General features: G+C 44.7%; 33 protein-coding genes, 2 long non-coding RNA genes and 2 other non-coding genes across 44 annotated transcripts; 19 read left to right on the top strand and 18 right to left on the bottom strand.

Moving 5' to 3' along the window:
- The first annotated feature begins 658 nt into the window (after positions 1-658).
- On the top strand, positions 659-4462 carry LOC127779642 (uncharacterized). 3 transcript variants are annotated; one of them, XM_052306479.1, is made up of 7 exons: positions 659-1100; positions 1357-1437; positions 2248-2350; positions 2445-3046; positions 3241-3408; positions 3613-3723; positions 3877-4462. In XM_052306479.1, the coding sequence occupies exons 2-7, from the start codon at positions 1357-1359 to the stop codon at positions 3916-3918; spliced, it is 1107 nt and encodes a 368-aa protein (XP_052162439.1). In that variant the 5' UTR covers positions 659-1100; the 3' UTR covers positions 3919-4462. The 3 variants fall into 3 exon arrangements, with proteins under 3 accessions (XP_052162439.1, XP_052162438.1, XP_052162437.1); XM_052306478.1 differs by having other exon boundaries at positions 3846-4457; XM_052306477.1 differs by lacking the exon at positions 659-1100 and having other exon boundaries at positions 1127-1437; positions 3846-4459.
- A 4691-nt stretch (positions 4463-9153) lies between these two features.
- LOC127779643 (amino acid transporter AVT6B-like) lies at positions 9154-11050 on the bottom strand. The gene is made up of 2 exons (XM_052306480.1): positions 10235-11050; positions 9154-10165 (listed from the first exon to the last, which is right to left on the bottom strand). The coding sequence occupies exons 1-2, from the start codon at positions 10453-10455 to the stop codon at positions 9718-9720; spliced, it is 669 nt and encodes a 222-aa protein (XP_052162440.1). The 5' UTR covers positions 10456-11050; the 3' UTR covers positions 9154-9717.
- A 114-nt stretch (positions 11051-11164) lies between these two features.
- Positions 11165-13785, top strand: LOC127779641 (pentatricopeptide repeat-containing protein At4g21705, mitochondrial-like). The gene is made up of 2 exons (XM_052306476.1): positions 11165-11531; positions 12163-13785. The coding sequence occupies exons 1-2, from the start codon at positions 11181-11183 to the stop codon at positions 13330-13332; spliced, it is 1521 nt and encodes a 506-aa protein (XP_052162436.1). The 5' UTR covers positions 11165-11180; the 3' UTR covers positions 13333-13785.
- A 232-nt stretch (positions 13786-14017) lies between these two features.
- On the top strand, positions 14018-16170 carry LOC127780096 (heparanase-like protein 1). Its single transcript, XM_052307047.1, has 4 exons — positions 14018-14330; positions 14441-14477; positions 14554-14737; positions 14829-16170. The coding sequence occupies exons 1-4, from the start codon at positions 14097-14099 to the stop codon at positions 15961-15963; spliced, it is 1590 nt and encodes a 529-aa protein (XP_052163007.1). The 5' UTR covers positions 14018-14096; the 3' UTR covers positions 15964-16170.
- Positions 16171-16529: 359 nt separating this feature from the next.
- On the bottom strand, positions 16530-30242 carry LOC127779394 (uncharacterized). Of its 3 annotated transcripts, none has more exons than XM_052306138.1 (25): positions 29763-30242; positions 28558-28893; positions 28003-28135; positions 26881-27056; positions 26436-26509; positions 25785-25820; positions 25618-25708; positions 25075-25134; positions 24463-24655; positions 23401-23597; positions 22384-22485; positions 22146-22256; positions 21445-21510; positions 21261-21359; positions 20647-20734; positions 20384-20541; positions 20165-20296; positions 20000-20089; positions 19561-19869; positions 18847-19031; positions 18654-18756; positions 18365-18510; positions 18090-18169; positions 17871-18016; positions 16531-17304 (listed from the first exon to the last, which is right to left on the bottom strand). In XM_052306138.1, exons 1-25 carry the CDS (start codon positions 30111-30113, stop codon positions 17233-17235), a joined length of 3534 nt encoding a protein of 1177 aa, XP_052162098.1. In that variant the 5' UTR covers positions 30114-30242; the 3' UTR covers positions 16531-17232. The 3 variants fall into 3 exon arrangements, with proteins under 3 accessions (XP_052162100.1, XP_052162098.1, XP_052162099.1); XM_052306139.1 differs by having other exon boundaries at positions 16534-17304; positions 20414-20541; XM_052306140.1 differs by lacking the exon at positions 25075-25134 and having other exon boundaries at positions 16530-17304.
- Positions 30243-32896: 2654 nt separating this feature from the next.
- On the bottom strand, positions 32897-37460 carry LOC127779737 (EID1-like F-box protein 2). The gene is made up of 3 exons (XM_052306628.1): positions 37170-37460; positions 36016-36839; positions 32897-33248 (listed from the first exon to the last, which is right to left on the bottom strand). The coding sequence occupies exon 2, from the start codon at positions 36780-36782 to the stop codon at positions 36036-36038; it is 747 nt and encodes a 248-aa protein (XP_052162588.1). The 5' UTR covers positions 36783-36839; positions 37170-37460; the 3' UTR covers positions 32897-33248; positions 36016-36035.
- Positions 37461-40010: 2550 nt separating this feature from the next.
- Positions 40011-44477, bottom strand: LOC127778433 (uncharacterized). The gene is made up of 6 exons (XM_052305032.1): positions 43770-44477; positions 42964-43102; positions 42375-42436; positions 41792-41930; positions 41124-41379; positions 40011-40462 (listed from the first exon to the last, which is right to left on the bottom strand). Exons 1-5 carry the CDS (start codon positions 44321-44323, stop codon positions 41242-41244), a joined length of 1032 nt encoding a protein of 343 aa, XP_052160992.1. The 5' UTR covers positions 44324-44477; the 3' UTR covers positions 40011-40462; positions 41124-41241.
- Positions 44478-47074: 2597 nt separating this feature from the next.
- Positions 47075-49321, bottom strand: LOC127778841 (putative anthocyanidin reductase). The gene is made up of 5 exons (XM_052305475.1): positions 49148-49321; positions 48875-49041; positions 48556-48780; positions 47614-48002; positions 47075-47381 (listed from the first exon to the last, which is right to left on the bottom strand). The coding sequence occupies exons 1-5, from the start codon at positions 49257-49259 to the stop codon at positions 47249-47251; spliced, it is 1026 nt and encodes a 341-aa protein (XP_052161435.1). The 5' UTR covers positions 49260-49321; the 3' UTR covers positions 47075-47248.
- Positions 49322-54959: 5638 nt separating this feature from the next.
- Positions 54960-55871, bottom strand: LOC127780362 (uncharacterized). Its single transcript, XR_008018781.1, has 2 exons — positions 55511-55871; positions 54960-55415 (listed from the first exon to the last, which is right to left on the bottom strand). It is a non-coding gene; the product is annotated as an uncharacterized LOC127780362 (long non-coding RNA).
- Positions 55872-67130: 11259 nt separating this feature from the next.
- Positions 67131-68740, bottom strand: LOC127779880 (uncharacterized). Its single transcript, XR_008018738.1, has 2 exons — positions 68325-68740; positions 67131-68175 (listed from the first exon to the last, which is right to left on the bottom strand). It is a non-coding gene; the product is annotated as an uncharacterized LOC127779880 (long non-coding RNA).
- A 9581-nt stretch (positions 68741-78321) lies between these two features.
- Positions 78322-82283, top strand: LOC127780452 (probable LRR receptor-like serine/threonine-protein kinase At1g74360). The gene is made up of 2 exons (XM_052307358.1): positions 78322-78641; positions 78726-82283. The coding sequence occupies exons 1-2, from the start codon at positions 78596-78598 to the stop codon at positions 82031-82033; spliced, it is 3354 nt and encodes a 1117-aa protein (XP_052163318.1). The 5' UTR covers positions 78322-78595; the 3' UTR covers positions 82034-82283.
- A 2007-nt stretch (positions 82284-84290) lies between these two features.
- Positions 84291-88962, bottom strand: LOC127780904 (probable mitochondrial saccharopine dehydrogenase-like oxidoreductase At5g39410). Its single transcript, XM_052307893.1, has 2 exons — positions 88164-88962; positions 84291-85225 (listed from the first exon to the last, which is right to left on the bottom strand). Exons 1-2 carry the CDS (start codon positions 88845-88847, stop codon positions 84539-84541), a joined length of 1371 nt encoding a protein of 456 aa, XP_052163853.1. The 5' UTR covers positions 88848-88962; the 3' UTR covers positions 84291-84538.
- A 3952-nt stretch (positions 88963-92914) lies between these two features.
- Positions 92915-96101, top strand: LOC127779594 (eukaryotic translation initiation factor 5A). The gene is made up of 6 exons (XM_052306405.1): positions 92915-93065; positions 93210-93353; positions 94331-94453; positions 94564-94620; positions 94713-94787; positions 95658-96101. Exons 2-6 carry the CDS (start codon positions 93228-93230, stop codon positions 95757-95759), a joined length of 483 nt encoding a protein of 160 aa, XP_052162365.1. The 5' UTR covers positions 92915-93065; positions 93210-93227; the 3' UTR covers positions 95760-96101.
- Positions 96102-98444: 2343 nt separating this feature from the next.
- LOC127780862 (probable WRKY transcription factor 3) lies at positions 98445-101941 on the top strand. 2 transcript variants are annotated; one of them, XM_052307833.1, is made up of 4 exons: positions 98445-98802; positions 99368-100089; positions 100201-100323; positions 101443-101941. In XM_052307833.1, the coding sequence occupies exons 1-4, from the start codon at positions 98572-98574 to the stop codon at positions 101663-101665; spliced, it is 1299 nt and encodes a 432-aa protein (XP_052163793.1). In that variant the 5' UTR covers positions 98445-98571; the 3' UTR covers positions 101666-101941. The 2 variants fall into 2 exon arrangements, with proteins under 2 accessions (XP_052163793.1, XP_052163794.1); XM_052307834.1 differs by lacking the exon at positions 98445-98802 and adding an exon at positions 99160-99225.
- Positions 101942-114578: 12637 nt separating this feature from the next.
- LOC127779296 (protein IMPAIRED IN BABA-INDUCED STERILITY 1-like) lies at positions 114579-120671 on the top strand. Its single transcript, XM_052306026.1, has 10 exons — positions 114579-114837; positions 115103-115660; positions 116303-116587; positions 116691-117008; positions 117482-117709; positions 118271-118368; positions 118587-118692; positions 118816-119358; positions 119439-119571; positions 120119-120671. Exons 2-10 carry the CDS (start codon positions 115259-115261, stop codon positions 120127-120129), a joined length of 2124 nt encoding a protein of 707 aa, XP_052161986.1. The 5' UTR covers positions 114579-114837; positions 115103-115258; the 3' UTR covers positions 120130-120671.
- Positions 120672-128662: 7991 nt separating this feature from the next.
- LOC127778671 (formin-like protein 5) lies at positions 128663-139413 on the top strand. The gene is made up of 18 exons (XM_052305292.1): positions 128663-129147; positions 129810-130510; positions 130584-130802; positions 130901-133581; positions 133845-133971; positions 134185-134256; positions 134336-134434; positions 134507-134548; positions 135622-135753; positions 135857-135938; positions 136674-136768; positions 137163-137234; positions 137334-137450; positions 137905-137973; positions 138064-138130; positions 138460-138599; positions 138685-138938; positions 139025-139413. The coding sequence occupies exons 1-17, from the start codon at positions 129075-129077 to the stop codon at positions 138775-138777; spliced, it is 4881 nt and encodes a 1626-aa protein (XP_052161252.1). The 5' UTR covers positions 128663-129074; the 3' UTR covers positions 138778-138938; positions 139025-139413.
- Positions 139414-148547: 9134 nt separating this feature from the next.
- Positions 148548-153629, top strand: LOC127780140 (probable protein S-acyltransferase 22). Its single transcript, XM_052307099.1, has 9 exons — positions 148548-149067; positions 149177-149290; positions 150590-150973; positions 151062-151130; positions 151215-151286; positions 151533-151661; positions 151779-151859; positions 152133-152315; positions 152680-153629. The coding sequence occupies exons 1-9, from the start codon at positions 149026-149028 to the stop codon at positions 153457-153459; spliced, it is 1854 nt and encodes a 617-aa protein (XP_052163059.1). The 5' UTR covers positions 148548-149025; the 3' UTR covers positions 153460-153629.
- Positions 153630-154922: 1293 nt separating this feature from the next.
- Positions 154923-156920, bottom strand: LOC127778906 (uncharacterized). The gene has a single exon (XM_052305552.1). It carries the CDS (start codon positions 156617-156619, stop codon positions 155621-155623), a length of 999 nt encoding a protein of 332 aa, XP_052161512.1. The 5' UTR covers positions 156620-156920; the 3' UTR covers positions 154923-155620.
- Positions 156921-158859: 1939 nt separating this feature from the next.
- Positions 158860-162464, bottom strand: LOC127778652 (uncharacterized). Its single transcript, XM_052305271.1, has 5 exons — positions 162018-162464; positions 161793-161894; positions 161098-161205; positions 159557-159611; positions 158860-159463 (listed from the first exon to the last, which is right to left on the bottom strand). Exons 1-5 carry the CDS (start codon positions 162155-162157, stop codon positions 159419-159421), a joined length of 450 nt encoding a protein of 149 aa, XP_052161231.1. The 5' UTR covers positions 162158-162464; the 3' UTR covers positions 158860-159418.
- A 110-nt stretch (positions 162465-162574) lies between these two features.
- On the top strand, positions 162575-162771 carry LOC127780989 (U2 spliceosomal RNA). Its single transcript, XR_008018879.1, has one exon. It is a non-coding gene; the product is annotated as a U2 spliceosomal RNA (small nuclear RNA).
- Positions 162772-163407: 636 nt separating this feature from the next.
- On the top strand, positions 163408-168277 carry LOC127780627 (uncharacterized). Its single transcript, XM_052307553.1, has 2 exons — positions 163408-164405; positions 167497-168277. Exons 1-2 carry the CDS (start codon positions 163758-163760, stop codon positions 167581-167583), a joined length of 735 nt encoding a protein of 244 aa, XP_052163513.1. The 5' UTR covers positions 163408-163757; the 3' UTR covers positions 167584-168277.
- A 16470-nt stretch (positions 168278-184747) lies between these two features.
- Positions 184748-187476, bottom strand: LOC127780071 (vesicle transport protein GOT1-like). The gene is made up of 7 exons (XM_052307026.1): positions 187139-187476; positions 186934-187008; positions 185914-186005; positions 185740-185820; positions 185539-185636; positions 185320-185401; positions 184748-185219 (listed from the first exon to the last, which is right to left on the bottom strand). The coding sequence occupies exons 2-7, from the start codon at positions 186950-186952 to the stop codon at positions 185181-185183; spliced, it is 411 nt and encodes a 136-aa protein (XP_052162986.1). The 5' UTR covers positions 186953-187008; positions 187139-187476; the 3' UTR covers positions 184748-185180.
- Positions 187477-189781: 2305 nt separating this feature from the next.
- LOC127778643 (MFP1 attachment factor 1-like) lies at positions 189782-190666 on the bottom strand. Its single transcript, XM_052305263.1, has one exon. It carries the CDS (start codon positions 190575-190577, stop codon positions 190071-190073), a length of 507 nt encoding a protein of 168 aa, XP_052161223.1. The 5' UTR covers positions 190578-190666; the 3' UTR covers positions 189782-190070.
- Positions 190667-193123: 2457 nt separating this feature from the next.
- Positions 193124-194641, top strand: LOC127779839 (uncharacterized). Its single transcript, XM_052306750.1, has 4 exons — positions 193124-193303; positions 193371-193476; positions 193583-193690; positions 194245-194641. The coding sequence occupies exons 1-4, from the start codon at positions 193209-193211 to the stop codon at positions 194344-194346; spliced, it is 411 nt and encodes a 136-aa protein (XP_052162710.1). The 5' UTR covers positions 193124-193208; the 3' UTR covers positions 194347-194641.
- Positions 194642-196388: 1747 nt separating this feature from the next.
- LOC127780961 (U2 spliceosomal RNA) lies at positions 196389-196585 on the top strand. The gene has a single exon (XR_008018855.1). It is a non-coding gene; the product is annotated as a U2 spliceosomal RNA (small nuclear RNA).
- A 2909-nt stretch (positions 196586-199494) lies between these two features.
- Positions 199495-200417, bottom strand: LOC127780092 (zinc finger protein 7-like). Its single transcript, XM_052307042.1, has one exon. The coding sequence runs from the start codon at positions 200198-200200 to the stop codon at positions 199634-199636; it is 567 nt and encodes a 188-aa protein (XP_052163002.1). The 5' UTR covers positions 200201-200417; the 3' UTR covers positions 199495-199633.
- A 12041-nt stretch (positions 200418-212458) lies between these two features.
- On the top strand, positions 212459-214795 carry LOC127780430 (indole-3-acetic acid-amido synthetase GH3.8). Its single transcript, XM_052307336.1, has 2 exons — positions 212459-213054; positions 213149-214795. The coding sequence occupies exons 1-2, from the start codon at positions 212612-212614 to the stop codon at positions 214521-214523; spliced, it is 1818 nt and encodes a 605-aa protein (XP_052163296.1). The 5' UTR covers positions 212459-212611; the 3' UTR covers positions 214524-214795.
- A 6178-nt stretch (positions 214796-220973) lies between these two features.
- On the top strand, positions 220974-225979 carry LOC127780004 (FRIGIDA-like protein 3). Its single transcript, XM_052306947.1, has 4 exons — positions 220974-221356; positions 223245-224331; positions 224515-224684; positions 225117-225979. The coding sequence occupies exons 2-4, from the start codon at positions 223263-223265 to the stop codon at positions 225702-225704; spliced, it is 1827 nt and encodes a 608-aa protein (XP_052162907.1). The 5' UTR covers positions 220974-221356; positions 223245-223262; the 3' UTR covers positions 225705-225979.
- Positions 225980-226553: 574 nt separating this feature from the next.
- Positions 226554-234219, top strand: LOC127779888 (aspartic proteinase 36-like). Its single transcript, XM_052306808.1, has 12 exons — positions 226554-226904; positions 227045-227165; positions 228594-229021; positions 229145-229301; positions 229662-229744; positions 229825-229921; positions 230041-230113; positions 231109-231285; positions 232591-232712; positions 232881-232982; positions 233066-233163; positions 233655-234219. Exons 1-12 carry the CDS (start codon positions 226639-226641, stop codon positions 233824-233826), a joined length of 1896 nt encoding a protein of 631 aa, XP_052162768.1. The 5' UTR covers positions 226554-226638; the 3' UTR covers positions 233827-234219.
- Positions 234220-234351: 132 nt separating this feature from the next.
- On the bottom strand, positions 234352-235658 carry LOC127779889 (momilactone A synthase-like). The gene is made up of 2 exons (XM_052306809.1): positions 235447-235658; positions 234352-235231 (listed from the first exon to the last, which is right to left on the bottom strand). The coding sequence occupies exons 1-2, from the start codon at positions 235473-235475 to the stop codon at positions 234358-234360; spliced, it is 903 nt and encodes a 300-aa protein (XP_052162769.1). The 5' UTR covers positions 235476-235658; the 3' UTR covers positions 234352-234357.
- Positions 235659-236497: 839 nt separating this feature from the next.
- LOC127779890 (snakin-1-like) lies at positions 236498-237875 on the bottom strand. Its single transcript, XM_052306810.1, has 3 exons — positions 237776-237875; positions 237474-237656; positions 236498-237372 (listed from the first exon to the last, which is right to left on the bottom strand). Exons 1-3 carry the CDS (start codon positions 237858-237860, stop codon positions 237152-237154), a joined length of 489 nt encoding a protein of 162 aa, XP_052162770.1. The 5' UTR covers positions 237861-237875; the 3' UTR covers positions 236498-237151.
- Positions 237876-247208: 9333 nt separating this feature from the next.
- On the bottom strand, positions 247209-248411 carry LOC127779958 (uncharacterized). 2 transcript variants are annotated; one of them, XM_052306889.1, is made up of 3 exons: positions 248158-248411; positions 247614-248021; positions 247209-247514 (listed from the first exon to the last, which is right to left on the bottom strand). In XM_052306889.1, exons 1-3 carry the CDS (start codon positions 248173-248175, stop codon positions 247479-247481), a joined length of 462 nt encoding a protein of 153 aa, XP_052162849.1. In that variant the 5' UTR covers positions 248176-248411; the 3' UTR covers positions 247209-247478. The 2 variants fall into 2 exon arrangements, with proteins under 2 accessions (XP_052162849.1, XP_052162848.1); XM_052306888.1 differs by having other exon boundaries at positions 248137-248406.
- A 1006-nt stretch (positions 248412-249417) lies between these two features.
- Positions 249418-250225, bottom strand: LOC127780940 (uncharacterized). The gene has a single exon (XM_052307933.1). The coding sequence runs from the start codon at positions 250223-250225 to the stop codon at positions 249803-249805; it is 423 nt and encodes a 140-aa protein (XP_052163893.1). The 3' UTR covers positions 249418-249802.
- Positions 250226-251661: 1436 nt separating this feature from the next.
- Positions 251662-252600, bottom strand: LOC127780820 (uncharacterized). The gene is made up of 3 exons (XM_052307794.1): positions 252505-252600; positions 252026-252418; positions 251662-251931 (listed from the first exon to the last, which is right to left on the bottom strand). The coding sequence occupies exons 1-3, from the start codon at positions 252538-252540 to the stop codon at positions 251890-251892; spliced, it is 471 nt and encodes a 156-aa protein (XP_052163754.1). The 5' UTR covers positions 252541-252600; the 3' UTR covers positions 251662-251889.
- Positions 252601-254642: 2042 nt separating this feature from the next.
- LOC127778681 (uncharacterized) lies at positions 254643-259310 on the top strand. 2 transcript variants are annotated; one of them, XM_052305303.1, is made up of 5 exons: positions 254643-254871; positions 254948-256350; positions 256443-256710; positions 256849-256934; positions 257930-259310. In XM_052305303.1, the coding sequence occupies exon 2, from the start codon at positions 255108-255110 to the stop codon at positions 255945-255947; it is 840 nt and encodes a 279-aa protein (XP_052161263.1). In that variant the 5' UTR covers positions 254643-254871; positions 254948-255107; the 3' UTR covers positions 255948-256350; positions 256443-256710; positions 256849-256934; positions 257930-259310. The 2 variants fall into 2 exon arrangements, 1 of the variants encoding a protein (XP_052161263.1); XR_008018549.1 differs by lacking the exon at positions 254948-256350 and having other exon boundaries at positions 254677-254871; positions 257930-258334.
- Positions 259311-263854: 4544 nt separating this feature from the next.
- Positions 263855-266252, top strand: LOC127780895 (uncharacterized). Its single transcript, XM_052307883.1, has 3 exons — positions 263855-264732; positions 264826-265185; positions 265283-266252. The coding sequence occupies exons 1-3, from the start codon at positions 264196-264198 to the stop codon at positions 265934-265936; spliced, it is 1551 nt and encodes a 516-aa protein (XP_052163843.1). The 5' UTR covers positions 263855-264195; the 3' UTR covers positions 265937-266252.
- A 7742-nt stretch (positions 266253-273994) lies between these two features.
- LOC127778326 (arabinogalactan protein 1-like) lies at positions 273995-275888 on the top strand. Its single transcript, XM_052304913.1, has 2 exons — positions 273995-274671; positions 275394-275888. Exons 1-2 carry the CDS (start codon positions 274060-274062, stop codon positions 275472-275474), a joined length of 693 nt encoding a protein of 230 aa, XP_052160873.1. The 5' UTR covers positions 273995-274059; the 3' UTR covers positions 275475-275888.
- The last annotated feature ends 35 nt before the right edge of the window (positions 275889-275923 follow it).

Genomic DNA, 275923 nt, shown 5'->3' with positions numbered 1-275923 from the left:
AAGAACAAGTGGGGACAAGTGTGCCTACATCTGTGAGACATTCAAGAACAGGACTAGTACTACTAGATTAACTAATGAGCTGCATTCATGAAGAAACACAAATGCACAATGCAGTTGCATTGGCAGATTGAGTAGCAAATGACAAATACACCCTTAGTAATAGTAATAGAAAATTATCCTGAGCTTTGCTCGTTCCTTTGTATACCCTTGATTTTTTTTTTATTTTGATCCCTTTTATACCTATTCTTTTAGCTGACTGTTTTAGAATTTGGTATATATAGTCTCATGTTTGACCCATACAACGAAAGGCAAACCCAAACCTTATGCGTATTGAGTAGTAATGTGCTATTTGGGGTTGTCCATTGATAATGAGGAGGATCTGTCTGTGAGACAAAACCTTGGTCGCAAAGCTTAGCATTGGACCAAGTGGATTGCACAAGTTTTGGATATGTCTTTCTTGCAGCTACTGTCCCTGAAAGTTCCTCCCTTATAGAACGGAGAACTAAATCGAGCAGTAGTAGCTTAGCTTGTCCAAAATTTGATGAATTTTCGCTTTTGGATGATGTTTTGAGGTGAAGCATTTGGCAAGTTTGGTTCACACATTTTCTCATATAGGTGGCGTGCATGTTGTTGTGGCCAATTCTCGAGAAAGGTGGGCAAAAAGCCTCTACTGCTTTACTCCGTAGCGGCGGCGGCGGCCAAGTCCCCACCACCCTCGCGTCTCACCCCCCCACTCCGGCGACCACCGCCGCCGCCACCCAACCCCACCCCGAGGCCGCGGCTGGCCCCCCGTGCTGCCCTGCCTCCCTCGGCCACCGGCCGCCCTCGCCGTTCCGCTCCCTTCCCCCCTCCGCCGCCGCCGCCGCCGCCGCCCGACCTAACCGGCGGGCTTGTCGTCGGTCGCCGACGCCAAGCCCGCGGCCGGGGACTGAACTCGCGGTCCGCCGCCGGCCGAACCCTCCTGCTTGACTGCTTCCCGGAGCTAAGGTCGGAGGCAGCGGTGGGAGCCCAAACTTGCTCCCGAGTAGCTCTCGATTTCGTCGCTTGCTCATAGTGATTCCTGGTGTACTGTATCTATCCATTGCTGAATCTATTCAGAGGTACACGCTGTTTTCGTTCAGGGCACGGCTTCGGTATGCTATGTAAATATTGGATCCGCATTTTGGTTTCTTGGTTTGCAACTATAGTAACATGAGAGTCCATGTTGGAGTGATTGCCAATCTCTAGCTTCGATATGGCAGCGTAGTAACTACTCTAGTAAATATGTTCTTGTGCTTGATATCACAGGATAATGTCATCTTAATTGAGTTCCCCGAATTTTCTGTCAGTAGGGCTTATCCGTTGCTTTCTTTGCAGATGTCTAGTAGCTCCAATGGCAATGGGCATTATCCTGTTAATGGTGCAAAGGTTCTGCAAAAAAGAGAGAACAATCAAGAGGTACCTGACATGTGTTTCGTGATTTATTCGTTGTAAAACTTAATTTTTTGGGAGCACTGGTATTTTTTAGTGTTGTGAGAAACCAGTAATCTGACATTCTTTTTGTTCAATGGTAACTCTGATATTGGCACTAGGAAGATTTTCTCCCTTACCCTGCAAATTAATGATTGATACAAAAAAAAAGAGATTTTTCTCAAGTTTCCAGAACACTTTCTTCTCAGCCTATTTGTCTACTCACTTGGTCACATGTGTAATGCCAAATTACCTAACCATTTCTTGATATGCATTGAGGATTAGGTTGTTATTTACACTCAGGTGTCAGTTCATATGATTCATGTGAACTTAAGTTACTACTCCTGGTAGTCTGGTATCTAACCTAAGTAGCTTCATGAGCTTTCCTATGCTTGAAAACTGTTCCTTGTTATTGTTAAGAAGGTGAGAAGTCTTGGATATTTCCACCTGGTATATGTGTCAATCTATCACTGTAAAGTGGAAATTTTAGCTAAACAGTTGTTTGATAGAATCCTCATATAGTGTTTATAAAACATGTAAATTGAACATAACTATGACAAACTGTAAGCCTGTAAGGTGCAAGCTCCTTCATGGAATTTTCTATGTACTGGCATGATAATGTTTCCATCTCATTTCGAAGTGACACTCCAGATCATGTGACATTTTGATATGTTTCCAAATCAATGTAACATAGGATAGTATTGCGCATGTTCTCCAAAACAATGTATCATAAGAGAGAATTGTGTTATTGATTTGTTAGCACTCCGATGGAGCTAATTGTTTTATTAATTAATGCAGAAAATGCTGCTAGACAAAAATGCAGCTTTTAGGGCCTGTCAGAAGGACAGGCATTACATCGAGAAATTGGAAACAGAACTGAGGAACTGCTATCAGGAAATTGGTATATTCCTTTGTTTCTACTCTCTCTATTTGCTGTTAGTCCGTGCTATTGTTAACACAATGACTTGAACAGTTTTTGTTGGTTTCAAATCCAGACTATTTGCAGGATCAGCTAAATATCCGAAATGTTGAAGCAAACATCATGGGAGAGCATATCCACAGTCTTGAACTGAAACTAACTGAACTTGAAAAGTTTCCTGAAAGAGTTAGAGTTATAGATGATGAGCTGATGCGGTCTGATTCTCAGTGCTGGCTTCTGATGGAAGAAGTCCGATGCCAAGAAGAGAAATTGAAAAAGGCAGCCTTACAAATAGAGAAGCTTGAGAATGTAAATTTGGATTCACAATGTGAGATTGAGAGCTTAAAACTTGATTTAACTACACTTGAACAGAGACTGTTTGATACTGACAGCTTTGGTCAGCATGTTTCTGCTGATAAAGCCATAGCAGATAATAAACTGAGGGAGTATGAGCTCCAGCTGCAAGAGGCACATAAGACTATTGACCATCTTTTACTTGAGAATAAAGAACTAAAACGGTTGTTCCCTGGAGGAGTTCCCACTGCTTTAACATCTGATGAGCAAGTTGACAAAACAATTGAGAAGATTGATGGTCAATACTATGAGAGGGGCGGTGCAATACTTGAAAATATGGCAAAGCGAAGTGAAGAATCTGAACTACTGATTGAGCAGCTCAAGGTTAGTTTATGTCTACTAAATGTACTTCAGCGCTTTTGCTTTCCCTCCCTCTATTCTCCCGCTGCCACGTCCTACCGGTGTGTTAACTGTACCAAAAGTAGCTAATTTGAGGATGTATCTGTTCCATTTGTTTTTTATTTGAATAGCTTCGATCATTTGGTGTAATGTAAGCATTTTGTTTTTAAATATGTTAGGAAGAGCTTCGAGAACAAAAACTGAAGGCAAAGGAGGATGCAGAAGATCTCACCCAAGAAATGGCTGAACTAAGGTACCAAATAACTGGCATGCTTGAGGAAGAATACAAGCGTCGGTCTTGCATTGAGCAGGCAGCTATCCAACAAATCCAGGAACTAGAGGCTCAGGTACTGATAAATAAATAAGTTAGATGTGTAAATGTAGCTAGAAAGACGTAAGTATAGACTACGTGAAATGGTTGCCCCATGATTTAAAAAACCAAGTATGTTTTAGTATATAAATATAAGTGAATTTGACTTGTACCTTTGTTTTGATATATCTGTGGCTTATCTAGCTTACTTTTTATTTTTTATTCCTGATGCACTAAGCAGGTTTCCAAAGAGCAGAGAAAATTGAGTGGAGCCCTGAGGAAACTGCAGGAATCACATGAACTAGCTCAGAAGCAATCTATGGAGATAAAGAAATTGAAGGATTCTTTAGGGGTATGTGCTTGCCAGGGCGATAGTGGCCTAGTGCTCCATCATGTTTTCTTAGTCTTTACATTATTCCTCTGATGCTCCATCATCAGCTTCATGGTATACTGATATGTACGCGTCCATTCCAGAGGTTTAACTCTGCGTTGAACCATGGGACAGTTTGCAGATCTTGCTCCTGCGGGTTCTGCGCAATGTTGTTAGAGCTGTCTAACTGCTCTATCGAAGGACCAGTTGATGTTAGATCTTCCAATGAGAAGCCACAGAACCAAGCTCTACTAGAATGGCGTCCTGATGAAGATGCGGATGGTGAAGCCGGCTAGAACATAGGAGTGCTAGATGATCACTTCTGCACTCATGCGTGCAGTTGTTGTAGATAATTCTTTGTACCAACATTGTTATATGTAAATGGGGTTAAATGCACATGTATTTGTAAATCTTAGTTAGCTGTTTTGTTTTCCAGATTGCTTTTTCTAGCTTTCTCTGGGTGTTGATTTGCTTTTTCTAGCTTTCTCTGGTGTTGAGCTCCAATTAGTAGTGAAAAATGTATGTTAAACTTCATGTTTTTTTCCCAAGAAATTTTGGGTGTGCCATTTGTGCAGCAAGTTGAATGCTGCATCTTTTCCTTAGATAATGCTAGAAGAACATGCATCTTAAGCAGTCGGACCACCTTGGTGATGCTGTGTGTGTTTTCAGCAAGGGGAAAATCCAAATACCCCCCCTACAAGTCACTGCTCTTTCTACTCTCCCTCCTACAACTCAATATTGTTCAAAACACTACACATAAGTTAATTTCTCTTCCAATTTCCCACCCTATTCGGTTTTCACGCTTTCTCTGATGCGCTCAATTTCTTGTTATCGTGGGCCTTTAGCTCAGCCCATGAGTGAAGTTTCCTCGTGCCACCTTGGCGGCAAAAGCGCGCACATCTCCGTCCGCTCTTAATTCTGCGAGCCATACGGGTAGGACGACATGACGCTAATATAAACACAGGAAAACAATTTCTAGTCCACCAGTGCAAAACAATAGTGTCTGCCTCATGATTCGTGATTCCACATCAATATGAAGAATGGCAACACCAAGTCAAAAACACATTCCAGAATATTTAAGACATGCTTATTGAAGTAGAATCCCCTTAAAAATCACAATTCAAATCTGATAGTTAGAAGTACAGAAAATTATTTGTCGTTAAAAAGATGGTACTGAGATTAAGAAGGGATCAGCATCCCCCACTAATTGTAGCTAAGAATTTTAATGTAAATAATACTACTGCATAAAAATAGGAGATCAGTTTCTCCTAATTTGCAGCTTTCTTCCAGTAGGACCGATATAAGGCCCATCTGGCACATGATGGTAGAGACCAACACCAAATGCATTGTCCATATATACTGGTGGCTGTGTGGATGTTGTTGGAATATCATCTCTTGAACTAGAACTAATAGGCTGGGAATTGCTCCTCTTCTTCCTCCTAGTTATTTGTGTTTTACACTGAGAGAAACAGACAACAAATTGTGAGAAGTAGCAAAGTACAATGTCTTTATATGATAAATTAGTAGTGTACTCACATTTTGAGATGAAGAACTTTGGTTGTCTTTTCCATGCCTTCTGCTGTTATGACCAAACTCTTTGCAGACGCTACATCTAATTATTGTCTTTGCAACCGACCTTCCTTGAACCCTAGGTTCATCAGATGCTCTAGTTCTCTTTGTTTTTGGCCTCCCTGGTTGTGTCCTAGCCACAGGTGGGTCTACATCTGGAAATGGAGTTTTTTCCCATTGTGTCTCATCAGGAACGGGATAAATCATCCCACAATATGTCCTCGCATATGCATCCTTTGTCAATATGTCATCAACATAGCTCTCTGGCCTTTGCTTGAAACCTTGAATAGCTGAAACAACATGCAAACATGGGATTCCAGTTAAATCCCATTTTCTACACCCACAAGTGTGCTTGTTCAAATCCACTACATATTGATTACCAAATGCGGACACCTGCCAAATGCCCCTACCAGCACACACAGATTTGCAATATCTTGCCTCGCTCTTCTCTGCCTCAAGCTTCTTTAATATATTTGGTGGGATTTGCCAATTGTCCCTTTCTGCACCTTCCCTCTTATTATTGAAATCACCCATCATTTTTGTCCTTATGTGCTCAACCATGGTAATTATGGGTTCATCTCTAGCTCCCAGTATCTTTGAATTGTATGTTTCACTTATGTTGTTAAGAAGAAGATCTGTCTTTGCTCTAGAACTGAACATATATCTACACCAATGCTTGGTTGGAACCTTGCTTAGCCACTCCCATGCCCTCAAATTGTTAACCTTTAGTTCTTGCATAGCAGCATTGAACTCAGATTGTCTATATGCATATGCTGCTCGTTCCATCAAACCCTTCAGATATTCCCCTCTAAATCCTGCTTGGGAAAAATTGGCATGTAGGTGCCTAAGGCAGTAACGGTGCTCAGCTCCTGGGAAAACTTCAGCCACTGCCTTGCGCAGTCCCTATATATGGTAGCAAAATGTTAAAAAAACAGTTGACATGTATTAATGCAAAGTAGCATATATGATAGCCATTACCTTTTGTCTATCTGACATGAATACCCAGCCCCCAAACTCTTCTCCTTTTCCAATGGCCTTCTCCAAACATAGTAAGAACCATGTCCAAGATTCTGTGCACTCAGACTCCACTACTGCAAAGGCAATAGGGAAAAGATTATTGTTGGCATCCCTGCCTTGTGATGCTAGTATTTGAGAACCATTGTTGAGTTTGATGTGACATCCATCTATACCGATGAAGGGTCTGCAACCACCTAAGAAGCCAGTAATTTGAGCATCAAAAGACAAGAACAACCTTTGAAACCTAGGCCTTATTTCTGGCTCAGGTGATACTTCGCACTTAACAAAAACATTACTTCCCGGATTAGCAGATAGCACAACATGAGCATAATCTTGAATACTTTTAAACTGCAAATCATGATTGCCCATAACTTTCTTGTAGGCCTCCCTCCTTGCCCTATATGCCTTACTTATGCTGACTTCTACATTGGTATCTCGCCTGACACAATCTTGAAAGGCATGTGCATCCCATTTCTTGTCAGATCTAAAGAATTCCATGTATTCATTAGTAAGCCATCTCCAGTCAAGCTGTGCTATATTGTGTGATTTCCCACAGCTATGTTTTGAAACATACTTCTTTATTTTAAAGGTGTCTTCACCAGGCAATTTTGAAGCATATATGTACCAAGGACAATTATCTGCCTTACACTTGACAGAAACTTGATTCCTATCATTCTTGCCCTTGAACACCTCCCTCCCCTCGTTGATGATCATATTCTTCAAAGCAGCTCTGAAAAGATCAACATTACTGAACAACATGCCAACTTGCATGTGTGGACGCCGTAGGGTGGACTCATCAAAAATGATATCTTCAATTCCTCTTGATCTGTGCACATAAATAGGTGCTTCGTAATTGAAATCTATTGTGTCATCATTGGGCTCATCTGACAAATAATCCACCTCAGCTGATTGGCCTATATCCTTCTCTTTTCTCTTGTTAGTTTTTTCCCCTACTAGTTCTTTTTCCTGTGTAGTTTTTCCCGGATGTGGTTCTGCTTGGTTAACCTCTGATCTATCTGGCTAGTACCATATAGGTCCTCAGTATCAGAGTCTCCTTGGAAGAACATTACTAGCTCCTTGCCAATAGCAGGTTCCTTGCCTTTTTTCTTTTCCCTCAACTGTTGCTATACATACTCTTCATGCAATGTCAAATCATCTTTATCAAAATCACCTGGGACACTGTTATGATGTCCGATTAATGGGATACTATTTGGGCTTACAAACCTTAATGTGCTTCCATTATCAGTCACTAATTCCTGCGGCCTCGCAAAAATGTACAGTGAGCACTCTGTTTCCGTCTTATGATCATCCAACATCATCTTGATTTGTTCATCATTTAGAATCAGTACAAGACCTTGTGGAGGGACATAAGAAGGCTTCAAGTAGTATACACCATCTCCTTTTTGATATCCATGTATAAGCAATGACTCCTCCAAATCGATGAATTTCAGAGAATCCCTGTCTAAAAGATAGATCGATGAACAATTCCTTTCCCCACCAGATTTCCTAGGGCTTCCACTAGTTGTACAACCAGTATGAACAATGAAGGAAATACTAGTTCGACCCATCTGCAGAGATTATACCAATTTATTGGTTTACAACCTAAATCAAAGAGCAAATATTCGATTATCTAAATCTAGTAATACAACAATTACATGCATAAAACATGATCCGACCAAAACCAGGGAGAAAAAAGGAACCTGTAGAATGAATTGACGAGGTGATCGAAGTACAGGATGCTTCAGTGCTTCCTTCTACGACTTCTCTTGCCGGGCAGGAGATTTGATATCCCTTCTCTCTGTACTATGCGATCATCGTCGTACTTCGCCGTTGTACCGCTGTTCTTTCGCCGCCTTAGTGTTGCAGTAGCGATCGCGAAATTAAAGCAGGGAAAGATGGAAAGTGGAAGAAGGTGTGCATGCTTTTGCCACCAATGTGGCACGAGGCAACTCCACCCGCGGGCTACGCTGAAGGCCCACGATAACGAGAAATTGAGCGCATCACGAGAAAGCGTGAAAACCGAATAGGGGTGGAAAATTGGAAGAGAAATTAATTCATGTGTAGTGTTTTGAACAATATTGAGTTGTGGGGGGGGGGGGGGGGGGGGGAGAGTAGAAAGAGCAGTGACTTGTAAGGGGGGTATTTGGATTTTCCCCTTTCAGCAATGTTCTGTGAGATTTTTCACTGTGACAGGAATTATACTAGCAAATCATACATCCTAATTCAAATTATCTCCTTTGGATTATAAACTCAAATTAACCATGACCTACAAAAATAAAACAAATTAGCATTTAATAGCCTCTCATCGTTTGCTCTATGGCTGATAAATAAGTGGAGAAATCAACGTAGCAACCAAAAAAAAAACTTGTCCTAGTTTCAACAAGTTGGCCACGGCGGAGGGCTTAGGGGGAGAGGTGTTCCATCTTCTCTCTCACCCTTTCTCCCTAAATCCTGAAGAAGACGTGGATGAGTTGGGCTTTGTGTTGTTTGTAAGGATAGGGTTTTGGGCGATCTTGGTTGTTTCCGTTGTTGGCTTAACGGCGATCGGTCCGATGCTAGTCTTCTCCAGGACTTGTAGTTTGGCGCTACCGGTGTGTAGGTGGTGGTATATTTTTTCGTTTTTCCTAGTTACGACCTTACATGGTTGTAATCTTTGTAATTTTTTCCTGTTCTATCAATAAAACTTTGCACCGTCTTGTGCAAGTCGTTAAAAAAAAACTTGCTGATGTTCTTAGCAACTTAATTGCTAATGTGAAAAAAATAAACTCTAAAATTTTTCGAAATTTAAAGTTCGGATGCAGCGGAGATAAGCTGGAGTAACAAACAAACAGCGGAGAAATTATTTTGTCACCGCATAAACCATTTCCCAAATTTAACAAAATTTGCACAACTGCAAATTGAGGAAAAAGTACACCGAAGGTCCCTCGACTTGTCATCGAGTTACAAAATCATCCCTCAACTGCAAAACCAGATATCCGACGTAGCTTAACTAATCAAAACCGGTTACAATATGTCCTTCGGTGGTTTTGACACCGGTTTTGTCCTACGTGGCGGCTGAGTCAGCGTAGGACCCACGTGGGCCCCACATGACAGGATGACACGTCATCTCTCTCCCCTCCTCTCTCTCTCTCTCTCCTCTCTTCTCTTCTAATTCGCCGGTCATGCCGGCCGGCCGAAGCAGGGGCAAGAGCCACTGGTGGAGGGGCTAGGGGGGTTGTGTCGCCAGCGATGGCCCAGACAGAGTTGGGCGTTGGTGGTGGCGGCGCTGGCGGCGGCATTCCGTGACCCGCCGCAGCCTTGTCGCATCGGGGCGCAGCGGGTGGCGAGCACCACCTCGTCGCCGTCTTCTCCTTCTTCCCCGCCACCGGCGTCGAGCTGCCGCCACAAGGATTACGGCGTCGAGCGCGGGCTCATCGGAGACACGGCTGCTGCCACAAGGATTACGGTCGCGAGGCAGCTGTCGCCGCCGCCTCCGTAGTCGACGTCGTCGCCCATGCAGCTACTCCCAGTGAACTGGAACGCGTCCCAGATGTTGGGGTCGAAGTTGGCGGCGAGGAAGATGACCGTGAGGAGCGCCGCCGTGATCGCGCCGAACCTCCGGTTGTCGCAGCCTCGCAGGAGAGGGGCCTCGCTGAGGGGAAGAGGAGGCCGTCCATGTTGAATCGCAGCGCGTGGAACACGATGGGGAAGACGAGCATGTCGTCCAGCGTCGCCTCGCCGAAGAGGAGGAAGTCGAAGAAGCTGGTGGTGGTGTACACGACCAAGCAGAGCAGCAGTGACGCCCGCACTATTGGCCTGATCTGGGAGTGGTCCTTGAGCTCGTTGTGAATTGTGTGCACTGAATGCAGTGGCAAGTTAATCACATTCCCACAGAAAAATGCAAACTTAGCTGGTAATTAAAATGTACCGTTGTAATGGCAAATGTAGGCGGTCACAACTCACAAGAACTGGAGCTGCAGTGTGAAGTCTCCAGGTGGAGCTCCAGTCATGAACATCAGGGAACAGCTTAGGCATCGGAATCTGCCCTCTCATCAGCTTGATGGTGGCGATTCCGACATTGATCACCACGAACACGATGGCCAGAGCAACCGACACGGCCGGCGTGTATTTCAGTGGATCTGAACTCATCCCAGGGAAAAAGAACACAAGCCATTAGAGTCACAATGAAATGTTCAGTGAATCTGACCATCACGCCGACGTTGTTCAGTTGTTGACGACGACGCAGAGCTAGAGGATCCCCCTGCCGAAAGCACCGAAGGCGTCGCCCATGGCCTCGCCGTACGAGGTGGCGCCCACAGCGCGGCTGAACCGGACGAGGAGCTCGATGGAGGCGTCCGTGAGCACCGCGGCGAGCATCACCAGGATGAGGCCCAGCACGAGACTGAGCACCTTCATGGTGGCCGGGAGCGCCATGATGCCCGCGCCGATGATGGTGGTGGACAGGTTGAACACCGCGCCGGAGAAGGACGCGCGCGGCTCCTTGCCCCGCCGCCTGCCGACCGTGCAGCTGCTCCCCCGCCGGTGCCCGTGAAGAAGAGAGGAGAGAGGAAGAGAGGTGGAGAGGGGAGGGGGAAGAAGAGGCTGACGCGTGGGGCCCACGTGGGTCCCACGCTGAGTCAGCTGCCACATCAAACAAAACCGGAGTTGAAACCATCGAGAGACGTAGTTTGTACTGGTTTTATAAGTTGGGATGCTTTATATCCGGTTTTACGGTTGAGGACGATTTTGTAATTCGATGACAAGTTGAGGGACCTTCGGTGTACTTTTTCCGCAAATTGAGCAACCTTCCCAAGTTCATATCACCTCCTTCAACCCAAGAGGCCCAAAAGGGAGGAAAACCCCAGTTAACCCCCATGGCCGCCTCCTCTTCCTTCCTCGCCGCCGGCCGCCGCCTGATCCGCCTCGGCCGCGGCAGGCTCCTCCCCGCCGGCCACGCGCGATCCCATGGCTCCACCCCTGCCCTCATTCGAGCCGCTGCCGCCGCCTCCTCCCCCGCCTCTTCTCGCGGCCACAGCGGGGGGAGGAAGCCGGCGCGGCCCCCGAGCCTGCAGTCCACGCTGTGGCCGCTGGGCCACCCGGGCACGCTCCTGGTGCCGGAGATCGAGCGGTGGGCGGCCAAGCCAGGCAACCGCCTCCGCCACGTCGAGCTCGAGCGCATCGTCAAGGAGCTCCGCAAGCGACGCCGCCACCGCCAGGCCCTCGAGGTAACTCCACCTCCCCCCCCCCCCCCCCCCCCCCCCCCGCCCCCCCGTGGCCCGTGCCTCAGCTCAGCTCATCATCAGTAGACTATTACGGGGCGTTCGATGCCGTTGCGGTCTCAACCGCTGTTTGGTTTCTTGAGTTGCACTCGCCAAATTGTTGGCCCTCTTCATGCATGTGAGGTGTATGATGTAATGCTGCACCATGAACAAGAAGAGAGATGTAGTAGCGTCGTGTTAATATAGTTTGGGCGTTATGAAGAACTGGCGATTGGCTGTGTACAACTGAACATCATGAGGAGGCTTGCATGACAGTTTGTTGTCAATTGGGAGTTGGGAGTGTTCATCCAATTAGAGGATTTGACTGATTGCTAAGTGTTCCATCGGTTAATGTATTTGGTTTAGTTTCTGTGATGGGATTGTATGTTTTTTCCCCAAGAAATGAAACCTGATCAATAGTTAAAAGCACTAATATAATGTGCTTATCAATTATGGTTGCAACACTGATTCATATCTATAATTTACACTCCAGACCTCAAGAGCTTATCACCATTGGGGCTTCTTATTTTAATAATCAAGTGCACTTCCTAGTTGGCATGTTTAATTTGATTTCTCTGTAACCTTTTACTTTGCGCAGGTCTCTGAATGGATGAATGCCAAGGGACATGTAAAATTTCTGCCAAAGGATCACGCTGTTCACCTGGATTTGATTGGTGAAATTCATGGAAGCAGTGCAGCCGAGACTTACTTCAACAACCTGCCAGATAAAGATAAGACAGAAAAACCCTATGGTGCACTTCTTAACTGCTACACGCGGGAACTCCTGGTTGAAAAATCATTGGCTCATTTTCAGAAGATGAAAGAGTTGGGTTTTGTGTTTTCCACACTCCCCTACAACAACATCATGGGTCTGTATACGAACCTAGGGCAGCATGAAAAGGTTCCTTCAGTAATTGCAGAGATGAAAAGCAATGGTATCGTTCCTGACAATTTCAGCTACAGAATATGCATTAACTCTTATGGCACAAGGGCTGATTTTTTCGGGATGGAAAACACCCTTGAAGAGATGGAGTGTGAACCTAAAATCGTTGTTGATTGGAACACGTATGCTGTCGTGGCAAGCAACTACATTAAGGGCAACATAAGGGAGAAAGCATTCTCTGCCTTAAAGAAAGCAGAAGCAAAAATAAATATAAAAGATTCAGATTCCTATAACCACCTGATTTCCTTGTATGGACATCTGGGGGACAAATCAGAGGTCAATAGGCTGTGGGCGCTCCAAATGTCGAACTGCAATAGGCATATTAATAAGGATTACACTACAATGCTTGCAGTGCTCGTGAAACTTAATGAGATTGAAGAAGCTGAAGTGTTGCTGAAAGAGTGGGAGTCGAGCGGAAATGCATTTGACTTCCAAGTTCCAAATGTCCTGCTCACTGGATACCGCCAGAAGGACTTGCTGGACAAGGCTGAGGCACTTCTGGATGATTTCTTGAAGAAGGGAAAGATGCCTCCTTCAACCAGCTGGGCAATTGTAGCAGCTGGCTATGCGGAGAAAGGTGATGCTGCGAAAGCATATGAGCTGACAAAGAATGCCCTATGTGTATATGCTCCAAATACTGGTTGGATCCCTAGGCCTGGGATGATTGAGATGATACTTAAGTATCTTGGAGATGAAGGTGATGTCGAGGAGGTTGAAATTTTCGTTGATCTGCTGAAAGTTGCTGTGCCACTGAACTCAGATATGACTGACGCTTTGTCAAGGGCTCGAATGAGAGAAGAAAAGAAGGTTAAAGATGCAGTGTAAGCACTATGATGAAGAAGATAATGTTTTACGAGCTCTCAAGGCTGCTCTTTGGTCTGCACTGACACTTTGTTCTTGCTGCATTTCTTCTTCTCGTTTTTTTTTTCTTTTTTAGGAGAATGTGGGTGGGGGATGGTAACCAAAATGAGATATTATCTGACATACAGTAGTTCTGGTAGCATTGTCTGTACCTGAGTACCTGAGTGAACTTGTTATCACTCGATTGGTCACTTTAAGTATGTTGCTGGGATTCTCTGCAATAGTTATATTGCTTGAGTTATAACGATCGTAGAGCCAAAATCACTCAAAATGTAGATGATTTTGATCTTGATTTTGCACGTATGCATAAAAAACGCTCATCTCACAATCGTTTGAGAGTTGAAGTGAAGCAAAAACTTCCACTAAACCCATGTTTTCACATGATATTTCGCCAACCTTCTTCGGCCTCTCTTTGCGTTTCCACTGAACAGCATATCCATGTATCGATTCATCCATCTATCCATCCATTCAAGATCCAACCACTTCTCCCTAACTCATAGGTGTGTTGTTGCGTAAGCTAAGCTCCGATGGATTTGCATCCAAATCCAAAAACCGTTTGCATGGATGCATGAGAAACAGCTCATCCCTATTAACTCTGCACCTAATAACAAATCCAAATCTCGCCAAAATCTTATCCCTTTTCAAAATCTCTCTTTTATATACATGTAGCTCTCCATCTCATTTCACACCATCACTGGACGAGCAGTAAGTAAACACTCTGTGGAACAATGGCCGCCGTCCTTCCCTTGCTCGCCGCCGCCCTTCTCGTCCTCTTCTCCGGCCTGCATCCCGCCGCCTCCACCGCCGCCGCCGGCGGCGAGGCGGCCACCGTGGTTGTCAAGGCGGCGGCGGCCGTCTCCCGCACCGACGACAACTTCGTCTGCGCGACGCTCGACTGGTGGCCCAGGGACAAGTGCAACTACGGCATGTGCCCCTGGTACAACGCCTCCATCATTAACCTGGTAATTACCACCCCTGAAACTTGATTAGCCAAACTTAATCACCTTCATTTCATATATGGATCAATCTACTTCTAACTGACACTGAGCACGTCACTCTTCTTCCCTCGCAGGATCTGAACAACACTATTCTGAACAATGCTGTCAAAGGTAAATAATTTGCAGATCACTGATCTATCAAAAAAAATTGTACTGAAATTAACCAGAGTTTTATGTGATGTTGCAGCGTTCAACTCGCTTAGGATTAGGCTCGGAGGGTCTCTTCAGGACCAGGTGACGTACAAAGTCGGCAGCAACTACGGCGATTGCCGGAGCTTCCAGCGAGACGACGGCGGCCTCTTCGGCTTCACCGACGGCTGCCTTGAAATGAACCGATGGGACGAGCTCAACGTCTTCTTCAAAAGAACCAAGTAATTAAACTGCAATTATCGGCTAATTAATCGCCATTTCGAGGAGGATTAAATGACTAATTATCTTTGATTTGATTTGATTGACGTGCAGCACGACGGTGACGTTCGGGCTGAACGCGCTCAAGGGCCGGAGGAAGGCCGCCGGCGGCAAGGACACGCTGTACTCCGGCGACTGGGACGCCCGGAACGCGCTCGACCTGATGCGGTACACCGCCGGCAAGGGCTACCGCGTCGAGTCGTGGGAGCTCGGCAACGAGCTGTCCGGCAGCGGCGTCGCGGCGAGGGTGGCGGCGGCGCAGTACGGCCGCGACGTGGCGGTGCTGAGGAAGGCGGTGGAGCGTGTGTACGGCGGCGGCGGCGAGGTGCCGAAGGTGCTCGCGCCGGGCGGATTCTACGACGGCGCGTGGTTCTCGGAGATGCTGCGGGTGTCGGGGCGCGGCGCCGTCGACGGCGTGACGCATCACATCTACAACCTCGGCTCCGGCAAGGACAGGGACCTGGCGAGGAAGATGCAGGACCCGGGGTACCTCGACCAGGTGGAGAAGACGTTCCGCGACATGGCGGCCACGGTGCGGGGCTCCGGGCCGTGGAGCTCGCCGTGGGTGGGCGAGTCCGGCGGCGCGTACAACAGCGGCGGGAAGGGCGTGTCGGACAGGTACGTGAACGGCTTCTGGTACCTCGACCAGCTCGGCATGTCGGCGGCGCACGGCACCAGGGTGTACTGCCGCCAGGCGCTCGTCGGCGGCAACTACTGCCTCCTCAACACCACCACTTTCGTCCCCAACCCTGACTACTACGGCGCGCTGCTCTGGCACCGCCTCATGGGCCCGGTGGTCCTCAAGGCGGCGACCACCGCCGGCGGCGGAGGTTCGCCGTACCTCCGGTCGTACGCGCACTGCTCGAGGGAGAAGCCGGGGGTGACGGTGCTCCTGATCAACCTGTCGAACGCGACGGCGTTCGACGTGTCGGTGGCCGGCGGCGCGCTCGGCGCGGCGCCGTGCGGCGGGCGGAGGGAGGAGTACCACCTGAGCCCGCGCGGCGGCGACATCCAGAGCCAGGTGGTGCTGCTCAACGGCGAGGCGCTGGCGCTCGGCCCGGGCGGCGAGATCCCCGAGCTTCGGCCGGCCGTCGTCGGCGACGGGTGCGCGGCGCCGCTGCGCGTGGCGGCGCGCGGCATCGCGTTCGTTAGGTTCACGGAATTCAAGGCTCCCGCATGCGCGGCCTAGCCGCCTAGGCTTAATTAGCACGTGCTAGTAATCGCGAGTTCGTAGATTATGCAGACATGAACAACATTTGCATTGTATCATGAGTTTAATCGTTTTTGATAACTCTGAGAAATGGAGACGTGGTTATCAGCTTTGCTTCTGGTTTGATCACTGTAAAATTATTAAAGCACATTCTCCACCGATCAGTGAAGGCAAGTCAGTGAGATTTGATCATTTCTAATAGAGATTTTTTTTACTTGAGTACGTACAAATCGTTCATGTAGTTTATAGTTGCACGCAAATCGGGGAGGTAGTTGTGCCAGTTGATCAATAATTTTCAGTTACGATTGTAACCTGTGTTTTCATATTACTCCATTTGTCGCAAATTATAGGACATCCTTAAAAGGAAAATCAGACTCGATAACTTTAGACTTAACCAATATCACTAGATTTATATTTTAAAGTATTTTTATGTGATGCTAATTTCATATTTGTTGGAAAACATAATATGAGATAAATTAATGGTTAAAGTATGTCATTAAAAACCGTGTAAAAAAATATAGACTTTATAATTTGGGACAGCGAGAGTACATCACAGCCTATATATAGGGTGAGTTTGAGGAGAGGAGGATAGAGAAGATTGAGAAGATAACGAGGTGAGCCATTAGCGCATGATTAATTGATTATTAATTATTTTAAATTTCAAAAATGGATTAATATGATTTTTTAAAGCAAATTTCCTATAGAAAATTTTTGCAAAAAATGCACCGTTTAGTAGTTTAGAAAGCGTGCGCACGAAATACGATGTCCCTTTCTCACCCAATCCCCCAGAACGAACGCACCCATAATGTACAAACAAGTTTGACTCCAAACAAAGTTTTTTTTTATTTTTTAGACTTTTTTATTTTTTTTTATTTTATTAATAGATCATCCCAACAAGCATTTCCAAATCTGAACCTTGGAAATGTTTTTTTTGTAAAAGTCTATTAATAAAATTAAAAATAAAAAAGTTCCCAAACAAACATGTGGCAGTTCTCCAATGTTTCGTGTGGGTAAAAACTGAAAACAAAATTGACATTTCCTTTCTTCTTACACAACCATTCCTTACACAGCCCAAAATGCCGCCCCGACTAAACAGAAGACGGTTGCAGATCGCAATCATAATGCATGAGTGCAATTGCAATCTTGGCCACACGCAACAAATATATGCACAAAATATTGGTGCCCTTTGGAAGAATGTCCAACTGTAATCTACATACATATGCTCTAGCCAGAACCACGCTACCCAACTCAGGAGTAGGCACTACCAGGGACAACGACAAGCAACGACTTGTCATCATCTTCTTCTGCTGCTTCACTTGCCTACAATGGGAAAAAGAAAAAAAAAACAATTGGAACCATAGTCCAGGAAATAAGTCAGTGAGTGCAATCTTACATAGCATAAAGGGATAAACATTATCCAGATCAAGCTATTTACTACCCTTTTTTTTTCAAAAACAAAGGGTGTATTTTGACGATCCAAAAGACAAGCTTTGACTGTAAAGTTTCCTTACATTATTTCACTTACGGATACAAAAGCATACTCAAAATCCTATAATATCACTTTTCATGGCAAAATGTAAATATTATTAGATTAATAGTTGGTCAAAGCTCAAAATTGGACAGTCAAAATATGCCTTATATTTCTGAACGGAGACAGTAGATGATTTGCCTTGTAGAATGATCGCAAAATTATCATTCTTCACCATGCTTAAGAAATGGCATGACAGCCAACTGGCAATAGTAACAGAAGCTAATATATGAGAAAGTATCAACAGTAAGCACAGGAGAGTCACTGTGTTACTGTAATCTTAATAATTTCAGAGATGGCATCACTTCAGAGGAAAAATGTTTTCAAAAAAAGTTTGAAATAGGGCAGGACTACTAACTTCATCCTTCTGCTGATTATTGACGGTGTTTTTCAGAAGCTCTTTAGCTTTCTTTGTTAATTCTTTTCGCTCCTTTTGCTGTGAACAGGTGACCTCAGAATGACAAGCCACACAAAGAGTTCTCAAATTCTCAAGTGTGCATTCCCCTGCGTGAGATCAGATAAATTAGACCATAATGTTAAGAGCCAAAAGCACGCAAAAATTATGCACACACTTTACCTCCTCCTTTATATACAGGCACTATATGATCTGCGTGCCAAGCATTACCCTCATTTGGCTCATGTACAAGCTTATCTAGCCTGTGGTAAAATATAGTGAAAAAAACAGTGTCATCATCAATCTACAAATTAGGAGAACTACTCATATTCATTAATATTTTGTGAGTTCAGACCACAATAGTGTCCCCAATAGCCTGTAAGTTGCCTAAATAGGCAAAGAGAAGTTAACATAAGCACAAAACATTGAAAAGCATAATATCAAAGTATGGCACTTACAATTTCAATCTACTTGCAATATTTGGAGCAACATTCCTAATGTATTCTTCTCTCTTTTTCTTGCATAATGGTCTGATATTCTTGACAAGCTCGTGACAGTCAAGTTTACACTTGGAGCATATACCATGTTCAATTTCAAATAGTGCCTATTCATCAGGCAAGCATTGCTTTAGTATATATAATTTCCATATTTTCACATATAGCTGGCATACCAGCTTTATTCATAAATAATGCAGCTTAACACTTTGCTTATGAATGCTAATTGCAGAAGATTAAAGAAAAATCTCACCTGCCGTGCAAACCTGCCACTAGTTCTCGATCTGAACACCTCGAAGCAAGGCAGACCACAGAACAGGTCTTCAAAATATTCAGGTGACTTTGCAAGCCTTCCACTGATCACAAATAACAACATTGTTATTTTTTTTCAAAAAAAAAAACACAGATGGCTACTGGAAATAAAGTGCACAAATGAGACATATTACTTGCAAGGTCCTTGACATAATTTGCAGAGAGGTTCATCGTGAACAGTCCAGCCTTGAGTGTACTCTCTCTCTCTACTTGTACCATTATGCAAAACCACCTTTCTCCATTCAGCATTTTCTGGCAAAGGATTACTAATATCACACCATGGTGTTACACGCCTCTTACTTCCTCCTTTAAGCAACCCCTATGAAGTAGAGCACAATTGACAAAAAATAAACATGATTAAACCAAGGAATGCCAAGACATATTTTTTTTCATTTCATGTTCTTAGTTTGGTACAAAATCAGATCCTTGAAACTGTATTTCAAATGAAAAATTAATACATCGGGATGATATGATAGCAGCTCACAAGCAAACCCTTAGCTACAATGAGATGCCTAGGGTAGTGTGGCACTGTGGTGGGCCTAGCAGCTTAAAAGCTGCAGTTTTATTTTGCTTTTTTTTTTTGTATATGCCAAATCACCAATTGAATCCTCCATTAGAGTAATATCCTCCATTAGAGTAAAAGTCAAACATTGCAATATCCTCTATTAGAGTAAATCCTGATAGAACTTGAGCAATTTCTAGAACATAAGAAAAACTTGCATAAAGAATGATATAGATAGAACATAGATATGCTTAATATCATGGAAGCGTTGCTTTTGCATATTTTCTGCAATATTTGGAATTAAACCAATATTCAAATTGATCACTCAAAATCAAGAGGAACGTACTTTTGTGCTGTGGTTGTTGGTATCTTTCAGGTAGCACAACTCAAGGCTCAAGGGAAGCTGTAAGGGCTTTCCCAGTAGTCTCTTCTGCTTAATTGGTCTAAGCGCCAACCATTCCTTCACGAACGCTTTGAACGTATTGCAAAATGCAGGATCCCTCTTCAAGAGACGATTACTTGTTTTCATGGCATTATCAGAACATAAAGGTGACTCTACTTCTTCTGGCAGGAAGTTTTCAAAAAGTGGTCTGGGTCTTGAATCATGCCCTGGAACACATATGTACAAATGAATTCGGCCTGTGTGCTGGCTAACCTGTAAAATATGAAGATAAATCAAATGAATTCAAAGAATGAAGACCGGAAATGGAATGTAAAATGAAATTAACTTCACATTAATGAGACAAGTCATGAGAACAGAATATGAACAGAAAGGACAGTTAAACCTCAAATCGCAGAAACTTCTCTTCAATATTGCAGTCTGTAGTTGCTGGAAGGCCTAAAGTCTGAAAAATTTCAGAAAGCCTCCGACGAGCCTGCGATATTTGAGGTGATGTTGCATAGGATATAGTGCAAAACATTGTATAATACAAGCAAGAACTTTTTATTACCTTTACTGATTTAGCGCTTGACATTGAAGGGCAAATAACTGAAGCTTGAGAGATAGAAGAACTATCAAAAGCTATCTCTTCATGTGCTGTTGGAGATGGACAATTTTGCATTACCGTATGAAGGCTATCATCCTGAGGAGGCATAGAAAAAGAATCAGTTGAAGGATTTCATAGGACTACTGACTGATAAGTAGCAACTAGCAAGTAGTAAACATGTACCAAAATTTGCAAGGAACGCCTCTTTTCTACCTCAAAGTGAAGAGGAATTGTCCTAATACTGAAGAAATCTGACTCAAAATTCATATCGTTGAGGCCAGGAAAATTCTCAATGGACATATCATCACTTTCTACATTCTCTCCTGGTCCATGCCCACAATCTGCATGAGGTTCAAAAAATTCAGCCTTTCATTTCACTTACAAGCATGTAATAATGATTGGTACCAATGCATGAATTCTCTGTTAACGATGTTCAGATGTTTTACCAGCATTATGATTCTCCAAAGGAAGAAATCCAAGCTGTGATTTTCCCTCAGATTTACTGCTTTCCTCAAGGTGGTAAACTTGATCAACCTTAGAAAGAAGGAAACTATATTGAATGAATAAACACCAAATACTGTAGAACAATGCAGTCCCTTAATTGGTCTGTTAACCAACAAGATTCTACTAAGCCAATTGATTCCAGCAGTGATATAAGAAACTATGTCTCAGATGCAAAGGTATATTGAGTAGTATATCAATCCCTTCTGTTAAATGTTGAAGTTTAATGGCATCAGACTTTTATAGTACTGGTAAACTATTTTGGTTCATTTTGTAAATTATTTTCTACTTTTACAGCACCAAACATGAAATGGAAAAGATTGAATATGCAAACATTCAGTACAAATTCAGCATAAATTTCTAAAGTTATGTGGTGTGTCGCATTATAAACTATAGAAAAACCTAACTCCAAACAATGGGTGCATACTTACATTTTGTCAATTGTTACGGACCATGGAAGCACCTCAATCCAAACAATACTACACTTATATTGTAGTGCCCATCCTAACCTCCCTAAGGAACAGTATAAAATCAAAAATTACATGACCCTATGGCCTACCTCAATCTCTCTTATAGCATCTTTCTTTCCATTCATCAATGATGAGACACGGAACAGACTCTGGTTCAAATGAAGCCAATGTGACTCATCTAATGTGTTCTGTGACCAAGACAAAACAGAACAATTTATAGTTATAATTTGACAAAATTACAAAGTATGCTACAGGAAAAAAAAAGGAACTAACCCTTGCACAGAATATATATATGTTGACAGCATTTGTTTGACCTCGCCTATGAGCTCTATCCTCAGCCTATCATCAACAATCAAATGTACCAAACAGTTAGAAACACAATAAACAAACACTAACAGTAGGGTGCACCGTGCATGCGTCCAAGAGAGCACACACATTAAGTGTGCGAAAGCATGAAAACTCATGCGCATGAACCATGAAATGTAGCAATTTACTGTGCATTATTGATTTGTTTCATTTACCAGATAATCTTAGTCCACATCGGGATAAAGACCATGCAGAATTGCATTTGAAGCAGGCAATAGACAGATTGGGTAAGAGGCGTAAAGGGATCAAAAGAGAGCAAATAGGAATAAGTGTTTTTAAGCAAATAGAGGAGAAACATTTCTTCTTGCTCGACTGATAGGGGATGACTTGACCTGATCCCTATGGAAAACATATCTGTAAAGAAACTTACATATATATAAAGAAATAAACCCAACAATAAAACTAATTATTCTTATCTCTGAATTCCAATTAAAGCTACACCACCAGGCCCAGTGAACAATACTGCAGTTGCTACAGTACATATAAATAATATCATAGTGCGAATTGTGAATGGTGGGCTACACAACAGGATGGTGAAAAAAAACTCAAAAGTCTTCTTGTACCCTATGGATGAGGAAAATGTATGTGCAAGAGAGAAGGCTAAGGACCTGAAGCAACTCTGAAGCTGACTTTGGGAGCTCCACGAAAACAACATTCTGAGCAGATGAGAAATCTAAACCAACACCGCCAGCAGTAATTCCAATAATTGCAACCATTACCTATTTAGTAGAAAATAAAAGAACTAGTAAAATAGTAAATAATGGATAGGCAGTTTGAGAATAAAACTTGAGAGCTTAACATGGAATACCAAGTATGAATCGAACCGAATGGAAGGGAAGGGACAACCTCTGGATTTAAACGGAAAGAATCGACAGCATCTTTCCTTTCCCTAGGAGATGTGCTTCCGTCAATGCGGACATACTTGATCCTCTGCTCTGTGACAAACACCTACTTACGAAGAAAAACTTCAGTCAAAAGTATTGGCAAATGTTTTTCATAAAGTTAGATGGTATAGTTTAATATGATATAATGCTATCTAACTATTATAAAGTGAAAGTGTGCACCCGAATATCCGATTGATCATTAGTCTGATTTTTTCCATGTATTCAACTGATTAATGGACTATCTTGAACATGGTGGCAATGGGATGATTGTCTTCAATGGAGTATCTCCAAGTTTATCAACCGACTTGATGTTAGCAAGTGAGGAAGCTGGCCTATGTAGTTTGGCGGGGCTAAGGGGCTCTCCCTAATTATGGACCCCAGCTAGGGCATTTTATTTTAGTTTTAGTTCCTTTTGGTCATGTAACCGCCTTTGCAATGGGTTGTTTTGCGGTGGTGAGGTCTTGTACTTCTTGCTGTTCTTTGGCGTGTTTGGACTCCTTCTATTAATGCAATGATATGCATCTTGCGTATTCGACAAAAAAAACTTCCAAACCATTACGAGAACATCTACAGTCCCACAGAAAGAGTATTATATGCTAGAGAATGCCAGAATGCTGGACATGGTACTGGTGGCTTCTAAAAAACAGTGCCAATGACATGTACATGGCCAGACCAATTTTACACATACACCAGTGTTTCTATTCATATGAGATCCTATAGTCCAGCTTCTTGACACATCATTTATTTTGTTTCATTTACTCTAAAGATGAAACTTCTATTTCATTAGGAGGAAGTGAAGCTTACAAGATATATAGAACTACAAATAGTTGAAATGATACTTGCAAAATCAAAATTACATAAAGTAACATAGTTGTGATTATAAATCTTTTCTTACTGTTCAAGATTCTATTGTCAATCGTGAGAAACATAGCATGATAAACTCGCAAAAAAAATACAGAAAAGAAACCTCAGAATTTACCTGAACTCCATCTAGGACCTTTAAATGATGGGCGAAAATTATTGTTTTCTGGCAATTAGACTGAGAGTCCAGACTACCATTATCAGCTGGTTCTTTCATGATGAAATGATTTAAGAACCACTCGCTGAACCCAGGTATTTTCGCAATACCAATTTCTTGTGTAGTGAGATTCCTTGGAGATTTCTTGCAACCATCAGCTGTGGGCAAATGAAAAGGAAATACAAGGAAATGAGCACAATGTTTATAAGGAGCAGACAGACCAATCTTACTAATCTTGAACCCTGAAATAGTAGAAAACATGTGCTTTATCCCAAGTGTTAATACCAGTGTTACATTTAACACTGTTACATTAATAATTGTTTATGAGAAAGAAACATGTTACATAAGGATAAAAAGAGGAAGGCTGTCTCCTTTAAAGTGGCACGCTACTCTTAAAAAGAGGTGGTTGCCTGGTTGTTTGTCAAAAAGAAACATAATGTTTTGATCATGGTAGTTCATGTTTTAACATATCAGAATTTTTTTTTAAAAAAAATAAGTACAATGATTGGAAATGGCAAGTAATGTTCTTCACCTGTAAAGTACAACAGGATATTGCACAGTTGCACCAACATTTCTACTTGATATACATAGTGTTCTTCAGAACAGAAATCAACAAAAATGCTGGTTATCTTTTTCTTGACAAATGTTCTCTGTTACTATAGATAAGAAAATGGCTCTTTTTGAAAAGAAGTTGTAAATAAATTTCGATTCAGACAGTGTCAAGTACAATACCATACTGCGCCATATTGCATTGCTTATGCCATAACCAACTGCCAATATGCAAAGCTGTAAACCCATACATGTTTGGCATTGCATATGCCACAAATGCCAAGCAAGCTTCAACAAAATTACAGTTCCATATAAGTTGTTGCATTTTGTTATAGTTCTGAAATCTAACAATATCAAACATTCAAATGCAACAAGGTGTGTATTATATATTTCAGCATAACAAAGGCACATAAAATTATAACTGATACAAGGAGGTCTCATTATCATATCTGCTATTAGCTCAATGAGTGTTACCTTCTTCCATGTTCACCTCCTCAGAGTCATTGCTATTGTCTGGCGAGGCAATTGTAGGAATCTCATCACTAGTGTTCACCCCTTTGATACAAGATATAGCTGTCTTGATATCTGATGCATTCAGCTTCAACCTAATAATCTGTCGACGTTTGGGAGGTAGTTCATTCAACAAATGCTCCTTCAAGCGCCTAATCTACAGCACAGAAGTAAACATCATCTGTTATATTCGACATAGAATGGTCGATGAACAATCAATTACCAGACAAAAACATCATGTGGTTAGCATGGGTTGTGGCGACAAAACAACTACAATATTTGCAAGCATATTAATAATAAACAGAAATGGTATAAAAGGGAAATTTGAAAACTTGTGGCAGTATTATCGTGTACTTACAAATCTAAACTCGTGAACTTCCCGTGTCACAGTACTGATTTTTCCATTTACAAATTCAAGGAGAAATATCATCAACATAACACATTTGGAACACTTCATATTTCCCATAATAATACTTATGGATGGTCTGAATACCACATTCAGATAACATATCATGAATAAAATGAACGAAACAAGCTATGCATAGCAGGCATAAATAATAGAGAGAAAGAACAGACCATGAGAGTCTGACTGAGCAAAACATTTAACTCTGTCAACCGAGCACCCTTTGAAAAATCCTGCAGAGAGAAAAATGGTGACAGCCCTCAACAGAATCAAATGTTTATCTACATATGCTCCTACTACTGGAACAAAAATTATTTGGAAGCACTGGTTTTCTGAGTTTTTCATAAACTATTTCACAGTTCACTGATTGATTAGTGTATAAGCAGCATAGATGGTACACAAAAGCAAATACTCCTTGTTTCGCATTATATATCTGGTCCTCGGTCCAATAATCAAGAAAACATAAATCGTAATACAGTTGATAAAATCAGACCAAATTTGATGCCATTAGATAGAGTACTTGTACATCTATCTAATAAAGCAACAATTGTTCAATTCCACCAAAAACAATAGTTCAATTCCACATTTATCTAATATTGTGCCCCCTTAGTATGTACACCAGAACAATATTGTGAAATAGAGGGAGTAACAACCTAGTAGAGCTTAGCAATAGAAAAGCTGGAACTCTGCCTTGAGAAACCGGACACTCAAAATACCTGGTAAGTTCTCCCATTGCAGCCTTGAACAGTATGTAGCAAGCAATATTTGTTCGCAAAGTCAAATTTATTGCTGCCAAGCAAATGGGGCCTGAAAAGCCAGGGAAGTGTGATCAGAAAAGTTTGATAAGACTAACACAATACAATGGCATTCACCTTTTCCTTACCATAGCATATTTATCTGATGATAGATGTCAAAAGGTCTATTGTCTCCTAGGAGAAAACAAACTGTGAGATAGATCTGACAAGCAAAATAGAAGTCTCCAATCAAGGCTATCATAAGTAAACCATACATAAGTACCAAGAAATCAGATTAATCAAGTAAAGAAGGAAACATATAGGAATGACAAAAATGTACTTGAGTGCTCTAAATCTCTACAGTACAAACAGCCAGACTTCGAGCCAAATATGGAAAAAGGAAGATATTGCAAGTAACAAGTAATGACCAGTAACCAATGAACATAGTGCAGAGAATGCATTTGAAAATAATATGGGTAAGTACAAATACACTAGATGAACAAAAAATGGTTGAAAGAGTAATAGACAAAAAAAAAAAACTTTCTGTAAAATTTCAGAAAATTGGGCCATGATAAAGTTTTCATCATTCCCTTTTCTCAATTACAAGGCGCAGGTAGCTTGGATATTGCTATCCACACCCACCTCTGGAATTTTAAAACCGTTTAGATGATGTACACAAAACATGTCATATATCATAGCAGCTATCTGCATGATTGGAGATCCAGATATCAAGTAGTAAAATAGCACAATAGCATAAGGAGCTTTAAGAGAAATTCAACCAATATCTTTAAAGTTACAACCTTGACAAAGAGGGTGTCCCAGAGAGCAGCACAATGCGACTGACATTTGGCGCTAGTTCCAGTACAGCCTGTGTCTGTCATGAGGTCATAAAATAGTACCAACGGTCACTTACCATTAGTGAAATCAAATGCAATATTGATACACAAGGTGACTGAAGTAGTTGGAATAAATAGTTTGAGATAATTTCAACATTTGTGCATTGCAATATTTTAGAAAGCAGGGAGAAATGCTGAAAAATATAACCAGATCAATAAAATCAACTGGGAGAATTTTATTTTAAAAAAAGTGAGGCGTTTCTAGCACAATAAAATATGATCTACCAAATTTACAAAGCACCAAATCACCATCATGGTCTCATGGATTGGAGAATTCAAGAGCTGAATACTTTATGTTAATTGTATTGATACATAAGATTGTTGCATGACAAGCTAATAATTTAAACACCTCATTTTTTTCGTGTTTTTTCTTTGTGCAGCGTATGTTGTGTGATTCATCGATAATCATCAGTGCCCATCTCCTATTCATCATGCTTTTGCGAAGACGGCTTAGCATCTGATATGAAATGACCACTGCCTTTGGGCAAGCTCCTAAACGTTCAAGACTGTCTTGGTGACCAAACACTGAAAATTATACAGTGACAACCGAACTGTTAAAATTGTGCTCCTAATTAAAAAAATAAGTATATAACAAAACTGAAAGGCTAAATAAAGTAGTAATATACAATTGAAGGACAAGTGACAAGAAATATGATATTAGCCATACTTTTTTAAACAGTATCTTCAGTTCTTCACTAGTATAGAAGAATCAAATTATTATATTGCATATGTGACTCAGCCAAAAGTTAAAGGCACTATTTAAACCTCAAGTGCACTGGTAAACTTGAGTAAAATACTTATGTTACCTAAGTTTAGGGCTGAAGTTCACAATTTTCAACTCAGGTCAATACAATCAATCTTTGGTTACTGCATTATAATTCCTTTCATACTGTTCATGAAAGCATTTCATTTTTAGCTAGTGCAACTTTACTACAAGATTTACAAAACCTCTAGCTGATCCTAGGAAACAATGAGTTCAGTAAGATCTCAAGTTAATTCAACTAAACAAAAAAAAAGTAGAGTGAATCAATCAACAAATAGAAGCAGGTCATCTAATCTGTAATGTTACTCTATATTGAAGCATTTCAACTGGATTGACGCAATGAATGTAGCTTTCTCAATGTCCACCATTCAGAATTTTCAATACATCAAATATAAAATATGCAACATTTATTAAAAATAATACAATCTACAGTCTTTGGAGAAATAGAATATATATGCTTTTTAATTGAAAAGTGAAAAATACTATACTTTTCATTTAAAAACTATATTTACTGGAATCAAACTAGAGTAAAGAGAAAGCACTGAAGACCCTAAATGATTACAGTAATGAAAATGCAGGCAAAGATAAAATCAGCACTTCACAACTATCAAAGGCAAAATGAGTTTTATACACCAGAGCTTTACAATAATCATAATACCAGATTTCACATCAACAAACTGTAAAGACTATTAGAGGTTGAATGATTACCAAGATGAATATCTTTTGGCAGAAATGAAGGATCCCATCGTTCCAATTCCTCTGCCCATGTATAACGCAAAACAGCTGGACACACTATTAACACTGGGCCCTCATCCTTGTAGCAACAAGCTATTGCAATTGCCTGCAGTTAAATGAATGAGAATGTGCTGCTTTCACAGGGAAAAAAGGACGCTCAAAAGCCTATTCATTCAATTATTCATATGCTCTAAAAAACATTTTTTTATTAAGAATTGTTTGGAAATGAAACTAAAATGGAAGTTGCTATTTCATATAAGCTGTGTTTCTCAAAAACGCAAGAGAGCTGTGCTTCTTTGTATTATCGAAAGAAGAAGAAAAAAAGACCCCTTACAATGCCTCAGGCAGTTTAATATTCATATAAGTCTAATTTATTAGTGTTGTAAACAGTAACATGCTTTAACAGTGTGCCCAAACTTCAGCATTCTGTAGGCTCCAAAACCTTGTTTTCAACAATAATACTTTATTCATGTGCACAATAGTCATACAGAATAGCAATGGTTGCATGCTCTCATGTAAAATGCTCACCTGGAGAGTCTTACCAAGCCCCATCTCATCTGCAATAAGGCAGCGCCCATGCCTTCGAAGCCCGAACTTCACACCTTCAAGTTGAAAGGGTAGGAGTGCATCTCGTAAGTGTTGTGGCAACTTCATGAGAAGCCCATCAACTTCTTTATCAGAAGCGCAGCTTTCGGCAAAGAACTTAGGGAGATTCTTGATAACATTCCTTGTTTTGTAAGGTATATCTTTCACAGCAACTCCAGGCAACTTCTTCAGGCATTTTAACACGGGCTCATAGTCCATGAGCTTAAATACGGAGAAAATATGGCCACTTTGACTTTGTGTTGTAGAGAATGGTGCAGCCTTACCAACAATACAGGGGAAGGATCAGTTTTAATTCTAGATCAAGAACATAACATCCCAGAAAGCCAATCAAAATAGGTTAAATAGAACAGTAAATATTTGTTCTTTTATGCTTGAAATCTACTCATTACTTTACACCTAGAAAAAAATAGCTCTGAATTGTAATATCGCTCACATCATAATGCATCCCCATTTTGTGCTTATAACCATTGAGTTTGAAGGCTCTTCATCTTGCTCAGAAAAATTAGTGGCATGGTCATTATTATTGAAAAAAGATCGAATAGAAATAAAGAAGACGCATAAATTTCTGTTATTTATAATAAAGACTCAAATGGCACCAATAAGGCCTTAATTACCCATAAAACTTAGGTGTATATTTTAATGGCCTTGCTAGAAGCCAGTAAGTAACGCTTTCAGTGTTCGACTACATATGCTGCCTGTGAACATGTTTAAGTGCATAATGCATCTATATATCGAGATAATTGGTCAAGTATGTGAAAGGGGAAAGCTCGTTGATGGGTACAAGTAGACATGAGAACAAGTCGATTTGGATTTACCAGTTTTAGGGACTTTAAACATTTAGAACTAGGGTTCACCCAACAAACTCCCGACGAAAGTAATCCAAATGGGACTAGGGTTCATCGTTTGTGTGTGGAGAGACTATCTTTATCGAGTCACCGAGTTCTCGGAGTGATATTTCAAGAAATGCTTGCAAATATCCACGGACTTGCTAAGCTGTCGCCAAGAAACACGGGGAAAAATTAACGAAATCTTGAGAAAGAAACGCTCCGAGGTATCCAAGAAAGCACCGAGTTTGTCGAGCAGCATATATATTATCAAGAAAGGGATGAAGAACGGATGAACCGTACCGAAGAGATGCAATCTTGGACGGCGCGGAGGCACTCGGCCTCGCCGGGGTAGGCGAAGCCCTCGGCGGGCCCCACCGCCACCGAGAAATCCTCGGGGCCGCACACCTCCAGCACCACTTTGAACCCCACCGGCGGCTGCGGCGGCGGCGGAGGAGGAGGAGGAGGCAATGTCCGCGGAGGAGGAGGAGGCAGCGTCGGCTGAGGAGGAGGCGGAGCGAATCTTGGGCACTTGGCGAGCCTCCACCCCACCGAGGCATCGGCGGCGGCGGCCTCCGCAAAGCGCTTGCGCCTCTCGAGGGCGGCGAGGCGGTTGGCCTCGATGCGGCGGCGCTGCTCCTCCGTGATCCCCATGGGCTACAACTAGTACTCCACTACACCTCCTACACTACACTAGAGTGTGCGGATTCATGAGGATTCGGGAGGAGGGTTTGGCGTTCGGGAAATGGGCGGGCTTTTGGTTTGGTCGTCGGAGGGCAAGAAATTTGCACATGTAGCACGGTTAAAAACCGGCTACGTTACGATACCGTCACTTAAATGGAATTCGCTTCAACGTTATTCTCAAGATGTGAGCGTTCGCTACAATGTCATTTTCACCATTTGTTACAATTCCAAACCATTTTCCACCAAAATAATATTTTCGCGGACCGTTTTGCCCCCGGAACAACTCGCATCTCCACGCCGTGAGCACGGATCGATCTATCTGACCACACATTTTCTATCCACCGAGACCGCGAGAGGAGAGATGGCGACAACGCCGGCGCTGTCCATCGGAAAACCCACTGCCGCCTCCAAAAGCTAGGTCGCGGCGCCAGCTCCTCTCTCCCCAGCTGAGCTGCTTCTCCTCCTAGAGCCGATTCCCTGCGCGGCGGCGCAGCTACCCCAACCACGCCGTCTCCATCCTGCTAGCACGCCACCTCCCCCGATGCATTGCACAAAGTGCCTCAATGGACATACTCTGTTTGGGCGGCAGCGACTGCTACCACAGGGAAGAGGCGCCCGGTGCACCCTACGGTTTGGGCGGCGGCGAGGTGGGGAAGGCGTCGATGAGGTGAGGGAAGGCAGCGGCGAGCTGAGGGAAGACGGTGCGAGGTGGGGAAGGCTACGGCATGGATGGCGGGAGAGGAGGCCGCGTCGTCGCGCTGAGAGGAGAGCGGCGCGTCTGGGCAGCAGTGGTAGCGTCCCCTATGTGTGGTTCAGTTCAACCAGATCTAGGGGCAAAACGGTCTGCGAAAAAATTATTTTAGTGGAAAATGGTTTGGAATTGCAACAAATGGTGAAAATGGCATTGTAGCGAACACCCACATCTTGAGGATGGCGTTTGAGCGAATCCCATTTGAACGATGGCATTGTAGCGAAGCCGGTTTTTAACCGAGGTACATATGCAAATTTCTCTCGGAGGGCGTGGACGGGAGGGGAAGAGCTACAGAGTTCTTACACACAAAGGTCCTATTTGTATTGCTACCAAAAACATGCCCTACCAATATTTTGGTAATTTGAATAGTACATGTGTTTGATTTGAATTGAAACACATTCATTGGTAATACCTAATCTAGATTTGGCATCATCTATAACATTCTTCACTATAATTTTCACATTTTGGCTCTAGGTTGATAGCAAACCAAATATGATTAAAAACAATATTACCTTACCAAAAATTTGGTAGTGCCAAAACTTGCCTGCATTTTGGCACTAAAAAAAATTGGTAGGGTAACCGTCCAAATAGGCCCAAAATTTTACATAGTTCTCAAAAAAAACACGCATGAATCAACAGATCTGTGTAAAATTTGTGAGAATTATGTAAAAGAAAACACATGAATCAGAGTATTGAGCAGAGCTCTCTAAACACAAATGAATCACCAACGCAATTTTACATAGTTCTACAAAAACACACACACAATTTTACATGTTATTACGTAATACTTCAATCATCAAATCCAACGCTCTATATTTATCTACATCGGATCAAACGATCCTGGTCGACTCGACCTCACGTGCCTCGGCTCCCTCCTCACTCCTCCCCTAATCCCGTCGCACTCCTCTCTCCCTCCTCGCGATCTCCTCCTCGCCGCCACCTTTCTCCACAGTTAGATCACCGTCGCGTCGTCTCGCTGGTCTCCTCCCCCAGCTCCCCCCGCCCCGACCAGTGTTTCTACTTTTTTTTAATTCAAATTCAAATTTGAATGGGTATATAAACATTTGACTTATAAACTTTGGTTCTATAAACTTAAGGTGTATAAACTTTATAGGTATAGAAAATACTATATATAAAAAAATATTTGAATTTAAATTCAAATTTAAATCGAATATATAAATTTGAATCGGGTATATAAACTTTTGACTTATAAACTTTGGGTCCATAAATTTGAGGTGTATAAACTTTAGATGTATAGAAAATACTATATATAAAAAATATTTGAATTTAAATTCAAATTTGAATAGGATATATAAACTTTTAACTTATAAACTTTGGGTCTCTAAACTTTAGATGTGTAAATTTGAGGTGTACAAATTTTAAATGCATAAATTTACTAAAATAGGAAAATAATGCGGTGCCAAAAAAAAAAACCCACATGAGGAGGAGTGATCGCTCGGGGCGATCGATCGCCCATTAGGAATCTCGCGTCCAACGCTGCGTTTGGGTTCGGGAAATAGAGGAGATAATACAAAGTAGTTCATGTTTGAATCCCTGGTAATTTCTCAAATTAAGATTTTTTTATTTATTACTCAATTTTATGGATATATACATTTGTGGTGAACGAAGTAAAAAAGGAAAGAAAACGTTTCAAACTCTAAAGGACAGAATGGGTGTTCCAAAGACAGCAAACCCAACCGAGCCAAATTATAAGTAAGAATTTTATTTTAAAAGTAAAGTAAATTCATTTTTCAAATTTTATAATGATTAATAATTAATTAATCATTCGCTAATGACATTTTCTAATCTGACCCGAGTTGCTCAAACGAATGGGAATACGACTTTGGTTGCAAAACGAATGAAGACCTAGCCAATTTTTGTTTTTTTTTTTTTGGCAATGACCAATGTTTGCCATTACCGAAAAAAATGGCAAGGCTATGTATGGCAATGAACCAGCATGCCTTAATTCTCAAAAGTAATGCAGCAGGAACAGACAGGAAAATGAAATGCATGTGATGAGCACCAGTTTTATATTTTTGACAGTCCAATTAAGCTAAATAAACACCACATTACGTGCTGTGAACATATAGGACATGACAGGAGATTGGTGTCTCGGTTACAATTAGGGGAAGCAGGGATGAGGCATCAATGATAAAGGAGAGAACAGTATAAAAATAGCTTTTTTTCCCCATCTGATGCAAAGTTTCAGGAAGAACAACACTGCGATGCAAAGCCATTCTTGTCATCCTGCAGACCTGCAGGTCGCCTTGCGCATGCATTCTCCCACTGTTAGTCGCAACCAAAGATTCAGCAACGAACAGCATGCACGAATCCAGGGTTTCAGTCTTGCAAACCTGTCAGCAACAAACGCTTGTTCAGAACACTCTTGTTTTTTTTTTTCTTGAGAAACATATTTTCAACCAATTGGGAAAATTATGGTCCCAGAAGGACAGAACTACTTGTGCTAAGCAATTGTAGATTGATTTTCTAGCCACTGTTCATACTACTATCACTAAAGTAAATAGCTCTGCATTTGACTTTCAGATTGTACATCTGCTTTGTTATCTTAGCTAGCAGCTTTGTAAAACAATAATTAATGAACTTGAAGATTGCTGACATGGATAAGATCATCCCACTTCATGGATCATTTTGAATATGAAAGTTCCTCAAACTATGGTTTAATAAAGAGCATTCATGGTTCTAATGGCATTTAAAAGAAGGGTTAATTGGATCCATGCCACTGCAACTTTGCTAAATTTAAAAAATACCACTACTATTCATCATATCGGCTACATGCCACTGCCGTTCCTTTTTCCATCTCCTATCTCACGCCGTCTCGTTTCCGCCGTCAGATGTGGCGTCATCTCACGTTATTTCCCTCTTCTTTCTTCCTGCGAACTCGGCGGCCACAGCGAGCGCTCGAGGGCTGAGGAGGTCGGAGAGGAAGACGTACGGCGACGCCCGCGGGGGAGTGGAGGAGGGAGTGGAGGAGGTCGCGGAGGTGCGGGAGCACGCGGCGGCTTCCTGGTCGGCCTCCGCATCCGCCGGGAGCTTCGACGGCCTCCCATCCGCCGGCCGACCATTCGTTCCTCTTCTTCGGCGAGGAGGCCGACGCCGCCGGCTGCCTCCTCCCCCGGGCTTGCTCCTCGTGCTCCACCGCGGCAAGAGAGCGTCGGGGAGTGGAAGTCGCGGCCGACGGCCAATGCCAGCCGTAAGCCACCTTCGAGCTCGCCGGAGACGACGACGACGACGGCGACGAGGAGGGAGTTCCTCCCCCTGGAGATCCGCGACGATGACGAGGACGGTGACTTCCTGGTCGCCGACATCCACCCGCCCCCGTCGCGCCGCAGCTGCTACGTGCCCGGCCGGCGCAACGTGGCGTCGCCACCGTCGCACATGGCGACGCCGCCGTGCTCGACGATGAGCTCGATCTCGGGAGCTGCCGCCGCCGCCGTCCTCGACGATGCAGGTGCACGACCTCGCCCTCATGGTCGTCGGAGTTATAGGTCGCCGGGGAGCCGAGCTGCCACTGGTGGCGGAGGAGAGCTCGAACGGCCATGTGTAGATGAAGCTCTCGCTGGAGCTGAACAGCCGCCATGGCTGGAAGGCGATGCCGAGCAACGCAGTGACCAGCGCCACCTTGGCGAACGTGAACTTCCGCGGGCTCAAGCTGACGAGCGCGTTTGCCGGCGCCACCACGTTGGCGGGAATGTTGGTTGTGATGGTCCAAGTACTTCTCGAGCTTGCTGATGCCCTCCATGCCGTGCATGATGACGCCGAGCTGCGCGGCCCAGAAAGCGAGGAAGCACGCGAACTCCAGCGCCGCAGCCCCAGGCCTAGCACTGGCGCGAGCAGCGGCTGGTACGACTTGAGCCTGGACGGCAGGAGGAGGAACACGGCGCGGCCACCGATCCAGGATTCGATGCCGAACCACCCGCAACCGACGAGCACGCGGATGACCGCCGGCAAGTGCGTGCTGCGCACCCCGAACGCCGTACGCGCGAGCACCGGGAACGGCAGCCCGTGCGCGCCTCCTCCTCCACCGCCACCATCGCGCCAACCTCCTCGCAACCTCCCTCGCGTCAACCTCCAGCGGCCATGGATAGATGGACGATGGAACAAAGGAGGAAGGGGATGAGGACGGGATGAGGATGGCGTGAGAGAGGTGGATGGAAAAAGGGACGGCAGTGGCATTGTTCCAATTTTAGAAATTTTCAGTGGCATGTAGCCGATATGACGAATAGTAGTGGTATTTTTTTGATTTGGCAAAGTTACAGTGGCATGGATCTAATTAACCCTTAAAAGAATGCAATAAGAGTGGCAACTGATTAGGTAGAGTCGGTCCAGGGATCATGAATACTGCATAACACAACCATGTAAACAAATGAGAATAAGTACAATTAGTAATGTCTACCAAGCTTTTTTTTAGACAATAGGCAAATTTCATTACCTGGCCCTTTGAAGAAAGCCAAAACATAACAAGGTCTTATACAAAAGAAACGAAAACTAAACAACAGGGACAACTAGCTACTGAAAACAGGTAAAAAAAGGCTGGGGATTCCAGCTAACCAGTTCAGGACCCGTTCTCTACACAGGGAGGCAACATCAAAAGCAGTATCAGGCTATCAGCGCCCCATAACCCAACCCTTAAACAGACCATAAACAAACAACTTCTAAATTCCCAGATCATCAACCAAGCTTTTCAGACATGAAAGTAACTATAGTATAGTTTCCAACAAATGTTAGTTAATTCTTTTGGAGCTACTAGGAGTAATATCAGTTATCACATATGGAGCAAGCCACATATATTCATGAGTTGAATACAAAAGGCTTAAGCATGTAACAGTTTGACATACACAACCTACTGTTGAACATTAGTCATTCTAGATATCCAACCATGAAAAGTGATATTGGCATTCAGAATGAAGAAATGTGCTGACAACGAATGGACATAAAAAATGTCTGGATATTCTTCGGTTTGTATATTCATAATGAAGATACCTATATATTTATCTTGACCAGTAGTCAATAAAAAGTCAGGCTTTGCAGTTTCAATTCAGTAAATATAAACAAAGTTATACTTTGCAAGACAGCAAAAGAGAAAATGTAAAATATGATCACCTGATTCAAGTTCCTGATTACTACTCCTCTGGTACTTCCTCAGAATCAGACAGAGGTAGAAGGGTACCAATTCCAATGACATGTCCGTTCAGGCATACAAAATACTCCACAGAATCCTCGTAAGCACCAAGCCTGGCAGAAGAACTCCCCGGCAACATATTTGCTTCCAACATGCTCCACAGCTTAGCCTTACAGTAGGGACATGACTCGCTTGGATGGAACCTTGCCCGCTTCTCAATCAACATCTTCTTAACCTTTGAGGTGGCGAACGACTTGAAGATACCACGGAAGAAACCCAAGTCACCTTCATCCCCTTGATCAAGATGCTCGCATGGATCTGAGACATATAAGACATCATTCCTACACTGCTGGGGCAGGAAACTCTTGCCTGCAGTCCTCGAAAAGCGTGTCCTGAACACAAAGTGCCCAGGGACATGAATGTTGTTAAAGAGGCCCCCTTTTGTGCAGCCATTGCAGTAGATGAGAAGCTTCCCGAGCGCCTTCCAGTTCCCGTCGACAATGTGACTGCCACCCGAATGCAAATCCAGCATCATCTTCGGCGCCCTGGCGTGGCAGAACTCCTTCCAGAGCACCTGCTTCGCGACCTCGTCAAACCACTTGCACACGCACGAGAGCACGGCGATCAGCCTGGGGTTCCAGTTCATGTGACGAAAGACCAGGAACAGCGCGTCCTCGCTGAGGTGTCCCTTGATGCAAACGCAGCTCGCCGAGTGCATGCACCGGTGCTGCTTCACCACCAGCACCATTTCCGGCAACCGAATCACTCCAGCTACAATGCTCACCTCCTCATACTCCCTTCAGTCCTGCATCACATTGGCATTTCAGTTACATGCAGAGCAATCGGTTACCAACATCGCAACAAATCAATAAAAATGGTCAAGCCTTTCATACAGATAGACAGGTACTAAACTATACCCAATCATTTTGGACAGTTCTAACGATCTAAACTAAACCACGCATGAGGGATTCACCATAACCCCCAATTTTTTCAGAAAGAAACAAAAACTGATTTTAGTACTGTGCCACGCAACGAAGAAATCCGAATCAAACTAAGCCGGGATGGATCTCCACGCTACCACCACGCCGCCGGCTCATGAAGCGGAGGGAGAGAGCTGAGAGAGAAGAAGGAATACCTCCGGTGCCGAACCGCCAACGGCCGCGGCGGAACGAGCGAGGCCGGCCGCGCCGCGCCGCCCCCCTCCCAAAACCTGTTCACACCGGCCCGCGGCGCGCGCGCGGGAGGAAGGGCGGGAGTCGGGAAGGAGTGGAGGCTGCCCGAACCGTGCGTGCCGGAGCGGCCAAGCTCGCCGGCCGCCGCGCGAGGAGGAGGAGGAGAGGCGGAGCGGGGAGGAACCAGCCGAGCCACCGCCGGGGGAGAGAGGAAGCGAGGCGAGGGGAGATAGAGAGAGGGGAAGGAGACGACAGATGGAAGGGGGACGGGGGCATTTTGGTCATCGCCATTTTCCTCACTTTGTTTAGAGCAGGGCTATATCTATATTTCTAGTTGTTTAACATATTAAGATTTGAAAAAAATAAAATACTATAATGTCTTTATCAAATAATTTATTGTTGAAAATGGAAAGGTCGTTGAGGGGTAGAATAAAAAGAATTTAAATAAGATGTGAGTGATAGGATAAGTAGTATTTTAGAGTGACAAGTATTGTTAGACAAAATTTGAATGGCAGGAAAACAACTATTTTAAAACGGATAAAGTAGTTTGGATTGCTACTTTACCAAAATTTGCCCTACCAAGAGAGTAGCAAAGCAAACATCTCTATTAAACACTATCTTTGCCCATGAACTTGTCTCTTATGAGCATATTTTTGTTTCAAACCAGTTCATTTTTAACTTTACCCTATCAAAGTTTTGGTAGTATAAAAATTTGATCAAGATTTGGCGCTATCAATATTTTTGTAGAGCATCAATTCAAACAGGTGCTATGTCACATTTAATCTTAGGTTTATATTTTTGAAAGAGAGAGTAATTAAAAATTCTTATAAATATCAATCCCTCCAATCAAAATTTGTTTTATGTTTGGTACCACAAAATTCCACATATTAATATTTTGTTTAAAAAATAATAACAAATAAATGGTTTTAGGTAGACTTGCCTCGAAAAGAGGTACATAATATTACAAACTTAGGAGTATATTTTATTAATTTATTTTAATATAAAATTTATCAAATCATATACTCGATGTTAAAGATTTGTTTATGATGGAGGGAGTGCTTCAAACAAATATTTCTATTTGATTTATTCACTTGGTTCTTATGGAAAATTGAAATGTGGTAACATTGTTTTGTAAAAGTTTATGAGATTCTTTTTGTGTTTATATCATTTTTTTCTTTTATTTGTTCGATTAAAATTTAAAAATTCATGTCTAAATCCATCTTTCCTCCCACCAGTGCTAGACAGGAATAAATACTACTCCAAAATTAATTCGTTTCAAATGCCAAAATTAATAATTGCTTAAACTCCAGATATTGAAAATACAGACATTTATTAGTGGAATAGCGAGGCAGAGGACTCAGGGATTACGAGATTACCCCTGGGCCAGTCGGCGACTAGTAGTCGGCGAGATGAGGTCGAGCGGGGGCCACCTCAGGATATTTATGAGTTTGTTTAACTACAGCTTGTTAAATTAAATAGAGTAAAGTAAATGGCAGGCAAGATCGTACGGCCCAATGTTTATTGCTGATGCATCTCTTCCATCTCTCTGGTTTATGGCGATAGCGACATGTACTAGGCATTTTTTGGCATGGACTAAGGTAGTATCCACCTGGTGTATTATAATACGAAATTAATACAATATAAGAAAAATACTCCTACAACCAGGCTACCAACTTGGTTGATGCCTCTTCAACTTGTACAGACGTTTTATTTATTTATTTTTTATAACAAGGGTTGTGTAGACATGTACTCCATACCATTTACTTTTAACTTTTACCACTCGTCCTTTTCTTTCAAAAAAAATGTAGTATAAACTTGGAACCATAGCCTCGTTAATAACAAATAAATATGTAAAAGTTATTACATTGATTAAAGTTGAAACATTGATGCTTAATAGTGACAGAAAAATGAGTACGGATGGAGTACGCTCATGTAATATTTTTACAAAGTTAGTTTAATTTCTTTTAAAAATATTTTAGAATTCTTCAAGTTGATCAAGTTTATAGTCCTAAATGTGGTCAAACTTGTTCAGAACTTTTAGAATCCTATCTCAAACTTCTTTCAGGTCAAACAAGTTTGTAGAAGAACAAATTTCATTAAATCCATTGTATATTTGTTTTGTCAAAAATGTCATTATTACCTTCATCTTAGAATAAGTTTATTTTTGGTTCCTCCCGTTTGTTCAAAAATAAGTTAGCCAAATCTTATAATTTTATTTAGTATGTAATTGAGGAAGTATGGTAATTATTAGACAGATATATAGTTATATATGCATGTCTATAACAATAGTAGTGGTAATATGGTAATATAGTAATCGGTTCTGTATCTACCTATACCATTATTATCTAAAAAAGAAATCTACCTATACCATTTAAAAAAATAAAGAAAATAAATCCACGAGTGATCCACGGGGGCATGGTATATCCGTATATCTGGAGATGCGCCGGCCACGGGCAGCAACTTGCTCCGATCCCACTTGGCCACTTGAGCGTCTCACCTTGCCAACTTGGCAACTTGCAAAGGGAGGCGCGCCCCTCCTGTCGATATCTTTCGAGCAGCCGAAAGCCGTGTCAGGCCCATAAACCCGGGCCCACATAGCGCGGTGTCTGCCCGCAGCCCAGGCCCACGTACGGGCGTGGGCCCGATCGGCCCTGTGAAATGTACTGTGCATAATAATTAACTTGATCGATCATATTAAATGGAACATTTTTTTTTCTTGTTGTTATTATTAACACATTGGCAATACTACAAGTAAATTTGTTCATTATAGTACCAGCATTTATTTATGGAGCGAAGGCAAGAGATGGGGAAAAAAAACCCAGAAATTCTGGAACCGCTCAGAGTATTTGAATAACCAAAAAATAACCCTCTAGCTCTGTTATTGTGAACAATCCGAGAGAGAAAACATGACATTAAATCGCTAAGAGAGTTGAGTTCTGAGTGCAGTGTCTCACATCGCGGTAAAAGGCAGTAGTTAAACTCTAAAAATTATCAACTGGGGTTCTAGCGAACGGAGAGAAAGCTGCATCGATCCTTTCTTATATGTCAGCATCCAAAACAACACCTTAGTTTTTGCATCAACTTCCAAATTTGGGTAGCAAGCAATGTGACTGAAATAGTAATGTCATCTGTTAAGATAATGCGATAGCTTGATACTCTGATAGATCATAGTCCTGTCAAAAAATTCTGTTCTGAAGTCATCATCTTGAGGCACCATGATGGTCAAGCAGCCTGATAGTTCCTCTCCGTAAAAAGCCTTCGTCAAGAAAAAGTAATCAGGAGGGCAACAGCTCAGATTACCATGTGCAAACATTAGAAAAATGGTACTACCTCCGTTTTTTAATAGATGACGCCGTTGACTTTTTCTCACATGTTTGACCATTCGTCTTATTCAAAAATTTTATGCAAATGTATAAGATATAAATCACACTTAAAGTATTATGAGTGATATAACAACTCATAACAAAATAAATTATAATTACGTAAATTTTTTTGAATAAGACGAATGGTCAAACATGTGAGAAAAAATTAACGGCGTCATCTATTAAAAAACGGAGGGAGTACCTGAAAGCATTCAAAAGAGGATATTTAGAACCCATGAAAAAAATGATTTAACAAACACATGCTATGTTAAATGGATACCAATCTGACAAAGATGAGTTAAGAGAGAGGTTGAGCAGTCAAAGGGAAACCACAAAAGAATGCATATTCCACACCATCTCTATCAACTTGGTTTAGAGAAGACTACAATCAATAGGCGAATAGCCAATATTTTTTGAGGAATACAAATATACAATAACAAAACACTGGGAACTACAAAAGAAATTGTAGGTGGCATCCTTCCAGCATTTGATAATAATGCTGATACGATAATATGACAGCAAAAGGAAAACTATAAGGAATATGAAAGAGCTTACCAGCTGCTCTGTCAAAAATGATATGCCAGAGCCAGAAACTCCAATTGCCAAAGCAAATCTCTTTGAATGAATACCTAGGTTGTGTATATTTCTCCTTCAGTAACTATAATGATAGTTGTCAAAGTTTGGCCATGAAGTTTCCTGCCTTTCTTTTGGCATATTCGTGAACTATGCCAGCTGTGCTCTCTCTGTGGCGCAAATAAAACTCCGCAAGCAATATTCTACTTTCTTCAGGCAAGAGATCACCATGATGACCCTATCATTAAAAAAAAAAAACTTCTGGTAAGATAGTATTCGTTATACATTTTTTACAAAGAACTTTTAAGCAGAATATGCACTTGGCAGTGCCCTTGTTTGAAGGAATATTTGGACAGAATGAACAGAGAAGTGAATTTATAAAGACACATTTCTTAAAAGAAAGTAAGTTCAGACCATTCCAAAATCCATCAGTGAGCTGAAACTGAAACTAACAAGTGATGATTCAAGCCATTTGGATATATTAACTGCAAATCGTCAGGATAAAAAACTGACAAAATGCTTCACTGGTTGTTATACATTTCCATAATTTATATATGAGTTTGGAGACAAGTTCGACCCACTAGCAGAAACTGAATTTGGTGTTTATTCTTCCTGCTGGTATATTTAGTAGTAATGCTTGAGACACTTACGATGCGGGAAATTCGATCACAGACAGCATGGTGCATAAGGATTCCAGCTGCAACAGATACATTAAAAGAATCCACCATGCCTTTCATAGGAACACTGCAGTGCAAGTCTGACAACTTTAAAGCATCATCACTTATGCCCCTGCCATAGAAGTAGAATGGCTAGTTAATATACAAGTAGCTCCACAAGTATACTGAAAAATAAATTCCCCTAAGTTAGTGTGATATACTGAGTACTCTCTTTACTTTCCAAGGCATAAATCCATATAAATTTCACAGTGGACTATTTGGAACTTCTGTAGTAAAAACAAACATGGCATTTCTAGTTTGTAATAGGAAAACTTCTAAGCAAACCATTTTGTACAACATACATCAAGATGATTAAGCAGATTTCTTGCAAGAGGAGATGTCAGATTAGTTACCCCAGAGTGATTAAAAAAGATGTAGAAAAGTAATGACAAAGTACAACATACATGAAGTAGAAAAGAGGACATCGTATCTGATCATTCCATTTAAATACTTTTGAGACTCATTATAACATGATTGCAAGAGAAGATGTGCATCTGGAGAAGAGGAAGAGCCCTACATAAGTTCATTGCCCACAACAATAGCGGTAGGTTGCGACCAATCCATGTCGTACACACAAACCTACAGATCCATTACGAGCATAGTTATTCCTTGAACTGTATTACTTAGATCAGTAAATGATAAAGCATCTTTCAATGCAATACAGAGCGGAAAAAAAGTATATTGAGAAAATGACAGTGTAGTATTACATTGTTGCAAAATCCCACAAAAGGCTGAAGTTACCAATTCACTAAAGAATGTGTATTTGGGACAGATAAATATATCTTTCATTCTAACCTAAACGGTCACTAATATACTCTCAAATAGGAGATGACAATAATCATTCTGCAATCAGTGATCAACAACATTGGTGGTGGCAACGACCACACACCAATCTATTTCAAGGCTTTTCTAGCCTAATTTTACAACAAATGTTTTTATCTTGTCTATGTAAGTCACTGAAAATGTTCTTACTTGAAAAGAAAAAAAAGAGTTGTCTTTCACTGCGGATAACAAATGACAATGCATGTAATGATCACAATCACTCTTTTTTGGCTTACTGTTCAAAATACGAGCGAAAACTAAAAAGGTGAGCAACAACAAATTACCGAATCATTTCCCAAATAAGTAGTTGCAATGCGATAACCACGCTTTTTTAAAGCATCAAAGCATTCTGCAGTTGAGCTCCATAATTCGATATCAAGCCATTTCTCAGCACCCATGCTCACATGCCTATTGTCTCTATACCTGCAATAGTTAAGAAGTATATTCATTCAATGGTCTTGCAAGTTGAGAAATATATACAAATTTTAAAGGATGCAATACGTATATAATTTCATTCAGATAATCAGATATCAGAATTTATGTATAAAAAAACTAATAAGAAAGAAAAATGTTCTGTGTTCTTCAGTACCAATCCAGTGGTCTAATTAGGAAAAAATTTAGCATAAGGAATCACTCTCTTTGTGTTGGATATTAGAACTACATGACTAGATGAGGGATCATTTCCTTCCGGTCAGTATTTCTGCCATTTTTGTACAAACTACTGAATGGACAAATAAAATGCACAGGTCACAAAAAATATTTCTCATTTATTTTGCACCTCAATGAAAAAAAGAATAATACCATGCAGTATTGAGGTAATCAGGTATTGCAGATTCAGTGTATTAGAATATTATTAGATGCAAACTGGCAAACTGTATGCTGAAATTAGATGGTTGAGCATTATCAGAAGTTCACAACAACAATTTCTTCATGGGATCAAACTAAAACCATCCATCCAAATAGATTAGTATAATTCTCATTCTCTACAACTATTCATAGTTCCCTACTTGGCTACTTCCCTCAACCAAACCGAGCAATAGCAATGTCTGTCATGAAGAGTAAGTTAAACATTTTGGTTTCACCTCTGCACCTTTTGTTGTTGTCGCAGGAGATGACGTGCACGGACTGCACGCCTAGCGCGTCGGCGGACCGGAACGCCGCGGAGACGTTCCCGAAGTCAGAGAGCCCCTCCACGACGAGGCAAACGGAGTAGCTCCGGTTCTCGACGGCGCGGCGGATCCGCTCCCGCCGCGCCTCCATGATGTGCGGCTCCAGCACCTCCAGCACCTCCCGGCTAGTCAGCTCCACGCCCCCCGCCGCCCGGAACGCGTCCAGGTAAGGGAACCACCTCCGCCCCGCCCCGCCGGGGGGGAAGTCCCCGTCCGCGCGACGCTGCAGCTTCATGAGCCGGTCGATCCGGCCCCTTCCCGCGGAGGAGGAGGAGGAGGAGGCGGGGGGCTTCGTGACGAGGAGCTGCTCCACGGTGTCGACCCCGTCGGCGGCGTCGCCGTCACTGGCGGCGGCGGCGGCGGTGGAGAGAGGGGAGGCGCGGATGCGAGATGGAGGCGGAGGAGGGGGCCTGGGGCGGGGGATGGAGGCGAAGGCGGAGGCGAGGGAGGAGACGGAGAGCGTCCTGGAAGCCATAGCTGCGGCGGAGGCGGCTCGCCGGCGTTCGTCTCCTGTAAGAACTGGACTGTGGGGAGGAGGAGAGCAAGTCGCCGCCGCCGCCGCCGCGCTCACCGCTGCTGCTGCTGTCCAAATTCCAACTGCTAGTGAGTAGTGACCGCTCGATAGGCTGGAGTGTCTCGCGCTCATCAGAACGGGCTGGGCTGGCAAGTTTAGCTGCGGCACATTACGGCCCAGGCCCATACTGCGACGAGATGCAGCGGGGTGTGCACGGAGCCCTTGGAGTGGTTGGTGAACTGGTGATCGGGCCGTGCGGCCACCTACCTGGACTGGACAGACCATCAGAGTCTCCAGCTCCTCAATTGCCGTTGGCTGCTGCTAGCTTTCCTTTCTCTTTTCCTGCATAATAAAAAAGTTGTGTAAAAAGTCACCATTTTCAGCAACACTCAGCAAATTACCACTAAAATTTCCAAAGAGCTTTATTCACACCAGAAATTCAGAAACAACACCATCTCCCGAGTGGCCAAAATAGTTGGAGAAGGTTAAGATAGTGAGTAATGTGGATATATCGACAGCACCCCTTCTGCGAATTATATCTGTGCTAAACTGTTGAGAACGTCAATTCCAAATCTAATTTCAAGAAGATACATTGCAAAGACAAGCCATGAATCACCCTTCAAGGTCGCTTCAACAGATCTGCTTCAATAGATCTGGCATCTTCTCCCTTTCATGGTCTTCTTCCCTTCTGTTGGAGGCGTGAAATTGGAATCGATGGATTGGATTTTAGGCTGCGGAGAGAAGTGCAAAAGCTATACGCATGGAGGCGGCAGTGGATCTCAGGGTGGAGAGATGATGGTGCCCCCGCTGGCGGCTGTGGCGGCTGTGCGACGGGAAGAGGATGGCTCGATGTATCCCTAGACAGGGGGAGGGGGTCAGCGGCTCCCCAATTTTTCGGTTTGGTTTGTTGTTTTGAGTCTTTCAACACATCGGCTCAACTCTAAAGAAGGCTTGGATGCACGCGTCAGTTGTCTACGCGGTGTCGCACATGAGACGTGCTGCGGCACTGCTGCAAGAATTTTTTTCCTCGTCCAAGTCCGCTTTGTCGACGAGGACAAGATCTGCTGCCGCCTGCCAGTGCAGAGCCTCCTACCGCCCCCCCCCCCCCCCCCCCCCCCCCGCCCGCGTCATCGTCGTCAGGGAGACTGCCCGCGCGGCGGCGCCGATATCCTCGCCGAGCTGCCATCATCGCTGACATCGAAAACCAGTCAGGGAAGAGTGGATGACTTCTGGTTCAACATCAAGCCTACTCCGAGGCGGTGAGGATCGTTTGCATGAAGAAATCCTTTTATAAGCCCAAGGTATACATCCTTTATATAAGTTGTTGGGTTTGTAATAAGTGAAATATTAATCACGTTAACAAATCGTTGTTGAATACTGAGTTAAATAAACAAAAAATGAACAATGAATCTCTTTAATTTATGGTCTTGTTATACAAAAATATTACAATAAACAAACAAAATCTGTCAACCTTTAGGTTGAGATGACATGAAACAGTTGGGTTGATCTTATTTTGGATTCTGTTTGGTTAGAGAAACTAGAGGCCAAATCATATAGGGCTAGAAGTCAGACCGGTCAATGCAAAACCAAGCAACAACAATACATTTTTCTCGATTACACATGGTTATCTCGTGTTAATATTTCGCAGTTTTGGATCGATTAGATACAGGTAGTATTTTTTTTGGTTAATTGGATTCATGCCAGTATAAATTTGCTTGTTTTGAAATTTACCATTACCATTCAGTTAATTGAAAATATGTCACTTTTGTTTGTTTGTAATTATAATGATGCCATTGATATATATATTTTACATACACTTGACAGAGATGCCCCCATCTTCAACCTCCTCCTCTTCCCCGTAGAGCAGCAGGAGCATTCTTTCTCACTCGCTCTCGGCAAGCAGGAGCTCGGCGTCCCTCTCACCAGCGTCGGGCATTGCTCCGGGACTCCGCTTGCTCCCCTCACTCCGGCGGCGGTTCTTGGCAGATCGGACATGCGGATATCCGGCCGCGTCCAGGCAAGGGGGGTAGGCGGGGGGTCACGGATCCGGTGACGATAGAGGCGAGGGGCTAGGATTCGGCGGTGTTCATCGCCCCGTCTCTCTCCTCTAGCAATCAATGGTGCACGAGACCACTCCCGACGGTAGCGGTGAGCTCGTCACAACAGCAGCAAGGTCTCGGAGACGGCGGGTACTGCAACGGCGGCACGTCAGAGAGCTGATCCTACAGAGACAACGAGCTGTGTAGCGGCAAGCAAATCTGGCTGCGAGCTGTAGCAACAAGCTCGTCGTGAAGGTATGGATCCATACGGGACCAACAGCGGCAACAACAGTAGAAACGACATGGGAGGAGGAGGAAGAAGAATGAACAACGCCTTGGACTGGCTCAGCCCCAGTGGCGACGGCTGCGCACGCCCTGACCCTGCCGCCGTCGCTTCTCTTTTGGTGCCTATCAGTGAACCCTGCCGTGGAATCGCTATGAGCTGGACCACCGTGGAACCATGGACGAGCAGCAACACAAGAGAAGAGGCGAGACGACCTCAAGCTCTACCTGCTGCATATTGAGGGAGGAAGAGACAGAGAGAGAAGATGAACAAGAGGGAAAGGAGCTGAGGAAGGAAGAAGACAAGGGTATATTGGTCCATACGAGAATACATTACACAAAAGGATGTATAACATGGCATGGTTCCAATCTCAGAATAACTGCAATGATATGGTTTCAATTATATAAATTATAATGGTATTTTTCAAAACTAGCAAAATAATAATGGCATGGATCTAATTAACCTTTTTTTAGCATAAAGGCACAAACACATCTGGGTCCAAATCGGTGCCAACTACACATACGCAAATTACTAAACACCAACGAGCAACGCAACAGCCGCATATCACAGCAATCCCATTCTCTTGGCGCATTCCACACTACCTTCCAGCGTCTCCTTCACCCCATACTTGTATCTGAACCCCAAATCCGTGAGCTTGTTTGTATCAGCTCCCACCCTCACGCCCTCCCCTACCACCCTGCGAGTTCACAAACAAACACATATAAAATTAATGAGTAATATTATACGTCCAATCCAGTTGTACAACTCATATACAACCAGAGATATGTCTTTAGATATGCAAATTATAGATCAATTAAAGACGAGCATGCTCATATGCATAGCAATTTCCACAATTAATAAACCATGTAAACAAACAAAAATCAAAAGAGAAAACAAGAAAATGATTAATTGATCATGGGCACACATACTCTCGGAGCTTGATCGTGATCTCCGGATACTTGGCGGAGAAGTGGTCGACGAAGTCCTTCATGTTGGGGTACCCGGCGGCGCAGAGGAAACGGCCGGCGATGGACGGCTGCTCCATGCAGAAGACGTGCGCGTCGCAGACGTCGTCGATGTGCGCCAGCGGCACGGAGCCGAGCAGCGCCTGCAGGTACTTGAGTCCGCCGTGGTAAGACTCCTGGCCGATGAGCGGCGCCACGATCGCCGGGACGCTGAGCAGGTGGTAGAGCCGGGTGGTGTCGGCGTCGCCGCCGACGAGCGCGCACGCCAGGGTGACCACCTCGAACGCCCTGCTCTCGGACTCGTTGTACCTCAGCAGCGCCTTTTCGGATAGCGTCTTGGATGATGCGTAAACCTACGAAGCACAGATTTATATTCTGAATATTTTCGCTAGGAAGCATGTGTTTTCAGTATTGGAATACTTAAGGCATGTTTAGATCCCACCCTCAAAATTTTACACCCAGTTATATCGAACGTTTGAACATCTCAATTAGGTTTAATAAATTCGTCCGCGGTTTATTGACGGATACTGTAATTAGTTTTTTTATTAGTGCCCAAACACCCCATGTAACACCCTATATAATACCTAATATGACACGCTAAAACTTTTGACCCCTGAATCTAAACACCCCATTAGTAGATGGACATTGATATTAGTACACCTAGGAGCAATTTAAGCACACATTCTTCCAACGTGTATCTGCAGTCGGAGAAACTAAAATAACAAAAAAATACACTGTAAATGAAAATTTGTTATTTTCTTTCTTTAAGTGTAGGGCTAATTTGTTGTACTAACTTTTTTTTTTGCGGGGAATTTGTTGTACTAACTTATGTTATCACAATATATATCTTGTTATTTTTTAAAAAAAATTATTTAAAAATAACCTTTTTTTTTGCTGGTTGATTACTTGATTTATAGCCGACATGTCGCTGCTGTATGGGTGAGACTGGCCGAGTGGAGTCCAGCAGGACTCGTTGATGAAGTCCTTGTACCCCTCGCCGCCGTCCTCCCGGAGCGGCGAGGCGGCGGTGACGGAGGCCGTGTGGATGACGCGCTTCACCGTCTTTGATCTCTCGCATTGCTTCAAGATGATGCGCATCGCGTCCACGGCCGCCTCGGCGGTGTTCTTGTACTGCAAAATCAACAAATTACCCACGTTACACATGATGACATGACATTGATATCTTTTTCCTGCGTGTTCCGATCGAGCTTGTGACTACGTATACCTTGCTGCTGGGTTCATGCTGAAACGGGGTGGCGAGGAGGAAGACGAACTCGCAGCCGGCGATGGCCGGCTCGAAGGTGTCGGCGTCGTACATGTCCGCCTCGAACAGCACCAGCCGCTCCGCCGCGCCGGGGAGCTCTCTCAACGGCGCCGCCTTCTTCTCATCTCCTGTCAGATATATTATCTCCATATCTCCATTAATTGGAAACAGGGAGTGATTGGGAGAGGTCTCTAGCTGGCTAGCTAGAGATGGATCGGAGTACGTTGTACGTACCAAGATTTCTCAATGTTCCATGGACGATGCAGCCTCGTTCCAAGAGCTTCTTGACGAGGCAGGTCGCGATGTAGCCGCTGGCCCCGGTGACACACACCCTGCAGCTTACCATAGCTCCTATTTCCCTTCTTTCTGTTCCTCTCGATCGGGCTCTAGTCAAGTGGAATATTTAGTTCCATGGCCCTCTCTACCATCGCTTAAATAGTCGAAGGGACTATCTATTTATGGCGTTATATTTTTTATTGTAAGAAATGTCTTTTTTATTTTCCACTGTATAGTGGAGTACATACGTTTACACCGTAAAGGTTAAACTTGCTCTGTAATTTCTCTAATGCGCACCATTTCTTTTACTTCTGCCAACCATAAATATTTGACTAGATAAGTTCTTACCAAACTTTTTAAACTTTGACCATAAATTTTATATTAAAGTAAACTTATAAAACTAATACTTTATGATATTACAAGTACCTTCTGTTTTCGAGGGATTACATCAAAAGTTATTATGGCGAGGTATTACTAGCTGGTAACAAACAGGGCGGAAAATACCACATGGTGAGGTGGACAGATTTGGCTTTCCCAAAAGACTTCGGGGGTATTGGCTTGACTAAAACTAGAATGCTGAACACTGTTCTATCGACCAAATGAGTTATGAAAATTGAGTCCTCATACAATAGTCTGTGTGTTGAGTTGTTGAGAAAAAAAAATATCTTTAGGATAGAGGAGTTTCCCAATGTAATGGTCAAAAGGGATCACAATTCGAGAAAGAATTCTGAATACCAGAAAATGGATGAAACTAGGGTCATAGTGGCTTCTAGAGGATGGAAGACATACTCCCTCCGTTTCGTTTTGTTTGTCGTTTCCGACAGCTTCGGCGAGATTAAGGTTGACGTGAATTTACCCTTTTGCCCTTCCTCTCCACTGATTCATTCCCCTTCCCTTCTACGCGTGATGGCGGCGGCGCCCCATCCCGATCCCGAGCGTCGTGGCAGGGCCGACGGTGGGGACGGCGGTGCTCTTCCCCACCACCCCTGTCGCGGCTTCCCCTTCCCACGGGCAGCGGCGCCGGCATCCTGCTTCCCCCCACCGGTGAGCACACCCTTCTCTTTCCCCTCTTCCCACACCTTCTCTCACCTCCCTCCCGTCTCTTCGTGAGCCTGCGCCCACCGCCGCCGGCGAAGTCGCCGGCCACCGCATCCCGCCGCCGCTCTCCGGCTACTAGGGGTATCTGGCCGACGCATCCTCTCCTCCGAAGCTGTAGAGTAGTGTAGTGGCTAAGTGGCAGGTGGCGTTCTTTGCGATTTGCCACCACCGGGCAGCGCCGCCGGCTCGCCATCGCCGGAGCCCAGCAAGAAGCTGGCGTACTGAGATTTTGGTCAGGGTAGTACTCACACTGCGGCACTGCCAAGTCCGGCGGCTCGTTGGAGGTTTAGCATATTGGGTTTAGATGATGCTGATCACGTTCAAGATGATGATGATGATGATAATGAATTGACGTTGGTTTAATAAGGTTTTAGTGGGTGGTGATTAAGGTTTGATCTTGAATTGTTCATGTGGCAGTAGCTTTTGATCTTTTGATTATTCGCAATATAACTTGTAGATTTGCTCTGAATTTTTGCAAGGTGTGTTGCAGATAATTCTTCATTTTGCAGGAACGATTTGCTTCTAATAAAATGCTTAGTGTGACAATGACCATCATGGCACCAATATTTCACTTGTAATTAGCAGTTTACCTAGGTAATCTGTGACTAATGCAATGCTGACACCACAGTTGAGCTAGATCAGTGGATAAAGTAGATATTATCTGAACATTATTTGTGCCTAATGTAATGCTGACACTATAGTTGAGCTACACCAGCAGAACTAAATTAAAATGATAAATTCTATCTGATTCCTGGACAACAGTGTATGGTTTACGGAGTAGTTTCTTTGAATTGATCGGTTGTTGTTTACCATGTGTTTCTTGTCTTCTGGTATTTTTTACCATGTTTATTTGGTTGTTCATTTCTTGTCCGTTCTTGATTTTGTATGGAAGATACTGGGTGTTCTTCCTGGACGCCGTTGGTCATGACGAAGGAGGAGGGCAGGGTAGGTAGACGTCGTAAATTTGTCACACCATGGAAGAAAGCGGCTCAGGAGGTCGGCGACGGCGGTGCAGAGGATCGTGTCGAGCGCCTCGCCGCCGCGGCTTCGTCCTCAACTGCTCTCTCTCCAAGGTTCGTATTCGATTTTTTTTCAATGATGTATTTTGTGTTCCTAAAATGTGTTATTTTCAGGAAAACTCTATAGATGCTCACTATTGCGAGGTTAAATGAATTTTCACATCTAACCTCACATAGTTCAGTTCATGGCTACTGCTTGTGCAAAATTCGATTAATTAGAGCAAGGAAATAGCACTGTATTTCTATTTACAGGGAGCTGTTGCTGGTTGTTCTAGTTTATGCAAACATTTAGCATAAGTCTTTTCCTTATCTTATTGCTTCATAAATTGGAGTTCTTGTTATTGTATAATTTCTTGTTAGATCACATGGTTGTCTGTCCAGTTATGCTATACAACCAGTACTAGATGTCTTACAGAATGGATGCTTTTACCTTTTCTCAGAACCTTACTATGCTTTTCACTCTTAACATTTGATGCAACTTATAATCCAAAATGTGCATTCATGACAACTTCGTTGCAACACCTTTTGCAGGGTTACACTAGATGGGTCCAATGTTGGAGGGAAAAGAGGCAAAAAAAGGAAGTCTCCCTGCGTGGCAATGCCATTCTTTAGAACCCCGTTGAGCAGAATGTTACTGTCCCCTAGCATACGGATAAGGTCTCCTTCTATACAACAACGAACATCACCTTCTGCTACAACCCATGGAATTTGTCAAGGTCGAGAGCAAAGAACAATGGATATTAATTTAAATTTGGAACCGGGAGATACATATTCTGCCACAGATCCCGGAGAGGCTGGATTTGATCACAGTGCTGCCACAGATGCTCAAGGCAATGGAGAGGCTGGATTCGATCACAGTGCTGCCACATATGCTCAAGGCAATGGAGAGGCTGGATTCGATCACAGTGCTGCCACAGATGCTCAAGGCAATGGAGAGGCTGGATTTGATCCCTTCGATTCAAATGCTGATGATGATGTCCTAGTCACTCTAGAGGAGATAGGTGTTGACCCTGGCCAGGAGAATGTACAGCCTCAGTTTGATCCTTTCTTCGATTCTGATGTTGATGATGCTATCCTAGTTCCTCAGGAGAATACACACAAGAATGTCGTGCTTGATAATGACAAACGGAGAGCAATCTTTGACGCCATGCTTGTAAAGGCAAGAAAAGGATATTTGAAGGGCCATGAGAGCAAGGAGGTTTCAGCTAAATTCTCGGTGCCTATCAGGACAGTACAGCGGATATGGAAAAAAGGCAAAAGCTGTTTGGATCAAGGTATTTCAGTTGATGTTGTGAGTGGAAGATCTAGGTGTGGCAGAAAGAAGAAGGTGGTGGATGTGTCCCGTCTCGAAGATATTTCAATATTGAGCCGCACCACAATACAGGATGTAGCTACTCAACTTGGTGTTAGCACAAGTAAGGTCTACAGAATGAAAAAAGAGGGTGCTATAAAGCGTGTATCTAGCTCATTGGATCCCCACTTGACAGACCAAAACAAAATTGATCGGCTGAAGTGGTGTATTGAAATGCTTGACCCAAGGAGTGTGCCTCACAATCTTGTCTTCAAACCATTGTTTGATTTCATTTTCATAGATGAGAAGTGGTTCAACATTACGAGGAAGACTGTGCGATATTACGCAGCTCCAACTGCCTCGCGTCGCATCAGGACAATTCAAAACAAAAACTTCATCCCAAAAATAATGATCTTAACAGCTCTCGCCAGACCAAGGTTTGACTCAAATGGAAACTGCATCTTTGATGGAAAAATTGGATGTTTTCCATTTGTGACATACACAGCTGCAAAGAGGTCAAGTGTGAACCGTCCTGCAGGGACAATCGAGATGAAGCCCATTGAGTCAATCACAAAGGAGGTAATCCGAAGCTTCATGATAGAAAAGGCATTGCCAGCTGTTCGGGCTAAGTGGCCTCGTGAAGACGCTGGCAAACCTATATACATCCAGCAGGATAATGCTCGGCCTCATATTGCACCGGACGACAGAATGTTTTGTGAGGCCGCGAAGCAAGACGGCTTTAACATCAAACTTGTTTGCCAGCCGGCAAATTCCCCAGATTTGAATGTCTTGGATCTGGGTTTCTTCAACTCCATTCAGTCCATCCAGTACAAATCAGCCTCAACAACAACAGAAGAACTTGTAGCCGCCATCGATCGAGCATTTGAAGATTATCCAGTGAGGCTATCAAACAGGATTTTCTTGTCTCTTCACGCATGCATGAGGGAAGTCATAGAAGTACTCGGTGACAACTCCTATGATCTTCCACACATCAAAAAAGGAGTGCTTGAAAGGCAAGGTCGCCTTCCTTTGCAACTAAGGTGTGATGCTAAGTCAGTAAATAATGCTAACAATTATCTCAGGTAAACTACTTTGGTTATATTTTATTTTCATGAAAATCGCTTCATGTGCCTAACTAGTTTGATGTGTGCTAATTAGTGGCATTCTTTTTACTCCTTTTCAGGACCATGGCAGATACCTGATATGAATTTGTTTGTTGCTGCAGCAGGGTGCTGATATGAAATTGCTGCTAAGCTAATCTGAAATTTTTGGTGTTGCTGCTGTTGCTGTTGCTGCTGTTGTTGATATCTGAAATTGTTGGTGTTACTGCTGTTGCTGATATCTGAAATTGTTGGTGCTGTTGTTGATCTGAACAGAATGAATTGGAGGCTTTCTTTTTTTTTCTCTCTTTTTCTAGAAAGTAGTCCATGTGTGCAGTCATTCTGTGCAGAACATGTCCTTTGATTTTTGAGAAAGCAGGAGGATATATGGACCTGAATATGTCCTTTGATTTTTTATTAGTATTTTTATTTCACATGAACACATTAGCTAAGCTTATCTAAGATCAATGGTGTGAACTGTCAATGGTCCTTTGATATAATTACAGACTAGCTATCTCAATTTACAAGAAACATCAGCTGGGATGGCAGCAGCCACTTTACAAGCTCTGTGTTTGAATACTCTGTTTACAGACTAGCTATCTCAATTTACAAGAAACATCAGCTGGGATGGCAGCAGCCACTTTACAAGCTTGGTGTGCATCTCTGAAGCATACATACTTCTCCTGGATGTCTTCTGGACAGGTTTTATAAACAGCAGCTGGGATGGCAGCAGCCACTTTACTCTCAAGTGGGAGTATCTTGCAATTTTACATCATTTAGAGATGTTGGTTTGTCCATTGTTCGGTTCGTTTCAGTAACATGGATATTCTTGAGCCTAGGAGATCGCCTATGAGAAATCAGGTTAGTCTTTTTGCAAGCAGCACCAGCACCAGGCATTGTTACTTTCAAGTAGCAGACTACAGATTCAAACTTGTATCAAAATCAACTTGGCAATTGTAAATGTCAAAAAGTTTCCTGTAGCAATGAAGAAAACCAGGTGTTATGACCAAATGCATGCACAATAGATGAATAACAGAAGCCATATTACCTTTAGGATGAACCATATTCTTTTTCTAGATGAAATAGGGTCATATTCAATTAAAGCACTTGAGCAGGATAATAGGCAAATCATGTCATTACGAAATCATAATATTGAACCAATAAAGATCACTAGTGCATTATCCAAAATAAAGTACTCCATTTCTGTTTACTCTGTTTACAGCAAAACAGTATCCCATTTCTGTCTACTCTGAATCTGTATCTCAAGTTCCAATTTTTGTTTCCAATTTCTCATTATAACATCCAAAATTCCCACGCATATTACATCACTGACAGTACTAAGCACTAATCATCTGATCAAATACACAACAATCAGTCCCCAGTGAACACGACCAGAATTTCCCAGAAACAGAAAAATTTCCCCTTCGATGAACATCAAATAGCCAAGCAAATGCAATGTGCATTCTCTAAAAAACGAACATCAACAATCAACATACGGCTAACCAAATCAGACAATCTGCAGGCCGTTCAGTAGCTTAATCTGCAATCAAGTGCACAGCTATCTTAACCGGATGAAATAATCAGGTAAATTCTGGACATCCAGCTGAAGAAAGAAAAAAGAAAGGAGGAGACTTGTGGCAATGGAGCTTTTCGAAGCCCGGCGATCTCCTGCACCAACGAGACGTGCACCAGCACCGTCCTCCACGCTATGTATCAGCCTGCGAACCAGCCGCCGCCGCGAGCAGCGAACGAAAGAATCAGGGAAAAGCCCTCGAGCCAAAGCCGAATCGAGAGGAGGAGAGGGCAGCCGTACTGAGGGCGATGATGGAGAGGACGAAGGCGAAGGCGAGGAGCGGCCGGAGGACGGAAGACGACGGCGATCTCCCACGCCGCCGCCGCCAGCGTGGCTCCTCCTCCGGCCATGGTGCCGCGGCGGCGCTTCGTCGGCGGAAGGGGACTATGCGCGTGGGAGGCGGCGCCGGACTTGAGCGCCATGCGTGGAGGGCCTCGCCGTGGCAGGGGCAGGAGGACCGCCGGCGGAGGAGCTCCTCCTGCTTCTCCGCGCCGCCGACTGAGGGGTAAAGATGGAAACGGTATCGGCCGGTGTACTACGACGTCAAACATTTTGACTCTTTTTGAAATGAGCTACAGCGACAAACAAAACGAAACGGAGGGAGTATATGGTTCTGGCATGATCCTTGCCCCCTTAAGACCACATACCCAAAGAATTTTTAGATTTGTAACCAACGAGACATCACAATCTCAAAGTTGGTAACAAAGAGTGCTAGTTGTTTATCTTTTATAAGATCTTTTGAAGACATAGAAAGTATGATGTCACATATATAATTGAAGAGATTGTACTAGTCAATTCACCAAACCTCATGATCTGAGGATTATCAGCTAATAAACTATACACCACAAAGTCACTCTATGAAGCAATGGCCTTTAGAGGTGTGAGAGATGTGAAAATGGAGTCTGCAGAAGAATTTTGTCAATAGGTGGGGCACTTGTATCGACCACCCACATTCTTTTTACCTACCTCATGGCCTCTTTAACTTGGTGCATTTGTAGAGATTCTTTTGGGTGGGGAACAAGAGATTTTGATGAGTTCTTTTTGCTAATTAACAATTCTAACCAAGTTGAATCTAGAGTTTTTACTGCTGTACTTGTGGTTGTTTGCTGGTTATTATAGACCACTAGAAATAATATGATTTCCAGATCCAAGCCGTTGTACTCTCCACTGATCCTACCTTTTCGAATCATCTCTCTTTTGCTGCGGAGAGCCCTTTGTCACACTAAGGATGTTGTGGAGATGGAAATGGTTGCAGAGAAGTTGAAAAATGTGACAACCGCTTTGAAGATCCGAAGAACAGGGGTTGGGTAGCCTATACCTCTGCTAATGTTCTGTATTATTCCTGTTTTGTAATAGATCTAAGAGACATCAGGTGCTTGCTACTTTAGAGCTGCAGGTTTTATCCCTGTTGCATGATGATCGCATGGTGTTTCTCCAAACTCGTTGAGTCACTTGGTTAAGTTGTTCATCTTTTGTAAACTGGCAACCCCCATAACCAACTCTACCGTATGACGTAACGTGGCTTTCCATTTCCAATAATGTTCTCATTCCAACCAATCTTACTTATATCTTTTTTTTCCAGATTTACAAAAATAAAAACCCTGAGACAGACAACTACTCCCTCTGTTGTAAATCAATCTATGTATAGGACGATATCTAGCCAAACTTTTAAAGCGTTCAACAATTTATAGCTTCTTAAGTGCTTAATTTAAATAAGCAAAAATATGGGTAGATTTGGCAATGTATTTTTAGAGAGAAGACCTTGCGGCCCGGTTTATATTGGACGGATTGCGATCAAGTTATCATCCAACTGTTCATCCATCCTGTGTGGGATGTGTGGCTCACACATATCCTGTTGTTGTCCTGTACCTCTCCGCAGTGTCTGGATCAACTGTATCCTCCCCAAGTTGTAGTACAAACTTACATCAAAGCCCTGTCCCCCTGTCCTAGCTGAGTGCATCCAATGTTTTTCGCCGTTTAATTTCCTACACACGTGAGTGGATGGCCCGGCCGGCCTGTCTCTATATATGTACTAGGAAAAACAGTGGCTGGCTTGCTTAATTATGCATTTGCAGGAATGGAACCAGCGAGGAGGAGACGGGAGGATGGACTCAACAAACCAAACAGATCAAGCAGGATATATAGGTGCCTGAAACCTATAGTAAAACCTAGACCATCTGATCTGAGCCAACGGTCGTCACTCACAGCGTGGTCCGTGTAGGCAGGGGCTCGCGATGACGACGCAGCAGTAGCAGCTAGCTATAGCTACCTAGCATGGGGCTGGAACTAGAACCATGGCGGACGACGCGTTGCCAACCGATCAGCGGCTCAGGCCCCTTCGCTGGATCACGAGCGCCGCAAGCAAGCAGAGAAGCAGAGACGTATAATGGAAGCTTCTGACAACTTTTTTTTAAAGATAATGAAAGTTTTATTAAGAGTCAGTAAAATACACCAAGATGATACATTCTAACTTAATCCACCCCCAGCCTCTGCATAGAATTCACACAGCCAAAAACACTAGACCTAAGAAGACTTCCCCATCACAAAACATAGAAACTAGTGGTTATCAATCCGTAGAGATTAGGTCGCCACCCATGCTTCTGGGTAAAAAAAAAACTCCTGTGCTACCTGGTCGAAACGTTGCGATACCACCGTAATAGTATCCCGAAGTCCCGGTTTGTAGAGGATGGCCCAGGTGCATAGCCACCGGATGACTAAAGTAGCTTTTGACAACTATAGTTTCTTCAAGGATCAAAAGTTCTACCAAATAGTTTTTTTTTTTTAGATTCTGAGACGTTGTAGTTGTAGATTTCAGAAAATGAAAAGCTCAGCTTCTCCAGAATCTCACAAGATAGTTACCGATCAACTATTTCTTAGAATTTTAAGGCTTTTTCAAATAGGTCCATAGTTATATATGAGTCTTCACATCGGTGACCAACGGATTGTAACAACTCCAACCGTTACGAATGGATGGTTCCTAGTGAATGCACCGTGCATACTGTAGAGATTATGGATACCTCGTACCTACACGGCATGTATATCCGACTGGGTATAGGGGTACCATATACGGTTAGAATATCTTTAGTAAAGGACTCGGTTGTTATGTTAACTTGTATAATAATAAGTAAACATTCGATAGTCCTAGTCGGTTATGATTGTAGTTTATCTTTACTTGCATATCCCGTTAGTAATATGAGCTGTATCTTGTAATACGGACTCCTCCCCCTATATAATGAGGGGTTCGGGTGCCTCTAGAGGCACAACTTTTCTCCCAGATTATACGATCAATAACACACTCGGCGGATCAATCCCTGGACAGGAGTAGGGTATTACTTCTCATTGAGAGGGCCTGAACCTGTATAAATCTTTCGTCTCCTAAGAGCATCTCCAACAGCCTCTCTATCCCACTCTCCAAGTTAAATTTTAGCTATTCTAGCTAAAAAACGTGCTCCGGCCAACAGCCTCTTCAACCGGATGGCTTAGCCATCCGGCTAGCCAAAACCCTCCCTCCACTAGCCAAATTTGGCCACTTTATTTGGCTGGCCAATTGTGGGCCCCACACAACCCATCTCCACCATCCCCACACACGGCAACTAGGAACAGGAGGAGCATGAGGAGAAGCCATGGAGAGGAGCTCGAGCACGCAGCCGCCGACCACCGCTCGCCGTGACCACCGTCCTCCACTCGCCGCGGCCACCGGCCCCCACGCGGCGCAGCGCGCAGCTCGGCGGTCCCCGCGCGACGGCGCCCGCCTCTCCTCCGTGCGCCATGGCCGCCGGCCCCTGTGCGGCGCAGCGCGCAGCCCGCCGGCCCCCGCGTGACGGCGCCCGCTGCCCCCACGTGGCGGCGCCCGCCGCCTCCGCTCACCACAGCCTCCGTCCTCTACGCTTTCGATGCTGTCGCCCACCGCCGTCATCGGCACCATTGCCCGCCGTGACCTCCGCCGTCCTCCACGCCGTAGCCAACCACGACCGCCGCTGGACCTCGCTCCTCCTCGCTCCCCGCCGCGCCTACCACCGCCGTCCCCTCCCCACTTGCCGCCTGCTTCCTGCCAAAGTGAGAGAAGAGGAAGAGGGGAAGGAAGAGGAGAAAGAAGAAGGGAGAGGCTGACCTATGGGTTTCGGTGTCATAAAGTCAAAGTAGAGAGAGTAAAAGGAGAGGCTCTTGGAGTGATAAACTAGTTTGACTAGCCAAATCAGATAGAGAGTTGGCTATATGGGTGTTTGGAAAGTTCAATTTAGAGAGGCTGTTGGAGATGCTCTAACTCATCCACTCTTTCTGCTTGACAGCCATCCCTTTTAGTATTGCTGAAATATTGTTTCAACACATACTGAATGTACCGTCTTGTCACTAGCTATGCATCGGGCCAGGCATGACCGCATAAATTCAGAGGTCGAGGAAATTCAGAGGTCGAGGGATGGTTTTGTGGTGGGTCGGAGAAGAAAATTAACAGGCTACCTGATCTGATCCTGATCCTCGTCTCTAGTGCTCCAAAGTCATCGCCACTGTACGTTGATACGATGGAGCTCACAGGCCGCCGGCCACGAGGAGAACGATCCATATACCCAACCTCTGAGGAGTCGGTGTTCCTTTCTCCGACCCACAGCAACGTTATGTGTATTGCACTGCACGATCCACAAAGAGAGTAGATTTTGATTCCTCAATGGAATGTCCTCTCGTTGTTTGCATGTGGCTTAAATGGTTGTAAAAAGATTTGAAAAAAATTGAAAATTTGTATTAACATGTGATATATCACTCTACAAACATACAATTTCAAATCCAACTTCTACATCTCTCAACGAAAAAACAAATTTGACTGTGAATATATGTTAATTAGTTGTAGTTTAATTTGTTTTGCTTTTTTTCGTAGCGAGATGTAGTAGTTAATTTTGAACTTGTTGTTACAAAACCAGCCCCGAAATCGGTAGCTAAACGCGGAAGAAACGCCATATGAGATCTAAACATGACGACAACACCGAGACACGATATTTGGTAGTTCAGCCGTAGCCTATATCTCTAGGGCACTAATTACAAGCGCTCTTTCCCGATTCAGCATATTACAACATATCAGAGTTACAACGACTCACGGCCGGTCGCTGTCGGCATCCGCTCCCTCTCGCTATGCTAAGTCTCCATACGATTACAGTAGGCATGCCCCTCTATTTAAGATAGATTCTAAGATAGAGTTCGATTCTTAGTCTAATCCTAATACCTATTACAACTCTAAGTCCTAAACTATAACGAACTACGTAAATATATTCGACACAAGCTCATAACCATTTGAGTGACATGTAAACAACGAGGGGACATCCCCTCGAGGTATTAAAATAGTTTACAGATCCACGAATGTATATGCAGTTGTAAAATATAACCAACTAGCTAGCGTAGTGTGCATGACTAAGCTACGTTCTTCACTCAACTTTCCCAACCTCTACTCTCGCGTGTATTGTGAAAAAAAAAATCTTTCTTTCAAAATTCATACTAATCCACTTTTTTTTAAAAAAATAACTAATACTTAATTAATCATGTGCTAATGAATCGCTTCGTCTTGCATGCGCAAGGGGTTAGTTCCCACCACCAACTTCATAGCTTTTACAACATTAGCTTGTTCAATAGTGCTCCCTCCGTCCCATTTTAAGTGTATTTGTTCTGTCTTACTTGAAAATTTTATGAAAAAAATAAAAATAATAAGTCATGCATAAAGTGATATTCATGTTTTATCATTTAATAACAATAAAAATACTAATCATAAGAAAAATTAAACAAGACGGATGATCAAACGTTGGACATAGAAACCATAACTGCACTTAAAATGGGACGGGGGAAGAATAAGATGTCGAGAAAAAAACTAAATGATGGAGCATGCAGACAAGTGGATGACCGATAAAGGAACACGGAAAAGGAGGTTGCTAGGGAGAGCGAGCTGAGGAGGTGAAAAATAACATAAGAAAGGAGGACAGCGGCCGGACCATAAAAGAGTAGGTGGTGGTAATTGACGGGATATCTAGAAACTTAAAAACAGAATTCCCAATAACAATTAGGTTCAATTTTTGAAATTTCAAAGATAATAAAGAGGAGGGGCGGTGGGCAAAGGCGTAGTGTCAACTGCCATAGTGTCCTGGCAGTTGATAGGATTTTGAAAAAGTAAGGAAAAAAAAGAACCCAACGATGATTAGGTCTAATTTTTAAAATCTAATAAAAAGGGAAGGGGATAGCGGGCGAGTCTTAAAGCAGTAAGTTGACAACGTTTTATAAGACTTTAAAAATTCATAAAAACGAAGCCGAGCGAGTAAGTGGAGGAGCGTTAAATGAGTGAGTCAGTGAGAGGTATGTTTGGATGGTAGAATTTGCATGGATAGAAGATGACGGTCCATTTTCTTACAGACGAGAATTTCCTCGGCTTTGTCGGAACACTGCCACCGCTAGTGGTGGCAGCATCAGACACCTCCTTGACGACCTTAACTTTCAGAGATGACGCCACCTGATGGTCCGCGAGCAGTCCGATGATATCAGTCAAAGGAAGGGCCTACGCTCAATCAAGTCATAAAGTGATTTCGAAAGGAGAATGCGGGATGTTCATCGAATATACTTACATTGATGGCTTCATCATGTTCCGCCGCCCCCTTTTCACAAAGGGGCACAAGGATGTCACTCGCCGTGGTCGGGCCACTGATCATCACTTGGCCGACGCGGCGCTCCACGGTTTCGCCGCTCAGACCTATTAATCGAGAACCAACCTTCGATAAGTCAAGAGGAATGCGAGCACAAGTATGTCAAGATAAATGCGAGAAAGATACCCCGAGGAGAAACCCGGGTCGCGTCCTCTGGCCTGGAATAGTTATAAGCTGGATGGGCCCGAGCCTGAAGCGGCTGGATCCGCCTACCAACGAAGTCTGCAACGACTTCATATCCCGACAAACCCCATACTCGGAGATCATCGATGATGTCGATAAACGACTGAAGAGAGGGGGTCAAGGGGGGCTTTGCGGTCCAAGACGGAATCTTGTCCGGTTGATCTTCGGGAACCACGAAGACAGGGTTCGAGTCCTTGATCTCAAGATAAAACCACCTATTCCTCCACTTGCTGCGAAAAGAAGGGCACTGGAAGGGAACGTAACGCGACTTCAGGCCATCCCGAAGTCGGAACCCGACGCAACCAGATACCCTGTTGGATTCCATCCAACGCAGTTCATAGTAAAAGCGAAAAAGATCAAGGAAAGGCTCTACCCCGATGTAGGCCTCGCAAAGATGCACAAAGATGCTAAGGAAGGCGATGGAATTGGGGTTCAAATGGAGAAGAGAAAGACCATAGAAATTCAAAACCAGGAGAAGAAATTCGGAAGGTGGAGGGAGAAAACCGCAGAGAACATAATCTTCGATCGCAACCATGCGACCCAAGATGGACTGAGGATTAGTACCTCCTGCTTCCCTCTCCATGGTTCCACGGCCAGGAAGAGCGCCATCCTCCTGGAGTTTCTTCAACGTTGCACTGGTGGAAGCTGATTTGCCGAGGTCCATTGCTGATCGAAGGTCACCGGAAAACGAGCCTAGGTTGATGAACTAGGGTTTCTTGCGGCGGTAGAGAAGGCAAAGAGTGCTTGGAGGTGGTGTGTGTTTTACAGGTTTGACGGACTTCAAAATGGACTCCCAAAATTCCTTTAAATAGGCGCACTACCGACGGTGCGAATTCCAGAGAACAGAGAGAGATGCCCGCCGGAAATTTCTGGTCCCGTTACGCGCGGCGGTTTTTTGGACTTCAGTTTAAAATTCGCTCGTGACCGTTGGGCTTCAAATGGCGTGCTCGACTATGGTCTATCTCCGCGGTCCTCGCACCGGGAATGACAACAGTCTCGACACCCGAAGTCGCAAATGGTTACACGAGTTCATTTTAAGCAGAAGTCGGGGGCTACTGTCAGGGTTACGGGTTAGGCATACCCTTTACCCTTCGATATACATTACATATCGATATGGCATACCCACGCGCATGTGGATATTTCCTGTATATTCTAAGGAAACCTTTCACGGAATCTACAGATGGGAAGAATCCTACTCGGGCAGAACCGGGTCGTTGGCGTATCGTATAGGGTCTGATACCTCCGAGTTCTATGAGGAAACCTCCACATCTGCGATATAAAAGGGGCCCCCCGGGGAGGGTTTAGACATCGAATCTCAGAGCCAACATAACCTCCACAGCCTACGAAGCCGGAGCTTACGAGGAGCCAAGTCATCGAGAGCTAGTCAAATCAACTCGACTACAATCTCGCCGGATCCGACAAGTTCCCTTGTTCTCTTTGTAACCTGTGTTTTCTACCATATAATTCCACATCAACTGGACTAGAGCTATTACCTATCAAGGGGCCTGAACCAGTATAATTCTTGTCTTTTGTTTGCTTGATGTCGTACTACATAGATCCTTGTATCAACGTACCCCAATACCCTCTATATCCGGTCTACGGGTATCACCCGTCGACAAATCTATGATCCGACCACACCGTTGTATTCGTTGTAATTAAATCTTTACAACAAGATATCGCATGATTATATTTTGATAAAAGAAAAACATATGTTTCAATCCGTTAATACTTGTTGTTTCACATGTGACAGCGACATGTTACAATGTGTATCTTCACCATGTTTCATAAAATATTTAAATGTTTCAGTTGCTGTTTTTTTTTTGTTTCACCATATATAACTTAATGTTTCACTTGTTGGTCAACGCTCGCCCCCGCACTGTCGTGCGCCCGCGTTGCTCCCGTGCCGCGTTGCTTGCCTGTCCTGCATGTGTTGCTTGCGCTGCTGCTTGCATACTCCCTCTCCCTCTCCCTCTCTCTTCTATTACATGTGCCTAATTTTTTCCTCAAATTTTAAATATTTTTCTCCAAAATTATATATCTGATCTAAATTTCAATTATACCATTAGATTTTTGCACAAATACTTAATTATGTTGAAATATTTTTAAATCGGACGCTACAAATCATACGTTCAATATTTTTTTCAAATATCGAATGCTGTTTCTCGTCTGTATGCAGGGACGCGTTGGAGGAGTGAGGTTGTCGCGTGCATGCATGCAGGAGTAGAGCTGGTTGCCAAGGTGGCCTGAGGAACCATTACTCTCTCTCTCTCTCTTAATCAAACTTTAAACAAAATTCTATTCTAAAATATATATCCAATCTATAATTTATAACAAGATCACACATGAATATATTTTGATAAAAATATATATGCGTTCTAGAAAAAAACAAACTTATGTTGAACTATTTAAAAATAATTCTTTCATCACTTGTGGAGATGTTTCAACGCACTTCACAAATTGTTCCAAAGAGGTACAACATATAAAAAGAGTATTGACTGCAACAATAATCATTATTACATAAAACATTAAGTCCCGACTAGTGAAACATTTTTTATATTTAGATTGAAACATCAAATTATAATTATTGTTGAAACATAAAAAATGTATTTGCTGAAACATATAAAAAAGATAGCATGAAACATTGCTAATGCATTAATGAAACATCAATAAATGCTTGTTGAAGCATGCAACATTTAAAAAGTAAAATAAAAAATCATCGGAATGTAGTCATGTAATATCTTGTTATAAAGATTTAATTGTAACGAATCCAATGATATAATTAGTTTGAAATTCGGATAAATAGTTTAAGAGAAAAAATCATTTAAATTTTGAAACATGTTTGCATGCATGCTCCGTTGGTTCGTCATACACCTAACTAACTGTCTCACCATGCACCTACATGGTTGTTCTTTTAGATTGAGACGTTCGATTTTTTATTTCTGGCTGGACGGCCGATGGTAAGCATTTCCGCAAGAACACGAGCCATTGGAATCTCATTTCTCTCTGCCATGCCAATTCATGTGTGTGTAAAATTGATTGATAGGAGTTTGACAGCAAGAACGCAAGAACCATTTTTTTTCTAATGAATTCGTGAAATTTGATTATATTTTTTTTAACACGAGAGGAAAATTACTCATTTGCACGTATTGAGTTTGTGAGATAAATGGAGATATATGTGGTGGTGCGGGCCGGTATTCTTACCATCTCCAAGTTTGAGGTGATCATAAGAGCTTATCCACCCTACTACTCCTAACTAAACATAAATCTAGATAAGCGAATTCCACCAAACAAAAAAACTAGACCACCATATCTATACCTAATAGAAAAATAGGTAAATCTTCCGTAAAATTTTTCGTCCATTGGTATCTGGCTTCGATTACTATTTCCTCGATGATCCGTGCAATACAAAATCCGGACGCATGACGCTAACGCCTAACAACGAGATTTTTTGAGGTCCCTTATCTACAAAACCAGAAATCTTAGCCCCTAAACTCATTCAAACCGTTCACCGGAGGTCCCTTGGCAGTATATGTGGGTGGTTTCACTGATGTGGCATCCTAGTCAGCAAAAAAAATAAAAAAAAATCGTGGGGCCCACATGTCAGCTGCAGTTTTTTTCCCTTCTCTTTTCTCTCCTCCTCTTCTCTTTCCTCTCCTCTCTCTTTGCTGGCGGCGGGTGGCGATGGGCGAGCCCGCGGCCGGAGTAGGCGGAGTCAGCGCGCGGCTAGAGCAAGCGGAGCGGCAGTGTCTCCGGGCGAGCGCGGCTGCGGCGGCGGCCGCGTTCGGCTGCCCCTAGCGAGCGGCGGCCACGCCGGAGGCCGTGGACGTGCCGCGGCTGGTGCTCCACTTCGATAGCGCTGGTTCATGGAGTAGCAGAGCTCGAGCACGAGGGCAGTGCCGCAGAGCTCGGGGATTACGTCGTAGCTGAACCCGAACCCGAGATCCACGCACCCTTCAGCTCCTCCAGGTCGTCGTCGACTCGTCGGTCAGGCTCCGTGCGTGCCGCCGCCGCTGCCATCGCTCCCGCTCCTTGTCGTACACGCGCTGCCGCCAAAGACGACGACGCTGCAGGGCTCCTCCTTGGCGACCACCACCAGCTTCGTCCACCGTGGCCACGCCGCCTCCGAGCGCGGCGGAGGGCAAGCGGCGGCTCCAGGCGTGGGCGGCGCGCGGCCGGAGCAGGCGGAGCGGCGGCGTCTCCGAGCGCGGGCAGAGCAGAGCGGCGGGGGACGCGGAGGGCACGGCGGGCGAGCGGCGGCATGGCGTCGCCTCTTTCCCCCTCTCCCGCCGGCCTCATCTCCCCTACTCCGCCCGGCCTCCTCTCCCCCTCTCCCCTACCACCACCATCACCATCACTTCCAGGGAGCTGAGGCCTGGAGCGAGGCGCGCCGCTCTCGCCGCCAACGACGACACGGCTCGGCGAAGTAGGCCGGCAGAGCTCGCCCACCACCGCCACGCTCCTCTTTCGGCCACCTCTATGCTCGCCTGCCGTCCGCTCTGCCCGCAGCCCACCGCGCTTGCCTTCCGCTCGCCCGCCGCCGTCCAACGCCTCTCCGCCTGCCGCTGCGCCGCCCGCCTTCGTTCTGCCCACAAGCCGCGCTCGGCTGCCGCGCGAACCCGCCGCCGCGCTCGGCCGCCGCCCATTCCTCCTCCCCGTGCCATTCCTCCTCCTCCTCCTCCGCTTCCTTCCTCCGTGCTCGCCTGCCACCACTCGGCTGCCGCGCGACCCCGCCGCCCGCGCATCGCCGCTCCACCGGCCTCACTCACTCTGAAGAAGAAGAGAAAGAGAAGAGAGAAAAGAGAGAGGAGAAGAAAAGAAAAGAAAAGGAAGATGTGCAACTGACATGTGGGCCCCATGTACTTTTTAAATGTTTTTTTGCTGACTAGGATGCCACGTCAACGAAACCACCCACATATACTGCTAAGGGACCTCCGGTGAACGGTTTGAATGAGTTTAGGGGCAAACATTTCTGTTTTGTGGTTGAGGGACCTCAAAAAATCTCGTTGTTAAGTTGGGGGACCTCCGGTGAACTTATTCCCCCTGCAAATAAAAGAGAAAAGAGAGAGAAAAAAGGAATAAGTTCATCTGAGGTCCCTTAACTTGTCAACGAATCCGATTTTCGTCCCTCAACCGAAAAACCAGACATAACGGGTCCCTCAACTATCAAAACCGGTGCAGATAAGGTCTCTCGGCGGTTTTGAGGGTGGTTTTTGCTGACGTGGCACCTACGTGGCTAATTTGACACGGTCTTCATCTGACGTGGCGCTTACGTGGCAATCCATTCGGAAAAATAATAAAACCTATGAGACCCACATATCAGTTTCATGCACAAAATAATAATAAAAAAGGTGGGACTCACGTGGGCCCCACTTGTCATCCTCACCCTCCCTCCCTCTGTCTATCCTCTCTCTATCCCTTTCCTCTCTCCGGCCGATGGAGCGGGGCGAGTGGCAGCCGGCAGAGCAGGCGACGGGTGGGGCGGAGCGGCTAGCCGGCGGAGCACCACGTTGTCCATGGCCCTCAGCTCCGGTGGCACGTTGGGCTCGTCCTCGAACACTTCCAACCCCACGCCGGCGACCCTTCCCTCCGCCAGCGCACGCACCAGCTCCGCCTCGTCGAAGTTGGCGCCGCGCACCACGTTCATGACCACGCCCACAGCGTGTCCAGCACGCCCCAGTCCATGATGTGATGTGTCTCCGCCGTCAGCGCGCACGCCACGACGAGCACGTTGGAGCTCGCGGCGAGGTCGGTGATGGTCGAAAAAGAAATCAACAAAAGAAAGACATCCCCAGAAAAGAAAAGGCATCATCATTTGATGAACAACATAGGGGAAAAAGGTATATTAATAAACGCATGAATGAACTAAAATCTTGAAACCACGCGGAGCAAACATGAAAACCGAATGAGTTCCTAAATCCCCGACCAGCCCTTATCTTTGAAGAAACAGAAGGCAGATTGGGGAAGAATGTTACCACCAAAAGAAAAAAAGATACAATCTCTGAAATTCATAAAGGTTGAACTGGTGATGACGAGATAGTCCTCAAAAGAAACCTGCAAAACGACGATCTCGCAGCAAAGTAAGAGAGCAGCAATACAATCATATGAAACCATAGAGAACATCAAAGGCCATGTCTACCCAAGAACAGGAGAAGGGAGAAGGAATCACAACCAAAGCTGATGCATGTCATCAGAAATTTCACCTCTTTTCCTTTGCATTTGCAGCTGCAATCCGATGGAGATCCAGCTGCTCCCATAGCAGAAGCGGGCGACGACGCGGTGCTCCCCCAGCGCGTCAAGCATGCCCCCGGTCCAGATGTGCCGTGTCTCCGCCGTCAGCACGCACGCCACGACGAGCACGTCAAACAGGGCCGACAGCGGTGGAGTAGACCCCGCCGGCGTTGACGACCTGTACGCCGGGACACGCGCACTCGCGGAGGTCGATGTGGTTGATCCCCGCGCTGATGGTGATGATGCAGCGGAGCGACGGGACGGCGCCGACGCGGATGGGTCCGCCGCCGAAGATGAGGACGACGCGAGGTGGGTCGGCGTCGGCGGCCACCGTGTTGAGTAATGCGTGGATGGGAAGCGTCGGCGCCGAGGAGAGGGGAGAAAGAGGATAGAGAAGGAGTGAGGATGACATATGGGGCCACGTGGGTCCCACCATTTTTTTTATTATTTTGTGTGTGGAACTGACATGTGAGTCCCATGGGTTTTATTATTTTTTCAGCTCAAATTGCCATGTAAGCACCACGTCAGTGCTATGTCAGATAAAGACCGAGTCAAATTAGCCACGTAGGTGCCACGTCAGCTAAAACCGCCCTCAAAACCGCTGAGGGACCTCATCTGCACCGGTTTTGATAGTTGAAGGACTCGTGTCTGGTTTTCCGGTTGAGGGACGAAAATCGGATTCGCTGACAAGTTAAGAGACCTCAGATGAACTTATTCCAGAGAGAAAAAGAGAGAAAGCTAGCTAGCAGCCCAACCAAAGCAGCAGCAAGCCGGCCCAGCAAAAAGCAACTACAGCCTAGCAGCTAGCCCACAGAGCAGAGGAGCAGCAGCCCAGCACAATACTGCATGACACTGTAGCAACCAAGCATGAACAATACCACCTCGCTTTTCCAGCTTGAGCAACACAGCTTAAATAGGAGGCTTGTTGAGGACTGTTAATGCTGCATAGAGTTTGGACTTACACAAACAAGGATCGAAGAAAAAATAATACATTTTTAAAGTTATAATAAAAACAATCACATGCCTTTTTTTTAATTGAATCGTGTTTACATAACCTAACCACATCATCAATTTTTTTTTCTTTCCATTCATTGCACGATTTCCTTCTGATTTTTGTAGAGTGAAATGATTTTCCGATTGGAGTGTAGTGAACTTGATATGATAGCTAGCCAAAAAACATTTCTTCTACTATGGCTCTTCTTTGCTAGTGAATTTTTTTTATCAATATCAAGTACCGGAAAAAATAACCATTCATTGCAACTGAAGCTAATAATAATACATGACAAAAGTAAATGTTTATTATGGTTTCAAATTTTAGTTTGTAATACATAATTTTATTTTAAGGTGGTATTAATAGTTTTTTTATAATCATCCATGTCAGTGGATTTAGAGCAACAAATAAGTATGTCATGTGAGTGTCTTTCCTCTTTTTTTAAGAAAAAGGACACCCATGTGAGTGTCTTTCTGGCACTGGAAATATTTGATTTGCCTATAAGGACTTCACTTAACCTGGTAATCTTACGCTTCCACACATTCACTACTACTTTTTTTTATACTTCATCTAGTGCAACGTACCAACATTTTTACTAGTATATGGGTGATCATATTCCATCTCACTTGACCATCATCCAAACACATCCTAACAACTGAAAACGCTTTGGGTGTGCCCCGATCATGCACGGGCCGCGGCGCCTGGGCCACATGCCGCAGCAATCGAGCATATGGGCCGAGCCGTCATTGCAGCCATAAAAGCATCGCCCAAACTTGCCTCCTGACGCGAAAAATAAATCGAACGATTAGAGCGAGATTAATTAAGTATTAATTTAAAAAAATGAAAGATAGATTAATATAATTTTTTAAAGTAATTTTTCTATAGAATTTTTTTTGCCAAAAAACATACTCGTTGAGAAATTTTGAAAACATATACCCAGAAAACGAAAAAGGTGAGTTGGAATAGAAGTGAAAAAAAAAAAAACAGTCTGCAGCGACGACAGCGCGTGCCATCTCGATCGTCACCCCCGCTCTCATCATCATCTAGCTCACCATCTCTTGACCTCTACCGTGTCACCTAGCTGCTTTTGTGCTGCCCAAAGCTGAGCCGCCGCCGTAATCCGGCCATGGCAAATTGGCAAAAATGATCGATACGAGAATCGAAACACGATCACCTCTCCATGGCTGCATCTGCACAAAACGCATGGTGGCCTTGCTGTCCCTCCATGGCGTCTTCTCCCCCCTGCAGCATGTGCCGCTGATTGCGACGACGGCAACGCAACAAGCAAAACTTTATTCCCCCACAGATATACTCATCAGTTACTACCTAATTAAGGCTTAATTAAGGCTGTGTTTAGATAAGAGCGTAAAGTTTTAGCGTGTCACATCGGATATACGGATACACTTTTAAAGTATTAAACATAGACTAATAACAAACCAAATTACAGAATCCGCCTGTAAACTGCTAAACGAATTTATTAAGCCTAATTAATCCGTTATTAACAAATATTTACTGTAACACCACATTGTCAGATCATGCAGCAGTTAGGTTTATAAAATATTCGTCTCGTAATTTACACGTAATCTGTGTAATTAGTTATTTTTTTTATTTATATTTAATATTTCATGTATCCGTTTAAACATTCGATGTGACAGGGTGAAAATTTTTGTCAGTTAATCTAAACAGGGCCTAAGCTAAACATATCTGGACTAATCTTGCCAATGATTGACTGATCACATACACTAGCTTCCGTTAATTAATCCCCTTGTTAACAACCATATCTACACATGTGCCGGCGTCGATCCAACAATCATTCTGTCTCGATTTCCCAAAATCTGAACCCAATGATCGATCATTAGATACAACATGTAATTTAGTGCACATATGAAGCTTAATATTGGGCCTTGTGCCGGTCATGCATAAACTACCAAAATGACAGTGAGAGATTGCACGTGCCAAGGGTACACGTCGCCGTTGTCCAGCAGTGTGCATTATTGGTTTTTTCTCACCGGAATTTGTCCTGGCTCGGCCGAGCAGTGGCCTCTGTGGAGAATATCACACTCTGTTAGCTTCATGGCAACATCTAAAACACCCTAATTAATTGATTCATTTTGTGGTAATCTTCACCTAATCCTGACAGATGCCTGAAGCCCGAGGACTAGCTAGCAAGTCAAAGCACGAGGTTGAATATGTAGAATTGGTTAACATGATTAATTATTAATTAATTTCTGGATAAATATTACTACTAGTACATAGTAGTATAGTACTAGTGATGTGGAGTATACTGTGCCCTGTAGGGATGGATAATGTATGTGCAGGAATTGCCACGTCATGCATGAGATTTTCTGCTTATTTGACATTTTTACAAGTGCTTTTCTCCTGCATTTTTCTTTGTGCGCATATATTGGTTCGTGGGTACTGATGGTAACCGGCACGTACTCTAGCAGTACGACGCACGTGCGCGTGTAAAAGCAGTACAATTTGGAAGAAAATGCATTTGCATTTATTTCCGGAATCAATCAAATGGAAATAGTGAATTGAACCACATGTGGTAAATCGATGCAAAGGTACTGCATTTTTTCCATTCTGTGCAGTGGCATCAGAAAGTACTACGTTGAATTTTCCCTTGATAGTTACTCCAATCCCTCCTTTTTCAAGTAAGCCCATGTCATTAAATTTTAAACTTTTGTCCTATAAATAAGGGTATGTTTTGTATACTGGTATCTCTCTAGCATTCTCGTCTCTCCTTTAGGTTGAATTTGGTTTGGCTAGAGAGGTTCACATATAGACAACTATTTGGTTATTTGCACCAATTTAATTAGCCTAAGATAGTATCAGATTTTATCTAATTGCTTCTATGAGTAATCCAGTTGGGAACTGATTTTGTTTGATTGGTTGTTTGAATTGAAGTGTGGTTAAAATTTAAAGTTGGATAAGGCTACCTATATAATATCATATCATAAAAAAAAGAGATTTAATCAATTAGTAGATGTAAACAAGTTATTACATATAAAGAATAATATATGTGTGAAATCATTGTAGCATTCTTTGTGTAAAAAAATAAAATATGTGTTTGACCCTTTTTACAACAAACAGGTGAAAAAAGAAAAGAAAGAAAAAACAAAACGATGAGCCACTGCATTGTCAGCCATTCCCAACTTTTCTGCCGCCTGTCGTTCCCCACTTCCTCTACCGACAACAACTCCTACTCTCCCTTGCCGCTCGTCGCTCCTCTAGGCCCATTACTCTCCCTCTCCGCCCTTCTCTATCTCGCTCGCGCTCCTATGTCATTGTTGCTTGTCATCACCGGAGTGGTCGAATTTGGCAACCAAGATGGCAGATCTAGTGGCCTCATACACCTTGCTACCAGATCCGGCTAAACAAGGAGGAGGAAGAGATGATGTTGGGGCACAACAGTAGAGGCGACAACAAGAAGAGGACGATAATAGTAAGCTCGTGCAGGCCAGATATAGTGACAGCGTGCTCATAGCTACCATCCCAAGCCAAATCTGGTTGGATGAGATATGATGGCGGTCCGGCAAGTGGATTGGAGACAACGTCGAGCTTTTCTCATCACCCTTTGCAAGGTCGAGTCCCTCGCACTTCTGTGAGACGAATGGGGTGGGGGGGATGAGTCAACCCACACCCCTGCATCCGTGCCTACCCTCACGCTCGCACTGTTGCACCACGCCTGCACGCGTCGGGCCTGGCTAGGTAGCAAAGGTTGAAACATGTATTCTCTTTGGGTTTGGTTCCAAGGTGCCTTTCGCACGAGTTCGGTCTAGCTTGGACAAATGTGCAAGCAACCAAACACCACTCACCTGCACTCGCACATACACGCCAAGATCAATGTAGGCAATCAAACACACCCATAAAGGCAATTTTCTCTTAAATGAAGGTAGTATAAGTTAGTGACAAAACCACGTGCTAGCTTAAAATGACCATATAGGTTTTAGAAATTCACTGCTAATTAATATAGATTCAAGCCTCAATAGCTATCCTAAATTCTGGTTAACTGGATACTCACCAACTGCTTCTCAGAATTAATCTAGCTACTTAAGCAGACTAAGCAATGAGACTGCTCGAATCATGCAAGGAAAATTCATGCTCACGTCAAAATCAACGAAAGAATCAATCAGTACGTAGCAGAGCAGAGGAAGCTACCACACGAGACATGTGTGTCTTCCATCAACATGTTTCCTAAGAAAATGGATTGCAATTGTGTGGAATTCACCCAATTGAACTTGGCACCTGCAGGGAGAAAAGATCTCCCGAGAGGGACCCATTAGTTTGACACATTACACAAAAACAAACAATTAAAATAATTAAACTTGGACAGCACGGCAAATATCGACATTAGCAAGCAACATTTACTCTCTTCTCTAATGCCATATAGTCCCAGATATATCTTTGACTCTATCTATATGAGGTTCGTCCAAGAAACCTGCAGGCCAGTCGTCACAAATGAATATATAGTTTATTTACTAGAATGAAGATCATGCATAACACATGACTATTCTCCAAAAACGTACGTCATGGGTTACGAACATTCGTGCAGGAATGTATAACCAAGTACAAAACCAAAGGAATGAGTAAATAACTTAAGAGAACTGACTTAACTGTAATAAACTGTAATGGTGTAGATTAATTGATCAAATATATAAATATTAAACTGGTGTTTATTTGTTTATATATATAAGAACTACACAATTGCGTTAATAATTTGTAAAATTGAACTTAGTTTCTTCAACTGATATAATTCCATTTTTTAAAAAAGTTGTAGATCAAGTAGTTTTGTGCAACTAATTGCACAACAAAATCGGCTAGGTTTTTTTTTTCATTTTTCATGTTTTGACGACGGTTTAATTTACAGCTAGCTATTTAGGATGAGAAAAAATGGTGGTGTCGTGGAAGGAAGATGTAGAACACTAGAAAAAAAAAAACGGGCCTAGCAGAAAAACCTAGGAATAAGCTAGATTGTGAAATGTAATCTCTTGCAGATAGCAGACTATAGATCCAAATTGTGTCACAATTGAATTTGAATACTATAAAACTATTGTTCTCATGTATAAACAATCCACTATAATCCGTTAAACTATACGAGTTGTTTAGTCTCGGTCTTCAGTTTTAAGTCTGAAAAAGAAGGGTCTTAGGTTCTTAGCGCTTTTGTTTGACTCCTGATCGTGTAGGCTGACAAGGACATCCATCCAAAATGCAAAAAACATGGTGCGTATTGAAGCAGAGCCCACCACACACTCAACTAGGCATCTTCAGAGATATTGCATGTTGAACCAAGCAAATTGCGTTTATACTCAAGTATATGTTTGAACATATCTGAGATATTGTCCCTGCAAAAAGAAAAGATTTAAGGGATTGCAAGCTTTGTGACGCCAAGAAGTGAAGATTTTGAACTTAGGTGAAAACTCGTGTAAACCACACCACAAAGTCATCTAAAATCACAAAAAAAAAAATCTCATATGTAGATAGATGACGATGAATTGTTGTGTGAAAAATCTTGCCTAAATTCAACTTCAATTGTGAGATAAAAATGACAAATTTCAGACAAAGGATTGGACACTGTTTTCTGGTTCGAAATTTGTTTTTATATCCCGCAAAGATTCTTTACACGGTCTATTCATCATCATTTTAGCTTCATGTGGGATTTTTTTAGATGGCTTTTCGGGTGTGGCTTACATGAGTTTTCACATAGGTTAAGTTCCCACCATAAATTTATCCTATATATTGGTGTTTGATGTATGTCATGCACATATGATGAGGTTAATTAAAAGGCTAGGCCTTGTGTGCTGAACTTTAGGCTAATAATATAAAGGGCATGATTGCGGCTGTGTTTTTTTTTTTTTGGGAGGGGTGGGAAACCCACCCCCTACCCACACAAAATAAAACGATGGATTAATATATGATTAATTAAATGTTAACTTAAAAAAACTTAAAAATGGATTAATATGATTTTTAAAAAACAACTTTCCTATATAAATATTTTTTAAAAAAAGTTAAGCAATTTAGAAAGTGTGCGCACGAAAAACGATGGAGATGAGTTGAGACCTTAGGCTAAATTCTTTGTGCATTCTATGTGCATATATAGATGGTTAGACAGAATTTCAATACTCAAACCAGAATCCCATCGAGCATATCTCTTGAAATGGTAGCTCGAGCTTGGACTTGGAAGCATCTATCTTGCTAAAGTTGCTATGCACGTAGGTCTCCATCTTCTCAATTTCTTTTATGCTTTACGTTTTGTGCAAAGTTCCTTTTTCAGATAACGCTAGAAGTGCAAAAATCTTTGTACAGCATCCCCTGCCTTGGGCTGGATTGTAATAATTCCGAGTTCGATTCGGATTCGAACCCCTACCCTTTCTAAAACCCAAAAGCAACTAGCATTCACCTCCAAATACAAGTACATGCATTGATTAAGAATAATCGTATTACTCAACCTCGAATAACTCGATAATTTCAGACCTCCTAAATACCCGACAGGATCTCTAATCAGTTTTAGTACCACTCATACGTCATGGATAAATGAATAAAGCAACCAAAATTTGAAATGAATGAAGCAACAAAAATGATTGAGTGTAAAGTACTATATTTATATCATTAGCAATATAAAAACCAAAGCTGAAAAATAAATTATATGATTAAAAACTGTCAAATGAACTGTAGGACTAAAATTAATTTCAAAATTTTAAATTTTAGTTGTAGCCTATAAGCGAATGAACATATGACAAGGACCTAAATATTTTAAAAAATAATGTCCGCGGACACATAGAATCCTATTAGTAGGCCAAAGGCTGGTTATATATTAAACGGTTTATTTAAAAAAGAATAATTTAGACTAAAAATTTTATATACATGTTGTATTTTTAGTGATTAAATGTTAATGTTTTAAAATAAACAACACAATTTAAAATTTAAATCTTAACATCGGCTTATTTATTATAGGGCAAACGATGAGATAAGTCGAATCGCAACTACTTTCTCTATTCCAAAATAAGTTATCCCTGGGTGTAGGATGGGATTAAGGTTCACAATTCCGACGAAAACCGGTCGAATTCTGTGAAATTTTGAGGTTTCGACGAGGCTCGAAAGTAGAAGCCGTCTGAGATTTCGATGAGTTTCATCCAAATTCAAATTTGAATTGATAAAAAGGAAAATCAAATCAAATAAAATCTTATAAAATAGTACGATATTCATAGAACCTATTGGGATATAAATTTTTGATAAAATTGATGTATTCTGTGTATTTACTGAAATTTACAGTAGTAAAGAAAATAATAGCGAATTAAAAAAGGAAAACAATTTCAATTTACCTCTTTTTCTAGCTACAATTGAAATTTCAATGATTTCCCTCGGAATTTTACCAAAGCCGACGAGTTTTCGCGAGCTTGTCGGTAAACTTAAGAAATCTGTATTCAAAATTTGGTTTATGAAATTTGTTCAGAATATATCGGCTTTCTAACGGTTTTCACGAAAACCGTTATTTCGCAATAGCCCGAAACAGACGGCCATCTTGGAATCGTAAACCCTGGATAGGATATGACTGAAACTAGTTCAGCGTAAGCAACAGCGCCACCCCGACCACCGCGCGGCGCGCCCATCCGCCCCCTTCGCCATCGCCGGTCGCCGGTCACTCACTCATGCCGGATCACGCATCGTCGCGGTGGTATCGCGCTCCCCACCCCACTTGCAGTTACAGTTTACTCCGCCCGACCGCGAGCCCGCGAGCCCCTCCTCCGCCTGGAAAATTCCAAAAATCCGGAGGCCGCATGCTGTTCGTGTTCTGGTCAGCGCATGCATGGGCCGCACGCCTGGTCGCCCGCACGCATCCGCCATCGATCACGCGCGCGCGTGCGTGTGTCCGCGCCCGCGCCCTTCTCCTCCCCGGCACGGTGGTGGACTGACCCGACCCGACCAGGCCGAGTCGCTCGTCGTCAACAACGGCGGCTTTCCTTCCCTCTTCTTCCAACAAGCAAGAGAAACCCACGAGATTAACTTCTAAACCATAGGAAAAAAACCCGTGATTAATCGGGAATTAGTTTCAGACGTGTCGATTGGTACGTTACTAATCGCAGTTATACTGGCAGCTCATACATTGAGCAGAAAGGTAGTAGCAAGGGTTTAAGGGTTGATTTGATTTATGGTCTAGATAGGCCTTACCAAATTTTGTCAATGCCAAATTTTGGCATGACTAATTTTGGTAAGATAAAGTTGTGTTTGGATTGAAGCTAAAATAGTCTAAGTTTACTATTGAAATGTCATATTTTCTTAGGCATGCCAAAATTTGGCTTCAAACCAAGGGCTTGTTCGGATGAGATTGCTGCTGCAGCGCTGCAGCTGCACGGCAGCAGCAGCTACAATGCTACAGCAGCTAGCTAACAGCGGCTGTAGAGGCTGCAGGCAGCCAACAGCCAGGCCGCTGCCAGCCAACAGGCAAACGAACGGCTGGGCTGTACAGCACAGCCAAAACAGCTGGGTAATCGAGCTGCCGAACAGGCCTCAAATAGACACTAAACACTATTTAAATTGCCAAATATTGGTAAGCCTAATTTAGGCCTCAAACCAAACCGGCCCTAACTTTTCGATTTTAAAGTAAAAGCCGCTCCTCATTAGTTTACTGAAATCCAATCGAAAACCGGTAAAAACCGATAAATTTTGATCAATGTCATACGAAAACTGGCAATTGGTTTTTCATATCTGACAGATTCATAAAAGCTGGTCGATTTTTACGAAATTTCATCAGTTTTGTGAGGGAAGGAAAATAGTACAAGTTGTACTATAAAGGAGAGGAAGAAAATTCAGAGGCCATAACCAACGAGCCATCGTCAGTCGGTCCATCACCCTGTGTCCCCCGTGTGGTCAGCAGCAGTGGCGAAGTTTGAAACCCCAATTAAAAACCGAGAAAAGAAAAAAAAAAAGAAGAGAGGAATACTACTTGTATGAAACAGCGACGGCCATTACCTTACCCGGTTCAATTCAACGCAGTCACATGTCGCTTATTAGGCCTTAAATAACCTCCGGTTTAGCACTCAAAAACTTTATCCTTTTTTTTCTAAACTCTCATCTCACTTCGTCAGTTCGTCCCTCTCACTTTCTTCTTTCTATCTTGCCACTGGAATTGGCGAGACGGAGTAGCAGCGGTAGCTGAGGCGGAGACGCAGCTCGCACATGAGGATTCGTCCTCCCGCCTCGTCCTCGTCGTAGCTCCCCTTGTTCTTCCATGATTCTCGAAGGCGTGCCATGTCTCCCCTGCTTCTTGGATTCCTCTGCTTACTCCTCTTCGCAGGTAGCTCTCTGTTCTTGGTTTGGTTTGGTCTGGTTTGCTCGGTTTTGCGCGGAATTTGACCGAATTTTGGTGAATTTTTTGTAGGTCAGGTGGCGGTGGTAGCCAGCGACGACGACAGGGAGGTGCTCGTCGAGCTGAAGAGGTTTCTTCAGGCGAACAACAGGTTCAACCGGGGGGAGTATGACCGGTGGCCGGAGTCCGACGCGTCGCCGTGCCGGTGGGCCGGCGTGACCTGCGACGGGCGCGGCCGCGTCACGGCGCTCGACCTCTCCGGCTCGGCCATCAGCGGCGCCGCGTTCGGCAACTTCTCCCGGCTCACGGCGCTCACGTGGCTCGACCTCTCCGACAACGGCATCGGCGGCGAGCTCCCCGCCGGCGACCTCGCCCAATGCCGCGGCCTCGTGCACCTCAACCTGTCGCACAACCTCATCGCCGGGGGGCTCGACGTCTCCGGCCTGACCAAGCTGCGCACGCTCGACGTGTCCGGGAACCGGTTCGTGGGCGGCGCCGCGGCGAGCTTCGTCCCGGCGGCGTGCGGCGACCTCGCCGTGCTCAACGTCTCCGGCAACGGCTTCACCGGCGACATCACCGGCCTCTTCGACGGCTGCCCCAAGCTCGAGTACATCGACCTCAGCACCAACAACTTCACTGGCGAGCTATGGCCGGGCATCGCGAGGTTCACGCAGTTCAACGTTGCCGAGAACAACCTCACCGGCGGCGTCCCGGCAGCCACGTTCCCCGGCGGCTGCAAGCTCAGGTCTCTAGACCTCTCCGCGAACCACTTCGCCGGAGAATTCCCGGACTCCATCGCAAGCTGCTCGAACCTGACGTACCTGTCGCTGTGGGGGAACGGTTTCGCCGGCAAGATACCCGCCGGGATCGGGGAGCTCGCCGGACTCGAGACGCTGATCCTTGGTAAGAACCGATTCGATCGCCGGATTCCGCCGGAGCTGACGAACTGCACGTCGCTGCAGTTCTTGGACATGAGCACCAACGCGTTCGGCGGCGACATGCAGGGGATCCTCGGCGAGTTCGTGACGTTGAAGTACCTCGTGTTGCACCACAACAACTACACCGGCGGCATCGTCTCCTCCGGCGTGCTCCGGCTGCCGCTGCTCGCAAGGCTCGACCTCAGCTTCAACCAGTTCTCCGGCGAGCTCCCCCTCGAGGTGGCCGACATGAAGAGCCTCAAGTACCTGATGCTCCCGGCGAATAGCTTCTCCGGTGGGATCCCGCCGGAGTACGGCCGCCTCGCCGAGCTCCAGGCGCTGGACTTGTCGTACAACGGCCTCACCGGCAGGATACCGGCGAGCATCGGGAACCTCACGTCGCTGCTCTGGCTGATGCTCGCCGGGAACCAGCTCTCCGGCGAGATACCGCCGGAGATCGGCAACTGCAGCAGCTTGCTCTGGCTGAACCTGGCCGACAACCGGTTGACCGGCAGGATCCCGCCGGAGATGGCAGAGATAGGGAGGAACCCCGCGCCGACGTTCGAGAAGAACCGGAAGGATGTCAGCGTGCTCGCCGGCTCCGGCGAGTGCCAGGCCATGAGGCGGTGGATTCCGGCGACCTACCCGCCGTTCAACTTCGTGTACACGGTGATGACGCGGGAGAATTGCCGCAGCATATGGGATCGCCTCCTCAAGGGCTACGGGATCATCCCGATCTGCACCAACTCGTCGTCGCCGGTGAGGTCGAACACGATCTCCGGCTACGTGCAGCTCTCCGGCAACAAGCTCTCCGGCGAGATACCATCCCAGATCGGCGCAATGCGGAACCTCAGCCTGCTCCACCTCGACAACAACCAGCTCACGGGCCGGCTGCCGCCGGCGATCAGCCACCTGCCGCTCGTCGTGCTGAACGTCTCGAACAACAGCATCTCCGGCGGGATCCCGCCGGAGATCGGCCACATCCTGTGCCTCGAGATACTCGACCTGGCGTACAACAACTTCTCCGGCGAGCTCCCGGCGAGCCTCGGCAACCTGACCGGCCTGAACAAGTTCAACGTGTCGTACAACCCGCTCCTCTCCGGCGACGTCCCGACCACCGGCCAGCTCGGGACCTTCGACGAGCTCTCCTTCCTCGGCGACCCCCTCATCACGTTGCAGGATCGAGGCCCTCGCCGGCAGAGAGCGCCACAGGCCGCCATTAGAGGGCGCGGGATGTCTCCGAGAACCATCGCGCTGTGGTTCGTCTTCTCCCTCATCATCGCCTTCATCGCCGGCACGGTGGTGTTCATCATGGCCAACCTGCGGGCGAGGTTTCCGGTGGACCAGGACCCGGACCCCGAGTCGCTCTCCTGCGAGAACCCCAAGTGCGGCGGCGGCGGCGGCGGCGGAGGCAAGTGCGGCGCGTTCCATATGTCGGCCACGTCGTCGCCGCCGTCCGGGTGCTCGTCGTCGTGCGTGACGGGTTGCTCGTCGTCGTCGGAGGGGGTGAAGGTGTTCAGGCTCGACAAGACGGCGTTCACGTACCGCGACATCGTGGCGGCGACCAGCGGCTTCTCCGACGACCGCGTGGTCGGGCGTGGCGGCTACGGCGTGGTGTACCGCGGCGTGCTCCCCGACGGCCGCGACGTGGCGGTCAAGAAGCTCGCGAGGCTCCGCGACTGCGGCGGCGGCGGCGGCGGCGAGGACAGCGGCGAGCGCGAGTTCCGCGCCGAGATGGAGGTGCTCGCCGACCGGATGGGGTTCACGTGGCCGCACCCGAACCTGGTCACGCTCTACGGCTGGTGCCTCGCCGGCTCGGCCAAGATCCTGGTCTACGAGTACCTCGACGGCGGCAACCTGGAGTCCCTCATCGGCGACCACGCCGCGTTCGGGCGGCGGCGGCGGCTGGACGCGGCCATCGGCGTGGCGCGCGCGCTGGTGTTCCTGCACCACGAGTGCCGCCCCGCCGTGGTGCACCGCGACGTGAAGGCCAGCAACGTGCTCCTCGGCCGCGACGGCGGCGTCAAGGTGACGGACTTCGGGCTGGCCAGGGTGGTCCGCCCCGGCGACACCCACGTCAGCACGATGGTGGCCGGCACGGTGGGGTACGTGGCGCCGGAGTACGGGCAGACGTGGCGCGCCACGACCAAGGGCGACGTGTACAGCTACGGCGTGCTGCTCATGGAGCTCGCCACGGGGCGGCGCGCCGTCGACGGCGGCGAGGAGGAGTGCCTGGTCGAGTGGAGCCGGAGGATGGCCCAGGAGGGGTGGCCGGCGAGGGAGGCGGCGGCGGCGGCGGCGGCGTCGAGCGGCGCGGTGCTCTGGGACATGCTCATGCTCGGCATGCGGTGCACCGCCGACTCGCCGCAGGAGCGGCCGGACATGCCGGACGTGCTCGCCGCCTTACTCGACATCGCCGGGTCCGGCTGCGGCGGCGGCAGCTCGTCGCGCGGCGGCGAGTAAGCAAACAAGCTCACATAGTCAACGTAGGTGTAGAAAAAAAAATCTCACCAACAAACAATTCTTCTTTTTTTCTTCGTACAAAATTTTGTTTCCAAAATCTCTTTTTGTTCCCTTTAATTTTAGCCCCAATTCTTGATGTGAATAACACAAGTAGGATCATCAAAAGAGAAGCAATTTTTGGTTGTATCCATCACATTCTCCCCCACAATGTAAATGCATTCAATAGTTCAAGCACAACAATCTTTTTTTCTCCCATTGTGTTCTTCTCCCACACCACCTCATGCGGAAGACAGACTCTGATCACTCGAGAGGACATTCCCTCGCACTCAATTACAAACCACCATCCCAATATTCTTGTACTATACTACCCTCACGTAGAAGATGGATTATGATCCCTCGAGAAAACGTTCCCATGCATCGCAATTGCAACCACCATCAGAACGCCTATTTCGCTTTGGTTTCACGCTCGCTTTCTTGGACCGTGACGTCTCTATGCACGCACACACGCACACTCTTCCCCCCTCACTAGTCATGATGCATCGCACTGCGAAAGCGAGATGGTCAAAGACGAGACAGCCAAAGGGATCGAACGTTTTTTGGGCCATCACCAGCACACACACCACTTTGCACGCATACTCCATGCAACGGGGAGGAGGGGGACAAAGGTGTTCGAACAGAAAGCTCTCATGGAAAGCACACGGTCCAGTGCAGGCAAGATGCTGCTGCCGCTGCCTGCTATCGAATGAAATCCGTATGGAGCACTACTCCATCCATCCATCTGCAGGAGGCGTGCACGCGAAACCAAATGGGAGACAAGAAGAAAAGAGAAGAAACGCGTACTGGTAATCCATCATTATTCCCACCCAATTTCCCTCTCGAATTCGCGTTCGAACGCGCTCGCCCGGATCCCCGGAGTAATCTTGCCGGTTTGCAGATTAATCCTCTACGAGGGCCATTTGATTGTTAGTGGGGCTCTGTCCCTCCCCATTTTTTAAGTTGCGTTTAGCCACCGTAGTAGTTTCTTTCTTTTTCTCGTTTTTTTTCTCATTTTTTCTCTATTTTTTTTTTGCTTAAGTCAGTCTGACTGATTGCGGTGCGTATCAAACGCTTTTTTCTTTTAATATATTGACATATAATTTTTTTTTGCACGTTCGCGAAAAAAAACATTAATCCTATTTAAAACATCGGGATTTGAATTTGCTGTATGAGTAATTTGAAAGTTTTCACGAGATGATTTTGGATTGGATTTGCCGTTTCGGCATGGGCTTCGTTTCCTTTTGTCCGGTCCACGAAAGCGGCCGCCGCTGGTCGGTCGGTCGTCGCGGGGGCCCACGGGGAGAATAAGCAAAAGTCGTGGCTTTGAACGAGGAACCTGTGGGAGGGACGACGGCGACGGCGACGACGCGAAGCAGGAGCAGCAGCTGCTGCGGCTTTCGCACGTGTGCGCGCGCGCCCATGCGTGCGTGGCCGTGTGGCTCCAACCGGCACGGAAGCTTCTGGCACATCACCGATGGATAAATTTTGCCCGAATTGCACAGCGACTTTCTTTGAGAAAAATAGGATACAGAATGCACGAGAGTACGAGACAACATTGCTACGGCCCCAATGTTAGTATTTTCACTGTTCCACGGAATAAGGCACCATCAAATTTAATGTTTCAAGAAAAGTTAAGACCGATCAGGTTCTTTACAGTGGAACACTCTAAACTTAACACTGTTGCTTGTATTTACGGCTAATCATTTCCTCAGACATATCGTCGACAGCAAGATGTCGATTCAATCTGTCAAAGATACTTATAGGGATAGGACGTGCGTGTGCGCATTTATAGAGGATGAATGTGCACGCTTCGTGAGTACCTTTTTCTAAAAAAAAACATTAACTCTTAAAAAACTAATATTTAACTTAATTTTCTATATACTACTGTATATATATATAGCAGCAAAATCATACCATAATAAGGCCGAGTTTAGTTCCAGACTTTTTCTTCATACTTCCAACTTTTTCATCGTTTCAAAACTTTCCTACACACACAAACTTCTAATTTTTCCATCACATCGTTTCAATTTCAACCAAACTTTCAATTTTAGCGTGAAAACACACCCTAAATTAAATTTAAATGTCAATCAAGAGATATTATGTCACATGTACGTTATTCTGCTTATTCGGAAATATGATTCTCGCGTAGACAAGACAATGCCCTTGCTTTCACAGGCCAACAACCATCTACGCCACACTCGTGGAACCCAGATGATTCACATTACACAGGAACGTCATTTTCATTTCAGATGGAACAGTATAACAACTTGTACTACACACAAGGACAACACATAGTTTCGAGTTTCGACATGTAGAAACACACTGTTACTTCACACAAACACAACACACGTAGTAAGAGACTACTACAGTACGTTTCTTCAGTGTAAGGTAGCAACAAGAGGCAGGTTCCAGGAAAAGGGCAACAGGTTCAGGAACAAACCGGTAGATGCTCAGCTTCTGAAGTTCTGATCACAGTGTCCTAGTTGAGACAAGGTCGAACAACAGGCCATTCTCCTGGAGGCGCTGCTGGATATCGGTAGGGCCGAAAACGGCACCCGGTGTGTACACCCCGCCCTTAGGTAGGTTCCCTCGCTGGCTCAGCAGGACGAGGGCGCATTGGACCAGGACGATCGGGGTTGTGATGTAGCCGATCTCTGGTCCCGAAACCCTCGTGATGATCTCCTTGTCAGGCTTGCTCCCGCGGTCCGATGCACGAGCCGCGTCGCTGTAGCCACGCCCAACGAACCACATCTTGAACGAGGCGCTGCTCACCTGTTCCTCCGTCGGTCCGCTCTTCCTGAACCAACCGGCGGAGAAGAATGAGGGGAATTTTAGTAGGAGGGACCTGCCAAAGGAGAAACCTCCCAGCAGGCCGATGCAGAGTCCAGTGAAGATGAACTGCGCAATGCCCAGCAAGGATTTGGAGGTGAGCTTCACTCCGAAATGCGCTGGTTTAACAGAAGACCAGAAGCTCTTCCTATGCTCAGCGAAATCCGCGGATTCTTCCACCCCAGGAAGGCCCTCAGGATGCTCTGTCACTGTTGATAGGGTTCTCTTCACAACCACTGTGTCTGCAGAAGGTAACTTTATAGTCCACAATCCCAGTGCCTTGTCATGTTCAACCAGAGATCCTTTGGGAGGTGGAGGGCCTGGAATCTGTCGAAAGCAATAAGCGTTAGCATCAAATGTGATTATTATCTCCAAAGAAAATAGTTTGGTTTCTATCATAATTTCACCCAATAGGCACCATCGCATGCAATGAATTTAAGGGTTTTAGTTTAAGCAGCAGCAGAAACAACAACAATAACAACATGAAAAGTGTTTCCATGCTTCAGTCCTTCAATAGGGTAAGTAGTAAGAAACATCTTACAAGATGCTCTTCAAAATTTTGCAATTCTCAAATTTGCAACTCATAAGTTGTAATGAGTAAGATTCCTGCAACAGTTAGTTGGATATTCATTCAGAACAGACTGTGGAATCAAATTCCTTATTTAGTTCCTCTACATTGAGATTTTTCCCTTCCTCACCCTCTTACTTCTATTGCAATAGGTCAATAACTAAAATGAAAAAACACATTAAAGTCAACTTTACATCATAAATTCATGTAGCTATTGCTTTCCTAACTCCTGTTGCTCTCTTCATATTTTGGCAGTAGCCTGCCATTTAACAAGATCTATTAACTTATTAAAGGAATAAAAAAAGGAGCCTCCACGTTCGCTCTCACGGCTTAGAAATTCCCACATTAATCAGAGAAAAAGAAAAACAGAGTCCATATAGAAATACAATTTAGAAATAGTTGAAATTCGGAATTAAAAAATAAGGAATATTGGAAGAGGAGACTAGAGTCCATATAGAAATACAATTCAGAAATAATAGAAATTCGGAATTAAAAATAAGGAATATTAGAAGTAGAGTATAGAGTCTATATAGAAATACAACTAAGAAATAATAGAAATTCGGAATTAAAAATAAGGAATATTAGAAGTAAAGCATAGAGTACATATAAAAATACAACTAAGAAATAATAGAAATTCGGAATTAAAAATAAGGAATATTAGAAGTGGAGTATATAGTCCATATAGGAATTTTAAACTAACTAAAATTCGAAATAAACATAATAAAATTGAAAGTAGAGTTTACAGTTCATATAAAAATAGTACAATTTACAAATAACTAAAATTCGAAATTAAAAAAACATGGGAAGAAGAGTCTAAAGTCAATATAAGAATACAATTTAGAAGTAACTGAAATTCAAAATTAAAAATTAAAGAATATTGATAGATGAGTTTAGAGTCCACATCGAAATAATAGAAATATTCAGAATTAAAAATAAATAATATTGGAAGAACAGCCTAGATTCTATATAGAAATACAATTTACAGATAACGAAAATTCGGAATTAAAATAATATTGAAAGACGAGTCTAGAGTCCATATAGGAATATAATTTACAAATAACTAAAATTTGATATTAAATATAATTAATAAATAACACGTATATAAAATGCAATATGAATATTACACATTAGTAGATTCGTAAGTTAGCACAAAATTTAAAATTATGTTGTTATTTTAATATATTTGAATAATACATTGAGAAAACATATATGCTATTATACGAGAGAAAATATAATGATGCTAGCCGCGCAATCTGCGCGGGCCACCATGCTAGTTTTCATGATTAAGTAGGATTTTAACTATTTCTATGTGAAAAGAGCGCAGTGATACTTAAGAGCCTTGGTGTTGTGGTAAAATTAGGCGTGTAGGTTAATACATCACTCTGATCTTAATCAAAGGATAACAGGCCCTGTGAAAGAAAAGAGGCTCTGTTTTGACTCATGTATTAATAGAGCGGAAGAAAATAGCAGGCCCTAAGAACACAATACTAACAACTTGGAGAGGGAAGCAATTAATCATTATCAAGGACATCAAGGGGAAGTGTGGAGTACTCATATAGCATGTAAGACACATAAAGAACTAGCAAATGTCAATATGATGCACAAAGAAACAAGAGAACCTATTCCTCATGGATTAGCGTCACATTCACACAAAAGGCACGGTACCAGTCATTTAGTTTACATGTCACCAGTATGACAGTACCGAGACTTTTTTCTAAAAAAGGTGAAAAGTTATTCATTAGCTCAAAGATGGTGCATAATATGGCAACAACTTGATAGAATAGTGGATTAAGTGGCAGAGTTTGCTTGGCATGTGATTGTACCAAGTACCAACAACAGACCACTTGAAACAAAGGTGATGGTTAGAGTAGGACATATATAGATCTTTTGTGGACAAATTAAAAAGGGAAAGAATGATACTGAGTTAATTAAAGGGCGCCCACACAGCATGTTTCACAGACATCAGTAGTGGTGTATATCGTCTTAATAGCAGTCGAAATATGTGGATCGCCCTTCTTCATTGTATCTATTCTGTAACCTTCAACCATCTTATACTTATATTAAGAGTCTATTCCTCGTTTGGAAAATAAAATTGTACTGCTCCAGTACAAAACTCTATTCAGCATACCCCTAGGGGTTTTATTTTTTCCTGCTATATTCAATGAAAAGGCACAATCTCGTGTTGTTTTCCCTTCAAAAGAAAAACTCTATTCAGCATGAAATTAACATTGATCGACAAAAACCAAATTCTCAATTTTATCATAAGGACAATAAGTTTGCTCTTAACCAATTGTCATTACCAATCATCATTTTGTCAAACAATGTTTGGAGCATTTGGGACTTAGGATGTATTCTATATCAAAACAGGGAAAATTTCATCCTCGAGCAAACTAGAAAACAGCACAAAGGAAATCACAACCATTCACAATAAGTCAATGACACCAATAACAAAAGAAATTTCACAATGGACCAATAAAACTAGAAGGTTATCAACACTGAGCAGCATATCCAATTAGGGGACGAATCATCCTTCTAAGTTCTAACTGTATGCAAATGTTGTTCCGGTGAGGTAGCCTTAGTTCCCTTATCAACTACCACGCCATTGAATGATCGAATTAGCAACTTTATAGATGATTGAATTAGCATTTGATAGAACTCGTAAATAAATTCACAAACTGAGAGAAGTCGGTAGCTCACATTGGGCCTGGGTCGCCTTGGCCGCGACCGGCGCAGCGCCTGAAGTTCACCGGCGTTGGCCACACCGAGCACGCCCGACTCGTACGTCCCGAAGTTCCCGACGATCCTCTTGTCCGACTCCAGGCTCAGGTACGCCTGCACGGTCACCGGCACGGACGGCGGCGCCCACTGCCTGGAGTGGAACAAGAACCCGAGCTCCGCGGGGATGGAGTCAAACCCGCAGGCCGAGATGATCAGCGACCCGTTCTTGGCGGCGGCCTCGTGGAACTCCGCCTCGACGCGCTCCATGAACTCGGGCTCCCCGGAGATGTCGAGGCAGTCGGCCCCCGCGGCGGCGCAGGCCGCCGCGACCTGCCTGCCGTGGAGGCGGAAGGGGCCCGCGCAGGACAGCACGACGCGCGCCCGCGCCGCGAGCGCGGCGAGGGACGCCGGGTCGGAGGCGTCCGCGACGAGGATCGGCAGGTCGGGCGCCGCCCCCCCGGGCCCCGCCGCCCAGCGGAGCGCGGCGGCGACGCGGTCGCGGCTGCGGCCGGCGAGCGCGAGCGAGCGGAGCGGGGACGACGACGGGGGCAGGAACTTGAGCGCCTCGCGGATGACGTACCTTCCGGTGAACCCCGAAGCCCCGAAGATGACGACGTCGAACACCTCCGGCGTCGGCGCCGGCGGCGGCGGCGGCGTCGCCATCGGCGGCTGAGCGGTTTGGGCTCGCGAGTCCGTGGACTGGTTGACCGGTGCGGTGCGGTGCGTTGGGCTCGGTCGGTTTCCGACTCCGACCGGGTGGGGGTGGCTTTTCTACTGCGCGTCGCGAGCGTTTTTGACGTGCTAGATGGGCGCGCGGTCACGTGGAGTGGTACTAACTTGCAGTTCGTTGCGTTTCAGGTTAGGGTTAAATGTAGGTGTCAGGTGGGTTGTTGTTGATGCTCCTGCAAGTGCCATGTTTAGTTCATGTGATAGATATCGAGGTTTTGGTTAGCAAGTGGGTTGTTGGCTGAGTACTTGCGTTTTGCTTAGCAACATTTTCTTTAATGTGAGCCCTGTTCGTTTCGTCTACTAGCAGAGATAAAATTTTGGATACTCAGTGACATATTTTTCAAACGGCTAAATGGTTCGTTTCGTGGGAATACTTTCTATATGAAAATTGCTCTAAAATATCGTATTAATCTATTTTTTAAGTTTGTAATAATTAAAACTCAATTAATCACACGTTATTACCAACTCATTTTGCGTGAAACAATTAATCTTTATCTTCGTCTTTATTTTCAGAAGATTCAAACACCACCATAGATAATATAAATAAAACACGGTAAAAAAAATTGTTGGCCAAAGCTAATTACGCCGTAGAACTTAAGAGGCTCACAAAAACATCGTACAACCATGGATTGAGAAAAAACTCGGACCCATATATCACATAGCTCAGCTTAGACTCATATATAATATCATAGGCTAGCTAGCTCGCATGAGCCGGATAACCGCTATATTATACTACCTCCTAAAATAGAACATTTTTTAGCTATTAGTCTAGATCCTTACATACAATCAAATTCATAGCTCCTTCATCATTGTTATTGTCTTTGTTAGCTCTTTGTGCCGTATATGTCATCCCACGAAAGACACTGGTCTTACATTTTTGTGGATCATCCCAGTAACCAAAACGATGGAGTGCAGTTTCTTGCGCTCTAATTTGGTCCTTCCCTAGCTAATATGCAACCACCGGCTTGCAAAGCATCTACTCCAATCAAAGGAGGCATTATGTCAATCTTGAACTGCATGCACATTAGCTTACATTGTCTTTTTTAATTTATAAACAAATAAGAGGTGTGTTTGCATGTTTGTAGCAACTAGCAACGAAACACACAACAGTCACACATTTGTGCCTCACATTTAAGCTTTAACACAAGTTATAGAAGGCTATACTTGACTTAATCCAATCCTTATTACTTTATCTGTATCAAATTATAAGTCGTTTTAACTTTAGTCAAAGTCAAACCATTTCAAATTTATAGAAAAATATAGTAATATTATCAAATTAGTTTCATTATAAATATATAATTGAATATATTTTCATAAATGTATTTGTTTTGGATTGAAATTTTTACTAGTTTCTCTACCAATTTGATTAAATTTGAAACTGCTTGACTTTGACTAAAATCAAAACGACTTATAATATAAAATGGATAAAATGGATGGAGTATTTACTTGCATTTGACTTTCCATGTTACCGAGACTGTAACTGCCACCTCTTGTTTGCTTGTGGTATCTGCATCCAACTCGTCCCGTAACCATGTAATTGGCACGTTCCCATTGAACTGGATGCATGTTCTTCACGAAATATAATGTTTAACAGTTTAGAAAGCGTGTCTACAAATAATAAGAAAGTAGCTCAGCCGTGTAGCTAGAAGAATATTGTTTACACGTAGCCCTGCTAAAAGTAACTAGAAGAATATTATTTACACGTAGGGATTAACAGTATCATCTAAACACAAAATGACAAATAAAAACGTCTATAGTCAAGAAAAAAAATAACATTTTCTCACGTGCCTCTACCTTACTTTTGATTTTAAATTTTCTTTTTCTTTTACAAAACATAAACGTAGACGCTTATATACACACATACGCAGTCACCTCTATAAATATGCACACACATCCCTACCCCTATAAACACATCTAAAGACTGAGCCAGCACATGCATATCGAGATTGATACACATGAACATATCACACACCTTTACCCATATGAGCACATGTAAAGACTGAGCCAACATGCATATTGAGAGATTGATACACATGAATATGTTGCACACCCCTACTTATATGAATACTGAGCCAGCACATGCATCTTGAGATTGATGAAGGTGTATATATTATAATTGACGAAGTCACCGAAAGTGTATAACTCGAGATTGACAAAGGTCTTATCTTATTGTTAAAGAGTACATCGGTTATTCATGAAAAAAAACCGTAAATACGAGCAACAGTACTAATCTAGAATTTAAACTCACGTCAACTCGTTCCACCACAGGAAAACCTATGGCGCCCATAGAATTTTTGCATCATGACATTTGCTACACGCCAACAAAGTGCCGACATACTTGTCAACTCCACGCAATATTCCATGTCTCCTATACATGCGCAATAAGAACATATTAATGGCTCATATAATCCACATATATACTTTGTGAAATATCAGTGTTTATGGAATAAGAAAGATAAAATCTAAACAGAGAGGCCTCTCTGTTTAGTCTTAACGGGAGACGGTATAGAAAGCCTACGTACATAGCAGAGAAAACCTACACATCTGTATGGGAGACAACAAACAAACGCCTACACATCTATATAGATATGCATTTCTTTTTACCCTTCTTATAAAATTTTCTCCAAAATTACTTATCCCATATACAATCCGATTACACCATTGTGTTCGTTACAATTAAATCTTTACAACAAGATCTTATATGATTATATTGCGACAAAAAAATATTTATGTTTGTAAATTACTTTTATTATATACGTAAGTTACTTTTATCATATATATAAATTACTTTTAGATTTGACTAAGTTACTTCTTATACATTCATAATGCTCTAAATTGATTATTTGTATTATTGTTTTTAGTCAATTCTGTAATTTGTGGACTTTAAATTTAATTTTTCGATAGACCATATTTTCTTTCCTACAACGAATTTACTTCTAATGTTGTAACAATTTACTTGCATTTTATGCTAAGTTACTTTTACGATTTATGTAAATTATTATTTATACTACAGAGAGTTAGAAGTACTTCTATTACATAACTAAATTACTTCTGTTGCATATAATTACTTCTACTATAGAAACTTATTTCTATTGCATAGCTAAGTTACTTCTATTGTATAGCTAAATTACTCTGCAATTTAAATACATTACTTTTAAATTAATAAAATATTTGAATATATATCCAATATAGATATTGCATTGTCACATATTTTATATAGAGGATAATGACGCAAATAGATTCTAAAAACAATACGTGATTTAAAATATATAAGTTATTAAAGAGCTTAAATCACATATATGACAAAAGTAACTTACAACATATATATATATATATATATATATATATATATATATTATCAGAATATAATCATGTAAGATCTTGTTGTAAAGATTTAATTGCAACGAACACAACGGTATATACGGATTATAAATCGGATAAGTATTTTAAGAAAAACTTCTCTACAAAGAAAAAAAAACATAGATATTGAGTGTACTAGTAGCTTCTTTTGGAAAGAAGAGTGTCTCTCTTTAGCACTATCTAGCTAGCACTCTCGGTATAGTTGTGTCCAGTAAGAAAAGTAAGAAAAGAACACCATGTCACATCCAACTAGGCCCTCCTCCTCTTTGATCATCTCATAACAATGCGGCTATGACGTCTCCTGAGGGAATCCCCACCCGATCGGAATCACAAGAGAGATTATTGACTTATCACCGATCAGCAGAAAAGAGACGGCGAAAAGCAATGAAGAAAAATATAAAAACTTCAAGATAAGAAAAGGAAAGATAAAAAATAAAAAAGGAAGAAAGATTCTTCCAAGCCGCCCATGGCGTGGTTCGAACGCGAGGTGATGCCCTCCCTCCGCAGCCGTACACGTGTCCCGATCCCCAGACCGAATCGACGGCTGCGACTCTCGTAACACGCCGCCAACCGCCTCGCTCACAGACAGGTGGGCACGGGTCGTTCCGGGACCCACCGTCAGTGTCACAGGTGGTGTCTCCGCGGGTGAGAGGGTGAGGCGGAAACGTTGTTAGCAGCGTATAAATGTAACCAAACCCTAGGATTCCAACGCGAGCTTATCACTTATCATCAATCGGCGCCTCCCTCTCTCTCGCTCACCGCCTCCTTCTCCTCGCGATCTATCCAAACAAGGTAATTTGGGGTGGAAATCCATTCGGATTTGGTTCGTAGTCCAATTGCTTCCGTACCACACTTGCTCGGTTTCTTGGTTTGGGAATTTCGTTTTTTTGTGCAATCTTGTTTGATTTGATGTTTGGGATTTGATTTTGTTATCAGGGGCTCGCTAAGATCGCCATGTCGGACTCCGAGGAGCACCATTTCGAGTCGAAGGCCGACGCTGGGGCGTCCAAGACCTATCCCCAGCAGGCCGGAACCATCCGCAAGAATGGGTATATTGTTATCAAGAACCGCCCCTGCAAGGTATCTGCTTAGATCTCGATTCGATTCGGTGGTTAGATGCAATTCTTGTAATTACTTCTGGTTACTTTTAGTTGTTATCTGTGTAATATATGGTTGACTGGTGATTGTTGTTGTGTATCTAGATGATAAATTATTGCTGGTTTGGAGTGCAGGGTAGTGGGAATTATGTCGTTTATATACGTAACGCAAATGTGAAGCTTGCTCGTTTGCCGTAGGTTGAACTCATTATTTGCCTTGTAGAAGGGTTGTCCGTAGAAGAGCCAGTGTTTTTTTCCCCTCAGTCAAACGTTTTTTTAGTTTTTGGGGATGATTTCAGCGTTCGATCCAAGCCAACACCGTTGTGTTGTACTATGTTTCTAGCCTTTTTTCTGTAAACAACCTTGCTACTCCAAAATAGTTCAGAATGCATTCATTATTTCTGTAACTAAGCTGGTTGAAAAGGTGGAAATTCTTTGCTAATTTTAGACAATGTTTTTCTAGGGATTTGGCAAGGTAAGAAAGATTATCTTGCTGCTCTAAAATAGTTCTCTGCTTAGTTTGTGTAGCATGTTTTGGATATGAGATGATCTCATTTTCGGTTGACTGTAATAGTGTAATGAGAGTGTGATTGGTACGTTAAGATTCATATTTGTAGGTAACAATGCTTTGTACAAAAACAAAGCTGTTCTCTGGCAATACAATAAAAAACACACACATAACATTTACTTTGTGTTAAGATTCATATTCTGTTGTGCACCGTGTGAGAGTTATCAGTTGTCACATAAGTTCACAGTTGTGCTCAGTTTACTTTTATATCTATCTCCTTCGTTTCTTTACATCTTTTTGGAAAAAAAAAGTGTGGCTTTTTTCAATGGTGTCAGTAAAACAGTTCTTATCTTGAAGTCTGAAGCTATGTGGTGTTTATTTGTGCTCATTAAGTCTATAACTTTCTTTTCCTGATCTGGTTGAAAATTTGAAATGAATAAAACATATTACAGGTGGTGGAGGTTTCTACCTCGAAGACTGGTAAGCACGGTCATGCCAAGTGTCACTTTGTTGCCATAGATATATTCAATGGTAAAAAGCTTGAGGATATTGTTCCTTCATCCCACAACTGTGATGTAAGTATATTTTTTTGACTGTTTATTGAGCCCTCTCATAGACTCAGGTTGTAACTAAGTCAGCATTTTTTTTGTTTGTTGTAACTAAGTCAGCATTTTTTTGTTTCCAGGTTCCACATGTGAACCGCACAGAGTACCAGCTGATTGACATATCAGAGGATGGATTCGTACGTTCCAAACTTCCAAATAATGAGCCAAAATATTTCTCAATGTAAATAAATCTTAATCTCGTTACTTATTATTATGTTATTTCTTTCAGGTGAGCCTTCTTACTGAGAGCGGTAACACTAAGGATGATCTTAGACTCCCAACTGATGACAGTCTCCTGGGTCAGGTTTGTTAGAGAAATCTTTTTACAGCTTTGTTTCTATTTGTATATGTGGATGATAATGCTGCTTCCTTATTCATTTATTAGGTTATATGTTGGGTCTGTATGAATTATTCCATCATGTGTTTGATTAGTTCTTTCTATACCCTCTAGGATTGCAACTGGTTTTTTTCTTGCACAGAACGTCAACATTAAGCCATCTTTGTGGTGGTTGTCTTGTATATTTCAGTCTATTATTGTCACTGTTTCCTCCTGTTCTTTTGATTTTGATGTTCATATGAATAGCACAAACTCGCAGTGTGTGCTTCTGAATAATTGGCATAAAAAACTAGAGGGAAGCCAACTGGTTACTTTAACTACATTTTGAATGTTCTGTATTCTTCCATCAGCGTGCCTCTCTTTCTTTTTGGTTGTGGGGATCATTAACCTGGTTATTCTGCATGGGTATTGTAGTATATATATTCTGTACATAGAACATTAGTAGTACACTAAAATTCCAGTTGATATAAGCTTGGTTTATAGTGGGATGGCATAGGGCTTTTCTCAATCCTTTCTTTTGCACCGAAGGTTGCCCTGCACTAAAATTTCAGTGGATATGCTTGGTTTATAGTGGAATGGACTGTGTCAATAGGAAGTGGATGCATGAAAAGTTTGCTTGATTGGAATTCGGAAGTATCGATTCGGTTCTCTTTCCACCTATATCGTGCTGTCACGTTTACTTTTGCTTCATCATTTGTGCATTCCTGAACCAGTTAACTTGCCAAATATCTGCCTTGAGTTGCGTTGAGTTCTTATGTTCCCAAATATCTGTCTTGAGTTGCCTTGAGTTCTTTTGTTCTGTGGTACTGCCAGATTTAAATCTTTATGGTTTTTCAGATCAAGACTGGATTTGGTGAAGGCAAGGATCTTGTTGTGACTGTCATGTCCGCCATGGGGGAGGAGCAGATCTGCGCGCTGAAGGACATTGGCCCCAAGTAACTCCCTCAAGTGGAAGAGGCAGAACAGAGGGGCCTTATGTATCAAACCTAAACTAAAAAAGTGGAAGAGGCAGAACAGAGGGGCCTTATGTATCAAACCTAAACTAAAAAACAAAGACATGTATTGAGAAGGAATGCTACAAAAGACATCCACCCAGCTTGAAGCCGCAGTAACACAAGTGCAGTGATTGCTGGGTGTGGCATTATCTGATTACCGCTACCCCATCATGACATTTGGGATCCTGTATTTTCCATGGTTTTATTTGTGCCCTCTGTTTGGTATCAATAATTGATTTGGAACGGTGGAAACCATATACTGAAGCTGAAGATTATCATTGGGTCATTTCGTGCCTATGGATTTTTCTCTGAAAATTTCCCTAGTCACTGTTTAATCTGCAACCAATTTGTTGTGTTGTCGTGGCCCTGAATCCCTGTTGCGTCGCGCTTACATTGGAAAACTTATACATCAAATTTTGTTAACATTGAAAAACTATACATCAAGATTTAGCAAGGCTTCAAATCAAACACTGCATTGACATTTTTTCCCTTGCAAAGATTTATAAGGTTGATTTTGGTAAAAACACCCCTCATGGTAGGAGTATCATATATGCTCTTGTTCCCTGTTATCGATCTCTTCAATTTTTTATGTCCAAAATTTCAAAATCATGCGCGTACATTCTCATTGGCTAATGCATTCTCGGTTCAGCATTAACATTGCTTATTTAAGTTTTTCTGAAATCCGTACCCTCCAACTTTGAAAACCTTGTCAGGCTGTCACATTTGTCGAAAGCACATGGGCATTGATCATCATACGATGAGGCCAAAAACACCCAAACAGCAAAGCCAAACTACTGCTTTTATTACTGTACCAGGTCAATCCGAGCCATTGATCATGAACTTGAGTGGTGCAGGATATATACCCCGTTCTTCTTCTTCAGGAACAGGGTATGTATCCTGACAGCAAAGCAAATAAAGATTATCGCGGACGACAAAATATTTGTAACCATGTTCATTTTAGGAAATGGTGGAGGAATACGTATGCTTCCCGAGTTCCTAAATAGTACATTATGATTTTTGCATAAACTTTCTATATGTTAATCCTTTAAAACTATTTAAAATCTATTTTTTTAACTTTATATATTTAATTTATTCTTGTATACCTTCAAACAATTATTATATATCATTAATCTATTTATTCAATCATTCATGACAAAAGAAAAAGGGAGCACATGTGCCTACGAATAGAATGAACATGCAATAGCTAAACATGTCAGTATACTACATATATACTACTCCCTCCGATTTTGAGATTTTACTTTGTAACGTTTGACCACTCGTCTTATTCAAAAAAATTTAAAATTATTATTTATTTTATTTGTGACTTACTTTATTATCTACAGTAATTTAAGTACAACTTTTTGTTTTTTATATTTGAAAAAAAATTTAAATAAAACTAGTGGTCAAATGTTATAAGTAAAAACTCAAAATCCCTTATATCGTGGGACGGAGGGAGTAGTTTTTTTTGGACAGAGTGAGTACATCATTATATCATTATGAGATACACCATCCATGCTAAAAAAAGATAGCCGATGCACACCGGCAAGCAATTGTTCCATCTGCAAATTTGGGTGGATTCGAGTACTGGATTAACTCCTGTCCTTTTGTTTGGGTGGATTAATTCCTGTCCTTTTGGTTAGCTTCTTGCATTTCAAATCCATGTTGCTTTCTCCGTTGCACACACTTCAATCCCACCCACACTATTGTTTAATTTATTTCCCTTCAGCCGCTTTGTTTTATGTGCTGCTTATCACTCCTTTAAAAAAAGTTTGATTTCCATTTCGATACACTTCCTCGATCTTTTTACAATTAGATCTAGTGACGGATCTAGAAAGTAATAGTAGAGTTTGGATAAACTAAAAAAATTACACTCCTCTTTTCACCTATATATATTGCAAATTATAGTAGGGTTTCGTAAGGACTCCTACTATTCTCACGGCAGTAGTGAAAGCTCGAGCCCCTGAAGCTCACATGGTAAAACTGTCCCTGATTAGATCACACAAGATTTGATCGCTATTCGATCGTCTTTGTAGAATTTCTGCCCAGCAATCCCCTTTTAAACCCGAAATTTGTCTCTTAATCATATACCGCACTTTCTGCCATAAAATCCCCGAGCAGGAAGTCAGGTAGAAGTTCTATTACTTCGTGTGTTTCATATTATTTTAAGGTGTGCTAGTTTTTCTTATCAAGTTTATAAAAAAATTATAGCAGCATTTTCACCACAAAACAGATATTCAATATTTAATTATGGATTTAATTAACTAATTTAATGTTATAGTACGTTCTTTTATAAATTTGATAGTACACATGCTACATACGACTTAACACAAGTCCCGTCTAAATTCATAATGCTATAAATATATGATCCATTACATCCTATAATATATTCACTCTCTCCATTATAAAAGAATAAATCTAAGCACGGACTTGATATTATCTAGTAGTATAGTAAATCTGGACAAGTTTCTCTCTAGATTTATTCATTGTACTAAAAATATCACATTCCTCTCCGGTCCGTACGTTGCTGTATTTTAGAAATAGAACAAATTCCAAGATTTTGCTAAATCGGGTGCCCTGCTCACTTTTTCCCAGGGGATGCATGTATGGTGTGGCCGGGGTGGACCACGTGTCGTTGCGTCTTAGTTAGTTACCCTCCTACTCCTATCGCTCGATCGCCTCGCCTCGCGTCCCCGCGATTTCTCACTCGCCATCGCCGACGACGAGACCCTCGCCGCCGCGCCGCCCCCACCCCCCTCATGGCGGCCGCGCGGCGGGTGGCGGGCGGCGGCGGTGGCAGCCTGTGGGGCCCGCCTCAGCCGCCGCCGTCGACCGGAGGGGGCATCCCCCAGCTCCCCGCCGCGGCCGCCGCCCCAGTGGAGGGCCTCCTCGACGCCCCCTTCTCTTCCTCCTCCGGTGGCGGTGGCGGCGGCTGGCCGCCGCCGCCTCCGCCGCTCTCCGGCACCGCCGTCCTCATCGGGTACCCCCAGGTGTGGACATCTGCTGCTATCGCCTTCTTGTCGTTGCTCTGGTCGTCTCTGGAATGCAGTGGAGGAGGTTCTCCCATGTCTGTTGCCGAATTGGGGCATGTTGGGGCGGAAGCCATTTTTGGGTAGTTTGGTGTTCGAGCAAATGCGGATAGGGGGGGGGGGGGGGGGGGGGGGATTTGGCCATATTATGGTCCCATCTCGTGCTAGGATTTCGCTACTGTGCGTACTGTAAACTATGTACCAGTTGATTCGTGCGTGTCACTTTGCGGCTGGGAGAGCATGCGCACTGTTGCTCGCGGGACGTTTTCCTCCTCCGAATGATGATGGCTTTGGAGTTTAGACCTGCGAATGCGCTGTATCCTGCCTGTGTCCATGGCGCCCAATCCGGTCGGGCATGCGCCTTTGTGTTGCAGACTGGTGCAGGTGCTGTGCTGAGTGTTCTTTCTTTCCCCTATCCGAGTGTTCTTGGGACAATTGGGTTGGTCTGGGATCAATGTGGTTCATGGATTCAGCTAACATCGCACCACATTTCGCTGATAATGGTACGCGTTTGTTTTCGGTGCAGGGCAACTTTGAAACTTTCCCTCAACAGGACTTGGTACCTTTAACAGCACAAGAGGTTCATTCTAAGTGCATTACATTCGGTCGAGCAGAGAACCTGTCTTTTATCCCTTTGGCGACTTCAGCGCTGGTCTCCCAACATACTGGTTCTTCTTCTGTAAATGTGACACCGTTGCAAGAAATTCTGACTTCGCCGTCGCAAATAAGCAATGTCAACACTGAATCTATTGGGGTGTTACAAGGGCTCCCAGCTTCATCCATCGTTCTGGATAGACCTACTGATGATGGATACAACTGGCGAAAGTATGGTCAGAAGGCAGTGAAGGGTGGGGAATATCCAAAGAGCTACTACAAATGCACCCATCTGAACTGTTTGGTCAGGAAAAATGTGGAGCACTCTGCAGATGGACGAATCGTTCAGATAATTTACAGAGGACAACACACTCATGAACGGCCCTCAAAAAGGAGGTTTAAAGATTGTGGTGGTATATCAGATGATTTAGACGATTTCAGTGGCACCACGGGCACTTCAGTCAGATCACAGCCTGATTACGATGATTACTGCAGAAAGCCTATCATTCCAAGTGGCACCATGGTTGCTCCTTTAGTGAAAAAGATTGAAGATGGTGATGACCAATTGTCTGGATCAAGTGATAACCAGGATGAGCATGATGATGAGGTGAGGACTGCTGATGGAGCTTCCGGTGATGCCAGTGCAAATGAAGGGTATTTACTGCAACCAAACATAAATTTCCTCCGTTTTAAAGGTTTGTAAATTCCGCCAAAGTTCCTATTTTAGCATGTTTTGACTTATTATCATTATTTTCTGTTGGGCAGGAATGTGCCAGCCCCAGGTCAAAAGATTATAGTGAGTACAACCAGTGAGATCGATCTTTTGGATGATGGTTATAGGTGGCGAAAATATGGACAGAAAGTGGTGAAAGGAAATCCTTACCCAAGGTAATCCTCCAGTCAGTTCTCCATTTCCTTTTGGAACGATGCATTAGATCATAACATCCTTGCAAATAAGTAAATAACTCCACACTAACCGTAGGATCATTGAAACTTTCAAGCTATTTGTTAAACAATTTGAGATACAAGAACTGCCTCAACTACTTATTAGTGAATGTCAGCATCAGTGCAGTTTGGTATCATCAATTTGTTGTTTTCTCCACAGTTCCACATAGCTCCCATACACTTGTGTAGACATGGACAATTGGATGCAGCAATACTCCCAAAAATACCATCTTGCCATAATACAAAAAAAAAAAAGAACACTTCCCCTTTCCATTTGACAGCAAATATATACCGAACAAGCATAACCAGCGTGCTAGACTGATATTGCTTCTTACTGGCACCAAATATCTACATATAGGAGCAAATCAGTTTTGATACAGTTTGGCACTGAATTTAAAACCTTGTTTATATGAAAAATATTTAGTTGATACAAAATAATAGTATCCGGCATGAATATCTAAGAGAAGGTTTCTGGTCTGGTTTGCTATAATTAGTTTTCACGTGACTACTGCACAAGGAGAATATCCTGTGTTAGCACCATACTACTGATCCTCAAAATGAACAAAGTTGGTCATGTTTCCATGAAAGTGGTTGGAATTTGTTTCTCAACATGTGGGCTGAATTTAATTTGGAGTTGAATTTCACAAGACGGTACATGTTATGTCATATAAGACTAAATCGCATCTGAATATACATGTATATGTGAGAATCTTTGTGAAGTTGTTAACATGACAACACATGATTTCCCCCATACCACATAGTACACACAGTTACCCATGCAACAATTTTATTTCTTCGGTAACTCTGAACGTGTAATGGTGAGGGAACATTGTTGAAATCGTTAGGTGAGTAGTTCTTTTTGCAATAGTTACTGCTGCCACGAGATTGCAAGTAATTTTCATGCTTCTACATTGTTCATTGATGGTGTCCTCCTTATTATTGTTATAAATTTTTTCCTGTTATGCACAATTTATTTCAACTGAAATTTCATCTGACTTTTTCGAGACTTTAAATCTTTTGAGCATTAGTCCTGTACTCCCGTACATTGTCTGCATAATGCAGGAGTTATTACAAATGCACCTACCTAGGCTGTGATGTAAAGAAGCAAGTTGAGAGATCTGTTGAGGAACCAAATGCTGTGATAACTACATACGAGGGGAAGCATATCCATGATGTGCCTGCTGCAAGGAACAAAAGCCATGTCGTAGCCAATGCCTCTCTATTGCAGAACACAAAGTCGAATACCTACTGCACAGAGCAATCCTACACAACGATCACTTGCTAGATTCTGCCATACATCCGTCTGATTGCTCATATGTAGCATTTCTGAAGCTGTGTATTTTATCGGCCGTACCCACTAACGAGGCGATTTTTGGCACCATTGTGCCATGTATTTTTCCTGCTGCAAGCATACGTTCTCCTATTTGGGAACATCCGAATTGTAATATTGATTTCTGCAAGTGCTATTTCAATGGGATATGCAGAAGTTGTGATTTCTGAACCTGATGGAGCTTCACTCTTGGTCAGACCTTTTAATGGGTGATGCTGTTGTACTAGTACATATTAACATGATTGCTTTTCAGTAAAGCACATACTAGTACCTGTTAAACTCCCATCATTGTTTCCACTGAAGAACAGAAAAGTAATGATGGCCTGTTTAGCACACATAACAGGTAACTGACAGTGCTTTCAGAAATGACTAAAGTCAGACCTTTGTTGCACTTGTCTGCTGTCATAGTACTAACTCATTTTTGTTCCCGTACGTGACCGGCATGCAAAAGAGGAATAATGAATCAGTAGAGTGATACTCCTACTGGAGTACTTCCATTCGTTTTGACTCGGAATTAAGCTGTAGAGTGATAGCACATGATGCCTCTTTTGTGGGGGAATCTTGTCATCTGGCCCTATCAACATCTTCATGACCATGATAAGTCTTGTCATCTCTGCATGTTCATGGGTCTTCAGACTCTGCTTTGGTCACTGTCAATTTATCATAGTTGTTCCTTCAACACTGGAATTTGCATCATTTGAGAGGATTCATAGCTATATCAAAAATAATCATCCCATAATCATGTAGTACCACTAAGATGCAAGTCATGTACTATCTATATAATTATGAAGGGGAAGGAAAAAGAAAGTCTGCTTTACCTGACCTTGAAGGCAAGCATAACACACTGCTGGACCTCATCCCCCACTTCTCCAGAGTTTTCAGTTATTAACAACCATGTGAGAACTCTGATTTTTCTTGGTTTTGGATGGACCATTCTCTGCACCACTTGCCAGCCTCATTTCTTCTTCTTCCTACTGAAAGAACATAAATTGCGCAGTTCCTGTTCCTGCTTTTAGAGACATCCGAGTTTAATTCAATAGGAACATTGCAGACAAACACAAAGGAAACGATGAGAAGAACAAGAGCAAAAATACCAAGAAATCCTACGAGCATTTTTGCAAACTCCGCACTTGGCTAAAACTTCCATGTATGTGTATTTATAGCGACTTAAAAATTAATGCTAAAACGGAAACTACGTTACAAATATCCTAAAATCAACTTCAAAATTAAGTTTTAAAATTAAAATTTTGTCAACGGCTGATTCTTTGTAGAGCAAACGATGAGGCGAGAGATGTCCTGTACAAGTAGTGTATGACCACAATAACAGGTAGGAAAGGAAAGAAAGCACCTGCACATTCTGTACCTTCCTCTGTTGTCTTGCTTCTGAAATTAAAAGTTGAGTCTTGAACGTACGTGCTAGTAGGTTGCATCGCATGCATGCAGCTGCAGCCTTTCTGTACGAGATTCTTAAGCTTTTGGTGCCAATTGGCAAATGCAAGTTGCAACTCACTGATCGACTAACACAGTTTTGAGTTATTGGTAGGATCACCAAGATTCATCATCTCTCTACTCTACGGACAGAAAATTGGTACAAGCCTTGTCCTGCATTTTGTGCTAGAGACAAGTGAAAATCGGTCTGAATCTGTACTGAATATCAACCGGTGGTTGACGACCTCGATACGGCTGCTGCTGGTGGCATGATGAACCATACTATACCATACCATAGCTGCAGAAATGATGAGCCATGAGTGCAGTGAGCACCGGGTATATAGCATTATAGCAGCACCACCATTTGGATGCACCTAATGTGAGCAGAAATTTCTGTTGACAACGATAAAAAAGTTGATGAATGATTGAAGGGGCCATAGTCCCAATAAAAAGATTATTATTGGAGTCTTCAACAAAAAGAAATTGGAAATTGTGGGGCAACAGAAAAAGGGAGGGGAAATTCCGCACCTCGGTTGATCTCCACTCTGTGCATCATCGGATATGCTTTGAGATTCGTACGTATATTCTAGAGGCATTTTAAGAATACATAACAGAGTGAAAGGTAGGAGAAGAACCATCTAAGTGAATAAAAAGGTAAAAAAATCGTATTGGGCCATAGTCCAAGCTTCCAGAACACACATTGGCTCAGTTCAGGTTGAATGTAGAAGGTTTCGCATTTCCAGTCGTACAATGTAATCATTCAGGTTGTAGAAGACTTCGCATTTCCAGTCGTACAATGTAATCGTGAGATTTTTTAATAATGAGATTTGCTCCGGTCCAGTAAAAAGTACCTCGAGGTACCGGTACCTCACGGTACCAAATCATTTCTGATCGTTGGATCTAACAATATCCATCCTGCCCAGCTAGATCCAACGATCAGAAACGATTTGGTACCATGAGGTACCGGTACCTCGAGGACTTTTTACTGGACTGGAGCAAATCTCTTTAAGGATGTACATGATCAATATAATCACGAAATGTAGACTACCACATTTCCTCTTTTCTTTCTTTTTCTATGCTCGGTCGGACCGGACCGCATGGATCTTTCTCTGCTTAATGCAACAATGTCTTTTGCCTATTCCTGAAAAAGATAGGATCAATACGGAGTTACCAACTATACCTCTCTGAAACCCAAACGTGCGAATATAAACAATAATGCGGAATTAATTTGATGTGTCCTCGATGCCCAATTCTTCATGATCAATGTGCAATTAATCGACATTGACATCAATTACAGCTAATGGTGCCCCATATGGATCAACAGTCGATCAGTCCATGGATCAGGGGACCAGATCAGGCAAAGCAAGTGATGAAGAGCTAGCTCGCTAGGCAGCTGATAACTGTTCATGATGGGGAATCCAGAGGGGCAGAAACGAGCTGAACACAGTTGCATCTCATTGTACATTCTCAAGTGACTCAACATGGCCTCCTACACACAGTCCTCACTCAATGAGAGACCCCTCCAATCGTCACCAACCTCCGGTCCAAAATCTCGTACAAACCCTAACATGGAAAGCTATCATCACCATTGTCACAATGGAGTAGCTCCTCGCATAGCTGTGTATTGCGGTACTAGGCTGAGTTCCTGAAATTTTCAGGGGCATGCGAGACGAGACGAGCTATTAGTACATTGTTATTTTAGTATTAATCATTGCAAGCTTGAAAATGAATTTATTTGATTTCTTTAAAAAATCCGCGCTTCGTCGAGAAAGAGGAAAGACCCCTGCGTCGCCCACACGCAGGCGACACAGGGGGCGAATCCCACCGCCGGCGCCGACCCCCCTCGTCTCCTCCCCCTACCTCGCCGCCGGCAAAGCCGGCCGGCGAGCTAGGAAGGCGTCGGCGAGGCTTTCTCCGCGGTGGTGCTCCCTCTCAGGCGTGGGGGAGGTGGAGTTCTCGCCGGCGGTGGGGAGTGGCGACGGCGATGGATCCCGGCCAGGCGGCGGCAGATGCGGCACCGCCGTCGCCGGATCTGGACGATGCGCCGGCGGCGGCGTCTTAGGGCAGCACAAAGCGGAGGAGTCGTGGCTGGAGGCGACCGCTGCGGCGTCTGGTGGCTTGTGAGGCGGCGGGGTCATCGCGCCGAGGCGGCTCGCTCTGCCGTGCAAGGCGGCGGGCGCGGCGATGCGGGCGCCAGTGCGTGGGCGGCGGATTGCCGGCGTCCGCGTGGCGCCGTAGCGGCACCAGTCGGCTTTGGGCGGTCTTCTGGGGCTCTCACTGGGGGTCGGCGAGTCTGGCCTCTGGCCACCTCCCCCGTCACCGGCACTTGCGGAGGTCGCCCCTGCAACCACCCATTTCTTCTTCCTTGGTGCCTTCCTCCTTTCTCTCTTCCTCTGTATGCTATCTCTCTTCCTCCGGCCACCCTTCGCCGACAGCTGCTAAGGCCCCCCCATTCCCTCCCTCCCCCCTCCCCATATCCCTTCCTCCCTTCCTCTCGCCATCTCTCCCTAGTTGCTCTTCTGCTCACCCCAATGTGCCCCTCTTTGTGCTGGTGGTAAAGTTGGTGGTGGTTACTACAGTCATATGGAATGTCCCGCGATGGCCGGAGTTCCTCGCCGGAATCATGGAAGACAATGTGGTCCTTGTTGCCCCTGACTTCAGCTCTCAGTTCCTCCTCATGCCGGCCACGCCTCCTTCACTCCTTGGGGCTCCTCCCTTCTTTTGGTCGTCTCTTGAGCCGGCTGTGGAGCCTTTCAGTGGTGGAGGAGAAGTGTTCGTCCGTGTTTGTGGTCCAGTTAGTCTGTTGTCAGGGCTCTTGGGTCTCACCGGTGCTTCATGTGTCCTGTGTCTGTGTGAACCTGTCGTAGTGCCGAGATCTGAGCAGTGTGCTTGCCCTCTATGATGCTAGAGTTTTTGTGTTAAGGCGGAGTCGGAGCTGCTGCATTGGGTCAACCGATGAGCTGGGCAACGATAACACTTAACACTCTGGCTCTGGTTTCTAATAGGTTCTACACCTTTGAGGGAGTCTTAGGCGAAAGCCTTGTTTGGTCTTCCAGAATTGGCGACATCGACGCCTGCGGGCGCCGTTTCCTCCTTGGAGGTGTTGCCTTGTGGACTCTCTCCCCCTTCGGGTGAAAACCTAGGCCAATTCTTTGGGTGGGCGTCGGCAGTGGCTTCTGTCGTTGTTCACCTCCTTGGAGGCTTCGTCTTAAAGGTCTTGCTCTTCCTTCGGTCACTTCTGTGGTTCGTAGTTTTGTCGTAGGCTTTTCGTGTCTTCTGTGTAAGGTTTTTGCTGGTTTCCCTTTAGCAAACTGTGCAGTTGTGTGGTTTTTGGACCCGGTTTTTCTTATAAATAGGGTCAACTCTCTTCTTCTAATATATCCAGTAGATCTCCTGCCGTCTATTGTTTCAAAAAAATATAAAAAGTTTTTTTACTGAACACACCATTTAATAGTTTAGAAAGCGTGCTTATATTAAACAAGAAAAGAGCCCATCCCTAAGGCTCTTTAGAATGCAGACGTAGCCTCTTACGGTTTCTTTTGGAACGTAGGAATTAGTTTTATCGAGTCCCCAACTCTATGGATCACTGAATCTTAGCTAGATAGTGATTTTCTTTTTTTGCTAACTTCGTTGTGCGAAATTAAGGAATTGATTGTGACGAGTATACGAGTGTTTTCTAAGCAAATTTTGCAATCAGAGTAGTAATGGAGCTGATGGTACGAGATGCTAGCAAGCTACTAACTAGCTGTTCTGAATTTGGTTTATAGGGAAGCAGTCAATTATATGGTATATGTTAGGTTGGATAAACAAAACATATAGTTACGAGTAATGACACCAACCAACTGGTTAATCGGCCGTACCACCGTTACTGTTATCGTACAGTATGTTGTGCAAAACTATCAGAAGCACACAGTTAATTCAAAGGACCAGCACTACAAAAACGTACGGCTCAAATGAATGGTTTGAAGTTACAGTAATATATAACAATATACGATTCAGTACAGGAGCTTGAACACAACCTTAAGGGGGTATAAATCGTACTAGTACTTTTTATAAGACATAGCTATGATTTCGCTATAGTCTAATAAAAAGTACTTCAAGGTCAGTACCTCGATCATAATACTAAATCATTTTCATTCGTTGGATCTAGTTAGACAGAATAGGTATTGTTAGATCCAACGATTAGAAATAATTTGATACCATGAGGTATCATTACCTCGAGATACTTTTTGTTAGATCAGAGCAAATATCTATAAATATAGCCATGTTAAAATGTAGTGTGATCTTTTATATATGAGAAAGGTATTTTGCACTTTGAACTTTGGTCGTGTTTGTTTCTAGATGAAGATGAAGTTAGGCTAAAAAAACAAAAAAAAAGCTATTAGCACATAAATAATTGAGTTTTAATTATTATAAACTTGAAAATAAATTTATCTAATATTTTAAAGCAATTTTTATACAGCCAGTTTTTGCACGAAATGCACCGTTTAGTAGTTTAAAAAGTGTGTTAACGAAAATCATGATAAAATTTGTATCTTAATCAGAAATAACATGATCTTAGTCTTGAAAACAAGATTAAAAAGGTACTCAACCTTAAATTGAAATGCATGTTCTATCCAACTTTGGTCTGACTTTATGATGGTTTTACATAATGTAGTGCTTATATGACAATGTGTTGTCAGGCTAAATTTTATATGTAAAAATTAGTAAGTGACTTAAAAAAGATATTTAAATGATACCATAAAAAGTGATAATCCGAGCTTAGAAAATATTGCCACATCCATAAAAAGCACTCCAAAAATCGAGCTGAGTTCAAAAGGTTTAGGGGTTAATTTGGTTTTTAGATATATTTTTTTCACGAACGTTCAAAGTTCCACAACACTACCTCGAATGGAAGCAAAACTTTTACGCCTTCGCTGCACTGTCACCGAAAGAGAAGAGATTGTTACTCGGCCGTTAATTCACTCCGGCGAAGGAAGTGACCGACATTATCTTAGTGTGACATATACTCCCTCCGTTCATTTTAAGTGCAGCCATAAGCTTCCGTATCTAATTTTAATTATTCGTTTATTTAAAAAATTTATAATTAGTATTTTTATCGTTATTAGATGATAAAACATAAATAATACTTTATGTGTGACTTGTGTTTTTAATTTTTTCTAAAAAAAACTTTTTAAATAAGACGTACGATCAAAGTTTGGCATGAAAAATTATATCAACACTTAAAATGGGACGGAGGTAGTAGCTTCGAGTCCACATGTCATCCACTTCTACTATACATGTAAGAGCAGGTACAATAGTAGACTATAAGCTAACTATAAATATATTTCGAGAAAATAAAAGAGAAGAGAGAAAATCAGCGGGCTACAAATTTATAGCCTGCAGCACGGATTCTAATATACATGTGTGTATAAAAGGTGGAACCATATATTAATTATGTAGCATATGTTTATAAGTACCATTGTATAAATTGGCTATTAAGGCTGTGTTTAGATCTAAACTTCAGTCCTTTTCCATCACATCAACTTGTCATACATACACAACTTTTCAGTCACATCATCTCCAATTTTAACTAAAATCCAAACTTTGTGCTGAACTAAACACAACCTAAATTGACTATAGATGATTTAGAGCAGCAGTACTATGGCTGTGTATGGCCGTGTTTAGTTCACCCCCAACTACTCCAAACTTTCAAATTTACATCACATCATATCACATCCAAAACTTTCCTACACAGGCCCTATTTAGTTCCAAAGTTTTTTTTTCCAAACTTTCAACTTTCCATCACATCAAACCTTTCATACACATAACTTTTCTATCACATCATACCAATTTCAACCAAACTTCCAAACTTCAGCGTGAACTAAGCACAACAACACATAAACTTCTAACTTTTTTCAGGAACTAAACACAGCCTATATAAAGTTCCAGGTAGGAGGCGCTAGGGCGGCAGGCACAAGTGGGGTTTGGCCTTTTGCGTGTGTGAGCGTGGGGCTCGTGGTTTGACAACGAGTCCAAAGCAAATACCGCGTTGCGCGTGCGTGGAGACTTGGAGATGGACCTCTTGCTGCGCTTGCACTCACTCCGTGACATCCGTTTCCAAACCCAATCTGGACAGTGGACAGTGGACAGTGGACACCCTAGTTTTTTTTTTTTCTTTTTCCCCAAAACTTCCATTTCTCTGTGTCCCCTACACTCCCTGAAGTTCAACACCAGATCAATGCAGTGCAAAAGTACTGAACTCGTTTGTTTCTTATGAGCAGTAGTGTAGTGCTACTGAACTCTTCCTATATGAGTCTTTTTTTTTTTTTGAAACCGATGTTAGCTAAGCTGATGTTATATCAAGCTGGGGAGAATAATTTACAATTCCATTGAAGCGGTGAAAGAAGAAGAAGAAGAAGAAAGGAAAAGTAGAAAAGAAGATATTCTCGCAATGTTTTTTTCCCCATGTATACTCCACAACTTGATCTCGTCATTCTTGGCCAACAGTTGTGCCATGTCTATTTCTTGATTCCAAAACACTCTTATGTTTCATTCGCACCATATTTCCCAAGCCACCAGCATGTGAACTGATTTAAGCGTTTTAGTTTTATTTTTCCTCCTTGAGATGTCCGCCTGATCCACCAATATAGCAATGTCTCACTTTCGTCACGTTCAATATGAGTATTGGACCATATAGTTTTCTCCTGAAATTTTCTCACCAGACATTGGGCATTTAGCATATAGTGCTTGGAAAATATCAATTCAGACATATCCATTGCATGTGGCATATATTTCGACCTGTTCTTTTCTTTATCACATACTATTATAGATTATTATAACAGACACGTTTACTAACCTACTAAGATTTTTTTTATATAGAACAGTATTTTGAAACAATGAACCAGCTTCGTAATAGTTAAATTATTCGATTGTACCATCGAAATATTATCACGAAATCAAATAATCTATCATCTTATCACATAAATAGTATTTCATAACTGTCTGTAGTTGGATTTATATGAAATACTATTGCTGGGTTTACATCAAAGATACATAAATAGCTAGTAGTATTTGTTATCAGAATTTAGACTTGTTCCAAGCATTATCAAGGAATAGTTCCAAGGTCAGATTCCATCAGTTTTTAATCAAACCCTGTTATTCCCCCTGATCTGTTTAGCATACCAAATGATATGGGAATACTGTTAACCTTTAATTGCACTAGATTTTTCTCCAAAAAAAGTACTAGATTAATAATTCTCTTGCTTTAGTTTATCACACACGCAATGGATTTTGCTGCCCAACCATTCCTTGTCAACAACGAATCCACTTTGTGACGGCTCATCACATGCGCACACGTCCTACTGAATTCTTAATTGCAGACTATTAGGCCAGCCAAAATCCACTTTTTTGTTTAAAAATTTTGCAAATTTTTTTTATTAAAAATTCTTGCCAGGTTGCTCATTCTAATATTACTCTACTCGAGTCTCTCGATACTGTACACAGTTTTGACAACAATTAATTAAACAAAACACCTACACCTAGAAAAAGGAGGGAAGAAAAGACAATGCAAATGTCTGTCTCTGCATGACCTAATTTGACTTCTCTGAGCAGCAAACTACTACTAGCAAACAGAGAAAATACTGACAAAAACATGCAACAGCTTTTGGCATACCAAACTTTGATAATAGCATTGCTTCTGATTGATAATTTGATATATTTGGCAAATGGCTACGAGTGTCAAGTTTGAATTGTCACAAATGGAGTGATTGGTCGAATCAGATTTTAAAACCTTAAATAATTTTCTTCCAGAGTACACTAGCTGTGTTCAGTGTTCACCTGCATCTTTCAGTAAGGTAGACGCAGGAAAGTCACAGCACAACTGCGACAATATACAAATATGTTAACTGATTAGGAGCAGTTAGGGTAATTAACCTTATTTTTTTTCTAGAGTGAGGGTGTCAAGTAGTAGTCTTCAACCTAATCTTCATTAGCTGACTAAGTCTGACTATAGCTAGCCTATTATTTTTCCCAAATCTTGTGTTGACCAGAATATAGATAGAGATATCAGTGGGACAGTTCCAAGTCAGGATTCATTCATTGTTTGGACAGGGCAGTTGGAAATGCACCAATAGGCCATATAGTAGCTTACCATAGGCTGCCAAAATGTTAGTCATGCACTATTAATTTGTGCAGTATTTCATCAACTCCTCTGAAAAAGATACGCAGAAATTAATCATCCGTTAAAAAGATGTGCTGAAATTAGTAGCAGCCCTGAAGACTGAAGAACAGTAGTGAGTGGCCCTGTTCTCTTTAGTTTATTCACTGAGTTATTGCAACGGGTTATTTGTTCCATGTTTAAAAAATATGTTTTCTCGGAAATAATTTTTTTCTACTATATTACTTACACAAGCTATTTGTTAAACTTATTTCTTATAAAATATTTATAATTTATTTATATAACCAAGTAGATAATCCGTGACGATATTTCCCTCGATAATCTGTATCAAGCAGGTGTCGTGTTTTCTGGACGTCTAGTTGATCATGTTTACTTCAGCCTACAGTAGACGGTCACGGGAAGAAAATGAACAATCAATCTCTTTATGTTTATAACAGATTAAACCTTTAAAGGCCAAACACTAGTACTAAGACCATGACATTATCCTGCAAAAGACAAAAGGATTTGAAGAGAACATGTCTGTCTTTACTGAAGCCGATGACATATTGACACACATAAACCAATCAAGATTACAAATTGGGTCCCCCCATAAAACATGTGTAATTTAGCGCCAAGTTGGTATTAGTATTATCTTAACCTGAGAGGACGCAGATTAAGCACAGCTGCACAGCGCCCAGGTATGAACAAGCTCCAGAGTTCCAAAGCTTGTTCCGGATGGCAAGAGATTCGAGAGAATATTAATGCGAGAACAATCCAATCAAGCCCCAATTTCAGACGAAACTGGCAATGATTAACAGTAATCAGGGAGAAGGAATCTCTATATGAGGGAGCTCGAAACCATCAATCTTTCTTAAAAGGTTAGCTATGCATATTCATATTCCCTAGTGCATCCTAGTTAAAAAAGAAACAATTTTCTGAAGATGAATTAAACAAGTACTTTTCAAATTCTTCCTCATAGCGAAAGGGTCTGTAACCTAGTGGTTACAAGAGTCTCAGTAGCACCTGAGGTCCTGGGTTCGACTCCCCATGGGATCGAATTTTCCAAGTTTTAACGGCGTTGTGCTTTCAGTGGTCGAATTTTCCAGGTTTTAACAGCGTTGTGCTTTCAGTGGTAGACGACGTACCCGTCGACAGCGAAGATGCTCACAGGGGTAGGGTTTGTGTACATAGGGGTGAGTGCGCGTACGTTGTGAGTGTCTGCGTTGTACTGTGTAATTCTCAAATTCTTCCTCATAAGTTTCATTTTTATGGATGGCTCCGTTCGTTTTTAATTAAGGTGTAGATTTTACTTTGATTTCTATTATCACGTTTTTCAAACTGCTAAACAGTGTGTTCCGTATAAAAATTTTCTATATAAAAATTACTCTAAAATATTAAATATTTTTTTTAACTTAATAAATCATACGCTAATAACTTGTCTCATTTTAGTAGGCTATACTTAATCTTTTTTTTCTACGGAGATACTAGTAAGAAGGCAACAAAAATATGGAGGAACAGGAGTCAAACAATGCAGAGCAAGCACAGCGAGCACATTCAGACAAGATAGATGGCGAGAAATTTCTTCTGCCTAAAAATTATTTGTCGGGCCGAACCGAATCGAATCGAACCGAGTCGTCAAGAACTGAAAATTTCGTTGGCGTTTTGTCCACTGCAAACGCTGCAGTGTGTGCAAGTACGCATGGTTTGACTAACCGACTGCCGTTTCACGAGAGGTGGCTCCACGATATCGTGTCCCTTTCACACGTTGCTCTCGTCGGCGTCGTCGTCTCCTTTCTGCGTCGGGGAGAAAGGAAAGTTTGGTGAGGTGAAGTTGGTAAAGAGATAATACTTTCTTTTTAACTGTTCCATTAGGGTACACCAGGGTTTGAAAAATTAATACGACGAGAGCCGATCAAAATTCGTGGTTTTCGATCTGGCTTGATTTCGTCAAATTCACTCGGATTAGGTATGTTTTGGTAGAATTCGACGGTCGAACAAGATTCATGAATTTCAAACGAATTTCAGCGATTCGATGTCGGAGATATCGCGTTCTGAACTTTCATTCAGCCTTTCTTTCACAGTATCAAAGGTCAATTCTTTCAGAACTTTCCAAAAAAAAAAGATATTTTTGTAGTCTAGAATCGATAGTCCATTTTTATTAAACACACTACAAATGCAGAATACACGTACACTCACTCTAACTGATACAGAATACGCATACACTCACCTTTACTGTCGATGGGTACGTTGCCTACCAACGAAAGAATAATTAATCGTTAATGCAAACACATGTGTTAAATCTAGAAATTCAACCCAAGTGAACTGGTTTTATCTCAAAGAATATAACCAGTTGAGCTACGCTCGTTTCGCTCGATGGTCCATATTTTACAAAATATAACCCTCAAAACATATTTTTTATTCTTACAAAAAGTTTTTCATTAGCATTTTTATAAACCTTTTTAAATTTAACCTATCAACCTAACTCATTCATATGTACCCTCAAATAAATCGTTAAAAAACAGTTTCATTCATAACTTCTTTTCTCAACACTTGTTCATCCTTCTTCCTGAATTGGGATGGTCGGATTCAGCTTCTCTTCCGTTTCTAAGTCAATTCTTCCCTGAACTTTTGAAAAAAAGATATTTCTAGAATTTATGGTCCATGTTTTTACAAAGAAAAATACTACCTCCGTCTCAAAATAAATGCAGCATAGATATCCGCGTTTAGCGTTTTGACCGTCCGTCTTATTTAAAAAATTTATGAAAAAATTAAAAAAAATTAGTCACACATAAAGTACTACTCATGTTTTATCATGTAAAGCAATAAAAATACTAATCATATTTTTTTTTCAAATAAGACGAACGGTCAAATGTTAGATATGAACAGTGCTAAAACTGCACTTATTTTGGGACGGAGGGAGTATCTTATATTTTCCATTGTCATTCCCACAAGAAAAAAAATCCACTAAAGATTGAAAAAACAGATCCACTAAGGATTGAGATTCAGTAGTATTTTTCAAAACTCTCTTTTGCTAGAGGTGAAAAATCCACCAAAAAGTCAGGTAGTACTACTATCAAAAGCAAGTACGGACCGGAGTACCTACTACATAATCCATATACGAAAGTCGTAATAAAGCAAATAACGGACTAATCCGAGGTTAAAAGTGAAAAAAAGAAGTAATAAAGCACAAAACTTAAAAAAAAGTCGCTGTCCCCACCCTGACCCGTGGGCCCCACCCCCACCCCCCGCTAATCCCGCTCGCTATACAAGAACCGCACCGCGCTAGCTTGAGCCGCCGCCGCGAGCAAACGAAAAAAAAAAGAGGAGAAAAGGAGATAAAAAAAAGAATAAAAAAAAGGCGGGGGTTTGCGAAAAAAAAAAATCGCGTTTGGAGTGGACCATTTTAAAGCGCCGCGCGATAACGCGATTCTCACCTGCGAAAATCCTCCGGCCACGCTCCGACGAGACGAGCTCCCGCTTCCCGGCGCCGCCGCCGCCGCCGCTCCGGCCGAATTCGGCGGCGCTCTCTTCATCTCTCCCCGCCGCTCCGGCGTGCTGAAAGGTCGTGGGTTTTGTCTCTCTTTTTTTTTTGGTTTTTTTTTTCTTTTTCGATTGCTGTCACCACCACCACCACCACGGGTGTCTCGCGATCACGGCTCCGCCGCGTGCGCTCGCTGGCGACGAGGAGGAGGAGGAGAGTGTCGCCGTCTCGATCTGCCGACGCCGGTGGTGGCGGTGGTGGTGGTGGTGGTGGTCGCGTCGTGTTCTTCACGGCTTCGCTGATGGCGTCTCGCGTCTAAATCGCGCCATTTATTTTTGGTCTTCAGGTCAATCTCGTCGACTGCTGCTGCTCGTGCTTGACCTCCGCCGTGCTCGGCTTGCCCCGTGACGACGAAGGAGAGGGAGACGGAGACGGAGACGGAGACCTGAGTCCAATGGCGGAGTGAGAGCTTTGGTGGTGGTGGTGGTGGTGCGCCGCCGCGATGGGCTGCGTCGCGTCGAAGAACGCGGTGTCGGTGACGCCGGCGGCCGATTCGTCGGGGGCGCTGCGGGAGAGGAGCCTGCCGCGGGCGCCGGAGGCCGCGGCGACGGTGGTGTCCGTCACCGCGTCCTCCCTGCGCTGCTCCTCGGCTGCGGCGGCGGGTAGGAGGTCGGAGAAGAAGAGGGACGAGGCGGCGGTGGCGGCGGCGGGGGAGGAGCCGTCGGAGAAGGCCGTCATCGCGGCGGCGACCGCGTCCCGGAGCTTCCGGCTGCGGAGCCTCCGCCGGAGCCTGGAGGGGGAGCAGGTGGCCGCCGGGTGGCCGCCGTGGCTCAGCGCCGTCGCCGGGGAGGCCATCCAGGGGTGGATCCCTCTCAAGGCTGACTCCTTCGAGAAGCTGGAGAAGGTACTTGGATTCAATTCCAATAGCTCGTCGGTCATTTTCCGTTGCAATTCTTTTAATTTTTTTCAGGCGTGTCAATTTTTAGATGGAGGATGGCTGTTAAGCTTGTTAAATTTCTGTGGATTGGTTGGCATCTTGCAAGAATCTCATACTGCAGCGTATTAGTTGGAAGTACTTTGTTTGGTGATGGATTATGACATGCCGAATAAACTAGTACTAATATGCAATTATCAAGAGGATAAAGGGGAGAATTTGGGGGGTTTGGTGCCTCCTCCTTTGAAGCAGCACAAATTTTAGTTTTCTCTGTTGTTCATACGGTTTCCTGGTTGGAAATTAAATCTTGCTGTATCATTTCGTCTATCTGATCATCATCATGGGCAATTCTAACTGGGAGAAGAACAGGATTGCTATTGTACCAGTTTATGTTTACATGGCCACTGAATGAGTGGGATACATGCATAATTTGTAAACTAACCATTCACCCTTGTATGCAGCTATGAATTTGCCAAAAAAATATTGTATGTCTTGTTATGCACACTTTGTGTTTGAGTTTTTTTTTCCCTTTCTAGTTATGCAAGTTCAATTTCTTTAGCTGTATGCTCTCCTTAGGGTCTGACAATACTCTTTCTTGCACTGTATGTGTAGGTTGGGCAAGGCACCTATAGCAGTGTATTTAGGGCACGGGAACTTGATACTGGAAAGATTGTCGCCTTGAAGAAGGTGCGGTTTGACAATTTTGAGCCAGAAAGTGTTAGATTCATGGCAAGGGAGATACAAATATTGAGAAGGCTCGATCATCCAAATGTTATGAAGCTAGAAGGTTTGATTACTTCTCGGCTATCATGCAGTCTCTATCTAGTATTTGAATACATGGAGCATGATCTTGCTGGACTTTCTTCCTCCCCTGACATCAAGTTTAGTGAAGCACAGGTATGTCCTTGTTGACTAAACTGTGCTTACTGAGAATCCCTTCATAACAGATTGGCATTCATTGTGCTGACCTGACTTTTTCTCTGGTTGTCTCCTATTGCAGGTCAAGTGCTACATGAACCAGTTACTGTCAGGACTGGAGCATTGCCATTCACGTCGTATTGTACATCGCGACATCAAGGGTGCCAATCTCCTTGTGAATAATGAAGGGGTTCTAAAAATAGCTGATTTTGGCCTTGCTAATTACTTTGACCCCAACAAAAACCATCCGCTGACCAGCCGTGTCGTTACTCTGTGGTATCGACCACCTGAACTGCTACTAGGTTCAACTCACTATGATGCAGCTGTTGATTTGTGGAGTGCTGGGTGTGTATTTGCTGAAATGTTCCGTGGGAAACCTATCCTGCAGGGAAGAACTGAGGTAATTATTTGAGTTGTATTAACTTCTAGAGTCCATAGGTAACAAAATGTATTATGCTATAAAGGCCATTGAGATTTAAACTTCATGCTCCCGTATATTTTATGTATGAATTGATTTCTTTGCAAGCAGCTGACTTTTCAGCCTGTTAGGGCACTGTTGATGCCTTGTTTGAGCATCATGATTATGTCAAGTGCTAAATACTGGATATTGAGATTATAAATTAACGTAATATTCTGTACTGGACATCTTTTGACTGGTATGTTCAACATGAGGATGAGAAATAGGGGAATGTATTGACAACTGCTGGCATTCATAGATGCTATAAAAGTGTTTCTGGCTATAATTTCAATGGGCTATTTTCTGTTAGTGCAGCTTGTTTTATGCTTTAGTTATGCAACCCTATATAACCTAGTTATCAAAATCCCTGAGTAATATCATGCTGCATATAGTCTCACATCTCTTGGTTTTTACAGGTGGAGCAACTGCATAAGATTTTTAAGCTATGTGGTTCCCCTGCTGATGAGTACTGGAAGAAGTCAAAGTTGCCTCATGCGACAATATTCAAACCACATTGTCCTTATCAAAGTACCCTTCAAGATGTTTTTAAAGAAATGCCAGCAAATGCATTGAGATTACTAGAAACTCTTCTATCAGTGGAGCCCTACAAACGTGGTACTGCATCTGCTGCTCTTACATCTGAGGTAAGATTGGACCATCTGGTATCCTATATAAGTATTGTATTATTTAAGGATAAAAAGGTCATATATTTGGAAGTCAGTCTTTCTATTGTTGGTTCGTTGTAAATTTATTGCTGAAACTATATCCTGCCAGTTTATTTTGCTATGCATCACCATGTAATACTATTCTACACTCCCTACTTCTATGAAATTGCAAGTGTAGAGAAGATGTTCAAGCTATTGTAGCATTACTAAGTTATTGTCAGTATAACTAGCATTTAGTTTGGCTATAAGTCCTCATTTTAGTGTGGGCTATAGTAAGTGCTCTTGTCCCTGACATATAGTACCAATGTGTTGTAGTGTTGTCCATTGTCTCACCACTAAGAATTAGCAAAGAACTCAGGTGCAGAGGCCTGGCATGTTCATGGTAACTCTTTCAAACTTCCAATTGACTACTACACAGTACACATAACATGTGTAATGAAACATGGTCATTAATCATTTTTGTATGTATTGTGAAAGTTTAAATGATCATATTGAATCAAACTGCTAAAAAATGCATGACCTTGTTGTGTACTGAAACAGTTTTTCAAGACAAAGCCTTACGCATGTGATCCCTCAAGCCTGCCGAAGTATGCACCCAACAAGGAGATGGATGCAAAATTACGAGAAGATTCACACAGGTGGGTGTGTTAAATGTGGAATCATTGTTTAATATGGAAAGGAATTAGAAACTTAGAATCACTTAGTTCAAGTATTATTTTCATAACTTGAAAATGTTTTGTAGAGAGGAGCTCCCAACAGTGTATAATTAAGTTGGTATCAATACAAATGATAGCCGGAAGTTCACTGCTTGTTTGTGCACTGCATAATAATCTTATTTTTTGCTTTTATGTTCCAGACGAAAGGCTAGCAGAGGTCATGGGCCAGAAGCATCAAGGAAATCAAGGCTCAGCAGAGCTGCAAGAGAAACAACTACAGTTAATAAGCAAACTGATGGCAAAGAGGTAGATTTTTTTTCTTGTATGAGCCAACCAGGGGCATGCGCCAACTTGGCAGTCTGGTTGAAGATTTTTAATTGCTGCCATTATTATTCATTAAATCTCTTCTGGCTTCCTTTCTTGGTTCAGGAGTCCAAAACTAAAGCAAATGGAACCAAGGACAACTCAATATTGGATCGTACAAAGGTAAATGGTGATGCTAGGTTATTTTCAGACATACAGCCAGTTTCAGTGGCCCAAGTTAAAGAAAGGTCTCGCCATGTTAAGAATGATTCACGAGAAGAGATCCCTTTCTCTGGACCATTGATTGTTTCATCATCTAGTGGCTTTGCTTGGGCTAAAAAACCACCAGAAGATCGTTCATTCGCTAGATCTCGGACCAGATCTAGTTCAAGGGGCCAATTTACTGCTGAGTTAGATCAGGACAATAAGATGCCAGCTAAAGAGAACCAGAACCTCGGCTTGAAGGAACAACCTAACAGAGACATGCATATAGCACGTGCCAACTCCAAAGTTCGAGAGCCTCATGATGCAGCAAAGCGTGCCGTTCTGAAGAAATGGTCACAGTTAGGACGTCCAGATTCCTTTGATTCTTACGACACTTACCACTCTCAGAATTTTTCTAATGCAATGTATCTTGGGGATACCCTCTCGTCAAAAAACAGCATCAAGGTGAGGCATTTACATATTTGATAGTTTCTGCTTCATTGGTGTTAGCAAAGTTGTAAACAGTGTGTTGTTTAAACCTTTAGGGTGATCATGATCAAGGAGAGAGGGTTGAATATTCTGGCCCTTTGTTATCTCAGTCACACAAGGTTGATGAACTGTTAGAGAAACATGAGCGCCACATCCGGCAAGTAGTTCGGAAATCATGGTTCAGTAGAGGTAATTTTGATTCATATTCAGTACATACTTTTCTGCATTGATGTTTGACTTTTGGCGTACCTTAGAAAATCTACTTTATTCCCTTCCTCTTCTTTCCTTTTTTTTTTTCCGATTCTCTTGAATTTGGCATTTTTTGGAATGTCGGCTACAGGAGTCTGTTTACTCAAATGCAAATTCATATTATGAATTTTTATGTGTTGCAATTTAGAGTATGCTGGAAAGCAATTCTACTTAGCCATTTTACTAGCCTTAACCACATCAGGAATTATGTGAATATGAAGTTGTACAAATGTTTTCATGATTGTTTGACAATTTATTTGAGCTGCACTACAATAATAGATGAATTTGAGGAAAGATAAGACAACTACTTCCTCCGTTTCACAATGTAAGTCATTCTAGCTATCAACGGATGGAGTGACCTATCAACCGTTTTGGAACCATTCTAGTTCTAGGATGACAAAGTGAAGACATTTCCCGTTGTTGGTTCTATTTGTTGCTCTGAAAAAATGTATGAATTGCATTTGATGATTGCTTATTATGATAACAGGAAAAAAATAATACAAGTGAGGAAAAGACTGGCCATTTTTGCGTTGGAGAAGCGGCATCTAGGTATATAGCAGTGAAGGGGATATGTCAGTTTCTGGTGTCTTCTGTCAACCGGAAACTCGCCTTTGGTGGTAACATTGTTGATAAGATTAAGACCCAACTGAAAACATTATATGATTCTCATATCATAGTAAAATCAAAACTGTGCCTCGCTGCTTCTACTAGATAATAACTTGTCGCTTGTTGTAGATTCCCCAAAGACTCCTGTGTCACACCATAGAATGGAATGGTGTTTTTTTTTTTCTCCTCTCCACCTTGTGCCTAGGAATAACAGCTGACGAGAGTGGTTAATTCGAGTGATCATTGTGTTGAACCAATCAGTTATTATTTGTGTAGCTGAACCAATAACCACCACAGAATGGTGCAGTTCTTGTAAAGCTAACCTCTGTAAAAAGTAGAACAGAAAACGTATTATCCCATCGATGTATCCCTTGCTGGTGATGAACTAATGATCCAACCAGTTAATGGAAAAGATACAAAGAAAACGTATTATATTTTTGTACTTCTGATGGGATTCAACAACCTTCAGTTACCACTGAAATTGCAAGTCTTAAACCTGAATCAACTATTGTCTATTGGTCTATTGCAAGCCATGCCCTGCCTAGCTTGTAGGAACACAAGCAACCATGTAAAAGATCTAATTCATGTTCTTATCTTTTTAAACGAACATACGCATCCAATTTTGTCATGCCAAGTATGTATATGACGCACATCATTGCCATATAATCATTCATGATCAAAATCTCTACATTTTTTTCTGTCATTATTAGTGAAAATCTGATTGTTGTATGAGAGAAAATTCAGGCTGCAAATTTGCAAACAGAAAGACACAACTGATCAAAACACGCACCGGAGTTGTTCTTGTTCCTTCACCTTCTCACGACCTCCATATATGACTCGTTTCCTCCTGCATGGACAACCCTATAACGTGTGCGAAACTAATTTCTAACAATATTGTCAATAGTAAAATATTTTTTTCCAGCTAGATATACTCATGATTTTACATCTTCAATTGAACATCGTGCCATAAACCAAATATAACTAGCAAGCAACAGTGCAACACTTGTTGACACGAGATTGATTATCACTTTCAACCACGTATGACTCGTGCTTCCTGCACACGTCGCGCCTATGGCTTCTCCCGCAAGCATAAAAGGAACATAGACGAGTAGGAAATACCACCACTCCTACAAACAGAGAGGAAGTTTGGCCACGCATATATAAATTAGATTACCTTTGCGTATTTGTAAATTGTAAATTAAAGGTTCAGAAATTTTATTTTATTTATCTTGTAAAGGATGTGCAGTAATGACGTTTATTGTACTGCAAAGGTACATAAATTTTGTATAACAAGACCACCCCCGTTCCATATTATAAGGTACTTTGACTTTTTCCTAGTCATACTTATTTAAGTTTGACTATGTTCATAGAACAATTTAACAATGTTCATAGAACAATTTAACAACATTTATAAGATCAAATTAGTGTAAGTAAAACTAATATTTAATATATTTTGATAGTATGTTTGTTTCGTGTTGAAAAAGTTACTATATTTTTCTATAAATTTGGTTAAAGTTAAAAGAGTTTGACTTTAAAAAAAAATGTTAAAGCGGCTTATAATAGTTACCAGAAGTACTAAACAAAGATAAATTAATGTTATTATTAACTCAACAGCAATTTAAAGGATATACCTTGGGCTTATAAAAGGATTTTTTTTAACGCAAGCAATCCTCGCCACCTTGAATTGCTGCTCATCGGCGAAGTAGGCCGCCGTGTCGACGTTAAACCAGAAGTTGTCCACTCTGCCCTATCTGTTTATCATCGACGACGACGACGACAGCTCAGTGAGGACGTCGGCACCGTATACAGTCACTGGTGGAGAAGTGCTTTTTAGTCCCGGTTCGTAACCCCCTAACCGGGACTACGAATCCGGAACTAAAGATCGCTATATTTAGTCCCGGTTCAAATAACCGGGACTAAAAATCGATCTTTAATCCCGATTGGTACTAAAGACACCAACCGGGACTAAAGATATTTTTTCTTTTTTTTCTGTTTTTAATATTGAATATTGATTTCACACCATCCCCTCCCATATCCAAATCATCACATATCCCAGAACATCTCCAAATCCTCAAATCCTCAAACAAATCATCTCCAAATACATCACAAACTCTTAAAAAAATTACATCACAGGGTTCTAAAAAATTCATCACAGATTCACATCTCACACAAAAATACATCACATATTCACATCTTAAAAAAAGAAAAAAAAATCCGGCCGGCGGCCACTGCCGCCTCCCCTCCTCCCCTCCGCGCCGGTCGCCGCCGCGTGGCCCCCGGCGCCGCCGCGCGGCCCCCCGCGCCGGCTGCCCGCCGCCGCCTCCGCGCCGGCCACCTGCACGCTACTGCACTGTGGGTGAAGGAAAAAAGGAAGGAGAGGAGGGGAGTTAGAGATAAGGAAAGAGATAAGAAGTTAGAGAGGAAAAAAAAGAGATAGAGGGAGGAGTTTGTTGTGTGGACGGGAAAAGAGGATCGGTACTAGGGATTATATAATGTGTTTTGATTTTTATTCCCGGTTAGTAACACCAACCGGGACTAAAGATACTAGGGCCCTGACACGGCTTGACATGGAATCAATCGGGACTAAAAATGAACTTTAGTCCCGGTTGGAGTTACCAACCGGAACTAAAGATGATTTTTAGTCCCGGTTGGTAACAACAACCGGGACTAAAGATCTTTCTCTTATTAACCGGGACTAAAAATTTTTTAGTCCCGGTTTTTAATGGAACCGGGACTATTGTGGATTTGGGTCGACCGACCAAAGATGGTTTTTCTACAGTGAGTCTCCCCTGACGTAATTTTTAGTCCCGGTTTTTAATGGAACCGGGACTATTGTGGATTTGGGTCGACCGACCAAAGATGGTTTTTCTACAGTGAGTCTCCCCTGACGACGACGAGGAAGGGACAGGGGGCTCTGCACAGGCGGCAGCGCCTGTCCTTGCTGACGAAGCGGATGTCAACGATGCACCTCGCGCAAACGCTGCGGTGGCCGCACGGCCCGATCGCCACCCACTCTAATGGCTCCGTGCACACCGCGCAGTAGCAGCGCAGCTGCGGGCTACGCCTTGGAGCTCGTTGTCGATGACGGCATGGCAGACGGCCTCGGTGCTCATGGGATTTTTTTTTTAACTAGGGCTGTGAGCCTGTGAGAGCCCACATTTCCATTACTAGAAACGATACGATGAGTACAAAGAGTTCAACAACAAAAACAAAAGAAAAAAAAGCCAGACTGGCGCAACACCCTTGAAGGAGCAGTGTCCTAGCAAAAGCACCTTGATTTTCCTAAAGACCTTCCCTGGCAGAGACTAGCGGAAACACAGGCTCATGGGATTGGGTGGTTAATTTGTTTCATGTGGTATATCTAGATATCGGTTGGATGGCTGCGCGGGATTAACATATTAATAATGTAGAGGCAGTAGAGAGATGAAAAAAACCTTTTAAGTTTGACTTAAAAAGAACTAGAACATATATATATAGAAACGATATATACTACTATAATAGAGTACGGTTGTATGCCGTCGTGTTTAATTTCAAGAAAGAGTACGGTTTGCTTTACGTGTGCTGTGTACAGGTACGTACGTGCATCCCGGACGCCGGGGTGAAGTCGTGAAACGTGTAACGTGTGTGCATTGCGGTCGCCTCGCGCACGGGCCGAGCAATTGGGCCGTGTAACCTAGAGGACCAGATTGGATGGCTAGTCCAAATGGCTCCGCCCATGACAGCACGAGCAACGAAAATACTAAAATGGCAAATTACGTACTTTTATTTAAAACAAAAAATGGCAAATTACTACTAGTACTTTTTTTATGGGAAATTATTACTAGTACTGCTACTAGTAGATGTGGACTTCAGATCGATCGAATAAACGGGCCTTTCCCTCCCGATCAGAACCTAACAAACCTAACAAAACCGATATGCTTTTACTAGTAAACTCCAACCAAATAAACCGATGGCGATAATTGTGTCACACTCTCACTGTTGCATCTTGCATGGCGTTTAATTTAACAACAGTGATCTGCTGCCACTGATCTCAATCTCTCTCGGCCACGGACGCATGTGTGCCCCCGCTCGCTGGTCCGCGAGTGCGCGAGAGGCGCACGTACAGTGGGCTAATATTCCGCCTGTCGCCTAGCTAGCTATCCCTCCCCTCCCATCTCCGCGAAGAAAAAAGGTAGCGCGGCGAGGAGGACGACGCCACCGGCACGGGCGCACGCATGTGCTCTCTCTCGCCTCGCGACCTGCCCGGCTGCCGCTGCTGCGAGCCTGCGACTGCGACCGAAAAGCTGGGACGCTGACGCTCTTCCCTCTATCATTGCATCCACGCAGCAGCCAGCAGCACCCACTTTCCGATCGATCCGCATTGCAAGGCAGCTGCCGTCCGCCCTGATCTCCGTCGTCGCGCACGGTACGAGAGACGATGGTTTTACTCGACGGCAATTCGTAGCGCTCCACCCCGTTTGTCTGCCCATGCGTAGGGGTTCACACTTCTGATACCAGATCAAAAACCGCCCATAAACCGATAAAATTATAACAAATCTTGACAAAGAAAAAACTAAATTTCAGTTTGGGTTCTTCTGAACTTGACAAAAACCGAAAAACGGGGTGGTTGGTATCTTGAACTTGATCCAATAAATCTGGATATATTTCGAGTCATTCGTAGCTATTGGGATTATAAATCCTGGGTAAAAGTGGCTCCGATAGCCATCGACTAATCCGAGTGATTTTTAGAAACGGACCGTAATGTTTGTCATACATATTGTCGAATAGTATTGGATTAATTTAGAGATAAATTCAGGTTTTTTTTCTCGCGACTGAAAATACAATGATGCTGGTATCGGACGGAAACAAAAAAGGCACGGAGCGTGTATAATCCATAGCAATGTAGCTCAAAGAGAAATAAAAAGGGTTGCGACTTGCGAGTGAATGAGTGAAGTAGTGAACACGCGACTACTCAGCTGCTGTATGAATTGCAGCGAGCGACGGCCGGGAAGACGACGGGTCCAGCAATGATCGCTGTCGACCTCCGACACTCCGGATTGCACACAAAAAAAGCAACGTGGGACACTCCCCTTACCAAACTCTGCTACTGTTTCCTATACGCACGAATACTAGTATAAATCAATCATAAATTGGGCTCGAATTAATAATACGGTCACGTATCGCTGGCCTTCGCCGACTGTCTTGCAGCTGTAGTAGTTGTGTCCATCGCACGGATGCACGTACGTACGCTAGCTTAATCCCATGCTAAACAGAGTACGATCCCATGATGGAGAACTGAAACAACCATTGTACTGTTGATATTTGATAGGAGAGAGAGAAAGAGAGAGAAAGGGAAGTTCAGGGCCATGCATTAGATTAGATCAGATTAGACTCTTCACTGTTCACCTTTTCTAACGGTCGCGATCGATAAATCAATCAGTGGTACTACTACTAATTGACGTAAAAATTAGTAATAACGTCGTTATTATTGCACGTTCTAGCTAGTCCAGGTGCTGTGCTGATGAGCGAATAATTAAGCCCCCCCTTTTTTTTATCGCGATCATTAACCGCACCGTTGAAACGACGCAGGCAGCAGAAGCAGAGTACGAGCGGTACAAGTCCAGAGTTTTTTACTACTTCATTTTTTTACTGCCGCGGATAATTCACAATTGAACGCCGTTAATTGCGAGCGTTACTGCGCTAGGCTCACATCACGGCGTTGCTGATTCACTGCATACGTGACGCTGCTTTTATGGGACGGCGAAATCGCGAAATACGCGATGCGATGGGCCGAGCGGCGTGTGCGTGTATTTTCCGCGCTTTTTATTGCCAAGTGGGTCGCGACGCCGTGCCACCGAACATACGGGATAGTACGATGGTGGGCGGCCGCCAAGTGGATATATCCGTCCATGCAGATACTCTAGGCTCCCAGCATTAGGCTAAATACAATATTACGTTATTCAGCGTATTAGCAAAATAATAACAATTTATATATATAATTTTCTTATATGTGTTTTTAGTGATTTAAATGTTAATGCTGGAAAATAAATTACAATGAAAAAACTTTAAAATTGAGTTTGAAAATTCAAATTTTAGCAACGATAGATACTATATGGAGCAAACAATGGGAACCTTACACGAGTATTCTTCGCGAGTGAAAATTCTACAGAAAAGAACAAATTCAGAAGGAGTAGCCAGTTAGAAATATCTAACCGTTGGATCTCCTTATAGTCGAACTAGCTGGCTACCATGAACAATATCTTTTCTTTTCCCGGAGGAAAACTCCAACAACATTGCACTCCAGGCGCATCCTTTTCCGTAAAAGTGAAAAAAAGAGAAAATATCCCAGTTGTTTCCCGGATGAAATGCACGCCACACACCACATTTCTCGCTATCCACAGCTAGCGTCGCATGTTTAATTTATACTCTCTCATTTCCTAAATATTTGACACTATTAATTTTTTTAAACATGTTTGATCGTTCGTCTCATTTAAAAACTTTTGTGAAATGTGTAAAACTATATGTATATATAAAAGTATATTTAACAATAAATCAAATGATAGAAAAAGAATTAATAATTAAACATTTTAATAAAACGAATGGTCAAATATTTTTTAAAAAATCAATGGCCTCAAACATTTCGAACAGGAGAAAAGCAAAACAAAAGACCAGCAACAACAATATCCACGGAGACCGGTCGAACCAACCCGTCGCCGTCCCGGCCCGGACGGACGCGTCCAACACTCGGGCAGACAGACACAGGCCCCCGCGGCCGTTGCCGTCGCCACGCACAGCTCCCGTCCAAGCCGCGCCCCCGTCGCTGCACGTCGCCTCGAGCGGTCGAGCTCGCTCGACTCGAGCCCACACCCGCGCGCGCGCGGCGCAACCAGTCAACCACCGACCCACGTCGCCTCGCGCGCGCGCGGTGAAGCGAAGCGAAGGCGAAGAAAACACGGGTGCGCTTTTACTGTTTTCTGCCGCGCGCGCCTCGGCAACGGTCTCGTGCACCGTGCTGATCCGCTGCCGCTGCGCCCTTTTCGCGACCGCCGCGCGGTCACTTTCGGGGGCCTCCACCACGGCTTGTCCCCGAGCGCTCGGCACGGCCTCCGCTACGAGAGCCGTCCGTTTTTTGCTGGATGGTGATCGTGGTCGTCGGTTTGGATTACGCAGCTCTCTCTTCTTCTTCTTCTCTTTTTTTTTTTTTCGGTGAAGGAGTTCTTTGTATGGGTCCTTAAGTTTGTTTGTTAATTGGTTTAATTTGGGTGCATGTTTGTGATGGCGGCCGCTCACATGCTCGATGATGTCCACGAAATTGTTAGAGAAGGGAGTGTGGCCGGGGTTGTGTTTGATTTGGCAATGGGATTCATAAATGAATTGAGGTCACTCGTGAGGCGAACAAACGGCACAAACCACGCCAAGGGCAACGGATGTACGGCCCATTTTGGAATGGGTTCTTTGTGTTGGATAGGATCCAATGTACATTTTCGTCCTCTTGGTTCCTTCGCATGCTGCTACATTAATTTTTTTCTTTATTTTGTTTTTGTTTTTCTGACATACAAGCAGATCAAGTAGCAACACTCTAGCTAGTTCGTGTAAAAGGAAAAAAAAAACACTCTAGCTAAGTTTATACTACCTTGTGTGTGATCCAGGACAAGATTATTATGTATTTTAGATAGGAGAGGGTATTAATGATTACTTCAAATATAACAGCAATCTAGTCCGAGTGCATTTTGCGCATGCTATTTTTTTTCTCCTTATAGACAGCAGATCACTTGAATTCATAAAAATTCCACTTCCACTCGTTTATGAGAGCACAATGAATAAAGCCCAGTTCATCCAGGACACAGCTGTCACCATCATCATTTTTTCCTACTGAAAATAACATAATGCCAACAATTTCACAAATCATCTATTACTAGAAAACATCTGTCAATGCTAATCACTGGCATGGACAAACATGCGCTGCGCTTAAATTCCTTCCCAGTACAAATTAACGGTAAAGAAAATGACCAGCAACACGTGATAATCCCAAAAATAGTCGCATTTCCCGCGAACCTAGGGGGGTGGCGGTAAAAGAATCTATCTCACCAGATGAGATCCCGTCTCCCTCAAGTAAAAAAAAAACGAAAGAGAAAGAAAAGAAAATGAAAACCCGGACACGCACGTACCGACACAGCCGCCGAGGTCCAGCCTTCCTCTACCCTCGCAACGAACCCACCCCTACCCCACGTGACTGACGCTGGGCCCCACTTTAAGTGGCCCTGCATGGCAGTGGCACAAGAGTATCCGTCGTCGCGGCGGCTTCACCGCTGTCACTGTTATCCGGGGGAAAAAACATTCACCGCCGCAGCGAAAAAAAAATTGAGAAGCAGATTAGAAAAAGAAAAAAAAAGCAGTAAAAACTTGGGGGGAGCTGAAAGAAAGGGGAAAAAAAAGATTTTACTAAAGTGGAGTTCAAACGAAGCGAGCAGGAGGAGGAGGAGGAGGCAGTAGAGAGGAAGCGAAGTCCCAATCCCACGGTGCCCTCTCTCTCCACGCCCACCACCACCACCACCGCGCCCTCGCTCGCTGCTGCTGCTGCCGCCGGGGAGCGCGCGCGGCCGACGCGGGGGGAACCCTAGGCGGCAGGAGGGCGTCGATCCCGAGATCCCCGGGTGGGGAGGTGGGTGCGGGCCCTCCTCCGCTGAGCTCGCCGGCGGGCGGCGGGCGGGTGGGGCCCCCCATGCCTTTGGCGCCCCGATCGGAGCCGATCGGTGGCCGCGTGAGGCGTCAGAGCAGCTCGCCCGGCGAGGGGGGCGCAGGAGAGGCGGAGGCGGCGGCGGCGGCGGAGGAGAAGGGGGAGGAGGAGGAGGGGAAGGATGGCGCTCTTCCGCAAGTTCTTCCTGAAGAAGACGCCGGATCGGCTGCTCGAGATCTCCGAGCGCGTCTATGGTATAATGCCCTCGCCTCTGGGTGGAATTGGGACCGTGGGGGTGTGAGATTTGCGGGGGAGCCTTTTGTTCCGAGGGGGATTTGTGGCTTTGGAGTGCTTGGGGGGCTCGAATTTTGGGAAGGTTTTGCTTACTGGGGTGTTGATTTAAGCGGGAATTTAGGGCATGCGCAGGCCGTAAGCGCTATATTTAGTAATTTCTGAGTTAGATTTTGGGTCATGCATTTGGTCTGATACTGGGTTTGCATGTGTTTAATAAGCCTTAGATTTAGCTGCATTTTGGCTTAATTTTTTCTTTATTTGTTTCCTTCTATGAATCTTGTGTGATTGTGGAGTTTTGCTCTGCGGGAAGCTTTGGGCTCAGCTGCATTTGGCTTAAATCGGCCGTAGACCCACCATATCCTGCTTGCATGTTCATATGGTTAATTTCTGCTTGCTGCGAATCTAATGTTCGGTTATAATGGTGTACTTTTATATTGAAACCACTTGGATCAAATACTTGAATTCAACTGGAAATATGAATTTTAGCACACTTGCAGTGTGAAAAATCAGGATGCTGGTAGTGTTTTAGTGCTAGATGTGCTTTCCTTTTCTTTAATTCTAGTCGAAAGATGAAAAGTTGCTTATACCAGTTCTGGCTAATTTCTATTAACACATGTTTCAGTGTTCGACTGCTGCTTCTCAACTGATTCCATGGGTGAGGATGAGTACAGGGATTACTTGAGCGGCATTGTTGCGCAGCTGCAGGACTACTTTCCGGATGCATCTTTCATGGTGTCCAATTTCTGGTCTGGGGACAAGAGGAGCCGGATTTCAGATATCCTGTCTGAGTATGACATGACTGTCATGGACTACCCGCAGCAGTATGAAGGATGCCCACTGCTTCAGCTTGAGATGATCCATCATTTCTTGAAATCCTGTGAAAATTGGTTATCAGTGGAAGGGCAGCACAACATGCTTTTGATGCACTGTGAAAGAGGGGGGTGGCCCGTGCTTGCATTCATGTTGGCTGGACTGCTGCTATATAGGAAAACATACACTGGCGAGCAGAAAACTCTAGAGATGGTTTATAAACAGGCCCGTAGGGACTTTATACAACAATTCTTTCCTTTGAATCCTCAGTCTTCACATATGAGATATTTGCACTATATAACAAGACAAGGAAGTGGTCCAGAAAAGCCTCCTATTAGCCGACCCCTCATCTTGGATTCAATAGTTCTCCACGTTGTTCCGAGGTTTGATGCCGAAGGGGGCTGTAGGCCATATTTGCGTGTACATGGGCAAGATTCAAGTCCTAGTAACAAGAGCGCCAAAGTACTTTATGAGATGCCAAAGACCAAGAAACATCTCCAGCGTTATGGGCAGGTAATGCTAACTCCTAAGTTATGAAATAATTTACCTTATTCTGAACCATCTCTGATGAATAGTTGCAATGCAGGCGGAAGTCCCAGTAAAAGTTGGTGCTTTTTGCCGTGTTCAAGGAGATGTTGTTCTTGAGTGCATTCATATTGGTGATAACCTTGACCATGAGGAGATAATGTTCAGGGTCATGTTCAACACTGCGTTCATTCAATCCAACATCCTTGGCCTGAATCGTGACGATATTGATGTGTCATGGAATTCTAATAATCAGTTCCCAAGGGACTTCCGAGCTGAGGTAATAAATTCAGCTGCCTGTACGCTATTCTTTTTACTTAGTTTCTTTAGTGTCTCCTATGGACAATGAATCTAAAATGAATTCCTTTTCTGCATCAGGTAGTCTTTTCAGACCCTGGTTCTTTCAAGCCTGCCGCTGCTACCGTGGAGGAGGTAGACGATGATGGAGATGAGACTGATGTTGCTTCAGTAGATACAGGAGAGGAGTTTTATGAAGCAGAGGAGGATTGGCATGATGCTAGAAGAGATCCAGAAACACAGTCGACTGATGGCAGAACATCAATAGGTGATGCAGAACTGGATGGTGGAGTATCAAGAGAAGACAGTGGAAGCCTAGAGAAGCACAGGGCTGATGAGGATGTGAAGATAGTTATCTCCCAGAATTTAGGTTGCATGAGTGATAGACCAGTAAGTGCACCTGCAGAAATTTTGGGAAACCCTGGAGGTTTGCAGCAGGCGTGTGAGAATCAGGAGATGCCCAAATTAAGCAACAGAAGTGACCAGGACGACAATGCTGTGCAGGACATACAAGTGGTTGCTGCCTCTGTAGATTCAGAGGGGCACAAATTTGGATCCATCTGTCAGAAGGAGGACATGAAAGGTGTAATTGCACAAACTTTAGTCACTGCAATAGATCCAAGTTGCAGTGATGAAGTTCAGTGCCAACCAGACGAATCTGCAAAAATATTGAAATACCCTAATTTGGACTATACTGGATTCAGCTCTCCTAGAACTTTATCCAGTGTGGATGAGGATACCCGCTTAGGAACTATACCAAATGTAGCACTGCAGAATGCTGATGTCAAGATTATTACCGAGAGTACAGTAATCGTGGACAATGAGCTGGTGATCTATGAAGAGAAAACTATAGTTGATAATGGAAACCTAACGCAGGAAGTGAAAAATGTTGTCAATGAAGAGAGCACTACACCTAAATTAGATAGATCTGTTATCGAGAGTGTGGACTCACAAGATAACAAAAATCACAAGATGGAGGTCGCTAAAGCTGCTGATACAACTGATAGCAAAATGGAGCAAGCTAAATTGAAATCTGGGCTTGAAGATGCCATATCTCTAAAGAAAACCACTGTGCAGGGTAGCATTGTTGTCCTACCAGCCACTGAAATAGCAACAAAAATCAAAACCAAGAGAGAAGAGTCTGGTGGCAGACGGGATGTTGGCATATCTCTTCCTCAAAGTAAAATAGAAGCTATGGCTAAGAGCCCACGGATAAGCAGTGACAGAAGGCAAATACCTGATAAAGTTGTGCCCTCAAAGAAGATGCCAGTAGACCATGCACCTGAGGCAGTTTTATTGGAAGAAAAGCTAGGCAATAGTGACCAATCGCAAGAACAACCAAAGGCAGTCAAACCTAAGACAGTACGCAGATGGATTTCACCCAATAAAGAATCTGAAACTACCTCTGTGCATAGGCCATCTCATCCTCCATCTAGATATGATAGTTCTCCAGCTGCACTAGCTATCCATTCCATGCATACAAATAACAAATTCAATGTTGGCAAAGATGCACCTCTTGTATCATCAGGTGCACAAGCTGTGCCAAAAATTCAAGCTGCACCTCCACCTCCACCTCCACCACCTCCACCCTATGCTTCTTCAAGTTCCTTATCAATGCACATGGGATCAGCTACAAAGCAGCAGCCACCGCCGCCGCCACCACCACCACCACTGCCGCCACCGCCACCTCCTCCAGCTTCATCAGGCTTGTCAAGCATTCCTCCTCCTCCCCCTCCACCTCCACTTATGTCTTTTGGAGCACAAACACGAACTTTTGTCCCTCCTCCTCCACCCCCTCCTCCACCTCCTAGGTCAGGTGTTGGTGGGAATACTCCACCTGCACCTCCTCCCCCGCCTCTAAGGTCAACTGTTCCTGCTATTTCTCCACCTCCGCCACCACCTCCTCCACCACTGAAACCAAGTTCTGGTGCTCCATGCCCACCCCCACCTCCACCGCCACCGCCACCTCCCCCTCCCTCAGCCCCATCCTCTCGAGCATTTTCAAGTACTCCTCCACCGCCACCACCACCGCCCTTGTTACGATCCGTTCCACCTCCTCCACCACCGCCAATCTCACACTCTAATGCTCCACCACCACCTCCACTTCCAGCTGCACGCTTTAATGCTCCGCCACCGCCCCCACCACCTCCAACAACACATTTTAATGCCCCTCCTCCACCGCCACCACCGCCTATCACACGTTCAGGAGCACCGCCTCCCCCACCTCCACCCCCTGGCCCTCCACCTCCACCACCACCTCCAGGTGCACGTCCAGGTCCTCCACCTCCTCCACCACCTCCAGGTGCTCGCCCAGGTCCTCCACCACCTCCGTCCCCTCCAGGTGGTCGTCCAAGTGCTCCACCTCCTCCTCCTCCAGGTGGCCGTGCAAGTGCTCCACCTCCTCCACCCCCTCCAAGCACACGTCTTGGAGCTCCACCTCCCCCGCCACCACCTGGAGCTGGTGGGCGAGCACCTCCACCACCGCCTGCCCCTGGGGGAAGGCTCGGTGGTCCTCCCCCACCTCCACCTCCTGGTGGACGTGCACCACCTCCTCCTAGAGGACCAGGAGCACCACCACCTCCAGGAGGCAATCCTAGTAGTTTAATAGGTAGAGGGCGTGGGGTGGTACGTGCTTCAGGATCAGGTTTTGGGGCTGCAGCTGCACGTAAATCAACTTTAAAGCCATTACATTGGATCAAGGTGACTAGAGCTTTGCAAGGAAGTCTATGGGAAGAATTACAGCGAAATGATGACTCACAGAGGTATATCCTTTTGATTAAAATTCTTCCTCCATTTGACCATGCTTATTGATATATGCACATAAATTTCAATGATGTGATTGGCTGATTGCTGTAAGGCTTCATCCAGGATTTGTAAATAATTTGGTGTCATGATTGTAGCATTGAATTTTCTACAATTCAGTTGCTAATAATCTCGTACAATCTACTCCACAAAGACTGGCTCAATATTTGTGATGCTTTTTTACTAGGTTTTGCCTTAATGTTTGTCAATTTCTTTTCTGCAGTGTTTCGGAGTTTGATTTGTCAGAGCTGGAAAGCCTTTTTCCAGCAGCTGTTCCAAAACCGAATGACAGCTCTAAATCTGATTCACGTAGAAAATCTCTTGGTTCAAAGCCAGAAAAAGTTCACCTAGTAAGTACATGCTAATTTTAATTTCCTTTCTAATTTGTATCAGTGATCAAGGTCAGAAAGACACTAGATTTGTTGGACATTTAAGTTATGACAAATGTGTTACATGATCTCATTATCATATCACAAAACTATGCAAACAGTCTCAAGAACCTGTATTTATTAGACTTTGTAAATGACCATGTTACAATAGTCTTAACACTTTTATGTGATTAGATTGAGTTGAGGAGGGCAAACAACACAGAGATCATGCTGACAAAAGTGAAGATGCCACTGCCAGATTTGGTGGTAATTATCTTATAAAACAAGCAAAGATAATGGTAACATGATTGATTTTTTATATCTTAATGGCTTAAATTTTCTCTAGAGTGCGGCTTTGGCACTGGACCAATCTACCTTGGATGTTGATCAAGTGGAGAATCTCATAAAGTTCTGTCCTACAAAAGAAGAAATGGAACTTCTCAAGGTAATACAATGTTTGGCCTTGTTGTGATCTCATCTGAAAACTATGTTGGCTTACTGTCTCGTTTTTTTCCAGAATTACACTGGAGATAAGGAAAATCTGGGTAAATGCGAACAGGTAATGGTTATTTTCCATCTAGTCATCTAGTGGAATTAGAATGTTTGCCCATTGTTACTGGAATTAGAATATTTGCCCATTGTGCTTTATTATATATTAGTCCTGTCAGCACACATAAAAACACATTTTTTGGGTCTTAATTGGAGATTTTGGCAATTTTAGAATGAAACACAATGGTCAGAGTTTAAATGTACATAAAACAGTCTTCTGGTTCCTCTGCTTGATAACTAATATCCCTGTTTTTAACATCAACTCAAAACAGGGTGGATACTGTGTAGAAGAGGCCGTATGATATGGCTCGATAATAAACTGGCAATCTGGCATAGAAGAAAAATGGCACTATAGCTAGAGAAAAGCTGAACACAGCAGATATAGATGGCATAGTGAGCAGAGGCTAAATTTTTGTTAAGAGTGTAGGAAATAGGGTGGGGGGAAACTTTGTTTAGCTCTTACTTCTAAAATGAATGGGCATGGTTTAAGGATAACTGGCACGAGAGTATAAAGGTGCACAATAGAAGAATGGAACATCTACAGAGATAGATGGAAGGAGGAGAGGCTAAATTCATGAACGAATCTCCTACCTCTTAAATAGATAAGCCTAAGAAATAGTGCTTTGGATAAGACGACAACTAAATAACTTCTACTCTCTCCGTTTCATATTATAAGTTGCTTTGACTTTTTTCCTAGTCAAACTTCTTTAGGTTTGATCAAGTTTATAGAAAAATTTAGCAACATCTCTAACACCAAATTAGTTTCATTAAATGTAACATTGAATATATTTTGATAATATTTTTTTTGTGTTGAAGATGTTGCTATATTTTTCTATAAACTTAGTCAAACTAAAGTCAAATCGACTTATAATATGAAACGGAGGGAGTACCAATCAACCAATTAGTTATTTGTTTATTTTCGTTGCTTGGCCTTGCAAGTATGTGATGGCCTGGTCAGTCCACATTCACTAAAGACATTACCTTTTACATTTTGAGTTTTTAAAGCAAAATGGTCTCAGGTGTTATACGTTTATGCTAGCTTGGTAGATCCGTATGCATTAAACAATTATTTTCCTGCTGCAGTTCTTCCTAGAATTGATGAAAGTGCCACGAATGGAGTCAAAACTGCGGGTGTTCTCCTTCAAGATCCAGTTTGGTTCGCAAGTCGCAGATCTTCGAAAAAGTTTGAACACCATAGACTCTTCATGTGATGAGGTTCATTTATAATCGGGATTAGTTTTTTTGCAATCAATACTGCTTCTTATGTAATTTATACTAAGTCGAATTCCTGTTTTCTAAAAAATATCTGCATCATCAGATTCGAAGTTCTCTCAAGTTAAAAGAAATCATGAAGAAAATTCTCCTCCTTGGGAATACATTGAACCAGGGTACTGCTAGAGGTACAACAACTGCATTTTCTCTGTTACACTCAATTTAGTTGGTCACATTATCTTTAGTTATTCGTTGGCATATGAAATGCAGCTGCATTTATGTCTACCAGCTCTGTAATTTTACTGGCTTATTGCTAGGCAGAAATGAAGAGATTGACATTGAAGTTTTCCTGCAACATGTTTAATCTCTAAAATAGGAATCTTTCCCACAAGTTCTTTTTTCTTTTTCTTTTGTTGTTTGTTTGTGGTGTATTTTTAAAATCATTGTGAGGAAGTGGGGGCATGTGTGTTGAGTCTTGTAAATATTCTCTCCTTAATGCAATGATATGCAGTTCTCCTGCATATTTGAGAAAAAAAAATAGGCACGGTGTTTTTGTTGGAACAAAAAGATTGTGCATCCTAGGAAGAATGAATAATCAATTTAGGCTGATAATTCCTCCCTTTCTTTTGGAGTATAGGCAACATCCTAGTTTCTGAAAAACCCATAGTAATGCGACCGATGTTTCTAATTTAAATCAATTATCACCACCACAAATACAGGAGTATGTAGGGCTACTGATGGCTTTTCTCGTTCTTCTAGAGTTCATAATGATAGGTTACACATTTGGTAACATTCAAATTGTTTGTTAGTTCAGTTGTTTCTTTACACTGGGGCATCCTTTTGATTTTCTTTAGTTAATTGGTTATATATTAGACTATTAGTACTGTTCTTGGATAGTTTCACATTTGTTGGTTTGCTTACAGGTGCTGCAGTTGGCTTCCGGTTGGACAGTCTTCTAAAACTAACAGATACCCGAGCAACAAATAATAAAATGACACTTATGCACTACCTCTGCAAGGTACGCCTTAAACAATTCCTGTTCCGCTGGGTTGTCGAAAGTGAACATGGTAGCTTTTCACCAATAGTTTACCTGCTTAACTGTAAATCAAGTTTGGACTGCATCAAATAATTTTATTCAAATCAGGACCCTGAAGTCAATTTATTTGATGGTGGAAACTGTGAGTTCATGATTTGCATGTCATGTTGTAAGCAAATATATATACGATGATGCACTTCCACTTAATTTATTCTGTAACAAGGTTATATTACTATATTCTACGATGACTTATAGTTTGAGTATCTGGCCATAACTTCTTTATAGTCCTGGTTAAGTTCACATTTGCTTGAGTTGAAATGATTTTACATCAGTATCTATCTTGCGTACACCCTAACAAAAGAAAATGTAATATCAGGTACTTGCTGCAAAATCATCACAGCTTCTGGACTTCTACATGGATCTTGTTAGTTTAGAAGCTACATCAAAGGTTTGAGTTTTCTTTTACTATTCTATCAATCTTGTAGCATATATAATTTATTTACTTTCGATATGTATATGCTGTTCTAATCGGTGTTTTCCTGAACAGATACAACTAAAAATGCTGGCAGAAGAAATGCAAGCGGTTAGTAAAGGGCTGGAAAAGGTTCAGATCGAGTATAATGCTTCAGAAAGTGATGGTCCAGTATCAGAGATTTTTCGTGAGGTCAAGGATCTACCCCATTTTGACTTATTTCTGACGTATTTAAATATTAAGTTGGTTCCTTTTAGTGGATTACACTACCTGCTATGTGGACTAAAATTAGTAATTTCTTCCCCAGAAATTCTACAAAAACGTTATCCAGGCTTGTTAACAGTTTTTTCATGTGCTTGTTTTATGATTGTCATCTGGATGTGCTTCTCAGACAGCATTACATCAATTTTACTGGGACATGCCCAAATGAGAATCTAATATACAATAGTAAAAGAGCCTCTATTGGTGATACACCTGTTACTCAAGACAGATGTACACGTCTGATATATATACATGGGTTACTGATAAACCCGTTGTTTCAATCAATCTGACATGTGAACCTGATTTAAAAGTTACTTTCTATTTGTGTAAAGCTGAAGAGTAAAAATCCCGTTAGTTCTAAATCGGTATTGTTTGCACTGTTCAGAAACTGAAAGAATTCACTGACAATGCTGGAGCTGATGTGCAATCTTTGTCTTCATTATTTTCTGAAGTGGTATGTTTTTGTTTTCTTATATGAAGAGGAATGCATGCTATTAACCCACATTCCTTCTGGCCTTGATTATTTGTTGCATTATTTTGTCAGGGAAAAAAGGCTGATGCACTGATTAAATATTTCGGCGAAGATCCTGTCCGCTGTCCTTTTGAGCAAGGTAAGAATTTTTATGATCAATGTGACTTATTTCTAAGGTTGTGCATTCAGCATTTTCTTTTTCCGAGTACCTGTCAAGGATCAAGATACTGTCAGTCGTGTGAGCACCCCCCACTATAAGCACAAACACATTATCATGAAAATCATTCTTATTTAAAATATTTCAACCCATAAATATGTAATACCTTGCAAAGAAACAATTTAGGATAAATCATTTTCTGTAGTTTGCAGCTGATTGAGCATATCTTATTTCTGCATTTTTTATCATCAACATATGTGTTTGCTTGTTTTGGTATGTTGCTAACTCTTATGTTGATCATGATGTTGCAGTTATCTCCACCCTCTTAACATTTGTAACAATGTTTCGGAAAGCACATGAAGAGAACCGCAAGCAAGCTGAGCTCGATAAGAAAAGGGCTGAAAAAGAGGCAGAAGCAGAAAAGTCTAAAGCACAGTTGGCTAGTAAAAATGTATTGATCCTTGACCTGTATCTTTGGCAACTTCAGCCAACCTCTTATATCCATCGTATTTATAAAATTCAAAATCTGCTCACAGGACTCTAAACCATCAAATCCAAGCCGGCAAGTGAAACAAACGCCAGATACTAAAACAAGAGCTGCAAGCAGACGAGGAAAAGATGTAGGTTGATCTCCCCGACCAACTCTGTTGTTGCGCTTATGATCTGCATGCTGGGCGAATGCATGACCTGCTCGATGCACGGGGAGGGCAAGAAAAGTTGTGTAAATGATGCAGCCATCAATGGAAACAGCATGGCTGCACCATAGCAACTGTACATGACGCCCTTTACGGTAATGCCACATGTGTCTGTTGCTTAACAATACATTGATAAATGAATCGTATAATTTTCTGACAAGTTTTTTTTTTCTTATTGCAGTTCGCACTAGCGATGGCCGGTTTTTTTCTCTTCGGCCAGCAGGGCCGCCCAGTGGCAACTTCTGACTGCTGTAAAGAACTAACACTAACAGCAAAGCTAACATCATTCGTTTTTTCCTTTGTTTTTTATGTTACTTGTCCATTCTTTCTAACCCCAGTGGCCAAGTGCAGCCAATGCTTCAGGAGTAGAGCCTCGTAGTATCGTAGTAGGTAGGTAGAAATTGTACAAATAGGAACAGGGAAAGGGTAGGGAAACCATGTGGGGCGGAGAAATTGTAGCTGGGATCTATACGAGATGTAAACATGCGTGTGCTTCACGAATATTTTTTTTTTGTAGTGAATGTACCAAGGTTTTCATAATTAGTGAATGCAGCAGCTTTTCCATGATCATAGCCTTGTGTCGTTGAGTTGTGACTCGATGAGCTAAATTTCACCCTTGCTGGCGCAGTCACCAAATCTGTGCTGCATTAGCTTCCCTAATTACTGTGGGCTTGTTTGGCACAGCTCCAGCTCCACTCCTCCTGGAGCTCAGCCAAACAGTTTCAGCTCCACCAAAACTAGGAGTGGAGTTGGGTGGAGCTTTCTTATAAAATGTATTAGAGTTGTGGAGTTGGGTTTAGGCAGCTCTACAATTTCATTCCAGACTCAACTCCAGTTATTTTTAGAAGTTAGAGCTGTAGCATACAGACCCTGTATTGGCGGATATCTGGAAGGAAGTAGCAAAGACAGTTGCAAGAGGCTATGGGAATGGGGTGTATCTTCTGTTCTCAAGATAACATTGAGATCAGGCCTTAAACTCTTGCCGCTTTTAGCCGAAAGATATTTTTGGCCAAATGCCCAAATTACGGCCCGGGATTCTTAAAGGCAAAGCAAAGCTGTACTCTTTTATTAACACATGTACCACGAATAAGGTATAGCTGTGGATTTGTTGTGTTAATAACGAAGTATAGTGTATATTTCTGCTCTTCGAAATAGTAAGAGTTTGTTGAAACTTGAAAGTAGTTAACTAGAGTAGTACAAATCTCTCCGACTCTCCCGTATAAGTAATAATATATACAATTCATTCTTACGCAACATTCCCACTAGGTAGCTCCGAGCTTAAGTACTACTCCTATCTTCGTTTGCATTTTCTTAGCAAATTTTATCACTAACAATTTTTAATTGGCTACATTAATATGGACAAAACTCTTGTGTGTACATTTAGCGTGTGTTCGGCATTATACTTTTCTAACTTTTATTTCTTTTTTTTTCACGTATATGTTTCTTAAATGGTTAGATAGTGTGTTTTATTTAAAAAATTCTGTACAGGCTACTTTAAAAATTATATTAATTTATTTTAAAGTTTTTAGCTAATACTTATTTAATCATGCGTTAATTCACCACTTTATTTTGTGTGCCTGGAGAAAAAGGTTCCTAACTTCCAAAACAAACACAACCTTTATACTTTGATTATACATCATCAAATTCTATCTTACTACAAAGTTATAACCCACTAATACTAAAATTCAATATGCAAATATGCCACCTCATCATCCACTAGCAATAATTACATAGAAAACTTATGCAAGCATGCACCATCATCCATAATTCATTGCATTCTACAAATCAACATCCAATAATCTTCCTTCACATTAATTTTTCACAATATTTTTGACATATATATATCCATCATTTTTATAATAATTAACATATATTGATCCATATAATCAAAGTGCTAGATATCATATTTCATCTACAATATAGTCTACTAAATGCATCTCTCTGAACATAGTTTGACAAACCAGTTTTATTTGTTGTTAAGAACTAATATAACATTTACTTTTAGCTCGATTATTTAAAAAAATATTAAAAGTTACTTAGGAATTTCCACAGCAAAGCGCGGACAATTATTAAAAAAAATATTAAAAGTTACTTAGGAATTTCCACAGCAAAGCGCGAAGAATCACCTAGTTTATTAAATTTTAGAAAGACAAATTATCAAAGTGTATAGATAAGGGTTTCTTTGGAACAAAGGGAAAATGCAGAAACTTCAAAGGATTGGAATTTTATAGGAAAAATTCCAATGAGGCTCTTTGGAACAAAAGGATTAGGATGTTTTAGGGGAAATTTTGAAGGATTCTGTCGGAGATATGGACCCGGGGGTATGTGAAGTAGAGGGAAATTACTTTCCCTCTGGCCACGTGACTCTGCAAGTTAGCCCTATTCACGCTTCACGTGAGTCGTGGAAGCACCGGGGGGGGGGGGGGGGGGGGGAGGGGGCCTCGGGGCATGGCGTCACCCCCTCGGGCTATCCCGTGGCTTCGCCCCGAGGCCCTCACCCGGCTGCCAAGCGGCGGAGGGAGAGAGCGAGAGGGGAGCATAGGCTGAACAGCCATAAATGTGCGACGCCCCAACTGTCCCTCACCGCATTTAATGCGGTATGGGCAGACGTGCGGCGCGCCTAGCTAACCTCTGTCCGACGGATGTGATCGGCCTGTCACCGTCACATCCGATGGATAGGGCAACCATGTCCTCACGTCCCCCTTGTTCCCGGCGGAGTGGGGGTGGGTATGACCCGTCACGTCCGAGCGTCACTCGAGGAAGGGCTGTCGCAAGTCATCGTTCATTTATGAGGGAATGACAGGGCTGTCCCCCGTGTCAGGCGGGGGGCGGCGCCGGGTTCCACTCGAGAACCGGTTGTTGCTTAGCTTCCGGGAGAAGGCACGGTTTAAAGCCCAGGAAAAGTGGAGTGGGATCCCCCTCCGAGAGAGGGTAGGTAGAGGCGGCGCATGTGGTATCCCCTTGAGCTATAAAAGGAGGACCCTGCCCACTGAGACAAGGGGACGACGCCCAGAAAACCTGAACTCCAGAAGAGAGGAAGCGAGCGCGCTTTCTAGAGTGAAGAAACCTTTGTAAAACTCATCCATAATCCCAAACACAGGAGTAGGGTGTTACGCTCCATAGCGGCTCGAACCTGTATAATCCGACTGCGTGCAAGCTTGCTGGTAATCTTAGGGACGAGCGAGTGATTTCCGAGAGATGAGCCTCCGCCCCCGGCCGAACTCACAAATGGGGGGTCTCACGATTCCCCGCTATTAAGGATCTTCCCTCGACAGATTCTTAACATGATCTTCAAGCTCTTGGAAATTTTCCTTTGTGTCTATCTTACTTCTAAATCATATGTATATGTTTTCTTTGTGCTCCATCCAAACAGTTTCTTGTGTTTTCATTTCTTAGGATTCGAGGTGTGATAACATTTGAATCATGCGTATTTCCTATTTGTGTGTTTTGAGAATTCTGAGTTCGAAAGGAACTCTAAATAATAATTACTACCGCCTTCCAAAATACAAGAGATTTTGCTCATGTAATTATATAGGCAAAATCCTTAATATTCTCGGACATAGGTAGTATTTACAAACAGAGCAATGGTAATGGTGCATTAAACTGTCAGACAATTTAGATTTACTAGCACTACCAAACAACCATGTAGAAATGAACAATACGCATTAGTACAACAAGAAGTGGCGTGAGAGAAGCAGGGGAGCTCATGCTGACCAGTGGGGATTGTCTACAGTATTACTGATGCAGTAGCAGACACTGACGTGTAGCCGGGACCCATATATCAGCCACTGCTACTGCATCAGCCGTACTGCAGAGTATATGCATCTCGTGCTGACCTTCTTCGCCACTGGTGAGGGTTTACCTTACGGCGCGATTACCGGGCTTATCGCGGGGTACGGTAATATAAGTACCGCGGTAACCTCCTTAAATTTAAATAAATTTAAAAATAATTTGAATTTTTGATAAATTTTACACGGTTTTGTACGGTTTTTCGCGGTTACCACGGTTACCGCGTGGTAACCGTGCTTACCGCCAGGGCGCGGTAACCCCGGCCCCGGTGGTTTGAGAAACCTGGACAGGCTGCAGCAATGGGAGGACGATGCCTGCAATCCGAATAACTTGATGATCCTATTACTGAAAACTTTATCGGTAGGTCGGCTCGCCACCACTTCTAGCGATCCTACAAGATCCGTCTTAAGTACTCATTTTGTAGCCACTTTTAACCCTATTAAATTTTGGTAATGCCAAATTTTGATACATTTTAGGGTTGGTAGCATTGTATATGTCTGGTTTGAAGCCTTACTAAATTTTGGTAGATTTTTTAAGTGTGAAAACTTTTAAAATCATCAAATTTTGGTAGGGTTGGTAAAAAATATGTTCAGTTTGTTAGGGTTGTAAGCGGCAACAAAATGAATAGGCACTTCATTAATAAAGAGAAAATGGCATATCTACCATGGCATAAGAGGGGATTCGCTCAAATACCATCGTTTAATTGCGCTTCGCTAGAATACCATCGTCAACTAGTTCACCTTAGCCAAAATACCATCATGGACAGAAATACCCTTACCTCTACCTCTTCCAACTCCGGAACAAGAAAACGGCGGCGGCGGCGTCAAGGCGCGGCGAGCGGCTCCGGCAGCGCCGCCACGTGAGCACGCGGGGGAGGATGAAGTGAAGGTGCAGGCACTCGTCGGCGTGGTCCCAGGGCGACGAGGACATCCGCACCACCTCCCATCTCCAGCAAGCTCGTCCTACCACGATCCCCGCCATCCGCTCGCTCCGCGTGGCGACGGTGGTCGTGTCTATGCCTGCTCACGCCGTCCATGGCCGTCGTCGCTCGCGTCGTCTCGGTCGCCGGTAGCTCGCGTCGGGAGAGGGGGCAGCACCCAGGATCCGTCTCGCGTTGACGTCGCTTGCGTCATCTCGACCGCCGGCCCACCCCGACTCACTGCCGACGATGATCTCGCCCCGATGCCTCGCCTCCGCTGGCGCGCCGGTGAAGCCGGCGATGGCCGCCGGCAAATTCTTCAAGCACGGAACGGAGGAGGAAGAAGAAATTGGGGCATTTTTGTCCGGAATGCTATTTTGGCAAAGATGTCCTGGTTAGGGGTGGTATTCTAGTGAAGCTCATCTAAGTGATGGTATTTGAGCGAATCCCCTCTTATGCGATGGTAGATATGCAATTTTCTCATTAATAAAAGGGTTCTTTCAGAAATGTGCACCATGTTCTCATTGCTCCATCTGAGCCGCCTATGCGTGATCCACTGATCAGGGTGCTGAGTTGCTGACAACCGAGGTGGGAACCAGGTACTGAGCTGCACACGAACGACAATACGATATAGTAGGAGGGCCTTTTCGTAAAAAGTTAGAAGTAGAAAAATTTGGAAATATACTCTTTTTTTTAATATTTTATGTTTATATAGGAAAAGATTTACACAAATATACCTCCACATAACAGGGGTATGGGACCGCCTTGGGACTGTTTCGGCCCACGTGCTACCTCGGTGCCGCTCTCCGGGCTGTAAGAGCGAGGCGGTGCCGCACGGCCATCCTGCGTGACCGCTGGTCCCGCGGAATGGAAGTGCGATCCCGCGTCCCCGTTAGAGCAAGTATAATAGTAGGCTATAAGCCAACTATAAGCTTATGTGGAGGAAAGAAAATTTAAAAAATGAGAGGGTTGGCTCTTATGCAAGAGCTAGCTATTCACATATTTCAAGATAGATACATTAAATACATAGGTGAGAGATAGAGAGAGGAGAAAAAAAAGAGGTAACCTTATAGCCCATTTATTATACATGTTAACTCTAAGATAAGCTATAAGCTCATTGCTGGCTCTATTATTAAACTTGTTCTTATACGGTGGAGGTAGTTATGCCAATCTTTTTCACACATGTATATAAACCTAAAATATTTTTCGGGATTCTCCGGCGTCCTCCCCGGCCATGCGGCCACCATAGCCACCCGCTGCGGCGGCAACGGAGCATTCCGGTGAGCCGCGCCGACCTCGCCCGCATGCGCCGCCGCATCGGCGACGACCCACGCCACCCACCTCCAGGTAATTCCACCCGCATTTTACGATTCCCCAGATCGGGCTAGGGCTAGTGTATACTACTAGTACTACTGAATTACCGATCGCTGATGATTCGATGAACTGCTTGCGTTAAACCTAATCTAGATTCCATTCTCTTAAATCCCCAAACAAAGCGCGGATTAGCGGAAGCGGGAGAAAGGCGTCCTCGGGAGATGAGACGAACGGCCGGTGTCAGAACGGGTCCATGGCGGCATCTGCATTGCTGCTCATCTCCCCCTCCACTGAAACAAGCCGCAAGAGGACAATGGATTTAGGTGAACCCGTCATGCAGACTTGCAGAGGCAAGTAGGTCACAGGTGAGTACACTCCATTGTCTTGTATCGCCAGCAACAATCAGCAATGTAGTATCAGTTATTACATTGTTCCCAATTGCCAAATCAAAGTCCAACCACATGTGCTCAACTCTCCATTGAAAATCTGAAATCCATCCAAACAAAAGTAAACCAAACCAAAGAAGTTGCTCGCCATAAAAAGTCACGAGCCAACTTTTTTTTTTAAGCTCTTTGGATGGATGTCACACAGTGGCTGTCTCACAACACAAGTGATCACATCACAAAGGTTTGGTACTATCTTACCAAATGCCAAGCCCTAAAGACAGGTAAAGAACTGAAGATACCAGGGAGGCAGTAAAGAACAGAGACTAGATGTTGATAATACATGTGGCCATGATACACTATTTCCAGTTAATTAATATGGTTAGGTTGATGCCCAGCCTACTAGTGGGAATGTGGCATTTTGCTTCAGTTTATCAGGACACTACAACAGTAGCACTTTTGTGGATAGGATATGTGAGGCACTTCACATTTTTTTCTCTTCCTCCTCAAATGATTGAGAGGAGTAGGTTGATATTAAATTGCCACATGACACAAGATTCCCAATTGATTAACGGCAAGGGCCCTTTGCAATAGTATTTATCAATAACTAATTTACCTTTTCCTTTCACAATCAAGTAGGCCCTGCTTGCTGTATATGTTTCCAACCTGTTTGGCTTAGCTAAGATCAGTATGCTTGCATTGCATTTTCTATTTTTCCTTCTTGCCATTTCTGATCCTCACCATTTCTGCACGGTTGATTGTGTCTCCTGAAGCAAAAGCTGTTCATCAATTTCTTGAAGCAATGCAATTGTATCTCGTGCTCGTGCAGTTCATGGTCAGGTCCACAACTTCACATGCGTGGATGCTTAATGCTTTGTGTGCACAACAAAGTACTAGTAGTATGTTGTTGATTGAGGATGCACGATTCACGAGGTACACAAAAAGTTATACTGCTACTCCCTCTCTGTCCTGTAATATAAGAGATTTTGGTAGGATTTGACACATTCTAGTACTATAAATCTGGAGTACATTGTATGAGCAATCATAGCGAGGATGATTCTTTGCTTAAGGATCATTCAACTGGTTATGGTGACTTCATCATGGGGCTATTTGCATCCTGGCTAAAAGGGCAGGCAAAATGAGTAGCTGAAATGAGGCGATCCATATGTAATGTCACGCGCAGCTTTTCCAAAGTTTTCCTTTGTAAATTCAGAGTTGATTAGCACTGTTTTTCCTCTGTCCTTGTGATCATTTTGGTTCATTATGGTTCTAATCATGTAATCTTGACATTTTGCAGGAGCATTCCTTTTATCACAATTCACAAGCTCAGATTGCTCCCACAAGATACCATATCCTCTGAGATATCATACCACTATACATTGTGTTCACTAATTTGCAGCTAATTAATCTGTTTGTTTATACTTATATTTGTAGATCTCTGTGAGCCTATGGAAGGGTTGCAAGTAGCTCCAAGGAGGACACCAACAGCAAAGGACAAAGAAGCACACCAGCCCAGTCCTAACAACTAATCTTGTTTTTCTAACCCAAGAAACAATGGCTTAACTTTAGTTTAGTTGTACAGACATCAGTCTCTAGGGTCAAGACATATAGCATACAGATCGTATAAAAAATCTAGGATAAAGTGGAATCAACAGCGTGATCATATCAGCTTAGTTTTCTTTAAACGAGGTCGCTAACTGCCGTGTACGGATGTCACACTCTGTTGAATTTTGATATGTTGGAAAAGATAATTCAGCATCTTCTTGAGAGCGAAAAAACAAAGATGAAATTCCGCTATAATTTGGCACCTTCTTGAGAGTAAAAAAAAATAAAGATGAAATTCCGCATAGCAATTTACGGGAAAGCAAAATCATGTTACATATTGATTTGTGCATCATGGAGTCATTTGAAGTAGCCAGTAGCCAAGTATTAGTTTTTTCAGATTATTTATCGGATTAGTGAAACGAATTATTTGCTCCACACTTTATAAAATAGATTTTATTTTTTAAAATATATCTACTATATTTCTTAAACAATTTATTTTAAGTTATTTCGTAAGTTTATTTATTAAATTATTTAATTTGTTTCTATAATTTATTAAATAATTCACAACAACAACCCGCTCAATTATCTGTCTCAAACTGACCGCTCAGATCAAAAATAGGGAGAAAGTGAGTGCTAATTTTGGCTATTGCATGGTGCCTTTCTTTGCCACATTTTGCAGGGTACATTGGAGATTAAGTAGTTGCATTGACTTGCACACTTTATGAAGATTTGTATCTTAGTACACTTTGCAGATTGCATGTGTCTTCCTTGCTATCATAGTTTGAGTATTTCTTCATATGGTTGAGCATTGATAGTGATAGAGTTATAACTCATGAAACTGAATTTGGAGCTATTATTATGTACAGTAGCCTTTCTTTATTTGGTTTGGTGGCTTATTGCAATTTATCATTTCCTCACTTTTGTACGCAAGCACCACATTATATCGCTACATACAAACTATGCATCACCTTATGATGAGGACACTAAAGTAAGGATACTTAATACAAAATGTTTTGTAGTCTATTCAAACCAATGCTATTATTGCACATTTATTTTCCAACTGGCCTCTATGTTTTTTTGATGTCGAAGATTTAACTCCTACGAAATAAGTGCAACACTTTCATATACAATTATATATATATTTTTTAAAAAAATACAATGGTATGACTCTCAACATACGGTTAAAAAAAGTGGCTTATGCCATATTGAGATAGTCGACCACATATATAAAGTGTTAGAAACTAACTCCATGAATTTTTTTCCCTCATGTAGTAGGGCGTAGGACTGAATTTACATGTACTTGGACTAAATTTAAACTGTTTGTCAAAATTTGATAAATTTTCACCAGTAATCAACCGTTTCCAAATGGTTTACGTAAAAACTTGAACGGCCTGTTTGGTTGGAAGGAGTTGGTGATGGGGAATGGGAGTTTACGATATTTAGGAGTTTAAGTCTGTAGTTTGGTTGGAAGACTTGGAATTCGAGGGGTTTGGGATAGGGAATTTAGGGGTCTAATTTCTACCAATCTTTTACCTGGGAGAGATATGTTAATTCGTGAGACTTGAAGGGAATTTGATGTGAAACCAAACATGTTAATTGGTGAGACCAGAAGAGGTTTTTCCGACGGCTGTTGGGTTATCTTTAAAGCTGTAGACTCTCTTGTGTATTGTGTATAGAGAGGAGTCCATGGATGACAAAGAGGTTAAAACCGGGTCGCGCCACCACATGAGCCCCCACCGTGACAGGCTGCAGGTCCAGCAGCAACACTGCACAGTCACAGTCACTGTCCTCTCTTCCACTCCACTCCACTCCACTCCACTCCTCTTCTCTCCTCGCAGCCTCGCAGTGTGGAGGAGGAGGAGTAGAGCTTCACGTGAAGCGAAATCCCCCCTCGCTTTGCTTGCTTCCTTCCCTCGCTGGCTGGCTACTGGCTACTGGCTTCTCTCCAGTAAATCTGAGCAGAGCTGCATTTAATGCCCCCCTCCTCCTCCTTTGGTCTCCTCTTCTCTTCTTCCTTCCCTTTTTTTTTTCTCTTCCCCTCCTCTCGTAGCCCACGACGGATGCGGTTGCGGGTAGCAGGGGAGGGAGGGCAGATGAAACCCGCGAGTTCTTGATTCTTGGGAGAATCACCCCGTGCTCCTCCTCGCATTGATCGCGAGAAAAGTTGTTCTTTTCTTGGTTTCTTCGTTCTGTTTGGGATTGTGGGGGTTTGGTTCTTGGCGACGCGTCGCCATGAGGCGGCATGGGTGGCAGCTTCCCTATCACCCTCTCCAGGTGAGTTCTTGGTGACGGAATTCTGCTCCTCCTCCTCCTCTTCCTGGGCGGGGAGAGGAGTTGATCTTTTGCTGTTCTTGGTTGCTGAAGAATTTAGTTGTTGCTGCAGGTGGTGGCCGTGTCCGTGTTCTTGGCGCTGGCGTTCGCGTTCTACGTGTTCTTCGCCCCGTTCGTCGGGAAGAAGGTGTTCCAGGACGTGGCCGTGGGGCTCTACACGCCTCTGGTAAAGATTCTTGCTTTTGCCTCCATTGCTGTCCTCTGTTGAGTTTCGCTGCCTTGTGGTTTGGCACCTTTGGTCTTTGGATCCCCATCTTGGTGATGTCTGATGGGGCCCGTCAGTGGTTGCTGGAACTTGTGGAAGATGCCAAATTAAGCAGGCATTACCTGCAAATGTGGTGTTTTAGCACACTCCTGCATGTGTAGTGTAGATAGTGGTTCCAGTGTTTGTGTACCTTCTCGTTTGTTGGAGGTTGGTAGTACAAGCTACCAAGAATTCAGTCTAATCTGGGAAATTCTGGTGCTATCATGTGACATGCCTAACTCCGTCAGTCACTGTCAGTTTGTTCAACAGCTCTAATTCAGCTTTGTGGTTGGTAGAATTTTGCTTGCATTACGAGGTTTAAGAACAGTATAGGCATATTTTTGTGTATGTAATAGCGATATGGCACATGTAGAAACACTGAATCGGAGAAAGCAGTCATTGTATGCATTGAACTCTCAGGTGCTTCTTGGAGTCAATCCAGTTGATTAGTAGTGCTTTGTGGTTGTACAGATTTTGTACATGTTTGGTAGGATTTTGTACCTCTGTTTGATGGAGATGGCATGGGCATAAGTTGTATTTATTGCTAATATTTGTTGTTTCTTACTGGTCCAAATCCTTCTGATACCATGCCCTCGTTTTTGTGCTATCCTCATCGTTCCAAGATGGTACAGGCAATTCCTTGGGATCAGTCATATAACTTTATTATGATATTGTCTGCTACAAATGGGTTATCACAGATTATTTTAATGACCACTCCTAAATCCTTTGGGAGTTTTCATTGCTTTTAAGAAAATTGTTGTATTTATTTTGTGATGAGTAGCTGATGTTTTTGCTAACACATTTCCTGAACTCCATAGGTATGAAATGAAACAGCATCAGACCCCAATAAACAAGGGTTATAATACATTGTAAAATTTTGTAATTCAAATATGATCTGCTACTGAACATCACAAACAGTTGAGTTCACAAAACTATAAATTTATTGTGACAATGGAACATACTACATCATGGATTAACATGTGCTGTTATTTTTTCAAACATTACCTGAACACAGTGTTTTTCTGATCTGAATCCAAGCTTGTGACAGGCACTCTGTTGTGGCCAAATGGCGAGCTTGAGCACGTATGCCCTTTTAAAAGAAAATAATGACACTTAGCAAAAGTGCAAAACCCTGCATGAATTTACTTTATTCCATTATGGTCAATGTATGCATTTACTTAACACCTTTATGATAGAAATGTGTATTTTGGCTCCTTTCAGGTTTCATTTGTCTTCTTCATGTACATCTGGTGTGCTGCAACAGACCCAGCTGACCCAGGTGTCTTGAAATCAAAGAAGTACCTAAGATTGTATGGAAGCGGCAAACACAAGCATCCGAAGGAATTCAGACATGGCATTTCAGATTCAGGGTTGCAAGTAGAGGGAACTGGAGAAAAGCAAGAACATGAGTTTGCAGCTGCTAGTGAAAAGTCAACAACTCGCTACAAAGACAATAACCCATCTTGCTGCAGTTCAACTTCCTCTGTTTTTCTCATTATTTTCTACCCTCTCTATCTTGTTTTTTCCTGCTGCCAACCACGGGAATGGTCTGAGCAGCAAGCCAGTGAGGAAGGAATGTTTTTCTGCAGCCTCTGTGAAGTTGAGGTATGCTTGTATTTCTAGCTGTTGAGTACTTGAGTTATGCTTTTCTTCTGTCAACTCAACTCTTTAATATGCTGCTAATTTTTTATAGGTATTGAAGTACAGTAAGCACTGCAGAGTTTGTGACAAATGTGTTGATGGTTTTGATCATCACTGCAGGGTAAGGTTATCCTGAAACAGATCATTTCTTATTCATCCATTAGCGAGTATTTAGTAACTCTCCTTTTCTCCTCAATCTCAACAGTGGCTCAACAATTGCATTGGAAAAAGAAACTATATGAGGTTTTTTATTCTGATGACTTCTTCCCTATTCTTGGTAAGCTCATGTTCAATCAGCTACAATTACTCTTATAAGATTGTATGGATAGAAGTGCTGCATAGTGCTCTAATCTTGTTGTCATTAGTCTATAATGTTTACCATAGTCCCAGCATCAGCTACACTTAAAGTCTTTTTCATGCATATAAATTTGGTCATGGTTACCGCATAGAGCATTTTATTCCTGGTCCTTTTCATCCTAGTTGACCATTGACAGGTCTACATGATTTGTGCACTTTGGGCCAGCTTATCCTACAATCAGCAGTTGGAGTATTGGTGCTAGTGTTCTGCTTTGTTGAGCGAAAGGAATTCTCCATTCAAATTGTGTCAAAGCTTGGAAGCAGCTTCTCTGTGGTGCCTTATGTTATTGTGGTGGTGCGTTTGGCTGTTCTACTTTCAAATTCTAGCTATTTCACCTTTCCTTTGGAGAACCAGTTGACTCTGTTCACATTTTTTCTTGAACGCTCAAAATGTTGATCTTTGTTCATACAGGCATCTTGTACCATTCTAGCCATAGTTGCTTTGCTGCCAATTGCGCAACTTCTCTTTTTTCACATTCTTCTAATCAAGAAGGTAACTCCTAACCCATTCCCGTTTTATGTAATGCCACGGATTGATTAGGTACTACGTTGCTATTCCTGATAATTTTTTAGAGCAGCTTGTACACCAGATTCTCATACAGTCATACCCTTTGAACACTTAAAAAAATATTTATGTATTGAATTAGAAAAAAATTATTAAAAGGACATCCACAATGAAATGTTAACTTTCCAGTGTGTGTCATATTGTTGCATTCTGAGGTGATGCGATGTTGAATCTAACCATCATGTTCTCAACTTCATACAGGGAATTAGTACATATGACTACATCATCGCCATAAGAGAGCAAGAACAAGAAGAGGTTGGTGGGCAGCAGAGTCCACAGATGTCTCGTGTAAGCTCCTACACTGGACTTAGCAGTACAAGTTCCTTTGGTGGACGACGTCGTGGTTCATGGTGTACTCCTCCAAGATTATTTCTTGAAGATCAGGTAACAACCTTGAAGAATCTTATGATAAATGATAAATGGCTGCATACCTTTCGAAGTGACGGTATGTCTGTACAGAAAAATCTTACTGCTAGCCTTTGTAGCTGTGCGATGTGCTGATGCGAATTGAAGTTAAGTGATTTGATTGTTTAGCTAGCCTTGCTAATTTTTAGTCTATATTAGACTTGTCGTCTTTGGAACTTCCTCTTATGTTTGTAAAATTGCAGTCCTATATTACAACAAATGCATATTTATGTTTCATCATGAGTCGTATACATGATCATAAAAGATACTACTGTATGGCTTTTTTTTTTTTCGATTTGGCATTTGCCACTAGCTGATCTTGTGCTACTCAACTTCTTTTCAGTTCGATGTTATTCCATCAGAGGCTGGTTCATCGCATAATTCTACTTCCAAGAGGAAAGAAGATGAAGTAAGGAGGAAGAAGGGTTCAGGTGGTATAAAAATTAGCCCATGGGCACTCGCTCGTCTTAACGCGGAGGAAGTTTCAAGAGTTGCTGCAGAGGCACGAAAGAAGTCCAAAGTTCTACTGCCCATCAGAAAAGATGAGTATGCACTTGGCCATGAAACGGACAGTAGCTATGGAGGCACAAGCAGCAGTAGGATTGATCTAGGCCCTGATAACAAGAGGAGAACAAGCAGAAGAGCAAGACCTCACAATGATTTCTCTCTTAAACCTGTCGCCAAGATTTCCGCAGATGCTCTTGATAGTCATGGCAGTGAGTTGGTTCCTGAAACATTATCCAGTTTAGCACCATTGCAGCTTGAGGCACGAAGCGCTTTTCATCCAAGTAGAGCTGCATCCTCTGCTAATGGTGGTGGTTCATCACCAGACAGCAGCTTGGACTCCCCTGATCTTCATCTGTACCGAGTCTCAGCTGTCTCCTCATCTGCAGCTGAAGACCTGCAGCTGACAACTCTTACAGCCCCAGGAAGCACTCCACAGCAAGGGATTGAGCTGTCAAGATCCACCAGCGACGGGTATGAAGCATCAGGAGGCGAAGACAGTGATCGCATCCCATCGCGGATAGTTCATCGATCTTCGAACTGGGCAAGCATCATCCTCAGTTCTGATCAAAGTGTGGCTTCATCTGGCATCCTCGTGCCGAAGAACAGGTTGTCTTGACTCCAAATCAATTCCATCCTCAGCTTCTTTCAGATGAATGAAAAATTGTAAATGGTCCGTGTAGATTGTCTCGTTTTCCATCGGTTTCTGGTCCTCCATAGTTTCAAATCTTGTCTCAGAGATGGTTGGATGCTGCGTGAATTCTGAATTGGTTGGATGTTTTTGGTGAACTCTGAATTGTTAGGTAGGGAAAGAGAGTTGATTCATTCGTGGTGCATCCAAAATGGTTGTAATTTTGCTCTCAGATGACAATGGAATCAATCAGAGGTTGATATATCTTCAGCCTCCTGGGTTAATGCCTACTTGCCTTTGGTAGTTGTCAGCTCTTACCGTGTTACTGTATTTATGAAGAAAACAATGGCATCATTGGCATTCATACTGCAGTTGACAACTAAAAGATTCAGAAGGAAATCTGAAACACATCCTTGCCATATACCGCAGTAGACAACTGAAAACGCTATCTGAAACACATTTAGCAACGTTTTGTTAGTAGTAATCCTTACGTCCGATAATATGAAGGGATTTTGGGTGGATGTGACTCCTAGAATGTGTAACATCTACCCAAAATCCCTTATATTATCCGATGGACAGAGCATCTAATAGCCTCCCTAAGTACTTTGATTAAGCCGTACATACACAGTAAGTCAAATGTGTCACAACCAGATCTGAGACTAAATATCTAACATGTATTACTGTAGAACGTCCCTCTGTACATGATAAAAGGCTATAAGTTGATTCGGTTCTGCTGTTCTCCAGCTTCTGCAATGGTTAAATTGTGTGCGTCTTACTACCTAACACGCTCTCGGTGTAATGGTTGCTCAAATTAAGTACCCATTTTTTTTAAGGAAAACAGAACAAAAATGTTTTGACATGAATAATGAATATTGCCTTTTCATTTTCAGTGAAATAAATTCAATTATCTTCTTGTGGATCTTTTGTTAGCTAGTATTCTGTTAAAATTTTTCCCTTAGAAAAAAAAGGAAGGCAGTGTAACTGTCGGTGCCAGACACAAAACGACTTCAAATCTTTTGCTTCAGCCGGTTCTTTGCTGAAACTTGAGAAGGCAAATACTCGGGTGGTTCATTGAATATTACAAGCTACATCTTGGGGTTGATGCAAGGCCAATACTAAATGGAAGTCAACATACCTGCTCATATGATCTAAGGTAGGAATAGTATTCATTTGTCATATAAAAAGCAAGGGTTATCAGATTCAAGTTCTGCATCGATAAAGCATCCTGCTTAAAGAATCCATATGCAAAATTCTAATAATCCAAATGATGCTTCATATGAAAAACTCTAAGCTTTAGAGTTGAGACAGTATTTTCCCAGCACAAGCAACACTAATAATTCATGGAAAGAGTAGTCCAGAATCAACAAAGATTACTATGGTCTATTATCAATAGATTGCTTGTCAATGGACAATTATTGTCTGCTGCAGTGAAAGGAAAAGGAAACCATCCATGCACCATGCATCATATAGATATCACCATTGTAAATACTTTTTCTTGTGAGTAGGTGATTTGAATATAGCAGTGATCTGAAATGCAGATCTACCAAACTTCTGAAGTAAAGTGAATGCAAGTAAATTAGTTTGACACTCAAATTGCAAATATAATATGATGGGGTTGACAGTACCTTCTGATGAGATTGCCAACGAACATCATCCAGAACATAATTTTGAAGTAATTGGAAGATGAATTTGGATTTAATGACACATCAAGAATCATTTGTTAGAATCTTTAGTATTTCCAGAGTGACACAATGCTTCATTCAGTATAACCAAAAGGCTGTTGAAGACTAGTACAAAATTCCACAAGAATTGAATTGGTATACTAGTTACATCATTTCAAATGAATGCTACACAAGTTACCAGCCTCCAATCACTGCCAAAAACTTGGGATTGGTTAAGAACACAACCCATCATGGATCTCCTATTCTCCTTCCCGTCTTCTCTCGTGAATCCGCCATAGCATGAGGAGTGGGGAATCCAAATGCTTGCAAAGTTCTTTCACCATCAAAATCAACCATTCAAACACAATGTATTGTATAGTCATGGCGTGCGATCCACCACCAGTCATTCTTCGCCGAAAGCGGACACTGCCCACCTCACTTATTCCCCAGTATGAGCAGATATACCTATGACTCTGAGAAATTCTTCATCACCTGATGACTGAATTGCTACCCACCATCATCTCAAGCTCCTCAATCTTGCCGCCCTCATCATCCAAGATCTCCATGCTCGATGATCGGCAAGTGAAGTAGAACACGACACTCATCATCGAGTCGATGAGCATCACGAAGGAGTACATGAGGACAAGCAATGGCCCCTCCCAGAGCCTTGATGAGCCATCACCATAGCTCAGTGTCTTCACCCTGTGCTCAAACAGCCCCTCCACGAAGGCGAGGCCAATGGTGGATCCAAGAAAGATGAGCAAGCCGACATGCGTCTGCCCGCGCATCAGCTGCACTGACCGGCGCAGCGCGCTGACTCCGGCGATGTCCTCAAGAACGGCGATGACACCGCCGAGGTTGCACACTATGATGGTGTGCGCGTACGCCACGGAGAAGGCAAGAACGGTGAGGAGGCCGGCGCAGACGACGATGTCGGGCGGGTAGAGCATGAACTTGAGCGTGGAACACGCGGTGACGAGGAGAGCGAGGAAGGAGGAGAGGCAGGCGATGACGGCGGCGCACGCGAGCGCGTACGTGGCGGCGAGGCGCGGCCACGCGCGGCGCGCGAGGAGGGAGAGCTCCGCGCCGGCGAGGAGCGGCTTGCCCGCGTAGACGGCCGCGACCGCGTACGCGGCGGCGGCGCGGGCGGCGAGGAGGAGCGTGAACGTCGCCGGGAACGACACGACGGACGCGACGAGGGTGGCGGCGAGGTGGTGCGCCAGCTGCCTGACGAAATGCGTGAGCGGGAGCCCCGACGCCGCCGCAGCGGCGAGCAGCCTCCGCGCGAGCGGGAGCACGGCGGCGCCCTCCAGCGCGGCGGCGGACAGCAGGAGGCACCCCGACGCCGGGCAGAGCAGGAAGAAGAGCACCGACGTGAACGCGTGCGGGTCCGCCCGCAGCACCCGCACCGTCTCCCGCAGGATCTCCAGCGCGTTCATCGGCGGCAACCGCACCACCGCTCCTCCCCCTCCTCCCCCCCGCGCCATCCTCGCCGCCGCCACACCACCCTCTCTCACTTCTTGGACTCGCCGCCTCCGCCGCCAAACGCGACGTTCCTCCCCGGTCAGATCCAACGCAACGGCTCGAGCTCCACCAAACCCCGTCGCCCAATGCGAGGCTCCCGTGGCCGCCCTCCGAGTTGGTTCCAGTGAGCAGAGGCGAGATCTTGGAGAGCGGCAATGGCGTGGGAGGAGGAGGAGGTCGAGGAGGAAGAGAAGTTTCTTGGAGCAGAGATCGAGGTGGGTTTTTTGTGAAGGGAGACGGCGACGCCGCGAGCTCGCGAGGCGAGGGGGAGGGTCTGACTACCGACAGTTCACATGTGGTACTGACATTTGGGGCCCACCAAGTTGAGGTAGTTTAGGTTTGTTAGGATGACATGCGGGTCCCACCAAGTTGAGGTAGTTTATGTCAGTTAGGATGACATGTGGGGCCCCCTGGGAACGGAGTTACATATACAGTGAAGCTTCCACGGGCACGCTTGCATATTTTTTCTTGGGTTGTGCTTCTGCAAATTCCTCTTGTCGTTGGTTCCATTGAAGATTTGAAGTTGATAATAGTGCATTGACAATGAGTTATATGTTCGTTTTGTCAACCTACTAATGACAATGTGAGATTGTGATTCATGTTTGTACTATTGCCATTTGGTTTATTGGTTGACAAAGTAGGAAGAAACAAATACTATCCATCACCATTAAGACCATTTTCGAATGCAAATTATAGGAGGACAAGCGAAACTCAATTTTGTTGAAACGAGATCCTTCCAGTGACATACTATCACGCCTAACATGTAGGATCCACTTTCTCATGGGAAACTCATGAGCATATATGTCAGCGACTCTAAGGCTTCGTTCGTTCCTGGGCGATCTGGGGGATTGAGGGAGAAAAGCATCTCGTTTTCTGTACGCACGCTTCTCAAACTACTAAACGGTGTGTTTTTTTTAAAAAAATTTCTATAGGAAAGTTGCTTTAAAAAATTATATTAATCCATTTTTGAAAATTAATCATATGCTAATGGCTCACCTCGTTTTACGTATCTTCCCAATCTCCCCAATCCCCTTCTCCTTAAACACACCCTAAGGCTACGTTCATTCGAGTAACATTGAGGGAGATAACACCTCATTTTCCGCGCGCACGCTTTCCAAACTACTAAACGGTGTGTTTTTTGCAAAAATTTCCTATAGAAAAGTTGCTTTAAAAAATCATATTAATCTATTTTTAAAATTTAAAATAATTAATACTCAATTAATCATGAGCTAATGACTCACCTCGTTTTACGTATCTTCCCAATCTCCTCAATCACCTTCTCCTCAAACTCACCCTAAGCGCATAAACTGTATTCTCCTCAATCACCTTCTCCTCAAACTCACCCTAAGGGCATGTACAACGGTGTGTAATAACGGTCTCTCTTCGTTTCCATGTAAGTAAAATTGATGACGTGGAAGAGAGAGAGTGGAGGAAAGGGAAACATGGTTGCTACGCATGACAACGGGTCAGAGTCGACTCTTAACGTTTATTAAAGGAAATTTTGTTGCATGGAGGTAGAGAAAAGGAAAGAATGGTACTTAAAAAATATTTTTGGTGCATTAATGGTTAAGAGTTCTTGTTGTCTTAACTATTGTAGGAGAATAGTCTCTAAGTGATATGTATTAACAAAGAGACCATTCTAAGCTCTACCTTTATACATGCCCTAAGTGCATAAACTGTATTGTAGAGGAGGATACCAATAAGGTGCATTAGGACACATTATGTCGTAATCGTCCGAGTCATGATCAAGGCTCAGATCAAATTATTACGATAGTACGTGTTTCACGAATTATCCTCTAACTTAAGTCATGTGTTTTTAGAGTCACTGACATGTTCAGTGACTCAAAGTGATTTGACTTTGAGCATAGGATCTCAATCGGTGTTTTGCTCCACAAAAAACTCTGAAACCTTGTTGCTATGTGTTCCCTGTACTCTCTCCGTCCTAAAATAAACCAACATTATACGTGATGTAATACATTCTATTACTACGAATCTAGACATACACATATCCAGATTCGTAATATTAGTACGTGTCACATCACGTATAAGGTTTGTTTATTTTAGGATGGAAGAGGTAGACAACAACTACAGTAACCCAGGTATATTGAGTTGCATCAATACAGAGAAAAGAGGGTCAAACAAGGCCGAGCAGGAAGGAACAAAAGCTTCGAAACCTTCGGGCCTAATCACTTGATAATGTAAGAGAGCAAAATTAAGTATGATGGAGCCAAGGGAACAAAAGCTAAGGTGGCAAGTTTTGTTTGATTCCAAGTGGAAAGTGGAAAAGACAATAAGGCAGCTTCGCGGCAAAGGCAAAAGCTTTATGCCTTACCAGATGAAGTGCCAATAGCCCAATATATACTTTCCTTGCTCTGCTGTCTTGACTGACACATCTATATGCAAAATGGCATGTTCCTAACTTCCTTTCATTGTTCTAATCTAATGACAAAATGGAACATGCCATGAGCTTCCAAGGCATGCCATGTACACTATGACTTGGGAATCTAGGGAAGATCAGAAGTTGCATCAACCAACAAGTTTTCACAGTGTTTGCGTTGATTTCACATAGCGAAATTCTACTGTAGTTAATCTGATTAGATGAATGTTATTACAGGGATGAGTGTATGAAACCATCTTTTGCACAACAGTACATGTAAAATCTTTCATGTTCGAAGATGGGCGACCATGCCTTCGTGAGAAAAGCAAAAGCGCAAGTCATTCTACCAAGCACCCCCATAAGATTGCATTGCCAACTTTCACCTTTACTCTGCTGGTAGCTCGAGTAGTTCGCGGATACCTTCACATACCTGCACGGGTAATTGCATATAGGTTAGCTATAATCCAGAGTACTGCCAAGTATCACCTATATAGTGAGCAACTAGTTTAGTTTTTTTACATACCAACTTGATCTGCGCTTTTATGCTTGCGATGAGATGAGTGTACTCATCTATCTGTCTGCAAACATGGAAATATACAGGATTAGTATGTGTATTTTACTACAGGGAATCAGGCATCAAATAAAACAAAAGCGTAAATATAAAAGGGAAAATTACAGCACCAACATATTGGCATACAAACAAATGTAGCCACAGGAAACCCAAAAAGGAAAATTAGAGAAATAGGAAAGAAGCCCAGATCACATTCAAAAGAAATCGGGACTAACGACAATATGCTGCAGTGACAATATCGCAGTCGATCCTAAACAAAACATAGTATCTGTCAAATTGAAAACCTGTAACATAGTATCTGTCAAATTGAAAACCTGTGTTTTATGAACGGGAAGTTGACACATCAAAGCAGCAAGGCACAAAGCAATATGATTAATTGCTAAGGTCTGCTAATCTTCAACTGTAATAGTTTTTGTCCCGGAAAATATGGGGTTCGGTATATTAGATGATATAAAGGCAACAAAAAAAGTTTGCCACTATACAGTACACACTATGACTATGATCTTTGAATACATATCATATTGATGTTGATGCTTCAGTATTATTAGATCCAAGTATCCAGCGCAGACTGAGTCAACTATATCCTACACCTCCGTCAAAAAAACAACAACTTCTAGCTACGAACCTAGACATAGGCAGAAGTTGGATTTTTTGGGGACGGAGGGAGCATGCAACATCAACAGTGGTTGCCACTATACATGAGCAAGACCCAGCCTGTCTACCTATATACCCACACAGGCACACACACACACACACACACACACACAAGAGGCCTATATATCTACGGTCAAACATAGTATACTGCAAAATCAGCAATTGACAAGGAAGGCTTCCAGAGTAGCATAATTGGATCCAAGTTAGCATAACATCATTGAAACAGCAGTAGGAACAAACTCATCTGAGAATTGACACATCTAAGAAAATACAGAGTAGGTATCTATTGGCTGAATCAGTGAAGTGTGAAGAGTAGCAGTTTAGAATGCTAAGAAATGATACAGTGAAAATAGGTCATTTTAGTAAAATTTTCTGAACTTATCAATGGAGACTTGGAGAGTGCGCGCAGAATATCTGATGCACACCAATAGCACCCAGGATCAGCACACTAAAATGTCAAATAAATACATTCCTTTTGTCCTTGATGCCTGGGTAAACGTCAACCTCCAAAAGGATACATATAGATACCCAGGGTTTTATAAAAAACCTACTCAAGAATATAATATGTTCCTGAGTTTATATGTCCTCTCTTGAGAAGAAGAAAAAACAAAACCCACATTTTCAACTATAAATAACATTATGAGGGGAAAAAAAACTCAAACCACCTTTTCAACAATAACAAAACAGGACATATGAAATATATGCTAATTGTGGATACTGTGTTAAAAGAAGCATAAAGCACATCAAAACTTCCCTCAACCATCAAGATTCCTATTCCTCAACTTCTTTGACACAAAAAAAAACATGATCTTCATAGCCAATTCTAAGAATTGAGTTACCTTGCCAACCTTGATTCTCTTACAGATATAAACTGCAAAGCTTCCTGCCAAGTAAATTCCACATGGAAACCTAGACCAATATCCACAAAAATGTGTCTTGTATCTGGCCTGCAGAAGTCACCACAGGTACACAGTAAGGAACCAAAGGTAAATCTGGAAAGATCAAGAACAATAAAGAGGATATATCACGGATATATCACTCATGTTACAGAAGGGTAAGTTTTTCTGCACTTCATACTGATTTTCTGTAACTATCCAAACTCTCCAGAGCTAGGCTAAAGACCTTGAAATATCAACATGAACAAACTCCAAGTCTACTTGTTATGTAGTGTGTCAATAACCAAGAATATTTTTTTATCAGAATAACCAGTAAAAATAAAAATCAATAAGTTTGTTATACTATGTTCCATATGCTAATACTATTTTTCCAACCAGGACTGTCACCCTATTTCCACTATTTAGATGGAAACGACACAGTCATGTAGAAACACCACATTATCCCATTGCCAATGGTCTATCAACTGCATGTGCACTTCCAGAAAATTTAACTTGAATAATGTAGTATCCAGCTGTTCCGATATACCGCGTCAGTGTATATTGTTAACACATGGTGACTCAATTCATCAGTGAAGTTATATCAAAACTCGTTGAGTCTTATCCAGAACTGAAGATGTAAAGGGAGGACGAGGGTTTACACTTCTGCCTGGGCGTACACCTCAGAGCCAAGATTGACCATGGATCGCATACTGGTGACTCCATTCTTCTCCAAATTTTCGATGTTCCTTTTCAAGTCCAAGCTGAGACCATCCAAAAACCGAAATCAACGGCCATAATAATCAGCATCGCATCAACACGGTAACCCGGAATCACAATAATCATTGAGGTTTTACATACAAGATTCTACGGGAAGCGAATCTTACAAGGTCTTCTGCTGCTGGAACACCTTGTCCCGCTGCGCGATGGTGTTCACAAGGTCCGGCTTCAGTCTCCGGTCGACGAAGTCCTCGAACTTCTTCACCTTCTCCTGCCGCACCCGCGCCTCCGCCGCGGCCATGGCCATCGCCCCCGCAACCCGGATTCCCCTCGGCACTGTTCTCGATGAGCCAGACACCCCCGCCTTCCTCGACGGCGAGCCCACCCTCTAACCGCGACGACCCCGTGCGGCGGAGCCCTCGGAAGCAAGGGAGAGCAAGCGGAGGAGCGGCCGAGCAGCCAGGCGGCGGCGGCGGAGGGGTTCGAGACTTTGAGGCTGAAGCGGTCGCCGCCTCCACGCGAAGGAGTTGGGCCGCGGCCGCGCCGGGGACGATGGGCCACACGGAAACTTTCGAGGCCCAATTGGTGGGAAACTGCTTACAGTACGAGCGTTGTTGCCTCGTTTGCTTTGCTCCTCCCGATGGTTTAGTACCACCTCGCTTGTTTAGCTCGATGAGGCGGTCGCGCGAGCTATAAAACGAGGCGCAGGGCTCTGTCACAAAGCATACCTTTCTCGGCCTTTTGGCTAAGATCAAGTGTAGTATCTGTTCTTATCAGTTTAATATCTGATATGTGGGCCATGTGCTCACTTCGATATTAAATTTATTTTTTGTGGGGGAGGGTCCACCACAGTGGCTTGCCACTGGGGCCTTCGCGTGTCGCCCAGGCGTTGCACTACAGCCCGGGCCTGGCGCACCCCAACCAAATCAAGTTTAAGTTTTTATTATAAGCAAAATTGATGGCCCACCTCAACTAAATTAGATTCAAACTTTAACCTGAAAGTTGTACTACTAGTAGATTTGGGCTTGTTTGGTACTCCACTTCCTTCCAGTGAACCCAACTCTTCCAGTTTTGGTGGAGATCAAACACTTCTATTGGGTGGAGCTCCACTTCCACTTTTATTGGGTGGAGCTGTGTTTGGTTGAGCTTCAGGAGGAGTGGAGCTGGAGCTGTGCCAAACATTCTCAAAATATCGAGAAAACACGCTTAAAAAGACTAAACACTTCTATTGGGTGGAGCTCCACTTCCACTTTCATTGGGTGGAGCTGTGTTTGGTTGAGCTCCAGGAGGAGTGGAGCTGGAGCTGTGCCAAACAGCCTCAAAATATCGAGAAAACACGCTTAAAAAGATTTTAGTCGCGACTAAATGTAAACACAAACCAAATTAATCTGAAATTCCAAATTAATACTCCCTCCGTCCCATAATATAAGGGATTTTAAGTTTTTCTTATAACGTTTGATCACTCGTCTTATTTAAAAAATTTTAAAATTATTAATTATTTTATTTGTGACTTACTTTATTATATACAGTACTTTAAGCACAACTTTTCGTTTTTTATATTTGAAAAAAAATTTAAATAAGATGAGTAGTGAAACGTTACAAGCAAAAACTGAAAATGCCTTATATTAATGCCTTATATTATGGGAGGGAGGGAGTATCAAATTCTTTCTTAATAATCTGCAATTCGTGTGAAATATGTATAAGATTTGAATGCATGCTAGAGATTTCAATTGAATTGGGATTAAACACATCGCTGTCCTTTCAACTCGGACCATTCAGTACAGGTGGAGTGAAAACCAGCAGCAGTCGTCATCGATCTCGAGCGCCACATGAAAGATCATCCAGATCCAAACAAACCATCTGCAAATCGAAGCGGAATCCGCCGGTGAGCCGCGGCAACCGCAGCCATGGACGAGAGGCCAGCGCTGCCGCCGCCGCAGTCCCCGCCGTTCTCCGCGCCGGCATCGCCGTACTCGGCGCTCCACCCGCTGCTCCTCCCCTCCCCTAACCCGCACCTCCTCCTCAAGCCCAAGACGCTGACCCTCTCGCTCTCCTCGTCATCCCTCGGCTCGATGCCGTCTTCCTCCCCGCCTGGCCCCGCCGTCCCCGACGCCTGGGAGCTCGTGACGCCCACCGCCACCGTCGTCGCCGTGGGCGCTGCCGCCGTGGACGACGGCGGCCTCGACGACTGCGACGTCTTCCCCCCGCGCCTCCACGAGGGGCTCGGCGTCGAGGGGGAGGCGGAGGAGGCTGCGGCGAAGGAAGGAGAGGAAGACGACGGCGAGGAGGATGACGATGATGATGAATTTGGTGATGGGGAGTGGCTGTGGGGGTGGGGGAGGTGCCGCGCGGCGGCGAGGCGAGCGTGGGCGGCCGGTGTCGGGGCCGTGCGGGAGGGGCTGATGGTGCCCGGGACGTGCGGGTGCCCCGCGGTGAGGCCCGCCGTGTGGTCGGCGGCGGGCGCGGCCGTTGTGGTGGGAGCGCTGCTCTACGCGCGCCGGCGGGACAGGAGGGAGAGGGACCTGCTCGTGCTGCTCTCGCAGGAGAAGGATAAGGTTTGAAATCTCTATACTTCTGTTATTCTATCGATTTTCTGGTTAATTTCGTCGTCGGTATTCTGGTATCATGAACAATTTTTTTTTTGAAACTAAACCGGCAGGAGAACTGCCAATTATATTTCAATTAAGCAGGAGTAAAAACCCAGACGGGGTTACAGAAAAAGAAAAATACAACCACTCGGCGAGTAGAAACTCGCCAAGTCCCTCAACCGTGGCCGGTACAAACCACACAGCACACGGAGCACTACACAACTTCTAGCCAAACTACCACGGCGGAATCCAAAGACGAACATCGACATCGAGATGCTGAAGAAGTGGCACATGACTTTGACATCACAAAGCACATGTCATCGTTGCCGAGCTTGGCGTCCAACGACCAAGCAGCTCCGACTTCACGGCGATCGTAATATCATTGGAGGCACCACCAAAACGAGCAAAACAACACCGAGCTCACACTTTGGACATCAGCCAAAGCCCCTGAGACGCCGAAACTTGTATTAGCAACACCAACATTCCTAGAGAGAAACTGCAAATGTTATCGTTGCCAAGCATCGTCGCACCCCAACGACGTAGTAGCTCCGACTCCACCTCACAGAGACAAACGAAGAAGCTGGATGCCACCAATACAAGAAAGGAGCCAAGGAGAAGGCCTCGCCAAACCTAGGCATCTAGTGCTTCGAGCTGACGCAGGAGTACACCAACAACAATCGATGCAAGGGTAGTGTTCTCCAAGACGATGCCCCCATGAAGGATACGACGTGAAACGCCGCCACCGCCTGTCCGGAAACCGGAACACAGTTTTCACCTAGAGATTGATGGCGACGGAGAAAGACGCCATAACAACGCCTCCAACAAGGGAACGACGCCAAAGACGTCGTCGTCGTCACGCCAGCCAAGGGATAAGCAAGGCTTTCGCCAGCGATTTCATCCATTGCCACCACCGTCCCACACAACAGCTGTTGCCGAACCACCCTGTCATCTCCTCGGCAACCAGCTAGCCCAGTCCACCATTCCATGGCTCCTTCCCGCACACAACAGGCCGGAGAGAGGCAGGGACACGCCGCCAAGCGGGCGTTCCCCGCGCTGCCTCTGCCGGAGCGGCGAGCAGGACGTCGCCGGCGTCGTCACAGCCCCGCGAGGCATCGGCATCGGCGTTGTTCTCGTTCTCGCACTGGAGCCGGCGCTGCCACCGCCGCGTGGCCCTCGCGCCGACGCCGCCTCCGCTGCCGCGCAGCATGCCGCGAGGGCCTCGCGCCGCCGCCGCCTCTGCCGCCGCGTGGCCCTCGCAATGCCGCCTCCTCTGCTGCCGCGCGGCCCTCGCGCCGCTGCCGCGTCCGCCGCCGCGCGGCCCTCGCGCCGCTGCCGCCGCAGCCCTGCGCCGCGCGGCCAGATCCGGCCGCGGGTGCACCGGATCCGGCCACCGCGGTGCCGGATCCCCGGCCTCCCTCGCCCACCGGCGCGCCGCACTCCGCCTGGCTCTGCCCCGCCTCCCTCGCCGCGCTCTGCCCCGCCTCCCTCGCGCCGGAGACGGCGCGTCGCCGCGGTATGGCCCCGCAGCCGCCATCCCGGCTCCCCGCCCGGTTGACCGGCGGCGAACTCCGGCGGCGGCGAGGCAAAGAGAGGAGGAGGGTGGGTGGCGGTGGCGGCGGCTAGGGTTCGCCCCCGAGCCGCCGTGCGCGTGGGCGACTCGAGGGTCACTCCTCTATTCGTGTAGGAGTAGTAGCGAAGCGATCGTGCGATCATCCCTATCATGAACAATTACGCTAGAGAATTGGGTGATGAGGCGAGGAACATGTGGGTTTTAGATGTCTGGTAGATATTCAATTACATCTTCCAAGATATTTGGTAGATATTCATGTGCAATATCTATCGGAACTTTAGAAGTTAAGCAATGATGCGATAAATTTCGAGCTTGTAACTGTGGTAATCAAGAAATTGGGTTTTTTTTTCCTGAAGTTAAGATGATCATTTTTTAGGGAATACGATCTGTAATTGGCAATATTTGTACAGTTTCTTTTATGTTTAGTTACATGCTGTATCACTGGAATTTCGGTCTATGGTTCAGTAAGTGAGTATCATGTTCTATCATCGCAGAGGTTGTTTCGGAACATACAGAATGAGAACAGAGTTAGATATTTGGTTTTTCTATAGTAAAGGATTCAACTTTTTAGGGAATACAATCGGTAATTGGCAATATTTGTACGGTTTCTACTTGCTATTCTGTTTAGTTACATGTATCACTGGAATTTCAGTATACAGTTCAGTGAATGAGTTATAACTCTTTGTGGTGATCGTAGAAAAGATTTGAGATGTTATCGAAATGTTTTGTTCACCGCTGTCATGACTCGTGCTGTAGCAGTAGCACCGGCAGTGTCTTTTGATAGTTTCACCATTAGAGTGTTAGGAAACACATCAATGATGTTCTTTTCACTTACTTGACGTATCCTCTTGTTGTTCTTTAAATTAGTGCCTTTTGATAGTTTCACCATTACATGTATCCTCTTGATGTTCTTTTCACATACTGATACTGTTTCTTGAGGTTGGAGAATGTTAATTGGCTATTCTTTGTTAGTGTAGTGTTCTGAATATTTTAGTGGTTCCAGTAAGAATCCCCTCTGAGCATCTATGGTGGTACTGATGGTGTACCATCGTCAAGCAGCCTTGAATTGAAAATCCATCAATTTGTTATACTTTTCATGCATTAGGTTGAGTGAAAGAAATTGGATGCATCACATCATACTTGAATTCTAAAAATATAAATTGGATAATTTCTTGCTCTAATTTGTCTTTGCCTTTTAGCATTTTGCATTTCTAAGTATTACAATATGCATTAGTTCTCAACAATTTTTTAGTCATCGTCCTATGAAGCAATGTTTTTACATGGGGAAATTATGCTCCACAACACCAAAATCTTGTATAAATTGGAGAAAAGTAGTATATCTTTGTACTCATATATATAGATGTTAGTCTTGTGTCATGTAAGCTACGTAGTATTACTTTCAGGCGTGCATTGAGCAACAATAAATATTCACAAGACAGTTTATGCATTGATATTCTCTCATTAGATCCTTGTTTTGCTTTTTTGCAGAGGATTGCCCAACTTCTGCATCAAATTGCTTTAATGAGTGACATGAGAAGTAGAGGGGAAGCAATTAAAATTATCAGGACCCCGTGATCATTTTTTCACTGCAGAAGAGGTTCCGTTGCATTGTCGTACCAAATGTGTCATGTAGTTACAAAACATTGTACACTTAATTCTGGAGGATCATCACTTGTAGCTTGATAATAGTTTAGCTGCATCGCATAGTCCTGATGTTTATACACAGTTAGACAGCAGAGCCTCTTAGACAACCTGACCTTAAGGGTTCAATATGTATGTTTTGTATATAGTTCGTAGATAATTTATTAAACTATGAATACATCCAAAGTGTTGTTTATGTTGGTTACTCTAGACTGGTGGACTCAATTCTGTTTGCGTCATTCAAATTCCCCAGCGACGCTGATGGATTAGCTGACTTTGATTTCGTAGTTTACCTTGTTCATTTTGTGACATTTTACTCTTCTTTACCACAACTATAGTTGATATTGGTGTAATACGGAACAAATTAGTATGGCCAAGGAAGTGGTCGAGGAAGATTGGTTTAGCATTCAGAAGCCTGAACACGGAGGAACTCAGGTCTTTCTGAAACCAATACATTCTGCTTTCCACTGATGTCAGTATCCTATTATCCTATATACTTTGTGATGCTGATGGATTAGTTGATTTTTTATTTCTTAGTTTACCTTGTTCATTTTGTGATATTTCACTCTATTATAGTTGTTCTGTGCGACAAAAGATTCATGCAGAAAAGATCGAATTATTTGTGTAGAAAAATAGAAACTCGAAGGATCCTAGAACGTCATACAGTAAAAACATGAATGGTAAGTCAGATTGATTCTACTGAAATTCATATGGTACAAATATGATTCTACTAAAAGTCATATGGTAAAAATATGAACGTCATATATGGTAAAAACTAAAAACATGAACGTCATACTTAGCACAGGAACTGAAAGCTTTTGCTACTCAGTACTAAGTGATATTCCCGTAGGACTGACCTACAAATCAATTACTAGCAAGCAACCAATCGTGCAGTGAACATAGCCATATGTACGATGACTACCCTCTCTACCCATTAACAGGCAAGAAAGTCTTTCTAGTTTCTACGAACAACTGGGCAACTGGCGAGCGTAGTAACGAGGTCTTGAGGCAGGGCACTGGTAGCAGAGACAAGATTCACATACCAGCAGCGTCCCGGTCGGGCAACGAGCTCTTAATTGGGCTGGCGCAGCTAGAAAGGGAAGCGAGAAAGAAGGGGGAGGGCGTCGGCCTGGCCGGGATTTGGGCCGAGCGCAAGGGATTGGCTCGGGTCGGCCCAGAGGGAAAGAGAAGTGGAGGGAGAGAAGGCATTCTCTGGCGTCGAGCTACAGTACGTCGCGGCGCTCGACCCATTTCGAGATGCCGCGTTGCTATGCTCGGAGCTGCCAATCTGCCATCGCCGACATCAGTGACATGATGACCCACGAGTTCTTGGCGATGGAGGAAGGGCTCAGGGCGCTCAAGTCCCTCTACAAGAACTCCTACGACTCCTCTTCCACCACCGCCGCCGGCACATCCCTCGCAAGAATCACCACTACAACGATTCCGACGACGAGAGTACCCAGTTCGGCATGGGCGACGTGCCCGTCGCACTGCTAGGCTCCCATCGCACCTCCTCCTCCGTGGCAACGGCATCGCCAAGAGCGTGAGCTTCTCTGCGGCGGATCAAGGTGCCGCCGGACGCGGTGTCGCGTGGAAAAGCATGTCGTTCAAGGCACTGAGCGCGTGAGGAGTGGGCGGCGTTCCTGGACCAGTTCGAGCAGCTGCTATCGGCGACGCTCAACACCAAGAAGCACGTCGATCTAGCGCTCCAGGTTGTGCTTCCCTGCCTCGGCTCCCCTTCTCCTGCGTCACCGTCGCCGTTATCGGCCGTCAGACCTTCTCCTTTCCCGCCTCGCCCCACTGGCTGGCCCGCCCAAACGAGGAGAAAAGCGAGAGAGTGGAACAAGGGAGAGAAGAAAGGGAGAGGGGTGGTGATGACATGGTCACCTTGACACGTGGGTTCCCACGTTGACTCAGCCACCACGTCAGACAAAACCGAGGTCAATACCAATAAGGAGCCAGAGTGACCCGGTTTTGTAAGTTGAGGGATTACATGTATCCCGTTTTTCGGTTAAGAGTTGATTTTGTAATTCGGTGCCAAGATAAGGAACCTATGGATGGTAATTTACCTGACCCGATGAGCATGGGCATGGGTGTTATATTTTGCCCATGGACATGCCCGAGAACGTAGTAGGCAGCAACCGGGTATTGTTTTTTTCTCACAGGTAATCCATGCCCGACCCGATACATATATATTAGCTAATTTTAGCTCATCTCTTATTCCTCGTACCCTTTTCTCTTGACCCATTTGGCCCACTAACCAGAGACGCACATACATAGTCAACTAATAAAAATCCTAACCTAATTCCCCACTCCCCTCTCGTACCCCAATCCCCACGGCACGGCGGCGGTGGCAGCGCGATGTGGTAGTTCATGGCCACAAGGACGCAGGCAGCGGCTCGCGGAGCCTCGCGGCACCGCTGTGCACGGCAGCTGGCAGCGGTGGCTGGCGGTGGACGGGCGCAAACGGTGACTGGCGGCACGGCGGTGGATGGTGACGCGACGGCTCACATGAGTAGGCAGCGGGTGATGACACAACGACGCACAAGGCCAAGGGCGCATGCGGCGGTGTACGATGGCGGTGGTGGCGCAGGCAGGCCCGATGGGTACCCATCGGGCATACCCTGTAACTCCCTGATTTTCGTTCAGGATTAAAAATCATTAAATAATACATTTTCTAGAAATTAAATAAAAGTTAAAGCCAATTTAATCAAGTGCATTATTGAGGGAATTTAAAATTTCCTTTAAAAATCATTGGCCAAGAATATTTTTTAATATTCTTTGTACCCTAAATATTCTCTGAAATTTTCCCGTGAATTTTCGGAGCTCAAGAAATAATTTAAATAGCACAAAGTTCATTTAACCAATTTAATAAAAAGAAAAACAATTAAATCTCCCCTCCTTCACTTTGGGCCACTTTCGGCCCAAATCCCTCCTTCCCTCCCCGCGGCCTGTCCCCTCCCCTCTTCCTTCCTTCCTTCCTCCTTGGGCCGTCGACCCATCTTCCTTCCCTTCGCACAAAGTCTAAATATACCCCTGGGTCCTCCTCCCTCTCTCCCTCCCCGACAGGTGGGCCCGGCGACCCCACCTGTCAGGCCCTTCCTCTACCTTTGGCTTCCTAGGCCGAAGCTGCCATGGCCGGCCGTTGCCGCCCACGTCCCGTCGAATCCGGCCCCTTCCCGCTAGCACCCCTGCTCCCAAACCGAGTAAAATCGGTTCCCCACCACCTCCTCCACCTTTTCCCCCACTCTCCCCGCGAAAATCGGCGCCGGTTAACCCCTCCACCACCCCACGTCGGCGCCCCACTTCGCCGGCCGTTCCCGCCTCTCCCGGCCACAATCTCCATCCCCGAGCCCTATATAAAGCACCCTCGTGCTCTCCTCTTCCGTTTCCCCCTCCTCCCCGAGCTTCCCCGTGCCTGAAACCACATCCTTCCCGGAGCCCACGCGCCGCCGCTCCCCGGCGAACTCCAGCCGCGCCGCGCCGCTGCTCCCGTTCACCCCGCACTGCGCCGTCGCCCTCCCCGGCACCACAGCCGCCGTGTGCACCCTGTTCACCGCTCCATTTCCCCTCTCCACCTCCGAAGCGCCGCAGCCACGCGCACCACCTCTCTCCGCCGCCACCGCCGACTCCAGCCACACCTCGCCGCCGTCCTAGTCATCGGCGCACCACGCAACGACCTGCACCGGCCTCGCCGTCTCGAGGGCAAGCCCGGCCGCTACTCCATTTCCCCAGCCCCTCACCGAAACTCCACCCCCACTGTCAACCCGAGGCCGCCGCCGTTTTGCCGCCTCCGGCCGCCTACTGCCGCCATCCCCGTCCACCTCAGGCTGTGCCACCGCCATCACCGGCTTCGCGGCTGCAAGGGCAAGCTCGGCCACTTCTCCATCTTCGCGAATCGCCGAAGAAACTCCCTCCCCTCCGCTCAAGGTGAGCTCAGTTTCCTCCGCCGGACTCCGGCCGTCTTTTGCCGTCGTCCCGCGCCACCTCCCTCACTCTAGCTCCCTTCTATACCTTCCCCAGGCCCTGCCGGGCCTCGGCCGCGCCGCGGTCTTCGCCGGGAGTCGCCGAAGCCCCACCGAGCCGTCTTTCCGAGGAGCCCGCCGTCGCCGTTCCTCGCCGCCGGCCGCCTTCCCGTCTCCTTCTCGCCGTTGTGCGGGCACGGTAAGAACCGCCTCCTCCTCCTCCTCCTCTCCCTTTTGCCGCCCTCCTCGTGCCGTCCTGCGCCGCCGCTCGTCGCCGGTGGTCGCGCCGCCGCACACCATCGCTCGGCCAAGCCGGCTTTGCGCCGCGCTCGTGCGCTAGCCGCGCCGCGCCGCCGTTCTCTCCTGGGCACCGCTTGTCGCCGGAGCAGCGCCGCCATCCGCCGCCCGAGCTCCGTCGGCCGCCTTCCGTTGTCGTCCTGTCGCCGGCGCCCCTCGGTGAGGACCCTCTCTGTCTCCTCTCCCTTTCCCCTCTTTTAGCCGCCTCCCGCGCGTGCCGTCGCGCCGGTGGTCGTCGCAGGCGACCATCGAGCCGTGCGCCGTCGCCCCCCGGACAGCCGGCCGGCTGGCGCCGCTCGCACTCGCCGTGGACCGTCCGATCCCCCTTCGGGGCGATGCCGGACGTCCACGTGGCCTCCCCGGTGCCGCCCGCGTCGGTGCCTCCGTGGCGCCACGTCGGCGCCACCTCCGCTCGCCCGTCCGTCGTGGCCGCCACGTGTCTGCCACGTGGTGTGCCCGCGGACAGTGCATGCATGGACCCGGTCCACCGTGCACCCTCCTCCCTGGAGCCACCGACAGGTGGGGCCCGCTTGCCGACGCCACCTCTCCCCGTCGGATGACGCCAGAAATCATAATAATTGCGCAATAAATCATTAATAATTATAGAAATTCATTTAATGGCTCAAAACATTCTAAAATTCCTATCTAATTCATTCGAACTCCGAATTGAGCCATTCAACTTGCAAAATTCATCTAAAATTAATATCTACATGTTTGTTTACTTTTTATGAACTGTTTTCTTGGTTTTTATTAGTGTTTTTCCTTGTTTTGCGTGCCAGCGTGTAGAATCCGCTGTTTCAGAAGTTCGCGGTTGCGAGGAAAAGAGTTCAGAAGGTTGAAGTGAAGAAGCAAGGCAAGTCACACATTCCCCTTAAGCATGTTGATCCCAATTTATAAATGTTTTACCGTTTGCAAATAAATGTGCATGTTTTGCTAATTACATGGGAATAGGGTTTACCTATCTGCTCGCTTGTGCCATGTTTACTTGATATCTGTCCTATGTCAACCGTGGGTAATAAATCAACTAGCTCATGTTACTTATGTGACCTAGCTAGAACTATATGCTTAGCCATGCTTAATTACCACTAGCTCAGTTGATGTGATAATTACAGTATTAGACCTTTTTAGTATCAGAATGAGCTGCGTGCTCGAGACATCTGGCCATGCTTCATGGTCGTAATTATTCAACTAAAATGTGACTGAATGGTGGGCTATGGGTGCATGGTTTTGCTAGTCGCACCCATGGCAATTAAGGAACGGTTCGCGGGATGCCCTGGAAGAATTTATCGTACTTACCACAAGCCAGCGTGGGCAACGGCTGGGCTTGTAGTGTAGCTTTCCTCTAGCTGACGCATCCAGGCAAGGGTGGGCGTGATGGAGAGGGGCGGGCCCTGCGACGGCCTCTGTCGCTTCCGGATTCACCTAGGCACGAGAGGGGACTGCCCGTTGCCCGCTGGGGACGGGGGTGAAACCTGAGGTGTGGTGTGCTTGGCTAGAGGGGGTTATGCGAAGGGTTCTGTCACGACCTCTTTCCGGTATGTCGTGGTGGCATGTCGGCGCACGGTAACATGTTGTGGGACTGTGTCTTGTGGGGACAGTTGTACACCTCTGATCAGAGTAAAACTATTCGAATAGCCGTGCCCGCGGTTATGGCCGGTCGACCAGATTCACCGTGATTAGTCTCACACTTAATAAATCGTCCCAATGCACTGTAGTTCAGGTGGGTTGGTTGGGCCTGTTCAACGTGGTGTAGCGTTGATCAGTGGAGATCTAATGTTACTTTAATTACTCAACAGTTTTACTGTTTTGCTCAATAAAATGTTTTACAACCGCCTTTATGCAAATAGCCACAAGCCATCCTTGTATCCGCTTGCACGTCTGCATCATTGGTGTGGCTTGCTGAGTACGGTGGTTGTACTCAGCCTTGCTATTATTCCCCCTTTTCAGAAGTGTAGTGCTTCTGAGCTGAAGACGAAGTTAGAAGACCAAGGCTCAGACCCCAGTTGAGTTTTGCCTGTGGAGTGGAGCTGAAGACCCGCTATGATCGCCTTTTCCGCTGCTGCTGCTTTCTTTTCTGTGTGAGGACTAAGTGCCTCTTATGTAAGTATTTTACGCTTTATTTACGTTTGGAACTGTATATTACTTGTCGTTTTGTGTACCCCGGCTGGTCCTGGACAGGGATTTAATACACAAAATAGTCTGGAAATTTGGGGTAAATTTCTGGGCGTGACAAAGTGGTATCAGAGCCGACTCTCGCGGTTTCACGGGCGCGTGTGTCGCAGTTGCGCAGGCATGGTGCGCATGGTTGGTGTGGACCGGGAGTGGTCACACAGCATGGCACATGCGCTGGCACTGGACACACGGACGTGGCCAAGAGGGGACGTTCCTGGCCTGGGGTTGATCGACGGGGGCGTCGATCTCTCTTAAGGGGGTGAGGGTGTGACATCCCAGCCTAGGGCTTAATAGGATTAATAGAATACTCATATTAACAAGTTGCAACTTCTTTTCCGGAAGCTGATGTCGGCGGGACGTTACATACCCGCACTCGACGGGTATGGGCACGAGCATGGGATTTTTTCCCATTGACCTTGCGGGCATGTGGGTCTCGGGCCAGGCATGGATTCGCTCTACCTGTGCATGTGGGTCTCGGGCTAGGCATGGATTCGCTCTACCTGTGCCCAACCCAACCCGACCCGTTGCCACCCCTAAAGGGACCTATAAGTTGTTCCTCTTTGCCTCGATCAGAACAACTGACCATTCGCGCCGACGTGGTTAAATCGAACCGTCAAGTGAAAAAAGAAAAAAAGTATAGTAGACCATCGGACCGTCAAGTGAAAAAAGCAAAAAAGTATAGTAGACCAGCAAAAAAGTATAGTAGACCAGTAACATTGTGTATTCCACCCGAACAAAGACAGGGTGGCAGGGTATGGAGCAAAAAAGTATAGTAGACCAGCAAAAAAGTATAGTAGACCAGTAACATTGTGTATTCCACCCGAACAAAGACAGGGTGGCAGGCATTGTGTATTCCACCCGAACAAAGACAGGGTGGCAGGGTATGGAGCAAAAAAGTATAGTAGACCAGCAAAAATGTATAGTAGACCAGTAACATTGTGTATTCCACCCGAACAAAGACAGGGTGGCAGGGTATGGAGCTATGTGTGGGTCCCACTCGTCAGTGGGAGGTCCCACAGGATGAGATACCAGGTGGTCGTCGTGCAGAAGACGAAAGAAACCGGGAAAGGCAAAAAAAACTTTCTCCGATTTCATTTTAAAAAACAAACTCCAAGCCACTTTTTATATTCATCCACCTTCAACCTCTCCGCCTCCTCCACCCCACTCCCTCTCAGCATTTCCGCCGCGTTGTTTCCTCCCAAGGGTTGGGCTCGTCGCTTGCGTCGTGCTCCACCTCCCTCCGGGGTCCGGGCGCGCGATGGGTAAAGGTCCCTCTTTTCCATCTCAATCGCGCCATTGGTCATGTTATCTGCTTTTCTGCATCACCACCGTGCATCTCGTGGAGTTCTCTTCTTGCAGAGCAAGATGACGCCAAGGAAGGTCACCTCATGACCAGGGTGAGTTGTTCTTCTTCTCAACAGAACAAAAATGCATGTTTTTCTTCTCAACAGAACAAAAGTGTATGTTTTTTCTTGCTGTTATATCCACTCTTGTTCTGTTGGGACTTGGGAGACAAAAGTGCTTTGTTTTTCTTGCTTTTGTGGCGCTCTGTCGTCCGATGCGGCCGTTTGACTCACCACCACAAGGCGAGATGACGCCCTATGTTGATATTTCTTAACGACATTACTAGAAATATAATTCCCGGCAATGACGTAAAAATATTTATGGTTACGGATATGATCCGCAAGCGCACGGATATACCATTATAACATTTCACCCAGGAGTATTCCGAGGTATCGTATTTATTTAATCCCGATGGAAGATATGATAAGAGAGTACTATGCTAATAGTTTATATATTATTTGCATACATCAAAGTCTATGTAGGGGTTAAGTGATTCAAAAGGTAGGTGACACACAGAAGAAAGAACCAAGCTACTCTCACTAAAATAAATACTAAGTTAAGTGGAGAAAGAATAAGAAATGAATTCATTCCTATACTTCTATACATACACATTTGGTCTATACTTGCTAGTATATAGTCATGCAACCAATACCCCCTAACAGTGTCCTCCTAGTGTTTCGAGAGACCACCCCAGGTTGCCGAGTTACTTACGACAACCTGTCATGGCTATCTAACCGGGGCTAAATACGGAGGATTACCCATCCGAGGAAACTGCACTTAGGATAATATACGCATGCAGAGGAACACCCGTACTGAGCTGTCATCATCAGCGGCCAGCCTCTGAACCATTGCATATTACCCCAATTAATGGTATCTAATAATCTAAGCACCACGCTTACATTACTAAATACTACCCTACATCCATGCATCCGACATAGAGCGACCGAGTACTCGGAGCACACCATTACACCTCTCTGGTAAACTAGTCACATAACTATATCGGCACAAGTATAAAGTAAAGTCGATACTCAGATAATAATAATGGAATAAAATACCGAAGATGTATAAAGAAGAATATTCTATTAATTAAATAAGTCTTACAAAAGAATAGAGAAAAGCTACTAGGGCCATGCCCGAATTCTCCTGAAGACTCGAGGACTAAGATTGCTATTCTAATTCCTACTCCAGTACCACTAGTGTACAGCTAAACTTGAGAGAGGGAGAGAACACTTCTTCTTGAGTGTATGAGGGAATGAATGAGAAGAGGGGTATTTATAGGCCATGAGGTGCCTTGGGAGTGTGGAGATGCTCCAAGCATCCTATGAGCATCTTTACTCTCCTCATGACAAGTGGCATGATGAAGCATCCAAAGAGCATGTTTCACCCTCCTCTTGACAAGTGTCCACGGCGGTTATTTCAGGTAGAACCGGTCACAACCGCCATGAGATGCGGATAACTACTAGCAGTTGAAGAACTGGGCTAATCGGGCTAGCTGCTGGTTCGGCCGAACCAGGGCCAAGCCCAATCAGCCCACCACTTGGCAGGTGTATCTCCTAGTGGATCCTCAGCCTAGTGGTGTGAATTATGGGCTTGTTTGCTCATGTTAATTCTGTATTATCAGCCCATCTATCCACAAGTCTGCTTCTCGACAGCACCTGATTGATCGTTCGTCTGTTGTACTGTCTATTCTCCTCCTTTTTGATAGCTTCTTCTGTATGGTTAGTTTTCCAAGCATATAGTGGAATAGAATGTTTTATTTGTGAAATAATGCATTGCAAGCATAGCTAGTCTTCATATATTGGGTAATATGGATAGTCGAAATTGGTCGATAATGACCGTCAACACCATCTAGCTTCATGTCTCCTCGCAGGGTGTTAGCAACACAAATCCCCAATTCGAATCACAACAATATTCACTCAGCTCTCAAGTGTTTGATGGTGGAATTGAAGAAGAAGCTAAGGATAGAAGTGCTAGAAGTTTCTAGGATAGAGGAGAAGAGGAAGGGTAGAGAGATCGACGAGGTTCAACCGAACCAAGCTGTCGCCGCCGTTCGTCCAGCCGCCGAGACCAGCTGCCGCCATTGCCTGTTTCTTCGATGTCCTCCTCATCCTCTACAGCTGTATATATATTGATGTTGGCCAATCTTCCTTACCATTAGCTAGGAGTGCTTGCTTGGGCTACTTGGGCTGGGCTTGAAGAGTGGCTGAACTAGCCCATATGCACTTAGCTAGGCAAGCCCATTGCAGGATCCTAACATTCCTTTCTTCTTGAAATTCAGCTTGTTCCCAAGCTGATGAAAAACCTCCTGGATCTCATGACATCAACAATTCTTTGGTATCATTAAGGTGCAAAAAATGCCCAAGATCATTCACTAGTGTATCACAGGGTTTCAATTTACTGGCATGAATTTGTACTATGGAAGAACAAGTTGAGGAACTCCTAATAGATGATTTACAACAAAACAGAGAATTGACAGCTTGAGTTGCAGAATTTATGTCCATATTGACATTATCCTCCATCTTTCCTTGCCTTGTTTGGAGTTGCACAAAAGGACAAACCATCCGGACAACATTTCTAGTTAGAATTGCACTGTTGTCAACCTTCCATGTAGCCATAATCAATGGTATAAGCACCAAAATGTGAAGCCATCTCTCATCATCATAAAAACACTCATGCTTAATCTTACCATCTGCTAGTCCCAATGTGCAGTATGTTTGGCATTCAATTCTTGTCACTACAGAAAACCTTGTCTTGAGAGAATAACCGACAAGATCATGTAATTGCCTTGCATTGTAGTTAGTTGGTACCTTGCCAACTGAAATTTGCAGCGCATGCAAAATGTTCCCAGCACCCAACTTGAATAAGCTCATTAGATTAAGACAGAGCTCAGTCATTGATAATATTTCACATTCCCTTGCTTTAGCCAAATTTGTCTTCTCTAATTTGACAAATATGTGTGAATTAGTCAGGAGGTGCATAATATCACTCCCATTAGGTGGAGCCCATGGTGGTTTCCAATATACTCTTTTCCAATTTCTTTCAAAAAAAATATACTCTTTTCCAAAAGAAATTGAATGTAGACCAAGGTACATGCCACACCTCCCACCTTCTAGTCACTCCAGCTAACCAAGGAGGTGGCCATGGATTCCTCTCGGTATGCTCCATTAGCTTCCTCTTATCACTATTGGGGCATTTCGACGAACACGTGTTGAGCATTGGTGTATCCAGCTTTACGTCGGTGACTGTTCCTGATGAGAAATTATCCACTGGCTGAACAGATGATGGAACAACCTTAGATATACCCATTATGGTCTGGAACGCGAGCACAACTTGGTTAGGGTCCCCCTTGATGTCAAGGCCCAACGTCGAACACTTGGTGTGCATCTCTTTGGAACAACCGGGGTGCTAATGTTAATGGTGTCGATGGCGCCATCAGCCAATACAAACTCCCTGGAGGCTACAGCAGTGGTGGCACATGTAAGCACCATATCCAAGATAAGATCAGGCTTGATGTCGGAGCTAGAACATAGCATCGAACACTTGGTGGGCGTGACCTTGGGGAGGTCCTTGGTGGCAATGTAGGGAGCTTGGTCCATGTCCTTTCTGTCTCCTAGCTCCTAGGCAACTGTCGGAGCAAGCACCTCACCAATGAGACTTGAATTTGTTGCCACCCAAGTGATGTTGTTATTGGGGCATTCCATCAAACAGTTGGTGGGTGCTGGAGGAGGTGGTGCCATGGGTGTTGGAGATGATGCACCCTTGATGATGGCGGTGGTTGCCCTGATAGCTGCAATCATTTCTTCGGAAGCCTTGCTCCTACGAACCTCTATCTCTTCCAACTTTTGAAATATCTAATTGATATTTTCCTCTTGCATGCGCTTCGCCTCCATTTGTTCAAACTTCTCCAATATCTGATCTAGAGCATCGTCTAGCCATTTCTCCTCTTTGTTCATGGTGGAATTGATGGGAATAGGGTCAAATATCCTCTGATCTTCCTTGGACATCTCAAGTTGGCTAGGCATTCCATCGAACATGTTGCGGGCGTTGGTGTCATGAGCACCACCCTTGCCCAAATCTAGCAACCACTTGCAATACTCCCCCCATCGACTCCATGCTAGAAATCCCAGGAATCGACGGCTCTGATACCAGATTGTTAGCAACCCAAATCCCTAATTCGAATCACAACAATATTTACTCAACTCTCAAGTGTTTGATGGTGGAATTGAAGAAGAAGCTAAGGAGACAAGTGCTAGAAGTTTCTATGATAGAGGAGAAGAGGAAGGGTAGAGAGATCGACGAGGTTCAACCGAACCAAGCCGCCGCCGCCGTTCATCTAGCCACCGAGGCCAGCCGCCGCCATTGCAAGTTTCTTCAATGTCCTCCTCATCCTTTGCAGGTGTATATATATTGATGTTGGCCAATCATCCTTGCCATTAACTAGGAATGCTTGCTTGGGCTGCTTGGGCTGGGCTTGAAGAGTGGCTAAACTAGCTCATATGCACTTAGCTACGCAGGCCTATTGCAAGATCCTAACATGGAAGCGTATCCTATGCACACAGGCCTTTGTGTGTACAAATCGTATACACCAACTAAAAATTATCATAAAAATTTCTAGAAAAAATCATACATGTACTTCTAATAGTATTACATCTACGTGCAAAGTCACATCTTCAAATTCATTCTACATAAAGAGTAACAAAAAAAATAAAATTCTGACAAAATGACAACCTTAAAACTGTCAGATTTTTTGTTTTTTTCGTTACGGCTAAAATATAATGAATTTGAAGTTAATATTTTAACCCTAGGTGTAATACCATTGAAACTATATGTATTAATTTTTCTAGATTTTTTTTATAATATTTGTTAGTTGGTGTGTACGTGTGTATATGTGAGACCTTGTATGCATATGATATATTGCCTCCTAAAACAGGGGTAGACGATCGAGGTCACGGTTGACCACCTCCACAATATTTGCGCCACGGCTGTGGCCCAAAGCCAGAGGAGGTAGCGGAGACGGACGGGCGCCGGGCGGATCGAAGCCCTCTGGCGGTATTGCGTCCGTCGATGTCGTCCATGTGGCCGGTGGCCGTGATGAAGAGAGGAGCAGCCAAGCAGGACGACACTGCGGCGGCGCGTTCACGGACAAATGACACGTCTTCACGACCTCAAATCCGGCGTCCGAGATGTACGTACTCCCTCCATACTCGTAAAAGAAGTCGTTTAGAACAATATTTAAGTTAAACCTTGAGCATATAAATCATGAATAACTCTAAAGTTGCTGAGTTTAAAAATATAAAAATTATATGAATAGATTTGTCTTGAAAAATACTTTCATAAAAGTATACATATATCACTTTTCAATGAATATTTTTATAGAAACAAGAAGTCAAAGTTGTATTTTGGAGACCATGTTGATATCCTAAACGACTTTTTTTTTGAGTATGGAGGGAGTACGTGTACACAGCACAAGTAAGGCAGTCATGCTCTTTTCTTGAAACTTGACGGCATACAATACAGCCGTACTCTATATACTGCTTCTATGTACGTACTCCCTCCGTCCCACGATATAAGGGATTTTGAGTTTTTATTTGCAACGTTTGACCACTCGTCTTATTCAAATTTTTTTTACAAATATAAAAAACAAAAAGTTGTGCCTAAAGTACTGTGGATAATAAAGTAAATCACAAATAAAATAAATAATAATTTCAAAAAAAATTAAATAAGACGAGTAGTCAAACGTTACAAGCAAAAACTCAAAATCCCTTATATTATGGGACGGAGGGAGTACTACGGAGTATATGAATATGGTTCTTTTAAGTCAAACTCAAAAGTTTTTTTCCATCTCTTTACTGCCTCTAGATTAATCTGTTAATCTAGCGCAGTCATCCAACCAATCTCTAGTTATAGTGTGAAATCATTGTCATGATTAATATTATGTAATGAATAATTAGCTTTGCAAAATGATTTATTCGATGAATTGGTTTTGAAAAGATGTATGAATATTGGTGTGAGTGCATTTGACTAATGTGGGTCATGTTGTAATATCTGTGCCCATGAATGGTTGTTTCGGTTGTTTTGTCTGATTGTGTGCAGATGACTTGAGGTCAACCTTGGACTACGCTCAGGGAGGAGTAGAGGTTTAGTGCGGTCGGGATACCATGTAAGAAGGTCAGGATTCTTAAAGGTCAATTTCAGTTAACGATGGGGATTGGGACTAAACTCAGGGAGGAGTTGAGGTCCACACGGTCAAGGATGCCAGGTCACGAAGTTGGATACGAGATGGCATACGGTGGATGGATACCGTGTTGGAGAGATCTTCGCAACGGGATTCACGAGGTGTGCGTGCAAGTATCGGTGTTCGCAAAGGAAATTGGTTGAGAAATTGGTGAGGAGTATGTGGTGCTACAGTACTCGAGTACTGTAGCGATGGTACTGTATCATGCAGTATAGGCATGTATGCGCAGTGTGTATGCATATATGTGTGGTATTCATGCATGTCTCTTGATACATGCATGTGTGTTGGCTCGGTGGATGTGGCGAGCCGAGTCGGCTCAGGAGCATGTCGTCAGGAGGATGGCCTATATGTGCAGCGGCAGCAGTAGACGAGATGAAGCAGGCTCGGGTGGACTGATGTCGTGACAATGTCAGATTAGGAGGGAATCCGACTGGTTCTCTGCGGCAGGTGTGGCTGCAGGTTCTAGGAGATTTGGTAAATGAGGTTAGAGTCCTAGTGAAACTAGTAGTTGTACTCTTACTTTACGTAGGAGGTTATCGGTATAACTAAAGAGAGAGGCTATATCTTGAGAGTAAGTTAAGTTTGAGAGATTAGAGAAGGTTTCGTGAGAAACGTGTGGTGCTCTGGCTGCATCTTGTGAACAATATACTTGAGCAATAAATATCATATTCAATCATCACGGCATCGATGACCTATTCCAGTTTCATAAGTTTTACGTTTATATTTGGTTTTGGTATTAGCTTGTGATTATTCGTTTTGCTATAATTTTGTTCAAGTTAATCCGTCCAAAACCTTTCTAATACTTTATAGATCATATCTGGAAAGTTTCGTTGATTGATTCTCGTTAGATTTGAATTTGCTTAAGTTTTAGGTTTAGTTCAGATTTGCAGAAATTCTGAGACAGCTGACTTTCGAGGGTGTTTTCTCTTAAACCCTTTATTACTTTGCAAATCCCTCCGGTGGAGTTGTTGCTTGGTTTGTCTAGTTTATTCTGTCAAGTTTTAAACTCGATCCAATGGTTGGTTTAAGAGAAATCGAGTTTTTACATAAGCGTTGTCAGGCTGTTTTTAGGGCTAACGGTCAGACCGTCGAGTGACCCGCAGTCAGACCGACTCTAGTAGGTCGGATAGACCGGATTACGCGTGTTCCATTGGTTTTTGAGGTTGAGGTATGTTTTGATCTATTAAGATTCGATTATTTGACTTCCGCTAACGTAATCTACCATTTCCTTCTCTAGTAGGCTTAGTTATTTGTGTTCAATCCTGATCCTGCGTATACCAAATGAAACAACCACCCAATACCATGAGCACCAAGGCAGTGTGCCATGCCGTCGTCGACATCGAGCTCCAAGACGTAGCCCACGGCGGCACTGCTGCTACTACTACCTACTGTTGCGCGGTGTGTGTGGAGCCGTTAGAGTGGGTGGCGATCGGGCCATGCGGCCACCGCAGTGTTTGCGCGAGATGCATCGTCCAGGTCCGCTTCGTCAGCAAGGACAGGCGCTGTTACCTGTGCAGAGCCCCCTGTCCTCTCGTCGTCGTCGTCAAGGGAGACTGCATCAACGGCGCCGATATCCTCGCTGAGCTGCCATCATCACCGTCCATGATAACCAGACAGGGTAGAGTGGACAACTTCTGGTTCAACGTCGACACGGCGGCCTACTTCGCCGATGAGCAGCAATTCAAGGTGGCGAGGATTGCTTGCGTTAAAAAGTCCTTTTATAAGCCCAAGGTACATCCTTTAAATTGTTGTTGAGATAGTAATTAATGAAAGATTAGTCACTAATTAATCTTTGTTTAGCACTTCTGCTAACTACTAGTAATATGGAAAAGTTAATCACTTCGATTTGTGGTCTTGTTATACAAAATATACGATAAATAAATGAAATTTATGAACCTTTACAGTATAATAAACGCCATTACTGCACATCCTTTACAAAATAAATAAAATAAAATTTCCGAATCTTTAATTTACAAATTACAAATACACAAAGGTTATCTAATTTATGCGTGGCCAAACTTCATGACATTTTTTTTGTCTGTTTGTAGGAGTGGTGGTATTTCCTACTCGTCTATGTTCCTTTTATGTTTGCAGGAGAAGCCATAGGCGCGACGTGTGCAGGAAGAACGAGTCATATGTGGTTGAAAGTGATAATCTACCTCGTGTCAACAAGTGTTGCACTGTTGTTTGCTAGTTATTTTTGGTTCTTGACACGGTTTTCAAGTCAGGCTGTAAAATCATGAGTATACTAGTACATATACGTGCAATGCACCTTTTTCTCTATATATTATTAGGATGCAAAATAACCACCTTCAAAAATAAGTACATTCCTGTAAAATCATAGGAGAAAGGTATATTCTTTTTTTTCCCCTCAATTCTGTATGCGTCATTCAAATTACCCAGCGACGCTGATGGTTTAGCTGACTTTGGTTTCGTCGTTTACCTTGTTCATTTTGTGGCATTTTACTCTTCTTTACCACAACTATAGTTGATATTGGTGTAATAATACGGAGCAAATTGGTATGGCCAAAGGAATCATTTTTTAGCACGGTATGGCCAAGGAATTGGTCGAGGAAGATTGGTTTAGCATTCAGAAGCCTGAACACGTAGGAACTTAGGTCTTTCTGAAACTGATACATTCTGCTTTCCACTGATGTCAGTATCCTATTATCCTATATACGTTGTGGTGCTGATGGATTAGTTGATTTTTAATTTCTTAGTTTACCTTGTTCATTTTGTGATATTTCACTCTATTGTTTCTCAATTATACTACTCCCTCCGTTTCAGATTATAAAACGTTTTAACTTTAGTCAAGGTCAAACTATTTCAAGTTTAATTGAGTTTATAGGCAAATATAGTAATATTTATAATACTAAATTAATTTCATCAAATCAATAATTGAATATATTTTTATAATATATTTGTCTTGGGTGTTATTATTTTTTTCTATAAACTTGGTCGAACTTAAAACAGTTTAACTTTAACCAAAGTTAAAACGTCTTAAAACCTAAAACGAAGGGAGTATTATAATTGTTCTGTGTGTCAGAAGATTCATGCAGAAAAGATCGAATTATTTGCGTAGGAAAATAGGAACTCCAAAGGATCCTAGAACGTCATACAGTAAAAACATGAATGTAAGTCAGAATGATTTTTTTACCAAACGTAGCACCGGAACTGAAAGCTTTTGCTACTCAGTAATATTCCCGTAGGACTGACCTACAAATCAATTACTAGCAATCAACCAATCATGCAGCGAACATAGCTGTACGATGACTACCCTCTCTACCCATTAACAAGCAAGAAAGTCTTTCTAGTTTCTACGAACAACTGGGCAACTGACGAGCGTAGTAACTAACGAGGTCTTGAGGCAGAGTACTGGTAGCAGAGACACAAGATTCACATACCAGCAGCATCAACAAATCACAAACTAACCAAAAAACCGCATGTATGGCTCTAAGTTTCTTTACAGGTGACCCGGCATCCCTTGGAGTGATCCAGCTCCAGCAGCAAAGCGACGATCACACCGGGACTCGTCTTCCCCTGAACCTAGTGATCAGCTGCAAATTTGTAAACAGGAACAACCATAAGAACAGAGACTATGAATCTACGACGACAGCAGGGAGTTTAAGCACATCCGGTGGTGACTTATAGCCGTACCGAAGTCACAAGAGGGTGGTGGAATATCCAACCGAAGGTGGGGCTCTTTTGCAGGTAAACAGCAGCAGTTGGCCAGAAGCCTCTGTGATGAAAATTCAGAAGCACACACAGTCAGATTCAGATACAGCGTCCAGGTGTTCCATTTCACAATGCACAATGACCTAGACACAGGTGATTATGATCATGTTTCAGAGTGGAAACACCATAGAGTTTACTGACCTGAAGAGCTTGACGAAGCCGTATGCCTCTGCCAGCATGCCAAAGAACGGCCAACCAATAAGGACCAGGAAGAAGCCAATTCCAAAAGCAATCGAGCCCTGCACAATGAGGTAGATTTTTCAGATCATAATGGGCCTACAATGGAACTGGAACTGAAATAGCACAGTCTTCATGAGGAATGGAGTTTGCAATGGTACAGACCTTGTGATTCTTAGGCTTGGTAAAGAACTGCACGGTTGACTTCGGTCCAATGGTCAGTGAAACACCAGACACAAACAGGATCTGCAACATGACATACGCACACCAATTAGTGATCAGGATGAGGTTACAGTGAAGCATCATCAGGATTCAGCTATTCTGGAAAGTGAATCTTACGTTTCCTATTGCAAGGAACCCCTTGTCAAACAGCATGATGATCCCAAGAAACGAGAACAGAACTCCGAACCCAGATAAGCCCAGCCCAATCTCTGTCAAAACAAAAGTGATAAAATGGATGAGATGCATACACATTGTACAATACGTCAATACCTCACAGTTGCAAGAACGTGTAAATTGAAGAACGTGTGTTGTATTATTTAGCTACTATTAGATGGACCTCCTGTTCAAAAACATGATGCGTTGCGAATTTGAGATAAAACATATTGAAATAATGAACTGACAATATGCTATCTCAGCTATGGACGAACATGACCGAAATTTCATCTAGTTCTGAAAACATTAAACATCGACACCTGAAACTTTCCCAACCTGAATGGATTTCAAGTTGCTAACCGGAACTTATTTGCTCAGAAATTTAACTTCGATGTGCAGAGAGGCAGTGCCAATTATTTGCCATATACAATAGTAGCACAACAAATTGCTTTTACTTAAAAAACAGTAATGGAAAGTTCTCCACAGTCCACAGTAACCCAGGGACATTATGTTTGTAAACAAAACTTAACGCGAAACACCGAAAATTTGGCGAGGTTTGTCTCACCAAACAAAACACCGGTTACCGGTGATTTGAACCCAGGAGCCACAGATTCGATCGGACATAGTTTTTTTGCAGCATTTTAAACTGTCAAACACGACCAATCATGCTGCAAAAATGACAGCATTTCGCAAGGCTATCGACAGGGGAACAGATTAGCACATGATCGAGCACGCAAAGCTACAAGGAGACACGCGGCATGCATCTTTCACCAAACAACTCGTAGAACACAGCGCGAAAACGTGAAAGCAAATACTACTACTAGTTCCCATCTCCCACCAAACGGTTCATAAATCGCACGGGAAAAAAAACGGAAAGCGACGCAAACGCGGGCCAAATCCTACACCAAACCGCTCACAAATCGCGCGAAAAAATCAAAGGAAGAGGAGGAGGAGGAGGAGGGTGGTGGTTGTCGAGTCGCGTACTCATCTCGAAGGAAGCCATCCCGCTGAGTTCAACTTCAACCCCGCGCCCTCTCCTGCAAGCGCGCCCGTCACCGTCTGCAAGAGCAAAACAAAGGCAAAAAAAAAAAAAGTTAATCGAACTACTCGCGCGGAATGCCGCTGCAGCGAAATCGCGATCGAGCAGGACGACGGTTTCCCGAGCGATCAGAGCGCACGCATGACGCACCTCTCCCTCCCGCGGATGGATCGCCGCGCGCTCGAGCGAGGACGCGGAGCAACTGGCGAGAGAGGAAGGCGAGGCGAGGGCGAGGAAGAGATTTTGATTTTCGAATGGGGGCGCCGTTTGCCTCGAACTCGCTCGCGGCTCGCCGACCAGGGTCTTATTGCTGCGGGTGGTGGTGACGTGGCCGGGTCGGCGCGGGCGAGGAGGTCGGAAGCTTCGATCGGGCGCGCCGGGTTCCGACTTCCGACCCGAGCCGGGCGGCGGCGGCGGCGTTGGCGACGGTTGCGTTGGTGTGGGCGTCGCGCTACTGGAAATCTGGAATCTTCCAGGGATGCCGAGTGACTTGCTCGTGAAGTTTAGGACCAGGATTAGAGATTTCTTAGGCCCCGAGGCATTTTGCGATTGATCGATGAGGGCACCTGGCCAATGGCTTCCGTCCACGTGGACCACTTTTTTTTTTTTGCTTGTTTGGAGGACGACGCCTTTTCCCACGTGTGCTTAGCTCCGGCAATGCAATTTGGGAGATGACTCATCGTTTATGTTTATACTATCGTTTAAAATTTGAATTTTGAACTTTAAATTTGAAGCTGATTTTGATATTTTTTTTCATCGAGGTTTATTTTTCAGTTTTTATTTTTAGATCGCTGAGAACATGTATATAATAGTTTTATTTACAAATTACTTTTCGTTTATAAATATATCGTTTCGCTTATTCCACGAATAAACAAAACGATGGCTCCGCTGAAATCTAAAGTAACACCTGAACTGTCACGTCTAATGATTAGTAACAGCGACAGAAGACTCGGCCAATTTGGTTTTCGTTCACGGTCACCGGGAGATACTCCGTCCCCCCAAAATACTCCCTCGAAAAATAGAGCTACATATTCGTATCCTATTGATATAGCAGAAAAAATACAATATAATAACTCGAGAAAAAACAGTCACGCCAAGCGTCAACAACACGAACACCCACTACTAGAAATAAATAGGTCGCAACATCCAAACGCACTATTCTCCATCCACGTGAAGTACTAAGTACTCCCTTTGTCCCTATATAAGTTGCTATCTTTTGAAACGGAGGGGTACTCCCTTCGTCCCCATATAAGTTGCTATCTTTTGAAACAGAGAGTAGATGGTAGTTATGTGCCCAATTCAGGCTTATTTCAGTTAATCCCTTCTGAGGTGTGAAACTATCATTCTCTTCCCTTGAATCCCATTATGAAAGGATTAGCCGAACAAGCCCTTTGAGAGTTACCACGGAGGTAATCACCGCAGTAAGTGGAATGGCTAATGCAAATATGCAATTGTCTTGTTTTATCGTGAGCTCACACTTGTGGAAAAACATGGCAGAAATGACCGGAATGCCATTCAACACAACATAGCAACTGAAGATTTCAAGTGTTATATCTTGCTCAGCACAGCTGAGAACTTTTAGAGGCCTTCAGGCATCCAGATCAGCACCATTAAATGAGCAATGAGAGATTGGTGACTGAAGGCCAGATGTGACCAAAAATGTGTTTTTCAGAGTAATATATATGCACTGCATAAATCTAAAAATAGCCAAACCAAAAGAACGCACACAGCTATTTGAGCTACCAAACATGTGAAGTGAGAACAACTTCGACATGACTGCTGGCATTTTTCCTTTTCCTTTTCCTTTTTTTCTTTCTTCTTTTCAAATACCATGTTCTTCATGAATATGACACAGCACCAGGTAGGCAGGTAGTACAATGAAAGAATGGACCTTCAAGTAAACATAAGCAGTACATGCAAATAAGATGTAGCCATCATCAGTATTTACAGGTGCTGATACTACATACTAGTCCCATTGCAGCAAACAATTCTTTAAGCAATGCAACTGCTTGAAAGTCTATCAGAATATCATGAAAATGCCCTACACTCCTACAGACAGGGAAAATACATAATATCAAGTAATTTAACTCAGATCATCCAAAGTAAATACAAGCAGAATAGATACCATTGTGCTTTATGGACTCTAGCTGAAATTCATAACAGATAGTCAGGCCCACAGAATTGGTTCCTTTTCCAATCTAGTAATGCAATCTAGGTCCATGTGGTGAATTCATTTTGCTGGTGGTACGTTCCACATTTCAGACAGCACAAAAATGGATGAAAAGAATAGCAGAGGGGAAAAAAAAAGAGATGGCAAACTGTAGTTTTCATCCAGGACAAGCCATAAGCCCAAAACTGCCTTATAATTTCAAATCCTCATTATGTAATCTAACTTTGCAAATGAGAGTAATAATCCCCTGGAGAGAGAAATGTACTATGCCTTCATGTCCTTGCAGTTTGATATTCTTCATTCAAATGCCACCTGCTGCATAGCTTAACATCCAATGCTCGTTGAATCAACTTCGATAAACACCTCTTCCAATTTATGAAGGACCACGTAACTTGTTATAAGATTTCATAGGTCTGGTTAGATCATTAAGATTGAACTAGGTAGTTCCCTTTCTTCTGCTACCAGTCTACAACTACAGATCTAGATACCACACCAATCATAGCAGTAAGAAGTAAGAACTGGCAGAGTTCAAGTACCCAGGTTTAAATTAAATGCACAATAATACTGCATACTCCTGGAACTCTGGAACCACTAGTATAACATTTCAACTGCATTTAGCTAAATAATCAGAACATATGAGCTCATGCAAACATGCACAAACAGATTCAAGAATAGCCTTATACATATCACATATGCGAGGGCAAACATGCACCTATGATATAGCTTAAACATTTGTAACAAGGTACCAGGTTCAAGTAACAAACATCAATTCATCATCTCAAGCGCACATTCCTAATACTTATAGAGGTACTAGTGATCATAAGCGGAGGAAATCACGAATAATCTCCAAGGAAATGCCAAAATAGCAGCAGTTCTTTGGTGGATCTAAGCGCAGGGCCAAACCAAACAACCTTACTCCTCCACTGGAGCAGGAGCAGCAGCAGCAGCAGCCTCCGACTCGGACGCGGCCCCCTCCGCGGGCGCCGCCGCTGCCGGAGACGGAGCGGCGCGGGACTTGGCGAGCTCGAGGAGGCGGCGGCTGACCTCCTTGGAGTACGCCTGCAGCACCTCGATCCCGTCCTCGACGGAGGCCGGGGCGGCGGCGGCGGACGACGACTCGGTGACGGCGGCGTAGGCCTCGGCCTCGACCGCGGCGGCGGCGCGCTCGGCCTCGGCCTCCGGGACGGCCCCGTAGCGCTGGGAGAGGATGCTGGGCGCGGCCAGCGTCTGCACGAGGCGGCGCACCACGGCGTCCCGCGTGCGCTGCGACGGGGGCCAGATGCTGAGCGACGGGAGCAGCGCCTCCGCGGCCTTGGCGGCTGGTGCCGCGGGAGCTGCGGCGGCGGCGGAGCCTTCCTCCGCGGCCGACGCGTGCTGGCTCCCCTCGGCGGCGGCGGCGCTGGGGGCGTCCTCCGCCATGGCTGCGGGTAAGTGGGAGATGGAGAGGGGAGAGATCTGTGGCGTGGAGAGGGGAGAGACCGAGAGAGAGAAAAGAGGCTGTGCCGGTCGGAGACTTGGAGGGTGGGGTTCGATTTGGTTCGCTTCGCTTCTAGAAGATCTCCGGAAGGTGAACGCGCATTTCGAGATGGGCTTACGTTGGGCCATGGATGGGATGGGCCTGGCCCAATATGCAGACCTTACAGGAAGAAAGGAAGCCCAGTATCATGCCAGGCTGGACTTGGGCTGACACTACCTTCAACTGTGCTACTACTCCCTCCGTCTCATCTTAAGTCTAGTTACAAGTTTCCGTGTTCAATCTTTAATCGTCCGTCTTATTTAAATTTTTTTAAAAAAAAGTTACACATAAAATACTACTCATGTTTTATCATCTAATAACAATAAAAATACTAATCTAAAAAATCTCAAATAAGATCAAATGTTGGATATGGAAATTCACAACTGCGCTTAAAATCGGATGGAGGGAGTACGCTTTTCTTCTCTCTCTCGTTTTCCAATAGCATTGGTTTTTTCTTTGATCACGTATACTTTTGTGTTGTTTCCGTTGGAGGCAGCCCAAAAGAATTATCGGTCTATCAAGTGGAGTGTAGTTCAAAGGAGACCCAAACTTTGCAATACCGTAGCTCCCTGATCTGCCGTTTTACTGTTGTTCGGTTTCATTAGGAAGGACACTTAGTTAACCTTCCTTTCGATAAGGATGGCTCTTTGCTTTCAGTTCTTATCATTCGGCGATGTAACGGGATTTAATCCCATCAACTTTGTCCTTGCTTTATAAAAGTTTATGTGTTTCAAAAAAGAAAAAGAAGATAATGCAGCATTGGCAAGCTGAAAACCCCAGTGATCCTCAATGCATTATCTCCACTGATAATGCAACAGTGACATACCGTCACTCTAATCACGTACTACTACTACAAGCATAATACTCCGTAAGATTCAGCAAACAAAACTTGTGACAGGACCAGGCATTCATGTGTTCCTGTCTCCTCTCCGCTCTCCAGCAGCAGTGGACACAATCCAACACGCACAAGTGCACAAAACAACTCCCAGCGTTAGCTGCCCGATGCAAATGGAAAGCTGAGCCCTCGGTGCAGCAAGCAGAGGCACTGCCCGTGCTGGTTGTTTGGTTCGGTAAAAGTTGAGAAAAAAGAAGCTGCAGGCAATGGCAGGGCAAAATGGCCATGGCAGTGCAGCAGCATGCAGGGCATAGGCTTTGGAGCTCAAGGCCTTTCTCTTGTGGAAAGCCGTGTCCCCTGTTTCCCGGGCCAATTCACCTGCTCCCAATTACTACTAATCATCTGTCGCTAACCTCCAATTCTGCACTAACTAACCCCCTTCTAAAAGTAATGACACGCCAAAAAGGTTGCGTCATTTGGGACTCAGATGCCTCAATTTCTGAAGATTAATGTATATGATTAGTTTGTTACTAGCCAATTTCTGAAGCTTAGCGTGTATATGTTCTTTGTGTTTTTCAGAATGTGACAGAAAGAAGAAGCAGATGAAATGATGAATCTTCTGCTACTGTGTTTCTTTCTTTCTCTGCTTCTGATTTTTTTCAAAGATGGCACTGCTACTGCTAGGAGTAGCATGCAGTTTGTCTTTTCGAGTCATGCGGTGCAAAGTTGACAAAATGGCAAATGATTGTGCATTAGCTCCTACACCTCATCACTAGGGCAGAAAAGGGCTTTTCACCTTTGAATTTTTTTGACTGTTGCTCTAATCACCATTACTAATCTTCAATGTGCCAATGTGAGCACCACTTTGCCAAGTTGTTAAGCTTAAACATCCCAGTAATAAAACTCTCTCTCTGCTGCTGCTCTCTAATCAGTAACCAGTAGTACACTGGTAGTAGTACTTCAGTTCTGATAGATAGACTGATACTGCTACTCTGCATTAGAAGATTCAGACAAGTGCAGCTTCTCTGATAGATACAGTAAACTCTGTCCCTCCATGCAGGAGATGGCCAGCCAAAGGCTACTGCTCCTCCTCGCCGTCCTGCTCCTGACATTGCTCGCCGCGACGGCGGCGGTCGTCGGGGGACACGGCGGTGACGACGTCGCCGGCGCCGAAGAAGCGAAGCCGCCGGACGACGACGGGGCGGCGGCGAAGCTCGACGTGCGGGCGAGGAGGTGGCCGCGGTTCCCGGCGACGGACGGGCAGCTGGTCCGTGGCAGCGCGCGGCGAGTGCCCAACTCGTCGGACCCTCTCCACAACCGCTGATGTGATTACGGCATTCTCTGCCGATTGCCACTCTGTTCTTAGCGTTTCTTGCGTTAGATTCTCCATGTTTTTTGTCATAACATCGGTTATGATGTAGATCATGGCACTATGTTTGTTCAGAGAATTGAAATGCGTATAGAAGTACATGATTTTGATTTTTTTTTTATCTAGCTTCGATTGTCACCTCGAGTGTTTGTAATCAGAAATTAATCAAGATTTTTGCGTGTTTTGTCCACTTTTGCATTCGATTTTCTTTGATGAACTGAACTGCCCTGACATGGTGGAGCCCACATGTAAGTCTCCATCCTTCCTCTATCACTGCGTCAAAACGTCGAACACCTTGCGCGCGCCACCGCCACCGCAACCGCCGCCGCAATGTCCGTCACCGCCGGGGTCGCCCTCGCCGTGGCCGACGCGGTGTGGGCGGAGATCAGGTCCGCGGGCCAAGCCTCCGACGAGCACCTATCCATGTGAGTAAAACCAAGCGCCCGCCGCCTCGCTCCCTCCTCTTCCTTGACCTCGGTTGCTTCGAAACAGCCTCGAGGCCTTGTTCGGCAAGAACATGGTGCGCGCCTGCAAGATCCTCGACGAGGGCGGCGTCCGCCGCGTCACCGGCGCGCCCAGCGGCCGCTCGCTCTTCCTGGTCAGCTCCCCCATCGCTCGATTCCTCCTGTTCTTCTTCGTGTCACAGCCAAAAGTGAGTGAGTGAGGATTTGCCTGACCTAGGGTTTTGCGTCTCGGCGATTCAGGTGATGGGGGAGTCGAGGAGGAAGGAGGAGTACATCTGCTTCCCGGAGCACCTCTGCACCTGCTACTCCTTCTTCTACGACATCGTCGGCCGCGGCGAGCAGCTCTGCGTAAGTGTGGCATTCTGACCTGCTGCTGTTACTGCATCTGAATCCGTACATCTTTCAATCAGGCACACTGAATTTCATGGACACAAGAAACGGATAACCTATAAACACAAAAGAAACATGGCACCATTGCAATTGCAATTATCAGCTATTACTGAAGTACTGAGTACTGAAATGCTTTTTTTTTACTGTTTTATTTTGACTGGTTACTGAAATGCTTGTTGATCTCTTTTGCATAGTAATTGCTTTAATTTTGTTTCTTCATGGCGCTATTACAATTGCAACTATCAGCCCGCGGCTACTGAATATTGAGATGCTTGTTGATCTCTTTTTCATGGACTAGCTGCTTATGTTTCTTCATATGGTGCTATCGCAGTTGCAATTATCAGCTCGTGACTACTGAGTACTGGAATGCTTGTTGATCTCTCTTTTCATGGAGTAATTGCTTTTGTTTCTTCATCGCGCTATTGCAATTGCAATTATCGGCTCGTGACTACTGAGTACTGAGATGTTCGTTGATCTCTTTTTCATGGACTAATTGCTTTTTTTTTCTTCAGTGCAAGCACCAGTTAGCAGCCCGACTTGCGGAGGCCATCAGTAAGCACCAGGACATTGAGGTAACCGATGAGGAGTTGGCCCACATGCTTGCTAAACTCTGAAAGTTTCAGAATTCCGGTACTTCAGCAATGCACATGAAGTTTGGGACGAATTGATTTTTAAGAAGGATTCTAACACTAGTACCGTTGCGCAAAATGACTGATCTCAGTGCAAAGAACTGAATGATGCTTGCTATATAATATCAGCTAGATGAGTTATCCTCGAATATTAGGCGTTCTCATGTAGCTGACAGGTATAATGTGAGGCGTCATGGTTTTATCATTTTGTTGTTATGCTTGTTGTTGTATTGAATGTTAATTAGCTTCAAGAATGAGGGGAAATGTGTGATATTCTTCATTCTTGTGAAGAGATTTATAAATTTGTTCCTTTGTTACTGAGTTACCCTGTTGCCCTCCTTTTTAGTTACTTCTTATCTTATTTTAGACAAATTGTTCCTTCTCTCTAGTATTGCTTTAGTAACAGGGGAAATATGAAAAGTTATTACACAATGCCGCGTGATTATGAACTTTTAGTTTTTTCTAACAATATTACACGTATTGAGAATTCTGACTGTATGGATCTTCATGAATAGATATCATAATAACAACATACGTAGTACAAAGATATGAATGCTAAATCAGGAGATCCTAATTGTCCAAGTCTTAGGCCACAGGTTTCACAGTACTTAAGCAAGTACGTTGTACTAGTTAGTTTCAGAATTGAACATTTCATGCAAACAACATTTACGACTAGCTTAAGAATAAATACTGATGATAATAAATACTAGTACAAAGTATAAATAACATTTTGATGGCCGTCTATGATTTTATAAATCCTGGATACAATAGCGCTGCAATCCGCAGCTCTTTTATATTTGCTACTAATTGATTAGCTTCGATACAATTTAAAAACCATATAATATCCAAGCATCTAAACTAGATAGCTTTAAAGAGTATGTGACATATTTTGGTCTGTTTATTCTTATGCCTTTCTTTTTTAAAAAAGAAAAAGGAAAAAAAAAAGGATGCTTGTTCTTCAGCTTTCAGCAGAGGATTTTAATGCTATGCACTTGATTCTCAGCAATGAAAGAATATGGATTCTTCATCTTTCCGTGTACACTTTCATCAGTATGTCGCTGAATAACAATTTCGTTCTTTCACATTCCTTTTCATGGGTACATTTATATGCTAGGAAGAAAGAAAAAAAGAAAGAAAGGCAGGAGCTCCGCCAGTGCCACTAGAATCCATGTCATTACTAGTCACAGCAGTACTATGGTATACACAAGAGTGGAGGTATCAGCCATTGTATGATCAATATAACCGGTGTTGTGATAGGCTCCTAATATCAACTCTGATAGTGCAGAGCATTCTGTCAATTTTCTTGTGAAAGATGATAATTTATTGACCGGAATGCATGATGTGCATATACAGTTTGGCTTACCTGAAGAACAACAGTAGTGACCTTTCATGATACTCTGTCCTGTTCATCTGCAGTTTTACTTTGCTCCTCCTGATCAGGCATAACAACCAAAAAACCAAGTACTGGTATCCATGATTGCTGCTTCTGCTAGGCTAAAAGTAACAACTGAAAACAAGCCACGGGATTCGATATTAGCATCGCCAATTTTTGTGAATATGAACATGTATTGTTTCCTAATATATTCTTCTTGGCACTCCAAAAAAGATCAAAATAAATTGCTGGTGTTTAATCCGGCCAATTGCATGGAGACATTCTGAAGTAAAATCACATCGAAAAACTGAATTTGCAACCAACAAAATGGACAGCAGTGGCGATGAACAAAACCCAAACCTAACCCAACCATGGCCGATAGTGCGTTAGACGGCTGGGCTCCCGTTCCTCGCATGGGCCATATAATGGGCTTTCGTGATGGATGATGGGCCAAACAAGCCTAAATAGGACAGGCAGCAGCGTGCAGCAAGTAGCGAAGCAGCGCTAGTTTTAGTACCACCTCGCCAATTCGATCCGCAGCCAGGCGGGAGGAACGCTATAAAATAGGGCGAGGTTGCACCGTTGTAACCCATATCTTTCTCAGCCTTTTGGCTATTTGGCTATTGGCTAAGGGTGTGTAGTTCGCCAAAAGAAAATATTAGACGTGGGAACTAAACAAGATTAACTGTTCTCATCAGTTTAATTAATATCTGATGTGTGGGCTATGTGTTCACTTCGATATTAAATTTATTATTTGTGGGGGAGGGCTCATTACAGTGGCAAGCCCTTGCCACTGGGGCCCTCGCGCGTCGCCCAGGCGTTGCACTGCTGCCCGGGCCTGGCGCACCCAACCAAAATAAGTTGAAATTTATTTAATTTAACTAGCAAATAAGAAATATGCCCGTGCTGCTTTACAACGGGATTTCGTTGCACTCTATTAGGGCATGTTAGACCATGTCTTTAGTTGGGACGATAAAGGCTCTAATCATTAACTCAAAAAAATATTCTCTCCATATTTTTATCCTCATGCAACCATATTTTTTCATAGTGACTAAGAGTCGTTGACGCTAAGAGACACAACCATTATACATGCCCTTATTATATGTTTTCATCTTTTTAGTGCTACAAAAGGTAAAAGGTATCTGTATTGGAAAAGAAACACGCACCTTGTAGTATCGAAATAAAATCTGCAATGGAATATGTTCGAATTTTAGAAATAATTTAATATTTAAGGAAATAATAATTATTTTGACATGAAACAATCTACCTTGTAGTATCGAAATAAAATCTGTAGTGGAATATGTTCGAATTTTAGAAATAATTTAATATTTAAGGAAATAATAATTATTTTGACATGAAACAATCTACTGAATCTATTGAGTGATTAAATAATTTATTATAATTTCCTAGCAATTTTAAATGGCTTAAAATAGTTCCAAACAAATTTTTATAAATTTTTAAAAAATTAAATCAGTTGCTTTGAAAAATAAACTGATTAGAGCCTTAGTAAGTTTCCGGGACAACTTGAGGGACCAAAACTGAACTTATCTGTGTGAAGCATTCACATAGCCCAATTGTGTGGCGGCCCGGGAACGGCAGCCCGATGCGGGAGAATTCGCAGCCGTCCGATCTGATCGACGGTCACGATTGATCCGTACATATGTATAAAAAGCCGTCAACCCTAACCTTAACCCTAAATCATTTCCCCTCCCCCCCTCTCTCTTTATCTCTCTCACGACTGCATCGGCGGCGCGCGCGGCGCCTTTTCCCTTCCGCCGCTCCCCTCTCCCTCCCCACCAGCTGCGCCATTCCCCTTCCGCTGCTCCCCCTCTCCCTCCCCATTGCCGCCGCTGCTCCCCCTCTCCCTCCCCATTGCCGCCGCCGCTCCCCTTCCTCCTCCCCCAACCGGCACCGCCGCTCCCCTTCCCCTCCCCCCACCGGCGGCGACGTTCCACCTCCCTCTCTTCCTCCCGTCTCTTCTCCCTTCGGCGGCGGTGGAAACGGCCAAGGGCCGCGGTGGTGGCGGCGGCAGCCGCGGGCGGATCCGGCGGCGGTAGCTCGCTCCACCCCCTCTCGTCTTACTCCCGCGACGGATCCGGCAGCGTCGACATGGAGGCGGTGGGCTGGACGGCATGGAGGCGGCCGGCCGGACACTTCTCCCCCTCTCTCTCTCTCTGCGGTGGCTGCGGAAGGGCCGACGACGGTGGTGGCGGGTCGGACTCGGACAGCGTGGAGGTGGCCGGCCGGACCTCGCCTCCGCCAGATCCGGCGGCACTGTGGCCAGGACGGCGTGCAGGCGACGGGCCAGGCGTCGCCTCCTCTAGATCTGGTGGCATGGAGGCGGCTGCGGCCCGGCGGGGCGTGAGGGGCGGCGTGGAGGCGGGCGGTGGTGGCGTTGGCGGCCGTCGATTTTTTTTCTTTTTTTTTGTAATTTTTTTCATCGTTATTGCTAACCTAATCGGATTGTGTATGGACAAAAAATCAGATGAAATTAGATGTGACGACCGGAAAAATACGAATTTTTAGTTATAGATAACAGCATTTTGAACACTTGCTTGTTCAAAATTTTAATTTCTGTTTAGTTGATTCGCCCTGGGCCTTTGTCTCCGTATTCGAAACTTTCGAACTTCTGCAGTTACATGGGCTTTGGGCCGAGTAGGTCGGCCCATGTTTACGACCGGTCACCATTTATTTCAAGCTCGCTCTCTCTTTGCTGCAGCTATCGCACAAGCTTCTAGCTTCGGTAGCTGTTCAGATAAATGATAAACAAACGCCTTCTTAAAAAAAATTGATAAATACCATAATATTCTACTCCCTCCATTTTATAATCTGTTTGACTATTTTTACAAACTTCTTCAACTTCGACCAAATTCATAGAAAAATAAACTAACATTTTTTTTTTTACAAAACAAACATATTATCAAAATATATTCAATTTTAGTATAATAAAACTAATTTAGTGTTGTAAATGTTGCTAACTTTTTATAAACTTAATCAAATTAAAAAACTTTGACTAAGAAAAAAAATAAACGACTTATAGTATGAAACGGAAGAGTAGTATTCTATATTTTTTTTTGTCTTAAAACAATGATAAACGCCTTGATATTTTAGTATTCTATCCTCTTTTGTGTGCTACTGTTACAGTGCTCTCATCTTCCATTGTTGTTCTTGCTCTTCCATTTTGAAACATTGAGACCTGAATGCCTGATAAAATATTTGATAATTTTTCGTGGGAGCTCATGTCTCACTTATTCCTTGTCCCTCTGTGACTCGATCAGCTTGTTCTTATGCTTTCACCAACGGATTCTAATGCTATGCGCAGTATGCACTTTGCCTCACAGCAGTAGAAGAATAGATTCTTGAATGAACCAATCAAAGAATGCGTCATTTTTATTAGAATCCTCTGTCAGAGTGTCACTAGAATCCATGTCTTCACAATTCACAACTAGCAGTGGTGCTATATGACATGCACAATAATAGAGCTACCAGCCATTGTATGGTCAATTCAACCGGTGTCCTGCAATCTACAGGAGCAAGTGTCTTGCGTGTAATTTCGCTGTGAAACAGCTTTTATCGATGAGTTGAACTTCATATTCTAAATCATTCAAAACGGTAGCCTATGCCCTATGGATAATCGTAATATGAATTCCTTCATGATAGATTGATATCCAAGTTGGCATTCGTTTGTCGTTCCAACTATATATTAACATTGTTGTTATGGTTCTCAATCATTATATTAAAGACTAACTATAGTTCAAACATTTTCCTCTTCAACATGCATGAGTTTGTTCGCTTCTGAAATTACCTCACCATAGAAAACATATGACAAAAAAACTGAAGATCATATTTGCCAAAATGCATACTTAAATATATATAATGAACTATCTGTACACTACAAACTTATAACCGCAGGCTCAAGTCAAGATCTTCCTCCGTGCGCTTCTTCTGCTCCTGAGAGCTTGCTTTGAAGCTCCCAGGCCAGACTGACCCTCTACCATGTTCAACCGCAAAAGGCACCCAGCTGCTACTCATCTGGCCTCCATGGAATTTCGCCACGACAACACCATCAGCAGAAGAATCGCCACGGTTCACCTTCAGGATCGTGGCGTGAGGGTTAACCCTCATGTGGTGAAGAAACGACGACGGTGCAGTCGGGGAGAGCCCAACCATGAGATGCTGCTGCTGGAAGCCAAGCGACTTCCTCGCCGCGCACCTCTCCCTCTTGTGGGCGTTCTGGTGCCCACCCAGCGCCTGCGAGCTGAAGAACTTCCTCATGCAGTAGTTGCAGGAGAAGGTTCTATGCGGCGCCGCCACGGCCGGCTTCGGATTCGACTCGGGAAGCTTACCTGCTTCTGCTGTCAGTGCATCGACGACACCCAGCTTTAGCCATGGAATCGAGGTGGTGTGATCATCCTCGGCAGCTCGGTTTGCTGCCTTGTGTTGCACCACTTCAGGTGATCTCTCCATTCCTGTCTCTCTTTGTGTGTGTGTATTAGGAGTAGAAGAAAGAGTGGATTGCTCTCAAGGTTTGTGCTATTGTGGTAGCTTCTTCTTTGCTATAAAAAGAAGCTGGGGGTGTGTGCAAGTGGCAATAATTCAAGGGGAAAGAGCAAGTGATCAGCAGTTTGAAGTGGACCAGGATATTCTAGTTTGCACACATATCTATACTTTTTTTTGTTTTGAGAAACCTATACTTCTTTCTTTTTTTTTTTTTTTGCCTAGCTAGCTATCAATTTTCCTATAGTGGTGGCCAGCATGCTCCCCTCTTAACAAAGATTTTCTTATTTATACCTGTTCTACCCTTTTTTTTTTCTAGTTCTTGATATTTGATAAGAGTAAATATTTCATAAGGTGTGCCTCTCATGTATACTGTCCGGTTACAATAAAGTTCAGTTTCTTGTCCAGCTCATCCCTGCATCCTCATCAAGTCTGAACCTGCTTTGGATAACAGTTCTGTACCTCTCTATCCAGTACTACAGTTCAGTATCCTCATACAGTTCCATGGTTTGTCATTTTCCTGTTCTTTTGCACCAATCATATGGGAAGCTACTGTTTGTGTGTCTGTAGTGTCCTTGTCAATAGAAGTACAAGAATATATGTATAGAAAGAAGGACATCCTTTAACTGAACAAAAAAAAAGTCACATAAAGAAACCTTGACTTCAATTCTGTTATGCGTTGCAAGTGAAGTTGTCTTCCTCTTTTGCTTTTAATTGGCAAAACAGCATGCTTACTGAAGAGTTCTATGGCCTATGGGCGCATTTTTCTAAAAAAATCACATCTGATTTCTGAACTTATCTGAAGCATTGTCTCTTTTTGTCTCTTCAGGCTCAAGCGTAGACGCCTCACGTTTTCTAATTAAAACGAGTACTACTAAAGATAAGCCTACATCATCAGTGGCTTTCAGATGACTTCAGGTGAGTGCAGCTGCCACTAGTCCTCCTCCTGTAACCTGTTAGCCATAATGCCATTAGCATTGGACCAAATTGCTGAGCCCAAAACAGAAAGGTTAATTACTGCTCAGAAATTAAACCGATTAAAGTGGATGATGCACTCACAGCCACAATGATTGTGCTTATTTTTATGCAGTGATTTGGAGGCCTCTTTTGGTTGTCTGTACGTGAAGCTCACTTCAGAGTGAGACAACTGGAAACTATGTGTTCCCCTCGCGAGCCCTACAACGAAGTCGACCGCATCAGAGAGGGGGAAAAATAATGGAAATTCTGATGCTGATTGTGCCTTAGTGGATTGGTGACTCGTATACTCTGGCAGCCTGATCCGGAAATGGAGCCACAGCATTGAAGCGACAACCCGTCAACTTTTTTCGTTTCATCGACTCTGAATTTCTTAAACGTCCGTTCGTCTAAAAGTCTCTAACCCCAGGTAGGCAAGGCAGGTGATCACGGCTATCAAATCGGCGTTGTTATACGTAGCTTTCGTCTCTGTTCGCTCGTTTTTTTTGCCTCTACTGCAGTTCAGCAGTGGCCTTGGTCTCATCATCTTTGTGCAAGTTGGCATGTATCGGACCAGGAATTTTCAGTTCAGCAGTGTTCCCACAGAATACGTCTTGGTGCGTTCTTCCTCCAAGGAACTAATTCTTATCACGTCGTAGGCTTTTGCCATTTCGGCATATCGTCAGCTGTCTCGACCAATCAATCGATCTGACCCATTTGTGCTGCAAATTCCTGCTGTGGACTCTATATGACTCATTGAGTCCATATTGAATACGATCATATTGTTTCCTTCGTCATATTGGATCAGTATTAGTTATTACAGAGATGATGCATGGTCGATGACTTCATCTCAAACGGAAAATGGACAATAACTGATAAAAGATGATGGCTGATGACTGTATATGGTTTCCTCGATGAAAATTCAAATCTACCTGTATTCTGAAACTTTATCCACTTCAGTGCCGCCTCAAAAAGGCTAATTAAAAAACGTTCGCGTGCGGTAAACTCGTGCGAACGCCCGTGCATTTTAACCGGGTGGTCTGCTTTTTCTGGAAGTTTATATATACTTAAGAGTTAATTGTATTGGTGGTATAAAAACTTGTTAGGTGGGTACAATTTAGTATATAAACTTGTAAAACGCTCATTTCAGTATATGAAATTGTCTACTTCATGTGAACAAGGACCAAAATAACTTGTGAATGTTAATTTTACGAAGTTGATGTTAATTAGGATGTGACGTGTATATATGTAGTAAAAATTCATAAGAGCATCTCCAACAAACTCTTTATTAGCCTATCCAAGCCAAATTTTAGCTATTCAAGACAAAAAAGAGCTCCAACAAACTGGCCAACAGGATGGCCAAGCTATCTGGCTAGCCAAACTCGCTCGCTGGCTGGCTAGATTTGGCCAGCCAAAACGCCTCTCCAAACGGTGGGCCCACGTGCTATTCCTTTGGCGCAGTCGTCGTGGCCGGGTCGTCGTCGCGAGCTGCCGCCGCCGTCGCCATCCCCGCCCCGAGCTCTGCCACTGCCCACCGAAGCCGTCCGCCGCCGTCGCCTCGTCGAGCAGAGGTTGGCAAGGCAGGCGGCCGCCTCTAGATCCGGCGGGGAGAGGGAGCACGGGCGCCGCCGCCTTCCGCCTCCCCGCGCCGCGCCGCCGCCTGCCGCCTCCCCTCCCCGCGCCGCCGCCTGCCACCTCCCCTCCCCGCGCCGCGCCGCCGCTTGCCGCCTCCCTAACGATGGGAAGGAAAGAAAGGGAAAAGAAAGAAAGAGAAGGAAGAAGGGGGTAGAGATAAAGAGGAAGAAGAGTAGTAGAGGCTGACATGTGGGTCCGTTGTTATTTTGGAGAGGATTAATAGAGAGTATGTTGGAGTGACGATTTAGTTTGATTAGCCAAATCAGATGGAGAGTTGGCTATATAGGGGTGTTTGGAGAGTACGATTTAGAGAGGCTGTTGGAGATGCTCACATGCAATGTTTATAAATTTGATCTCTGCTTTATCCTTCATTATAGAAATGATGGCTTTCATATATTTCTAACATTTATATCATTGCTCCTTTTTTAAAATTTTTCTACGATCACTGTATCCTATTCTATTTTTTATTGAAGAGGTGTATATCTAATAGTAACCTTCTCATATATATATTTACATAGTATCCTAATTAGCCACTAAATCAATAAGATTAGCCATGTAGTGTCCTTTTTGCCTTCCTCCACACGCACCAAACAAGTTCATGCACCAAAAAAGCGTTTTACAATTTCGTGCACTAGATTATATTATACCCACCTGACAAGTTCGTGTTCCGGCGATGCAATTTACTCTATACTTAATTAAAGTTTATATGCATCGACAGCTTATACAGCGAAAGTTTATATGTCCGATTTGGATTCAAATATTTTTACATAGAACTCACATATAAAGAATTTCTATAAGTTATTATGTACATTGGTCAGGCCGATACATGTTCACGTGTCTAGCCAACATGCGAACATTATGTCTATTATTAGACCAACCTGTATTGGTATCACATGCTACCGGTCGTGTTGGCCGTCTCTATAGAACCACTTGTGTCACTAACTCGCTACTATATATGTATCAAAATTAAAAGGATGTACAATGCATTTTTTATTCAATAGAAGTCCAAAGAGTTTTGATAAGGGGATTTATTCATTTCATAAAGGCTTCGACGATGGGGGTTTTTCATTCTTTGAGCAAAAAGATAAAAGACCAGATATATACGAACTACAATTACAAATGTAATCACTACTATACCAACCCAAATCATGATCTTAACCAATTTGAATTTGGTTTTCTCGTGAAAATCACCACTTGCAAAGTTGAGAACCATAAAAAGCAAGATTGTAATAAGAAGAGGAAAAAAAAAGGAACCACAAGAGATTAATACACAAATTGTTGAAGTGGCCCTCCCGCTACCTGGCATCTTGTTGTAATTTATTCAAAACAGTCCTTGTTGTTCTATAAAATACAATGTGAAGAAGACAAAAATTTGTTTTTAGGGTTTGCGCTATAAACATAATGAGTACAAGGGTGCTTTTGCAAAGCATTATTATCTAACCGAACCATCAGATCCCCATTCCTGGCCTCCCCCCTCGGCCACAAGGTCACCGCCTCCGTCCCACCCTCCTCAGCCCTCGCATCACGGTGGCGTCAGAGCCGACACTGACGCTAGTATCCTCCTTCCTCCTTCTTCTTCCCCTCACCCTATTCCTCCTTTGGGTTGATGGTCTAGCAAGCAATCCTCCTGCTCGATCATTAGATATAGGGTAGTACCAGTGGTGGTAGGCTGGTAGCAGTAGAAAGTATGGGTCCAAAGGAGGGAGCGGCAGCCGAGACGAGGCGGTGGCGAGGGTGGTGCTGCGGTGATGGTGACCCTTCCCTCCCCAACCTTGGTGATGGGGACAACCCTAGGCGACGACAGCTGTCGGTGATATGGGCCCGGGGGTATCAGGTTTAGAGGGAGGAGGCTGCCCCCCCTCCCCCGATGCCACGTGGCCCTCCCCCGAGGGGAGTCGGGTCCAAGGTGGGGTGGCGGCCACTCCTTCCCTAAAGACTAGTCGGAGGAGGCTGCCCCCCGATGCCACGTGGCCCTCCCCCGAGGGGAGTCAGGCCTGAGGTAGGACGGCGGCCACTCCTTCCCAGAGACTGGATGGAGGAGGCTGCCCTCCAATGCCATGTGGCCCTCCCCCGAGAGGGGTCGGGCCCGAGGTAGGGCGGCGGCCACTCCCTGGCCGAGACTAGAGGGAGAAGGTCGCCCCAGGCGCCACGTGGCTCCCCCCGAGGGGGGATCGCGCCCGAGGTCGGGCGGCGGCCGCCCCCTCCCGTGACTAGGGGTCGGGCTCCCCCGACCCCCTCTCTAGGTCACCACGTACGGTGGGTTAGGTGTCCGCCTCCAGGTGCCCACCTACCCGCATTTATGGCGTCCCGAGCGGTCGCGCCATGCCGCATTAATGCGGCGTGTAGTGCACTCAACCGGTCTGTGACCGGTCGAATGACCGATGGGACTGGCTAGTGCGCCTGTGCGCTGCTCGTGTGTCAAGCGGCGTGCAGCCTGACATGTCCCATCAAATAGTGATGGTGAGAGGTTCTCATCCTCTTATCCTAGCCAGAGTCGGTCCTCCCGCTCTGGTCAAAGCAAGGCTCCCGTTTTCCGGTGTAATAGGAGCCCAGAAGTCTTCACCCATTAAATGGTGACTGACAGGGGCACCCCTCGTGTCAGGCGGCAAGATTTGACAGGCCCCATCATTAAGACGACGTGTGCTTGGCTTCCCAAGTCAAGAGACAAGACATGCATTTAATGCAAAGATTATAATACTTCTCCACCGCATTAATGCGGTGTGGCGCGACCGCTCGGGACGCCATAAATGCGGGTAGGTGGGCACCTGGAGGCGGACACCTAACCCACCGTACGTGGTGACCTAGAGAGGGGGTCGGGGGAGCCCGACCCCTAGTCACGGGAGGGGGCAGCCGCCGCCCGACCTCGGGCCCGATCCCCCCTCGGGGGGGAGCCACGTGGCACCTGGGGCGGCCTTCTCCCTCTAGTCTCGGCCAAGGAGTGGCCGCCGCCCTACCTCGGGCCCGACCCCCCTCGGGGAAGGGCCACATGGCATTGGAGGGCAGCCTCCTCCATCCAGTCTCTGGGAAGGAGTGGCCGCCGTCCTACCTTGGGCCTGACTCCCCTCAGGGGAGGGCCACGTGGCATCGGGGGCAGCCTTCTCCGACTAGTCTTTGGGGAAGGAGTGGCCGCCACCCCACCTCAGGCCTGACTCCCCTCGGGGGAGGGCCACGTGGCATCGGGGAAGCAGCCTCCTCCCTCTAAACCTGATACCCCTGGGCCCATATCACCGACAACAGCGGTGGCCACACAACCATTGAGGCAGAGCCCTTCGATGAGGCAAAACTCCATGCACTCCCCCCCCTTCCCCCGCCGCTACCAGGGGTATTTAAACAAGTGGCCAAATGTTCTACCGGTTCACCCTGGCGTCGTTTAAGAGATCTCGCTTTTGTTGCATGTCCAACGTTCGATCTTTCAGTCTTCAACGACGTTCTTAAATGTTGCCATTCGGTCTGCTCATGGTAGGAGTTGATATTCTTCTCTCTCTCTCTCTCGCCCTCTCCTTCGGCAACCCTTCTACGTGGTGATAGTTGAGAGCCTGTGGGGGATCTTTTGGTTGGAATTGGCTTAGGCAGGTCGTTTGTGACTCCTTCGTAGGGCTAGCAGCGTCCGGTCACATATAGCAGAGGCCCGACTCGATGCTAGTTCCTTTTTCGGGGAGTGTGTGCAGGTGCTGTTAACATGTGTTGGTGTTGCTTTGGTGTTCTTTTTTCTTTTCCTTATTGTTGTCTCTTAATCTGGTAATCTTATAAATTTTTTTCACTATATTAATATGAAACTTGCACCGTCCGATGCCTTTCGATTAAAAAAAAAAGGGACTGTCTATCCATTTGTCAGGTGATTTCTAGTAAAAAATCACCCAGATTTTTTCTACCCTTAGATTTATATCCAACGGACTACAAAAGAAAATAATAAATACATATTTACTTATACAATATTTTTTATCAAAATTACAGTGCACTTACATACAATATCAACTGAATTTACACATGTAATTTTAGTTATATAGGACTGTAATTTTATATTTTAAATAAAATAACTAATACATATTTACTTACACAATATTTTTATCAAAATTACAGTGTACTTACATATCATATCAACTGAATTTATAAATGTAATTTTAGTTATATAGAACTGTAATTTTATATTTTAAAGAAAATAAATAATACATACTTACTTGCATAACATTTGTATCAAAATTATAGAGCACTTACCTATCATATCAACTGAATTTATAAATATAATTTTAATTATATAGGACTGTAATTTTATAACTAAACATCATGCGAATTAAACGAAGAGAAGAAAGAAACAAGAATGAACCTGGTGGTGGAGAGAACGCGGTGGCCGCCGGCGGAGAGTCGTCGTCGTCCTCGGCGGAGACAGGGACAGAGAACGCAGCGTCATAGCCATGCCGATTTACCGATCGATCGATGGAACATGGAAGGGACCATACGTACATCTATACGTTGCGTGTATAACTAAAATTCGAGTGATTTCCAGAAAAAAATCTGTCGCGTGATGTTTAGCAAAATCGAAAAAAAAATATTGGCGGCTCGCTCAACCCTGGCCCGTTTCTCCATCATTGGGGTCAACCTGGGCTGCAGGTCTTCGGAGGTTGGGCCTCGTTACGAACTCCATCCAACCACTGTGGCAGGTGGGCTTCTCCGCCACCGCCCCTCTCGGGCGTCACATGGGCCGCCTCTCCGTCATCCTCCACACGCACGGCCTGCGCCGTTCACCGAATGTGCCGAGACCCCGTACTGAAATTCCTGCGCGCCGCCAACCCCCTTCGTTCACGACGAGCAGAACGAGACAACGAGTCAGCATCGACGGTACGAACATCGCACGCACAGAGACCCAATCGGTGCTATACTCCTATAGTACAATTTGCTCCCTCTCAAGTCTCACTCATCTCTCATTACGTGCTCGGATCAACGACACACATCATAGGATCGTACTACAAACGGCAGAGAGCGCAGGGGAGACCAGCACCAGCAGGGGCTTGACCGATAAATATCCTTCCGTCGTTGATCATCGAGCGGACAACATGACACCGATGCTCAGAATCCCTGAGACGGACGGACGCCATGATGCTCTTCTTTGGCTCCGCTCGCTCCAATTCAATCGTTAGGTAGAGAGTAGTAGAGGAGACCTCTCTTTACGTCGGACTAGTGAATATGGGCGCGCAGAAAGGTGCGTCGTCGCATGTGCCCGTGTCTCTTATCCACGGCCCTCTTTACGCATGCATGCACACTCTGGTCGTGTCGGCCTCTGTACATGTCGCCGCCCCCCTGCTGCTGCTGCTGCTGCTGCTAAACTCCACTCTGATCCACGCAATGCAAAACGCAAGTGCATGCATGGTACTACTTGGTACCAACTCTCTCCTTTAGTTTCTTCTCGCCTTTTGATTTTCTGCATGGACTGCAGAGCTAGTAGAAGATGATGATCATTGCCGGGGATGGTCACTGACTGACTGTGTCGATTGATAGATCGATCGATCGATCTCATTGCGTGTGTGTGTGTGTGTCTGGATCGAGTTTTATCTGCGCATGCAATCATTTACTACTAATAATAGGCTAGACACCTTCGACAGTGAGAGTAGATCTCCGGTTCACCTCATCCTCAATCAAATCCAAAAAGGGAGATCTAGTCGTAAGACATGCCGGGCCTCACCACCAAATCGTGCATTGGATAGCACAAATGCTTTGTGTCGACGCATTCGGTGGCAAGCAGAACATTCCAGGGAGGGTTTTGCCGCGTGCGCTTACTGTTTGGGTGCGCCCCGGCCCACAGGTTAACTCACCGAGACAACCACAAGTACATCCATTTCGCCCATACGTATATGCTTCAAGCATGGTGTACATTTTCTTGGTCTCTCTTTGTTCTTTCAACTTAATTTGGACATATATATGTATACTCATTTGGACTAGTGCAGTAGTTAGTACTACTATTTTACTAGTATATTGTACTGTGCAGTGTGAACAGTGACAGCAAGTAGATTATCCAGTACGGCAAGGTCGTCTAAAGACGACTGAATAAGTATCTTTCAGTGGAATTGAACAGGATACCCTCAAGGATTTATGCTTAGCTAGCTGCCAAGGAATGAACAAGCGTGCTAATTAATTAGTCACAGGAGTCTGACGATGCTTCCACTGTACACAGTCTACAGAAAAAGTTGTCCGACGTCGTACATTTGTACCATGTAACTAGCCAGGCAATTTCTATCGCTTTCTAGCTAGGTTTCAAAAATTTCTATCGCTTTCTGACGACGAATTTTCCCCATGGTTAACCAGCGGCGCGACGACAAGTGTCTGATGAAGCAATGTCGACGAACGACGCATCGTTCGTCAAATTCGAATTAACTACATGCTAGTGTGGAGGGAGCGTGCGGTGCTGTCTTTTTCTATTTCTGCATGCATATATATGGTCGCGATCGATAATGACATCGTTAAGCGTATTATATGGGGTTAGATAGTTACTATTTGGTCCAAAATCTCGCTTCGAAAACAAAGTTATCTTGGTTGTCAATTTGTCATTGTGTAATTGTTCGTGCCAAACCATATGATCAGTCAAAGTGGACTTCACCAATCACCGGCTTGGTTGGTAAGCCTGATTACTCTGAACTACTCGCATGGTTACCTCGCGATTTCTAACTTGGGATTGCCGTCGAGTCAATCACGAAATGCGCACATCGCTAAGCATGCGAGATGTGCAGTTAGACATGAAGTGCTAGTGGTATGCATTTTCAATCTGCATAGGTTTTCCTCGAGATGTTTGGATTAGATTTGTAATCTTCTTCAGAATAATCTTTCTGAAGAGAAGGATCTGCATACAGAATTTCCCGTGTTATTCCTTATTCGTTATCAGGATGATTTTGACACGCCGATAAAAAAAATCGCACTCATCTCAGTCATGGGAGAGGAGGAATTACGGTTAGACATTTCTAGAGTCTAGACTCAGCTTTCGGTGCAGACTAACCTTTTTTTGTCAAATATAACGCTCGATCTAGCAACCATACCAACAGCAAATATATTCCATTGTAACAGGAAATGGTAGCTTAATAGAAAGGCTAGCTCAAGCTGCTTGTCATGGTAAACGGGAAGTAACTTCGTACGAGAACTTTTGCTGTCAAGTCCAAATTAATTCCTTCCCCGGGTTAATGATGCTCCAATTAAACAATTTCCACATGCTCAGGACATATGGATCGAATCATCACCACGGATCACAACCGAGGCTTCGTTTGCTGATGCGGGGGTAGATAATGTTCTTTTCTTTTTGACGGTCCCAAATGATTCTACCTGTAACAAAAGGTTAACAAGTCTGCACACGACCAAAGTCCAAAGCGGCAGCAGGAGCAGCGGTACCTAACACCATGCAAAACACAACACACGGCCTCCCTTTTCTTTTCTCCACTTTGCAGTATATTTTTTTGACAGCAAACGACGCTTTACAGTCTTACAGAGGCCAGTGGCAGGGGCAAAGCAAAGGAGGAGCTGCCAAAACGACCGTCATGATCACGAGCTAGAGGGTCACCGGGTCGTCGTCCCCCGAGAAATTCCGGGGCATCGGCAGCACGGGCGTGCGTGGACAAAAAGGGTCTAACAAACGTCTGTTCTCTCCCCCTTCTGGTTCACGTGACAGAAACCAACCCCCGCTTTGCGCCCGTCTCGGCGTCTCCCCCTGTCCAGCCAAAGGGGAAGCTTCCCGGCACTTGCTCCGTCTCCGGCCGGCACGCAGCCGCAACACGCACCACCAGCGTCGTCACAGCTCTAGCTCCTCCCTTCCACTGCCAACCCCGCACGCCGCACGGTCAGAAACAGGCTAACCCTCTCGTCTCGGTGTGTGGTGGTGTACGTACGCGATCGGTTGCACGCGCGCGCGCGCGCGGAGGCGGACGCGGTGCAGCCAACCCAACGACGAGATCGGCGGTCTCGCGCGCGCGCGGCGCACCACGCCACGCTCACGCAACGCACTCTGCATTATTCGACCCGGCCCGTAATCAATCATGCAGAAGCGAGGGCGGCAACCGCGCGGGAGTGGGCGGTGCACGTCAAAACCACCTGCTGCTTGCGCGCACGAGCCGCGTGCGCGGGGGGCGCCGGCAGGCAGGCAGGCGGGGGCCTGATCAGCCGACGGGGTATCTTCTCGAACGACAGGGCGGCGAGAGGCGGGAGCCATGCCATATTCCATTGCGCAGTTGCGAATAAAAATGTGCGGGCAGGGCGGTGATTCGAAGTTTCCTTTAACGCGAACCGGATCCCGGCCGGATCATGCAGCACACACACACAACCTCGCGCGGCGAGTGAGCGAGTGATTGGCACAAAGAATATCTGACTGACTGCCATCCCATCCCATCCCGCCCATCCAGGCAGGCAGGCAGGGATGGCCAGTCCCGTCGACCTATCATCTCCTCTCCCCCCCTGACCATGTTACAACTTGCGACGGCTTCACGTGGCCGCCAGCCCGTAACCTGAGGTGAACTCTAGTCTAATCCCTCTCCCAGCACACGGCCGGCGCTCGCTCTCTCACTAGCTAGCTAACCTCCCCCAACCACAAAGATTCATTGAATGCGGCTGCCTCGCTCGCTCGCTCGCTCTCGCCGCCCGCCGGCCAGGTTAGCCGCGCACGCGCGCCATCAGCGGCTGGCGCGCGGCCGTTCCGTGATTCCGCCGCGATCGGTTGGGTGCGCGCGCCCGTCGCGTCCCAAGGGAAAGTTTGGTATCGCCTTTCCCGAATCAGCCGAGCTCGTGGCCCGCTTACGTACGTGCGCCTGTGACCTGTCTGCCCGCGCCGTGTGCGCTGCATCCATCCATCGGTCGGCTCGATCCGTCCTCCGTTTCGCGTGGTAGTATGCCCGTGGCGCACGGAATTCCGTGTCGAGCTAAAAGCGGCTCGACAAAGGCTTGCGCGCGAGAAAGTCGGGGATAAGGCCTGGCTCTCACTCGCTCGCTCGGCCAGTATTAGCTGGCTGCCTAAGCTCCTCCCTCTCCCCTTGCAAACGAAACGGACAGGCCATGTTCGAGAAGAGGCAGGCAAAGAGGCGACAGGGATTTTGCCTTCGATTCAGCAGTTCGCAGAGGCGCGGGCTCTGCTAAATTCGGGCAGCGTTTCTGCCGTGCTCGCCTCTGCCTCTCTCTCTCTCTCTCTCATCAGAGAATCTATCGCCGATAGCAACGCGAAACAGATCAAGCCCGATACTAGTAATTTGTTAATCGCGTCCGTTAGTCTACGCTTCCGGCCGACCTTACACCAACCCGACGACCAAGTTGCACGAGACATACACCGTCCACGCATCTGTCAATGAACTACTACTAGTAACTACTACCGCGTGGTGAAGTGAAAGGGTGAAACTGCTCGGGTCGGCTTGGCTTGGCTTCGGCCAGCTAGCCGCCACGTCTCCGCCGGTTTTAAGTGTGAGATCCGACGTGGAGGCCCCGGCCGCCCCCACCGTGCCGGCCGTTGTCCACCTCCCGACGGGACACCGGGCCCCGCCGTTGCCGCGCCGTGGACCGACAGCCACTGACGTCACCCCATGTCCTTCTTCTCGGCTAGCTCTTCTCCTCCTCGCCCGTGACCAGCAGCTCGCCTCGCCCTCTATAAATACCCGGCCATTCGAAGGCGTTCCGACTCAGGCCACACACCACCAACACAAAACATTTCCTTGTCCCTCGCCTTCCTCGCCTCGCCTCGGCTCTCACACGACGCCTCTTCCTCTCGCTACTACTAGCTCAAGCTAAGCTAGCAAGAGCATTCCTTGGGCTTTTTTTCTTGTTCGGGGTTGAGAGGCAATGGCGGTGATGACTGATGTGTCGACCACCGGGACGGCACTCCGGACCCCGGCGGCGGGGGCGGTGAAGGAGGGCGACGTCGAGAAGCTCCGGTTCATCGACGAGATGACCACCAACGTCGACGCCGTGCAGGAGCGCGTCCTGGGGGAGATCCTCGGCCGCAACGCCGGCACGGAGTACCTGACCAAGTGCGGCCTCGACGGCGCCACCGACCGCGCCGCCTTCCGGGCCAAGGTTCCGGTGGTGTCGTACGACGACCTGCAGCCGTACATCCAGCGCATTGCGAACGGGGACCGCTCGCCGATCCTGTCCACCCACCCCGTCTCCGAGTTCCTCACCAGCTCCGGCACGTCGGCCGGCGAGCGCAAGCTGATGCCCACCATCATGGACGAGCTCGACCGCCGTCAGCTGCTCTACAGCCTCCTCATGCCGGTCATGAACTTGTAAGTTGATACTACTCCTATCATTGTCTCATTCTGATAGCACACACACGTACAAGAAGCAGATGATGATTAATGGCCATGAATCATTGCATAGGTATGTGCCTGGGCTTGACAAGGGGAAGGGGCTCTACTTCCTGTTCGTCAAGTCGGAGACGAAGACGCCGGGAGGCCTGACGGCGAGGCCCGTGCTGACGAGCTACTACAAGAGCGACCACTTCAAGAACCGGCCGTACGACCCGTACCACAACTACACGAGCCCGACGGCGGCCATCCTCTGCGCCGACGCGTTCCAGAGCATGTACGCGCAGATGGTGTGCGGCCTGTGCCAGCGCAACGACGTGCTGCGCCTCGGCGCCGTGTTCGCCTCCGGCCTCCTCCGGGCCATCCGCTTCCTCCAGCTCAACTGGGAGCAGCTCGCCGACGACATCGAGTCCGGCGAGCTCACCCCTCGCGTCACCGACCCGTCGGTGCGCGAGGCTGTCGCCGCCATCCTCCTCCCGGACCCCGAGCTCGCCAAGCTCATCCGCGCCGAGTGCTCCAAGGGCGACTGGGCCGGCATCATCACCCGCGTGTGGCCGAACACCAAGTACCTCGACGTCATCGTCACCGGCGCGATGGCGCAGTACATCCCGACCCTGGAGTTCTACAGCGGCGGGCTTCCCATGGCGTGCACCATGTACGCGTCATCCGAGTGCTACTTCGGCCTCAACCTCCGCCCCATGTGCGACCCCTCCGAGGTGTCCTACACCATCATGCCTAACATGGGCTACTTCGAGTTCCTCCCCGTGGACGAGACCGGCGCGGCTTCGGGCGACGCCACCCAGCTCGTGGACCTCGCCCGCGTGGAGGTGGGGCGCGAGTACGAGCTGGTGATCACCACCTACGCCGGGCTGAACCGGTACCGCGTCGGCGACGTCCTCCGCGTGACGGGGTTCCACAACGCGGCGCCGCAGTTCAGGTTCGTGCGCCGCAAGAACGTGCTCCTCTCCATCGAGTCCGACAAGACCGACGAGGCCGAGCTGCAGCGCGCCGTGGAGCGCGCGTCGGCGCTGCTCCGCCCGCACGGCGCGTCCGTGGTGGAGTACACCAGCCAAGCGTGCACCAAGCGCATCCCGGGCCACTACGTCATCTACTGGGAGCTCCTGACCAAGGGCGCCGGCGCCACGGTGGTGGACGCGGACACGCTGGGCAGGTGCTGCCTCGAGATGGAAGAGGCGCTGAACACGGTGTACAGGCAGAGCCGCGTCGCGGACGGCTCGATTGGGCCGCTCGAGATCCGGGTCGTCCGCCCGGGCACATTCGAGGAGCTCATGGACTACGCCATCTCCCGCGGCGCGTCCATCAACCAGTACAAGGTGCCACGCTGCGTCACGTTCCCGCCCATCGTCGAGCTGCTCGACTCGCGCGTCGTGTCCAGCCACTTCAGCCCGGCGCTCCCACACTGGACTCCGGCGCGACGGTCCGAATAGTCGGTCAAATCCCCACCTCGTCGTTGGACCGTGTCCAAGAATCTGAAGTAGTAGAAGCCGGATGCCTCCACCTAAAAACACTTATCTGTTATTTTTGGAATTAATTTTGATGGTTGCTGTCAACTCTGTCAGTTAGTGGCAAGAGGGTACCTCTGATGTGAGGGAGAGAACTGCAGAACGAACGGAAGAAAGTGTTGATGTAAGAGGTTACCACTAGTAGTACTGTTTGTCTGTATCAGGAATGTGATTATAATTTAACCTGTCCTCCAAAACCGTACGAGTCCTGCGCAAGATCTTGTTCCAATTATTGGCCAGACCTGGACAGCTTTTAGTGCGTAGCGATCAGTTGCATTTCCTGATTCTCCTGCCTGTAGCCTTTCCATTTTTGCTGAACCATTTCATTGAAGGTTTTCATGGGAGTTTGTTGTAGCTTCTATGTTGGGAGATTCAAGCAAAGGAGGGTAAATTTGCCGCATTATTAGCTCATGACCGTATAAGGATGAGACTGGATTGCTTTCGGCTTCTCGCCATCTCTCAACAACTACTGCTTTCACCTTAAAAAATTCTTCAAGTGCATTTGATTATAGTCTTTTAAATTATTAGCGCAAGTGTCGAGTAGATAATCTTTTCTCTGAGATGTTGACACTTGATTAAACTAACCAGGCTAGCTTAAAAAAAGTGAACTGCTGAATAATGCCAGACCGAAGCACGATCCTGCACACGGCTCGGTCGTCAGGTCTTTGCTGAGTGCTGCAAACGGACCAACATACTTTCCTGACTGTACCATCATGCTTTTGCGTGTGTTCTTCTTTCTCTTGCTTTCCTGTTTTCCACAAGTCCAAAAGGAAAACAGTTCACCTCTCTTATGTCAAAAGCGAGGGCGTTATTCGCAATGTAGTTTGCAAGTCGTGTGCAGTATCGCGTAGAGGCTTCAAATTCTGCTATTGGTTCAAAGTTTGCGGATGGGTCATGACCGAGAAAAATAGACGCATCCCATTCTTTGTTTGCCATATCGCCAGCGTCTAACTTCTTGCCGTCTTTGTTGGAGCAATGCAGACATGCACCTGCATGTAACAAGGCCTAAATGACGAGTTGTTTTTTAGAGAGAGCCCAAATGTCGAGTTGACAACTAGTGCTGGTCTGAAAAAAAGGGCGTAGCGCTGATATACTGAACAGACAATTTGACTTGTAAACTGAACTTCCGTGCGATAGGGCCGTGCGCCTACCTGCAAATCTTATCGCAAAAAAGATCACTATCCATTCCATCGCACAGGAGGAAGCAGAACAAGAGTACAGGACTGCAAGTGTATGTTGCGTCCACTTGTAACGTGCCCGAGTATTTTTTGACTCTCCAAGAACAAAACACAAAGTCAAAGCTTTAGACTCCTCTCCGAATCCGGTGCGTCCCGCTCGTTCATCCACACGTATCACGGCCGCTGTTACGAGATCTTTGACCCCGCCACGCTGCGCACCAGACGATCCGGTAAGATCTGCTCGTGATTTGGTGGGCGGAAGACGCCTACAGTAAAAAAGCGCTCGCGATTCGGCAGTACAACGTCTCCTGCCCACCCGAGCCGCACTGTCCCGTCCCGTCCCCGGGTCAACCACCTCCCCCGCGCGCACCACGACGTTGGACCTTGCGTGTTGGTGTTGGCGGTGGTGGTGGATTGGGCTGGTTGGCTTCCACGATGGCGGCACGCGGTGCAGGTCAAGGAGGCCGGGGTCCGAGGATTCAACGGCTGCTCGCCCGTCTCGCGCCTCACACGCACGCGCGCCCGTGCGCTGCGTCGGAAACGTGGCCGTGTGGCCGAGACACAGCCACACAGGGGGCGGGTTCCCTTGCCGGAGTCCCGCGCGCGCGCCGCTCGGGCTACCTACCTAGGCGGGGGCGGCAACGAGCGATTGCGTGCGGGCCGCGGCGAGGTTTTGCAGGAGGGCGGGCGGGGGCGCGGGGCGACGTGCCGTGGTACGGCCGTGCCCGTGCGTGCTGGCGGCCGCTGCGCCTTTGACCGTTGGTCTGTGCCGCGCCGCGCCAGCTTGGTCGCTGGGGCCTGCACAGCTGCACTGTCACTCATGCGAGCGGCATGCGATGGTTGACTAGCACGAATCGTGCGGGTGTTGCAATCGGAGAAGCAGACAAGAACCGGCGCTTTGCGTGGGAAATTCGTCCCCAGGGATTCATGGACACGTCGAAGATGTATAGTAGGTCGGCCGTCAACCGAGGCACGGCTTGATGACAAACTAGAGACAAGTTGCTTGCTCAGGTGAGAGTGTGATAAACAATAAGGTCGTCGCTGACTGCACTTTGTATGCGTGTACTAGGGGTTCAGCCTCTCAGAATGTTTTGCTACAACACGTGATTGCCCCTTACAGTTAGGGTAAAGCGTTGAGTTCGTTCTAATCAATCTGCATGCCTCTATGTGCACTTGTGCATTGGTGAAAGTGATAAACTGAGCTGGATACTAGGAACTCCGGGAGAGTTTGCCAGGGTGTTGGACAGGAACGCGTGCAAGGAGGTGCCGCTGTTCCCGAGGAGCAAAAGAAAGGCTCACATTGCTGCTGGTGCCCGCTTGGCAAGCAAAGTAGAGAGCGAGGCACACACGCACGCACGACGGCGCGAGACGGTCCGGAAACGCTGCGGGGGCGCGTGGTTCATGTGGGTTCGGCCGGTCAAGGGAGAGCCGAGGCAATCCAGCTCGTCGCGCTGCCTGCCTGACTCCTCGTCATGAGGTCGCCTCCTCCCGTGTTTCCCTCGTACGGGAAACTCGATCCGGTGGTCGCCAGCGGTGGCTTCCATGAATCCATGCTCCTGTCCTCGTGGCGGCCCGCGGTTTTCCGATATTGCAGCAATTGAAATGCCTCGTGCAGCGAGGGCCCGAGCGTAACTACAGGGTATCAGCAATAGGGAACGGCCGAACGGGGAGGCAGGGGCCGAGCAAAAATTCAAAGTCCACACTCCGCTACGGGCCCAATTCAAGAAGGCCACCACTGTTTTAGGTCGACTGAGCCACCTAATTGCCACTCGACTCATGGGCTAGAGCCCTGAAGAAAACGGGAACATCGTCTACGTTGCAAAAAAAAGTACACCAAATGTCCCTTATCTTCTCACTAAATTATAAAATCGTCTCTCAACCGAAAAACTAGATATATGACATCCTTAAACTTACAAAACCGGATCACTTTAGATCCTTAGATGGTTTTAAACCCGGTTTTATCCAACGTGAGCCCCACATATCAGCGACTATTTCCCCTCCCCCTCTCTCTTCCTCTTTCACTCTCCTCTCTCTCTCTTTCTCTCTCTCCCTCTCCACTCTTTCTCCTCGCCGCAAAGCTTGTGGCGAAGACAGGTGGCCAGCGTTGCGGAGACGGTGTGCGGCAGCCGCCGGTGAGCGCCGTGGCCGCCTTTCCACCATGAACCCGCTGCTGCAGCCTTTTCACCGACTAGCGGGGGCGTGGGCAGCTGCGGTGTCACCGACGCAGCAGGGAGGAGGGCCGGCGGAGACCGTTGGCGGCAAGTGAAGAGGAGCTGAGCGACGGCGGCGTGGCATCAACAACGCAACAAGGAGGAGGGGCTGACGGAGAGAAGCCTGCCGGCGGCGGCGGCGGCGTCTCTGACATGGCGGGGAGGATCACTAGTGAGGCAGGCGCAACTGGCTCCCTGCCACTCCTATCCCCGCTTCCCCGCCAACCGGCTCTCGAGCTCCCAATTCACGGGCTCGGTGCCGCTGCCGCTGACGTCGAGCTCATCTCTGTCGGCCGCCATTCTTCCACAATGCCGTGTTGTCGCCGTGCAGGCGCTGAGCTTCCTCTAGTCTTCTCTCCCCTCAAACTGTCCGCACTACCGCCGCCACCGGCGTTCTTGGGAGCCACCCGCCGCCGGCCCACAGCCGCCAGAGTCGCGAGCCCTTCTCTGCCCTTCCTCCCCGCACACAAGAATGAGAGGAAGAAGAGAGAAAAGAAAGAAGTGATCTGACAAGTGGGTCCCACCTTTTTGTTATTTTATTTTTTTTATCGAATAACCACGTAAGCGCCAGGTCAATACACGTGGGATGAAGACTTAATCAAATGAGGCGCCACATCAATTAAAACAGGCGACAATATCACTGAGGGACCTCGTTTGCACTGGTTTTGTAAGATGAGGGATATGTTGTATCTGGTTTTTTATTGAGAGATGATTTTGTAATTCGGTGGCAAGATGGGACCTCCGGTATACTTTTTCCTCTACGTCGCATCATGACATGTCGCAACGTGGTGTGAACCGGCGAGCGTGCGTCCTGTGGCGACCGCCGATCCGTGAGAATGCGCATCGCGGGGTCACGCCTCGCGGGCTTTTCCTTGGCGGCTACAGGCTACTGCTGCGTAAACACGATAGGTGGCTCCAGGCCTGTTTGGTTTCCACACATCGAATGTTTGGATACTAATTTAAAGTATTAAACATACACTAATTACAAAACCTATTTCATAACCTTGGACTAATTCGCGAGACGAATCTTTTGAGTCTAATTACGCTATAATTTTGACCATGCGATGCTACAGTAAACTTTTGATAATTATGGATTAATTAGGCTTAAAAAATTCGTCTCGCGGATTAGCTCTCATTTATGAAATTAGTTTTTTTATTAGTCTATGTTTAATACTCCAAATTAGCGTCCAAACATCCGATGTGACATGGGCTAAAAAGTTTTTGCCCCATCTAAACTCTCAATGTTCGTGGACTCATACACACAACTGTAGACTGTAGTACATGTTTCAGGCATTTTTCGGATGACATTTTTCACAGGCCCTATGACGAAAATACTAATGCGCGACTGACCGCGCGCGCGCCCTCCCGCGCGGCGAGGAACGTGGCGCGCGTGGAGAGGGCCGCGGTGGCGGCAGCGCGCAGGGTGGGGCCCGCGCGATTTTTTTTCCTTTTTTCTGTTTCGTTTTTTCTTTCTCGTTTTTTGCAGTTTTCCTTTTTTTTTCCTTTTCGGTTTTTCATAACATATACGTATACAAAATTTTATACAAACGTCTACAAAGTTTGTATACATACCTATAAAAACTTTGTATACACCATATATAAAGTTTGTATACACGTATGTATATAAAGTTTGTATACTTGTATATGTATACACATGATGTGTTTTATGGTTTTTTCAATTTTTTAATATGTACGTATACAAAGTTTGCACATGTTGTATATAAAGTTTGTATATGTGTATATTTTTTATACATAAAAAATATATACATATAAAAACCAAAAAACACAGTAGTACTAATAGTAGTATAAAAGTAGTACTAGTAGTAGTATTATAGCAGTAGTAGTACTGTAGTACTACTAGTACTAGGGGGCACCGCGCGGGGGCAGCGGCACGCGGTCAGTCGCGCATTAGCGCTCCCCGCCCTATGATGTTGCTTCCTGTGCTGGCCCATGGTGCATAGCGTTTTTAGGCTTTACTTGGGCCGAAACAAATCACAGTCCATATTAAGATGGAAAAGGCCCAGTTTCACTCCCCTCAACTATAGGTCAAATATTGTTCAGATCCCTCAATGATAAAACCGTGTATAACGTGTCCTTCAACTATTAAAATCCGTGAAAAATGACTCCCTCTGTTGTATTAATATGGTTTTCGATGACGTGATATCTACATGGTGCATTGACCTAGTTTTCATTTTACATGACTCTTGTATCTTGTATGGATAATGGTCAAAGTTGATGAAGACATCATGCTCGCCCCAACGCGACCCCATCGAGTTTGAGCTCCATGAAAAGAGAGGCAGCGGAGGTGGCGATCGATGAGCCATATCGAGATCAAACTCACCTACCCATCCACATGGAGGCAACGCCCTAGGTCGTTGCCACCACCCATCTTTGTCTTTACCTATTGGACCACTAGAACATGTCGTCCTTCAGGCCAACTTTGCCTTCTTTGTTTCGACTGGTCCAGTTTCGTCCTCTCTCTAAATCGACAAGGAGATGAAGAGCAGAAGAGGCATTCTGTCGGTCGTTGCTCCTCTACCATGGATGGAAAGGGAGTAAGGAGGAGGAAGAAATGGATGATGACAATGCTTGCCAACAGGGAATTGGAGTCCACCTTAACATCCGATTTGTGTGTGCCCGCCACTGCCCTGCTGCCTCACCTCAACCTCTCATTGCCGTTCTGCCGTCAAGAAAATAAGGGATAGCGGAAGGGGTAGAGAAGGAAGGAGAGAGGAGGACATGTGGGCTCCACTCCATTTCTTAATTTATGTGATGATTGACATTTCATGTGGATGCTATGTCTGCGAGAAACACCATCAATATTACCGACCAAGTCGTTCTTCACTGATATTAATAGTTTGAGAAGTGTTATATCGGTTCCAGGGATACAATCAGATTCAACGTTGAGGGAAGCGCATTAAACCTTTTCCCATTAAGATGGCGCTGCCTACGCAGCTGGGCTTCTGCGTGGTGTAAGGCGTGTAGGCCTTGATTGGGCCGAAGCAAATCTCACCGTAACATGTTAGCCACAGAATGCATCCCCATCCCAAGCCTCTCAGGGCGCAGGCTCCGGCGAACCCAACCCTAGTCCGGTAGCCCCCGACGCCGCCCCACCGCGCCGACGCCGCGCATCCTCCCCGCGGCCCTCGGAGGCATCTCCTCGCCCGTCGTCTCTCGGCGCCTCGCCATCGCCGGCGGTCTGCCTCCGCTGCTCGGCGGCTCGCCCGACGCACCCACGAGTATCTTCCCCTTCCCTGGCGTAAAAGAAAATCTCCCGTCTCGTCTCCTCCGCTCGTTGCGCCGTCTCGCTGCTGAACAGGGGAGGGGCGGCGATCTCCATCTGCCGAGCAGAGCAGGAGAGGGGATCCTGGTGAGCATCCACATCCTCTATCTGATTCATCTCTCTCTCTCCCAGCGGGACTACTTTTGGCTGGAATTTGCTTGCGTGCGTTCGTTAACCCTAGCTTCTCTTCTAGATCTGGAAGAGGCTCTTCTCTTAATTTCAGAGCCTTAACCTTAATACAAGTAAGAGTTTATTTGTTCCCCGAAAAGTTTGCGATTCAACTGAACCCCATGTCCCAAGTTGGTTCGCCCCTGACAAAAAACTGTACACAGAAGAATGTAAAAAATAGGTCGCAGCTATGATTATATGGCAATGTTGACATGATTTCTCAGAATCCTTCAACAGTGGAATTGTTAGATTAGTTTTGATGAATTCCCGCAGAAATAACGCCATAAACAGTAAGGCACGCACTGGCAATGAGAGCTTTGGTTCCCACGTTTTGAAATCGTCTACTAGATGCGGACACTTGATTGCGTTGTGTAAAAAACCTCTTTTCCCTTCTAATATATTTACGTGCAATCCTTTGGCGTGTTCGCGAAAAAAAATTAATACTAGATGCGGACACAACAATGTCCACTTCAATGTCGTGCTTTCTTCTTCAGGGATCATCATATTTAATGTGAAACAGTATGTACAGTGGTGGAAACTGTCAATGCTGAAATGATTGTCCTCATGATCTAATGTTTAGCCAGCCAGAACAAGGATTGGATTTGCACTTTCTGTTAAAAGCTTCTAGCATTAATTTTGTTAAAAGCTTTAACCACAATATTCTGATTTTTCTACAAATTTGGTTTTAGTTATACTTTGGTCGGTTGCAAGTACCAAACAGGATTATATGAAAAATATATTGAAAATCGTTGTACAGAAACTGATTTCATAGTCCAGGAAACAACCAAACAACGTTTATGACTAGGCACTGTTTTCCTTCCTTGCTAAAACATGCTTCTCATTTGTAAAGTTAGAATATATTGTATTGATTTTGCCTCAATGTTTTAAATAGTGGTAAGCGGTGCAATGTGGTCATTCCACCTTGCAGAGCTTATGCGGAAAGTGGCCTTTTAAGCGGTTTTAAAGTCGTATACCAAGACAGATTATTGACATCTGATCCATCTTTATTTATTTATGGATAATGAACGTAGGCTTAAAGGATCAGTAAAGAGGAAAGACTCATGAAGAACCAACTACCAAAGAGGACCCAAGGATGACCAAAATTTAAGTCACTGACTCAATGTAATGAAGCAAAAACATAAATGCAGTAAATTAGCAATAAAGATGTTGTGATTCACACATTATATATATTATAGGTTCCAAACTTCTGATCACACCATCATAGTTCATAGAGGATAGAGCAAATAGCAAATACTAATGGCACTATGGCAGAACACAAAAGGGTACCTAAGCCATAAGGCCAAATTGCCTACACGGTAAGCAGGCCACATATCCGAATATGTGGCCCGCTTAACCTTGTAAATGCACCGTACAGCAATAATCGGCAAGGTCTGATGACCTGTTACGCTTATATGGCCGCATAAGCGGTCTGTGTGGCTGCTTTTTAAAACATTGTTTTGCCTTCATATTTTTACGAGTTACTGCAATTACTTAGAACTTGCAGACCATTTTTTTTACCAATTGATTCATATTATCTCAGAGAAGCTAAATACTCCTAGGACTTATATATTCTCAACTTTTCCGATCTTCACTTGACCTTTTGGCTTTGGGCTGTACTTTTGTAATGTGCTATTGCCGTATTATGGTATTAGTTTATTTCTTTATTTGTCCATGCTTTCTATTTTGGAAACAATGGTACATCAATAAATTCCATAGACATGCTAGTTATAACGTGATCTGTACCTCTATATATAAAACATAATACTTAGCTCCTTTTAACTTTGGTTCTAATCCTACATTTCTCCAGGTCATCATTTGTTGAAAAATGGCCACAGAAGATACTTCTCACATTTCTGGTAGTTCTGAGTCAACAATTCCATTGCTAGAACAGCTTGCTGAAGTATTTGGCAAGCTGAAATCTCACACAGAAACATCCTTGCAATTGCAAAACGGCATCAATTGGGAAGATATCAAAGCACATTTCCTGAACCTTGAGAAGTCGTACAAAAGTAAGTGCGATGAACTTGCAGAGAAGCAGAAGGCATTAGAAGAAAAGAAAGCTGAATCCTGTAGGCTTATCGCAGAGAAGGAAGCTAATGTTTCTGCAAAAGAGCGTGCTTTCCTGAACCAGTTTCAGGAGCTAAGGGATACAGCTGTCTCTGCCCTTTCAGAGGTGCGACAAAAATATAAGGTGGAGCTTGCTGGTATACTTGATGCCAATGGAAGCAAAGATAAAAAGGTAAGAACCTCAACCAATGACATGAATGCATTGTGTGCTTCAGAGGAGAATACAACTGCTAGTGGGCTGGGTGAACCATCTGAAGCTTCACCTGTTGATGTTAAGCCACGTCCTGTATTGAAGCAACTTTGTGAGCAGATGGATACAGCAGGCCTTCTGAAATTTCTTTCAGAAAATTGGAAAAAACTTTCTAGCCTTCGTGATGAACTTTCTGCTGCACTAAGATGTGCTACTGACCCTGCACGCTTTGTGCTTGGTTCCTTGGAGGGTTTCTTCCCATCTGACCATACTAGTTCACCTGGGAATAAACAGATTATTCTCCAAGGCCAGCGTAGAAGCTGCATTATTTTGATGGAAGCTATAACACCTGCACTAGCTACGAAGGAGCCAGGTGACAACCACCCTTGGAGCTCTGAAATTAGGGAGCTGGCCAAGGCGATTGCAGAAGAGTGGAAGAGTAAGCTAGCTGAGGTTGACCTCGATGCTTCTGATGGCTACTCATTGGAAGCACAGGCATTCCTGCAGCTTCTTACAACATTTAATGTTGATTCGGTGCTTGACGAGGATGAACTATGCAAGCTTGTAGTTGCCGTCTCTCGTCGCAAGCAGACTGCTGAGCTTTGTCGCTCCCTTTGTCTTAATGAGAGAATACCAGGTTGGTATCCCCTCAGAATGCCACAAGGCGTTCACATCCCTTAAACCAGACCACAGCCATTCCTGATTTATTACTAAGCCACAGAGCTTTCTAGGGAATTGAAACCTTCCTGCTTTATGTGAAAACCTGGTAATTTGCATAAGTTTGGAAATTTATGATCCTTCTGTTGACAATATTTTGCAGATATTATCAAGGAATTGGTTAATAGACACAGGCAAATTGATGCAGTTCAATTTATACATGCCTTTGGGCTTTCTGAGAGCTTCCCTCCTGCACCTCTGCTGAAGACATATGTGGAGGAATTAAAAGATTCACTTGGCAATAATGGGGACGGCAACGCGGCTTCTCTGAAGGTATGGTCTTTCCACCATGTTTGAGATGGGGATAATTTCCCAATGTTTAGGTCACAGTTCATCCACTGTACTGTTTCACCAAGGAAGTATACTATTAAGCGTAGTGCAAATGGACCAGCAATTTGTGAGTAGTCATACAAACAAAACAATTGAAGTCAGGAATCATTGTTGCAAGGTTGGTTATTGCTGCGAGGATTATTGGATTGAATTCATCTTGCTTCGCAGATGGAAATTTACTTTCAACATCCACTGTTTAGTGCTTATGACTGTAATGCAGTGCGGACTTGTTTGGTTGACTGTCAACTGCTTTTCTACTTGATAGTACTATTGAACATTGTAGATTATTGTATATTACTTCGTACTTGAATGATTTCATGTCTGTTTCCCAATCTTCTTTTCTGGTTTTACATTTATGTTTGTATCCTTTTTCAGGATGACCCAAAGACTCGGGAACTACTTGCATTGAGGGCTGTAATAAAATGCATTGAAGAGTATAAGCTTCAGAAGGACTATCCTCTTGGACCTCTCCAGAAGCGTGTTGCTGAGCTAAAATCTAAGGGTGAGAAAAGGCCATTGGAAGCTGGGCGCCATAATGCAAAGAAGCCTCGCACTTTCGGCAATTCAGCTGCTCGCAGGCCACCAAATCCTGTTGGTTCAGCTGGTCGCAGACCTTCAGGCCCGGCTGGTACTTGGCAGCGGCCCCCTCCACCAATGCCTTCCTATCCTGATCGATATGGACATGCAGATCGGTACCATTACACTGCACCCTCTGCAACATATGATCCTCCTGCTTATGCTTCTTACAGCGAACCATACAGTGCCTCAAAGCCATACCAGTACACACCAGGCTCAGTAGCTCCTGCATCATACAACTCGAATCAGTTCAAAGTAGCTTATGGTGGACCTGGTGCCCCGCCAACAGCAGGCGGCTACGGAAGCTACAACGATGCAGCAGGGCAGTCTACTTCGAGTAGCTATTCGGGTTATTCTGGTTACCACCCTTCACTACCAAGGTTATAACTTGCATTTGCTATGCTACGCTGGTTATGATAAAGCACAATCTGGCTATCAATCTCGTTCAGAGTTCAGACCCCAGATGTAACCTTTAGATATACTCTAGTGGATTTTGTAGCTGTAACTGGTGTAGATCTTGATCTTCCAAGGCTGGTCGTGTGAGAAGCCGGTCGATTTTAGAGACTTTTTTTTTGTCCTGCTACATGTATCCAGTTGAATACTGTTGCGTGTACCTAACCTGTTTTGAATATTCTCCATGTTCAGTCTTCTGTGACTAACTACTAAGATTGGCTCCATTTTAATTCGCCCTCTGGGCTCTGGCGCTTTTGAGTAGTAGAATATTTTTTTCCCTTACCTTTCTGAACTAATCTCTTGCTTTGCAAACTGCAATTTCCTTGTACAGCTTAAGATGCAAGCCTTTCTGATTACTTTGCGGAGCCTACAATCTTGCACGATTTAAGGATGCAAAGATATGAGCTAGATAAGCATGGAACGCATGAGCAGAAGCACGTTTTTTAGGATGATGAGACGAACTCTTTCACAAATCGCATGTCTGGTGGCCTCCATGTGGGGCCCACACGCACCCCGCTCGTCTCGTCAACGCCACTCTCCTCTTCCCCTCCAATCTCACTAGGAAAACAAAAAACCGCCACTTGCGCAAAAAGGAATACAGTTATACGCATCGGGATGATCTGAGCCACCGACAGGTGGGACCCACGCGAGGCCGCCCCCACCTGTCAGCCGGTGCCACGCCCCCGAGGCATCTCCCACACAGTGACCAAAAATATACTAATCCCGGACCTGCGTGAACCGGCCGGCGACGCGAGAATTACCGGATTACCCCTCGCCTTCTCCTCCAACAAGTCGTCGCCCTCTCGGGCTCGCTCAGCTCTCTTCCCCTTCCTTCCTCCTCCTCGGCTCGGCGCGACGAGTCCTCGCCATGGCGAGTCGCCGGTCGCGTCGGCTCGGCTCGCTCGTGCCCTTCGCCGCCGCGGTGGTCCTCCTCCTCCTCATCGCTTCCGCCGCCGCCGCCGCCGCGGGATCCCCCGATCGGGCCGGCCCCGCGCGGCCGCCGCTGGTGCTCCCGCTCACGCTCGCCTACCCCAACGCCACCCGCCTCCCCGCCTCCTCGGCCAGGCGCGGCCTCGGCGATGGACACAACCCCAACGCCCGCATGCGCCTCCACGATGATCTCCTCACCAACGGGTCGGTACAGTTCGTTTTTTGCCCTCCGCTCTCTCTCTCTCGATAATTTCCCCCAAATTTTTTTTTCTTGGGGGGGGGGGGGGGGTTGCGTGGTTGGATCTGAGGCTGGATGTCGCCGCGTGTTGTTCGTGCTGGTTTAGGTATTACACGACGAGGCTGTACATCGGGACGCCTTCGCAGGAGTTCGCGCTGATCGTGGACTCCGGGAGCACCGTCACCTACGTTCCCTGCGCCACCTGCGAGCAGTGCGGCAACCACCAGGTCGGCCTGGATTCCTCAAATTCTCTGCTTACCTGTTTGAATTGTGTGTGACGATCGGTTTAATTAGGATTGGTGATGGTCGCGTGTATGGATATTGGATTCCCATATGTCAAACTGTCGCTTGACCATTCAGGTTGGACAATTGACTCCAGTGCAAATGATACATTTTTGCCGGGCTTGGGTGTGTGCATAGACATTTATTGTTCCAAAATTCAAAGTCTTGGAAAATACACGTTTCCATTTGGATAGGTTCGGAAGTTCCAGCTATACGATGTGGATAAAGTGTATGGTACGCAAAGAGCACCTCCACAACCTGCAGGGTATATTAAAACTAACCGAGCGACGATGATGTAGCTTCTTTTTTTCTCAATTGTGAATGCCTCAGAATTTAATAGAGGTCAACATCCAACAAAGCCCATGCCAATCTTGGTCACAACCAACAAGAATTACTATTTGTTTGATAGCCATCATTTTAGCCAAATTTTGCACCATTTTGTTTTCAAACCATTGGCGTTCCTGGTTGTCAACAGTTAGTCGATTCTTCTTTGTTTTTTCTCCATGCCAAATGAGTCCCATGTCTTTCCTGAGTGCTGACAATTATCAGGCAATAGATTTGGGAAGTGTATTGGATTGTTTATGGCAAAGCAGTGGAAACAATTTGTATTAACACCAATTTTCCTACCAAGTAAACCCACTGCCATGTCCAGAATACACATCTGGTATTGCTATGCAATTTGATGTTTGTTGCTCCCTTATCGTTCTCTGAATTTTGGGCTTTAGATTCAAACGTCACATAGAAAACATATCCATATGAAAAGGCAAATATGTTACTGTATTTTTCACTTCTTTCTGCTACATACCCAGCCTTTTCTTGGGCAACTGTTTGCATGGTTAGTCAGGCCACTGTTCTCTTGTAGTCCTGTATAATCTGAGTAGTTTGGAAATCTTCCATCAGTTGTAGATTGCTACTATTGGTGATAAGTAATAGAGGAGTCCACAACTAATGGGAAGCCCATAACCTGATTCTAAAAAGAACTGTTCTTGTCACTTGCATAGTTGCATCTTTTTGACACAATTGTATCATTCTTATCATAACTTGTGATTTTTCTAGATTCTAGATGGCACCATTGTTGTACCATCCTCTTATTCTATGTCATGTTTGCAGAGTGAATCACCTAACATCATTGAGGCACATGTAAAAGTTTAAGCATTTATACTATTTAATTTATATTAATGTGTGTACAAACAGTGTGACAATATTTTGGCATGATTTCTCCAATGCGATGTATATCTTACGTGATAAAAAAAGTTAAGATGTGTATTTGATCATACCCATTGAGAAAATCACCTTTTCCCACTTGAAGTTTCCTTTTTAACTATCTAGAAATCAACTTTCTCTAGTATACACTAAAGTTTGGCATGTTGTAGGATCCACGATTCCAACCTGATCTCTCCAGTACATATTCACCAGTAAAATGCAATGTTGATTGTACTTGTGATAATGAGAGGAGTCAATGCACTTATGAGAGGCAGTATGCTGAAATGAGCTCCAGCAGTGGTGTGCTTGGCGAGGACATTATGTCATTTGGCAAAGAAAGTGAACTTAAGCCACAGCGTGCTGTTTTTGGCTGTGAAAACACCGAAACAGGAGATTTGTTCAGTCAACATGCTGATGGTATTATGGGGCTGGGCCGTGGTCAACTTAGCATAATGGATCAGCTTGTTGAGAAGGGTGTCATTAGTGATTCATTCTCTCTGTGCTATGGTGGAATGGATGTTGGTGGTGGTACTATGGTACTTGGTGGGATGCCTGCTCCTCCTGACATGGTTTTCTCTCATTCAAACCCTGTCCGCAGGTATTATACATTTTTGTTTTTTCCACACCAGACTGAAGATTCTTTTAGTAGCCTGCTGGAGGAAGGTTTTCTAATGTTCTGTATATTTAATACATTTCCTTATTAATTTTGGATTGTCAACAGCCCGTATTACAACATTGAGTTAAAGGAAATACATGTTGCCGGAAAGGCATTGCGGTTAGACCCAAAGATATTCAACAGCAAACATGGCACTGTCTTAGATAGTGGAACCACATATGCTTACCTGCCTGAACAAGCATTTGTTGCATTTAAAGATGCTGTAAGTTATCAAATGATATCTCCTCCACTTTTACCTTTTTTGAATTGCTTTTACCATCTGCTAGCTATGCTACTTTACTATTTTATATTTAATATATTTCCCTAGATGCCAATTTTGCAATTAACCTGTCTAGTTTCAGATGTTAAGACAGAAAAATTTACTCCTACTTTGGCAACACCTGGTTTTGCATGTGTACGAGCCAATCTGTTTGGCACCTTTTCTGCTATCTTGGTTGTCGCATTGCAGATTCTTTTCATTTTGTTTTTATTCAGCTCTTCATTGTCATTCCTGAAAATGGAAATCTTTAAAATGGACACTCCTGGAAAAGTATGCTGGAATAATTATGTTTTTAATGGATAGGTGACAAATAAAGTAAATTCTCTGAAGAAAATCCGTGGCCCAGATCCAAATTATAAAGACATCTGCTTTGCAGGTGCTGGAAGGTAACTTTTGCACCATGATAACAATTTCTACCCCCTTTGTTTTCATCATCAATGTTCTTATCTTATCACTTTACCTTCAGGAACGTCTCCCAATTATCAGAGGTATTTCCAGATGTTGACATGGTATTTGGAAATGGGCAGAAGCTTTCGCTTTCACCTGAAAACTATTTGTTCCGGGTATGAGAAATTCCAAGCTTAGACCTGTTCTGATGAATTATGACACCCCATTATTTTTTTGCTTTGCCTGTTGTTGAGTTCATGTTTTGTCTTCTCTTCTTTCCGGTTTCAAAATAAAGCATTCAAAGGTTGAAGGGGCTTATTGCTTGGGTGTGTTTCAGAATGGAAAAGATCCGACAACACTATTAGGGGGTAAGATCTTCAACTCTTGGTCTCTTACGAGGAACTTCAAGAAAATTTCCATTGGACTTCTTTTATTTATATCATCTGACTACACTATCTCTACTTTATTCGCATATAACTTGTTACTAGTGTATGCTGAATAACATTTGCACCTGTACTATGAGTCTTTGACCAGCTTATACACTCGCGTCTGCTGGAAACTTGAGTAGAAAACCAAGTAACTCTCTTTGTAGAAAATACTACTATATAACAATGGTCTCCTTATCTTTTTCAGCATAACCAGCTGATGCACTTTTCAATATTTTTTAGATATAATCTGAGGTAACTTTTGTGTCAGTGTAGCTTGTTCCTTCATCACTATGGCAATTTCTTGGCTGCACTTATTCAATTTCGTAATCCAATAGTTTACGTGTGCAAGTACGCAATGATTGGTGTGTAATCCGAAGACCATGGCTGTGAAATACCAACATTGTTTATCATTTTATGAATATAAGAATGCATAAACCCTCTATTTTTTTCATAGATAACAAACATGCAATTATCTGTGAACAATCCAAAAACAAGCATCCTTAAGAGTTATTCCTGATTTCAGAAAATTTGAGGTTAGAAGCAAAGTGTTCATGGAATTATCAGTTAAAACTCTAAAAGTGGTTGAGCCTACAAAGGAGGCATTCTCTTTATTAATTGCCGGTTGCAAGCCAACATACGGTATTGTACCAAGAAATTTTTTTTCTGCCAACAGTATAATAGACCTTGGCTGCTTGTTGTATTTATGCACTCTTTTGTCTCTAAAAGGAAAGTATGGTGTTTTTGTTCTCTTCTCTATCCCTTAAAGAGTCAAGCAGATCAATCTTTAGAGAGATTTATACTTTTCTTATATTAATTTTGACCTTTTATTTGATTTATAGACAGTCTACATGAATGTTCTAATAGTTTGCATGGCTCTATGTACTTTGAAACCTTGCCCGCTTTGAGTGTCTAAAGAATAATGATCTTACTGGCAGGAATTGTTGTCCGTAATACTCTTGTAACCTATGACCGTCACAATGAGAAGATTGGCTTTTGGAAAACTAACTGTTCAGAGTTGTGGGAGAGGCTCCATATTAGTGAAGTTCCTTCATCAGCACCTTCAGATTCAGAGGGAGATATGGCACCAGCTCCTGCTCCTAGTGGTTTGCCTGGTACAGCCCTACCTATACAACTATTTTGTTAAAACTATTGATTTGCTGCAACTTTAGCTTGTCATTTTAGAGAATTGTGGCAATAAGGTAGAATTTTATCAGAAAGCTGCAACTTTGACTGGCAAGTTGGGCCCACATGTCATATGCACATAGGGGGATAAAGTTGCAGTTTTCTAATAAAATTGTTTGCTATTGTTGCAGTTTTGTGAAACACTATGCTTAAGTTGTAGAAAAGTTATAGTATTGACCAAATTATTGCAGTTTTCTGAAATTTACTCTCTATCTTTCTTCATTTTGGTGGTCATGTTTTATGAACGTTGAATCACAAGCATTTGCTATTTTTATAATTTCGAATGGTCAACTATTATCATCTTCTTTGGGGTACTTTCTTTGGATGTTATCCAGAAGTTTCATTGGGATCAAATTTTTCTTTGAAATGGGTGCAGACAGCCCAATCTTTCCCCATTTTTTATCTGCACCATTTCATTTTTGTTTACCTAATTTTTTTCTCAAATAATTTTGTTTACCTACTTAATTAAATTACCTAGAAATCACCTAGTTATTTTGTTTTGGTAGCTCTTGCCTAATAACTTAAATCATTATTTTTATTTAGTGCACACTATTATAGATGGCCAAAAGGCCCGAGGCCCGACGGCCCGGCCCATGGCACGGCGTTTAGGCCCGGCCCAAGCACGGCACAGCCCGTCAAGGGTCAGGCCCGTGCTGGCCCGGCCCGACCACCGGGCTGTGCCTGGGCCTCTCCGCTGGCACGTTGGGCCGGCACGGCACAATGGGCCGCATGCCAGGCCCGACACATAAACAATAGGGAGTAAAAATAGACATATTATATGCCACGGTCGAAAGAATAGGGATGTAAAATAGACTTATTTTACCTATATATATGTCAGCCCAAAGAGGAGGGACGGAAAATAGACTTATTTTCACTATATATATGTCACAGCCCAAAGTGGAGGGACGGAAAATAGACTTATTTTCAATATATTATGTCACAGCCCAAAGAGGAGGGACGAAAAATAGACTTATTTAAAAAAAGGCACGATGGGCTACCCGTGCCTTCGGGCCGGCCCGGCACAGCCCGACGGTTGGTGGGCCGTGCCTGGGCGGGAGGCGCAGCCCATGGGCCGTGCCGGCCCGGCACGAAGTGCCGATCGGGCCGTGCCGGCCCGATGGCTGGTGGGCCGTGCCTGGGCCGGGCCGTGCCGGGCGGGCCTTTTGGCCATCTATACACACTATTTCTAGCTTTATTTTATGCGCTGATGAATAAGGTTTTTCTCCTGCTTGCAGAATTTGATGTTGGCCGAATCACTGTTGATATGTCCATAAATGTTACTTATCCAAACCTGAAACCTCACCTCCATGAGCTGGCTGAGCTTATAGCTAAAGAGCTGGACATTGACTCCCGTCAGGTAAGGGTGACCCATAGTCTGTGCTGTTGTGGTTTTTCTAGTTTTGTTTGGAGGTGATGCGTGAGGGACACTATCCTTGCTATTGTTTACAGCTTTGCACCATCCTATCTTGATAGCACTAGCATTCTTTTGAAGTGATTTGTTAAAGTTGCCTCTTGAGTTTGACAGGTTCGAGTTATGAATGTTACAAGCCAAGGAAACTCTACTCTAATCAGATGGGGGATTTTTCCAGCTGGACCTTCTAATTCTATGACTAATACAACAGCAATGGTAGCATCCACTCTTGCACATGAGGACTACTTTAATCTATCTGTTATAAAGATAATTGATTTACTGCATTGATGTATGATTAGGGTATCATTTATCGGTTGACCCAACATCACGTCCAGTTGCCTGAAAATCTTGGCAGTTATCAGTTACTTGAATGGAATGTGCAGCCTTTATCCAAGAGGTAAGCAAACACCATTATAACTGCCAAGATTATATTGCCATTAAAAGCTTGTACAGTCCATATTATCATAATAAGCTCTGTCTTTATCATTGGAATTCAACTCTTTCTTTTCATTGAAGCCCTGCTTTCATCCTGATCTAAAATGACAAGGCAACATCCCTTCGACATCCTTTTTGCAGGGAAAAAGTAGATACATGTCACTCTACACTAGCCTGTTTAGAGATATACCATTATAAACTATAAAGTTCTCTCTCCCAAACACTATTCTTATACTGATCAGTGGCTTTAGCGTGTAGTTGTAGTATGCAATGGGGCTTCCTGGCAAACATGGAAAACCTGAATATCTGTCAAAGTGCTTAAGCAAGATTCTCACATCTATTAGGAAAAATCATTTTCACCAATTCCCTTGAATATTTCTTGTGCGGCATCGATGCATCAATCTTGGCATTTTCATCTGCTGGAGAACTTACATTCGGTAATTATTTCTACAGGTCATGGTTCCGAGATCATGTAGTCTCTATACTGCTTGGAATTTTGCTAGTTGTTTTGCTGACTTTATCGGCCCTTTTAGTACTGATTGTCTGGAGAAAGAAATTTAGAGGTCAAGCGGCATATAGACCTGTGGATTCAGCAGTTCCTGAGCAAGAGCTCCAACCGCTATAATTTGGAGTGGTTCAACGGAGTAAACATATAGGCGATTCTTTGGTAGAAATACCGTTGTGCGGGCTGCCATGTTGCAGCGGGTTCACATCCGCTGCTGGGAGTTGCCCTTTTTCTTTGTATGTAACACAAGCTACAAGCTTACAGAAGAAGCACAAGATTACATAACTTCTCGATTCAGAACTTAGAGCCTCTGTTCATAAACTGTCTAGCGATTCAGATCAAGAGCTTCCTCTTGTAGCTTACAGTAGAAGAAGGTTTTGTTCGTGTAATGTAGATTAAGTAGAATAGAGCAAGGCACAAAAGCACAGCAGCCATGGACGGAATGCTGTATTATCTAGTATCTGATAAGTGCTGAGGATATTCGGCTTCTACAGTGTTTTCACGTTTCATTTCCATGCTCCTTGGTAAAAACGTGTTCTAACTTTTGTTCTAGCTCATAACTGGCAAAGAGCTTTTGCTTTATACCCATAGAATGCAGAAATTATTATTGATCTGTTGCTGGAGGCATTTGCAGACAACATCTCTGGCTCGTCAACGTGGAACCCGCATGTCCATCGGCTTCCCGACCGTGAACCCGCCGTCGATGACGTGGTTCTGCCCGGTGACGAACTTGGCCTCGTCGGACGCCAGGTAGACGGCCGCCCTCGCCACGTCCTCCAGCTCCAGCACCGCGGCATGGAGCTCGCTCATCCCCCTCTCCACCATCTCCTTCAGCTGCTCGTCGCTGACCCCCGGGTTCATCCTCGCCAGCGACCGGACCAGCAGCGGCGTCGCGATGGCGTGCGGCGAGATGGCGTTCACGCGCACGCCGGAGCGCGCCAGCTCGGCCGCCGCCAGCCGCACCACGCCCACCACCGCCGCCTTCGAGAGGCTGTACGGCAGCGCCGCGAGCCCGCCGAGCATGCCCGTGGTGCTCCCCGTGCAGAGGACGCAGCCGCCGCGCCGGGGCACCATGACGCGCGCGGCGTGCTTGACGGCCGCCACCGCGGACCGCGCGTTGGCCGCCATGACGCGGTCGAAGTCCGCGAGGTCGAGCGACGCGAGCGGCGCGGGCGCCGAGGAGCCCGAGATGCCGGCGTTGCTGTAGAGGATGTCGAGGCGGCCGTGCCGCGCCACGGCGAGGTCCACCGCCGCGGCGATCTGCGCCTCGTCGGTGACGTCGCAGCGGGTGTACGCGGCGTCCGGGCCCAGCTCGGCCGCGACGGCGCGGCCGAGGTCGTCCTGTATATCGGCCAGGATGACCTTGGCGCCGTTGCGGATGAACTCGGCGGCCGTCGCCTTGCCGATGCCGCTGGCCGCGCCGGTGATCACCGCGACCTTGCCGGGTAACCTCTGGCAACTCGAGGCAGTCGAGAAGTGACTGCCCAAACCACACAGAGCTCCCATAGCTCCGCTCTTCTCCCTCCTGCATTGATCCATCCACATGACCATACATCAAACAAGCAGCAAGGGAAACTGATCAGCTTCTTGTTCTTTCCAAGAAACAATCAGATTCATCGCACGCAGGCATCAGAAGAACGTGCTCCGTACAAGAAACAATCTCCATGGAAGCTGAACAAGGTAGAAAATGATATTTTGATAAAAAAACAGGAGAGTAGAAAATGATCAGAAATGAGAGACCTGACAACGAGTTGCGTTGCTCTCAACATCCTTCACCCACAGTGCTCTTCAGTGTTCACCTTGAGAAAACTTCAGTTTCTGTGGTGCTTGCGACCGAGCTAGGTGATGAAATGCAGGTTGTAGTAGATCTTGGCACGGTTGGATCACTACTGATGGATCTTGGCATATATCGGAACGTTTTCTTGTCGACAAAAAAATGCTCGTGAAACACCTGTATTTGAAGTCCAAAACGGAGCCTAGCTGCTACACGTCAGTACACCATTGTCAGCTTTCGTCTGAACTGATGCGGCACGTGTACCCCACATTCTATCCGATGAGATGGTGGCACGCCACCTATGGCGCGTCGTCGTCTGCGCTGATTGAGGTGTGATCAAATTCATTTACACATAAACAAAATCAGCTTCTGCCGGAACGAAGCGGAAGCTGGTCGTCGAAGGTTTGGATCGGAGCTAATCGTTATTCTTTTAGAATTTCACCTTCATATATACCTCTTGTAAGCTGTCGTTCGGTGTTGGAACCTTGTGGAGATATTTTGTTGGTTGGTGGCCGTGGTTTTTTCTCTTCTGCTTTAAAGGGTTTTTCACGTTAAATCTTGTGTCTTCTGTGATTTATTGTTTTTTATCGTTTGTTTGACTATGATTTTCTAACATCGGAAACTGCTTGCTCCAAATTCCAAACTGTTTGTGTACAATTTCAGGCAGTGGTTGGGTTGGGCGTCGAATTGGACAGCGTCCAGATTGGTCCAGTTTGTGGAGGTGGATCTGACGAATGGTTCCCGTGGGTGGTCAACGCAAGTTTTCGTCGCGAGACAAATGATCATTTTTCAAGCAATCAGCTAGCATTGGTTCATCTGACTAGCTAGTCTTAAGTTCCGTAATTTTCATTTTAATCGCACTAACTGCGACCAGTACTCCATTGAACCAGTAGAAACTTGGATGAAGCAAGTTCTCCAAAAGAAAAGCATACTCGAGCCCAGGGCGAAGCTAGAAGGAAATAGATGGTGGTGTCACTTGTTTAATTTACTCTACTTTAGATCAAGTTTAAGCTGATGTGGATGCCTAAGTTTGTATTTAGAGGGTATATACATGATAAAAATAGATGAGGTATAGCTAAAAAATTTTCTTGACCAGGTTTCTGGACACCCCCCTAATATATACTAGCTTCGCCCCTGCTCGAGCCAGACGATCCAGGTTTGGTTTAGTTCCTAACTTTTTCTTTAAACCTCCAAGTTTTCCATCACATCAGAACTTTAATTTTCTATATACATAAACTTCTAACTTTTCCGTTACATCGTTCCAATCTCAATAAAACTTTAATTTTAGTGTGAACTAAACACACCCTCATTCTCAATTCTGTTGCTTAAAAAAAATAATCAAAAGTAACTTGTGTGTTTAGTTCACGCTAAAATTGGAAATTTGGTTGAAATTGGAACGATATAATAGAAAAATTGAAAATTTGTGTTGTAGAAAAGTTTTAATGTGATAAAAAAGTTAAAAGTTTGAAGAAAAAATTTGGAACTAAACTCGGCCTAGATATCAGAGCATACTCTGGACAAAGCACAAGACATATCTTAGACAGACATTCTTGTTTTATTCCACTAAGCACTACCACTTCTCAAAGAACCGAGATCGATCCCAACGCTATCAATCACACTACTACCACGGATCGGCTACACATCGTCACAGTGCCAGCCATCTCTCGTTGCTCACGGGCACTTGGGGCGTCGGCTCTTGGGGGAGACCATGTCGCGGTAGCAGGGGCACTCGTCCTTGCTGGCGTACGGCCCCGACGGCACGCAGCCGCCGCAGTCGTGGCAGCACATCTTGCACAGCCCCATGCACCGCCCGGCCAACTTCAGCGAGCACCGCTTCTGGCACTTGGCGTCGCACACGCTATCCGGGACCGGAACCACGCCGCCGCCGCCGTCTGCATCCATCCGCGAAATGTTAACAATTTTAGTACTCATCTCCTGCCAAGATCGCTGGAGATCAGTGTGTGTGTGTGAGTGAATTGGATGGCAAGTTTACCTGCAGCGACGGTGAGATCCTGGAACGAGGCGGCGACCAGGAGGGTGGCCAGGAGAGCCGTGGTGGCACGAAGAGGAAGAACCCTCATCTTCTCTTGATCCTTTTGAGCTCTAACAAACACGGTGAGGAGATGAGTGTTCAAAGCAACTGCAGCACTGCTACTACACTGGTGCAGTGAATGGGCTGCAGAGAGTTGAGAGAGATGAATGGGTGTGATTTATAGCTGGTTTCAAGGAAGGTTCTAGCTGGCTGGTGAATTCATTCATCAATAGTTTCAATTCAATTCAATTCAATGGACACACCTGCCCCATTAGCTTCTTTGGTGTGTGAGCAAGTGAGTGGGGGAATCTCGCATGGGGAGGGACGGCCATGAATCATGAATGCCATGGCGGACAGGTGGCCTTGTCGCTATGCCGCAGTGTTCACGCGCATCACCGGCTTGCTTTCCCTTTTGTCGGCCTCGTACATGCATAGTATACCATGGGCGGTTACTTGCTTTTGGATCTTGTGCTTATCAGCGTGTGTGTGCCCAATGGCCTATGCAATGGACTGTAACTCAGTAACACACTACTAATACTCACGTGCAATGCTAGTTTTTGACAAAATATATCGCCCGAGTACATAATTACACTAAAAATTTTAGAAACTACACCTTCTGAAGAACAACCTATTTACCCAAAATTTATAAAACATATCCTCATGTAATTGGAATTTGTAACAATAAAAATAACCATTATCAGTACATAGTTATTTTTAGCTAAATCAAAAATGCAAAAAAAAAAGTATCAAAGCAAGATATTGACTTGTCATTCTCTTAACAGTCATCAACATAACCACTCTCAGGCATACTACCAGTATGCGGACCAAAACCAAATAAGTAAGATCATATAGACCTTGAAATGGGGAAACAAAAATATTATATATACTTTAGATTTATTTATGTGGTTATACGTCAATAATGTCCTAACAAATTCATATGTGAATTAAGAGCACAGTCGTGGCTTCTTGTTGTGCATAGTAGAATTTAATGGGCAAATGTGTAATCAGATTTTAGATGGATAGGTAGTGAGCTATCTTTGTGAGACTGAGCAACAAAATTATCCCTTGTATATGAGCCACAACTATAGAAACTTCGAAAAGATAAATTACTGAGTGCTAAGAAGCCTGCACAAACAATTAATTATGCACAAACAAGAAGGAATTATCCATGTTTTATTTGGCATTGCATGTCTGCACCAGCATAAAACTATCACTGATCCTTTTCACTTGTTAGGCATGATCCAGCATTCCAGCTGCTAAGGACTTACAATTAGCTGATAAGAGAACGTAACAAAGCCATACTATTGGATCACAACGTTAACCCATGTTAACCAAACAAATCAAGATTGGCTCACTTCTATGAAAACATTATATTAACGTAAATTATTTCAACCAAAAAGAAGGAATAGAAACAACCAGTAATCTCTTTAATGCATATAAGACAACATCAGATGCCATGGTGTCCTCCTGATGGATTTGCTTCGACAGCCTACACGTTTTTCCTGCATTTTTTGTAACCTGAAAAGAAAAGTTAGATAAGTTTGCTAGATATGAAAAAGTAACATAAATTGTGATAGTTAATCTACATGTTGACTAAGTTTGCTAAACATTTCAGAATCTAGAACACACCATGCATATTTAAGGTAACATAGTTGATTAACTATAGAACATCTACAAATAGTGCAATTCATGCAATAGTGTTCTATGTAAAAATATATGGAACATGATCCTGACCCCAGATTGTAAGTCCAGAACCTCTATACTCTTACTCATTGCAAGTGCAAGCAGCTAACCAACATATTGCCGTTTTTTGCTTTGAGTATCTTGTAATGAACGTGTGATACAATGCAATTAACTGCTGCAAGTTGGAAGTCATGATCCAATTTCAAAGAACTGCAATTGATTGATAAAATATGTGACAAACGGAATACAGAACAAACATTGAGGTGTAAAAACCAATTTGAGAAGTAGACCATTAGCAATATATGGATTTGAGATCTATCAGACAAATATGAATGTGGTACATGTTCTTATTCAGTTTATTACGACTTTGCAAATGAAGGGAAATATGGTGTGTATTACCTGTCTTTGCATACGATTATGATGTAGAGCATCCTCCGTTGTCTATTGAAGTAGGCCGAGGCAAGCAGATAATTGACTCAAATACTTCTAGCCACACAAGTCAAATAGCTCCCACCTGATAATATCGGTGGATTATTTGGAGCAACAAATAACATCAGTCTAAAACCTGAAACCAAAATAAAAAAAAATCCTGCTACTGCTGCTAACATGTGGCATTTAGTCAAAATAAAAAGATTAGCCACTAAGTGTGATTGGAATTTTGGTACTACAAAATCAAACAATGATTCTTTGACAACTTATTGCTTGTATTATTAAGAACCTTTGATACCATCAATTTTCAATCTGCTGCAGCTCCTGCTACAGTATGCAACAAAGTTTCTCCAAGCCAAGAGTTTTAGCCTAGTAGAAATCATACATATATATCAATCTAACCAGGAAAACACATTTTTTTATTACTGAAATGATTTGCCAGGTTGGCCAAAGGATTAGGCCCACCAAATTTATTAAGATTTAGGGAGAAACAAAGTACAAAGTACTATGCTGTCGAACAAAGGTATGAGGCAAAGCCTCAGACCACAATAAACAACTAACACTAATAAATAATCACTGCAGGATAAAAAATGCTAGCCGACTTCCAAATCGTGATCTCCTTGATGTCTCCAAATAATTGCTCTGTAGGTCTAGACCTCTGCTCAAATACCCTAGCGTTCCGTCTTTCTAGATTAACCAACAGATCATCATGAACAGAAAGAATCGAAATTATGCAGTTCACCATATAAACATTTGGTCTTTGCCATGAAGAAGAGGTTGTAAGCCGATGAGAAAGTAAACTGGCCATCACCTGTTAGCTACCACCGAATGGAGTCGTGGCTATTCCTGGTTGAAGCTACACCATCTGAATTTCATCCCACAACTGAAAGAACTCAACCATTGCTCTGTTGGACAAGGAACTCTGTAGGTCTCTCACCCATCAGTGATTCACCAAAGCCTGTGCCAGCATCAACTTGGATCTGCCTACATATGATAGAAATTAGTGTTAGTGCCATTGCCACGTGCTGCACCGTGGTTGGAAAAATTGCTTGACCTTTCTGTTCTAAGCTTGGCATGCCATTTTAGCCATAGTGCTTGGCCAAAGAAGTCTAAATCCAGAGTTGATCTGCTATAGAGTGAGCAATAATTAATTGAACAAGAAAGAGCCTGCATAGAATCTACTACAGAGTTCATCAGTGTATGCAAAGAAATTAACTTCTCAAAAAACTACTGATTGTGGTGAAAGGATAACAATAGGATTGTATCCACTTGAACTGATAGCTAGATCGAATAGTGTAAATCAAGCCATAGTGAAAGAAAATGATGTACATTCAGATTCAGATAATCCACATAGAGGACTATTGGGCTAAAGAGGGGAATCGGAAGACTCATTTTCAGCTGAAGCACTCTGCACTCTGCACTCTCACCTGCAAAAGAGAGGATGGCACACGTCCGTGAGAACCGAGTGCGTGGTGTGGGCAGACTATGAACCTTACAACGGCGGCACCACTGGAGGCGCGGCAGAGTGCCGTTGGAAGGCAGGACCACAGGGCCATGACGGGATGGTGATACCAGCCGAAAGGCATATTCACGGGGGAGTCGACTATGTGCGGCAGCGGAGACAGGCTTCATGACATACAGATCCACGGCGCCGGCGAGGGCAGGGCGCGGTGGTGTGTGGCGGCGGTAGAGAGGAGCGGAGCGAGGAGCGCGTGGCGGAGTCAGCTCCGTTGGGGGCAGGCCGCGATGGAGTGTGTCAGCGGCGGGGAGGCGCGGAGCACGCTGGAGTCAGTGGAGCACACTGGAGCGTTGCGTAGTCATCGCGCGGGGGATGGGGCCGAGGTCGGCTCCGGTCGCGGCGGTGGACCTCGGCGCCGGTGCCGGCGGATGGGGCCGAGGTCGGAACCGGCCGCGGCGGCTCCGGCGGTGGGGATGCGGCGGCAGTCCACGCGGGGAAGAATCAGAGGCGGGGAAGAATCAGAGGCTCCGGCGGCGGCAGTCCATGCGGGGAGGATATCCAGCAAGGATGCGGCGGCGCAGCGGCAGAACATCCGGGGAGAAGGAGGAGCTAGCGAGGAGGAGAAGCGAAGTCTTCGCGTGTGGAGCGATATCTTCGCGGGTGGAGGAGGAGTGAAGTATTCGGCGTGGCGTGGATGGATGGATCGTGCAGTGGTGAAATCAAGCGCGTAGATGGACGGTAGAGATCGATTCGAGTGATTTGGCCTGTAGGATTGGAGGGGGACAACTGCTTCTTTTTATATTAGTACTAGTGATCGTGCACGTGCAATGCACGTTATGGTCAATATTTGATTGAACCATCTACCTACATTGATGTGTAGAATGTTTAAAATGTTTTATGTCTAGTTGCACACAGTAAATCAATGTTTTATGTCTAGTTGCACACAATGTTTTAAAATGTTTAAAATGTTTTATTGAATCTTGAACAATCCAATTAATCAACTTTGTATAAATAATATTGTAACTCCATAGTATTACAAATAAGCAAGTGCTAACTGCTAAGGATCTAACAATAAGAAACAAAAACTCTTAAATGGTCATCTCTTAATTCGTATGATCCTTGTTTTCAACCATTTTTTATGAACATGAAAAATCCTAGAACAATACTACATGAGCAACCAAAACTCCATTTAGTGTCCATAGTTCTCACAAGCTCCATTTATCCTTTAAGGAGTGTATGCCTGCCATTCTGTCCCAAAGGAGGCTTACCTTGCTCCAAAACAGATTTGGTCCACCAAATTATAGTTTTCACAGCGTTCAGTGTCACTGACTTCAAATAATAGAGCTTCTCCTTAATCTCTAGTGATGGATGACAACTTGCCTCTCGATCACTACTATTGTTGGTGGACGCTACCAATTGGACAATAGGACTCCCAATATCACTTCTGTCAAGAGTACCGATCCAACCAGTTTATTGCATAAACCAACTTCAAATACCAGAAATATAATGAATATTTTCATGATTAGTTTGATCCGGCACCTCAAAAACTTCCTTCATAATCTACAGTTAATTTCCATAGTTTAGTTATGAGCCTTCATGTTGTCTATATCGGGGATGGAGATTAAATTTAAGTCATCTACATTAGAAGCTATGAAATTTGATAAAAAAAATTAGGATTCCTAAGGATGATGGTAACTAAACTTATTCAAGATAAGGTGGCAACTGGAGATTTGATTATAAAATTTATATTCTTGACGAAAGCTATATATAACTTAAACCAGGTCACAAAAAATGATTCTTTATTAGCAAAAAATCTACTCAATAAGACATTAGACATACTTTGGCATTCCAAAATACTTAGTAGTTTCTTCCAGATTGCTACATTTATAGCTAATAAGGAAGACATAATTCAATACAAATACTGAGAGTGCACAAAGTGAACTGGAGAAGTAAAATATCATCTGGTATGAAAACAGAGTTCACATTATTCCAGTGCTAAAAAATAGTTCACGCATTGTGTGAAAACCATAAGGAAAAGCATTTAGCAAAGTTGACAGGAAAAAATGTTTTCCCCAAACAAAACAGTATCAATTGGGGATTTAAATCCAAAGCGTGATCATTTACTTCGCTTCAGTTATTCACTTTGTTTATTAAACTAATATGCATGAATCAATTTCACTCTGTTTGTTAAACTAATATAAAGGAGTCACCTTGCATATTATTATTCCTTCAAGCCTCATTACTCCTCATTCCTTTCTGTTGACTCTTCTCACTGCATATGCACCTGATCTCCCTTGCACATGTAAAATAAATTGACCGAGCCAAGTATCAATAGCATGAATCCAACAAATTCTTGCTATAGAGCTGTATATACCGTTTTCCACAGCTATGGTGCACCATATATTCAGATGGAAACTAAGATCTGAACTAAATTAAAAAAGTGTGAACTTGCCTATGAACAAATTGTACAGGCGCAATTTAAATACTTTGGAAACAGAATTGTGGCAAAAGGAAAAATATAATAACCTCTCCATTATGGACACCTGCTCTGCAACGGGTAATTGTCTAACCAGACAGTAAATGCAAAAATTGGCTGAGAACATACAAATAGTAAGCTTCTTGGAGAAAACGATCAAACAAATTCTGACATACAAAAAGTAAGCTTCCTAGAGTGATAATTTTGTAAGATGCAGTGCAACATTTTAATTACACGGAAAAAGCAAACCTCCAGTGAAAGATCGAAGATACTGGTGCTCCAAGACTGTGGACCTAATTCCAGATAATTCATTCAGGTCAGGAATAATTTGAATTGACATCTTTAGTCGCAGCGCAGTCGTTATCTTAACACATTCTGGTCTTTTTGTACTCATGTACATCAGCTGCAGCACTTGTAGTATCCGCAACTGCAATTCCATCACTAAATGTATCATCGAGAAATAAGATGTCCATTAGACACTCTAATATCTCCCCGCAATATTTTAAAAGAAGAAATAGATAAATAAGTAAATATTCATATGATATACATTTTGAAAGAAAATCATGCTAAAATTAGAAGTCACAAAGTTGCAGAGGGGCGATAAAGTACTAAACACCTATCGGATAAATATTTATGCATACCTAGCATTTGTTGGCAACAAACTGCTCCAATAAAGTTTTAATATATAATACTTCATTTAGCAAAGCGAAGAACAGGGAGACTAACCAGGATACTACACCTTAGTTTAACTTAGTAGACAGAGCATCAAAGAATGCCTTCATCGGCCATTGCACTGTCCTTTTGGGAACTCCAAGAGTATAATATTATCCTTCTTCAATTCATATCCATGCAAACAACAAAGATCTCAATTCTTCAGTTCATATCCATGCAAACAACAAAGACCTCAATTTTAATGAAATGGTTAGCTGCTTGCTCATCTTGTCCCTGCAAATAGTTTACGAAGTTCATCCCTTTATGTCCAGGGAGAGGCATTAGACAATATACAAAATGTACTTCAAGGTATTGCTTTAGATCGATTGCAGCACTGAAACACAATAAAACTGGTTTTGCTTCAATGATAACATTGGTGCAATATTAGACAGTACTGATGCTCCCTGCGTATACCAAAGAAGCTCCCTGTGTCGTCCATTGAATTAGGATGCAGAGAAGAGATGGTTGACCTGAATTGCAAGAAAGGGGTAGTAAAGGGTGCTTGGGATTACTAACCTGATTTAGGGATGAACCTTGTTTGATAATTGCTGTTGTCTACACGCTCGTGAAATCATCTGAAAATCAGCGGTAGCAGGATTGTGAAACGCCAGATGTGGCCGATGGCAAGCTCCTACTGGGATTGCAACGCCATGAGGGGATACGATGCCTTCGCACCACGGCTGCACATCCATTGATAGGGGCTGCACAGGATCAACTGAAAGGATGCAAATCCATTGATATGTTAAAATCTTCAAACTCTACGGCCAATTTCTGATTGGCAATTGTGAATGATCAAGAAAACAAATGGTGATCCACAAATTGACACATCACAAAAACATGTAAAATAGGAGAAATTGGTATTACCTTAGGGTTCAGGGGGAACAGTGTTGGTTCCTTTAGTTCCTACTCAAATCTGACGGGAACCAATCAGCGCAAGATGAACCTATGAAGTGGATTGCGGCGACGGCGGAAAGGGAAGAAATCGATTCCGGCGAGGGCATCGGTGGAGTACGGCGGTGTCGGTGGAAGGGGACGACCCTCCGGCGGCGCGAACGGGGAATGTGAGGAGGAATAGGGCGGAGGAGGAGCACCGGCGGGAAAAGCCGCCGGCGACGCCGGAAGGGGACGAAATCGGTTCCGGCGAGGAGGAAGAGGGCGGAGGAGGCGGAGCGCCGGCGGGAGCAGCGTTGGACTGAGGCGGGGCGAGGAGGAGCGCTAGTCCAGCGTGGTCAGCGCACGCTCATCGCGCGAGGAGGAAGCGGACAATAGCTGGCAGATGGATGGATGGGCGTCGCTGGCGGATGGATGGACGATCTGGATCAGGACAGAGGCAGATGGACGGTAGAGATTGATCGAGGTGATTTCACCCGTAGGATTAGAGGGGGGCAACTCATCCTTTTTATATTAGTATATACTCCCTCCTTCCCTAAATGTTTGACACCGTTGACTTTTTTAAATATGTTTGACCGTTCGTCTTATTCAAAAAATTTTGTGAAATGTGTAAAACTAAACTATATGTATACATAAAAGTATATTTAACAATAAATCAAATGATAGAAAAAAAATTAATAATTACTTAAAGTTTTTAAATAAGATGAACGGTCAAATATTTTTAAAAAGGTCAACGGCATCAAACATTTTATGATGGAGGGAGTATACAGATATAGATATAGATAGATATAGATGTGTACTCATCGTAGTGCTCTGCTCTGCAGAGTAGCAAACGATTGCGGTGATGCAGATGTGCGACTTGCGAGGGTGCAGTGGGCCGTGGGCCACCAGCCTGTGGCGACAACGGCCTGTATGCTGGCTTGATTGTGAAGCAAACAGGACAAAAACGTGGAGGCATGGGCCAAGGCCCCAAGGCAAGAATTTCCGTGAGGTATTAGCATCTGAACCAAGATGAACAGCCCTCTCTCTCTCAAAGAAAGAGAAAGAAAGAAACAACCAAGATGAACAACGATCCCTCTCGAAAAATAAACAGATGAAAACTGGAAGACAAAGCAAGTTGTTCATCTAGAGCCTCGTGCAACATTTCCATGTCCACGTTGATCACATCCCTTACAAGCTCTAATTACCAGTAAGTTTTAGACTACTAGACCATGCCAGAGAAGATGACTACATGACAAACCATGTCGCGTACCGTAACACTTGGACACAGTCACAACACAGATGAAGCGAACACAACAATGATCACCGGCCAGAGAAAAAAAAACTGAATGAACATAGCAGAGAAAAAAATTCGAGATGAGTTCAGAATCTGAGACCTTTTCTTCGTCACCTCTCGCCATGATATATATACTCTTCTCCATTATTTACAACTTTGTAGCTTGCTGCTAGATGTTCTCGTTTGATGGCTCTTGGAAGTTGGAAACCGGCTTATGTAGTGATCATGAGCCAATCATACAACTGGTCTCAATTGGACTGGTCAATATGATGGCATAGGAATTTTGGAAGGAGGCGAGCCTGCAATCTGCAGGGACTCCTTTCAGCTTTTCACACTTTTACAGTTTTTTCAGCTCGGAGCTCGTACTCGCAGCATCCTTTGTTGATCTGTGCTTTTCTTTTTGGTGGGAATAACTCTCAAATGCTTTTCTTTTAGGCTCGATTTGCAACTCAATTTCAACTGTAAGCTAATACTAGGGTAGTAGGGTTGAACCTAATTAAATGAACTTATTCGTTTCCCTATCTGAGACCATGCAATATAGTATCTGTCTTTTAATACTGATGTAATGCCAATATATGGGACACCGCTGCCTATGAGCCGTTGGATAAAGCTAGCCGTGGCGGAGCGGGGATAGATTCTGTTCTGGAGCGTTACTACTACACTAGACACTAGTAGTACAGTGGTACTAGCATATGAACCAAGATGAAAAACAATTAAACCTTGCACAAAGAAATGTTGAGGAACAAGACATGAACACGGGAAGCCAGAAAATAGTCAAGTAGTTCTTCAGATAGAGATGCATCATACGGCATATTATGAAGTTCCTTACATGTTCTAGTGGCCAAGCAAGAACCACAAAGGACGTCACAGTGGAACACACAACATCCGTGCCATCAACAACCGAGATACACAACACGACTAGCTACATATGAAGCTACTAGTACTAGATAACACGACTAGCTACTTAAACGCCATGATCCTTCCCATCGACTGAATCTGGTTGATCTGGTCGACACGACGACGAACACGGTACACATCGATCTAACCGTCCATATCCCCGTTCACACGCACGTAACGCTGAAAGACAATGAGAACTACTCCAGTTAGTACAAATTAGCGAATTACTACACATTTACACGTGACGAGAGAACAAATTGTGTACACAAGCTCACTTACCAGGACGGTGCACGCGGCGACGGCGAGGTTGACGGCGGAGGCGACGCCGGCCACCGGCCACTCCAGCGAGGTCGCCGCCACGAAGCCGCCGTAGCTGATGTAGGCGAGGAACATGCCGGAGACGGACGCACAGGTACTGACGGCGAGCAGCCACGCGACCCAGCTCGCCGCCGGCGGATTCCTCTTCTTCTTCTCATCCATCAGCAGCACGCTCGCGAGGTGAGCCTGCGCCGCCACCGTGAGCAGCGCGAAGGCGAGGCAGGTCTTGGCGACGTCCTCGCCGCCGGAGACGCATCCTCCGGTGATGCCGCCGGCGCCGGGGCAGACGGCCCAGCCAGCCATCCTGGACGAGAAGAAGACGGCCATGGCCACCATGAACACGGTGATCATGTAGGACAGAAACTTGGCCTGAGAAAAGAAAAAAAAAGAAGCAGAGGAGGCAATATATCAAGCGTAAGAACGCATTTTGAGACAAGTTTTGCAGAGAAAATCTGATCAGAGACGAGTTTAGGATGTAATGAACCTTGTGTTCGTCACCGCTCACCATGATACTATTCTCCATTGTCTATAAACTTGCTGGTTGATGTTTCTGGTTTTGGTGGTTCTTGGATAGCTGGATGCCCTGGTTATATATATAGACGGTAGTCTTGTGTTCATGAACCAACCATACAATTTGATTCAATTGGGTGGTCAATGACTCATTTGTTGGTGCATTGGTAAAAGTTTTGGAGGGTGGTGACTGGTGAACCTGCAGCTGCAGGACTACTTTCGAGCTTCACTTTCTGAGTTTTCGTTTCTGCTCCTCTTTTTCTCATCCTTATCTCTATGCAATGTAATATATCAGATTTTTTGCTACCGCTGTAGTGCAAATTTATGAATTTATTAGCAACATAGTACAAGTATGGTAGTGGTGTGTGTATCCATTGCACATGACTGGCCCCATTGTCACCTGTACTGTACTCTTCGGGTAGCAGTACAGTACTAGCTCGAATCCTTTTGTGTCGGAAGGAAACGATAAGGTTTGATTTCACTATCATATCAAGATTCAAGCAGCGACAAAAAATGGCAGTCTGCTACTACTGTAGCTGCAAACCTGCAATGCAGTGCAGGTGCAGCAACACCATAGCCTCGTTCCCATCTGTCACGTTGCAATGCTGCACACAAGTTTCAAACCAATTGTACGACCGGTTCATGGACACAAGTTTCATGGCCTTGTTTGGATCCTCCGAGCTATTAAATAGCCCTCTGAAATCTTGCTATTTAGGATTATTAAACGTAGATTACCGATAAAACCGATTCCATAACCCCTAAGCTATTTTGAGAAACAAATCTAATGATGTATATTAATCTATAATTAGCGGCTGATTACTGTAGCATCACCGTAGCAAATCATATATTAATATAGCTCCTTAGATTCGTCTCGCAAAATAGCTTAGGGGTTATGAAATGGGTTTTGTTAGTAATCTACATTTAATACTTTTAAATAGCAAGATTCTGGAGAGTTATTTAATAGCCCTCCTGATCCAAACAGGACCATGTCTAGGAATGCAACGTGACAAACTACACGCAAGTTTCGCTGTGCTATACATACACACAGAGTGACAGACAGCAGCTCGAATTCAAACTGGGCTATGCTATTGCTACCCCTGAAGATGCTGCAATTTCGCACGTAGTACATGATACAACGCACTACCTACATATCCTGCCTACAATCCCATGGAAAAGAACAGTTTCACAACCAGAAAACAGATTTTCCTTGAACAAGTATTAGCAGAAATACCAAAATAAACAAACTGGTAGATTAGATCATCAAATGGAGCCGCATACGGCATACAACATTCCAAGGCCACATCTTAGAAGTTTAATTACCCGGCAAGATCAAGAACACAGCAAGATCACGGGCATAAGAGAAACAAAAACAACATCAAGGTAATCAAAACCGGTAAAACATGCATAGGTAGGCAGCAGCCAAACAACATGACGACGACTCAAGCATCCATCTCCTGAATCAGACAACTCCAAAAAACTACTCATCCATCTTCCTGGAACATCTAGTCATCCCTGGCACTGTTGAACCTGCCAATGAAACGCTGAAGAGACAACGAGATCGAACTAGTTTAGAATTAGTGCTACACACAAGAAAGCTAATTAACAGTAATTAGACGGGTAGGCATGCAAAGATCCAATCTTTAATTAATTATCATGATGGTGGGCGTGACGAAGACGAAGTTGGCGACGGAGAAGACGGCGGCGATCGTCCACTGCAGCGACGTCGGCGCCACTCCACCGGCGGCGATGTAGGTGAAGAAGTAGCTGGAGATGCACAGCGAGGTGACGACGCCGGTCAAGACGCCGACCGCCCACGCGGCGCACCTCTCCTCCCTCGTCGTCGTCGCCGGCGGCGCGGGCCCGACGGCCTCCTCCACGAAGCACGCGATGAAGGCCTGCGACGCCGCCGTGAGCACCGCGAAGACCGCGCAGGTGACGGCGTCGTTCAGGCCGCCGGATCGCCGACGGGCGGCGGCGGCCTCCGGGGAGGCGATCGACGACATCAGCCTGCAGAACAGCGAGCCGGCCGACGTCGCGACGTACACGACGACCAGGAAGGACATGAACTCGCCCTGGGATTGATGGAACGGATCGGATCAGAGAAATCGAGCACAAGAACACGTACACATCGTGACAAGAAGTGCAGAAAATTCAGAGGAGGAAGAGAGGAGTCGTCTAGGGTTTCACCTTTGGTGAGATCACTCGCAGCCATGCTATGCTACTCTTCTTCTTGACTGCTTATGTCGTGTGTTTGGTGGACTGGAACTTGTTGCATATGCCTGCTGATATATAGGCTTAGTGTTCATGATCCAGTGATCATCCTAGAGGTCTCAAACTCCCAATTGAACTGGTCAATATTGGCAGTATTAATTCCAGCTTTGGCAAATTTTGGAAAGAGGCGAGCCTGCAGGAGTACAGACTGGACGCAGTACTCTTTTCTTGCTTTTTCACTTTTCAGTGGTTTTTCAGCTGCTCGAGCTCGAACTCGCGCTTATTGATTTCACTAGCGAGCAACGACAAACCAACCCACGCATGCTCTGCGTGGGGCACGATACTGCAGCTACTACTTACTAGTCCCTCCGTTCTAAAATAAATCAATTTTTAGATTTCAAATTAATTCCAAAATAAACTAACTTCTACCATATTACTTATTACCAATCCGCAAAACGAGAAATTTTATTACTTCAATACCCCTCACCTACCCATTATTCAATACAACATTTATATTAATTAAGAACATTGTGGTCTTTTGTTTCTCTCTTTAAAAGCTCCTTGGCAAGCTAGGTTTGCTTTATTTAGAAAAAGAGGGAGTACTCCGTAGACTGGTTCCGAGTGTCAGCTTCACTGTACCAGCGGTGCTGCACACACAGGCGCAAGCAAATGCCCAAGGCCCAAGCTTGTGAATTTATGAATTATGATGAAAACGGAATCACAAAAGGTTATTATACTCATCAAGATTTGCTTTGGTCTAAAAAAAATATCTCGAGATATCAATAAGGTGCCAAAACTATGGTGTTTTGTTGCACTTTATAGCACTGCGTTTTGTGTTTTCTGTTGCACAACTAGTTGGTTTGGCTACACAATATAACCATTCGGACGTGTTCTTTTTTTGGAAAAAAAAAGTCTGTGATATCATTTCACTGGCACACGGTCACCAACGCGCCTGGTGAATGAAACCCAATACACAGAAAACATATTCCCCTCCAGCACATAGAAAAGAACAGTATTAAGAAATAGAAGGTGAAAAAACATACTCCATCCGTTCTAAAATATAAGACACAACCACCCTTAACCCAAAGACCAAGAAATAATTATTATCATCTTGTAGTTTAGATCATCCTAATAAATACAATGTATAAAATGTATGCATCCAATAGGATTAGATAACATGAGAGTGGAGGATTTAAAAAAGTTATAATTTAATGGAGAAGATGTCATAGTTAATTGCATGCTTGCATGTATGCCATATATTATGTAACATCTAAAAAAAGTGGTTGTGACTTATATTATGGAATGGAGGGAGTAGTAGTCTGCAAGTTTCCATTTCATAATTAAGGTCTAGCAAGTACTGGATCCATGGAGATCATACAGAAACTACAGCAAAGTTCACGAACAAAGCTAGGGCAATGAAATAACAAGGTACTATTGATTGATAAACTACTGGTAAACACGCCGGATCGAGCAGTCATCTCCAAAAAAACTCCAGCTTCCTTGGCTCCTGGCAGATCTACGACTCGTTCTTGGCCGGGTTGCTCACACCCAAATGACGCTGAAGACAACGAGAAAGAAAGTTAGCAAGAACACAACAAAGAAGCGAAGAACAGCTAGTATAAGATCGAAAAAGAAGAAGAAGAAGATTTTACCCGGACGGTACGCGTGGCGATGGCGAGGTTGGCGGCGGAGGCGACGCCGGCGGCCGTCCACTCCAGCGAGGTGGGCGCCACGTTGCCGCCGAGGGCGATGTAGGCGACGAAGTAGTTGGTGACGCACATCCAGCTAACGGCGGCGACCAGCCACGGGAGCCGGCCGCCGCTGGCCGGGCGCCTCGCCACCGCCACCGCGGCCGCGGCGGGCTTCTCCTCAAGGACGCACGCGAGCATGGCCTGCATCGCGAGCGTGAGCGCCGCGAAGGACATGCAGGTGGCGCCCAGGCCGTCGGAGCGCCACGCGGCGAGGCGCGCCCCCAATATCCTGCACCCGATGGATGCGGCGATCGTGGAAGCGTACAGGACGATGAGAAAGGCGAGCAACCTCCCCTGAGAGATGTACAAAACCAGGAACGCAAGCAGGGGGTGAAGTCATGAAAAGAAATCTCACGGGAAGGAGTTTTTTTTTTTTTTACCTCGTTGATACCGCTCGCCATGGTAGTGTTAGCCATGGCCTTGTGACCTATGTGAGCTGTGTCGCCTACCAATTGTAAGTATGGAGTGGTTCTTGATATGGGGTCATGGGGATGCAATGCTTGCTTGGCTGCTTATATATATGGGTGCTATGTTCATGAAGCGATCATACAGGCGTACTACATTCTACTACACTGTACACCCAACATTGAATTCTTTCTTTCACTCACTTTTGACCTGGTCGCTGGCCCGTGTCAGGGAAACGATACGCTGGTTGATTTCTGATTTCCAGTAGCGAGAGCACGAGCAGCAGCGGCAAACGATACGCTTGGTACTTTGGCAGTGCAGCAGCGCCATCGACGGATGGTTCGTTCGCCTCTGCCACGACGCTGGACTGGTTTTGAACGAACACGCAAAGCGGACAGCAGCGGTGCAATGCAACCGTGTAAAGTCGGCAACGGCTCGATCGATTGATTCCGTCGTGAGACGTGGAAGCGCAATGAAGTGACAAACGAGTGCAGTACGAGAGAGACGAATAAGTTCACCGGAGGTCCCTCAACTTAACAGCGAGATTTTTTAATGTCCCTTAACTACAAAATCAGAAATGTATACCCCTAAACTCACATAAACCGTGCACACAAGGTCCTATGGCAGTAAACATGGGTGGTTTCGCTGACGTGGCATCCTAGTCAGAAAAAAAAATTTAAAAAGTACGTGGGGCCCACATGTCAGCGGCAAATCTTTTCTTTTCTTCTCCTTCTCTTCTTTTTTCTCTCTTCTCTCTTCTCTTCTCCAAGGCAGCGGCGGGCGAAGTGGCGATGGGGGAGCGCAGCAGCGGAGCAGCGGCTGGCGGGTGAGCGCGGCGTACGGCACAGGCGACCTCGAAGACGTTCGTGCACACCTTGTTGTGTCGGTCCTTGCTCCTAGACGTGGCCCGACACCCCCCGGCCTGCTGTCGCTCCGCCCGCCCCGCCGCCACTCCGTCCGCCGGCATGCTCCTGCCGCCGCTCCCCGCGAGGACGAGTGAGACCGAAGAGGAAGAGAAAGGAGAGCCGAGAGGGACTTGTGGGGGCCCACGTAGGCCCAACCATCTCTATTTTTTAGCTAACATGTGGGCCCACGTGGGCCCCACTATTCTTTTATTGATTTGTGTGTGAGACTGACATGCGGGTCCTACTAAGTTTATTATTTTTTCGGATCAAATTGCCACGTATGCGCCACGTCAATGCCACATCAGATGAAGACTAAGTAAAATTTTCCACGTAGGTGCCACGTCAGCCAAAACCACCGTCAAAACCGTCGAGGGACCTCATCTGCACTGATTTTGATAGTTGAGGAACCCGTTGTATATAGTTTTCCGGATGAAGGGCGAAAATCGGATTCGTTGGCAAGTTAAGGGACCTCAGGTGAACTTATTCCAAACTGAATTACGGGAAAAGGTTCATTTAACATCCCTCAGCTATGGACCAAGTCTGATTTTGTCGCTCAACCACAACATCGGGTACAAAAAGCCTCTCTTATATTGTACACCCGGGTAGTTTCGATGAGGGTTGTTTGATCCTATGCGGCATAGTGCCGCTGTTTTCATCCGACTTGACGTTTACGTGGTATTATAATCACAAATCACAGCCCAAATGTGACGATAATATTATCATGTTGCTAGAAATCCTTAATGCCTTGTCCTAATAAGCAAAAACAAAGATAAGTGTTCACATTTGTTTTGATGATGTAATAAATATCTCAGACTCTGCACCGTGAGATGCAAACATCCATAATAAAAGTGCTCACGCAAACTGAAAATAACCCTAACAAAGTAACACCATCATCTTCTCTTTGTTGGAAAATTAAGAAAATTTCTAGAGTTTAATTAGTGCAGAGTGCAGAAGGTAACTTCATAGCAGCAATGATTTGCATGCCAACTTGGATTTTTGAGAAAAAAAAGTTGACTGTTTATTTCACCCTATAGTTCGATAATTGTCACTGATTCAAAGTAAATATGTGTTCAGAACTTGATATTGCATCTAAAAGCACGTAAGCTAAAACCGAGCATAATACTGCCTAGAATTTCAGGTGATTTGGTTTTGTAAATTCAGCAACCTGTTATATCTGGTAATTCGGTTTTAGGGATCAATTTCAGAATCGATGATAAATTGAGGGACCTAAAGTTAACTTACTCTTGGGGAAGATAATCGTGGGAGGGCCCATCAACACATTCCGGCCCGTTAGGCCTGGCTTAATGGCTAGTGTTTGTACTCGTGTATCCAACTATTCCCCGTGCCGTCCGCCGGAGCGGAGCACTCGTTACCATCCCCCTCTCCGGCGGCCGTCTCCCCATCTCCGGGCCTCCGGCGGCGATCTTGCGGTGCTAGGTAATTCCTCCGGATCTTCCTCTTCTTCTTCGGATTCGCAAGGTCCAAGGGTTTCTCCGTCGTCCATCCAATCCAGGTGCGCGCTCGGGTTTCCGTGAACTCCTCGGATTGCTGTGCCTGCGTTGTCGGAGTCGGAGTCGGAGTCGGATTCGGAGATGGCGAGGAGGCCAGCCTAGCCTATATAGCATCCGACGATTTCGTGGTGCCCGCGTTGTGGTTTGAATCACTTCTGTGGAATGGGGAGAAGTGCTCCCCCTTCCGCTCCGGCTGCCGCGGCGGCGCCGGCGAGAGGCGGACGGAAGCGCAAGCGCCACCTGGTGACCACTTCTCCGGCGGCGCAGGTAGGCGGCTGGGCGTCTCTCCCCACCGACCTAACTCGCCTCGTCGCCGGCCGGGTGCTCGCCGGCGACGTGGTGGACTACATTGCATTCCGAGCCGTCTGCTCCGGCTGGCGCGCGTGCGCGCCCTCGCCGCGCGACCCCACCCTGCGGAAGCACCTGCTCCGCCCGCGCGCGTGGGTCGCGCTGTGCGACGGCGACGCCGCCCGCCCCGACGACGCCTGCGAGATCACCTTCTTCCACACCCGCACGGCCAGGAGCCTCCGTGTCCGCCTCCCGGAGCTCCGTTGCCACAGGATCGTGGGCTTCACCGACGGCCTCATCATCCTCCTCCACAAGCGCACCACCGCCGTCCGCGTGCTCAACCCCTTCACCGGCGTCGCCGTCGACCTCCCGCCCCTCGCCCCCGTGTTCCACCAGGTGGTCAAGAACCGCAACTCCCTGCTCTACATGCTGCACCAGCGCCACGTCTCCGATGACCCCCATTGCCGTCATCGTCTGGTTCCCTACACGGCTGGAGTGCTCGGCTGTGAGGCTGGCCACCCAAGCTGGGAGGTCATCCGCAAAGACATGGAGCTCTTGAACACATTGCCCTTCCAAGGTCGACTCTACGGCTTCCGGCGATTGACAAGGCAGATTGTGCAAGTCTACCCTCCAAACCCGCTTGGCCCCGTTGTTGCTCATGTCCCTGCCAAGTTCGGCGATCCAGACATCCAGTCTCCTGCTCCTACAACCTAGTCGACTCTTGTGGGCATATGCTCCTCGTTGTCCGCCATGGGAGTGCGACAAGGGAGGCCAAGGAGTCATGGCAACGTTGCGCATTCACAATCTTCGAGGTGGATGTCAGCAGCTGGGAACTGCTTCCAGTTAGCAGCATTGGCAACCTCGTGCTGTTCCTTTGTAGGGATAGGTGCTTGTCAGTCTCAGCCAAACACCTCCCTTCAATCAGCAGAAATTCAGTTTACTACTATTACTATGTGCTGAAACCAAATCCTGTCGTTTTACACTCTCTAAGCAACAAATCGATCGAGCGACCAACAACATTGTGCCAAGTACATGACACAACGAAGAGGATTCGCCCATCTGTGCGACCATTCACCCTTGCTGATCATCTTCTCACATATTGCAATCATCGTGAATAGTATGTTTCTCATATTCCTGTCGCTTCACTAGCACTGCATACACTGAATAAATAGCTCTGGTGATCTAATTATGTTCTCCATCTAACTGTAGGGCGAGAGGTCTCATGTTTCATGAGTACAACTGTATACTTGAGTGTTTCGATGATCTGCTGAAGAAAATAGAACACAGGATTCTGAACTGAGGATTCCACGCATCACAGGTGGAAGCTAAGGGAGAGGCTTGTTGTACTGAAGAAATTACTGCTCAACATTTCAGATGATGGTCACGGATCCACCAGCAACATGCGAAGAGTAGAGGTGCTTTGCAGGACCAGCAGTCCAACACCATGGCCTGGAGGGGCACATCAAACAAACCACAGGTTGCTCCTGTTCACCCAACATGTAGTCATCTTTAGTTTCTCAAAATTACTCAGTGAATAATGAAAGTGGAACTGTTTTAGTTTATTGTCCCTGATACTTCCAATTCATAATGGTGTAGTACTTTTTTCTTATCTTAGGAACTCAAGATTACTCCTACCATCCTACATGGCTGTACCTTGATGAAATTATCAAAGGAATCAGTGAACATCTTGCCTTGGCAAAGGTAGTCTCATTCTTGTCTGTATAGCTTCCACTACCTCCACTTGGTTGATGCCTTTTGCACATAGCTTGCTCTTTTAATGCAGTTTCATCTGCTATACCAAATCTGTGTTAATATACAATTGTATTGAAAGTTTTCATAAATGCATGTTACTTGTTAGGACCATTACTCCTTTCAAAAGGAAAAAAAGGATGTATATGACATTTCAATAACAGATAACAGAGTTGAACATTTACAATTCAATAAAACCATTTGGCCACCTTTTTTTGTGCGTATAGTTATGCATTTTTTGTAGAGTGGATGCACTCTCCAGGACAGTGTTCTTTATTCTTTTGTCTGAACTTGCGACAATTCCATTATTGTTATCCATGTATGATTTCTTAATATCCTTCACCCAATAGTATAGTCCTCATGCTATTTCTTTCCCTGATCTTCCAAACATGCAAGTACTTGCTTTCATCCTTCCTATGTTACTCCCTTCGTCCCCTAATATAAGAGATTTTGACATTTTGCTTGCACTGTTTGACCATTCGTCTTATTCAAAAAAAAATTTAGAATTATTATTTATTTTATTTGTGACTTACTTTATTATCCAAAGTACTTTAAGCACAACTTTTCGTTTTTTATATTTGCAGATGAATTGTCAAACAATGCAAGTAAAATGTCAAAATCCCTTATTTTAGGGGAAGGATGGAGTAGCATGTTAGTAGTATGTTACACTCTCACTTGCAATCTGTTTTAGACAATATAAAACATTACGTAAAAAAAACAATATAAAACATCAAGAATCACCAACTCATGTGCTTTCTTTGATCGCTTGAAACCTATAGTAAACATAAAAACTGTAGGCCTCTCTTATTTTGTGTCACTGAGACGTGTCAGAGATGGTAAACACGACATTACGAATATGATACTGTTTAGGTGTTCTAAAGGTCTCATTTCAGGTGTTTTTATAACTTACTGTCACTGGATTCATTTGAACCATATCTTCTCTGCAGGAAAACCGTGAAGAGCTACTTATTACGAAGATGAAGTTCCACTGTTTCACCTATTTCGACGTTTTCCTTTGGTTCGTGAAATTTGCTAATTTTCCCTGTAATTTGAACCAGCCTTGAGTTTTCATTCACATCACTAATTTTACAGGCAAGTAGGCAACAGCTTAGATAGCCTTGAGTTTTCACTAATTTGTCATGTCTCAACAGGCAACAGCCTCCTTGGCCGCTTACCGTGCATCTGCTACTCAATTTTATCCTTAAGCGTGCCCTAGACTTGCTCCTTGATCTATATCTAGCTAGTTATGGCAATATATCAGAGGAATATATCCTATACACCAACTAACAAATATCATATTAAATTTTAGAAAAAATAGACATATATTTCCAATAATATTACACCTACGTATGAAATCTTGTTTTCAAATTCATTATATTTTAGCCTGAAAAAGATACAAAATTCTAATAGGTTTTTACCCTCAAAATTGTCAGATTTTCGTTTTTTATATAGCTAAAATATAATGAATTTAAATATAAGACTTTGGAGTAATTCTATTAGGTGTAAATGTATAATTTTTTATAGAATTTTTTGTGGCATTTGCTAGTTGGTGTACATGGAAAGGTTGTGTGATTGGATGTATTCCCATATATGAGAGCCTCATTTTTGTTACATCGCCGAGTTTACGGGACAAATGGGCTGCCTACCGCGCTGTTCAATTCAGGGCCCGTTTAGTTCCCAAATTTTTTTCCCAAAAATATCACATCGAATTTTTGGACACATGTATGAAGCATTAAATATAGATAAAAAGAAAAACTAATTACACGGTTATGGGGGAAATCGCGAGACGAATCTTTTAAGTCTAATTAGTCTGTGATTAGCCATAAGTGCTATAGTAACCCATATGTGCTAATGCCGGCTTAATTAGTCTTAAAAGATTCGTCTCACGGTTTCCAGGCGAGTTTTGAAATTAGTTTTTTCATTCGTGTCCGAAAACCTCTTCTGACATCCGGTCAAACGTTCGATGTGACACCCCAAAATTTACTTTTCCCCAACTAAACACACCCTCAAGTACTCCATGAAACTACTACGGTTTATGCAGACGAATACTCTTCGCTCTACGGTCTCCAGAAACTACTCCCTCCGTCCCAAAAAAAGATAAACCCTGATTTCTGTGCCCAACGACCGTCCGTCTTATTTGAAAAAATTATGAAAAAAATTAAAAAGACAAGTCACGCATAAAATATTAATCATGTTTTATTATCTAACAACAATGAAAATACGAATTATAAAAAAAAATTATATAAGACGGATAGTCAAAATTGCACACGGAAACCCAGGGTTTGTCTTTTCTTAAGACGGAGGGAGTAGTGTAGTGTATGTACGACGGAGTACGGAGGTGGCTTAGTCGCAGTACTAGCAGTGTGCCTGTGTCCGGCTCAAAGCCGACCGTGTCAGGGAAGTACTCCCTCCGTAAAAAAAAATAGGTTTCCGTGTCCAACGTTTAACCGTCCATATTATTTGAAAAAAAATTAAAAAAGACAAGTTATCCATAAAATATTAATCATGTTTTATCATCTAACAACAATGAAAATACTAATTATAAAAAAAATTTATATAAGACGAACAATAAAATGTTAGACACGAAAATCTAAGCTTTGTTTTTTTTTTTTTTTGACAGAGAGAGAGAGTAGGCAGCAGCGGCATCGGCGGCCGGTCCGCCACGGCCACGAAGCCCACGATGCCGCATTGGTTTTGAACGAGCACGTACAGCGGCAGCTTCACTGTGCCAGAGGTGCGCACAGACGCGGCAAGTGCAGTTCGCAACGGCTCGATCGATCGCCGTGGCGTGGTGCTACTCTGCTACCGTGCCGTGACGGGTGGAGCGAATCGCCAATTCGCCATGGTGGAAGCGAAACGGAGTTGCCAACGGGAGAGGCTAATGGTTTGCCTCTCCTCCCTGTTCTCCCCCTTCCTCCTCCCCTTCTTTTCTTTCTACTACAGTACACCACACAATTTTTTAAAAAAATAAAATTTAGAAAAATTTATGTATAGAAATACTATATATAAAAAATTTGAATTCAAATTTAAATTTGAATCGGATATGTAAACTTTTGACTTATAAACTTTGGGTCTATAAACTTTAGGTGTATAAACTTTATATGTATAGAAATATTATATATAGAAAATATTTCAATTCAAATTTAAATTTGAATTAGATATAATTCAAATTCAAATTTAAATCGGGTATATAAACTTTTGACTTATAAACTTTGGATCTATAAACTTTAGGTGTATAAACTTTAGATGTATAGAAATACTATATATAGAAAATATTTGAATTCAAATTCAAATTTGAATCAGATATAATTCAAATTCAAATTTGAAACGGGTATATAAACTTTTGACTTATAAACTTTAGGTCTATAAACTTTAGGTGTATAAACTTTAGATGTATACCATATATAAAAAAATATTTTAATTCAAATTCAAATTTGAATCGGATATATAAACTTTTAACTTATAAACTTTTGGTCTCTAAACTATAGAAGTGTAAACTTGATGTGTATAAACTTTAGGTGTATAAATTTACGAAAATAGAAAAGTAATGCGGTGCCAAAAAAGGAAACTGGTGGAGGGGTGGAGTGAGGGAGGGGGGAGAGGATCGATCGCTGCCCCCATCCCGAGGCAATCGATTGCCAAACAGCATTCTCGGTTGCAAACGGGGTGCGGCTCGAGTGAGACGGCCCACGGTTTACCTGAATTAATGGGCCTTTTTTACATTGGGCTGGATAAGTAGAACGAATTGGGACGAGCGCTGATGATGCATTGATGCATGTGCAGGAAAATATCAACATTCGTAGAGCCTGTTCATATTGTAGCTAAAATAAATCTTATCAAGTTTTGGTAATACCAAAATTTTGACAAGATGGATCGAACTCTATTTCCGCCTCTTTGTAGCCAAAATTTTATGGAGGGAGAGAGGGTGATGAGGAAGGAAAAAAATGATAGGCTGGCTAACAAGTAGATCCATCGGTAGGTTAGGGGCATGTACGTAACTTTTTTTTTATGTTATAAGGTCTAAACCATAAAATTTTTAGCTTATTTGTTAATAAAAAGGTGAGAAGGGCTACCATGCAGGAAATAAAGGGCTGAAATAAAAAAGAAGTAATAGTTGTAACTAGTGTCCTTATAGCAATCTTGTCATAGCGCAACCTGTTGTGGCACAACTATGAGTATCATGTACTATAATAGCATTACAAATCACTATCGCATATTAGAGTTTATATACCTTTATCCTTTAGTAAGCTTGGAGCAAAGGGCAAAAGGCTAATTCATTTCAAAGGAACTGTAAAGGAAAAGCGTAGGAAGAGGAATAGGTTTTAAACTACCATTCGTTTCATAGGAATGCACCATAGGAAAACTATAGGAAAGTTTTCCATTCCTTCACTTTTGAAGGAAAAACATAGAAAAAAAATAATCCACTCCAACCTAATGTTTGCATTTCTTTGGTTGGCTTGCTCAACAACATCGGAAAAATTCATGTGTTTTTTAATCCATAGTTTACCATTGTATTCCTCTAAGATTCCTATGTTTTTTCTATTTCTATGTTTTAAAAATCCTGTGAACCGAACGAGCCCTAAGCAATGCCAAAAGGATACATATCTTATGCGGTACTGCAATTTGTAGTAGCAGTGACTGACAGATGAGTAAACTGTACACAATTACGATCAATGCCTAAGCACATGAATATATAATGGAAATGCAATTAGTAAAGAGTTACGAGTACTCACTAGTCACTGCACCAAAGACCAAACTGTCACCCTCGTACTGTACTACAGTTTATAGCTCTGAGTTGGGTTTCTGTTGCACAATCGGTTGACAACATGTCATGTCCTGCATGATAGGGAAAAAAAAAATCGCCCCTGCAATATCCGTGGCATACAACCACCGCATGCCCTGTGATATCCACACAGAAGAGGGGAAAAAACGATTGCAAGGTAAAAAAAAAGCAGCATTAGCCAACCTACTCACCCTGTAAGAGCAAGTATAATAATAGACTATAAACCGGCTAAATGTTTAGGTGAAGGAGAGAAGAGAAGAGAGGAGAGAGAAGAAGCATGTTGTAAACTTACAGTCGGCTTAAACACAAGAATCAAGAAACTCTGTGAGAGAGATAAATGGGTCCTGTATTAATTGTAAAGAATAACCTATTATATGGATAGGCCGAGAGAAAACTATAAATAACCTTATAGCTAACCGGTCAGTTGTATTATTAGTCTGGCTCTGAGTGCCTGAGAGAGTGTTTGGGAAACAGAGACTTATTCTAAGTCCTTGTTAGATCGAATGTTTGGACACTAATTTAGATTATTAAACATACAGTAATTACAAAACCCATTCCATAACCTTTGGACTAATTCGCGAGACGAATCTTTTGAGTCTAAATACGCCATGATTTGACAATGTGATGCTACAGTAAACTTTTCATAATTATGGATTAACTAGGCTTAAAAAATTCGTCTCGCATATTAGCTCTTATTTATGAAATTAGTTTTTTTATTAGTCTATATTTAATACTCCAAATTAGCGTCAAACATTCGATGTGACATGGACTTAAAAAAAAATTTTAGCCCCAAATAAACACCCCTTGATGCACGTCGCCTCCGCCTCTATCTACCACAGTACGGCCTGATGCACTAGCACTAGCAGGCAGCGATTACTAAAAGTAAACTGCCATCGCCTCCCGTGATCGGCGGGGCTCCGATCTGATGCCCCCCCGCTCACGTGCCCCCGCCCCCCGCCCGCCGCTCCCGCCGACCCCGACTCGGTCAAGCCGCGCCCGCCCGCAGCAAGCAGCGCGCCGCACGGCCCAACCCAACCCAACGGCTGCTCGTCCCCTCGCGCGAGCCGCGCGCGTCACGTGTCCGCGCGCCCGTTGCAATGCGGCACCAGCAGCGAGCGGTCGCGCGTTTCTGCCCTTCTGCCCGTTGGTTGCCGCGCGCCGCTGCACGGGACGGGTTCCCGGCGTTCCCGCCACACTCGCACGCATCGCGCCCGGTAGCCACACACACTACTCCTACTACTCCTCCATGATTCGGCGGCACGGTGCTGGGACCAGCGGAAAGCGATAGTTGCACGTTGGAGCAGGCGTGAGGAGGGGCCCGGGACCTTCCTTCCCTCACCGGGTGGCTCCGTTTCCGCTGGGGCAAGGCTGGCTGGCTGAGTGGCCATCAGCCACACTGTTTACAACACGGGGAAAAGCAACCTGCATTATCACGAACATTACATGATTGCCCGGTGTCATTATGAGTTGAGTGAGATACCAAAGATGCTGATGGAAAATCATGGCCCATGGAACCGATAGAATAACGCATTACATTATGGAACTGAGAAGGAATACAGAGCACCTATAGGATGTGGGTTGAGTACGGCATCGGGTCAGGTAGAGCGGTTACAAGCACTGAAGACAGTGGAGAAGCTTTTTGACAGCGTTCTCTCCGCCTCCAAAGCGTGCTAGTCTCGATAAAGCTAGTACTAGCACACAATTGGGACTTAAACCAACGAGGTTTACAAACTGATTTTGAAACTTCGTGTTTTACCTACTACCTCTCGCCTTGGCGACTTGGCGGCATATGCATGTACCTATTTGGAGCCCGAAATCACGCAGTCCGGCAATCAATCAACCATGGGAATTCCAACGAGGCAAAAATCAACAACTGACGCTACAAAACCCCACATGTTTCCCCCCACACATCAAATGATCAAATCCTGGTCGAAAACGTGCTGTGTTCTCTACGGATCATCCTCGTCCCATGAACCTGACCAAAAATTCAGACCCAAACATCTACAGTAACATGAAGCAAGTGAACATGCTTTGATTATTATTTTGTCAAAAGTACCCGTATTTTGATTTATTTTTCTCTCTTTCCGACATACCACCTCGCCGCTTTCCCTTTCTCCCCTGCGCTCTCACGTCAAACGGTTTCCTCCCCCTCTCATCTCCTCTTTATCTTTTGTTCTTTTGTGCGGCTGCTTTTCCATTTCCGCCCACATCGCCTTCTACCTCTCGCACTACGCTAGCTAAGCTCGCTTGCTTCCACTCCAGCTAGCCAGCGAGCGAGCGAGCGAGCTCACCTTCTACTCCACTCCTCGCGCCGTACTCTCCATGCCCTCGTCTTGAAGCAAGGTCGGCAGTGGCAGTCTTTGTCCGGGGAGGCGGAAGCTTTCTTGGGTTTTTCTTTGAGGCGGCTGCATTGTTTGTGATTCTTGGGCGATGGAGAAGGAGAGGAAGCAGGGGTTCTTCGCGGCGCTGAAGGAGGAGGTGGTGCGCGGGCTGTCGCCGGCGAGGTCGCGGGGGAAGTCGCCGGCGAGGAGCGCGTCGCCGGGGAGGATGCTGATCCCGCGCCGCCGCAAGGAGAAGCAGCAGCAGCCGCCGCCGGAGAAGCTGCTGCAGCAGTACTTCGCGGAGCCGCTCATCTCGCGGTCGGGGAGCCTGCGGCCCGGAGGGGAGGCCCTCGCGCCCCTCATTGAGGGGCCCGACCCGGAGCGCCTCGCCGCCGGGGGGGACTTCGCCGGCGGGGAGGAGTCGGCGCGGCGGGAGGGGTTCGGCCGATGGGTCCGCGGCCAGCTGGCGCGCACGCCGTCCGTGGCGTCGTCCGCCGCCGCCGCCGCCAGTCCCGGGGGTTCGGGCGACTCGTTCCGCCGCTCCGACCTCCGCCTCCTCCTCGGCGTCATGGGCGCGCCGCTGGCCCCCATCCCTTCGAAGCTAGCAGATCCCCTGCCTCTCCTCTCCATCAAGGGGACCCCCATTGTACGGCGCAGTTCTTGCTTCACCTGCTTGTTTGTTTGCTTCGCTTCTAGGTAGGAGATCGATGTGGTTCATTCATGGCTGTGAAAAATGCAGGAGTCGTCGTCGGCGCAGTACATCCTGCAGCAGTACATGGCGGCGTCGGGCGGCTACCGGCTGCTGCAGTCGGTGCGGAACGCGTACGCCATGGGCAAGGTGCGGATGGTGGCGTCCGAGTTCGAGACCGCGACGCGCGTCGTCAAGAACCGCGGGCCCAGCGGCCGCGGCGCCGCCTCCGTCGAGCAGGGGGGCTTCGTCCTCTGGCAGATGGCGCCCGACATGTGGTACGTCGAGCTCGCCGTCGGCGGCAGCAAGGTGCACGCGGGATCCAACGGCCGCCTCGTCTGGCGCCACACGCCGTGGCTGGGCGCCCACGCCGCCAAGGGCCCCGTGCGCCCGCTCCGCCGCGTCCTCCAGGTCCGGACACCTCACCGCCGCTAGATCTGGCCTAGCCGACCCACCCATCTCAATCACCCTCACCGGCGTGTTCTCGCCATTGCTTGCGACGATGCAGGGGCTCGATCCGCTGACGACGGCGGGGCTGTTCGCGGAGGCGCGGTGCGTCGGCGAGAAGAAGGTGAACGGCGAGGACTGCTTCATCCTCAAGCTGTCGGCCGACCCGCAGACGCTGAAGCAGCGGAGCGAGGGGCCGGCGGAGATCATCCGGCACGTCCTGTTCGGCTACTTCAGCCAGCGCACCGGCCTGATCGTGCACATCGAGGACTCCCACCTCACCCGCATCCAGCCGCACTCCGGCGGCGACGCCGTCTACTGGGAGACCACCATCAGCTCCGCGCTGGAGGACTACCGCCCCGTCGAGGGCATCATGATCGCGCACGCGGGGCGCTCCGCCGTCACGCTGTTCCGCTTCGGCGAGGCCGCCATGAGCCACACCAAGACGCGGATGGAGGAGGCCTGGAGCATCGAGGAGGTGGCGTTCAACGTCCCCGGCCTGTCCGTCGACTGCTTCATCCCGCCCGCCGACATCCGCTCCGGCCCCGTCGGCGAGTCCTGCGAGCTGCCGCCGCCGGCCGCGGCGCCGCACGGCGAGCGCGCCAGGCACCCGGCGCGCGTCGCCGCCGTGGACCGCGCGCCTCCCCACCACAATGCCGGCGGCGCCAACGTCGGCCGCCGCGGCGACAAGATCATGTGGAGAGTGGAAGTGTGACGGCGAGGCTGTTAGTGTTGTTGTTTACTATAGCTAGTAGCTGCATTTCTTGGAGTGAAATTAAACCAAAGCCCAAAAAATTGTTCATACCAGTAGAGTTTAATCCTCCTCATTTCCAAATGAGCAAGTATATTCAGCAAATATTAGCTACTCCTAGCTGCCTCTACTTCAATTTTCCACCGTGAAATCTGTAAATAGGAGCATAAATGTTCTTCACTCTCATCAGGCCACTCGTGTTTCCTCACTTTTATGGCCTCTGAGATGGATCTTTTATCCTCTGAATGCAGAAGTTTTTAGTGTAACCTTTTTTACTGAACCCCTACTACTCCTCTTGTAGGCCTTCAGAAAAATCAGAGCTGTACTAATTTGAGATCACCTGACCTTTCATGTTACTGCAAATTTTCTTGGTTGTGGTGGCACTTGACAGATGATGCCTGATTCCCAGTACTGCATGCTGCTACTACCACTAATGCTGATGTGTGTTTTGCTGCTTGCTTAGCTGAAAACTCCACTGTTTTTCTTGTCTTCATGCTGAATCCTTCCCAGATCTAGCATGCGTGTTTAGCTCAAGTCACCGTCCACGAGCTGCTCTATTAGTGTAGGAGTACATGTTAATGCTGGTCTCGCTTGCAAGTTAACCAAGTTGTATCTTGGCAGCCACTGCTCGCTGTACTTCTGCAGTGCACCTAGCATCGGATGCTTCCGGATCAGTGGCGCATCGCCACCATTCACCAGCAGGCAGGCAGGCAGCCCGGTCACCTGATGACTGTGTACTACTCCTACTACTACGTACTGCCTCCATTTCAGTTGATCCATCGATCAAGGGCCCTCATGCGTTGACTGGTCAACAGAGAGCCGGTAGGGCCCACTTTCAGGTCAAGGTGGTAGCTGGTGTCATCTACTCTGTGACGTGTAGGGCTCCCATTGTTCTTTTTTCACCTTTGTTGACCGAGGGAGACGACCATGGTGAAGTAGTGGTAAGGCTTTGTTTCGCCACCCAGGGTGAAAACGGTCGGAATCGGTAGCATCTCTTTAGAAATGATGATCGATCGGTCGGTAATTGATCATATTTATTATTTAAACTAGTTTGTATTGACATTAATACGATGAAAAAAATTACGAAAAGATAAATTTTAAAAATAACAAAAATGGTACATACGGTCGGAAACAGTACCCCTTATACGAAAACGGTGCTCGGTCGATTGGGAATTTTCGTGACCGTTTTCACCCGGCCTCTGCAACAGCTTGCCGATGGTTGATGCAGGAAAATGATAAGGGTTTTACGCGCATCATTGCATCTGTATCTCACTGGGATACCTTATTTGGAGGGTCTTTTACGGATTTAGTTTCCCTGGAAATCTCCCGACTCCTTTAAACGACTCAAATTCTCATCCGAATTTTGAAAATTAAACTAGAAGATAAAAGTTGGGAAACCTAACTTGTCTAAATTTTCATCAGCCGCTTAGCTCGTGGAACAATATGTATGAGCTTTGTGTGAGTGACGGTGAAAAATGAAGGTGCAAAGGGGAGAAGGAGCTGGGAATGATGCTACAGAAAGTCAGCTATACGGGAGCTGGTTTGAGCAAGCACATTATTGTGGCCTCGGTAGAAGAGCACGCTGCCCCGTTGGTGACTGGTATGATGATGCTGCCTTGTCTCGCCAACTTTTGCCCGGATCGGTGAATTTCTCGCAAATTTGCTGCTCCCTTTTGGCTTGCCAGGGTCACATAGGAGTCACGTAGACAATGAGTGTAATCTGAGGGTATGATTAGAATTTAGAAAGCTAGAAAACTCAGGGCCTGAATTTTGAGGAAAACTTAAAGAAAATTAACCAATCCAATTTCTTGTAAAATTCCTTGGGTTCCTTTTTAAGTTCTGTGTCCATTTTCCCGTCTTCAAATTGCGGTATCCTAGGGAAAAAAAATTCCATATGATGCTCATTTTGATGTGGTGGACAATTTGAGGGTATTGGAATTTCTTAGAATTTCATGCTTGCAATAACATTTTTGTACATGAGATATCCTCGTGGCATCAAATCTACTTGACATTTTTTTTTGATAAAGGAAATTATATAGTCCCCTGTCCTAAAATATCCGAGGGTTTCTTTTTGAGATTATGAAGATATATGTAAAAACACAATATTGTCCCTCGTTAATTGTCAGACTCCTAGTCAGGCGCGGGGCTAGGCTTAGGATAGCTAGGGCTTGAGATCTAGGCTTAGCTCCTTAATCCCCATTTAAATTCTATAGAAGCACCATATTAATTCTGAAATATGTTGAGACTTTATTAGCTCAGTCTTGGCATATAAGTTTTTTTGCCTCCACCTCTGCTCCTAGTTAATTGGTGGAAGGGGTTGTGAAGGTAAGGAGAAATTTAGATATTTTATCACCACAAATGCTCTTGGTACTTAGAAGTAAATGTATTTTGAAACAAAATTTATTATATTTGGAGACGAATAAAGGAACAACTCTTGAAAATTGTTACATACAATTTTCTCCTGTAGAAAACCAAAGGATCATCAATCTGGAAACATACCGAATGCATTTAGGCACCTCATTAGTCACTCCCACATTTCAGCAGTACTTTCTGAATTATAGTTTCCTTTTGAAGTATTTTATGAATATAATCTTTCGAGAGATAGTGACATAACACACAAACTAAAGAGCAAACTGTTTCCCTTAATTTTTCTCGACAGCTGGTCCAAAAAAGATGCTCTTGACAACTTTGCACCATTCGAGGTCGACGATGGGCGACAGCTGACTGGAGCAGCACATGAGAATTGTTGTATTGGCTGATTTAGTACTTATACGTGTAATTCAGCATTTTTTTCAATATGCGAAGTCAAAAAATATATATACTTGCTTTAAGCTTCTAGATTGGTTATAAATGACCACACATGCTGCGATGAAGCAATGTGTATGTCATGATCAAGTAGAAACCTGAGTGAAACTTCTTAAGCTGACTTTGTTAATGTGGAAGTGAGGTTTATTATTTACAAAGGCAAGTTGTTGCCATTGATTTATGGGGGTAGATATATGGACTACCTATACTTGTTTTATACACTCATGCCTATTGTTTAACACCTTGGGCTGAAAATTTAAAAACAAAAACACTAGAATAGTGATAGGAGCAACATTTGGTGTAGCATTCCTAGCTTGGAATCATTGTAGTCTCCAATTCCAGTGCAAATATAGCTCAAACTTTTGTCTCTTGTATTCAATTCCAGCCTCCTTTCAACTCTCCCTCGTGTGTTGATTCCAATCAATGGTGCCTACTAGTGCAGAGACGAGAGAGATACCGTGGAGAAAGATGAACACACAGCATGGCACTCTGCTAGTATTATTGCCATCCAACGCATGCTAATCCTGTTTAATGCAATCATTCGGTCGTGTTGCATTGCACATATGCACCTTCTAAGTTTATGATTAGCAATTCAGTTTATCATCTGCAAACCTATGGGGGTGTTTAGATGGGGCTAAAACTTTTTAGCCCATGTCACATCGGATGTTTGGACGCTAATTTAGAGTATTAAACATGGACTAATAAAAAAACTAATTTCATAAATGAGAGCTAATCCGCGAGACGGATTTTTTAAGCCTAATTAATCCATAATTATCAAAAGTTTACTGTAGCATCACATTGTCAAAATCATGGCGTAATTAGACTCAAAAGATTCATCTCGCGAGTTAGTCCAAGCTTATAGAATGGGTTTTGTAATTAGTGTATGTTTAATACTCTAAATTAGTGTCCAAACATCCGATGTGACAGGGACTTAGAATAAGTCTCTGGAAACCAAACAGCCCCTATATCCCCCTATGGCCCTACTGCAGGTGCATTTTTTTTAGTATTATATTACTACTACCAAAGCTTTGTGTAGTGTTCATCGACCAGATATTCGGGCACCCTCTGCAAAATGCTGTTGGAGCATAGCTGCAGGATTTTGCAGGATGAGATTGGCATTTCTGCGATGCTGCTTGTGGCATCACCAATTTACCAGGTGTCTCCTATACTCTGATTCGTGATGCATGGGTTGCGTAGATATCCATCAGCGTCAGGGGAACCCGACATAATCTTGCCAAGGAGCAATGTCACAAAATTTGCATGTGAAAACAAATTTCGCAGCAATTTGCTTCACTCGGACCGATGCACTGTGATGTGCGGAATCTAAATGTTTTTGTGTCAGCTTTCCATGGGCCACAAAGGTGCTAAGGACCAAATGATTTGGCCCTACTTCTTCTGGCCATATTAGCTGTTCCTTTGTTTCTGCAGCTACTGGCTAGTTTTATTTTAACCGGTTATGTAGGAGTAGATCTTATGCTGCTCATGTTGCATATTGTTTTCTACTGTAATTTTCTTTGTTACCTTACCTAGCCAAGTGGATTCATTGTTTGAAGTTTGCAGAACTAATACATAGATCTCCCGTGCTGTATTATCTTAATAATCACAGCCAAATGACATGCAATGCTGCATCTCCGGCTTTATAGTCTTGTAGTAGATCAGTAGTAGGAGTAGACCTGAACTCTGAAAACGTTGCTTCAGAAGTTGGACAATGTCTGTTCTGTTGGAAGCAAGCGATCTTTGGAACATAAAAAGCAGCGGAAGCTTCACTTGATCTGATATAAGCCAATCATCTTTTGTGTTCTTTTCGGTTGTTACACCTTTGTTTTGATTAGACCAAAGCCGGATTTCAGGACGGGCACATCTTGATCTAAAGCTGCTTTAGTATATAAGTCCCACAAGTTTAGTGCTCGGCATTAGCCTTTCTTACAAAGCTTCTCCAAGTACGATCAATGCCTTCTAATCAAACAAGGGTAATAATGCTAATATCTGAAGACGTTCTGTTCAAATATGCTGCACTTTTTTTGAAAGAAACGGTGCACCAGTTGTTTCTGATGAAACTTCAAATCTGTCAGCTTTGATGGAAACAAGCTCATAGAATAACCCACGGAACATTTTTCGGCATAGCTAGACTGCGTACAAAGACTGAAGATGCACTGCATATGCTTCAGTTTTGGGAAACTGCACTGAACTTTAGCGTGTCTTGTGAACTTGTCATTCTAGCAACTGCAACTGTGTACATGCATGAGAGGAATGTCTGTTAAATTTGCCGTTCCATCAACATGGTTTTTACCCTTTATTCCTCTGAGCAGTAAAGTTTAGTTTGACCTTGCCACTATTTCACTTCCAAAGCAGTCTTTTGACGAAAATGTCACATGCTACTGCACTTGTGATTGGCAGCCTCTGGTGGTTTGGCACTTTGGTTGGATCAAGAATGTGCTAATTCTGCTCGTTTCTTTTGATCACCATACTTGTCAACTCCTGACGAGCTGCTTAGCTGCAATTCGAGCAAATTTCAGAATCTTAAACGAACTCGAACCAAAACACAAACACCAAAAAAAGCTCTGATTCTTTTATTCTTCAGAAAAGGAGTAACTGTTTTGTCAAAGGAAAATGCGCCCGTTGCAAACAAACCCAAAGCTGACTGCTAATATCTCGGGCCAGCCCACTTCACGATTATCTGTCCTGAAAAGTTTCGGCCCAGTCACCTATAGCCGCCTATAAGCCCACTAGTCCCTGCAACGTCTAACATATCTCCCTTCTCCGCTAATCAAAATCAAACCCATACAACGTGCTGTAAAACGTTAGTAGTAAAACGATTTTGCTATATATTTATTGAAAATCTGTTAAATGTAAATACAATATAATTGTGTAGTATAATTATATGTAACTATAATGCTCATAATTTTTATATATGTAACTTTCACATAATTTTAAACGGTAAGATTTATTTCAAGATTTGTGTAAGTTGGGATGAAAAAAATAATAGTGTGCGCATGGGTGAGAAGATTCGATCTTATGACTTCCGGGGCGCAAAAATAACATTTTACCGTGGGATTTTTGAAAGGTAGATACAAATTGTATTTTAGTTACACTATAAACTATGATTATCCTTGTACTAGTATTTATGTATGTGCATAATAAATGTATAGCTAGTTCCGTAGTAGAAGAAAAAAAAACATCTCTCCTTCAGGCGTCCCCACCACCCCAACGGCCTTCCGCGCAGAGGCCAACGGGCCAAACCCCTCTTGTGGGCCGTCTTGTACTGGCCCACTACGCAGACAGCGCCGCACCGTACCGTACAAGCTTCTCGCCGCGCGCGCGGTGCGGCCCAGCGAGCCACGTGAACGAACGCGTTAAGTTCATCTAAGGTCCCTTAATTTGTCGACGAATCCGATTTTCATCCTTCAACCAAAAAAACCAGTTACGACTGGTCCCTCAACTGTCAAAACCAGTGCAGATGAGGTCCCTCAGCGGTTTGGATGGTGGTTCTGGCTGATGTGGCATTGACATGGCGCTTACGTGGCAATGTGAGCTGGAAAAATAATAAATCTCGTGGGACCCATATGTTAGTTTCACCCAAAAATTAATTTAAAAAAGGTGGGGCCCACGTGGGCCCCACATGTCATTCTCAGCCTCCTCTTCTTCCTCATCTCCCCATCTCCCTCTCTCTTCAACTCTCTCCCCTCTCCTCTCTCGCGACGCGCGCGATGGCGGAGGCTCGGCTCCGGCGGCTGTGGACGGAAGAGGTAGAGGCGGCGGGAGGTGGACCTAGCTGTGGCGACCGGCGGAGAGGAACTGGGCATCGGCAGCGGAAGTGGAGTCTCGAAGGCTGGCCCCCAGGCGATGCGGAGTCGACAGCGGGAGCTACGGGAAGACGGCAGCCGCTGTGGCCGCCCGCGCATGGAGGAGAGGTGGGAGCCAGAGAGCGCGAGCTCCTCCTCTTCCGCGACGCCATCGGCCTCAATGCTCGATCTCACCCTCCTCGCGGCGTTAGAGCTCCGTCTAATATTCTTGTCGAGATCCGGCCAGAGTAGCACCAAGCCCACGAGGCCAAGCTGGCCATCGTACCGCCACAACTCGATGAGACGATGGTGCTCCTCGATTGGTGAGCTCGAGCCAGTGGCCAGATGCAGAGCGGAAGAGGACGCAGAGCACGTGCTACGACAAGTCCGCCCCGCGGCCGGCCGTGTCCGGTGTTCTGTGTTCATGTGCGCTCCTCCATGGGGGAAGCCGCCCCGGTGTGGCGTGCGACCGCGGGGAAGAAACGGGCTTTCAATTTTTTGCAGCGGCTGCATTTTTCGCTTGATTTCGTGCTAAAATTTTCTGCTGAGGTACTGGCGTACTGCTCTGGCGACATGTACTAGAGCGTGCCGACTAGCTGCATCTGCGGCGGCGGCGCCGCGGCCGACTTGCTGAGGCCCAAGTCGCAGATCCTGACGCGGCCATCGACGGCGCCGACGAGGACGTTGCCCGGCTTGATGTCGCCGTGGATGACCCCCTGGCCCCCGCGCGTGCAGTTGCTTCACGCCGGCGAGCAGCCGCTTCACGCCGACGTAGTCCATGACGAGGTAGAGCTTGCTGGTCTCCGGGTGGCAAGTCATCTCGCGGAGCCTCACGATGGCGGGGTTCCCGGTGCACGCCACGAGCATCGCGGCCTCCCACACCTCCTCTCCGGCCCCCTCGCCGGCCGACGCCTTTTTCCTTCTCCGTGCGCGCTCGCCGGCCGGCGAGGAAGGATGGCTGGGAGGGAGAGAGAAGAAGGCGCCATGGATGGAAAGGATGTGGGTCCCACTATTTTTAATTTTGTCCGACTGACTTGTGGGCCCCATGTTTTTGTTTTTATTTTAAAGTTTTATATTTTGCTTCTAGTACCACATCATCGCCACATAAGACAAGGACCAACTCAAACTGGCCACGTCGGCGCCACATCAGCCAAAACCACCATCGAAACTGCTGAGGGACCTATTTACACCGGTTTTGATAGTTGAGGGTATCTGGTTTTCTGATCGAAGGACGAAAATCGAATTCGTCGAAAAGTTAAGGTACCTCAAGTGAACTTATTCCTATTCCGTTCCCTTCTACCAACCGGCGCGCCACGCCACCCACCCACCCACGCTGCCTGGCCCACTGCCAGTTGTGCCGCTTCGGCCCTTCTCCTCTCCTTCTCCCCCCCACGCTTCTCCCGCTATTTATCATCCCCCTCTCCGCCCCCCGCTTCCTCCCCACCACCACCACCACCACCACCGTCGCCGCACCGAGCCGAGCAAACCACCACCGCCGCAATGGCGCGCGCAGCCGCACTCTGCCTCGCGCTGCTCTGCCTCGTCGCGGCGTCCGCGTCCGCGCAGAAGGCGACCCCCACCCCCGCCGCGGCGCCGGCCACCACGCCACCGGCCTCCTCCAAGAAGACGCCCGCGCCCGCCGCGGCGCCCACCACCACCACCCCGCCCGCCGCCTCCACCCCGCCCGCCGCGGCGCCGACCACCCCCGCCACCCCGGCCCCCGCCGAGGCGCCCACCACCCCGGCTCCGACCAAAGCGCCACCCACCAAGTCCACCAAGGCACCCGCCCCGGCGCCCAAGGCGGCCAAGGCCACCCCGCCGCCGGCCTCGTCTCCCCCGGTCGAGGCTCCCGTCGCGTCGCCTCCTTCCCCCGCCGCCGAGGCGCCCGCCACCATCCCCACCAAGCCCGACGCACCCGCGCCGGCGCCGGCCAAGAAGAAGAAGCCCTCCCCGCCATCCAAGAAGAAGAAGAAGAGCTCCAAGGCCCCCGCCCCGGCCCCCGTCGCCGTCGCCGAGTCCCCCAAGCACTCCAAGAAGGCTAAGGCCCCCGCCGCCTCGTCCACGGCCGACGCCCCCGGCCCCGCCGGCGACGGTGTCGCCGCCGACTCCACGGTACATTTCTCACCTCAATGCATTGCCCCTCTACTGCTATTGTAACAGAGCTTAACCAACTAAGTTACTCCAAGAAATTACTTTTACCGCTTCACGTAGTGACCTAGAGTAATTAGGGGCTACAGTCCAGGTTAATTACCAAGTGGCGTGTTAATTAAGCATGTTACAGTTTTGTACTAAACTAATCTAGCATAAAAGTTGTGCAAATTGTCACCTAACCTGTGTGAAATAGGAGTGGCCTAGTAGTAGTAGATCCAATTACCCGACATGTCGGCCAGGCATGCATGTGCGTCTCCTGCCGTTACACGGACAACGGACAAAAACAGTAGTTAATGCCTCATTTTTTAAAAACTTTAATGCCTCATTTGAAAAGTCCATATCAGTCCCTGGCAACCACTAGTAATTAGCTGGCACATATCATTACCATTTCATCAAGTAGCGATTATTATAACATTCCATTCTTTTTAAGTCTCTGTTACCGTACTATCTAGCGAATTAACAATCATCCATAATTGCTAGTAGATCCATGTGCTCCAGCACTATATACTAGTACAGGCTACAAATACACAGCTCGTGACCTATACAGACTCACTGTTGCAGTAGTAGTAGTACTACCAGTACAGTATTTAGTGCGGCAATTTTTCTTTTTTATTACTCCTCCATTGATATAGCACTGCACAGTGACTGACTTGTCAATGCCTTGGCTGTCGTGAACTGCACAGGGAGCCGCAGGGAGGACCAGCGTGCAGGCGATCGCGTCGGCGTGCGCCGTGGCGCTCGGCCTCGTCGCCCTCCTCGCCTAAGCAAAACGGCGTCGTGCAACGACGTGAGCAACGACGACGACGCAGATGGCAGCGGCCGGTGCGCCCCACCACATTTTGCGCTGTATTTTGCTCGTCGATTCTTTTACGGGACGGGAGGGAGGAGGAGGAGGGACCTTAGCTTTGGCTTTGGCTTTGGCTTTACCACTCTCCCAACCACATTTGATGATTGAGCGATCGCCATGCCTCGGATTCTTTTGTTTCTTTCTTCTTCTTCTTCTTCTTCTCTCTGCTACGCCCACGATATGACTCTGCTAGCTGCTGCCTGCCCGCCCTTGTACTGTACCACTGAGATCATCTACTTTTAATTTATTTTATGTTGCTGTCATCATCATCATTGATTCATTGTATTATTCCATCTTTGCCCGGATCATAGATCTGTCATCTTTTTTCTCATCCATGCTGGTGCTGTCTGGCTATACTTTTTCTCT

Source organism: Oryza glaberrima, chromosome 7 (assembly GCF_000147395.1).
Source record: "Oryza glaberrima chromosome 7, OglaRS2, whole genome shotgun sequence".
Taxonomy (NCBI): domain Eukaryota; kingdom Viridiplantae; phylum Streptophyta; class Magnoliopsida; order Poales; family Poaceae; genus Oryza; species Oryza glaberrima.
The sequence above is the reverse complement of the archived record's forward strand: the minus strand, read 5'-3'. Positions and strand labels throughout refer to the sequence as shown.

Excerpts from the sequence above, each read along its gene's own strand:
- LOC127779642 (XM_052306477.1), top strand. The coding sequence starts at position 1,264 with ATGTTCTTGTGCTTGATATCACAGGATAATGTCATCTTAATTGAGTTC. Across the intron at positions 2,351-2,444 it reads GAACTGCTATCAGGAAATTG|ACTATTTGCAGGATCAGCTA; the intron begins GTATATTCCTTT and ends TTTCAAATCCAG. Across the intron at positions 3,409-3,612 it reads TCCAGGAACTAGAGGCTCAG|GTTTCCAAAGAGCAGAGAAA; the intron begins GTACTGATAAAT and ends TGCACTAAGCAG.
- LOC127779643 (XM_052306480.1), bottom strand. The coding sequence starts at position 10,455 with ATGAGTTCAGATCCACTGAAATACACGCCGGCCGTGTCGGTTGCTCTG. Across the intron at positions 10,166-10,234 it reads CTACATTTGCCATTACAACG|TGCACACAATTCACAACGAG; the intron begins GTACATTTTAAT and ends CACTGCATTCAG.
- LOC127779641 (XM_052306476.1), top strand. The coding sequence starts at position 11,181 with ATGGCCGCCTCCTCTTCCTTCCTCGCCGCCGGCCGCCGCCTGATCCGC. Across the intron at positions 11,532-12,162 it reads GCCACCGCCAGGCCCTCGAG|GTCTCTGAATGGATGAATGC; the intron begins GTAACTCCACCT and ends TACTTTGCGCAG.
- LOC127780096 (XM_052307047.1), top strand. The coding sequence starts at position 14,097 with ATGGCCGCCGTCCTTCCCTTGCTCGCCGCCGCCCTTCTCGTCCTCTTC. Across the intron at positions 14,478-14,553 it reads TCTGAACAATGCTGTCAAAG|CGTTCAACTCGCTTAGGATT; the intron begins GTAAATAATTTG and ends GTGATGTTGCAG. Across the intron at positions 14,738-14,828 it reads GTCTTCTTCAAAAGAACCAA|CACGACGGTGACGTTCGGGC; the intron begins GTAATTAAACTG and ends ATTGACGTGCAG.
- LOC127779394 (XM_052306138.1), bottom strand. The coding sequence starts at position 30,113 with ATGGGGATCACGGAGGAGCAGCGCCGCCGCATCGAGGCCAACCGCCTC. Across the intron at positions 19,870-19,999 it reads AGAAGTTTCTGCGATTTGAG|GTTAGCCAGCACACAGGCCG; the intron begins GTTTAACTGTCC and ends CATATTTTACAG. Across the intron at positions 18,511-18,653 it reads GTGGCAGGTTTGCACGGCAG|GCACTATTTGAAATTGAACA; the intron begins GTGAGATTTTTC and ends CCTGATGAATAG.
- LOC127779737 (XM_052306628.1), bottom strand. The coding sequence starts at position 36,782 with ATGGTGCTGGTGGTGAAGCAGCACCGGTGCATGCACTCGGCGAGCTGC.
- LOC127778433 (XM_052305032.1), bottom strand. The coding sequence starts at position 44,323 with ATGGCTTCCAGGACGCTCTCCGTCTCCTCCCTCGCCTCCGCCTTCGCC. Across the intron at positions 43,103-43,769 it reads TCCTGCGACAACAACAAAAG|GTATAGAGACAATAGGCATG; the intron begins GTGCAGAGGTGA and ends TAACTATTGCAG. Across the intron at positions 42,437-42,963 it reads CTTATTTGGGAAATGATTCG|GTTTGTGTGTACGACATGGA; the intron begins GTAATTTGTTGT and ends ATGGATCTGTAG.
- LOC127778841 (XM_052305475.1), bottom strand. The coding sequence starts at position 49,259 with ATGGTAAGCTGCAGGGTGTGTGTCACCGGGGCCAGCGGCTACATCGCG. Across the intron at positions 49,042-49,147 it reads TGGAACATTGAGAAATCTTG|GAGATGAGAAGAAGGCGGCG; the intron begins GTACGTACAACG and ends TATATCTGACAG. Across the intron at positions 48,781-48,874 it reads AGCATGAACCCAGCAGCAAG|TACAAGAACACCGCCGAGGC; the intron begins GTATACGTAGTC and ends TTGATTTTGCAG.
- LOC127780452 (XM_052307358.1), top strand. The coding sequence starts at position 78,596 with ATGTCTCCCCTGCTTCTTGGATTCCTCTGCTTACTCCTCTTCGCAG. Across the intron at positions 78,642-78,725 it reads CTGCTTACTCCTCTTCGCAG|GTCAGGTGGCGGTGGTAGCC; the intron begins GTAGCTCTCTGT and ends AATTTTTTGTAG.
- LOC127780904 (XM_052307893.1), bottom strand. The coding sequence starts at position 88,847 with ATGGCGACGCCGCCGCCGCCGCCGGCGCCGACGCCGGAGGTGTTCGAC. Across the intron at positions 85,226-88,163 it reads CAAGGCGACCCAGGCCCAAT|ATTCCAGGCCCTCCACCTCC; the intron begins GTGAGCTACCGA and ends TGCTTTCGACAG.
- LOC127779594 (XM_052306405.1), top strand. The coding sequence starts at position 93,228 with ATGTCGGACTCCGAGGAGCACCATTTCGAGTCGAAGGCCGACGCTGGG. Across the intron at positions 93,354-94,330 it reads TCAAGAACCGCCCCTGCAAG|GTGGTGGAGGTTTCTACCTC; the intron begins GTATCTGCTTAG and ends AACATATTACAG. Across the intron at positions 94,621-94,712 it reads ACATATCAGAGGATGGATTC|GTGAGCCTTCTTACTGAGAG; the intron begins GTACGTTCCAAA and ends TATTTCTTTCAG.
- LOC127780862 (XM_052307833.1), top strand. The coding sequence starts at position 98,572 with ATGGCGGCCGCGCGGCGGGTGGCGGGCGGCGGCGGTGGCAGCCTGTGG. Across the intron at positions 98,803-99,367 it reads TCCTCATCGGGTACCCCCAG|GGCAACTTTGAAACTTTCCC; the intron begins GTGTGGACATCT and ends TTTTCGGTGCAG. Across the intron at positions 100,324-101,442 it reads AAAGGAAATCCTTACCCAAG|GAGTTATTACAAATGCACCT; the intron begins GTAATCCTCCAG and ends TGCATAATGCAG.
- LOC127779296 (XM_052306026.1), top strand. The coding sequence starts at position 115,259 with ATGGGCTGCGTCGCGTCGAAGAACGCGGTGTCGGTGACGCCGGCGGCC. Across the intron at positions 118,369-118,586 it reads TTACGAGAAGATTCACACAG|ACGAAAGGCTAGCAGAGGTC; the intron begins GTGGGTGTGTTA and ends TTTATGTTCCAG. Across the intron at positions 119,359-119,438 it reads CGTCAAAAAACAGCATCAAG|GGTGATCATGATCAAGGAGA; the intron begins GTGAGGCATTTA and ends TTAAACCTTTAG.
- LOC127778671 (XM_052305292.1), top strand. The coding sequence starts at position 129,075 with ATGGCGCTCTTCCGCAAGTTCTTCCTGAAGAAGACGCCGGATCGGCTG. Across the intron at positions 130,511-130,583 it reads ATCTCCAGCGTTATGGGCAG|GCGGAAGTCCCAGTAAAAGT; the intron begins GTAATGCTAACT and ends GTTGCAATGCAG. Across the intron at positions 135,754-135,856 it reads TAGACTCTTCATGTGATGAG|ATTCGAAGTTCTCTCAAGTT; the intron begins GTTCATTTATAA and ends CTGCATCATCAG.
- LOC127780140 (XM_052307099.1), top strand. The coding sequence starts at position 149,026 with ATGAGGCGGCATGGGTGGCAGCTTCCCTATCACCCTCTCCAG. Across the intron at positions 151,287-151,532 it reads TGACTTCTTCCCTATTCTTG|CTTATCCTACAATCAGCAGT; the intron begins GTAAGCTCATGT and ends ACTTTGGGCCAG. Across the intron at positions 151,860-152,132 it reads ACATTCTTCTAATCAAGAAG|GGAATTAGTACATATGACTA; the intron begins GTAACTCCTAAC and ends AACTTCATACAG.
- LOC127778906 (XM_052305552.1), bottom strand. The coding sequence starts at position 156,619 with ATGGCGCGGGGGGGAGGAGGGGGAGGAGCGGTGGTGCGGTTGCCGCCG.
- LOC127778652 (XM_052305271.1), bottom strand. The coding sequence starts at position 162,157 with ATGGCCATGGCCGCGGCGGAGGCGCGGGTGCGGCAGGAGAAGGTGAAG. Across the intron at positions 161,206-161,792 it reads GTGTACGCCCAGGCAGAAGT|GCCAGATACAAGACACATTT; the intron begins GTAAACCCTCGT and ends TGACTTCTGCAG. Across the intron at positions 159,464-159,556 it reads TAAAAGCGCAGATCAAGTTG|GTATGTGAAGGTATCCGCGA; the intron begins GTATGTAAAAAA and ends TTACCCGTGCAG.
- LOC127780627 (XM_052307553.1), top strand. The coding sequence starts at position 163,758 with ATGGACGAGAGGCCAGCGCTGCCGCCGCCGCAGTCCCCGCCGTTCTCC. Across the intron at positions 164,406-167,496 it reads TCTCGCAGGAGAAGGATAAG|AGGATTGCCCAACTTCTGCA; the intron begins GTTTGAAATCTC and ends GCTTTTTTGCAG.
- LOC127780071 (XM_052307026.1), bottom strand. Across the intron at positions 185,821-185,913 it reads GGTTCCTTGCAATAGGAAAC|ATCCTGTTTGTGTCTGGTGT; the intron begins GTAAGATTCACT and ends GTCATGTTGCAG. Across the intron at positions 185,220-185,319 it reads ACCACCCTCTTGTGACTTCG|CTGATCACTAGGTTCAGGGG; the intron begins GTACGGCTATAA and ends ACAAATTTGCAG.
- LOC127778643 (XM_052305263.1), bottom strand. The coding sequence starts at position 190,577 with ATGGCGGAGGACGCCCCCAGCGCCGCCGCCGCCGAGGGGAGCCAGCAC.
- LOC127779839 (XM_052306750.1), top strand. The coding sequence starts at position 193,209 with ATGTCCGTCACCGCCGGGGTCGCCCTCGCCGTGGCCGACGCGGTGTGG. Across the intron at positions 193,477-193,582 it reads GCGGCCGCTCGCTCTTCCTG|GTGATGGGGGAGTCGAGGAG; the intron begins GTCAGCTCCCCC and ends TCGGCGATTCAG. Across the intron at positions 193,691-194,244 it reads GCCGCGGCGAGCAGCTCTGC|TGCAAGCACCAGTTAGCAGC; the intron begins GTAAGTGTGGCA and ends TTTTTTCTTCAG.
- LOC127780092 (XM_052307042.1), bottom strand. The coding sequence starts at position 200,200 with ATGGAGAGATCACCTGAAGTGGTGCAACACAAGGCAGCAAACCGAGCT.
- LOC127780430 (XM_052307336.1), top strand. The coding sequence starts at position 212,612 with ATGGCGGTGATGACTGATGTGTCGACCACCGGGACGGCACTCCGGACC. Across the intron at positions 213,055-213,148 it reads CTCATGCCGGTCATGAACTT|GTATGTGCCTGGGCTTGACA; the intron begins GTAAGTTGATAC and ends ATCATTGCATAG.
- LOC127780004 (XM_052306947.1), top strand. The coding sequence starts at position 223,263 with ATGGCCACAGAAGATACTTCTCACATTTCTGGTAGTTCTGAGTCAACA. Across the intron at positions 224,332-224,514 it reads TCTTAATGAGAGAATACCAG|ATATTATCAAGGAATTGGTT; the intron begins GTTGGTATCCCC and ends AATATTTTGCAG. Across the intron at positions 224,685-225,116 it reads GCAACGCGGCTTCTCTGAAG|GATGACCCAAAGACTCGGGA; the intron begins GTATGGTCTTTC and ends ATCCTTTTTCAG.
- LOC127779888 (XM_052306808.1), top strand. The coding sequence starts at position 226,639 with ATGGCGAGTCGCCGGTCGCGTCGGCTCGGCTCGCTCGTGCCCTTCGCC. Across the intron at positions 230,114-231,108 it reads TCCGACAACACTATTAGGGG|GAATTGTTGTCCGTAATACT; the intron begins GTAAGATCTTCA and ends TCTTACTGGCAG. Across the intron at positions 232,983-233,065 it reads TGACTAATACAACAGCAATG|GGTATCATTTATCGGTTGAC; the intron begins GTAGCATCCACT and ends ATGTATGATTAG.
- LOC127779889 (XM_052306809.1), bottom strand. The coding sequence starts at position 235,475 with ATGTTGAGAGCAACGCAACTCGTTGTCAG. Across the intron at positions 235,232-235,446 it reads GCAACGCAACTCGTTGTCAG|GAGGGAGAAGAGCGGAGCTA; the intron begins GTCTCTCATTTC and ends GGATCAATGCAG.
- LOC127779890 (XM_052306810.1), bottom strand. The coding sequence starts at position 237,860 with ATGGCATTCATGATTCATGGCCGTCCCTCCCCATGCGAGATTCCCCCA. Across the intron at positions 237,657-237,775 it reads CAAAGAAGCTAATGGGGCAG|CCCATTCACTGCACCAGTGT; the intron begins GTGTGTCCATTG and ends AACTCTCTGCAG. Across the intron at positions 237,373-237,473 it reads GGATCTCACCGTCGCTGCAG|ACGGCGGCGGCGGCGTGGTT; the intron begins GTAAACTTGCCA and ends GGATGGATGCAG.
- LOC127779958 (XM_052306888.1), bottom strand. The coding sequence starts at position 248,175 with ATGGAGAATAGTATCATGGTGAGCGGTGACGAACACAAG. Across the intron at positions 248,022-248,136 it reads TGAGCGGTGACGAACACAAG|GCCAAGTTTCTGTCCTACAT; the intron begins GTTCATTACATC and ends TTCTTTTCTCAG. Across the intron at positions 247,515-247,613 it reads TCGCCGCGTGCACCGTCCTG|CGTTACGTGCGTGTGAACGG; the intron begins GTAAGTGAGCTT and ends ATTGTCTTTCAG.
- LOC127780940 (XM_052307933.1), bottom strand. The coding sequence starts at position 250,225 with ATGTCCTTCCTGGTCGTCGTGTACGTCGCGACGTCGGCCGGCTCGCTG.
- LOC127780820 (XM_052307794.1), bottom strand. The coding sequence starts at position 252,540 with ATGGCTAACACTACCATGGCGAGCGGTATCAACGAG. Across the intron at positions 252,419-252,504 it reads TGGCGAGCGGTATCAACGAG|GGGAGGTTGCTCGCCTTTCT; the intron begins GTAAAAAAAAAA and ends TACATCTCTCAG. Across the intron at positions 251,932-252,025 it reads TCGCCACGCGTACCGTCCGG|CGTCATTTGGGTGTGAGCAA; the intron begins GTAAAATCTTCT and ends CGTTGTCTTCAG.
- LOC127778681 (XM_052305303.1), top strand. The coding sequence starts at position 255,108 with ATGGGGAGAAGTGCTCCCCCTTCCGCTCCGGCTGCCGCGGCGGCGCCG.
- LOC127780895 (XM_052307883.1), top strand. The coding sequence starts at position 264,196 with ATGGAGAAGGAGAGGAAGCAGGGGTTCTTCGCGGCGCTGAAGGAGGAG. Across the intron at positions 264,733-264,825 it reads CCATCAAGGGGACCCCCATT|GAGTCGTCGTCGGCGCAGTA; the intron begins GTACGGCGCAGT and ends TGAAAAATGCAG. Across the intron at positions 265,186-265,282 it reads CGCTCCGCCGCGTCCTCCAG|GGGCTCGATCCGCTGACGAC; the intron begins GTCCGGACACCT and ends GCGACGATGCAG.
- LOC127778326 (XM_052304913.1), top strand. The coding sequence starts at position 274,060 with ATGGCGCGCGCAGCCGCACTCTGCCTCGCGCTGCTCTGCCTCGTCGCG. Across the intron at positions 274,672-275,393 it reads GTGTCGCCGCCGACTCCACG|GGAGCCGCAGGGAGGACCAG; the intron begins GTACATTTCTCA and ends TGAACTGCACAG.